At 50.7% G+C, this 280,639-nt stretch overlaps 7 protein-coding genes across 28 annotated transcripts; 3 read left to right on the top strand and 4 right to left on the bottom strand.

Moving 5' to 3' along the window:
* Positions 1–8,459: 8,459 nt before the first annotated feature.
* On the bottom strand, positions 8,460–28,834 carry WDR31 (WD repeat domain 31). Of its 2 annotated transcripts, none has more exons than XM_046021900.1 (10): positions 28,756–28,834; positions 22,010–22,153; positions 21,415–21,547; positions 19,935–20,009; positions 18,785–18,929; positions 18,158–18,258; positions 16,231–16,298; positions 15,108–15,249; positions 13,337–13,499; positions 8,460–11,829 (listed from the first exon to the last, which is right to left on the bottom strand). In XM_046021900.1, the coding sequence occupies exons 2-10, from the start codon at positions 22,123–22,125 to the stop codon at positions 11,669–11,671; spliced, it is 1,104 nt and encodes a 367-aa protein (XP_045877856.1). In that variant the 5' UTR covers positions 22,126–22,153; positions 28,756–28,834; the 3' UTR covers positions 8,460–11,668. The 2 variants fall into 2 exon arrangements, with proteins under 2 accessions (XP_045877856.1, XP_045877857.1); XM_046021901.1 differs by having other exon boundaries at positions 21,415–21,544.
* Positions 28,835–36,746: 7,912 nt separating this feature from the next.
* On the top strand, positions 36,747–56,932 carry BSPRY (B-box and SPRY domain containing). Its single transcript, XM_046023925.1, has 6 exons — positions 36,747–36,946; positions 40,476–40,574; positions 48,657–48,887; positions 49,925–49,950; positions 53,960–54,084; positions 55,299–56,932. Exons 1-6 carry the CDS (start codon positions 36,770–36,772, stop codon positions 55,823–55,825), a joined length of 1,185 nt encoding a protein of 394 aa, XP_045879881.1. The 5' UTR covers positions 36,747–36,769; the 3' UTR covers positions 55,826–56,932.
* Positions 56,933–58,012: 1,080 nt separating this feature from the next.
* Positions 58,013–60,687, bottom strand: HDHD3 (haloacid dehalogenase like hydrolase domain containing 3). The gene is made up of 2 exons (XM_046021726.1): positions 60,416–60,687; positions 58,013–59,068 (listed from the first exon to the last, which is right to left on the bottom strand). The coding sequence occupies exon 2, from the start codon at positions 58,905–58,907 to the stop codon at positions 58,152–58,154; it is 756 nt and encodes a 251-aa protein (XP_045877682.1). The 5' UTR covers positions 58,908–59,068; positions 60,416–60,687; the 3' UTR covers positions 58,013–58,151.
* Positions 60,688–65,461: 4,774 nt separating this feature from the next.
* Positions 65,462–80,733, bottom strand: ALAD (aminolevulinate dehydratase). 3 transcript variants are annotated; one of them, XM_046023095.1, is made up of 13 exons: positions 80,643–80,725; positions 79,990–80,051; positions 74,760–74,945; positions 73,798–73,848; positions 73,242–73,338; positions 72,770–72,905; positions 72,565–72,648; positions 72,387–72,475; positions 72,054–72,109; positions 71,866–71,953; positions 71,694–71,780; positions 71,033–71,162; positions 65,462–70,432 (listed from the first exon to the last, which is right to left on the bottom strand). In XM_046023095.1, exons 3-13 carry the CDS (start codon positions 74,870–74,872, stop codon positions 70,371–70,373), a joined length of 993 nt encoding a protein of 330 aa, XP_045879051.1. In that variant the 5' UTR covers positions 74,873–74,945; positions 79,990–80,051; positions 80,643–80,725; the 3' UTR covers positions 65,462–70,370. The 3 variants fall into 3 exon arrangements, with proteins under 3 accessions (XP_045879051.1, XP_045879053.1, XP_045879052.1); XM_046023097.1 differs by having other exon boundaries at positions 80,026–80,051; positions 80,643–80,718; XM_046023096.1 differs by lacking the exon at positions 79,990–80,051 and having other exon boundaries at positions 80,643–80,733.
* Positions 80,734–85,113: 4,380 nt separating this feature from the next.
* On the bottom strand, positions 85,114–87,620 carry POLE3 (DNA polymerase epsilon 3, accessory subunit). Of its 2 annotated transcripts, none has more exons than XM_046023735.1 (4): positions 87,416–87,620; positions 87,228–87,313; positions 86,907–87,025; positions 85,114–86,632 (listed from the first exon to the last, which is right to left on the bottom strand). In XM_046023735.1, exons 1-4 carry the CDS (start codon positions 87,479–87,481, stop codon positions 86,460–86,462), a joined length of 444 nt encoding a protein of 147 aa, XP_045879691.1. In that variant the 5' UTR covers positions 87,482–87,620; the 3' UTR covers positions 85,114–86,459. The 2 variants fall into 2 exon arrangements, with proteins under 2 accessions (XP_045879691.1, XP_045879692.1); XM_046023736.1 differs by having other exon boundaries at positions 87,243–87,313.
* C11H9orf43 (chromosome 11 C9orf43 homolog) lies at positions 87,270–106,508 on the top strand. Of its 6 annotated transcripts, none has more exons than XM_046023731.1 (14): positions 87,270–87,330; positions 90,927–91,079; positions 91,182–91,332; positions 94,908–94,986; positions 97,175–97,275; positions 98,940–99,006; positions 99,735–99,889; positions 101,036–101,186; positions 101,552–101,612; positions 101,899–101,969; positions 102,197–102,284; positions 104,403–104,482; positions 105,165–105,228; positions 105,441–106,508. In XM_046023731.1, the coding sequence occupies exons 1-14, from the start codon at positions 87,270–87,272 to the stop codon at positions 105,653–105,655; spliced, it is 1,497 nt and encodes a 498-aa protein (XP_045879687.1). In that variant the 3' UTR covers positions 105,656–106,508. The 6 variants fall into 6 exon arrangements, with proteins under 6 accessions (XP_045879687.1, XP_045879686.1, XP_045879685.1 ...); XM_046023730.1 differs by lacking the exon at positions 87,270–87,330 and adding an exon at positions 87,683–87,833 and having other exon boundaries at positions 105,165–105,219; XM_046023729.1 differs by lacking the exon at positions 87,270–87,330 and adding an exon at positions 87,683–87,833.
* Positions 106,509–109,636: 3,128 nt separating this feature from the next.
* RGS3 (regulator of G protein signaling 3) lies at positions 109,637–239,633 on the top strand. Of its 13 annotated transcripts, XM_046021748.1 has the most exons (24): positions 109,637–109,683; positions 121,512–121,691; positions 136,710–136,760; positions 138,615–138,673; positions 139,906–140,000; positions 140,963–141,031; positions 149,105–149,165; positions 150,302–150,392; positions 150,999–151,054; positions 158,088–158,169; positions 158,960–159,065; positions 159,856–160,207; positions 161,061–161,100; positions 165,811–166,007; positions 168,175–168,258; positions 173,825–173,936; positions 179,633–179,676; positions 186,290–186,412; positions 224,186–225,121; positions 232,781–232,845; positions 236,525–236,626; positions 237,018–237,079; positions 237,703–237,869; positions 238,680–239,633. In XM_046021748.1, the coding sequence occupies exons 2-24, from the start codon at positions 121,589–121,591 to the stop codon at positions 238,863–238,865; spliced, it is 3,243 nt and encodes a 1,080-aa protein (XP_045877704.1). In that variant the 5' UTR covers positions 109,637–109,683; positions 121,512–121,588; the 3' UTR covers positions 238,866–239,633. The 13 variants fall into 13 exon arrangements, with proteins under 13 accessions (XP_045877704.1, XP_045877705.1, XP_045877710.1 ...); XM_046021749.1 differs by lacking the exons at positions 109,637–109,683; positions 121,512–121,691 and adding an exon at positions 123,216–123,365; XM_046021750.1 differs by lacking the exons at positions 109,637–109,683; positions 121,512–121,691 and having other exon boundaries at positions 159,856–160,048.
* The last annotated feature ends 41,006 nt before the right edge of the window (positions 239,634–280,639 follow it).

Below are 280,639 nucleotides of genomic sequence, written 5' to 3'. Positions count from 1 at the left end.
TGGTAGAAAAAAAAATGCTTTTTAAGGTTTTTTAAAATTTATTTCACACACACACACACACACACACACACACACACACGGAAAAGCAAGACCAGGGAGAGGGGCAGAGAGAGAAGCCGACTCCCAGCTGCACAGAGAACCTGATGCAGGGCTGGATCTGAGGAGCCTGGGATCATGACCTGAGCCTAAAGCAGACGTTTAACCCACTGAGCCACCCAGGCACGCCAGCCATGTTGGTAAATTAATCAAACCCAAGGAGTGGGTCATGGGAACCTCTAATCTAGAGCTAGTTGATGAGAAGTACAGGTGAAAACTTGGGCTTGTGATTGGTGTCTGATGTGTGTGTGGTGGTAGTGGTGAGGATGTCTTGTGGGACTAAGCCCTTAACCTGTGGGATCTGGCGCTCTCTCCAGCTAGGGAGTGTCAGAAGTGAGTTGCTTGGTGGTGGTGAAAGATACACACGCACTGGGGCGCCTGGGTGGCTCAGTGGGTTAAGCCGCTGCCTTCGGCTCAGGTCATGATCTCAGGGTCCTGGGATCGAGTCCCACATCAGGCTCTCTGCTCTCTACTTGGCAGGAGCCTGCTTCCCTCTCTCTTTCTCTCTGCCTGCCTCTCTGCCTACTTGTGATCTCTCTCTCTCTCGCTGTCAAATAAATAAAATCTTTAAAAAAAAAAAAAAGATACACACGCACTGGAATTACACTCACAATCAGACTGTACTTGTATCGTTTGGTTAAGTGAGGGTGTTCATTTATGTTTTAAGCAAAAAAAGATTGAAAAAACTAAAAGCCCAGCTACAGCACATCAGTTAAGTGGAGAACTACCTCATCATTTAAAATGGTGTTGCGGAAGAGCTTTTATTGACTTGAGAAAATGATCACAACATACCATAAACAGGGGAGGGAAAGCAGTTTAAAAAATGGGGTGTGACGTGCAAGCCAAATTTTGTAAAAACAACACAAAGGACCATGAGGCAAAACGTTGCATCTCTGGATGATAAGCTTGCTGGTATTGCCATTTTCTTTTCATTTATATTATTCTAAATTTTTACCAATGAATATGTATTGTGAACTTTCATTAATAGGAAAATTCACTTGGAAAGTCAGTCAGTGTGAGTTTTCTGCGGCCAGGAAATCCAGAACTCAAAAAGGAAAGCAGCGAGGGCATGTAAGTGATCAGTCAGGATGTTGCAAGCATTGAAATAATAACGAAATAAACCATGGCCCTTTTCCAGGCCACTGATTGTCCAGTGAGCAAATGCATTATCACAGTGTCTCCGGGTGGTCAAGGCTAGGGAATACTTTACAAACAGTGGAAAATTTTTTCAGGAAGATGCCCAGGAGAGATAGTGAGGCATCTCAGGAATTTGAATTGAACTAATTTAGTTCCTGCTTGGGGGGATGAGGTCAGCCAACCGGAAAAGCACCTCATCTAAGCAGTACCTGGGAGTGGGGTGAGCGAGGAGTCATGAGACTTGGAGCCCCGCCAAGGTGTGGAGTGGAGGCATAGGGCGGCATGAACCCATTAGGGAGGAAGGGGCAGCAGAAGGCAGTAGAAGGGCAGTGGAGGATGGAGAAAAGGCAGGTTTTAGCCAAGTGATGACCAATGTTTAGCAAGGGCCAAGGGCACCTCTCCCTGTGGGGCAGCACATTGTCAGTACTCAGAGCCTTGCCTTAGGCCTGTCCAGAGTTAGGGACAGTCCCAGTGGCAAAGTCATCACCTGCAGATTGTTCAGAATGCTGACTCCACACCTACTGTAATTTGTAATTTGTAATTGTAATTTGGATCTTTATAAGATCCGTGGAGATTCAGGGACATGTGACGAATATGGCGAGTCCAAATTTCGGAGAAATATCCCCAGTATATGCCCCTTAGCTCATCGTAATTGCATGCATGATTCGTTACATTCAGCTTCATGAAGACTTTGCAAGGACGTGAGGCCAGGAGGAAAATGTCCTGGACAGACAGGGCTGGGTGAATCCCCACCTGGGAACCGGCCTTCCCTTGCCTCTGCCTTAGGCAGCATCTGAATCTGTTTTCTAAGGTCACAATCCCTTTTACAAAACCTTTGTGGCCAGATGTGTTTCTGAATTCAGGCTTTTCATATTGTAGGAAAATGATACGGTGCAATTACCAATATATTAAGTAACTCTCCCAGTGGGATCTGAGTTAGCAGGCTGGGACCAAATGTTTTAATATTCTGCAATTTATGATACTGAAATATTAAATATGATAAGGCCAGGTCAATTCTGGTGCCAAATTTAATGAAAAAATTTTGTCTTCAGAGGGCAGGGATTTTATTTTATTTTTATCTTTTATTTATTCATTTATTTTTTAAAGTAGGCTCCATGCCCAATGCTCAAACTCACAACCCTGAGATCCAGAGTCACGTGCTGTACCAATGGAGCCAGCCACCTGCCCCTAGAGTGCAGGGATTTTAGAATTGTGGATAAGCTTTATAAACTATTTTATTATCTTATGTTTAGAATGTATCAAACCATCAGAAACATTGAACGGTACCATCTCCCAGTTCTAGTCCTGCAGACTCAGCAGGAACTACAAGACTTGGCAATTCTTTCAACTATAAAGTAGTTCTCATATTTCCTCTCATCAAGCAGGTCACACCTGGCTTTGTTATTCCCAGAACCCAGGGGTCTCTGTGAAGAGCAGTTGGATTTTGGTAAAGGGAAGAGTTGGTCCCAGCTAACATTGAGGTGAAATGTCAGAGCACCGGCGGGAACCCAGGGCCACCAAGTCCCCGCCCTGTGCTTTCCTCCCTCTGTGGGCAGTGTGCACGGTACGCATGCGCTTCTGGGCAGCCCCCTCCCCCGCGTCCCCATGCAGAGGACAGGCTCCCGCAGGAGGCTGAAGATTAACACGCCTCCCACACGTTCCACCTGCTGTGTGTACAAACAGAACTGAGATTGGACCGTTCTTTCCCCATCTGGGCTGTGGATGACACCTCTCATCTTTCCATCCCCCAGACTTTCAGCCACGTCAGGCTGGTGGTGATAGGTCCTCAGAAAGTCCTCGGTGTGAGTCAAGTCATTACACTTACTCTGAAGACTTTCTCCAGAGAAGCCCTGCCAGGAAGACAGCGACAAAGAGTCTGCTGAAGGCTGTTGGGACAATGAAGGTCCAAGGAGTTTCTAGGAAAGTCTCAAAGGCCTTCTCCAAACTCCAGGGGAGAAGGCTCATGGGCCAGATTCCATCTCTGCTCCTGGGATGATGCCCTGCTGACTCTGACAGAGGGACTCTTGTGGGCTTTCGAGTGTCAAAATCCGGAAACCAGGGACGCCTGGCTGGCTCAGTCAGTGAAGCATAGGACTCCTGATCTTGGGTTTGTAAGTTCGAGCTCCACGTTGGGTATAGGGATTATTCAAAAATAAAATACTAAACAAAAATCAGGAGGGGTGCCTGGGTGGCTCAGTCGGTTAAGCATCTGCCTTTGGCTCAGGTCATGAACCCAGGGTCCTGGGATCAAGCCCTGCATCAGGCTCCCTGCTCAGTGGGGAGTCTGCTTCTCCCTCTGCCTCTCCCCCTGTTTGTGCTCTCTCTCTCTCTCTCTGTCAAATAAATAAATAAAATCTTAAAATAATAATAAAATAAATAAGCCTTAAAAAAAAAAATCTGGAAACCAGAGGCCTCCCTCGTCTCCAGAGTTGCAAGCATCATTTCTGCTCGTCCTTGGGCCCCATGGTCTCTCATTCTCATCTGTGCTGTGGTCTGTGTCTGTGCGGTTTCCCTTCTCTTGTGGGGGTTTATTCTTTAACTCCTTTTGTAATACGTGTCCAATGTAGGAAAATGAGGAAACTGAGATGAACATAATCATCCTGATATTTGGAAACAAAGTGAGGCGCTATTTTAGGAGTTCTGCCTGAATCCTGTACCATTCCTGGTGACAGCTCTGTGGGGCGGTGTTATTATTGTATGATTCCTGTTCTGCAGATGAAGGTGCGAGACACAGAGAACTTAAGGCACTTGCCCCAGGAGCTGAGCGAAGAAGTGGCTGCCTGGGATTTGAACCAGGCAGCGTGGTGTCAGAGTCCACACCCTTAACCACCACGCCTCTTTATAAGTATTTTTATTTTTATTTTTTATTTTTTAAAGATTTTATTTATTTATTCGATAGAGGGAGAGAGATCACAAGTAGGCAGAGAGGCAGCCAGAGAGAGAGGGGGAAGCAGGCTCCCTGCCAAGCAGAGAGCCCAATGCCGGGCTTGATCCCAGGACCCTGGGATCATGACCTGAGCCTAAGGCAGAGGCCTTAACCCACTGAGCCCCCCAGGCGCCCCTCTAAATATTTTTAATGTAAATTTTTTTCTTTAATTATTATAAGTACATGTGATACTCAAACTGTTTGGTGCCTTTCTCCCGTGTATCATCTTTCAACATCATAAAATAGTCTTCTACAACCTCTCCTTCAAGATGAAAGTGTTCTTGCTTTTTTATCGTAAAAGTGATAAAATAAATTTATGTATTTCCTCGTCTGTGCGTAACGTGTCTCCTCAGAGTTACACCAGATGCTGGGAACACTGGTTACCTCCAGAGGGAGCCAGATGGAAGGCAGACACCGAGAAGAGGGAGGTGTTGTGTCCTGTAAATTTCTGCACTCTTGACTGACTATGCGAATGTAGTGCCTATTTCCAAAAATAAGTAAGTTTTAAAAATAAGACTGATTCATCTTCATTGCAAAAAAAAAAAAAATACAGAAAGGCATAAAGTAGGAAATAAATTCATCTTTAAAACTCAAATACCCAGAGATAACACTGCTAACATTTTTGCTCTATTCTTTCCAGACCTCTGTCTCTATCCAGACACATCCAGATTTATTCTTACCAAAATGGGATGATGCTGTGTGGTGCTGTACTATTACCCGTGTTTTTCCCTTAGGGAAAAACCTGGACAACATTCCATGTAGTCTGATTTTATTTTATTTTATTTTAAGATTTTATTTATTTGACACAGACACAACAAGAGAGGGAACACAAGCAGGGGGAGTGGGAGAGGGAGAAGGAGTCTTCAAACTGAGCAGGGAGCCTGATGCTTGAGCCCAGAACCCTGGGATAATGATCTGAGCCAAAGGTAGACAGACACTTAACAACTGAGACACCCAGGTGCCCCGCAGCCTCATTTTAAATGTCTGCATGGTTGTTAAGCCATGTGAAGTTGGCCAGTTCCCAAAAGATATTTCTGGATGAACCGAAAAAGGCCAGCGCCTGGACATGCAGTGCTAGCTGACACCCAGTCCCATCACCCCGAGCCTAGGTTTTTGAATTTGCTGTGTTCCAGACCCTGGGGAGATCACATCTAGGAAAGGACCGGACATTCTTTCTGTTCGTGATGTTTAACCGATGTCACTCATTCCATAGGTACAAATACTTCCTACCTGCCCCTGTCCCTCAGTCTTCAGGAACCCCGCTGCCAAGACACCAGTGGAAGTAGAGGGCTCTGGCAGGAAGAACCAGTCAGCCTGTCCAAAGACCCGTGGTCCCACCTGGGCTGTGCCACATGCCATGGGCTCTTTGGCAAGTCCCTTTCCTTCTCTGCAGGACAAAGGTAATAACCTGCACACTGCCTGTCTCACAGTGTTATTTTGTTGGAAGACTCCAGTGAAATTATGATTGCAAAAGTAGTACATAAGATATACAACACTGTATACATTCAAGCTTTTACTGTTAAATTGTGGCCTCTGAACCACAGAGATGTCTCAGAACCACATTCTGAGATGTCGAGAAGAAATGTAGACATCATTCTACACACTCATCTTTCAAACCGAGGGTTGCAAAGCATAAGAACACAGTGTGGGCAAGTGTATGGAACAAGTGAGATCTGGCAGCTCCCCACCAGCGGCTGGGAATGGGAACTGAAACAACTTTTTTTTTTTTTTAAGATTTTATTTGACAGAGATCACAAGTAGGCAGAGAGGTAGGCAGAGAGAGATGAGGAAGCAGGCTCCCTGCTGAGCAGACAGTCTGACATGGGGCTCGATCCCACGACCCTGAGACCATGACCTGAGCCGAAGGCTGCCTCCATCCTACAGATGCGCTGAGCAAGAAAAGCCCGAACCAGAATAAGAGCACATGATTCATTTCACTTAAATCCATTGCTGCATAACAGGCTACCCCAAAACTTAAGTGTCCTCAACACCGATTTGCTATTTTTCATGATGGTGTGCAGTTTCTCTCCTGATTTCATCGGCGGTGGCATTCAGCTGCGCATTTGGCAGGCTCCGAAGGTGACCTTCATCCCACACCTGGTGGTGCTCAGTACTCCACGTGGCCTGGGTCACCTCCCTGACGTGCAACAGCTTTCCAAGACAGTCAAAGGGAAGCCACAGGCCTGCTAAAGGCCCCACCTACAATTTCACAGTGTTTGTTCCTCTGCATGTATTTATCTTTAAGATTTTTATTTGAGAGAGAGTGTGAGTGGGGCTGGGGGGAGGTTGTGCAGAGAGGGACAAAGAGAATCTCGGGCAGACTCCATGATGAACGTGGAGCCCGATGTGGGGCTCAATCTCACAACCGAGATCAAGAGCTGAGCCAAACTCGAGTCTGACTCTTGACTGACGGAGCCTCCCAGGCACCGCTGTTCAGAGCTCTGCATTTCTATTGGTCAAACTGAGCCAAAAGTACAGATTCAAAGGGTGGGCTAATAAGCCCAACCCAGTGATGAGAAATCACCTTGTGAAGAGCCACATATATAGGGAAGGAAGAAATCTGTGGCTCTATTTCCCATCTGTCACAATACAGTACGACTTCACGTATATAAAGAAGAAAAGCAGGCAAAACCGATTTATGCTGCTATAGATTCCTTGGCGGCTAGGCCTCGGGGGGAAGATGAGGGAGACCATCTGCGCTCTGGGATGTATTACACTTCCTCGTCTAGGTTCTGGTTACTAGAGTGTGTTCAGCTTGTGGAAAATCAGCAAGCTCTAAACTTAAGGCATCTGAAATTATGATTGTGATAGTTGAGTGAAAAGTTAAAATTATATACAGTGGCTTTAAAAAAATGAAGTTCAGGGGCGCCTGGGTGGCTCGGTTGGTTAAGTGTCTGCTTTCAGCTCAGGTCATGATCTCAGGGTTCTGGGAACGAACCCCATGTGGGGCTCCCTGCTCAGTGGGGAGTCTGCTTGTCCCTCTCCCTCTGCCCCTCCCCCTACTTGTGCTCACACGCTCTTCCTCTCAAATAAAATCTTTAATTAGAAAAAAAAAAAAAGAATGAAGTCCCATTTCTCTTTCAGGTCACAGTCTAGCTTCAGGGCTCCGCTCTTGTTTGTCCATCATCTTGTCCTTATCTGCAGAGCTGAAGCTCTTACTGGTGGCCTGCATTCCAGCTAGTGGGAAGGGACTCAGAGGGCTAATCCCAGACAAACATGTTCCTTTGGAGCTAATAAAGGAGAAGTTACACGCATCACTTCCACTCACAATCCACTGACAAGAAGTCATGCTCATGGCCATCCCTAGCTGGGAATGGAGGCGTAGTGGGGCAGCCTGGGCCAAAACGGGCCAACTTCAGGAAACGGGTAGCTGTCTGCTGCACTTTTCACGATGAAGCTTTTCTTCACTCATTCTGTTTTCACAAGGCTACCAGAAATAGCTAAGTTCTTTTTTCACAGTGTTGAAAGATTAAAAACACCAACTGACCTGAGTTCTATACTTGTAATTCCTGTGTCAAAATCAAGACTGTTACAGACTGGAAATTTCTGCTACGGTCAACTGGGAGATCAGGAAGTATTTCTTTAGTGACTGTGAACTCAAAACCCCTGGGGAAGTTTCTTTAGTAATCATTGCTCAGATATCAAGTGATGAATCACAGAATCCTGTTCCTGAAACCAGTATCGCAGTGTATGTTAACTAGAATTTAAGTAAAAAATCTTTAAAAATCATTGTTCAGAAAGATAATGATAATGGAGACTTGTCTGATACTTTTATGATACCAGTGATATCCACTGTATCACAATACTTTAATAGCTCGTAGCTATTTTATTTTTTGAAGTTTTTTTTTTTTTTTAGATTTTATTTATTTATTTGACAGAGAGAGAGACAGCGAGAGAGGGAACACAAGCTCAAACACAGAGTGAGAGAGGGAGAAGCGGGCTTCCTGCTGAGCAGGGAACCCGATGTGAGACTCAATCCTAGGACTACCATGACCTGAGCCGAAGGCAGATGCTTAATGACTGAGCCACCCAGGCACCACTAAAGCTTTTTTTTTTTTTTTTTTAATATTTTATTGATTTATTTGAGAGAGAATAAGAGAGGGAGCACAAGAAAGGGTAAGAGGGAGAAGGAAAAGCAGACTCCCTGCTGAGCAGGGAGCCGAACATGGGGCATCCCAGGACCCCGGGATCATGACCTGAGCTGAAGGCAGACATTAAACCAACTGAGCCACCCAGATGCCCCTGTTTTTTAAAGTTTTGTTTATTTGAGTAATCTCTGCACCCTGTGTGGGACTTGAACTCAGGACCCTGAAATCAACTCACATGCTCTTCTGACTGAGCCAGCCAGGTGCCCCACCTGATAGCTATTTTCAAGAAAAAAAAATTTTTTTTGAATACAAATTGGGACTTAAATTATAGACAGCCTGGATTATGTGTGAAAAAGTAGCATTCAAAATTGTATCTTTTCCAGATCATTTTTAACCTTTCGGTAAAAACAAAGATCCTCTTGTAAGATAGTTTCACCCACCCCCAAAAAAAGGTGTTAATAATCCTGAAACATTTTCCTGAAATATATATATATATATACACGTGTATATATTTTATATTTTTAAGTATCTCTATACCCAATGTAGGGCTTGAACTCACAACCCTGAGATCAAGTCATATGCTCCACCAACTGAGCCAGTCAGGTGCAAATATATTTAACTTATATAAGTAAATACATAAATTTCTTTAAGTTTTAAATATATAATTGGCCAGATTCCAAGGGATTATATACTTTCCTGGAAAAAAAGGTCAACTGCCTTTGGAAATTTCCTCTATATGATTTTACAGGGGCAGCCTTTAAAATGAAGTGTTCAGTGAATATCCAATGAGCAAATTAATGCCTTTTAGTAGCTGGTACCCTAGGTGCTGAGAGTACCTGATTAGGGCATGTAAGACTGAAAAAACCTATATAAACATTTGCATTTATTAATCTGTTTTCCACTTAAAATGCACAAAAAAGGAGGAGCACCTGGGTGGCTCCGTCGTTAAGGGTCTGCCTTCGGCTCAGGTCATGATCCCAGGGTCCTGGGATCAAGCCCGTCGTCGGGTTCCCCACTTCATGGGAAGCCTGCTTCTCCCTCTCCCACTCCTCCTGCTTGTGTTCCCTCTCTCGTTGTGTCTCTGTCAAGTAAATAAAAGCTAAAAAAAAAAAAAGAAAAGCCCAGAAAAGGAATTTTTACATCAAACAAATGCGTAGAGTTTAGGGAAATAATTTCATTGCTAATAGAACCCTGCTAATTTATTCGATTTTCTCACATGTACATTCCCTCTGTTCCCTTCCTCTGGGACGCCCTCCCAACCCACTCCCTTGGATTTTCTGATTACTGCCTGCCTCCAAGGGTCAGCTGCAGCACTAACAGTTCACGATATGCTAGGATTTTCCCGGAGATATCTGTGTACTGTTTCTGGGCCCCTGGCCAGAAGGATCTCCTTGGAACCAAAAAGTTAATAATGGTCTAGAAAATACACAAACAGTGTCATGGTCTATGAATTTCTAAAATGAACTTTGTGACATCATGCGAAGACAAAGGAGAGGGAAGGAAGGTATTCTGGCTTTGAGTTGGGCAGTCCCTGGTTCAAATCTCTCTTTTCCTCATTAGTACAGTGGCATCCCTGCCTGTCAAATCTCAGTTCTTCCCCCTTCCTACCTCCCCATGTAACCTTGGGCAAAGGACTGAATGTCCCTGGGCCTCAGCCTCCTCCTTGCCCTCCTGGGATAGCGAGGACTGGAGTGAGAATAAGCGTATTTAGCCGGCTGTAGGTTCTCTGGGAAGGAGCTCCTCTTCCACCACCCCCCTGTCCTTCCAGAGCTCAAAGATCCATAACCTAAGCAATTAAAGGGAAGCTGTACAAGGACTAAAGCTTTACAAGTAAGATCTAAGGAGAATACAAGAAGGAATGTGTTTAGTGAGAGAAGAGGAGTGTTTAGTCCCGACAGAGAGCAATAAACAACTATAACCAGCCTTTGTAAGCACCCACTTCCTTGCTTGGCATTTAATACACTTTTATCTGGGGAGTGCCTGGGTGGCTCAGTGGGTTAAGCCTCTGCCTTTGGCTCAGGTCATGACCCAGGGTCCTGCGATCGAGCCCCACGTTGTCGGGCTCTCTGCTAAGCAGGGAGCCTGCTTTCACCTCTCTCTCTGCCTGCCTCTCTGCTTACTTGTTATCTCTCTCTCTGTCAAATAAATACAATTTTTTTAAAATACACTTTTACCCGGTACTCGGGCAGCACTATGAGGAATGTATGATTTAATTAGTAAGGAAACAGATTTTGTAACAGCCAAGATCATTCAGCTGAAAGTGGAGATTCAAACTCGGATCCTCCCACAGGGAAGCCAGCCCTATGAGGAGCGGGAGGGACACACAAGGACAGTGGCTGTCAGCTGCTGGTATCAGGGACAGGCAGGGGCCAGAGAAGACAAAAGTGTGGAAGTCTTTGGCTAGGACTCGCTGCTTTATGTGTGGGATCTCCTGAAGACAGAGCGGACTCTAACTTCCTGAAAGGAAAATGGGCATGTGAGCACCATGCTGGGGATAGATGTCCTGGGGCCCGCACAGGCTGGCCTGAGCACCGAGTCCCTCCTCACCAAGGAGCTGGCCTACAGTTGAGTCTGTCCCTCTGTTCTACATTCTTTTTTTTTTTTTTAAAGATTTTATTTATTTATTTTAGAGAATCTCCAGCAGACTCCCTGCTGAGCATGGAGCCCAACATGGGGCTCGATCCCATCCCCAAGGTCATCGATCAAGCTGAAATTGAGAGCTGGATGCTCAACTGCCCGAGCCCCCAGGCGCCCCTCTGTATTCTACTGTTGTTGCAGACTCCCGTTGGCCTCACACTGGCCATCTCTACGAGTTTATATAAAATGACATAAAAAATACTAAAATGTACAAATGACTTTTTTTTAGCCTTAATCTCTGGAACCTCTCCACTTCCTTGTACACAAAACAGATGAGACAACTTGGCTTCGGGGCAAGGCCCTGCGGTGGTCAGCCTTTTCAAGCCCCCTGGGGTCTAATTTTCATGCCGCCTGGTCTGGGACGCGCCACCTACACTCGCTGCCCCTCCCAGTAGAAGCCTAGACTTCTTCACTTTACAGAGGAGCAGTGACTGGAGCGGAATGTCACATCCACAACCCATGTCCTCTACCGAGCAGCGCTCCCCTCTCCCGTCTGGGTAACTGCGAGGCCATCTGAACCGTCTCTCCCCCAGCAGCTTTCTCTTCTGTGGAGACATAGGTCAGTCTGATACACTCCACCCCATGTTCAGACTCACAGACAGAGACCGATCGTGTTTCTAAGCTGCACCTGGACTTACGTTGTCCTCGAACCCTGATAGACCTTCTGAGTGGACGGAAGCAGAGAATCCCACATCGCCCTCCCCGCAAGATCACAGGGAAACACAAAGCCACACGGAGAAAGGACGGGCCACGTTTGATATTGTCCAGTGCGTGCCTCCTGGCCTCAGAAAGCTGCCACTTCCTGCAGCTCCAGCCCTCGGCTGTGCTCCACTCTAAGCAGGTGAATTCCTTTGCTGAAACTTGCACACAGTAAGGAGATGGTGTCACCAACAGCCAGGGAAGTCAAGGGTCCTGATCCATCCAGGGACAAGGTGAACAGGCAGGCTGTGGGGGAAGAAGGAACCAGCAGCTCAGACCAAGGGCTCAGGGTCACGGGACATGAGGCCTCCAAGACACCCGTGTAAGCAAAGCATGTGCTCTGTGTCCAACCCAGGTAAGAGCCTCATCACCTGCTCCAGAGGACTGTGCACCTGTGGGGAGGTGAAAGTCCGGGTAGCCGCAAGGCTTCAACTCCAGAGAATGGCACATGGCCCAAACAAGGTGTGTATCCATTAAAAGCCTGTTCAGACAGCCAGGGCCTTGCCTGCAAGGACGTGGGAACACACGGCCCTTAGTTCCCACCTGCCCAGAGAACTGAGCAGGGGCCAGAGCAGAGGAAAACAGACAATGCTGATATTCAGCTGCTGGCTTCTGGGGTCTTGCTCCCTTCAAGACAAAGGAGATTTGGACCTGAAGGGGAGTCTGGGGGCTTCCAGCTGTCCCGGTCTCCCTCCATCCCTGTCTCCCCTGAGAACCCTACAGGTGTGCAGCTGGAGGGCAGGGCAACGCTTTCAGACCTTATTCTCCCTGGTGTCAGGCTTACAAACATTGAACCTGATGGAAGCTGCTCTCCCCACCTCCCCCAGCTGTTCCACGGGGCAGCTGGAAGGGGCACCTGCAGCTGGGGCACAGCAGGGCTGTCCTCCCTAGGGAGGTATGGCTCACGAACCATAGACATGATCTCACATCTTTTCTCTGAGGGGGCTACCCTATCCTCCCCTGCTGGGAGCTGAGTTTCTGGAACATAACTACACGAGGGTTTCGTTGTGAGATTCTTTAATTTCACACTATTCCTGTGTCCAACAGAACCCTGGGTCCAGCACAAAATAGCCTGGAGGCAGTGGGGTGCTGGTAAGGCAACTTTCTGGAAGAAAAAACCAGCCACCTTTACTCATAGCATTTGCCACCTTTTGTGGCAATAAATATTCCCACTGTGACCATATTAGATATTCCTGAATATTTAACAATCAGCCAGTAGCAGTGGGCTCTGGCATACTTCACTGAGGACTCTGGGGAGCTGTGTTCCCTAAAACACCTTTTTTTCTGGAGCTTTGGAGTTCATGACCTGACTGGGATCTCAAACCTGACCTGTAGCATCAAAACAGGGCAGTCTGGGTAGAAGATGCTTACTCTACCTCATCCCCACCACGAGCAGAGACTCTCATTTTTATTCCTTAAAAAATGAATTTGAAAATGACCGTCCTTGTTTTCTTTGCCAGGCATTTTGAGCATCACACGTTAAAATCTGATGAAGAACTTCAGGTAGTAAGAACAGTAAGAACCAGATATATCTGAGCTCTCAGGAGCGAGTCTGTACAACGTGGTAGCGGGGCTCACGCAGTAAGGTTCAACAGAATCCTGGTATCTTAGTGTCGTCTCTTAACCACTAGGGGCCTGGAGAGTGGCAGAACACGGCTGTCTTTGTATTTGCTGAGCAATGGAAAGAGAGAGTTTCAAGGACGCTTTTAGGACTCCATGTGTCTTTGAGAAGCACCACCAGCAGGCTTCTTACCTCCAGTGTCTTGGTTCCAAATCTTCACTTTGCAGTCATGGGATGAGGTAGCAATTATAGGCATCGGGGCCAGTGCTCTTGGTAGAAAGACACAGGATGCAACGGTCTGGAAATGCCCCTTATAATCACATAGTCTGTTTCGCGTCTGCCTTAGGTCCCACAGCTGTAGAGGAATGACGCAGGCTAGCTCATACGCACGTATTTCCCCAGCTTCACACACACTGCGCTTACTGATTTCCAGCCCCCAGCTTCTCATGATCCACCTGAGTCCCCCACTTACCTCCTCATGTAGCTACCCTCGTCTTCATCCATCCCATCCACACACCAAATCACCCACCCTTCTGGTAATTATTTTAAACATCAACGATCTCAAACAACCCTGGGTAAGGGTGTGCCGGGAAGGTTGCTGCCTTCCTCATTAATGTCAGGGCTGGAAAAGTGAAAGCTCCAAGTCCTGCAGCATGATGGGACAGTATGGCACTGCCTACTTTTTTTTTTTTTTTAGTTTTTTATTTATTTAAGTAATCTCTACACCCCATGTGGGGCTCAAACTCACGATCCCAAGATCAAGAGTCTCATGCTTTTCTGACTGAGCCGGCCAGCCACCCCAGGGGTGCCTACTTTCTAGAACAGCTCAGCCTCTTGGCCTGGGGGTTCTGTGCAGACCCCATAGTTAGGAGCACCTTTTCATAAGCACACAGAGGCGCAGACCTTCTGACTGATTGCCTCCACGCCGAACCTTGGTATATGAAGACGAGACCCTCCAACAAAGGAGGTGACGGTCCTGCCAGTTACACTCTTGTTGACACAATCAGACCACAGCTAGAGAACAAGGTTCAGGGAGGAGAGCACACCGAATTGTGTCCAAAATATAACGAAGCCACTGGGCACCATGTTAATTCAGGAGAACAACATCCCGAGAGGAGAGTGATCTGAAGTGTATCCGAAAAATAATGAAACCACAGGATACCGTGTCAGTGATAGGGGCTGGAAATGCTTAGCTTGGGGAAGAGGTGCTACATCGACAGCCTGGGATTCAGGGGCTCAGTGCACCCCTTACTAGAGGTGTGGTCTTGTGCAAGGGACTTCAGCTTGCCACGCCTCTATTTGCTCATCTGTAAAATGGGAATTATAATAGAACCTAATTCACGAGGTTGTTGTAAGGATTAGATGAGATAGTGCACGTAATGTGCTCAGGCCAATGCCTAGCATGGACTGTTTGGTACAATGGGAGCTCTAATTGCTATATTTGGAACAGATGCCCCTCTTAGCCTATATTCTACAGTGAGGAATCCGAGGTACTTTGGAGATACAATGCAATGTAATCCAAAATTACGTGCAAGGAAAGGTATATAGGTAAGGGTTGGGATGGGCCGTCGACCAACACTGGTGCCTAAGACTTCCTGAAGAGCTTGAGCCTCCTGTACCATGACCACAAGGACAACGGGAAGACACTTGGCTCTTCAAATAGTCCCTCCCCTCTCTAAGCTCTGCTGGAAGCAGAGACATTAGCAAGCTGGTTCTGTGTTTAGCACCTTCCTGTCTTGACTCTCATCCCATCCCTCTGTCTACTACCAATTCAGAGAGCCCAGAGCTGATGGAGGTTTCTTGAGAGCTGCATCTGGAGTGCAAAGGCTCACTTACAGTATGCACTCGGAATAGGCCTGAGCCATTAGCAGAGCTGGCCTGGTGGAGCCCAGGATAGACGGGAGGTCAGAGGAAGCACTTTGCTCATCAGCAACCAGACCCCCAGACCCTGACAATCACTCACCGTGGCTTCGCAGCCTTCCCCTCCAAAGCCGTTGCTGCAGGAGACACACTTGTGTCCGTCCTCACTGACCTCGCAGTAGGTCTGAATATGCTGCTTTGCGGGAAATACGTGAGCTACCTGCAGCCCCCGGCTGTCCCATAACCTGCAAGAAACGAGGCAATGAGCCTGTGGTAAACGTATCTGACAGACCCACTAACGTAAGCCGCGGCCCTCCGCTGCTCCGGCCAGTCAGACGGAATGTCATGGTTCACCTAAAAACAGGAGTATGAACCAGATCGACCTCGGAGACACCAAAGCTGCCAGGAAATAACCAAACTGAATGACATCTGAGTTCTTTCTATTTTGAGACCCACTTAATAGGAATTTAGAGCAAGCATCTTTAACTATACAAGTTAATTTGTTAATTTGGTCCTTTGGGATACTGCTTTCAAGGGACAAGAGGATATTTCTGTGCCTGTGACTTAATTTCTTTAAAAGATGGTTATTAGGATCCAGAGGAGCCATCACCATTCCAGAATCAGATACAAAAGACTTGCAGGCCTTGGCCTACTGGGCCGCGGGGTCCACAGGGAGGGTTTTATTCAGCTTCTCGTCTCATTTTCACCTCTTTACCTCATTCTTCCTGTTTTCTGAGTAGAATGAATCTCCTCTGAGATCCAGAGTTTCTCGTTGTGCTTTCCACTCAACAGTTCACTTCATTTGACTCTCCTGATGGGGATCCGACCCCACTGGCCCAGACCAGGCTGGGTGCTTGAGAACATCCGGCCAGAGCAGGGGAGGAAAATGGAGCCAGGCAGGCAGCTCAAAGTGGGCACAAGCCAGTGACCGAGCCTGAGCTCAGTCTGAGTGTGTCACACCAGGGGGCAAGGGTGGGGTCAGAGTCAGCTGCTTCCGAACCATCCAGGACAGGGGCTCTTTCCTGGCCTGACTTCCTGCCATTCAGCCTCCACCCAGACGGTCCAGGGCGCCATGTCAGAGACCCGAGCCCCCGCAAGGGGCAAAGGGGCAGAAGGCCCTGGGAAGGCACAGCAGTGTGGAAAAGCAGAGAGGAGAGGGAATTATATAAGCTTGGGAACCACAAACCTTCACCAGAAACACCTTCATGGCTGCTCAGTAAGCCCACCTGATGGTTTTATCTTCAGAAGTCTGTAGTACATATGGTTCTTGGGGGACCCAGCACAGGTGAGTGACCTGGAAAAAGCAAAATTTTCAAAACTTCTCCATACCAAGTCACTCTTCTACGGCAACTCCCGTAAACCGTGCTAAATAGGTCTCTCCACTTCTCAAGGACGCTGACTCGTATACTTGACTTGGAGGAAGGCTGTGTTTTGCAGATGTCCCCCACTCATGCTCTACTGGACGCCCCTGGATCAGCAGCAGCAATGGTAGCGGCCGGGCCAGTGGTGAGTACCAGAATGCATGCAGGCGCCCACGCTCATGGTGGAGAACGGCTGGTGCCTGGCAGCCATGGAAAGCAGCCCCCCGTTCTGCGGTGGGACCACTGAAACCCTAGTCTAAGGCCTCACAGGGATCAGGACGCATTCTTTCTTTTCATCCCTATGACCTCCTGCTGGACAGACATGAAACAGTTTTCAAAATAACCCAAGGTGACACGATTTTCTTCTAGCAACCTCCACAAATATGGAGGTTATAGAATGAGCATACCATACCCTGCCATGGACAGTTGTGCTCAATACTGGAAAAGATGACCACGAGTGCTAGTTAATGACCACTAAAGGAACACCTATCATGTCAAATCATGGGATTCTCTCCATTTTATAAATGAAGACACTGACTCTCTAAGTGACTTTCTCAGAGTAACTCAGATAAAATGTGATGGCTCTTGGGGTGCCTGGCTGGTTCAGTTAGTTAGAGCATGTGACTCTTGATCTCAGGGTTGTGAGTTCAAGCTCCATGTTGGGTGTAGAGATTACTTAAAAAAAAAAAAAAGTGATGGGGGTGCCTGGGTGGCTCAGTTGTTAAGGGTCTGCCTTCAACTCAGGTCATGATCTCACGGTCCTGGGATTGAGCCCCGCCTTGGGCTCCCTGCTCTGCAGGAAGCCTGCTTCTCCCTCTCCCACTCCCCCTGCTTGTGTTCCCTCTCTCGCTGTGTCTCTCTCTGTCAAATAAATAAATAATTTTTTTAAAAAGTGATGGATCCATAATTTGAACCCAGGTGACCTCAAAGGCTGTGGAGTTTGGGGCACCTGGGTGGTTCAGTGGGTTAAAGCCTCTGCCTTCGGCTCAGGTCATGATCCCAGGGTCCTGGGATCGAGCCCCACATTGGGCTCTCTGCTCCGAGGAGAGCCTGCTTCCTCCTCTCTCTGCCTGCCTCTCTGCCTACTTGTGATCTCTGTCTGTCAAATAAATAAATAAAATCTTTAAAAAAAAAAAAAGGCTGTGGAGTTTATCTACCAGTCTACTACCAGAAAACATTGGTCTTCACAAACACAGCAAATTATACATAAAGCAAAGGGCCCTGCTTGTTTCTCTGCACATCAGCTATGAGATCCTGGAGGATGGGGATGGTGTCCTGGGCCACTAACCCTGTCCTACCACAGCAGATATGGAAAAACACATTTTGAGGGAATAAATGAGCACACCACATAAAATTCCAGTATGAACGAATAGAGATATTTTCTGGAGCGGAAGACTTTATTGTTTGTTTGTTTTTTTTAAGATTTTATTTATTTATTTATCAGAGAGAGAGACTGAGGACAAGCAAGGGGAGCAGCAGGCAGAGGGAGAAGCAGGCTCCCCACTGAGCAAGGAGTTGGATGTGGGACTCAATCCCAGGACTCTGGGATCATGACCTGAGCAGAAGGCAGAGGCTTAACCAACTGAGCCACCCAGGCGTCCCTGAAGCAGAAGACTTTAAAGAGATCATCCAGCCTGATAACTCTGAGAGGCCAGAGTCTGACAGTTCAGGGTGAGTAGGAATGAGGCTCCAAGCCTCTACTGCCTGGTGTATCTCCTGATCTCTCCCAGGCTCTTTGCCTCACCACATGCTCCCTCTGCTGTCCCATTCTCTCCCAACTTTGAGTTCCTACCAGGTTCCTGGAGATGGAAGCTCTCTCCATACACTGTCCAGTCCCAATGTCCCACAGGAGCAGGGTGTTGTCCCGGGAGCCAGTGCACAGCTGTGACGAGTCTGGGGGAACAAGAGAAAGATGGTCCATGAGATGGGCCTGGCATGGGGCTTTTCAGAAAGTACAAGGGGGCGCCTAGGTGGCTCAGTCAGTTGAGTGTCTGACCCTTGGTTTCGACTCAGGTCATGAGCTCAGTGTGGAGCATGGTGTCGGGCTCCATGCTCAGTGGGGAGTCTGCTTCTCTTCTCCCTCTCCCATTGCTCTCCCCCCTACATCCACTCACGCACACACTCTCTCTAAAAATAATCAATCTTAAAAAAAAAAAAAAAAAAGAGGGGTGCCTGGTGGATCAGTTAGGCATCTGTCTTCGGCTCAGGTCATGATCCCAGGATCCTGGATCCAGGACCCTGGGATCATGTCCCGCATCGGGCTCTTTGCTCAGCAGGGACCCTGCTTCTCTCTCCGCCTGCCACTCTCCCTGCTTGTATTCTCTCTCTCTGATAAATAAATAAATCTTTAAAAAAAAACAAAAAACAAAAGAAAGAAAGAAAATACAACGGTGTTGGGTAGAGTTTTCTTTGACTTTACCTGGACTCACAGCCAATCCAGTGACCACCATAGTGTGGCCAGAGAACTGTTGCCTTGGCTGGGCGGGGCCATGCAGGTCCCACAGCGTGGCGGTCCTGTCGCGAGAGGCGCTGAAGAACAGGCTGGATCCATGAATACAGGCTATCTGCTCAAGAGAGAAAAAAGCCCGGTCGTGCTTTTTTTTTTTTTTTTTTAAAGATTTTATTTATTTATTTGACAGAGAGAGATCATAAGTAGGCAGAGAGGCAGACAGAGAGAGTGAGAGGGAAGCAGGCTCCCTGCTGAGCAGAGAGCCCGATGTGGGACTCATCCCAGGACCCTGAGATCATGACCTGAGCCGAAGGCAGCAGCTTAAACCACTGAGCCACCCAGGCGCCCCCCGGTCGTGCTTTTTTGATCGGACTTGGACATGGGCAACAGGCCCAGGGCTGCGGGTGTCAGAGCCTGAGGCTCTCCCCCTGGCCCTGTTGGGGTGGGAATGCACTGTGTGTGGGCGTCAGTACCCTGCCCTGCGCTGGGAGCTGAGCAGGTGACCGAGTCAGTTCTTGAGGTGGATTTTAGGGAGAGGAGTTGTAGAGACCGGCATTCACTTTCATCTTGGCTAGAAGCTTACTCTGCCCCGTAATGCTTTTTTAACAAATTAATTTTTATTTAACTGTTGTTGGCTTTTTAAAAAATTCCCCAACTAGAATAGAAGGTTCCTGAATATAGGGATTTTATCTATTTATTTATAAATGAATTATTATATATTATTATATACATCATATATCATTATTATATATAATAAATTATAAGTAAATTATAAATGAATAAATTTTATCATAAATGAATATTTACTATATAAATGAATAAATTTTATCATTTCTTATTTTCTAGCTACAGTAGACACACAGACTACCTTCAGCACCTGTCCCCATTGAGTCAGGATAGGGATAGATAGGATAGGATAGAGAATTCTTTATTTACCACCTGAGCTACTAAGGGCACAGTGACAAAATAAAAATCATGTCTAATATGCCTCTAACAATAGCTAAGGGAATGGTTCACTCTGCTTTTCTTTTAGCACATCAAATGAAGCCCTTGCATTTTCTTAAGACTGAATAGCCAATCACTCTAACTTCCCTCCACATAATGATCATTTGAGAATTACCTTCGTGATCTCTCGTTCATGTCCTCTGAACCTTTTCACCACATCCCCGCTCTTCCAGTTATAGGCCACCACTGTCTGTGGAGAGTCATTAGTCATTAGAATCTCTGTAATATTTTAAGTGAACTTTTATTTAACTACAGCCTTTATTTCATTATCTACCTAATTTCTCTCTCTCTCTATCAAGGGTCTTGCATTAGGGCTTTATTGTTGTAACCCTTATTCTGACTTCCTTTTCTTTCCTCCTGACCAGTGCTCTGTCTCTCTCCTAGGCAATGGGCCACTGCTCTGGGCTTCACTGATGGGTTCAGGAGGACACTCCCCAAGGGGAACAGACTCAGCCTGAGGTTCTGGTTGTCTACATGGGATTAGCATTTTCCCTCCTAATTATATTGTACTTCTATTTTTCTGTATCTAAAAAATTTGTCATCTTAAAAAAAAAAAAAATTGCCAGGTGCCTGCATGGCACAGTCAGTTGAGTGTCCCACTCTTGGTTTTGGCCCAGGTCATGATCTCATGGCTCATGGGATTGGGCCCCACAGTGGGACCCGAGCTCAGCAGGGAGTCTGATCTTCCTCTGCCTCTCCTCCTCTCCCCCACCCCTGCTCTCTCTCTAAAATAAGTAAAATAAATCTTTTTTAAAAATCCACAAAATACAGTATGAAAATGAGAGGAATTAAAAGAATTAACATTTCTGCTACTAATGTCCTGTGATCGATACAAATATGGGGGGAGAAGCAACCAGATGCAGTTCATACTGGGAGGAAGGACAGGGAGATTATAATGCTCACCGCTGTTGAAATTTTGATAAAAGAGCAGCATAAAAAAGACTAGAAGTTGCCTTTTTAAAAATTTTATTTATTTATTTATTTATTTGAGAGAGAGCACACAAGCAGGGGTGGGGGCAAAAGGAGATGGGGAGAGAATCTCAAGCAGGCTCCAGCTCTCCACTGAGCGTGAATCCTGATGCGGGGCTCGATCTCACCACCCTAAGATCACAAACTGAGCTGAAATCAAGGGTTGGTTAGGGTTAAGCAACCCTAGGGTTAAGGAAGTTTTTAACCGACTGTGCCACCCAGGCACCCCAAGGAAGTCTCCTTTTGTTGACAACTAGCTCCTGTGTCTGTGTGTGGATATGAAAATGGCTTGGTCAGAATAATACTTGCCAATTATAAGACGCATGTGGGTTTTCTGGCACATCAGTGAAGATCTTACCACCGAACCCTCACAGCTTCCCTGGGAGGCTGGCATTCTCATCCCCATTCCATGGATGTAGAGACTGAGGCTCACGAGCAGTAAATGACTTGCCCAGAGGAACAGGAAGGGGCAGAGCAGGGACTTAGAGCCAGCCTTCCTTAGTCTAAAGCCTATGGTTTTACACTACTCGACCGTGCTGCCAGAAACGCAGAACCAGCATTTCCTTCCCCAGCACCCTCCCTTCTCCACAGTCAGCTGGTTCCCTGGGAAGCACTGCAAACCCCACCTTATCTTTTCCTCCAGAGACACACAGGTCTGAGTTCAGAGCAGCAACGACAGAGACACTATCCGCGTGGGCTGGGCTATACTCCAGACAAGCTTTAGTTTGAATTCTCTCCTCTATAATCCCGTCAGGCCTGCTAAAGAGAGGATAGCAAATGAGAGGCCCTGGGGTACGGAGTGCAGTGGGGTAAGGGGAAGATGGGGCAGGCTATGGGAGAGGCCAGGTGGAGGAGAAATCTGGGAAAGGAGTACAGAAGGGAGACCCACGGCCATTGCCAGAAATGGGTTATCAATGCAGCACGCTCAGAATAGCTGAAGGACTAGAATCCGATAAAGGGGAATCCTGAAGCCAAGAAGCCAGGAGCCTTTGCTCACCTGGAGCTTATCCCCAAAGATACCAGGCCGGGCCTCCCAAAGATGCCAGGCCCCTCTCTGTGGGGCTGAAGACACTAGCTAATCAGCTGCTTCTCATCCAAAAGAAAACAGACCGAACTGTTCAAGGAAGGTCATCCGTAATCGCTCTGGGCCTTCTCTTTCTTTAGTAGAGAATTTTAATGCGACATGACAAAACTTGGGATCCCAGTGTCGGGTGGCCGTACCTGTATTTGTAAGTGCTGTGTTTGAGTTTGCTTTGCAGTTTCCCCATCGCTGCACAGAACCTACACAAAACCTTGTGAGAAGGAGCTCGTTTCAGATGGCAGCCAAGCAGTGGCATCCCCTGTGGCTGCCGGCAGTTGCCGTCCCTGCGTGGCGAAAAGAATACATACTGTTAATGTCGCTGCGCATGGAATGGTAGTCTGGTGACCTAAAAATAAAGCCTATTTTATTTATTTTATTTGGCAGAGAGCACAAGCGGGGGGGGGGGGGGGTGGCAGAGGGAGAGGGAGAAGCAGGCTCCCTGCTCATGCAGGGCTCGATCCCAGGACCCTGGGATCATGACCTGAGCCGAAGGCAGATGCTCAACTGACTGAGCCACCCAGGCGCTCCAAGCCTTCTTTTTTAAAAAGACTAATCCATTGTACTCATTTGCTTTTCCTCTTTTCTTTGACTCTTCTCATGGCCCTGGAATGTACCCTCCCATACAGCATTAGCAGATCAGCAAAAGCAAAAACAAAACTAATTTTAAAACTACAGAGAGGTTTCTTGGGGTGCCTGTGTGGAGTGGCTACTTTAATAAGTAGAGAGTCTCCTTTTTGGACAACAACAAAAATGTTCTGGAACTAGACAGTGGACAATGTCTATGTACTAAATAAGTTTTATGTTATATGTATTCTACCACAACAAATACTAGGAATATGTATTTGAAACTCAGAAATAATTTTTACCAGTGTAGCTTCTTGGAAAGAAAGAGCCTTAGTTATTCCTAGCTTGCTGGTTTTTTAAAAAATAATTTCATGTGACACTTCTCTAAATCAGTGTGCTAGGTCATGGGGTTATTCTGTAGTAACAATGAGCTAAAGGGGCACCTGGTTGGCTCAGCCCATAGATTATGCAATTCTTGATCTCAGGGTCATGAGTTCAAGCCCCATGTTGGGTACGGAGTCTACTCAAAAAAAAAAAAAAAAGAGAGAGAGAGAGAGAGATGTGAATGCTGATACAGGTAATGATCTAGACCAGTACTTCTTAGTGTGATCTGAGGACCAGTGGGGATTCCTGAGACCCTTTCAAGAAGTCTGCCTCTCCCTCTGCCTCTCCTCCCTACGCCTCCAACTGGTGCTCTCTCTCTCTCTCTCTCTCTCTCGTGTGTGTGTGTGTGTGTGTGTGTTTGTGTATTCTCAGATAGATAAATAAATCTTCAAAAAATAAAATAATTGTTATTTTGGGAGGTAGAAGGGGTAGAGGGAAAGAGAGAATCTTTTTCAAAAAATATTTTATTTATTTGAGAGAGAGAATGCGAGAGAGAGCATGGCAGGGGTGGGAGGATGGTGGGGAGGAGGAAGAAGGAGAAACTGACTCCCTGCTGATGGGAGGTGGAGGCGGGGCTTGATGCCAGGACCCTGAGATCATGACCTAAGCTGAAGGCAGACACTTAACCAACTGAACCACCCAAACTCCCTGAGAGAGAGAGAGTCCTAAGCAGGCTCCAAATTCAGCACAGAGCCAGACATAGGGCTCAATCTCACAACCCTGATATGACTGAGCTGAAATCAAGAGTCGGATGCTTGGAGCACCTGGGTGGCTTAGTGGGTTAAGCCTCTGCCTTTGGCTCAGGTTGTGATCTCAGGGTCCTGGGATCGAGCCCCACATCAGCTCTCTGCTCAGCAGGGACCCTGCTTTCCTTCCCCCGTCTGCCTGCCTCTCTGCCTACTTGTGATCTGTCAAATAAAAACAAAAGCAAACAAACAAACAAAAGGGTCGGATGCTTAACTGACTGAGCCACCCAGGCTCCCCTAGGAAATGAGTGTCTTATAGGCCTGACCAGCCCGGCTCTACAGGAATGACCAGAATGTCTACAGAAAGAACAGCAGGGAAAACTCACCAAATATTCTCAGTGATACCATGCAAAGACAGTTTTCCAGAAGAATTTCAGCATACATTTTGAAAAGCTGCCAGAACCGACCTCCGGACAAGACAGGTAGCCGTACAGAAGCACAGTGCAGTGACAAGAACGGTGTGTGGAGGGCACAAAGAGCCCTGGGCTCCAGCCCTAACTCTCCCTCATCCCACCGTGTATCCTTGGGTTCCTCCATTCCCTGCTCTGCCCCTCTGCTTCCCCATGTGTAAATGATGACACCAGACTAAATACTTTTTAGCAGACTGTGTATTCCATGAGAGGAAGGAGTCTATTATATCATACTCATCTTTGTACCTCCAGTGGCTAGCACAGTATGGCAAAAACATTTCTTGTTAAGTAGTGTGAATCTAAGGTCCCTTCCAGTTCAGACATTCCAGAATTCTCTATAATAAGTATACGATATGCTGCCAGAAAAAATTCCAGGATAGTTTTCAAAAATCTTGGGATGTTGTATTGCTTAGAGACAGGTGGAGGTTGCTGGGCTGCCTATCTGTAAGCACAGCCCATTTTTCAACACTATCATCAAACTAAGGACAGGTGCCATCCATAGATCTAGGTCACCAAAAAACAGCAGATGCTATAAATGGACTGGCTTTACTTAACACGGATTGGATTCTTAGCTGATATCTTCAGACAGCCGTATTTCCCATCTGAAGAGCACTCACAGGACGCTCTAAGCAAAAGATAACTTTTAGAATTATTTACCCCCAAACTAATAGGATTTTCTGGGTGAGCTGCCATATTTAACGCTTTGTAATGTTTATCCTTTGGAAAATAGTTTAGGCAGCAACTTCCTAATCTCTGTCATTACTGAAAAGACGCTTAAATTAATCTCTTCTCTGAGCATATGTTTGCACTGAAAGGAGATTCACAAGGTAAATAAGGACCTTGTTAAATGAAAGAGATTGTTAAGTGTAACTTTCCCTCACAAAGAATGAAATGTCTTACAACATTCCAAGGTCCTTTAACTGACACATTTCCAACAATTAGGGAAAGTATACCATAATGTTAATTATACATCTATTTTTATTTTCATTTATTTAAGTATAAATAAAGTTCTACACCCAATATGGGGCTTGAACTTAGGACCCCAAGATCAAGACACTCTACCTACTGAGCCAGTGAGGTGCCCAGATATATCTATTTTTTTTCCAGATATATCTATTTTTTTTATGATACACAAAGTAAGGGGGCACCTGGCTGGCTTGGTCATTAGAGCATGCGACTCTTAATATTGGAGTTATGAGTTTGAGCCGCACATTTGGTGTAGAGATTATTAAAAAGAAAAAAATTTAAAATATTTTATTTATTTATTTGACAGAGAGAGATACAGCGAGAGAGGGGACACAAGCAGGGGGAATGGGAGAGGAAGAAACAGGCTTCCTGCCGAGCAGGAAGCCCAACACAGGGCTCGATCCCAGGACCCTGGGATTGTGACCTGAGCCAAAGGAAGATGCTTAATGACTAAGCCACCCAGGTTCCCCTTAAAAAGAAAATCTTAAAATATATGTGTGTGTGTGTGTGTGTGTGTGTGTGTATTCGTGTATATAGGTATAGGTATAGGTATATATATGTGCTACTTTATTTTTTTAGATTTTTTTTTTTTTTAATTTGAGTGAGAGGGCCTGTGCGCATGAACTGGGGGGGAGGAGCAGAGGGAAAGGGAGAAACAGACTCCCTGTCAAACCGGGAGCCCCAGTGGCAAAGCAGGGCTCGATCCCAGGACGTTGGGATCATGACCCCAGCTGAAGGCAAATGCTTAACCCACTAAGCCACCCAGGCGCCCTATTATTATTTTTAAAGATTTTATTTTAGGTAACCTCGATACCCGGTGTGAGACTCAAACTTACAAATCCAAGATCAAGAGTCACACACTCCACCACCTGAGCCAGCCAGGCGCCTCCGAAGTAGGATATATTTAAATACTTAAATATATCATTAAACATTTTTATTTACTTATAGTGCTTCTGTTCAAAAATTGTCAGAGCTGACTGCTACTGTTTCTGTGAAAAAGTTAATTTCTCCTGCTTAAAAGAGTACTTCAATAAGTATGAATCACAGAATTCGAGATGGAAGAGCTTTTCAAAATCATCACTATAAACCCTTAATTCAAAGATCTGAAGAACCAGGGCAGAAACATCATCTGCTCAAAATTCGAACTAGGTACATCTCTTGACTTCTAGTCTAGAGTTTCCCTAATAAACATCTCCGAAGAAGAAACATAGTTTTACTGCATTTTAACAAATCTATTTTATGGGGCGCCTGGGTGGCTCAGTGGGTTAAAGCCTCTGCCTTCGGCTCAGGTCATGATCCCAGGGTCCTGGATCAAGGCCCGCATCGAGCCCCGCTTCGGGCTCTCTGCCCCGTAGGGAGCCTGCTTCCTCCTTTCTCTCTCTGCCTACTTGTGATCTCTGTCTGTCAAATAAATAAATAAAATCTTAAAAAAAAAAAAAGGGTCAGGATAACATTTGGTTCAGCACTTCAGCATGGAAACAGTTCACTGCCGTCGGGCAAATTGCTGACCCTCTTGGAGTCGGCTTCGTCTATGTAAAATGGAGTAATATCTCTCACTGGATTCTGGAAGGATTAAAGATAGCATGTACCAAGGGTTATTCTAAATGCTTTATATTTATTAACTCTTTTGATTTATTCCACAAGCCTCTGAGCTAGATGCTGTTATTATCTTCATTTTGCAGATGAGAAAAGTGAGGTGCGGAGAGGTTACATAACTTGCCCGAATTTACAAATAAATTGCAAATAAGTGGCAAGAAGAGATTGCTCTCGATCAGCATAGTATACTGCATCTCTGCAAAAGCTTGTGCATAGACATAGACATAGCTGCACCTGGCCATTGGCATGAGTGACAGCAACTGAAAGGAGCAATTTCTGCCAACTTCACCCTTAATACTATGGTTAACACACACATATTAAACATACATAACAAATATACACAGAGAATATTTACAAACGGGTTTATGAGTCTGAAGGACATTAAGTTGAAGCCAATTATGTCTCCTGGCCAGAGTGACTGATCACACTAAAACTAAGAATTCATTAAGTTATACGTTATATACGAAGGCAATTTAAAATCTCAACAACAAAGTATACATACTTGGATAATGTTCATATAGTTGTGATTTTTTTTTAAGATTTTATTTATTATTTGACAGAGAGAGAGAGAGACAGCGAGAAAGGGAACACAAGCAGGGGGAGAGGGAGAGGGAGGAGCAGGCCTCCCGCCGAGGAGGGAGCCTGATGCGGGGCTCAATCCCAGGGCCCTGAGATCACGACCTGAGCCAAAGCCACCCAGGGCCCCTATAGTTGTGATTTCTTATGAGTAATCTAAGCAGGGAAATTCTACTATTATATTCCACTGTTTATACTGTGAACATGTAATGTACTTTCGAGGAGGGACAGGGTCTTGTTCATTTTTTTATCTGAGCTTAAAGCATAGCCTGGGACAATGGATGCAAGGCAAGTATCTGTGGAACGAATGAATGGACGGTTTATTAAGGTAAAGAGTCCGTTCGGCAAGAAGCCTGGTTTTTTTTAAACATAGGCTCCAGGGGTGCCTGAGTAGCTTAGTAGGATTTAGCATAGGACTATTGGTTTTGGCTTAAGTCCTGATCTCAGGGTCATGAGACTGGGCCCCAGTGGGGCCCCAGGGGTCTGGCTCGGTACCCAGCATGGAGTCTGCTTGTCCCTCTCCCTCTGCTCCTTGCACCCCTCCCCTCCCCACTCATGTTCTCTCTCTACAACAAATAAATAAGTCTTTAAAAAATAAAAATAAGGTAGGCTCCATGCCTAATGTGGGGCTTGACCTCAAGCTACCCTGAGCTCAGGAGTCACATGCTCCATTGACTGAGCCAGCCAGGCGCCCTGTAAGCTTTTGAAGGACCCAACAACATAAGGTCCTTCAAAATTGCCCAACAACAGATCATTCAGGGAACAGTTACCTGGGCTCTGTCCCAAATTTCAGGTCAGGAAAGGCTGGAGAGGACTTAGGAAAGCTGTAAACTCAGTTATGGCTCTGGAATATCCCTGTTGGTCGCAGATGAAACCTGGCCTAAATCTGAATCCCAGGACCCATTTCTGCCTGAATTTGCTTTCCATACACTTTAAGATACCCCGCGGTCACTTTAAACATAACTCAGAGGATCCTCTTTTAACTCTCCAGTGCAGTATTCCTGGAAATACTCCAGCATAAACCCAACTGTTACTTTCCACGAAGAAAGTGGGACTCAGAGGGTTGTGACTTGCTAAAGATCACACGAGGCAGAGCTAGAGACCCAGACCTCATTTCCCTAGACTCCGGGTCCAATCATATCGCCCTCCCTACCCCCAAATCTCCTTCTGCGCACAAGGCACCAAACCCAAAGTTCAGATACCAACAAAGCCGCACTGGAAGCGCTGGAAGATGGTCGGATTCGACACTCTCATGGTGCAGATGGGGAAACTGAGGCTCAGAGTCTCCCAGGGAATCAGCACGAGGTTAGAACTTCCAAGGTTGCCCCAGGCTGGGGGACAGCCTGTGTAGTTTTTCCTTCCAGGCTCTTAGCTCACAGACGTCCCCCGTCCTATCCGTGTGGACTACCAAAGCTTATTTTCTATGGGGGGGGGGGCGGGGTGCGGCGCAGTTCACCCAAGACGGAGCCGGGACGAGGGTTGGGGGTGGGGGAGTAGGTGTAGCACCACCCAACCCAAGGCCAGCCCTCGAACTCCCCGCTTGGACCAGGTGCGCGGCTGCAGGTGCGCGAGGGCTCCCACCTCCCCGCCCGCCCCCCACCCCCAGATGTACCCCTTACCCCCAACCCTGTGCTCCATACCCACCGGCGGGCTGGCCGGGCCGGGAGCTGAGGCCGGCGGGGGCGCAGAGTGGCGGGCGTCCGCAGCCACCACGCATCACAGCCTGCCGCGCCTCCGCCCCTAGCAACGAGGCGCGCGTCGCTAGGGCAGGAGTCCCCGCGAAAAGCCTCCGGACGCTCTCCCCGCCCCCGAACCCCAGTTCCGTTCGCGGGACGTCTCCCAGAGGCCGGGCCCAGAGCGCCCAGCTCTGTTTTCTGACGGGAACGATGCGGTGGTGAGGTTCCAGAGAAGGGGACCGTTGTGCCCCTAGGCCATGCCCCCGGGGAATCTATGTAATGCAAGAAAAGCGGTACCACCGTAATAGTCGCCGAGGAAGTACTGAATAAATGTCATATTTTAAATAATTATTCGCTCAGATGGAGTAATGTTATATTTCTTTGGAGTTTTCTGTGATTCTACCCCCGATGCCTCTTTCGGACACTTCCCCAAGTCCACCGCCCTCCCTGCCCCCCGCCACCCCCCAGTCTCTCCCTCCCTCCCTCCCTTCCTTCCTTTTTCTTTTTTCGTTTCTCTCCTCTTCTTCTCTCCTTCTCTCCTTCTTTCTTTCATCAAACTGTTACAGCCCAGGACCACAGCAGAGACCCCTCAATACCTTCGTGACATCCAATGGGAAGACGGTTCCAGAAACCAACAGCAGCTGCCGGTACATTGCTTCTAGCCTAAAATCTACTCATTTCTGTATTCCTAGTGAACAGGGTTTGGTGTAGAGTAACGGTTTGTTGAATGTTGAGTGAGGAAATGAATGAATGAATGAATGAATGAATGGGATCTGAGCCAACATTTCTCTTGCACCTAGAAGGGACCTGCTGCAGGGCTGATCTCCCACCAAAACTGCCATCAGTGAAGACTTGTGGAGTTTCTGAAATTTGGGTACCTGTGGGAACAGGAGTAGGGGTGGTAAGAGAAAATTACCTTCACAGAATATTAGGGCTGGCTACTGGGTCTATCTTCCCATGCAAAGAGGCAATATCTTCCACAGCATTCCTGATAGGGGTTCCTTTAGCTCCTGTTGATCTCCCTCGTTGATGACTCACTCATTACTTTCTGAGTCAGTGTCCTGTTGTTTCTGACAGGAGCTGGGATCTACTCCCACACAACACTGATCTTAGTTCAGAGCTGAGGGCTCACCTTACTAGCTTAATCTCTTTTGTCTACAGTAACCTGGTGACATTCAACCAGGAGAGAGTGATTGTTTTGCCCTGTGACACTGGGATAGGCTCAGGGCAGCTACAGATTTGACTTGTCTGATCCCTGCCCTCAAGATTTTCCAGCTCTGAGGATGCAGCTCTTACAGAAGATGCTTTAGGCTTAAGGCACCTGAGACTCCCAAACTGGTATCACTAGCCAGACTTCTCCTCACACCTGTATATCCACCTGCTTTCTGTCCATCTCCACCTGGCTGTGACTCATACTGAAAATATCATCTTTGCCCCAAACCTGTTCTTCCTCTTTTTCCTCTGAATGCTGGGCACTCACCAGTCACCCACGCCAAGGATCTTGAAGTCATCTGTAACTTTATTCTCTTCCTTGTTCCAGAACAAACCCCAAGACTTCTTAATTCTGCCCCTGAAATATCCTTTAAAAGAAAAAAACAAAACTGTCCACTTCTCTCTACCCACCATGTTAGTTCAGGCCAACATCATGCCAGAGTGTGATGGCCACAAGCTCTCTGTAGTTTCTCTTGTCGCGACTGGTCTCGTACCTTATTTTGACCAACAGAATGTGGTGGAAGTGACATTGGCTACTTCCGAGTTTAAGCCATAAAGAGGTTTGTAGTCTCTTCTCTCATCTTCTTGGAACACTGCCACCATGGGAAGAAGCATGTCTCATCTGTTTAAGACACAGGGCCCACCCAGTAGCTAACACCACATGGCAGACATGTGAGTGAGAATATCTTAGACCATCCAGTCCTAAATGAGCCGTCAGATGACTGCAAACCCATGAGTAACCATCAGAAGAATAGCCCACCCGAACCCAGCCCAATTTGCCAACCCACAGAACTGTGAGCCAAGAAACAGCTTCATTTTAATCCACTAAGCTTTGGGGTGGTTTGTTATGGACCATAGATAACTGATACTTAAGATAAAATCCAAATTCCTTCCCTAGGTCAGTAAGGCTTGGCCTATATCTCTTTAGCCCATCTTCCCCCTTTGGTCCCCACACTCTAGGTTTCAATTGTCTAAACTACTTGCAGCTTCTTGACTCCCCTTGCTGCTGCCTTTGAATCCTTGTACACGGTGTTTCCTCTGCCCAGGGCATCTCCCCTACATCCCCGCATCTGCATGTTTAACTATTTATCCTCAGCTTGGAGGCCATCTCCCCCTCTACCCTCAGGTCTTCCCTAACCATTCCCCTCTTCCTCCACATTGAGTTAGCTACCCTTCTTTTGCACTTCCAAGGTCCCCACTCTTTCCCGAACTCGGTGTGATTTTCCATTTACTGGTTTCACTCACTTGATTCTGAGCCCCGTAAGGGCAGTGACCAAGTCTTACTTACACCTGTGTCTATTGCTGGTGTCTAATACAGGGTCTAGCACAGCACTGCAATAGAAATTTCTGGTATGATGGAATGTTCTATGTCTGCACTGTCTATAGATGAGCTGACCCCAAGTCACATGTGGCTATTGAGCCCTTAAAGTGTGGCTAGTGCAGTTGAGGAACTGAATTTTCAATTGTAAATTTTTTAAAAGACTTATATATTTATTTGAGAGCAACAGTGAGATAGAGAGCAAGCACCAAGTAGGGGGGACGGGCAGAGGGAGAGGGAGAAGCAGACTCCCTGCTGAGCAGAGAGCCCCATGGGGGGCTTGATCCCAGGACCCTGAGATCATGACCTGAGCTGAAGGCAGACACTCAACGAACTGAGCCACACAGGCGTCCCTAAATTGTATATAATTTGAATGTAATTTTAGTAGCCACCTGTGGTTAGTGACTATGGTATTGGACCAGGCAGGTTTAGCACACAGTAGATGCTCACTGATTATTTTTTTAATATTTTTTAAGATTTTATTTATTTATTTGACAGACAGAGATGACAAGCAGGCAGAGAGGCAGGCAGAGAGAGAGAGCGGGGAAGCAGGCTCCCTGCTGAGCAGAGAGCCCGATGCGGGACTCGATCCCAGGACCCTGTGATCATGACCCAAGCCGAAGGCAGAGGCTTCAACCCACTGAGCCACCCAGGCACCCCTATTTTTTTAATATTTTATTTTCTTAATGTAATCTCTACACCCAATATGGGGCTCCAAATCATAACCCCAAGATCAAGAGTCATATGCTCTACGGACTGAGCCAGCCAAGTGCCCCACATTGAACATTTCTGAATAAACAGCAAAAAGGACGACAATCATAGACAGCCAATTAAGACACAAGGGAGACTGGTATGGATGGAAGCAACAACCTTGCCTTGTATAATCTTAATTCTTGGCTCTTTACTGACTGAGCTGGTTATTCTCTCCCAAACCTGCCCAGTTTGATATTGTCCCTCCTGTGACATGGGATGGTCCTAAGAGCCCCCTGGAGACTGATCTCATTCTGTCCAGACTGGTCAGACCCAAGAAGAGAGGACTCTCTCCCTGGGGGCCTGGACTTAATCACATGAGAACCATGTGGTCTAAGTTTCTCCACACTGGCAGGCTGCCAAGCCCTCTTAACGGTGACAGTTGAGGCTGTTTCTGCCATAGAAAGTCACACAGAAAAGAAGCCACAGCGTTGATAGTCCTCTTGCTACTCCTTAGAAGAACCGGTACAAGCCCTGGTCAAATGACTTCCAGCCCTGTCACCAGAGACTTTGGTGGCCTCAGGGTCTGAGGAGGAAGGAGGCATGGGGACAGGGCGAGGTGGGATCAGCAATAGGCACGGGCCTCCGGCCAGGCGGGCAGAGGCGGGCTGTGTCTGCGGTTGAAGAGCAGGCCTGATGGAGAGTAAAGCCCAGGGAGATACAGTCCTTTCCAGCAGACTTTCCCAAATATTCACTACCAAAAAAGTAAAAAAAAAAAAAAAAAGACAACCCAAATTAAATAGCATAAATAGACAAGTGAGAAGTCGGGTTACAGGGCAGAATGTACAGATAGTCCCGATTTTGTCAGAATAAACACATTCTGTGGGGTGACCGATTGGGTAGAGGCAGGTGGTGAGAGGGTTCACCCAGGGCAGACAAAGGAGATAGAAGTTTTTTGAATACATTGCAGGGGAGCAGCAGGCAGGCGGTGGGGGGTGGGCTATAGTTAATGGGGCGCAAGGAGGTATGGGAATGTGGGCCCAGTTGTGAGTAGCCCATTGGTCAGCTAGGACCTAGGGGTCTCCTGAGGTGGGTCGCTTACGGAGCCTGTTTGCATTCAGCTGGTGGTCACTGTGGGCCTTTCTGCCTTGCTCAGGTTCCCACTGCTCAAGCCTGCAGCCTAACAGCCTCCTGGACATGGTCCCAGACACGTTCCACCTACATCATACAGTAGGGGCTAAAGGCTCCTCTACCATGTTTGTGAGGATCTGTATACTTGTAGCACCTTTTCAGAACACGAATTCTGTATGGTTCCTTGGTGAGGGCGCGAGCAGGGTTAAGGGCATAAAAAAATTTTGCACTTGCTAGTTCCTCTGCTAGGAAAGCTCCTTCCCCAGACCTTCTCACGGTTTGCAGGCTGTCTCTCTCCCATGGTAGTGCTACTCCTCCCAGAGATGACCTCCATCACCCTTTCTAGGTCTGCGCCTCCCTCAAGCCCTCTGTCCATATGCCCGAGTATGTTTCATACAGTTCTTCTCACTTACCAGCATTATATGACCGGTCTGTTTGCTCAAGAGAGTAGACTTTGTTCTTCTTTACGGTTGTATCCTCAGCGTCTTAAATATGGCCCAGCGCATAGGTAGACAGTCAATAAATCTGTTGAATGACTAAAATGTAACAAAAGAGGGGCACCTGCATGGCTTAGTGGGTTTAAGCCTCTGCCTTTGGCTCAGGTCATGATCCCAGGGTCCTGGCATAGAACCCCACATCGGGCTCTCTGCTCAGCAGGGAGCCTGCTTCCCCCCGCCCCCACTCTTTCTGCCTGCCTCTCTGCCTACATGTAATCTCTGTCAAATAAACAAATAAAATCTTTTTTAAAAAAAAGTAACAAAAGTGTCCATTCTCTGTCTCCAGCTCGGAGTGTTCCACCTAAGTCCTTAAGTTCAAGTACAGCCCTCCCAACTCCCACCAAGGATCCAGAGGTCACTTTAAAGCATCAGCTTTTAAACTTTTTGACCCTCTCAATAGGAAGTACATTCCCCAGTGCTCACTCATGTACGTGTTTATGAAAATGAAACAGACAAAAAAAAACAAAACAAAACCCTGTACTAGGAGCAATTTTTTCTTTTCTTTTCTTTTTTCTCTTTCTTTCTTTCTTTCTTTCTTCTTTCTCTTTCCTTTTGTTTAATGCTGGTCTTCACTCCTGGAATAGATTTCACCACCTACTAAAGGGCCCCCTTGCCTTACAGCATTTCCAGGAGGGGTCAGAGACTTCATTCGTGGTCTAGCCTCAGGGCAACTGCTACACTTGCAGATTCCTCCTTCCACCCCAGATTTAGTGGATGAGAATCTTATCAGAAAGTGTGAATGCTTAACCACCCCTCTCCCCCAACAGTCCCCAGACTCTGGGTGATTCCAAAGCCTGATAAAGCCTGAGAGCCATCTTTTGGGAGTTTCTGAGTATGCAGAGGCTTCTGGTGGGGACTTGTGTCAGGCACATGCACATTTAAGGGAAGGCGCTGATGCTTCAGTCCTGAGTGGCAGTACGGATGATCTCCACTTTATTTATTTATTTTTAAAGAATTTATTTATTTATTTTTGAGAGAGCGAGTGAGCCGGAGAGCGGGAGGTGGGGGGGGGGTGGGCAGAGGGAGAAGCAGACTCCCCACTGAGCAGGGAGCCTGATGCAAGGGCTCTATCCCAGGATCCTGGGATCATGACCTGAGCTGAAGGCAGACACTTAACCAACCCAGCCACCGATGATCCCCACTTTATAAAAGTAAATCCTTTTCCACCTAAACCCCTGGCAATTCCTAGTCCTCTGCCGGGAAGTTCTTCTGGTGACTTTCCTGCTTGCCTGACTCCAGCCCTCGAGGGCCACTGCCTGCTCCAGGGACACACCCAGTGAAGGGGCCCTGCTTTCCCTGAGGACCTTAACCCCTACTCCTCCCTATGTTCTCCACAGTCTCTTTTCCTTCACACAAAATCACTTCTGTTTTCTCTGTTCTTACCAGAAGGTTTAAGAGCCCTCCCCATGCCCAGCCCTTAGAAGAAAAAAAATTCTAACCATAATGGCTGGTTAAGGTGGCCCATTTCCAGCCCCGCCCCCAGAAGAGAGGATGAAGCCTTCACCCTCCCACTAGAAACGACTTTTGATGCCAGGAATGCTGCACTCCCCTTGCCAAAGAACTTTACACTGTTTACATTCTGAAACCCTGCTACAAAGCCTCACACATACAATAAAACATTTTTTAGCCCCTACTGTATACTATACATCCAAACTCAGCACTTTCAGACAACACTTAATTTAATTTCTTGAAGCAGCCGTCAGAGGTAGATACTATTCTCACTCCCATTTTAGAGATGGGGTAACTGAGGCCCAGAGGAACTAAATGATCAGACCCAGGTCCTGTAGTTTAAGGGGAGGAGCTCTGGGGCTGTCAGAGGCCCTCGCCCTCAGGGGCTGAAGCTGCAGGGGCTGACAGAAAAGAATATTTCTCTACCCTTTGTGCAGTTGTCACTTAGAGGGACCTTGGGGTAGAGGTGCCTCAGCCTCCAAGTGCTGCGGGATGCATTGCTGCTTCTCTTTAGGGTTGGGCTTCCACAAGTGTCCACTCCTGGTGAATTTAGAATAACTTCTGACCCCCAAGGCCTGGCCCCTTCTCCCTTTGGCTGAGTTCTCTCCTCAGGCTTCTGCCAAGACCTCCTAAAATGGAATTTGGAGGGTGGGAAATAGCACTCTCCCTGTATGCCCAGGCTGGCTGGACTGGAACCCCAGTAGAGGGTTTAATCTGGGCTTACATTTATTTATGAGATGCCAAGAAAAAAAGTCCCAAGGCAGCTCCAGCACCTATCCGCAGTGGCTTTTTCTGGGGATGGGTGTTACATCAACGTGTTTATTTGCACAGTCTCTTTTCTTCAATAAACATGCATTAGTTTATTTCAATACTCGTTATTAAAAAAGTTTCAAATGAGGAAAATTTGGTTGTAAATACTTTGGGGAAATCAGTCTAATACAGATGTTTCTCACTGGATCTTAATATGCAATTAAAAAATATTAACCATATTAGCTACAAATCAAGCTGCCTGAATTCCAATCTCACTGCTGCCAATTAGCAACTGTGACTCCTTGCAAGTTACTTAACCTCCATAAAAACGGGGATCATGCTAGTACTTTCCTTGTGTTATTAACAGACGCTCAGCAATTGCAGCTGCTGTGTGTGCTCCGGGTCCTGTTTAATCATTTAAGCCACAGCACAAGTCTGTGGGGGCAGGTACCGACGCTATCCCCATTTTACAGCTGAGGCCACTGAGGGTGCTCTGCCTGTGAACAGGGATCTGAGCCCAGGCAGCCTAACACCAGAACCTGTCTTCAAGCTACTCAGCCAGAGCTGCCTGTCAAAAAAGGGCTGTTGTAGCCCATCATAAAACGCTTTAAGGCGCTTACCAAAAGTCTGGCGCTTAATAAGTGCTCAATTAAGTTTGCTACGGGCACATTAATACTCGGTGTTTTACGTTTGTCCCAAAACTAACACGCATACAAGGCGACTTAATTCAGCAGAAAAATCACAGAGCTGGCAGAGGCCGGCGGACCCCGCGCGGGAGTCCCGGCGAGCGCCCACCCTGCGGCGAGGGCAGGCGGGCTGGAAGCCGGGGTGGCCCGCGCGCCCGGCCGCCTGTCTGAGCCCGGGGGCGGGGTCGCGGAGGCCCCGCCCCGCAGTCACCTGCGGCAGGTGGAGCGCGCGGCGCGGGGCGCTCGGCCATGTCTGCGGAGAGCGCGGGGCCGCCCTCCGGGCCGCTGTGCCCCGAGCACGGCCAGGCTCTGAGCTGGTTCTGCTGCTCGGAGCGACGGCCTGTGTGCGCCGCCTGCGCGGGGCCGGGCGGCCGCTGCCGGGGGCACCGCATCCGCCGGGCCGAGGAGCGCGCGGAAGAGCTGCGGGTGAGCGGGCGGGGGCTCCGGAAAGGGGGGGGGGTGGGAGGAGAGGGGAGGCTCTGGAGGGAGGGGACGCCGTGGCGGAGCGCCGAGGGGGACCCGGCGGGGACCCGGCGGCAGGTCCGGGGCCCCGGCCCCGCGGTGGCGCTGGCTGTGGAACTAGGCAGTTAAGGGTGTGGCCTCTGGAGTCGTGGGGACATGAGTTCGAATCCAGCCTCCTCCCCACCTCGCTTGGAGTCTCGTAAGTGTCTGAGCCTCAGCGCCCTCATCTGTAGGGCAATAATAGCGCGCGTTTATTGGGGTGGTTGTGCGAGAGACACAGATAATGGGGGAAATGCTCTGTAGTCTACCACATAGTGACGGATCCAGCTGCCCACTCTTCCTCCGCTGCATCTGTTGAGGGGTGAGAGCCAGGCCTGGCCTTGGGTCCTAGGCCGCTGCAAGTTCTGGGACGACGTGTGCCCCACCTCCCGCCCCGGTGGAAGCTGACTGAGATAAAGCCTGCCCTCCTCCCTCCTCAGCCCCTGGGCTCAAAGCCCCTCCCCCGTCCACCCTTCAGGTTTCCCGGTGAGGTGATTTCTTTTCCCTTTGGGGTTGGCCTTGACTGTACTCCAAACTGGTTCCAACCGGTAAAAGGAGGGGGTGGGGAGGATCTCAAGAGGTTCTTGCTGGATCTCTTCCCCTAGAGTTCCTCCTCACCTCCACTCCAGTTACCTCCAAGCTTTCACCTTCATCACCACCTGCCCCTGGTCTGAGACTGGGGAGTCCAAGTTTCCCTGCGTCTTCCTCCCTCCTTCCGTCCTAGTTGCGGTCCCTGGGGATTTCCTTGCAATTGGATTAAGCCGCTTGGTTTCCCCAACCTCACCCGAGTGCTCTACCCACCTGTGAGGCCTGAGGGCTCTCCCTGGGGACTCAGACTGCAGGGTAATTAATAAACACATCTAGCTGACTGGCCAGGAGGGATTCGCTTACTCAGTGACACACCCGAAAGCTCCTGGTTGGTCCTACCTGTCACGGCTACCCATCATCCATAGTAGTGTTGAAAATAGGCTCAGATAATGTGGTGTGATAAACTTGCATAATGGTGGAAAATTTACAAGCGCCAAAGCACTTCAATGTCCATCATCTCACTCCATCCGGACCAAACTTTGGAAGTGATATCCTACCTCCATTTTACAGATGAGGAAACTGAGGCCCAGAGCAGGGCGGTAAACTCCTCCAAGGTTTCTGATATTTAGGAGCTGGACCAAGGGAATCATTGACTTGGTCAGACAAAACCACCTCTTGGTTCAGCGCAGGGAGGAAGTGGTGTGAATGGGTGTGAGAATGCAATAAAAACAACAACAACAAAAAAAAACAAAAACACCAAAGTTGCCACCAGAGCCAAATCCGAGTGATGGAAGGGCGGGAAGGCTGGGGCAGGGTGTCGGGGCAGGTGCTTGATTCGGAATGCCTCTGCCCGGGATGTCTTCCCTGAACCCTACTGAGGCCCTCTTTGCGAGGAGGGAGCGATTTCTTTCCTTCTCTTCTTTCTCTCTTGCCTTTCTCCAATTTTGAGTATCTTATGACATTTACATACTCCTTTTGTGATCCCTCTGGAGGCAAAGAAATTTTGCCCCAGGGCAAGATGGTTACCATTCACAACTTCTCTCTCACCTTCGTGGTTCTTGTCCTGTCGGTGGTTCTTGTCCTGTCGCTTTTCGTAAGTTTTACCCGGTTTCCTTCGTCCTCCGGTGCGTGCTGATCACAGCTTCCTCGCAGCAGCTCCGTTCTTTCACTCAGTATTTGGACCAGAGAAGCGTCAGATGGAATTCCTGACTGTGGGGGTGAGGATTTGCAAGGGTCTCCTAGAAGATGAGCTGAGCTGCCTTTTGGCAGACGGAGCCAGGGCAGAGCTCTGAGGGGAAGCCATGGAGGAGCTGTTGGCTAGGAAGGAGTCAAGTTCAAGTACCTGGAGAAATGGAGTGGAAAAGCAGGGGCCTGGCAAGTCACCTCTCTGGGGGCTTTAGCGTCTTCATTTCTAAAAGGCTCCCCTGCTCCCCCGGGGACACTCCCTGCTCTGGCTGATGTGAACCGTGGCACTTCTTGTGGTCCCAGAAGTGGATGTCCATTCATTCAGCAAATTATCCAGGGCCTCTTGTGTAGGAGGAACTTTCTTCTAGGTAGTGGCCCATAGCGAACAAGTCAAAGTCATGGTGCTCGTGTTCCAGCCGTGGGGGGAAAGATACAAAACAAGGAAACACACCCAGAATATACAGGCAGAGGAGTGATAAATGCAAGAAAGAAAAATAAGCAAAATAAGGGAATGGGCTGTGGGGGAGGTCAGGGAGGGCTTCTAAGGGGGTAACCCTTAATAGAGTGGGGGAAGGGACTTGTATATAAGCAGCTACATCCCTTTATGTATCCAGAAGACTGCTAGACGCAGAGGAAGCAGCAGGTGCAGAGACGCTGTTGTCAGGAAAATTTGGTGTGTTTATGGGACAGAAAGAAGGCCAGTGTGGAGAGGGCTAGGAGATGACATTCGCGCAATAGGCAGAGTCCCATCAGACAGGGCCTTGTTGGCTAAAGTGGGACGCTCGATCTCACTGTGAGTGTGCTGGAGAGCCATTGGAGGGTTCGGAGCAGGGACGTGACCGGACCTAATTTCTCTCCTGTGAGAGATAATGACTGTCTGGGCAGAATAATAGGAGTGGAGGTGACCAGAAGTGGCCAGAGGAGGGAGAGAGAGAGAGAGAGAGAGAGGGAGAGAGAGGAACTGCAGAGTCAGGGCTGATAGGACTCACGGAGGGATTAGATACATACCGGCTTGGAGAGTAACCCCAGGGTGTGGGGTTGGGGTAAGGAGGTTGATGATTGCTAAAGAATGGGGACATCTTAGGGAAGGGCAGTTTGGGAAGCCATGTTCTTCTGCTGAGGTGTGGAAAGCCAGGGAGCAGAGTCAGAAGGAACGATGAGAGCATGTGCAGGAAAGTGATTATGGTGATGGACATGGATTTCAGGAGAAGGAGGGAACTGAAGCCACAGAGTGGGTGATGGACATTGAAAAGTGGTAAGACTAGGGGCGCCTGGGTGGCTCAGTGGGTTAAGACTCTGCCTTCGGCTTGGGTCATGGTCTCAGGGTCATGGGATCGAGCCCCGCATCGGGCTTTCTGCTCAGCAGGGAGCCTGCTTCCCCCTCTCTCTCTGCCTGCCTCTCTGCCTATTTGTGATCTCTGTCTGTCAAATAAATAAATAAAAGTCTTAAAAAACAAAACAAAGAAAAGTGGTAAGACTAACGTTTGGGTGGCCTCAGCTGAGCTGAAGAATGGTTGGACTGGGGAATCTAGAGTTAGTCATCTGGAAGGATAGAAGTGGCGGACGGGGTGTGGGCCCCTTAAATGAAGATTTTGGAGGTGTTACAGTCCTCAGTAATAACAAGGCCTGGATGTGATGCTGGGGGCAAGTGGCTGAGGTGGGATAAGAGGGGGGAGATCACTGGGATGGAGTGGATGGATCAACATGGAACCAGACACCATGGGTGTCTTTCGTATTGCAGAACAGAATCGTGGACCAGTGTGAGAGGCTGCAGATTCTGAGTGCCAGCATCACCAAGTATGTCGCCGAGGTCCTGCCAGGGAAGAACCAGAGAGCAGTGGTAGGTAGTTCTCCTTCTCCTATACTCCGGACCCCTCCTAGGATAAGACTCCAGCCTCCAGAGTGCGGGACCAGTCTGGGATCCCTTCCCAACCTCACAGACTCACTCTGCTACTAGCAAAGCTGGATGCCCGGGAAAGTCGTTTTCCCATCCTTCTGAGCTGTGCTCTTACCATCCGGGCAGAGAAGACTATTCCTGGTACCACACTGGGGCAAATACTGCTGGAAAAGGACTTTTTTGGGGGTAAAGGATCAGGAAGGGTAGCATTCTTCCACCATCTGAGCATGTAGTGGTCAGCCCCTGAATTAGAAAATAACTTGGACGTGGAGTGTCCTTTACGACAATCTTTATGCAGTAGGTGGCAGTTACAGCCCTGTTGACAGATGGGGAAATGGGTCACCTAGAGGTTAACTGACTTGCCCCAGGTCCACAACCTCCTGCCAGAGTCAGATCCAGGGACTGGATCTTCTGACTCCCAGGCCAGTGCTCCTTCTGCGACCCCGCTCTGCCGGTCCTTTATCCAGGTGACCCCACTGCCACTTCCTCACTCTCAGCTATGCCCCTCCAGGGTCGGGACTGTGGATTTCTTTCTGGACATCCCATCCTTCCTTCCCCAGCATGGACAATGGCGCAGGCTTGGCACGGTCTTAGTCAAGGTTCTTTTGATTGCGTAGAACGAAATCCAGTTGAACTAGCTTGAGCAAAAACAGGGAATTTCCTGGCAGGATACAGAAGCCTCTAAGAACCTGAAGGAACGAAGAAGCTGCCAGGAGGCCAGGCAGCTCTTCTGTGCTCAGTTCTGATCATTCCTCTCTCTCTCTCTTTCTCTCTCACTGTTTTTATTTTCTCGCTTTGACGGCACTGGCTAGGGCCTCAGTACAATATCAAAAGAAGCAAGTGTAGCAGATGCTGACTTCAAACAGTGTTTCACCGTTTAACAAATCTGTGAGCACCCACCACATGCCAAGCACCGTTGTTCTCTGTGCTCGAGATCCCACAGTGAACAAAACATATGGAAATTCCTGTTTTGTTGAAACATATCGTTGGCCGGGGCAGGTGGGTGGGTAGGGGAAGGCCAATAATTAAACACATGCTATGTCAGAAGGTCGAAGATTTTATGAAGTTCAACACAGGAAGGGGGATGTCCTTGTTGGGAACGGGGTTTGTGATTGCATACGCTGTGATCGGGAATGACCTAAGTAAGGGTTGATATTTGCACAAAATTTACAGAAGGTGAGGGAATGGACCAGATATCCGAGGGAGAGTTCTAGAAAGAGGGAATGGCAAGTGCAAATGCCCGAAGGTGGGAGCGCACCTGGCACATTGGAGGAGCAGCAAGGAGGCCTATGAGTTGGTGGCAGAGTGAAAGAAGGCAACAGGAGGTGAAGTTCGAGAGGTAGGGAATGGGGGAGCTGCATAGTATCCTCACTGGCCACAGAGGGGCTTTGCCTTTAGTTTGGGTAAGGTCGGAAGTCTTTTGAAATTTCTGTGTGTAGTAAGATGATACGACTTCAGATTAAAAAGGAACACAGTGGGGCACCTGGTTGGCTCAGTCAATTAAGCGTGTGCCTTCGATTCAGGTCATGATCCCAGGGTCTTGGGATTGAACCTTGCATCAGGCTTCTTGCTCAGTGGGGGACCTGCTTCTCCCTCTCTCTTTACGTGCTTGCGTTCTCATTATCTCTCCCTCTCTCTCTGCCGTATAAATAAAAGAAAATCTTTAAAAATAAATAAAAATTTAAAAATTAAAAAAGTTAAAAATTAAAAGGAAGGCTAGCTACTGTGTTGAGAAGTGACCATAGGTAAAAGCAAGGAGAATGATTAGTAAGCTGGTGTCATAACCCAGGTGAAAGACAAGAGTGGTTTGGACATGAGTGATGGTGAGAAGTGTCTGGATTCTGTGTTTATTCTGAAGGGAGAAACAGCAGAATTTTCTGATGGATTGGATGTAGGCAAGAGAGAAAGGTAGAGGAGGGGGCAGGATAACTGTTAACTTTTTTTTTCCCCTTTAAATGCCTTGATTTGAGAACTGGAAGGATGAGGTAACCATTTACCAAGGTGGGGTAAGACCACATGTAGAGTGATGGTTGACAGGGGAGGAGATGAGGAGTTCAGTTGTGAACATGTTAAATTTGAGATGCCTGTTAGACATCCAAGGGAAGATGTTGAAGAGGTAGCCAGGTATGTGTAAGTTGGGAGAGGGCTAGGCTGAAGACAGATTCCATGAGTGTATAAATGAGTGGTATAAACTGAAAGCCCCAGGAAGGGATGAGATCACTAAGTGATTAAGTATAGATAAGAAAAAAGCAGCGGTCCAAGGATGGAGCTCCTTGGACCTCCTTAACCATTAAGAAGATAGAAGGATAGGAGCGCCTGGGTGGCTCAGTGGGTTAAAGCCTCTGCTTTCGGCTCAGGTCATGTTCCCAGGGTCCTGGGATCGAGCCCCACATCGGGCTCTCTGCTCAGCAGGGAGCCTGCTTCCTCCTCTCTCTCTGCCTGCTTCTCTGCCTACTTGTGTTCGCTGTCTGTCAAATAAATAAATAAATTTAAAAAAAATCTTAAAAAAAAAAAAGAAGATAGAAGGATAGAAGGAGGGCACCTGGCTGGCTCAGTCGGAGGAGCATGGGACTCTTGATCTGAAGGTCATGAGCTGGAGCCCCACATTGAAATTAAAAAGAAGAGGAAGATGAAGATAGGAGGAATCAGCAAAGTCGACCAAGAAGGCGTAACGAATGAGATAGGAGTCAAGCGAAGAATGTCGTGTCCACATAAGAGGTTTCAGGGAGGTGGATGTCAAATGTTGCAGAGGTTAAGTAAGGTGAGAAATGAGAGTGGGCCATTGGATTGAATAACATGTTCATCAGTGGAGATTATGATGGAGGGAGTGTCTTGTAGAGCGGTGGAGTGGAAGCCTGGTCGGAGTGGGTTTCAGAGAGAACAGAAGAGTCATTTGGGAGAGTTGGCACAGCCAATACTTGAGGAGCTCTGCTGTAAGAAGGGAGCTGAGAAATGGGATGATAGTGGGGGGGTGGGATCAAGAAGGTATTTTTAAGATGGGAGAAATTACCCTGTGTATGCTGGTAGGCATCGTCTGGTAGAGAGGAGACAATTAATAGTGAAGGAGAAGGGGGGATACTCTGGTAAAACAAGGGGGGTGGGATCAAGTAGACAAATGGAGAGGTAGCTGGAGGTAAGAGCCTGGGCATTCACGCACTGAAACAGGGAAGGCAGAGCATAGGGGCGCATGTGCAGGTACTTGGGTAGGTGATGGGCAGAGCTTGTGTAAGTTCTCTTCCGATGGCTTCTATTTTCCATTATTTATCACGTTTGCTGCAGGTTCTTAATGATGCCATTTGTCAGTTTATAGATATGCTTTATTCCCCATCAATCAATTGCCAAACATGCAATACATTAATAAGACTTTCTCATGCTAAACCATCTTGAATTCCTTCTAGTAAGCTTGATCATATGTATTTTTTTTTTACTTTAAATTTTGAGGTAATTGTAGATTCACATATAGTTGTATGAAAAGATCATAGAGCCATATCCCCTGTGCCCTTTGTCCAGGTTCCTCCAATGATAACATGTTACCTAACTGTATAGTACAGTATCATAGCTGGGACATCGACATCCGTACAACCCACTTTATGCACGTTTCTGTGTGTGTGTGTGTATTTAGTTCTGTGCAGATTTATCTCGTGTAGATTCGTGTGATGCCTCCCACAGCCAAGATACAGAACAGCTCCATTGTAAGGACCCCTCGTGCTACCCTCTTATCACCGAGCCCCCTCCTCTCCTTCCCTTTGTGTCACCCTTATACAAAATTTCTAAGGTTGGATTGCTAATCTTAGTTTGGGGTTTTGGGTGTGTGTTTCAGGATTTTTGTGTCTAAACTCAAGAGTGAGATTAGTCTATGAATTTCATTTTTTGCGTAGTCCTTATCAGATTTTGGTGGAGGTTCTTTAAATCTCAGTGAGTTGGGAGCTCTCTGTTTCCACTGGAGGTGTTTGTGCTAAGACTGGAATTATCTGTGTCTTGAATATTTGGTGACATCGATGGTGTTATTTTTGCAGGTGAATTTTTTTTTAAGATTTTATTTATTTATTTGACAGAGAGATCACAAGTAGGCAGAGAGGCAGGCAGAGAGAGAGGAGGAAGCAGGCTCCCCGCTGAGCAGAGAGCCTGATGCGGGGCTCGATCCCAGGGCGCTGGGATCATGACCCGAGCTGAAGGCAGAGGCTTTAACCCACTGAGCCACCCAGGCGCCCCTTTGCAGGTGAATTTTAACTACTGATTCATTTCCCACCATGACTAAATGGTTCTTCCTTTTTCTTGGTTTTAGTAATTTTTTTCTAGATAAATTATGTATTTTGTCTCTTTTTAAATTTAATGGCATAACGTTGTTCTTAATCTTTTTTTTTTTTAGATATTTATTTTAGAGAGAGAGAAAGTACAAGTGGGGAGTGGGGGAGAGGGAGAGGGAGAAACAGGCTTCCCGCTGAGCAGGGAGCCTGACGTGGGGCTCAATCCCAGGACCCTGAGATCATGACCTGAACCAAAGGCAGAAGCTTAACCGACTGAGCCACCCAGGGGCCCCCTCCAAGTTTTTCTTAATCTTGATTAAAGTTGCCATTGGCTTCTCTATTTTGTTAGTCTTTTCAAAGAGCCAGCTTTTAGTATGTTGATCCTCTCTTTTGTATCTGTTTTTTAAGTGTATTTTTTTCTAGTGACCTCTATACCAAGGGGCTCAAACTCACAACACCAAGATCAAGTTCCATGCTCTTCCAACTCAGACAGTCAGGCGCCCCTCTTTTGTGTCTTAAAAAAAAAAAATCTCATTATTATTTCCTCTTATCTTTTTTTTTTTAAGATTTTATTTATTTATTTGTCAGAGAGAGACAGAGACAGAGAGAGCACGAGCAAGGGGAGTGGCAGGCAGAGGGAGAAGAAGCAGGCTCGCCTTTGAGCAAGGAGCTGATGCGGGACCCAAGTCAAAGGCAGACACTTAACTGACTGAGCCACCGAGGCGTCCTTTCCTCCTTTTTTTTTTTTTAATTTTATTTAAAAATTTAAATTTTAAATTTAAAATTTACTTAAAAAGTAGATTTTAAATCTACTTGACAGAGAGAAAGCACAAGCAGGGGGAGTGGCAGTCAGAGGGAGAGGGAGAAGCAGGCTCCCTGCTGAGTAGGGAACCCAATGAGGGACTCCGAATCCTAGGACCACCTGAGCCGAAGGCAGATGCTTAACCGACTGAGCCACCAAGGCGCCCCTAGGCATCTGTTCCTCTTACTTTATAATTTTTTTTCCTTCTAATTTTTTTTTGGGGGGGGATGTATGCCATTGTTATTTAACTCCCTCAGCTGAACACAGTCTATTAATTTTAGTCAGTCTTCTTTCTCAAGGTCAGCATTTAAGCCGTGTATTTCCATCAAGGTGTTGGCTAGCAGACCTCTCACAAATGTGATGCAATATTTTCATTCAGTTATAAGTATTTTTAAATGTCCATTATGATTTGTTATTTTACTATGTGTTATTGGAAATAGGTTTTTAAATCTCCAAATGTATGGTTTTACTTTTTAAATTATCATTGTTATTTTTTTTCCAGTAATTTCTAACTTAACTTCATTGTAGTCTGCATATCAGTTGTTTGAAATTTGTTGAGACTTGCTGTATACCCTAAAGCACGGTCACTTTACCTAAATGTTTCACATTCAGATCTTTTCCGTACTTACTAATTTTTTATCTGCCATATTTATTGATTGTTGGCAGGGGGCATTTATAATTTCATAACATGCTGTGGATTTGTCTATTTTTCCATAGAATTCTGTCTTTACTGGGCTCTTAAGTTTAGAGGAGTGTAAAATTCTAAAATAAATGACAAGCTGCATTCAGGGCAATAGAGCCTGAGCCCTGGATTACACCGGTTTTCAGTTTCCTTTCCACATTTGGACTCCAGGGGATTTCCTTTACTTAGCTGCCAGAGCAGCTTGACTTTTAAAAGGATGCTTTGGGCTATTTTTCCAGCATTTCTGTGCTTTGTTTTAGGACACTGTTTAGTTTATTCTGGCATATATTTGGAAAGGGAAATTTTTTTTTCTCTGCCGCGCTTTACCGGGAATGAGTCGAGAAATGTGTTGAAATTGATTACTGTCTTCTAGTGAGAGAGTCTCTGCTGCGTCTTGGGCCAGAGTCTGTTCTTGGTCCTGCTCGCAGATGTAGTACAGACGTGGCTACGGACACCCACCCCTGTGGGCAAGGCAGCAAGGTGGGATAGAGAGAACAATAGCTAATGTTGTTGAACACCTCTGTGCTGGGCTTTGTTCTGTTTACTTTGTATATATTAACTCATTTAATCTTCCACAATAACCTCATAAGGTAGGTACTGTTATTACCCTCATTTAGCAGATTAGAAAACAGAGGCATAGGGAAGATCAGTAATGTGTTCAGCATCCTATGGAGAGTAAGTGAATCAGTTAAGGTTTAAATCTAGGCACTGTCTGTCTCTAAAGCCTAACTTCCTGGGGCGCCTGAGTGGCTCAGTGGGTTAAGCCTCTGCCTTCGGCTGAGATCATGATCTTAGGTCCTGGGATGGAGTCCCATGTCTGGTTCCCTGCTAAGTGGGGAGCCTGCTTGTTCCTCTCCCTCTGCCCCTCCCCCTCATGCTCTGTCTCTCTCTCTCTCAAATAAATAAATAAAATCTTTAAAAAAATAAAATAAAGCCTAACTTCCTAACTAGTGTTTTATGTTGGCTCAGGGAACACTGAAGTTGGAGTCAGAACTAACTTGTGGGTTCATTTAGGCCATTCACTCTCTTCCTGTCCCCTGGGCAAATCGTGGGTCTCAGTTTCTTCTGTAAAGCAGGGGTCATTACCCCCTTCACTGTACAGAGCGGGTCTGCATGGGCAGGGCACAGAGAAAGCTGTTGGCTCTCCAACAGCTTGGAGTGTTGTGAACACTCCAGGGGGAGCCCACATTCGGCACGAAAGAGACTGCTCTACTCTCCCCTGTCTGGCAAGACTGCGGGTGTCTCATGCAACATTTGGGGAGGATCAATTGTCAGATGGCACTGGGGGAAAGAGAATCGTGTTGGACTGAGAGTCCACAGAGCTGGGTTCTAGTCCCAGCTCTGTCCCTGATTTGGCCAGTGAGCGCTACCAAGAGATTTTTGACTTGGTCAGAAGAAACTTTGCCCTCGTTCAGTGACTGTTTGAGGACCTCCTGGGTGCTAGACCCTGTGCTGACTACTAGGAGGGCCATGTTAGCTAACCTGGAGGGGATGGTATGCTCCTGGCATGAATAAGGAGTCTACCATGGAAGCCATTGGAATGGACAGATTTAGGAAAGAAGGAGATTTATTTCACTCAGACATAGTCAGAATATCAACTGGATTGTGGTTGGCATGGATCCTATCAATGGGGAAGACTTTGTAGGGTCTTTCACGCTGTAATTCTATAATTCTCTGACCTTGATCCCTTGGCCTTGGTATTCTCAACTATGAAATAATTAGTTCTAGTTGGTCTCTAGACCGTGCCCAGCTCTTCCAATCTGTGATCCTAAATCTAAGATACGATCTGGAAGTCTGAATCTCACATTTCTTCACCCTAAACCATATTTGGGAACTCTTTTTTTTTTTTTTGAGAAGGTATAACTTCTTCTTCTTCTTTTTTTTTTTTTAACTAACAGATAATGTATTATTTGCCACAGGGATACAGGTCTGTGATTCATCAGTCTTACACAATTCACAGCACTCACCATAGCACACACCCTCCCCAACGTCCATTACCCAGCCACCCCATCCCTCCCACCACCCTCCACTCCAACAACCCTCAGTTTGTCTCCTGAGATTAAGAGTCTCTTATGGTTTATCTTCCTCTCTGGTTTCCTCCCATTTCATTTTTTCCTCTCTTCCATATTTGGGAACTCTTAAGGCTGGGATGGCATAAGCACCGTCCCTTCCATTACTGTGCCTGTGCTAGACATGGCTAATCAATCCCAGCACTCCTTCCTACTGAGCCCAGATCCTCTTGGTCTTGACTGGAACTTTGCTAGGACCTGATTCCCTGTGTTATCCCTCACCAGAGCAGGGCCAGCGCGGCGCGGGAACTGGTCATCCAGAGGCTAGGTGTGGTGAGGAGTTTGTGTGAGAGCGAGGAGCAGCGTTTGCTGGAACAGGTGCATGGTGAAGAGGAGCGGGCCCACCAGAGCATCCTGACACAGCGAGTCCACTGGACTGAGGCGCTGCAGAAGCTGGACAGCATCCGGACCGGCCTGGTGGCCATGCTCACCCATCTGGATGACCTCCAGCTGATTGTAAGTCAGGCAGGGGTGAGGACACAGCCAGTGGACCAGACACCCCAAGTCTAAAACATCCAGAATGTGTATTGGTAAGAGTTGGGTGGATACGGATAATTCAGAACAGGGATGAGGCGAAGGAATTAAAAAGGGAATAAAATTAAATGGATTTTTTTTTTTGCACCTGTTAATCATTCTTTCAATAGTGAGCAAATATTTGCTGAGTGTCTACTATGAGCTGTTGTGCCCGGGTGGCAGGATACACCTCACGGCTTACGAAGCAGAGAATACCAAACTAATAGCGGAGGGTTATGTGTTCTGGTAGCATCACTGGGAGCCAGAGACCCCACAGTCCAGGCTTGCGGGTGGCAGGGATCGGGAGCATCTTCCTGAATGAAGTAACTTCGAAGCTGGTTCAGGGCTCAGAAGCGGAGGGAGGGAGCAGCCCGGGGGTCCCTAATCGGACCGCCCAGAAACGACCGTGAGTTATACTTTGGTACATATCTCTGCAGAGTACTTTATGTAGAGATGCAGATGCTTGCGGTTTTAACGGGACAGTCTGACGTGTGAGGAAATATGCCAGCAGAGAAATCAGAATGTGGAACAACAGAGCTGTTCTGCCGTTCAAGTAGGGCAGTTTCCATCGCTGCCCCAGATTGTGCCTTCACTGGGTCCCACAGCTTCCACGTCAGAACACATTCTGTCCCAAACTGGGACGGTCACAGGAGAAGAATCAGTAAGCGTCCCAGCCATCCCGGAGCTGGCAGTCTGCGGGGGGGAGGTGTTGAGTAGTTGGTAAATACGGCCCCGCGAGGGAACCGCAGGATGCCCCGGGACACGGGAGCCAGTGATCCACGTGATCCATTCCCAGTGTGCGATGAGAGCTGTGTGAAGAAGAGCCCAGAGAACTTTGCTTGGGGTCTTAAAGCAGGAACAGAATGCTTTGTTCCAGAGTTTGCCCACGTGGCACCCTCCATGCCAGTCGAACATACTCAAGTCTTGGCTTCCTGCTGAGTTCCTGGTCCCCAGCCTGACTCTGTTTTCTTTTCTTACAGCAGAAGGAGCAGGAGATTTTTGAGAGGTGAGTATGGCCCCGTCATTTGCCTGGGCAGACGTGCAGACCATTGCCCGCAGACCCGTAACTAGTCCATGGCATTCAGGCCCTGCTGGTCTGGGGAGAAAGCCCACCGTGTGCCATCTGGCTGCATGCCTGTCCCAGAGCCATGCTCCCTGGATGGGGGTCTTACTGTGCCTAACTTGGAGACCTGCTTTAGATCCCTGGGCCGGGGTCATGAAAGAAACACTTAGCAATGGGAGGCTTGCCAAGGGCTTTCTGAAATGTTATCCTGCTACAAAATCTCCAGTCCCCCTGTTGGAGTGTTTTACACACCCCATCTACAGATGAAAATACTGAGGCTCAAAGAAGGGCAGGGACTTGCCTACGCCCCAGAGCTGGGGCGCATACCCACACCCCACACCTGTCCCATCACCCTCTTCTCTGTCTCAGTCCCCCTTTCTCTGAGAAAAAAATCTTTGAAACCTAGGTCTGCATTACCACCACTCACAGTTTGCATTTTAATGAAGCAGTAATAAAAGCACTTCACCAGGCTCTCCCCAGTCCTGAGAGGCTGGGAGCCAAGAGCCTGAAGAAGTGGCCAAGAAGATGTAATTTGCCAGGCAAAGAAATTAAATTCTTGAAGCTTCTGTGAGAGATTTCAGAGCTGTATCTGGTGAGCACAGCCCGTTCTTCTTAGCTGTTTTTATATTTAAATTTCAACAGTAATACATGTGCATGGGAGAAAGAGAAAAGAATACCATCAGTATAAAACCACTGAAAATTTAAAACGTCTCGGGGCGCCTGGCTAGCTCAGTGGGTAGAGCATGTGACTCTTGGTCTCAGGATTGTGAGTTCAAGCCCCACATTGGGTGTAGAGATAACTTAAAAAAAAAACAAAAACAAAAAAACCTTTTCCCCATTCCCTTCCCAATCCCATTCCCTGGAGGTGATCAGCTTTAACAGTGAGTGATGTATCTTGTGGGACGTCCCTATGTAAACAGGGTCCCAGGAGAGTATGATTGGGCTTGTTGACCTCTAAAAATATATATATATATATTTTTTTAACACACTTGGGATTGTTTTACTGCTTGCTGTTCTATAACTTATCCGGCTCTCCTGGAATCTCTCCTTGTCAGTATGTATAGATTTACCTCACTTTTTGGCAAGTCTGTGTAGGCTCCCCCAGTGTGGATGCCCCCAACTTTATTTTACGGTTTCCTTTAAAGGCTTGGCTTGGGGGTACCTGGGTGGCTCAGTGGGTTAAGCCGCTGCCTTCGGCTCAGGTCATGATCTCAGGGTCCTGGGATCGAGTCCCGCATCGGGCTCTCTGCTCAGCAGGGAGTCTGCTTTCTCCTCTATCTCTCTCTCTGCCTGCCTCTCTGCCTACTTGTGGTCTCTCTCTGTCAAATAAATAAATAAAATCTTTAAAAAAAATAAAAATAAATAAAGGCTTGGCTTGTTCCTACTTTTTCCCTCTTTTAATCTTTCCACATCTTTTTTTTTTTTCTAAATATTTTATTTATTTGACAGAGAGAAATCACAACTAGGCAGAGAGGCAGGCAGAGAGAGAGGAGGAAGCAGGCTCCCTGCCGAGCAGAGATCCCGATGCGGGGCTCGATCCCAGAACTCTGGGATCATGACCCGAGCCGAAGGCAGAGGCTTTAACCCACTGAGCCACCCAGGCGCCCCTAATCTTTCCACATTTCTGCTAGTCTTCTCTTTCTCCTTTATTTTCTTCATCTTCCTCTAAAACCATCCTGTTTTTAATTTCAAGCTGCTCTGGTTTTGGGGGAAAAAATTTTACTCCTTAAATTTTTTTTTATTTTGGTATTTTGGTGTGTTTCAAATGTAGAGAAAAATTGGAAAATAGTATAAGGAGTTTCACCTAGAAATCCTAACTGTTAGTATTTTGCCACATCTGCTTTCTTTTTTGGTCTGTCTCTTCCTTCCTATCTATTTGACAAATGAATATGTGGCACCTGTTTTTTCTACCCTATTTGAGAGTAAGTTGCAGAAAGTGAGACTTTTTAGGTCTAAACACTTGAGCATCTTTCTTTCAAGAACAAAGACCATCTCTTTACATAACTACAGGGTCATTATGAAGCTCAGGAAATTTACTGCTGGTGTGATACTATTATCTAATATACAGTCCATAGTCAAATGTTGCCAGTTGTGCCTGCAAAGTTCTTAACGGTGTCTGGTGTGTTTTTTGTTTTATGTTTTTTGTTTCCTGATCCATCTGGAATTCCTGATTTAATCTGGAATTTATTCCTTAGCCTTTAAAAATAACAATAACGACAAAATACTTAAAAAAAAAAAAGATTTTATTTGTCAGAGAGAGCAAGAGTGAGAGCACAAGCAGGGGGAGCGGCAGGCAGAGGGAGAAGCAGGCTCCCCGCCAAGCAGGGAGCCGGATGCAGGATTCGATCCCAGGACTCTGGGATCATGACCTGAGCAGAAGGCAGGTGCTTACCTGACTGAGCCACCCAGGCATCCCCATGAGTTTTCCCTTTCTGAACCACGCATGAGGTGCTGGACCAGCTGGTTGTCTAGACTCTAGCGTCTACAACTGGCCTCAGATTTGCCTTGGGTTGACTCAGCATTGCCGACATGCATTCCTCTTTCCTCCCCGCCTGATGGCTGGGGCTCCTCCAACCCCAGATGCAGTGCTTCGAGAAAGTGGCAACAGACCCTCTTTTGTCCTGAGCACAAAGAGCCTTTGTTGCCAGAGCCTGCTCTCAGCTTTTCTAGGGCTCTGTTCACCTTGCACTTCCCAATCCAGGCCAGCCACTGGCGGTCTTGCAAAGGGCTTGCATCCCTGAGATGTGCCCCACTCCCTCTCTCTGCTCCTGCATTATGGGCAGAGTCAGAGATTAGGGGAAGAGAGTGTGCTCTCAGAACCCAGTTCAGAGGTCTGCAAAGCTCCTTGGCAAACCCTTATTTTGCCCTATACCCCTTTGATCATTTTCATTTTAGATCAAGGGGAAAATTATGTTGAACAGTGCCTGGACGCCAGGCTGGGTTTGTTCTATTTTAGCCTGGAGTCAGGACTTGAACGCAGCTCCCCTTTTTAGCTGAGTGCTTTCTCTGAATCTCTTTTCTTTTCTGTCAGATGGGAGAACAACCCTCTCCCAGGTTATAGCAAAGATTACACGAGATTCTGCAGAGGGAACTGGATACTTAATAAATGGTCATTCTCCCCTCCTAGGCATCTTCTGTTCCCATATTTCCTCCTGCCCAACCTAGTCCCCCTGTGAGCTGAGGAGAGGTGGCTATTGGGAGCAAAGCACTGGAACTAATTTATGGTTTGGGTGATAACTGATAGTCCTTCTTGTGGGATCCCTCAAGGGTATTTGCATTTTAAGAGCAGAGGAGTTGGGGCGCCTGGGTGGCTCAGTGGGTTAAAGCCTCTGCCTTTGGCTCAGGTCATGATCCCAGGGTCCTGGGATCGAGCCCCACATCAGGCTCTCTGCTCCGTGGGGAGCCTGCTTCCTCCTCTCTCTCTGCCTGCCTCTCTGCCTAGTTGTGATTTCTCTCTGTCAAATAAATAAAATAATAAAATAAAAGCAGAGGAGTGGCTGTACCTTCTTACTGAACCAGTAGGTTTTGGATGGAGGCGAGATTTTCTCCACATAGGACGGGGAGGAAAGGCTGGTGCACAAGTGGCTCAGGTCCCATCCCTGCTCTGCTGCTAACTTAGAGACCGGGCAGGTTGTTTCTCCCACAGAGCGGACCAACTCCAAGTTCTAATACTGGCATCAAGTATTTACCTCCCTGGAAATTGTCTGCCTCACTGGAATTAAGGCCCCTGGTGGGGGTGGGGGGCACAAGGGGAAAGCCCAGCTTCCTGTTTGGCTCAGGCATCCTTTTAGGGGGCTCTTGTGTGGGGCCTGGCTGCCAATCTTGGTATCACCCTCATGGGAAGATGATTTTACTTCTGTCCCTTTCCCATCATCCTATATTGATCCAGATCCATTTCTGGAACCTTCCTGAACCTGTCTGTTTTTTGTCTTGTTTTTCTCCCCTCCACAAGGACCGAGGAAGCAGAGGGCATTTTGGATCCCCAGGAGTCGGACAAGTTAAACTTCAATGAGAAGTGCATTCGGAGCCCACTCCTTACCCAGCTCTGGGTAACAGCGGTTCTTGGGTCCCTCTCAGGTTAGGAACTGTTAGGGCCCAGTGCCAATGGGAACAACTGGGTGGCTGGCTGACTGGCTGGGGTGTGCTGCTGGGTCACACCGGGGAGCAGAACATCTGGCACAGCAGCTAAAGCAAACAGTGACGCTGGATGAGGCTGGTCATTCGTGAAGCCAAGGTGCTGGACAGGCCTGGGGCAGCTGGGTCTTTCCTGTTTCCAGACCAAACTGCTCTGTGGGCTCTAAGAAAGATCTGGTTCCTGTAAGTCACAGCTCTGTCCTGCCCAAGTGGGACAGCTTGGTATTATTTCTTGGAAACCAAGTTTCTCTTTAAGAAGGTACAAGTGCTGGAGGGCATGTGGAGGGAGAATGGAGCTGCCCGGGTTTGCCTCACTTACGCCCTCCCCAGACCCTGACTCGGGCCAGCTGTGGTCTGGCCCCGTGCTGCGTGCTAAGGCCATGGGGCTTAATGCAGCCCGTCCCTCTCCCTGCAGGAGTTCCCACTCAGTGTGGAAGTTCTCCAAGCAGAAACCCCTAAGCTAGGTGGCAGCTTCTGGGCCCCTGGTTGGAGTGTTTGCACAATTCACAGAGAGGTTAGGGTAATGGGTTGACTTGTTCCTCAATTTTTAGCCCTCCTCCCTTGTGTGTCAGCCTTCCATGTTGAGTTCAAGCTCTAGCTCGTCTGCTCTGGATTCTGTTATCAGAGAGCGCCTGGTTTGCCAGCAGTCCCATTTAGTGAGTTGTTGGAGAGTACGGATCTGATGCTTCCTAGCTCCCAGGGGCCGTGCCCCAGGGACAGGTCCGATCTGGGGGCCACAGAGAGGTTCAACGGGAATGCGCTCTGATCAGTGCTGGATGCTGGATATGGGAGCAAAATGCTGGGTCTCCATTCTGCCCTGCCACCAGCTAGGTGTGTGACTTTGGGCAACTTGCTTCCCTCTGGGCCCTCTTTCGAGTTTACACATGAGGGTCTCAGACTAATAAGAGCTATTGTTGTCATGGCCACAACCCGGTGAGCACTTACTAATGCTCGGCACTTCAGATCCTCACACCCACCTTGTGGTAAGTCTGACTGATCCCCATTTTACAGATGAGGCTCTGGGGCTCAGAGAGAGGAAGTGGCTTGTGTGGGGTAGCTCACTGCCAGGGAGTGGGGAGGAAGCCATTTGCGGCCTGACAGGGCCGAGTTAGGGCTGAGGGTGGGCCTTGGGTGACTCCGAGACTTCTTCCTGGCAGGCACGGAGGATGTGCGTATCGACGAGAGGACGGTCAGCCCCTTCCTGCAACTGTCAGATGATCGAAGGACCCTGACCTTCAACGCCAAAAAGTCCAAGGCCTGTGCAGATGCCCCCGAGCGCTTTGACCACTGGCCCAATGCCCTCGCGGCCACGTCCTTCCAGGCTGGGCTGCACACCTGGATGGTGAACGTCCAGAACAGCTGCGCCTATAAGGTGGGTGTGGCCCTGGGCCAGCTGCCGCGCAAGGGCTCGGGCAATGACTCTCGTCTGGGCCACAACACCTTCTCCTGGGTCTTCTCCCGCTACGACCAGGAGTTCCGTTTCTCACACGACGGGCAGCACGAGCCCCTGGGGCTGCTGCGCTGTCCCAGCCAGCTGGGCGTGCTTCTAGACTTGCAGGCGCAGGAACTGCTCTTCTACGAGCCAGCCTCGGGCACGGTGCTCCACGCCCACCGCGCGCCCTTCTCGGGGCCCCTCTTCCCAGTCTTCGCGGTGGCCGACCAGACCATTTCCATCGTCCGCTGACCCATGGCCGCCCGGAGCCCCGGTCTAGCCCCCGCCATGCCTCCAGGCCATGTTGCTACCCCGTGGTCTCTTCCCCATGTGTTGCCTCTGCCCAGGGGGCCGCTTGCGGAGGGGGAGGGGTCTGTCCTGTTTCAGGTCTGGCTTCAGCGGGGACCTGCTGGCTATCTGTGGGGAACCTGCTACCCCCTGGGCCTTGGGCTCCCAAATCCACCAGGAATTTGCCCCTCTGAGGGCATCTTGTTCACCGCGTCGCGTCTGGCATCCAGCACGGGGTCCGGTGCTTACCGGTTGTGCAATATATATTTGGCGAGTCAACAGCTGGACGGAAAGGCGCCTGGGTGTGTGGTAGAGTCTTTCGAGACGCACCGCAGGGCAACCTGGGGTGAGGCCTTCAGGCCCCACACAGCTGACGGAGTAGGTGGGCCCGACATAGGGAACATGTATGTTAGTAAAGATTTTAAAAGGTTGAAGTGTCTTCCATGTCCTCTGTGGGTGATCGCACAAATCCCCCAAGTGTTAGCTCACATCTTAAGAGATGCAACAACTAGGAAAGAGAGTCCTTCCTCACCCTCTTCCGCCTGCCTAGCGCAGCACACCCAGCCGGACAAGGCTTAAGACCATTCTGGGCCCTGCATTGCTGGAACCAGGGCAAGCCCCTTCCTCCTCTCTGAGGTCACATTACAACAGTGGTCCTCACCATTCCTGTTTTATCTAGGAACAAAGGCAATCTTACCTACAACTTCAGGCCCCTGGGCTGAAAGATGAGTGCCAGAGCCCTCCCCACTCTTCAGTTTGCTCAATAATTTACTCCAAACGCTGGGTAGATCAAATCCAGTCCACAGACCGAATGGCAGCTTTTTGGGTTGAGATGACTTTCGAGGCCCTTGCAGCTGTGACAGCACAGCTCACAACCCACGTCCTCACTGCCCGGTACTTGGGAATTAATGTCACCTGGGCTTTGCACCAAGCCCAAGGAAGAGACCCAGAAGTATGGCCAAGTCTGAGAAGAGCCTCCCTCCCCTCACATGGGCAGTCTCTGCCCAGAAACCTGGGTCAAAGCCCATCATTTTACTCAGCACCTGAAGGCCCCCCTCATGCCTTGCTCCCCAAACTGCCCATCTAACTCAGGCACCCCCAGTCTGTAGTTCATGGCCCTCCTGCCAGGAATGTGTCTTATTCCTCTGCCCACTGAACGTCACCGCAGTTCGGGGCCACTCCGGAGCCCTCCCCAGCTGTTGGCCCCAGAACACAACACCATGTATGTGCCTGGCAGTAGGCAAGGAATAGAAGAGTCTGGTAAATACCAAGCAGGTGTGAGAGGACAGGAGTGTGAAGAGGTGAGAGGTAGGAAGTGACTTGGAATTTTTAAAACCCAGCCTGCTTCTTGGGTCTTCAGGCATTCCCCCCATGTGTCCTACACTCCTGCCACCTCAAGCTCTGGTCCCTGTTCCCTGTGCTCTCCTACCTCCGTGCTAACACCTATGACAGGGGTGCCCTTCAAAACTGGCCTCCTGTAGAACAGCTTCCTTGGTCTCCCAGGATCTCCACTGCACTGTCTCAAGGACACAGCTCTCCTTGCAAGTCAGTGCTCAAGCCAAGGGCTTTGGAGTCTGGCACTCCTAAATTGGAACCCAGGCTCTCCCACACGAGCTGTGGCCTCAGGCAGGCTCCTTCACTTCCGAATCTGTTTCTCACTTATGAAGTGCGGGTCCCGCTACCTCTGCCCATTAGGTAGCACTGAGGGTTACACGTGCATGTAAAGGACTAAAACATGGCCAGCATGGATGATGTTTCCTCTCATGATGTAACTGGGACACTCCTTGTCTGAAACCTTGGTCCTTACACTCTATGGTCCTAGAGGACATATCCCTACAGCATAGCTTAGCTCTCCAAACTAAGTTTTCCAAACTAAGTTCCTCTGATCCCCTGCTTTGCAGGGGGGCTTGAAGAGCCTTCAGGGCCCGACTGTGGGGCTCTAGAACCTGTTTCAACCCTGAAAGTTTCTTGCTTTTGCTGTTTTGTATATTAGGGTTCCAGTAAGATCTCCCATAACAAAAGGGCCCTGCTGCTAAAACAAAGTTTGAATGTGCCTGGTTCTGAAGGTCATTGGGCCCTCAGTGAATCTTGTAGGCGAGGAGGGTGGGAAAGACACAGGTGTGATAAATAAACCATGGCAGAGGCAAGAAGCAGGGCTCAAAGGCCCGTATTCATGGCTTTATAGTCAGAGCGCATTTGGACGCCGGAAGGAGAGGGGCAAAGGCCAAATCTCAGGAAGGAAGGCGCTCTCAATCTCCAGAGTTTGCTGGAGCCACTTCCCTCATCAGACTCAAAGTTCCAGAGGTGAACCCTGCAGGCGGTCAAGGGCAGGCAGGAGATGGGACAATGAGGGGAGGAGGCATTCTTGGGGTATAGAACCCTTGACTGCAGGGTCCAAAGGCTCTGGGCCAACCACCAGGAAGCTGTGCATACCTACAGCCTGTGACCCCTTATAATCACAGTGATAACTGTCCCCAATATGGGCTGCTACTGCCGGGTCCACTCGAGCAAGCCGCAAGGCCTCGTGGAATATCCGGGGGTCAGGCTTGGGCCAGCCGGCAGCCTCAGAGGTCAGCACAAAGTCAAAGTGTTCCCGCAGGCCCAACCCCCTCAGGATGCCCTCCAGTCGCTGGTCAAAGTTGGAGACCACCGCCAGCCTCAGACCTCGTTTTCGGCACCCTCTCAGGGTGGCCTCGGCCCCCTCCAACACGTGCCAGGTGCCGGGCTTACAGAAGTCCTCGTACAGCTGCTCAGCGATGGGGGCCACAGCGTGGGCATCTGGAACGCCCGCGAGGTGGAAGGTCTGTGAGACCACATCCAGCCACCACCGGCGGGAGGTGAGGCCTTGGCTCAGGCCGTAGTTGGGGAAGCTGTGGCTCTGAGTCCTGTAGGCCTGCCTGAAGGCACGTCCCAGAGTGGCGGCCTCCACCTCCAGCCCGTGGGCCCGGGCCTTGGTGGCATATTCTTCTCCCACGGGCTGTCGCAGCCGGAGCAGCGTGTCCTTCACGTCCCACGTCAGCAGTCGTATCTGTAGCCGATGCGCCATGGGCCTGTCAGAGGGGGGCAAGTCCACCCCACGTCTGCCAGCGGCTAGAAAGAAACTGAGCCGGACAAGACCATGCCCCCACCCTGCACACACAACCTAAAGGTCCTCTCTTTCCAGGCCTCGTGGGTCAGAGCTGTGGCACTTCCTCACAGCAGAAGATCCTGCAAGGAGACGGCAGTGAGGTGGAAGTTCAGGCCTTGGAGTCAGAGACAGACTGGGTTCAAATTCTGGCACTGCCCACTCACTGTGTGACCCTAGGAGTGTCACTCTCTAAGTCTCTGTCTCCTGAGTGAAGAGGAACACAATGTGCCAACCTCACATGATTGTTGCATTAAATGAGATCATCCATCCATTCCCCAAATTTCTGGGCACCTACTATGTGCCAGATACTAGGGAACGGGATAGATTTCCAGCCCTCCTGTCATTTACACGCATTAAAGAATAAGAGACACAGATATTAGACAAGAACTATACAAACACTGAAGTATAACAAAGTCAATGTGCCATAAGGATATAAACCCAGGGATCCCAGCTAATTTGTGTTGAACTTCCCAAGTCAAATTTCAGTGGATATCTGAAGAACGACTATGCAGGAAATGGAGGTGGTAAGTGTTACTGGCACTAGAAACAGCAAGTGCAAAGGCCCTGAGGTAGGTCAATGGCAAGTCTGCTGCTTTGGGTAGACAGGGCCTGCTGTGGCAGGGCCTTGTTGGTCAAGGTAAGGAAACAATTATGATTGTTATTACTATTGTTAACAATACCAAAGACACAGGGTCCTTACAGACCATGTGACAGACCCCTTGTTTATCAGGGAAGACTGAGCCAGAGAGGGGCAGATACTAGCCTAAGGTGCACAGCCAGCACCAGATCTCAAACTTCCAGACTCTGGCCAGTGCTCCCTTCTACTGCATCATGCTTAGACAAATTTGGTTTTTAAAACAATCTGATTTGCGTAGATCGGCACAGACCAGGGCCAAAGCCAGACAGAGCAGCCAGGTCCTGTCTCTAAGCCTCGGGTTTGTCTTTACGGGAGGTAGCAAGGTCTGCCTAAGTGGAGAGCCAGTAAAAGGAGTCAGTAAAAGGATTACTGACTCAAAGCCCAAGAAACAAGTCCTCAGCCGGTTGTTCAGGGACTAGATGCAGCTTCTTGGCCCACACAGTTGATTCCAGACAATCTCAGGCTAGCTAGCTGAAACTTGAGGGTCCAGAATACAGCCAAGTTGCTGCTAAGGAAGGGAAGTGGCTGGTGAATCTAGGGGCAAGCTGTGGGGGAAGTCTGACAAGGAAAGGAATTTAAGTCAATCTGGATATTAGGGAGAGCCATTCAAAAACCCTATCACTTTCCTGGTGGATAGATGGAGGCCCAGCGAAAGCCACGCAGGGAGTCACTGGCACAGCTAAGACTAGAGCAAAGAGCTTTGGCTCCCGACCCACAGCGCTTTCCATTTCTGGAAGCCGGGGCTGAGCCTCTGGGCTGCAAGCCTGAATTTCTCGGCCTTCCTCCTCACCTCCAGGGCTCGATGGCGACAAAGTCCAGGTAGCCCGCTGTTAGAGCGACATCTCTACAGCTGCCGTTTGCAGCGTGACCTTGGGCGTGACGTGGCTCCGGCCTGCCTCCTGGGGCCCCTTCCCAGTTCCGGCGCGCTCCGACAGCTCCGCACGGACCCCTGGCCCCCAGCCTCCCGGGATCAGGGCCCAGCTGGACCGCAACGAAGCAGGTCCGGAGGAAGCCGCAGCCGCAAGCCGACTCGGAAGAGCTGCGCAGGCGCTCTGCCGCCCCGACGGAGCAGGAGGTCCGCCCCCTCATGGCCCCGCCCCTGCCCCGCCCTCCCCTCTCCTCCTCCCCCTGTTCCCTTGCCTCTTCCCTGATACAACCCTCACCTGTCTCACCGCCCCTGGCGCCCTAGGTCACCCGCCTTCCCTGTCCTTTCCGTCTCCCTCTCTGCCAGAGCGTGAGACCCACACCCTCTTGTTGCGCGTCTCGCCTCCTCCTCTCTGCACCCCGTATCTCTGGGTTACCTTGCACCCTCTCCTCCCTTTTTGCCTGCTTCGCTCTCGCAGTCTCTTCCTTTCCCTCCTTTCTGCGCTTTCTCCTTCCTCCTCCGAGACCCCTCCGCCCTCCTCGGATCCACACACCCCGGGAAGTCCTAGGCTGACTTGGGAACGAGGGAATCGGGGTCCCGGCTTGGCTTGCTGAGTGCTGTGTGGACTTAGGCAAGGCGCTGCCCCTCTCTGTTTTGAGTCTCCAGTTAGTATTGGAAATAATTGCTTTCATTTGGCAACTTAGTAACCCAAGACATTCTGCTGAGGGTAGAGTCCTCTGCAGTAACCTAGCTGTTTTTTTTTCTTTTGATATGAAAATAATCATCTTCAAAAATGTTTTAAAATACAAAGTAAAATACAAAGTAAAAAGCGAAAGCCCAATCTCACTCACTTCTCATTGAGCATCTGTCTGCTCTGTGCCTGAGGGTGGGAAAAAAGACGGGATTCCTGCTTTCATGGAACCCAAGAGGGGTAGACACAGACCAAGTAAATATACAAGATTTCAGATAGCGATGAATACTATAAAGGCAATAAATCAGAATGGCGCCGAGAGCAGTATGGCGCCTCTGGTTCAGAAGGTTAGGGGAGGGGCAAAGATCTGAACGGCAGCCAGGTGAAGATTAAGGACGGGTATTGCAGGTTAGTAAATGAGAAGAGCAAAGGTGCTGGGGCCCCAGTCTGCTTACTGAGCAAGGGCGGTGGACACAGGAGGTGGGGGGACCAGGGCGGACCTCTGACCCCCAACTCACTCCGCAGGGGTTGTTGTAGGGGGGCACTTTGGGTCATTATGCCATTTTCTTTGGAACACATAAACATGCATATATTTCTTTCTTCCTTCTTCCCCCCCCCCCCACCCACCCATTCCTTTTAAGCAAAACCTCCTCCTATATTCTAAGACTGGCCTGTTCATTTCATTCAGAACTGCCTCATCCGCAGTGGGCCCAGGCCTGGGAGAAAATACAAAGTGTGGAGTCATAGACCTTAGGCCAGCAAAGGAGAGCTTGACTCCAAAACTCATTCCAAGCAGGATTCCTACAAGTGGGAGTGGAAAGGGTGAATGGGAGGTCAGAGGTCTAGCTGCGTTTCACAGAACAGAAGGTTTGAGATGGTTCAGGTTCCAGGGTCATTTAAAACCAACTCCTCAGATTCTGGTCCCAGTTCTGCCACCTGTCTGTGCACCCTTCACTGAATTCTTTTCCTCTCTAGGGCTCAGTCTCCAATCTGCAAAATGGGAGGATTGAACAAAATAACTTCCAGCTGAAGTCCAGGGCAGCATCTAAGTTAATTTCCAATGTAGTTAACTTTGTCCGTGGAAACTAATTTCCTCCATATATAAATAGAGCATCCTTATGTCAAGGTTAAGTGAGAGCATGTGAAAAAGCTCTTTGAAAAGTAGATGATTCTTACTTATTTTTTAAAAGATTTTATGTACTTGAGAGAGAGAAAACACAGAGGGAGAGGGAAAAGCAGACCCCTGTGGAGCAGGGAGCCTGATAGGGCTGGATCCCAGGACCCTGGGATGAGGACCAGAGCCGAAGGCAGACGCTTAACCAACTGAGACACCCAGGTACCCCACATGATTCTTTAAGAAAAATTTTTAGGGACACCTGGCTGGCTCAGTTGGTAGAGCATGGGATTCTTGATCTCGGGGTCACGAATTTGAGCTCCACACTGGAGATTACTTTACATAGAGATTACTTTAAAAATAGTAATAATAAAACAAATTTTTATGTGAGTATAGTTGCCACATAGTGTTTCATTAGTTTCAGGTGTACAACATAGTGATTCAACCTCTTTTATACATTCTGCCCTCAAGTATAGCTACCATCTGTCACCATACAATACTATTACGATAGCACTGACTGTATTCCCCATGCTGTAAATTTCATCCCTGTGACGTACTCCGTACCCGGAAGCCTGTATCTCCCACGTCCCTTCACCTGTGTTGTCCATCTGCCCAGTACTGGAAGATGATTCTTTTCAGATAGTCAAGTCTCCTGAGAGGTTAAGGGTTTGGTTTGGTCACATAACTATCTCAACCCCAGGCTCCTGTTGCATACGGTTGGCAAGTCCATTATAATCCATGTGAGTGTGCCCTCTGGAGTTGTGACCCTGATTTGACTGTCACAGGAAAGCCAATGACAGGTCCCCACTATTCTGAAAACAAGCTTCTTTCTGATTTGCCAGTTCAAATATGGGTACACTTGGGGAACCTGGCTGGCTAAAGTTGGTTGAGTGTGTGACTCTCGACCTCAGAGTCATGAGTTCAAGGTGCACACTGGGTATAGAGTTTACTTTAAAAAAAATGGGCACACTTAATGGGTATAGTTTCTCCCCTAAGTCAGATGACAGGAATTCTCCTTGGAGATTTTCATCCCTTGATCTATTCTGCATGGCCTCTGACCTCATGACTGCTCCTGGAGACACCCGCCATGTCATTTTACTGAACACTGCTTTTGGTCCACTTTTCTTTGAGGAAGCCAAGTTTCTTATATGAGGCTTTTGCACTTGAGAATCTCATACTCATATTAAGTAAACATGGGCTGGGACCAGCAGACACATCTCCCTTTACTTTAAAATTTTCATATACTTAACATATTAAAATATATCATAGAGAAAAGTGCAAACAAGTTTACATATCCTTGAATTTTTACTTGTGGAGTGAACATATTCCCACAACCAGTAGTCCAACCAAGAAAAAGTATTTTTAGAACTCTAGGAACCTGGTCCACTTCTACTTGCTTTACCCCCACAAAGGGTAACCACCATCCTGACTTCTAATTACATAGTTTAACTTGTTTTTGAATGGATTATAAATGGAATAATACAGCATACACTCCTTTGCCTTGCTTTAAAAAAAAAAGATTTTAATTATTTTGCAATTTGAGAGAGAGAGGTGTCCCTGTCTTGTTTTCTACTCAAATTTTATTTGTAAGATGTATTCATGGGGGCACCTGGGTGGCTCAATCAGTTAAGTGTCTGCCTTTGGCTCAGGTTATGATCTCGGAGTCCTGGGATTGAGCCCTGCATTGGGCTCCCTGCTCCGAGAAGAGCCTGCTTCTCCCTCTCCTCCCCACTCATGCTTTCTTGCAAATAAACAGATAAATAAAATCTTTTAAAAAAAGATTTATCCATGTTGCTATGTGTACCTATAGGTCATTCTACCTGTAACATTCCATTATATGAATATACCACATTTTATTGTGTATGGTTTTTAGAATTTGCTTTATTAAAAAATTTATTTCAGAGAGAGAGAGAGGGAGGGAGAGAATGAGGGGAGGGGCAGAGGGAGAGAAAGAATCCTTAAGCAGACTCCCTGCTGAGCAGGGAGCCCCACACAGACTCAATCCCAAAGATCATGACCCAAGCAGAAACCAAGATCCAGACACTTAACCGACTAAGCCACCTAGGTGCCCCATATTGTGTGTATGTGTTTTTTAAAGATTTATTTACTTGCGAGAGAGAAACACAAGTAGGAGAAGCAGAGGGAGAGAGAATCCCAAGCAGACTCCACATTGAGCCCGGAGCCTATGCTGGGCTTGACCCCATGACCCTGAGATCACGACCTGAACTGAAACCAAGAGTTGGATGCTCAACCAATTGCACTACCCAGGTGCCCCGTGTGTGTGTTTCCAGTAAGCTCTACACCCAACATGGAACTTGAACTCATAACCCGAAAATCAAGAGTTGTGTGCTCTGCCAACTTAGCCAGCCAGACTGCCCACCACCTTTTACTGTTGACGGGCATTTGGGTTATCCAGTTTTTGGTTATCGCAAGTATCAGAAAACGTCGATAGGAATGTTCTCGGGTATGTGTGTCTTTGGATGAACACAGGTACACATTTCTGTTGGGTGAATTCCTGCATGTGGAACCCCTGGGTCATGAACTACACATATGTTCAGCTTCAGTGGACAGGGCCAATTTTCTGAGGTGGTTGTGCCTGTAATGCCTGAGTTCCCGTTGCTACACATTCTCAACTGTTGGCATTGTCTCTTTTTAGAACTTTTGGCACTCTGATGGATGTATGGTGGTATCTCATTGTACCTTTTTTTTTTTTTAAGATTTTACTTATTTATTTGACAGACAGAGATCACAAGCGGGCAGAGAGGCAGGCAGAGAGAGAGGTGGGGAAGCAGGCTCCTTGCTGAGCAGAGAGTCCGATGTGGGGCTCGATCCCAGGAACCTGAGATCATGATCTGAGCCGAAGGCAGAGGCTTAACCCTGAGTCACCCAGGTGCCCTGCCTTTTTTTTTTTTTTTTTTTTTAAGATTTATTTATTTAGAGGGGGAGAGAGTGAGCAGGAGGGGTAGAGGGAGAGGGAGAATCTCAAGCAGACACCCTTCTGAGCATGGAGCCCAAGCCAGGGCTCAGCCTCATGACCAAGATCACAACCTGAGCTGAAACCAAGTCGGAGGCTGAACCCACTGTGCCACCCAGGGGCCCCTCATTGCAGTGTTAATTTGAATTTCTGTTGACTAATGGAGAGAATGCTTTTTCATATAAGCATTGGTCATGTTTTCATTTATTTTTATTTACACGAATAGCATGAATATATCCTTGTTAGATATATGACTATAAAAATGCATCTGAAGCTAAGATAACACATAAAAAGCTGAATTCCCCTTAAAACTGATCCCTTCCCTGGGTTTGAACACTGGGCATGGAGTTTGGAGACCTGAATTCCAGACTTGGTTTGTCATTGGCTTGTGTGAATTTGAACAAGTTCCCTTTCTGGGTCTCTCTCCCATCTTTACAATGAGTGTTGAGTGTTGAACTAGACATCTCTAAAGACCTCTTTGATGTTCTGACCATTGTTTCTGTAGAGGTTATGAAACTTCACGTGGTGGGGGAAGAAGCCATTTGGCCCTATCTCCGTCCTACCCTTTTCCCTTCGTAACTGAACCCCTGAGGTTTAGCTGAGTGCATGGCTGCCCCACTAGACTCTAGCTCCCAACACCCTTTATACAACTAGGTGTGGCCATGTGACTAAGGTCAGACAAGAGCATATGGACAGAAGTGTTATGTGCAACTTTCGGGTTGTGACCTTATAAAGAAGCATCATGCCCTCCACTTGCCACTCTCCTCTTTCTGCTGACTGAAGAGAGGAGCTAATGGTGGGAACTGGACTCGCCATCTTTGACCACAAGATGGAAGCCAAGATGTGCTGAGGACAGAACAAGGCAGGAACCAGGACCCAGCATGCCATGTAGCTGACACGATCTGGACTGCTTGGAGAGAAACATTTCCATCTTAACTATCATTATTTTCACTTGTTATGACTACTGAATTTGAATTCTGACTAATACAGAGTAACTGGGGAATGACTTTAAATTGACTGGGTAGGGTTTTTGAGGAAGCAATGAGGAAGCCACAATCTTAGCTACAAAAAGGAGACTGCCACACAGATTTGGGGGAAAGGCATTCCGGGAAAAGGGGACCTGCAAAGCTTGGAGACTCCACCAGACTTCTGTGTAATGAGGTAATGAGGCAGACCTGGTCAATTACGGTGCCACATCTCCCATGCCATGGATTACAGTGACTGAAGAGGCTGGTCATGTGACCTGAGCAAGTCCAATCAGAGACCTCCAGACATTTGTCATGAAGACAGGAAAAGATCTTTCTTTGGGACTCTAAGTCATAAAGATCATGTGGCTGTCAAGTGGCAAAAGCCCATCTTAGAATAAAGCCAAGCTGAGACACACATAAGAACTAGGAAGGGACACAGCCTCCACCACAGCCTTTAACCCTAGACCCCACCACACCTGACCTGAAGTCCAGTTATAAAGCCAATCATTTCCTTTTTTTGCTACTGAACTGGATTTCTGCAACTTGCAAAATATGTGGAACGACAGAATGTAGAGTGCAGCAACTCACGGGCCCTAATTCATGGAACTGTCAGAGTCCAGGTGGGGTATGGAGCAGGTCAGGATTCCTCCTTTCCTAGTTGGGAAACTGGTAGTAAAGTGATGGTTAAAATGCCTGTTTGTTGAGACCCTCAGCCATATGCCCACCGAGACTATAGTTTTAGGGGTCATAGTAAAAAATGTGAGGTCGGTGGAACGTAATGGCTATTTGTTGTGGCCTCCAGGAAGGTCCTGCAAGAAACAGACAAGCTACTGCCTAAGCAGGCACATCACAGGGAACTAGTCAAGGCTCACTGAGAGGCCCTGAATGCTCCCCAGTTGTCTGTGATGCTTGGAATTCTGAGAACATGCCTTGCCAATTGCGGAAGCTCTGTTCTCTCTCTGCACAAGCATAAACTTAACACTAGTGAAAGGAGGAGGGCACACAGCAGGAGACAGGGACTGAGGAGGAACTAGATCCCCCCAGGACCGCCCACACCCTTCCAGCTTGCCTGCCTGGCCATTGTCTCTGTACACAAAACAGCTGGGCTGGAACACTGATTGGCTTCGCCAGTGACAAATCCGGACTCCAGAGGGCGCCACGTCACACAGACCATGAAGCCTGAGGCAATTCAGCCCTTGGTATACCCCATTATAACAGCATCATGGGAGGTCCCTAATTTGGCAACTGTTTCTTGGGAGATGGTATGGCACAGTGGTTAAGTGTAGAGGCCTTGGAGTTGAACTATGTGGGTTCAAATCCTAGCTCTGATGGCTCAGTGACTGGGTTCTGCACCCAATTCTGCCATAAACTAGTTGAGAGGCCTTAGGTGAGTCATAAAGCTCTCTAGATACAGCTCCCTCATTGCAGACCCAGGCTAAATTTAGGACTCCCACTCTACCCTCTCTTCCAAGCTTTCCCGTCTTAGTATATGTCCTACCAGCCACCAGGACTCAAGCCAAGTTCATCCTTGCCAACTAATCTACCTCCTCCCACCCTACTGTCACCACTCGAGTCCAGGTTACACATGTTCCCATCTGCACTTTGCCAGTGCTGTCCAATGTTTTCATAAAACGCAAAACCAGAGTGAGTTGTTCCACTGCTTAAAATCCTCCAAATGGCTTTCTTTTCTCTTGGAATAAAATCTGGAAAGGCTCCCCATCTTCCATAAACATGACTTTTGAGCCCTGCCTGGTTTGGGCCTGGTCTCTCTCCCTTTCCAGTTCAGGTCATCTCTTTCTTCATCCTTCACTCTGCTGCAGCCACATCTGCTTTGCGTTCTTCTAGCTCATTCTAGAGAGTTCCTTTGCCGGGAATGCTCTTAGCCTGGCTGCTCATCCCTCAGGTCAAGGCTTAAATGACAGCCTCTCAGGGAAGCATTTTCTGATCCTTCAAACCCAGTCAGGTCCTGGTGACCTCCTTCACAGCACCTGTCATCCTGTCACTGGTGACACAATCTGCCTCCTGGTTCTCCTCAGGGAGACTCCTCCTCAGTCCACTTAATGTTTACTTCTGGGGGTCTGGTCACATGCAGCTGTCTGCCTCCCGTGGGGTTTATACCTAAAGAGCAAGGTCTGTCTCCTGTCTCTTTACGCCCACAAGAACCAGGCTGCACATTAGCTTGGCAATGATGAGTCTGGGATGGCCCTGAAGAATCTTCCCTTCCACACTAACCAAAAATGAGCTCAGGGGCCGGGGGGCCGAAGGGCCGGGAGACAAGAAGCTAAGAAGCTAACATGACCGAACATTCTGGTCTGGTCAGAGCCCTGAGGCCCATTAGTGGCTCATCTCCAATTAGTGTTGGGCTTCCAGGTGGGAGTTCCAAGCTCAGGCTCCTTGGAAGGTAAAGCTTTATGCCTCTTCAAGCCCTGATTTTGACTGGCTACCTCCCCAAATGCTGAGGACAGGGTGAGATCAGGTCCTCAGCCAGCTGCAGCTCTGTGAAAGACAACAGGGAGTCAGAGGGGACTGGTCTGACTAGAGGAGCTCTCCTGGGAGTTAAGAATTCTACATTTTAAAATGGATTGTACTGCTTAAGGTTGGACTTGAGCTTGCTTTGGCCCTAGACTTGGGATTTGTCACTCTGCAGGTGGGCCCTTTAGATAGGGCCTTAACTTTTACTACAGGAGACATGATGTGAGTCTTGGAAGAAAGCACTGATCCAGAGGCTCAAGCCAGAAACCCATGAGGGCATCCTTGTTTCTTCCTGTTCCCCGGACTTAACAATTCAGGCAAAACTTGCTCATTCTGTCTCCAGAACATATCCTGAATACATCTACTTCCTCCTCTCCCCACTGCCACCCCAGTCCAGGCCACTGTCGATGCTCTGTGGGGTCTCCAAGAGCCTCCCAACCAGTCTCTTTCTTGCTTACCCTTCCCTTTTTGCACAGCAGCAGAGTGTGAAAAAGTAGAACACACATAACTTCTAGTTAAGAATCCTGCAGATCGCTTTCTACCCAATTGCAAGTAAGACCGAGCTTCCTACAGGTAGGCCTGCAGAGCCTACCTTTCCAACCTCCAGTCCTATCACCCCTGCTCTGCTTCCTCACCCCGCTCCCAGAAGCCCTGCCAAGCTCCTCCCACCACAGGACCTTTGCACAGTTTGTGTCATTCTTGTGGTTTCTTCTGCCTTCCCCTCTGCTCTCTGGAAGGATCTTTTCTTGTCCCTCAACCTCAGGGAGGGCTGCTGGACCATCCTCTCAAGAGACATCCTTGGTTGGTTATTCTGTCAAGCCCCTTTCTTTCCCTCAAAGCACGAATTACAATTTGTAATTGTTTTGTTTTCTTATTGTCGTCTGTCTTCCTGTTCTCCCTGCAGTGATTCCGCACAGACAGACAGGCTGAGATCCATCCTGCTATATCCCAGTACCCAGCACCGTGTCTAGGCACCGAGCAGATGTTCTCAAAAATTCTCTTCAACAGAAAAGCCTTTCTGGCTTCTGGTTCTCCAACAGTCAGGAATTCTCTACTTGCTTTTCAATTTTGATCCTCAGGCAACGTTTCTGCTCATTAACAAGTAACTCTTCTTTGGGTCTATGGCTGAGAACAGAACAGGAGAGCTCAGGCAGCCTGCCAACATGGGCCTGTGTGGGAATCACCTTCCAGTGGAATCGAGGCACATCTCAACTCTAAACCTGGAGACGTCATTCTAGGCCTCTGTCCCGGTGCCCCGCTCTGCTGCCAGAGGCCTCGGGGTTTCCAGAGCTTTTTATGATACAAATATACCTCTACCCCTAATGCTCCAAGCCCCTCTGTGAGGCCCCACCAAGCCTGAGCCCTTACCTCCTGGCGGCTTTCAAGCTGCCACACCAAAAGGAGGAGCTGGGGTGGTGGAGGTGAGCCTCAGGGCTGAGCCAGGGGAGGGATGGGGAAGGCTGGGGGAGCCCGGGAGGCTCGCGTGGTGAGAGGGCACAGGCTGGCAGAAAGCCCCCAGGGCTACTGGGCGCTGGCCAGCACGTGAGTAGGAAGAGGGTGTGAGGGCACAGTTCTAAAGCAGCATTTACTTTGGTTTCCACTTCTCCAATGCCCCGGGACCTTTGAAAAGTTCTAGCTATTGGGCTCGTGCACGGCCGCCATCACTCCTCCTTCAGCCACTGCAACAGCTGAGGCGTGTAGTAGGTGATGATGATGTCGGCACCTGTGGGGGGACAGAAGCAGGAAGCGGGGAGGGGCCGGGCATCAGCTCTGGGCACACCTTCAGGGAGGCCAGGGCCAAGGAGCGGGCAAGCGGCTACCATGAAGAGGCACAGCTCGCGGGCGTCACAACGTTAAGGCTGAGCCCGCGTGCTGTGTGACCCTGGGCAGGTCATTCTCTCTTGCTGGCCCTCCGTTTGCCAGTGTATAAAACACAGAGTGGGAGGAATGAGTACGTCGTAAGGGCCCCTCCCGCGCTGCGTACACACCAACACCACCGGCTCCTGGCTGTGGAGTGACGAGCATGTGCCCGCAACACGTGTCATCGCCTGCAGTTCTCCAGACAACACACCTCGGCTATTCGGTCCCCGGTCTGCAGACAAGGACACTGAGTGCACGCAGCTGGCTTGGCTGCGGTCTCAACACCAAAAAAGTCACCGAGGGCTCTGCTTTCTTCACCGTTGCACGTTTGTTCCTGGAGCTCCACGGCCCCTCCTGGTATTTCCAGGCATAAGACTCCAGGCTGTCTCGTGACTTCATTTCCCCACAAAGTGCCCACCAGCCCCATGGCGCAGGTCAGAAAACCCCGGCCCAGCCTGTTTACCTGCGCGGCGGAAGGCGGTCATGGCCTCCAGAACAGCAGCCTTGAGATCAAACGCCCCGGCCCGGGCTCCGTGCCACAGCATGGCGAACTCTCCAGAAACGTGGTACACGGCAAGAGGTAGCTCAGGGTGCTGCCAAAAAGCAGGGGTGAGCGGACAGGTGGAACCTCCGGGAGTGTCCCTTCCACCTTGCCCAACCTGTGAGCATCTGGAGCCCCGTGTTCGGTGTCACTACTGTTGGCAGCCAGGCCCAGTCTTCTTCTTCTTTTTATTTTTTTTTAAAGATTTATTTATTTTAGAGAGGGGTGGGGGCAGAGGGAGAGAGAATCCCAAGCAGACTCCCTGCTGAGTGCGGAGCCCCATGCTCAATCCACTATCTTGAGACCATGACCCGAGCCAAAACCAAGAGTCAGATGCTCAACCGACTGAGTCCCCCAGGTGCTCTAGGCCACCCCACTCTTGAACTGGGAAAGCCCAGCGGCTCAAAGGCTCTAGCCAGCCCTGGGGCAGATGCCCTTGGTGGTTCCAGGGCAGGGATGTGGTGGTAGGATTCCTGCTCAGGAACCCAGAGAGTCTGTGGTCTCTGAGTCTGAGATCCCAGAGCCTGTGGACAAACTCACTCCTCTCCTTGGGCCCCGGCTTCTCTCTGCTCTTCCTGCTCACCTTGTCTTTCACCTCCCGCACGATGTCCAGGTAGGGCATTCCCGGCTTCACCATGAGCATGTCGGCTCCTTCCCGTACGTCCCGGGCCTAAGGATTGAAATACTGTGTGGGGAGCGCCCAGGAAGCAAGATGGGAATGGCCCAGTCAGTGGGCTTGAGCTCTGGTCACTCACCACTGCTCGGAGGGCCAGGCCCCGTGCTCCCGGTGGCAGCTGGTAGCAGCGGCGGTCTCCAAAAGCTGGGCTGGACTGAGCCGCGTCCCTGGGAAGAGGAGGCATCAGCGAGGGGGCGGGAGGGGGGGTCCAGCTTTGGGCGAAGGGGTGAGGGGTTTGAAAGCAGACCCCCGCCAATCCCCACTCACCGGAAAGGTCCGTAGAAACAGGATGCAAATTTGGCACTATAGCTCATCACTGATACCTATGGGGAGACAACGGGGGTCAAGGTTCAGGCATCCCAGGGCGGAGAGACAGGGAGAGGAAGGTTGTAGGCTGGGAAGCAGAAAGCCTATGATCTAGTCCCATTAAAGCTCTGGGCCTTGATTTCCCCATATGAGGTGCAGAGGTTGAGAGGGATCTCAAAGGCCCCGTCCAGGGCTGTTTCCACTTCCATGACTCTAGGCAGGAGTAGGGGCAGGGCTGGTCCAGACTCTCTCTGTGCCTTCCCCCCCACCCCTCGCCATACTCCCTGCCCCTACCCTGTTGCCAAGTCCATGGGCCATCAGGGCCTCCTTGATGGCTTCCACGCGTCCGTCCATCATGTCCGACGGGGCGACCACCTGACATCCTGAGGGGCAGAGGGTGGCCTTCAGAACCCCAGGAGCCTGCTATCCACTCTGACCCGGAGTTCCTCCTCTCTGCCCGTGGCTCACTTACCTGCCTTGGCGTAGGCCAGCGCCACTTCTGCCAGCCGCTGGCGGCTCTCCTCTGCCTGGAATGCCCCATTCTTGCTCAGCAACCCTGCAGGACAGACAGCTGGCTTTGGGGGAGCATCTCAGTCCCTGTCCCAACCCCCCTGGAGGAGGACTAGGTGGGCTGGGGGTGCAGGCGGCAGCAGGGCTGGTGCAGGGAGGGAGCTCACCACAGTGGCCATGAGAGGTATAGGGGCACAAGCAGACATCACAGGCCACCAGGAGGCTGGGAAAGGTCTTGCGCAACAGGCGGATGGCTTCGATAGCTGGGGAATCCTCAGAGTCGGCTGCAGAACCCCGCTCATCCTAGTGGCAGGGGAAGGACAAAGAGGTACGTCTGCTATGTGAGGCCCTAGAAAAGCAGGAACCAGACCTCACAGAGACCAGCTCCCTGCATGAGGATGCAGTAAGGACTGTCCCCATTTTGCACAGGGCACTTGACCTATCCAGTCAAGGTGTCACACCCCTACTTAGCTTTCTGTCCCTATGCGGGTGCTGTCATCAGGCAGGGGCCATGTCCCCTCACCCACGCCCCAGTGCCAGCACAAGGCTGTAATGAGGGCACGGTCCGTGTGTGAGCTCAGCTCACCCTCACCCGACCCTCCCTTGTCCTCCCCTCGAACTCTGCTTCTGATTCTCCACCTTGGGGACCCTGCTGGGGACTCCAAAGACCAGGACGCAGCGCAGGCCCTCTTCCACCAGGGGCTTCAGCATCTCTTCCAGCCGGTTCACCCCATACCTGTGTGAAGGGGGAGCAGAGGGGCTGAAATGAGGCAAGTGACAGGCAAGGCTCCCCGCACCTCACCACCCCCCACTCTGTTAAGAGCCAAGTTGCACACGGCACCAGGAGGTGTACAGTACAGAGAGGAGTGGAATGCACCCACCAAACAGATGGGAAAACTGAGGCCCCCAGAAGCAGAGCTATAGAACTTAGCTGTGGAAGGTTCTTACTGAACTCCCATTTGCAGCTCGGCTCTCCTTTGCAAGAGACTCTGCTATGACATCTCTGGCGATGAGTGGGTAGCTCATTCCTTTATGGGGCTGCCTCTTCTAACTCTGGCCCTGAGAAAACTCTTTTCTCTACAGAGCTCAAGTGAGCTTTTCCAGATCTTCTACCTCTTGGGTCTGCTTCTTGGCACCTCCAGCTGGGAACTCTTTCCCTCCATCCTCCCCTGACCCTCCCCACCACGTCTCCTACCTGGCCACTCCTGGGAGGCTGTCGATGGGCTGTACGTCATCAGGAACGTCCCTGCAAGAGCGGAGAGTGGGGATGGGCTATGGATTGGGAGCTGTGGGAAAGGCCAGTGGTGAGGGAGTGACTGGGAGGGATGGCTGGGAAGATGGGAAGGTGGATGGAGGAAAGAGGTTGGGGTCCAGTGTCTGGTTCCCTGCCTGGCCAAGCCCAGGGCCTGAAATAATAGGAACAACAAGAGTGACAGTGACAACAGAGGCAATGGGACTAAAAGACTAATCATATGAAGGAGTCAAGTGGCTTGGGGTTCTGAAGTCAGAAGGCTCTCTTTGCCTGTGATCCCACCACTTGCTGGCTGGGTGACCTTGGCCAAGTTGTACCATCTCTTTGAGCCTCAGGCCCTTCATCTGTATTTGGATGGGTTCATTCATTCATTCAACGAATGCTGAGTGCTTATGATGCACAGGTACTATTTACTCTCTGGAGACACAAAGTGAACAAAATAGACACAAATCCCTGCCCTCATGGAGAGGACAGTCTAGAAGACACTATCCATACTTTCTTCCCATGACAACTGTCAGGACTGAAAGAGATAATCCATGTACGCTGCTTAGCACAGTACTCGGTATACAGCAAGTGCTCAATGTCAGCCATTGCTATCATGAATAATCATGACGGCCACCACTGACACGTACATAGCTCTTTGCAATCTACAGAACACCTTCTCAGCTTCTGTCTTCTCGCAAAAGCTCAGGATGGCAGGCCGGGGTTATAATCCTTATTTTCCAAACGGGAAGACTTGAGCTCTTTTCAAGGTTTGTTTGGTTCTGAAGGCTGTTGTCTTGAACTGTCTCTCTCTCTCTCTCTCTCACACACACACACATACACACATACACACAACACATACACACATACACACACACATACCCCTGGCAGATCAGAGACCTGGACCATTCCTGGGGACTCACGTGACAAAGATGGGGTAGATGAGGTTGGAGGCACTGAGGGATGTGGCGGCTGCCTGCCAGGTTCGAAGCAGCGGGTGGAAGTAGCCGCTGTGCAGAACTGATTGGGGCTGCATGGCGGGCAGGGGCAACACAGAGGCAGGCTGGTGGGCACTGTGGGCTCCTGGGGCGTCGGCTGCACGCTCAGCTCTGGGGTGGGGAGGCAGAGAGCAACAGGAGGCATGTGAGACACGGCCCCTGTCCCCAGGAGATGGTCCCATACCCCGCCTGTGCTCCCCCCAACTCCTGTCTCCCCAGCTCTCTGGCCAGAGCTAGCCAATCCCTGCTGGTCTGTGACAAGGTTAAGTACAGGAAGGGACATAGGCCCCTCTGGAAACGTTCTTAGCTATCAGAATCAAATAATCTAAGATTTTAGCTTGTACTTTTTATGGTCTCTTTTTCTAAAATGACATTTCTCTAGCAATTCAATACATTTTTATTTATTTTTATTTATTAAAAAGATTTCATTTATTTATTTGACAGAGAGAGAGATCACAAGTAGACAGAGAGGCAGGCAGAGAGAGAAGGGGAAGCAGGATCCCCACTGAGCAGAGAGTCCAATGTGGGGCTCGATCCCAGGACCCTGAGATCATGACCTGGGCTGAAGGCAGAGGTTTAACCCACTGAGCCACCCAGGCGCCCCAGTACATTTTTTTTTTTTTTAAGATTTTATTTATTTGACAGAGAGAGAGCCAGTGAGAGCAGGAACACAGCAGGAGGAGTGGGAGAGGGAGAAGCAGGCTTCCTGCTGAGCAGGGAGCCCAATGTGGGGCTTGATCCCAGGACCCTGGGATCAGGACCTGAGCCAAATGCAGATGCTTAACTGACTGCATCACGCAGGCGCCCCAATACAATTAAAAAAAAATTCTATAAAAAAAAATCAATCTGTGATGGGTTAGAAATTAGTATGAGAAGCTGACACTTAAACTTTGTTCATTCCATGAAAAATGTGTGTGTGCTTGGCAGGAATTTTAGATAAGGAGGAAGAGAAAAATCGCCAGTAATTCTACCTCTATAGAAAAGCACTGTTAACACCTGGTACAGAGACTTCTTGTACGGCACAACACACACTAAGAGGATTAAATAGCATGGGCCTGACAGACAGACAGACAGATCCCCTAGAGGGGGACCACAGGCAGCCGTTTTTCAGAGCCTGAGTGCGCCCTGCCACTCCCCAAGCACCAGCCACACTTGGCCACTCTCTGGTTCGCCCCCTACCCCACGCCCTTTATCCAAAAGGTTCATGTTCTCCACACCACTTCCTCAACCCTAACTCCTATCTGGTGCCCCGCTTCCCTCTCCTGCTGAAGCTTCTCTTGCCCAGATCATAATCTCTCTTACATAACAGCTCTCTGTGGATACATTTCAGCTCATTCCAGGAGACGGAGCTTCTGCAGGGCATGGTCCGCAGTGAGCTCATTCCTGGACTCCCCTGCCCCCCAACCCCGCCCGCGGGGTAAATATTTAACTACATGAAGTACAAGACAATGCGCCCTAAGTGCCAAACAAGCGAATGTAAGACAGAAGGAAGCTGGGGCGTGCACGTGTTTCTTGAGCACCTACTGCGTGCCAAGCCATGCCAGACACCTGTGCACGCGAGTTCCCGAGGCCCTACCCGCCCAGGCAGGTAGGGCTGCTGGAGGCTGTCTCAGACAGGAGCCCCAAGTGAACCATGAGTCCCAAGGCGAGTTTGGGGGTTGGAAGAAGCTTGTTGGATGAAGGCCGGGTATGGGAGGGGTGGCTTCAACTTTGTTTCTCAGATGAGTGGGTTCGGCTTGGCAGAGGGAAAGGGAAGAGTGTTCCCTCAGGAAGGGAAGAAAGGGGCCAAGGTGGGGAAGGAGGAACAGGCCGTGGGCTGCTGTGAGGACTGAGGAGGCAAAGGTGATGTGTGTACCAGGGAGGGAGGGGACAAGAGGAGGCCAGACTTGAGGACAGGGAAGATGAGGGGGGTGAGGGAGTGGCCTGCTCAGGGCCTGGCTTTAGGAAGATAATTTTTGCAGGCAGAGCAGAGCTGAGCCAAGGAGCACAGACACTCGAGCAGGAGTGGGGAGGGGGGGGGGGAGGAGAGGGGAGGAAAGGGAAGGGCCATCGTAAGGCAGCCAAGAGGCAGTCTCCTGGGGCAGAGGCTCTGAGCTTGTGTGACCCAGAGGGCAATGGAGACAGAGACAAGGCAGGAAGACGGTGGTTGGGAGCTGAGCTTCTGGAGGTGCCTGGGGAGATACCCAGTAGCCAAGTAGGGGGGGAAAGGAGCCACTGGTGTCTCCTTGTATGAATGGGACCTCAAGCAAGGACTTATTCGAGGTTACACTTAGTGAGTTAAGAGGCTAAAACAGCAGGCCTGTGAGTCTGATGTGTCATCTTCCAGGCAGGGAGTGGGGTATGGGGGACCCCTAGCACACTGATAAGGCCTTTCTCTCCAGTTTCTCAGGCCCCTTTAGCGCCCTCCCAAGCAGCTCAGGGGCCCATTTTTATCCAATCCTCCTCCTTAGCAAGGTTGGGGTTATCAGGAGCCACACGGGGACCCACCCTCCTACCACACCCCCCTCGCCGGTCCAGCCACATCATCTGACACAGAGGCAAGTCAGGCCTCCCCAAAGGTGTCCCAACCCCCAGGTGAGCAATCAAGTCATCTGGGAGACAAAGTCCTGAGTGCCCATTTTGTGCAAGGTTGGTGGTTGGGTCTGCTAGGGGTTAGCTCAGCTCAGAGAGGTTAAGTCCTTTGCCCAAGACCACATAGTTGGTGAGCAAACGAGCCTGAAATTGAATCTGTACTAGACAATGAGTACAGGGTCTTATCTACCATACCCCATAATCCTGATGAACACTTGGTTCCACAAGCATGTCTCTGCCTCTATTATCCGCCTTGTGGGTGGGAGAGATGGAGAATTAATTAATTAATTTATGTGACAGAGGTCACAAGTAGGCAGAGAGGCAGGCAGAGAGAGAGGAGGAAGCAGGCTCCCTGCTGAGCAGAGAGCCCAATGTGGGGCTTGATCCCAGGACCCTGCGATCATGACCTGAGCTGAAGGCAGAGGCTTTAACCCACTGAGCCACCCAGGCATCCCGGACTAGGTACTTTTATATATATTATCTCATTTCACTGCGGAGACCGTTCCAACTTTCAGTGATAAGGAAATGGAGGCTCTGAGAGGTTAAGTGACTTGCTCCATGTCATTCTGGAGAGTCAAGTTGGATTTTGAACATGCCTCTGATTCACTTCCCGGAGAACAACCTTTATAGCAGGACCCTGGCTTCTGGAATCCAAAGCAGCATTCTAGTGGCCTCAGTTCCCCATCTATTTTAGAAGGCTGGGCGAGCACAGGCCTCCTGCTTATCAGAAGCAGCAGAGAAGGGCTGTCTAGGAGCTTCGCAGCCCCAATTTTACCATGGGGGTGGGGGTGGGCAAGGGAGGGGCAAGGGAGAAGGGTGAGAGTGAGAAGGAGGCTTGACTAGGGCAATTCTACTTGCATCTGTTTAATTTTAGCGTTTAGGGAAAGATCTGCTTTGAGAAACAGGTGTCAGTGCTGAGAAAAATTTTAAAACGTTGAAAATCACCAATCCTGTTCATCTCTTAGATTCTCAAGTGGAAAATGAGGTGCAGAGAGGCAACAGGACTTGTTTGACATTGAGCGTTCAGTCGGGTACAGAGCTGGCCTTGACCATGAATCTCTTGCCTTCTAGTCCAGTGCCCTGTCACCTCAACCACACATAGTCATTCTGTTACAACAGGCACTTAATAAATAAAATAAATAAAACGGCCCCCCGAGCCAGGGCTACCTGTTTGCAGAGCCAAATCCATACTAAGGCTCTGCTCTGCAAACAGTCCCTCAAGACTGGGAGATTTCCACACACTTGAATTCGGGGGGCATTTCTTCCAAGTTAAGGGAGCCTCCAAGCCACAATCCTGCGACACCTCACTGAAGACAGCAGCAAGTCACCAGGGGACCTAGCACCTATGCTCACCCACATGAGAACAGCTTAGCTTAGCTGGAAGGCAGGACAGGGCGGTGCAGAAAGAACCTTACTTTGGGGTCACACAATCCCACGTCTTTTCTGTGCTGTGTGACTTTGGGCAAGGCTGCTGGCCTTTCAGAATCTTTATTTCATAATCTATAAAATGGGAATGATACTATCAACTTGCAAAGCTGTGGAAATCAGATTGGAGATAGGAGGTACGTGTCTGGCATCAGGTAGCATCCCAGTGAACATGTAGCTACTTTTATCACAAGGAGCAGAGGGGAGCTGGAAATATCACCCCCTACCCCAAGTCCATACAGCTGTGCCTTCTGCTCCACTCCCAGGAAGGAGAACTTTCACTCAACCTGCATCGCTGCAGGGTCTTCTCAGATATCTCAGGTGGGGTCCCTGCCTTCCAGCAGCTTCTGTGGTGAGAACTACTCTGAAGAGATGCAGAAGCAGAGGGGTGGACTAGAGGCTATCTATGGGAGGGGCCTGTGTCTCCAGGGGTCAAGCATGGCTTCGTGAGAGAGGCAGGTTTGCAGACTGATTATGAAGGTATCTCCTTCCTTAGAAGGCAACTTCCCCAATCTGGGAGTAACTATGTTGGGCCCCAAGAGCTGCCACTGTGGGAGGGAGGGTTAGAAGGAGCTGCAAGGCCTGAACAACACCCCCACCACCACTATCATGCTGTGCTCTGCTGAGGATTTCAGAGGCTGTGCTCTTGGCGCAGACGGGTGGGAGCTGCTGCCAGCTCTGGCAGGCCCGGCTGCTAGCTGGGGAGAAGGCAGTCAGGAGAGCCACCTAAGGTAGAAGGTGACCAGGGCTGAGAAATCCAAAGCCCCAGAAGGGCCCAGGATAGCAGTTGTCAGGCAGCTGGACCAACTAACTCCCTGTTTATTCAACCCACATTTCCTGAATCTCTACTCTGGGTCTGCCCCAAGGCTAGATACAGGGGTTAAAGAGAAGCATGAGACCCAGGCCTTGACCTAGGGCTTCGAAGAGCCCAGCCTTTTCTGGGTTTAGCCATCTGGAGCTATAGGGAGAATCTGCCAGTTCCAGACTCCTAGAACATCTTGGCTAAGAGGATCCTTAAAGCTTGTTGATTACATCATTGAAATTGATGGTGAAACTGGTCTCAGAGAAAGACAGACACTAGCTCAAGATCATGCAAGAGGTCAGCGGCAGATCTGGGGCTAGAATCAGGGTCTTCAGAAGCCCAGTTCTCAGTACCCACCTTGATACTTCAAGTAGATTTCAAAGCTGCGCTTACCAGCAGAGGTGGGCTTGAGGAGAACTCTGGCAGAAAAGGGAGTGGGGGAGGAAGGAAATAGAATGTTGACTCTGGACTTGGCTGCAATTGGCAGCCTGATGGCTAAGCTTATAGGTTTTGGACTCTGCAGACGTGCGTTCAAATCCTGATTCTGTCACTTTCTAGCTGAGCGATCTCAGTTTCTGCACCTGGTAAATGGCGACATGAACGGACCTCAAGGTCTGCTGTAGACTTAATGGGCCAGGGGATGTGACCTATGTTTAAGTCTAGCACAAAGCGGCTGTTGCTGCCTCCACTTCCCTCCCCCGTCCTTTGAGGCACTTTGGGCTCTGTACTGATGGAGAATGCCCTAGGTGCCTCCAAGGCAGAGGACCCCAGAGAGGGGAGGCAGAGCCCAGAGCCGAGCCCCCAAGCGTACAGCTACGCGAGGACCCCAATCCCGGCTGCAGCAGGGCAATCTAAAACTCCAAACGGGGGCTCCACAAGGACTCTATTCCCGGCTGCACCGCTAGCGCTACAGGCGCGCATAGCACGTTGGGACCTGGGGACAAGGGACTCTTGGTGTCACAGTCCCCTCCTCCAAGTCCGCCATCTCCCGGAGTCCGCTCCCCACTCACCTGGTTCCTCAAGGACTCCCAGCTGCGGCTCCCGCCACCACCGTAGCGCGTTCTAGTCTCCCGGGGCCCACGTGGGGGCGGGGCGGCTCACCCGGAAACAGCTCCCCCCCCTTGCAGCCCGCCCCGACCAGCGTGCAAGCCACGCCCCCTGCGGGCACTTTGCCGGCGGGCTGGTCAACTCGGGCCGCGGCTCCGCCCACGCCCCCTCGAGGCCTGGCCAATCGGGTGTGCGGAAGGGCGGGCGGGTCCGCGCTCCGCCCCTCTAGGGGCCAGAGCTTGAGCGGCGGAAGGCCCACCCAAGCCCACGTTGGGGCGCAGGGGCGGTGCGGGAGGGGTCCCCGTGAGTCCGGCTCAGAGGCGATTACACTCTTTGGCGTCCTCCTCTTCCCAGCCTAGCGCATACTTGGCGGTGGTTAATTGTTGAAAGAATAATCGGGTGTCAAGGACATTAAAACAACACCTTAATGCCTAACACAATAGCTAAGTTCATTTTTGCAGACTGAGTATTTTAAAGCTGTTGAGTTCAGCACCAGGCTGCCTTCCAGATTTTCAGAGAAAATTAATTCCAGAGTAATTACTCAGGGCCTGCTCTGTGCCATGGATTTAGAGATGCGATGTGAAAGACTCCGCAAAAGCTCTTGAGTCTGATAGGGGCATCAAACCGACCTAGGATGGGTACAGCGCAAAATTTGACTAAAGGTCTGTGCAGGGGCCGGAGGGAACTGGTGAGGCATTTGGGGTTTGGGTGACCTAGTAGTATTGGGGGGGGTGAAGTAGGGGTGTAGATCAGTACTCTAGCCGAGGAATGTCTTTATAATGATGCGTCGGGGATTGGAGAAAAACTGACTCTGACTTGCTGAAGAGGCCAGTGGGCTGGTTGTATTACACTTCCCTAAGATTTTATTTCTCAAAATTGGTACTCCAAACCTGTTTTATACCTCTTTCAAGTTAAAGCGGCACAAAGGCTTAATGTGTGCTAGGGAAATATGACCTGTGTAATTTCCAGCTACTAGAGTTCTGATCTGTGGTCAAATAAGGGAAATGGTGGAAATGAAGTCATATTTTTTTGTGCATTTGAGTCAGGGACAGTACCATGCGTTTTACATTCACTTATTTAATTTTGATGACAGCTATGTTACTATCCTCATTTTACAGACTGGGAAGACAGTCTCCAGGGAGATTAAAGAATTTGCCCCCCCCCCCAAAATAATTTGTCCCATGTCACACTGGACTTTCTCTGCAATGCCTGCTAGTCAGGTTCCTTCAACTTATAGGGGTAGTTTGGATTCCCTGCTCATTTCTTTCATGACACCTGTTCCATCTGAGTTTATTGATAACTAAGCGTAATTAGGACCATCTACCTCAGAGAACCCAAAAAGAGTGAAAAATTTAAGAATGCTGCTGTTTGGTGTAATCTGTTTTTCACATGTTTCTCTTATTCTTGGCGGCAAGACCTGTTTCCATTCTCTACCCAAACCCAAGTTGTTGAAAACAATTTTACCTTCGTCTCTCAGTCTTTACCACAAAAAGTATTGTGAATGCAACAATATGAATAAATCTTAAACATTATGTTAGGCAAAAGGAGTCAGACACAATACATACTGTATGATTTCGTTTATATGAAATACAAACCAGGCAAAATTCACTTGTGCTGTTGGAAGTCAGGATAGCAATTACCATTGGGGAAGACGGGAAGTGCCCAGATGGGAGGCCGCAGGGGTTTATTAGGGTGCTGGTCATGCTGTCTCTTGATCCAAGTGTGAGTTACATGGATGCCTGTGCAAATTCATCAAGCTGTACATTTATCTGCACCATTTGGTATTTATACTTTAATAAAAAGTGAAAAACAGGGGCGCCTAGGTCGCTCAGTGGATTAAGCCGCTGCCTTCGGCTCGGGTCATGATCTCAGGGTCCTGGGATCGAGCCCCACATCGGGCTCTCTGCTCTGCAGGGAGCCTGCTTCCTCCTCTCTCTGCCTGCCTCTCTGCCTACTTGTGATCTCTCTCTCTCTCTGTCAAATAAATAAATAAAATCTTTAAAAAAAAAATTAAAAAAAAAAGTGAAAAACAAAATAACCCACAAAATTCAAAAAACCTACTGAACTATTGTGAATGCTTCCCAGATAGGTATAGGGCATTGTGCTAAATGCTCTGAAGTGTATAAAAATAGAGATGAGGGGTTGCCAGGGGCTAGAGGGAGGGAAGCATGGAGAATAAGTGATTGACAGGTACAGGGTTTTATTTTGGAGTGATGAAAATGTTTTGGAACTAGATAGAAGTAGTGGTTGTACAACATTGTGAATGTGCTAAATGCCCTGAACTGGTCATTTAAAAATGGTTAATTTTATGTTCTGTGAATATCATCTCAATTAAAAGATCAAATTGGGGGGGGGTGCTTGGGTGGCTCATTCAGTTGGGCAGCTGACTCTTGGTTTCTGCTCAGGTCATGATCTTAGGGCTGGCGTCGGGCTCCACACTCAACAGGGAGTCTGTTGGTGATTCTCTCTCTTCCTCTCCTTCTGCCCCTCCTCCTGCCCTTTTGCTTGAACTTGCAAAAAAAAAAAAAAAAAAAAAAAGATTTTTATTTTTTTGAAATAGATTGAGACAGATTTTGACACAGGTTACACCAAACAGCAGCATTCTTAAATTTTTCACTCTTTTGGGACTTTTTAAAAAAAAAGTTTTATTTATTAGAGAGAATGAGAGAGAGCGCACAGGAGAAGGGGAGGGTGGAAGGAGACACAGGACTAGAACTCCAGGATTATGACCTGAGCCAAAGGCAGTTGCCCAACAAACTGAGACACCCAGGGGCCCTCAGATAAATTAAAATCTTAAAACAACAACCCTGATTTAAAAGAAAAGATAAAATCGGCTCACTGAATGCAATGTAGTATTCTGGAATGGCTCCTGGAACAAAAAAGGGTGTTAGCAGAAAACCTGGTGAAATACAGTTTGGTATTTGGTAGTTTTTTTCCTCAGTTTTGACGAATGTTCTGTGGTTACGTAAAACATCAACATGAGGGAAAGCTAGGTGAATTACACGGGAACTCTCTGCACTCTACAAACTTTTCTGTTTCTGAAAACTAAAATTTTTCCAAAGTAAAAAGTTCATTAAAGAAAAAAATGAGAAGCAAGGCCTAGGGCCACTAGAATAGGATCCTAGCTTTCATAAGTTAGTGGTAAGATCTTGAGCAAGTCACTTCTCTCTGATGAGCCTCAGTCTCTCATCAGCAAAAATAGGATTAGGCTCCAAAATTAATTTCTTTTTAAGATTTTATTTATTCATTTGAGCGTGTGAGAAAGAGTACGTGTGCACAAGTTGGGGGAGGGGCAGCCTTTTGCATGGGTAAAAATGGTAACTACTCTCCAAATCCAGATCAGAATCTCTAGGCATGAAGGGCTGTGGCTTATAAAAGATGGTATTTTTGCCTTAACCTAGTAGGCAACCTTCAAACTTCAGATACCACTATAGGAAAGATAAAGGTGTGCTTGGAAAAGACTGGTTGATAACCTCAGATTCTTCCCAGTTTTTGTTTGTTTGTTTGTTTTTAAGAAGTCGCTACACCCACCTGGGGCTCAAACTTAACACCTCAAGGTCAAGACTCACAGGTTACACCAATGGAACCAGCCAGGCACCTCTTAAATTTTGTAGTTTTAAGTCGTACTTCCCACTCTCAGGAAACATGGTTTTCTTAGGTAGACAAAGTTTGGGAAGACGTAAAGCCATATGGAGGGAGAGTTCTTTTGGGATTCATTGACAGGAAACAAGAAACAGACTGGAGTAGATGAGAAGGCAAGCCTCCTCAGACAGGTTTTGCATACCCGGTCTAAGTATGGATTTAATGGGAAGCAGTGAGGGACTAGAACATAGCAAAGTTCCAGAGAGATCTGTGTGGCAAACGGTACACAGGGGAAGCTGGGGCAAACAGAGATGTGGAAGGAAACACCTCAAAGGAAGCCACAGGAGTCGAGATGGGACTTGAGAGCTTAGCTGAGTGATGCTCATGGGAATTAAGAATGGATGTTTCTGTTGTGGAGAAGGGAAAAGCCACCAGATCTAATGACTACTGGGGTTGCAACTGTATAAAATGTTATTTATAAATTCATGATTTTAAAAAGTTTTGTAGATTAGAGGTAATACAGCATTGTAGTTGACATCATGAAGGTAAAGGTAGTTCTCCTTGATAGGATTTCAGAGTTCATACTTGAAAGCATTTAGAACAGACCAGACACATAGTAGGTACTCAACTGAGTCATAGGGCAACTAGTAACACACAGAGTAGCCAGCAGAGCCATGGAAAGCTCTTGCTGTGTGTGAAGAGCGGCATCTGCTGGTCATCCAAGGCAACGCAGGATCCCATATTTCCAAAGATCTGGCCCAGTCCACATTCCGAAAACTATATACAGGGATGATCAGTGCATCCTCCCCAAACGCCTACCATAAACAAGCAGGATGAAACAGGAGTCATTACTTTTAACAAGAATGTTCTTTATTTGTACAAAGCATAATTTTCCTCAACATTCTTCACTCATTTGTCAACAAAGTTTTGACTGTACTCATTTAACAAATTAACAGTGTCAAACTACACACATTTGACTACCTGTCACCCTCCAAGCTCTCAACTTAGAGACAAACAAAAAAGTGCTCGGAGCACCAAATATCAAGAGAAAGAAAAAAAACAACTAGAAGAAAGGTCAACAGAGTCAGTTCAGAAGCAATTAAACGGGATGGTTTTTTTGCGGTGGGGATTAGATTCCTGAGCACCATCAGATTTCTGCACTTTGGGACGTTAAGCAGTTTATCAAAGTTCCTGGGTTGGCAGACGTGAGAAACGGAAGGAGAGAGAGAGTGGGAACTGGGAACAGAGGAGAAGCAGAATAGAGACAGGAAAGGAGAAGCACAGAGGGAGAAAGTTGTGCCTAGAAGAAATAAAGTTTGAAACTTGTCATGAATTGGAAGAATGAAAAACGAGAGCCACAAGCCTGGGAAATGGACTACAAGAGAAAGTCTGGAATTTTATACCTTCCAGGAGGTGACCATAAATCCTAAAGTCATACAGTGGTAGGCAGTGAGGTGCACCTAAGATTAAACCATCTTTGTTTTGTTTTGTTTTGTTGTAAAAGTAAGATATTGGCACACTCGCTTGACTAATTCCATTCTACACGGCTGATTTAAAAGCGTATGTGCCCAGAGCGCAGCCCCCCAGCAGGTCAAATGCCTATCAGGCAAGATAGAGGAGCTCCGAGCCAAGTGGGTCTGGAGAAATAAAAATTCAATTAATGTTGCTGTCAAGTGAAGAGACAACAGATTTCTTTCTTCCCCCGTAACCTTTTAGTAGTTTCCTAAAGCTAAACACATTCCGACCACTTTAATAAGCCAGTATTGCCAAATCTGGTACAATCAAATCAGGCCGAGCATGCTCAAAGCCCCAACTTTTTCTGAGCTTTGACTACCTCTGTGATCTGGGACACAGCAGGCGGCATGGAAGTCGTTACTCCTTTTTGGGGGGATGTTAGGAAGGGAACTGGGATCAAAAACCGCCTAACCATATAAGTAAACAAAAGAGATCAAATTGACTAATCAAATTAGCCACTCAGAATCCCTCTTGCCAAAAGTCATTACCTTCAGATGGATTCGGCAAAATGGGATCCCGCTACTCTGATGGAAGCGCTGGTTTTGATAATTTTAGTCAGTTTTTATTTTGATCTTCTCAGGCTCTTCTGGCTGAGATTACTCTTCCCAGCGGGGAAAAGCTTCTCACAAACGTACCACATTTCAGGATGGTACCTTCCAAGGTGCCACAGTCTTCCCGTCCCATTAGTTGTCCACTTCCTCCTCTTCATTCTGTTCCTCTTCTTCCAGCCTTTCCTCGTCTTCCTCGTTGTCCTCATCCCTGCTCTTGTCTTGCTCTTCTGCATCTGTTTTCTTGTCTTTGTCCTTCTTCTTTTGCTCTGAAGCTTCCTTTTTGCCTTTCTGCTCTCTCCTATATGCTGTGAGGAGGAAGGTGGGGGTGAGGAGGCAGGGCTGAACGCAACAGACCACAGCAGCTAACGCCACCGAAAGGCTGGGGCAGAGAAGGACACGCAACCTGCTCAGCATCACAGATCAGATCTGAGGCGGCACCACCTGAACTGATTCTGAGTCACATCCAGTACTTGCTTCCTGTTCTTACAGGGACGCAAGCTGAGAAGACTCAGGGCCAGGTGAGCAGGTCACAAAGGATGAACATCTTTTACCTGGCTCTACAAAGGAAAGGATCATTACCTTCCAGGGCTTCTTTCAACGGGGTAACGAACCGCTGGAACTCCATCTCTTCCATGGCCGAGAGCACGTCACTGGCATTCAGTGTCTTGCGTTTCCCTTTCATCGCGAAGTTGTTGGCACTGAAAAAAAAGATTAAAGGCCGTCGGGGGTCTGTCAGAACCACTCCTGTCCCGTAAGGGGTAAGAAGGAGGCACCAGAGAACCCTCCGCACTGAGGTAGAGCACAACTGTCAGGCTTTGAGGGATTCCAGGCCAGGGGGGTCTCTGCGGCTCCCTTATGCCCCAGGCCCAGCTAAGCTCTGGCTCGCTCAGCCCGCCTCACCAGGAAGTGGCGTACAGCACGAAGACGCTGGCGGCGCGGGAGATGGCGCTGCGGGCCTCCTTGGAGATGTTGACACCGTCCGGGAGCTGTGAAAAGAGCGTGGGTGAGTAAAGCTACCAGCCCAAGACCTGCTTCCCCAGCGGCCCGCCCGTCCGCCCCTGGCCCATCCGCCAGCCAGAGCTGCCCACCGCTTCCTTGATGATCCTGGTGATGACGGCATTGGGCAGGTTTAGGTCCTCGGGCCGCTCCGCCATTGCCGACGGCGCCGCCGAGGCCCGCGCCTCCGTCTCAAGCCTCTTCCTCAGGCCGCCACGGCGTCCGGACTTCCCGCGTCGCCACAGTCTGACCCAAAGCGGCTTCCGTCCCGCCCCACGTCGCCCCCACTGTGTCCCATAGTGCCCCGCGCGCCATAGCCGCCTTCTTCACCCCAGCCCCGCCTCCGCCTCGAGTAGCCCATGCATCCAAGCTTGCGGCGTTCCACGTCGCAACGGTTTTGGCCCTCCTGGCCTTCCATCCGATCCCACCGGGACCTAGCGAGCGTCCCTTCCCAAGCTCGTTTCCTCGCTTCTTGCCTCCACCACGTCTGGAGACGTCTCATCAGCTCAAGTATGGCTCACTGGAGCTTCCGTCCCTTCCCCACAGTGCTCTGCGCCGCTGCCTGGCAACGGCCCTTGCCTGGCGGCTAGCTTGGGAGCCGGAGGCGTGGACTGAGCGGACGGGGCGGGGCTCCTTCCGACGTAGGGCGGGGGTGGATCCCACCACCTCTCCCAGGTGGCCGGAGGAGGTCTCTTTTACCCAGTGGGTTTGGGCTTTCCCGCAGTTTGGCGTGGCCCTTGCTGGCGCGGCCCACCGAGGCCGAACTCTTCCACTTCACTCTTCTGGAACGAAGCGGGTATCATTTTTCAGTTCTGCGGGAACTGATGTCCATCTTTAATCTTTTCACACCTCCCAATATTACTTCGCAATAGTCGCATTAAGGATAATTGTCGCCTGGAATGGTTAACGCAAACTCCTTTGCCAGTACAGTGCTAATGCTGATGACAGGAATGGGCATGGCTAGACCTCGGGCCTCAGTTCGGGCTGGTCAGGTAGCGAAAGGGCAGCAAGCAGCCGGTTGTAAGGATAACGCGACATTGCATTCCATTAAAAGGCAAACCCTGTTAAAATTGTTTTTTAGTTCGTTGACTTAATGCATCATACATCTCAGTCAAAAGCATTAGCATGGTTTTGCAGTGGCCTTGAAGTTGTATCGTTTTCATGTATGTGGGTAGAAATTGTCCTCAATCCCACTGAGCATGAATGCTTTTTTTTCTTGAAACATGCTGTCTCGTGTCACCCTTAACTTTCCTGGTTTTTATTTTTATTACGTTTTAAAGATTTTTATTTATTTATTTGACACACACACACACACACACACATGGAACACAAGCAGGCAGAGTGGGAGAGGGAGAAGCAACCTTCCTGTGGAGCAGGGAGCCCCACATGATGCTGGATCCCAGGACCGTGGGCTCATGACCTGAGCCACTCAGGCGCCCGTTTCCTGTCTTTTTTTTTTTTTTCTTTTTTTAAGTATTTACTTATTTTGAGTAGTTCTACAGGCAAGGTAGGGCTGGAGCTCATGACCAGAGATCAAGGGTCACAAGCTTTACCTTTTGAGCCAATCAGGCATCCCAATTTTCCAGCTTTTGGCAGGAGACATGAGTACAAATTCTTCCCTATTAGAAGAAAAACAACACAAACACAGTGATAAATGGGCAACTGACACTGCATTAGTTAGAGATTATAGGGTTTGCTGGGGGAACTCTCCATTTGGAGAGAACAGGTCTGGTTTAAAGATACCAGGAGACACTCCCCTCTATCCAGTTGCCGTCTAGTTGGAATTGGGACCCCTGTGTTGTCAAATATTTTGATCTTTAAGAGGAACCAGAAATCTGAACATGGTGGACTATTTCCACTTAAAAAAAAATATAGCTAAAAATGCAGGCCAAACAAAACAAGTCATAGGGTAGGTGTGATGCCATACCAGTAGTTCGTTATCTTTGGTCTAATTTATAAGCTGTTTAGAACAGGGACTTACTTTGTTCATTACTGTTCTCTATGCCTGCAACAGGTCCCATCTCATATTTGGTAGTCAGTAAATGTGTTGAATAAAAGGAAGAAGAAATGGATACTGTCCTTAAAAAAGGGACCCAATGTCCATCTTTAATCTTTTCACCCCTCCCAACTTTGTAATAATCACATTAAGGACCAGGTGGTAGTGATTGCCTAAACTATTTCTAGAGAGAGAAAGATGATACTATTTCTCTTAATGTTTCTACAATTCTACTTAGGGATTTCCTATCCCCTCTTTATTATATGTGGAAACAAGCTGAGAGAGGGGAAATCACTTGCCTGCGGCCATACAGCCAATAAATGAAAAGCCAGAGGCCTCTGATGTGAGTGTAAGTCTACTGATCTACTGTTGGAGCAAACCCATTCATTTCTGGTGGGTATTTTAGCTGCCTGTGTGAGAATTAGAACGCATTGAAGAATGAAGTATGTTTTCCAAAAGCGTGAGCTATCTAAAGCCATGTTAAATTCTGTGATTATATTAGTTCTGATTTGGAGATGGTAGTATGTTCTCCCTAATGATTAACAAAGGGGAAAAGGAAAAGGGTGATAATACTTATTTTGAACTATATGCCAGACCTTTTAATATCCATTAACTAATCTTTGTAATGATCCTGTGAAGTAGGCTTATCCTCATTTTGCAGGCGAGGAACCTATAACTCAGATTGCTTAAGACCCTGGTCACTCAGCTACTAAATGGCCAAGCAGGAGACTTTATGAAGTTAGTCTGCTCCAAAAAAAAAAGAAGTTAGTCTGCTCCAAAAACTTGCCACTCTACTTCATGCTGAGATGTTTTCATACTTGCTTGTTACCCAGTTTTTAAAAGATTTTAATTATAATATGGTCAACATATAGTATTGTAGTGTCAGGTGCACAATTTAGTGATTCAACAATTCTATATATTTCTTGGTGATCACCACAATAAAAACACTCTTCATCCCCATCACCTGTTTCACCCTTCCCCCCGCCCACCTACTCTGTGGTGACTGTCAGTTTGTTCTCTGTAGTTGAGAGTCTGGCCTCTATCTTTTTTTTTCTTTGGTATTTTGTTGTTGTTTGTTTGTTTGTTTCTTAAATGCAACATGAGTGAAATCCTATATTTGTCTTTCCTCTGACTGACTTATTTCACTGAGCATTGTACCCCCTGGCTCCATCTATGTTGTTGCAAACAGCAAGATTTCATTCTTTTTAAAGATTTTATTTATTTGACAGAGAGAGATCACAAGTAGGCAGAGAGGCAGGCAGAGAGAGAGGGGGAAGCAGGCTCCCTGCTGAGCAGAAAGCCCGATGCGGGGCTTGATCCCAGGACCCTGAGATCATGACCTGAGCCGAAGGCAGAGGCTTAACCCACTGAGCCACCCAGGCACCCCAAGATTTCATTCTTTTTAATGGCTGAGTAGCTTGTTACCCAATTCTTAATTATCCTGTGACCATCATTTATTTATATGGGTTCACTAGAAATATTTTATGCTTTAAACCCAAATCAAGATCTGGACTGCATGACTGATGTATAATACACTCTAATTGTATGGTTGTTACTTTAGAGGGTTAGAAAGCTACAAGATGGCTTTTGTACTAAACAATTTATAGCTATGGACTTGCCAGAAGAGAGCCAGTGGGATGAAACAACCTGCCAGCTGGCTGTTTGCCAGCATCCACAATGCTGGGCCACAATCCGCCGGATTGAGAGGGGCCACCCTCGAATCCTGGGCCCCCCGTGCAAAACAGCTCTGAACGATGAAGGTGAATTAGTCAGCCCTACTTCTCCCTTACAAGATTCTTGAATTCTTTGTGTTTGGCTCTCTTTTGACAGATTATGTGTTTTCTTCTGGTCTGTTTTCTCAGACAAACTTCCAGTGCTCACCACTGTAAACATGGCAGATTCCTGCCTCTGGGCCAAGAGACATGCTCATCATCATTTATCAGGATTTACCTTCACCAGACCGCCTGCTCTACTATGTCCAGGTGCTAAGTTTGACTCCAAACTCCAAGGCAGGTAAATTAATCATGGAATCTTGTTTTATGAGCCCCCATCTCAAAATTCTGGGTTGACTTCCTTTACCTATGTAGTAGACTTTGAGAGAGCTGGGTTAAAAATAAAACACTGGTTCAGTTAGAGCAAAAGGAAAGCATTAGTTGTGTTGTAGGAGTTGTTAGAATAAGGGTGTATTAGTTTGCTAGGGTCACTGTAACAAAGTACCCTCAACAGTATGGCTTAAACAACACAACTTTATTTTTTCAGTCCAGGGGCTGAAAGTTCAAGATTAGAGTGCTGATAGAGTTGTTTTCTTCTGAATCCTTTCTCCTTGGCTTGTAGATGCCATTTTCTCCCTGTGTCTTAACATGGTCTATCTTCTGTGTGTCTTTGTCCTAATTTCCTCTTTTACCCTTTTTTTTTTTTAAGATTTTATTCACTTATTTGAGACAGGGAGAGAGAGAAGCACGAGTTGGGGGAAGGGCAGAGGGAGAGGCAGACTCCATTCTGAGCAGGGAGCCCAGTGGATGTGGGGCTCCATCCCAGGACCCTGGGATCATGACCTGAGCCAAAGGCGGATACTTAACCAACTGAGCCACCCAGATGCCCTTCCTCTCTTTTTTAAAGATTTTATTCATTTATGTCAGAGAGAGAGAGAGAGCGCACAAGCAGGGGGAATGGCAGACAGAGGGAGAAGCAGGCTCCCCATTGATCAGGGAGCCCAATGTGGGACTCTGTCCCAGGACTCTGGGATCATGATATGAGTGGAAGACAGATGCTTAACTGACTGAGCCACCTAACATCACATCCCCTTCTTTTTTTTTTTTTTTTAAGTTTTTAATTTTAAACCCTCCTACACTGTTGGTGGAAATGCAAGTTGGTGCAGCCACTCTGAAAAACAGCATGAAGGTTCCTCAAAAAGTTGAAAATAGAGCTACAGCAATCATACTACTGGGTATTTACCCTAAAGATACAAACGTAGTGATCTGAAGGGGCATGTGCCCCTGAATGTTTATAGCAGCAATGTCCACAGTAGCCAAACTATGGAAAGAACCTAGATGTCCATCAACAGATAAATGGATAAAGAAGAGGTGGCATATATATATTCAATGGAATACTATGCAGCCATCAAAAGAAATGAAATCTTGCCATTTGTGACAACGTGGATGGAACTAGAGGGTATTATGCTTAGCGAAATAAGTCAATTGGAGAAAGACAACTATCATATGATCTCCCTGATATGAGGAAGTTGAGAGGCAACATGGGGGGTTTAGGGGGTAGAAAAGGAATAAATGAAACAAGATGGGATTGGGAGGGAGACAAACCATTAGAGACTCTTAATCTCACAAAACAAACTGAGGGTTGCTGGGGGGAGGGGGATAGGGATAGGGGGGTGGGATATGGACATTGGGGAGGGTATGTGATATGGTGAGTGCTGTGAAGTGTGTAAACCTGGCAATTCACAGACCTGTACCCCTGGTGCTAATAATACATTATTTGTTAATAAAAAAATAAAATAAAAAAAAATAAAGTTTTAAATTTTAATTCCAGTATAGTTAACACACGGTGTAATATTGGTTTCAGGTATATGATAGAGTGATTCAACCATTCTCTATATTACTCAGTGCTCATCATGATAAGTGTATTCTTAATCCCTTAATTTCCTCTTTTTAACAAGAACACCAGTCATATTGGATTAGGGCCTGTCTCTATGACTTCATTTTACCCTAATTACCTCCTTAAAGACCCTATCTCCAAATACAATGGGACTCAAATTCTGAGGTATTGAGGGTTAGGATTCAATGTAAGAATGTGGGGGGCACAATTCAGCCCACCACGGAGGGTATCTCATCAGCCTCTGCAGGTCATCTGAGCACGGTGTCCACACATACTATTTTCTTATCCTTTATTTTTAGGTATAAAACTATTTGTAAACTCTTGAAGGCAGAAGCAGTGGTTTCCTTTTGAATCTCCCACAAAGCCTAGGCATCCACTTAGAGCGCGTTGATATGAGAAGCTAAGGGACAGGGATCTGCAGAAAACTTAGACTTGAAGCATTTGGAACCCGCGTGGTTTGGAAGCAAGGCACACCTAGAGGCCCTTGTACTGGACCCTTTTCTCCCATTTGATGTAAACAGCCTTTGGTGATTTCTGCTAGGCTAAAGACAGTATGGGAAAGGGTAGGACTACTTTCTGGTTCTCTAGGACTTGAACCTTGGCAAGAAGGTGGCTTCTCCCAGTCAGGGCCTCTGAAGGCAAAGACCATTACCTCACTCGTGTCATCACTCATTGAATTCACAAATGTGTCTTGGTAGGGACCACTTTGCTGGGCTCTGTGGTAAACAGATTATAGTCTTTACCCCCAAAGGCTTTCAGCCTTGCTGGGGAGGCCGAGAACTGTCCCATGTGATGAGCGCGGAGAGAGAGGGGCCCCCCGGGTGTGTGGAAGCACACGGGATGGAGTCCTCACCCAGGCCACCGTCCTGTGTGCAGGTGGCACATGAATCTGTGGACTGAAGTGGGAGCAGTCTGGTGAAGGGGGGCTTGCAGGTGGGAGGGGCCTGTGAGGAGAGTTCTAGACTACCGGAAGAGCATATGCCGAGGCCTGGAGGAAAGAGGAAGTTCTTTAGGTGCCAGGAGAAGGGTTCCTTGTGCGTGGATCATAGAGCAGGTACAGGAGAGTGGTCAGAGCTGCGGCTGGGGAGCTGGAGTAAAAAGCAGTGGCCTGTAGCACATAAATCAGGCTAAGGAGTTGGATCTTTATCTTATACTTCTTTGCTATATTTATTTATTCCTACACTTAATACAGTTTTTAAAAAATAAATATAATAGCAAGTGATATGAAATGTAAGGAGACAGTTTTTTTTCATAATGTAAAATTTACCATTGCCATTGTTTTTAAGGGTACTGTCCTGGGGCATTAAACACATGACAGTGTTGTGCAGCCATCACCACCATCCATTTCCAGAACTTCATCATTTCAAACAGGAACTCCATATCCATTGAGCAGTGACTCCCCATTCCCTCCTCCCTCCAGCTCCTGTTAATGTCTCTTCTACTTTCTGTCTGTATGAATTTGTCCATTCTAGGTGACTCCTGTAAGTGGAATCATATAATAGTTGTCCTTTTGTGTCTAGCTAGCTTATTTCACTTAGCATAATGGCTTCAGGTTTCATCTGTGTTGGAGCATATATCAGAATTAAATTCCTTATTAAGGCTGAAAAATACTCCATTGTACGTAAATACTACGTTTGGTTTATTTAACATGCTCTGCACGTCTACAGCGAAGGTACTCCATCAGCTTGTCTTGGTGGTGATATATCTGTCTGTAGTTGGAGAGAGAGAGGCACAGGCCCTGCATTCAGGCTGTTGCAACAAATAGTTGTCAAATGTTTGCAGTGTGCAATGTCTGTTTGGGAGCTATTCCAGAACAAAAAGACAGAACTTAAGCAAATGGGGAGATCCTACATTCATTCAGAAAGTATTAAGCCCCAGGTTTTCTGTGGATAAGCAGAAGGCTTGTCCTCGTAGCACTGACTGCCATCCCCATAGCTCTTTTGTGTCTCAGTGTCATGTTCGGAAACTCATTTTTTTAGGACTCGGAAGGACCTACCTGACAAAGATTTAATCAACCGTCCCGATAGATCTCCTAAAGTAAATCACAGATTAAAAAAGGTACTTCTTCAGCATTTCCTCTTTACTGATGGGAATAAAACATTTGCCTCTGTTTAACATTCAGGATGACTATAATCTGAATAAGGATAATGGTAACTCTCTAACATTGGGCCCTTAAGTGTATGCTAGGCTCTGTCCTAATGTCTTTACGTGCTATACTGTTTCCAGAAGTCCCAGATACCAGTGGGATTGATGTGTGCCTGTTTGGCATAAGTCAAGACTTTTCTGTCTGTATTCCACATACAGCATGTTCAGCTGCGAAGTAAACCCTGTCATCATATGGGGAAATTAGAATGCTGGAATGTAACACCGAAAGTGGGCCTTCAGGTCATCTACTCTGATGACTGTCAACCTTTTTAGTTATGACCTACAGTAAGAAATACATTTTACAACAAAATAGCATAGAACAATCTTTATCCTAATTATGAGTAATGCACTCTGATATTTTCTGTCCTATTCTAGTTTGCCTTTTTTTTTAATTTTTTTTTAAAGATTTTATTTATTTATTTGACAGAGATCACAAGTAGAGAGGCAGGCAGAGAGAGAGAGAGAGAGAGAGGAGGAAGCAGGCTCCCTGCTGAGCAGAGAGCCTGATACGGGACTCGATCCCAGGACCCCGAGATCATGACCTGAGCCGAAGGCAGCGGCTTAACCCACTGAGCCACCCAGGCGCCCCCCCCCTTTTTTTTTAAGGACAGAGAGAGTGTGTGCATATGAGCAGGGGAGGGACAGAGGGAGAGGGAGAAAGAATCCTAAGAAGGCTCCACACTCAGCATGGAGCCCAGTGCGGGGCTTGATCTCATGACCCTGAGATTAGGACCTGAGCCAAAATCAAGAGTCAGACACTTAACCGCCTGAGCCACCCAGGCACCCCTCTATTCTACGTCTAAGCAACGTAGGCTACAATTCACAAAATTTGATTCCGTGACCTATGAATTAGTTGGAGTTGCAACTGAAGAACATTACTGTGGTCTGTCTCATAGGTCTTGCAGTTGACAAAACTGAGGTCCGGATAGGGAATTGAATAGCTAAAGCACATAGCTAGTTAGAAGCCGAGCTAAGTCAGAGCTTAGGACGAAAAACCCTTCCACTTATCTACAATAAAGGGAGATGTACTGTTCTTTGCAGTCTTATGGATGCCTTTTATTTGTTTCAAGAGATACTCCACCTTTCACTGTCATCTGGCGGAGAGTGTAAGGGACAGAGAGAGAGAGGGTAGATGTGTCTGAATGGACGAATGAACAAATCACTCTCCTCTTTGGCCTCTTTAGAATAAAGGGTTAGATTAAATTCATTTTAAGATCATTATTTGAATGCACATGGCTCAAAATTCAAAAAGCATAAAAGGGTTTACAGTTCAAAGAAGTCTCCCCTATTTCCTCCAAGCCAATCAGTTCCTTTTCATAGGGACAATCCTATTTTTTAAAAAATGTATTTATCTATTGGGGGAGGGGAGTGAGCATGCAAGCACGGGGGAAGGGCAGAAGGAGAGGGAGAGAGAGAAAGAATCTCAAACAGACTTCCCACTGAGCTCAGGAACTCGGAGCCTGAAGCGTGGCTTAATCCCAGAACCCTGAGATCATAACTTGAGCCAAAATCAAGATTCGACCACTTAACTGACTGAGCCACCCAAGCGCCCCACAACCCTATTTTTTTTTTCTTCCCCTTCCCTATATCCTGCCATGGGTAGGGACTAGATAATTTATAAGGTTTCCTTGAGCACTGTTCTGATATCTTAAATGACTAAACATGAAAAGTGTTGTGACCATACCTTTCATGTAGATGCCCATAATTGTAGACAGTCTGTAAAAGCAGAAAACTTGCTTCTGTCCCTGCCAATTCCCTCCCTGTTCCCAAATTGTATTGTGTTATCTGCATGGGAGCTAAGTGTTTGGAGTGGAGGAGGCAGAATGAGTAGTGTTCCCTTAGGTAAAGCCCAAGCTCCCCTCTAGGGGATGGGGTGGAAAGTCGCTCAGTGCCGGGGACACTATTCTCTTTAAATGCTCACTCTTGCAGAGTACCTCTTGGTGTCTGGTTTCTTGGGAAGTTGTTATGAAGACAATCTGGGGATAAGAAATGTCCTTTTGTCTTTTTCATTAGCGTGATAATTCAGTTCTTAGGCCCGTTCTGAATACCATCAGGAGCCGGTACCTTCAAGCCATACGAAGGCTTTCCATCTTTCTCTTAGCTTTCAGTGCTGAATTTGAATGAGACACAACTTCCCAGCCCTCAAGATGTTAGAAATATGGTTGTAATCTGGATCCCAGAACAACCAGAGAGGCACGTGACGTGAGTATTGTGTCCAGAACTTGGGGACCTTCCACCCTTGCCTTCTGCAAGTCCCTCCTGCCCCGTGTGGGCGTCCCATTTGTGATCTCCTTTTTAGCCGCCTCATTGTAAGGTAATAGGAGGCCAACTAGAGAAGAAGGTCATAGTGTCTTATATCTGCCTCTTGCTCCACTGGGGTTCGAGTTAATGCACTTTGTGCTTCCTGTGGCGGGGCTTCTCCATGTCAAATCCTCCATGGCGGGAAATAGCATGCGAGGTAGTGCCTGTGTATTTGTGAGCTCTAAGAAACAGATGCTTCCTACCAATCTCTCTGTCTGTCTGTCTTTCAGATTTTATTTTTTTGAGAGAGAGATTGAGATAGCGAGAGAGAGGGCACAAGCAGTGAGGAGGGACAGAGGCAGAGGGAGAAGCAGACTCTCTCCTGAGCAGGGAGCCCTGTGTGGGACTCGATCCCAGGACCCTGAGATCATGACCTGAGCTGAAAGCAGACACTTAACATACTGAGCTACCCAGGCGCCCCTTTCAGTTTCTTTTATTAGCCATCCCCAGCTCGTGAAAACATTTTCAGTGAAGCGCTTGAATCTTCGGTCTCAGCCCCAAGGCCTAGAACAGTGGCACAAGATGAACGGCATGTAGAACTTGTGCACAAAGCAGGAGGAGCATTTGGTGAGGGCCCAGAGGCTTGCTTCTACTGAGAACCATTGGAAGAAAGCGTTTGGTTTTTCTTCAGTGAATGCTGAGGCTTTTGGACTCTTGTTAAGTGATTATGTAGATATGATGTGATTTAAGAATTTCTTCTTACTTTATTTATTTATAATATTTTATTCATTCATGAGAGACAGAGAGAGAGGCAGAAGCAGAGGGAGAAGGAGGCTCCCCAAGGGGCAGGGAACCAGATGCAGGACTTGATTCCAGGATCCTGGGATCATGACTCAAGCCAAAGGCGGACACTTAACTATCTGAGCCACCCAGGAGCCCCCTTATTTTATTTTTTAATGATCCTGTCAGTGCTTCTGCATATATGCATGTGTGTGTGTATGTGTGATATAAACACAAAAACTCCTAAAGGTTTACTTCCTTTCATGTAAATAAAAAAAACCCAGACGTGGGTGGGTCACAGCTAGCACCTCAGCTCCACAAGGCTATCAGAAACCAGAACTCTTTCTGGCTCTCTGGTCATCCTCCTTAGCCCGTGGCTTTCATTTTCTATGGTGTCTCATGGGGGCTTTGAAGGTCTAAGTGGACAGCTAGAGCTCCAGCCCTCTTACCCAGGAAGATGACAGAGCAAAAAATACTTGAGCACCTCCTCTGGGCTAAACTGTGAGAATCTATTGAAGAACCAGACTTGCTCCCTGTCCTAGAGTGTGTGGGGGGATCCAGGCCTTACAAACATCACCACACGGAGGTATATAATTACTAATTTGGATTAATGCTGTGAAAACAAGTTACTGGACTGTAGGAGAGAATGGCAGGGAACCTCATGTAGATGTGAGGTTAGGTCTTGTTTCTCACAGCTTCCAGGCAGGTGGTTCCTCCAGGCTTCCAAACAGCCATCTTTGACCACTGAAGAGAGGAAAGACATCTCCGTGGTCATCATTCACAAATATCCTCGGTGCTTCTATGTTAGATGTCTGGGAATAAGTTGTGGTTGTTCTTGTTTCAAGTCCAGCTGAGAAGAAGCATGTTCTTCCCAGCCAGGACTGGATGAAGAGGAGAATGATATCTACGATGGTAAGTTCCGTGTTTTGGTCAAACCTTTATGAGATTACTCTGTAGAATTTTGTTTTGCTTTTCCTTTCAGGTATCTTGTGCCATTCTTTTTAAATGAATACAATTTGCAAGAGAAACCCCTTTTAAGGAATTACCCAAACATTTTCTATCCAGGGTCTCTCTTCCCTACTTCCTCCCTGTAGAAAAGTTAGGAGGAAGCCCTTGGATATTCAGGAGGAATTTTTGACAAATAAAGACAAATTCCCCGTGTGATAGAAAGAGAGCTTCAGTGGACTAGGGTTTATAGTGGACTTGGGTTTCTCATTCTTCTGCCACCATTTATGGGTAAATGTAACCTTGGGTAAGTCACAGAGCTGGGAGGTTGCTACATCCATGAGAGGAGTGTCTTGGTCCACTTGTTCATTGCTGAATCCCCAGTGCTAGCCCTATGCCTGGCACATAGTGGGCCAACAAATATTTGTTCAGTTTGCTCAGTGAATGAATTAATAACCTTTTTGGAAAAAAAAAAAACCCAAAGAATGAATGCCTGTATGATCTGAATTCAACCATGGAGTGGGGAGCCAGAGAGGGAAAATATGGCAGCCTTCTCAGTGCAAAGGAGGGGTTGTTGCTGGAGCGGGTCTGGAAACAGGGAGTTTGGCCTGCCAAGGTTATGTCTGGGAAGCTGGGATGTTGATGGGAAGGAGTGGAACTAAAGAGAGTGCTTCGTTTCCATTGTTCCTTTCTAGAAAGATAGTTGGCTCTCCAGAAAGCAGAAAACAGAGACACCCTTGGGGCCTCCAGGGATGATTGTGCCTCCCCCCTCGCCCATACAATTTCTTGAGCAACAGTCTGTACCTTTCTGGAACCAATTTGACATGTTACCTCAGGATCTACTGAAGGAGTACGTATCACGTAAGCCAGTGGGAGAGTCAGGGTACCTGCTCTTCTCTGAAGCAGAGAAGCCACTAAGTAGCATGCTCTTTCTGAGGAAGGAGGGAAGAAAAACTCCTCTCCCTGCCACTTGTTCAGTGAAGTCTTAGACTTACCAATGTACAGTGGTGACAGGAATCACTGCCATTTACCAAGTGCTTATCACGTGCCAGGCCCTGCACTATAGAAACACATTACATCTGTTCTCTTACTTGATCTAGTAACCACTATTCCTCTCTTCTTCTCCTTCTTCTTTTTATTTTTTTTTAAAGACTTTATTTATTTATTTGACAGAGAAGGAGTTTACAAGCAGGCAAAGAAGCAGGCAGAGAGAGAGGGGGAAGCAGGCTCCCTTCTGGGCAGAGAGCCTGATGTGGGGCTCGATCTCAGACCCTGGGATCACGACCTGAGCCGAAGACAGAGGCTTAACCCACTGAGCCACCCAAGTGCCCCTCCTCCTTCTTTTTAAAGTGAGCTCTATGCTCAACGTGGGGCTCGAACTCACGACTCTGATATCTAGAGTTGCATACTCTGCTGATTGAGCCAGCTAGGCACCCCCACACTCTTCTTTTTTAAGTGAGTTTTGGATAAGTGGGAGGCAGGGGGAAATGTGGCTTGGGGAGTGCCCGGGTGGTGCAGTCAGTTAAGCATCTACCTTGGACTCAGGTCTTGATCCCAGAGTCCTGGGATCGAGCCCCTAATCGGGCTACCTGCTCAGCAGGGAGCCTACTTCTCCCTCTCCCTTCTGCCCCCATCCCTGCTTGTACTCTCTTTCTCCCCCTCTGTAAAATAAATAAACAAAATCTGTTAAAAAAAAAAAAAAGAGGAAATGTGTCTTGGAGTGAGATAGTCTTTGGACTAAGCATTGAAACTTCCTGGTTTTGTGCATTTTGGTAATCTAGCATCTTTAATGCTTTAATGCACTGTTTGCAAAATGGGGATAAGAACACCTGTCCTCAGCGAATTGAAAGCTGTTACCCAATGAGCACCTGTTGGCATAGGCCTTTTCAGGTCCAGAGTGGAAATTTATTCAAATTTGGAGCCCTTTTCATCCTTTTTCTTCAGCCACACTCTCCAGGAGGAACTGTTGCTGACTGGCTGTCTCTGTCCCCTCCAGCCTCTTGCCTAATGAGGGGAAGACCATGCCTTCTCTGGAGATGAGGACACAGTTGGCCATGATGAAGAAGAAAGCTCCCCTGGAAAAGAGCCGACCCGACAATGCCATTTCTGCTAAGATGTTCTTAACCGTACACCGCCTCACGCTGCAGGTGAGAGCTAGGGAGCCTCAGAGAAAAGTCTAGATGTTACTCTAAACTCAATTTTCTTCGAGGCTGGAGGGGGTTAACACTTTCTTTCTCTCTACCCTTCCATGCCGGACCCACACCCCACGGAAGGGCTGGGCTATATGTAGGTGAAAGCAAACATGCGGGGAGAGGTTTGAGGAACATTCTCTTTCTCCTGCACTTTGTTCCCCACTCCGTTTCCTCTCTCCAGAGCCCCTGCTATAAGGCTGCGTGCATCTGGTTCTCAGACAGTGCTGGTTGGCTACATGGGTACCTGCATTTGAGGGATTTGTTTTAGGAAAAGGAAACACTTTTAGTAGAGCTTTTCTTCTTTTTTTTCCCCCTTCCAGAGACCAGCATTGAGATATCCTAAACATTCAAAGAAATTCTATCACAACCTGAACACAGAAGGTATGTCATCTGGTGCTGCCGGGTCCTCAGCTACTGTCCCGTCAGCCCACAGTTCTCATGCTTGGTGTGGGTCTCAGTTTGTTCTATCTGTGGCCAGAGTCATACAGGCTCCCGTGCAGGACTCGGAAAACCGCGGGTTCAGGAGGCAGTCCCCCTCCCCCACCACAGATGGCTTGGTTCTGTCAGAGAGGGTGTCACCACTGTGGAGCAGGGCCCAGCAAGCAGCCCCTGGGGAAGGTGGGCGCTGTCAGGGAGAAGAGGACCGAGCCGGTGCTCTGGTCACCAGGTCACAAGAAGCAGCAGCAGTGGCAGCAGAAGCAGCCGCAGAGGAAGGTGAAAACCCCGCCGAAGAGACAGGTAGAGAGGCCATGAGGGAGGCTGGAGGACCGGCTGGGAAGGGGCCAGGGGGCGCGGCCTGAATGGGAAGGGGTGGATGAGGCGCCAGTCTCCTGGTTCTCCTCCTGGTTCTAGATCCAGAGTTCCTGTCTGCTTGCAGACACTAACTTCCTTCTTTTAGACTCTTTTTGAAATGTTTTCTTCACTTCTGATTATCCTAATTCAGTTCCTTCTCATGTGGGTTTCAGGAGGCTAAAAAGAAACCCAAGAGTGATCTGGGGAGTCAGGACATTTTGCATAAACGTTCTGGTGCCGTGGTGTATGGCCCACACTATGGTAAGGAGAATGCGGGCTTGGGAGGGACGGGATCTCAGGATGTAGCTGAGGGCAGGAAAAGCTGGACACGTCCGTCATTTTGGGGCCTGCCTTCATCAAGCATTCAGAATTCTTCTTGGAATGTTCTGGCTTGCCTGGGCTACCATGCATCATCCTTCCATCAAACATTTACTAAGGAAGCAAGCTGGGCCAAATGTCTGCTTCATGTGGGCATTCGAGAGATGACCGTGAGCGTGAGTCAGAGTCATTTTCCCTCGGGTCTTACTTTAGGAAAGGCAGAGTGGTTTGAGAATGAAGAGCGAGCAATGAGGCGGAAAAGAGTCCAGCTCCCCCACCCCCACCCCAGCCACGAGTTAGTCCCTGGGGGCTCGGGTTGAGATCAGCACAGCATCTAGATCCCTTCTGGAGGCAGGAGGCTAATTCTTGACAGGCAGTCCTTTTCCTCGGGTGTTCATGCTGAAGACCAGAATAGGTAGCTCCCCTTTTTGGAATCTTTATCATGTGTCTGAGCTGAAGGATATACTTATTCTTTTTTAAAAATTTTTACATTTTTTATTAACATATAATGTATTATTAGCGCCAGCAGTACAGGTCTGCGAATCACCAGGTTTATACACTTCACAACACTCACCATAGCACATACCGTCTATAGTGTCCATAACCCACCACCTTCTCCATACCCCCTTCCCCCCGGCAACGCTCAGTTTGTTTTGTGAGATTAAGAGTCTCTTATGGTTTGTCTCCCTCCCCATCCCATCTTGTTTCATTTATCCTTCTCCTACCCCCCAACCCCCCCACGTTGCCTCTCAACTTCCTCATATCAAGGAGATCATATGATAATTGTCTTTCTCTGATTGACTTATTTCGCTCAGCATGATACCCTCTAGTTCCATCCATGTCAGATATACTTATTCTGATCCATCTGATGTTGCTCAGGTTTTGTTTTGTTTTGTTTTGTGTGTGTTTGTGTGTGTGTGTGTTTAAGATTTTATTTATTTGTCAGAGAGAGAGAGAGCTCGGGCAAGCAGGGGGAGCAGCAGGCAGAGGGAGAAGCAGGCTTCTCGATGAGCAAGAAACCCAATGTGGGACTCAATCCCAGGACTCTAGAATCATGACCTGAGCCAAAGGCAGACATTAATTGACTGAGCCCCCCAGGTGTCTGCGATGTTGCTCAATTTGAGTGCAGAAAAAAAAGAAAGGGGGGAGAAAGAATCCCCTAAACCTTAGGAGCTTCTTTGGCTCCACTCAGAGTGGACCTTGCTTACTGCTTCCTCATCATACTTTATTGATTTATTTGAGAGCAGAGCACAAGAGATCCCAGGACCCCGGATCATGACCTTAGTCAAAGACAGACTCTTTTTTTTTTTTTTTAAAGATTTTATTTATTTATTTGACAGAGAGATCACAAGCAGACAGAGAGGCAGGCAGAGAGAGAGAGAGGGAAGCAGGCTCGCTGCCAAGCAGAGAGCCCGATGCGGGACTCGATTCCAGGACCCTGAGATCATGACCTGAGCTGAAGGCAGAGGCTTTAACCCACTGAGCCACCCAAGCGCCCCCAAAGACAGACTCTTAACTGCCTGAGCCACCAGGCGCTCCGGGAAGATGTTCGTTTAGAGAAAGCGAATTGAGAAAGGAGAGGATGAATGCATTTAGGGGCTAGTTGGGGAAACAGCTGATGCAGAAGTATCAGAGAAACAGAGCTTTTGGAAGGAAGGGGTTTCATTTTCAGAGGTCAGTATGGGGACATTTGGGTTGGTTCCAGAAGGTAAGAGAAGTCTTCATTAACTGAAAACATAGGGTCAGGGTTTCTTTTGCTTCTCTGATGTGCAGATATCAGCCCCTTCAGTTTCTTGGAGGAATCCTAAGTCTTTTTTTTTTTTTTTTCCCTGAGTGTTTTAACATACACTTGACCTTAATCTCTAATTCTGTGATACATGTGTTCACAGTCCCAGTGAACAGAGTCACAAAGAGAACTCAGAGGCCCATCTGCCTTTCACCTCCTCTAACCTGTCTCATCCTGGATGTGGAGTCACCTGCAGGCTAGGGCTCAACTAGCAGCCCAATGGTGGGATATGAAGTACCAGTAAGAAGAGAATTGATTGACTTTGTGCTCACTAGGTCACAGAACTCTACCAAGCCAAGAAAGTGACAAAAAGCAGCCCCAGCAGACGAAGTCAGAGGGACCCACCTTGAGAAAGGTAAGAGCACCAGAGCCATTCCAAATGGTTTCAGTTCCCTGTTACTGTATAGCACACCACCTCAAAGCTGAGACAGCTGTGGCAGTCGTTCTTCGGATTCTGAAGGGTGAGTGGCCAGATTTTCTGGTGTTGCTTAATGTCACTCATGCAGCTGCCTTCAGCTGGCTTCTGGGGGTGAGGGGCTGTTAGCCAAATTGTCTGAGTTCTCTTTCATGAGGTCTCTTCATTGTGCCTCACTTGGGGTTCTTGACAGTGTGGTAATCTCGTGGAAGCACTTCCTTGAGAGAGAGGACTGGAACTGAAACAATGTCATTTCTGCCACATTATATTGGTTTAAAAATCCCAAGTCCAGCCCAGACTCAAGAGGAGAGAAAACAGACTCCATCTCTTGGTGGGAGGAGCAGCACGTGCAGTCAGGACTGAGAAGAATTGGTGGCAGCCACATCTGGAGGCCATCTACCTTCAGCTGACAGCTGTGAATGGGGGAAAGTGGGTTCTGGCTTCATCTGGTCAGCCTGGAGGACAAAGAATCTGTGATACAGCCTTCTCTCTTTCGTCTCAGGAGGTGGCATTTTGTCCTGTCGTAGATGTTAATTTTTCTAAGAGAAGCATCTCTTAGAAAATCTTTTCTTTCTTAAAGTCTTGATTCAAGTTTCCTTACACTTACTCCATTGGATTTCAGGATTCAGAGAGGCCACAGATGGAATACTTGGAGAATCATCTGGATTCCTTTGCCGGTAAGGACGGTAAGTTACTAGGGTGGAGGAACCCCAGTAAGTCACTCAGGCCAGGGAGCGCTGAACCTGTGTTGACAAGGATGGTCCACCACCCTGGACGCCATAGTTCTCTTCCCTCAGAAGGGTCCTAAAGACATGCAGCCCTTCCTTCTCTGTCCTCCATTTGTCGCGATTGGGAGAGGGCTGCAGGTACATGCAGTTAATGGCTGGTCTTCTTTTAGATCCCGAGTTATCCAAGACAGAACCCTCTAACAAGGACATCAGCGCTCAGGACTGGGTTGTGCTGGAATCCCAAGACAGGAGCTCAGAGGACCTCTCAGATGATACATCTAGAAGGTGGAACCCTGAGCTCAAGCTCCTGAGGATTCTTCAGGCCACTGATAATGAGGATGAGGAGGACCAGCTCTCCGAGTCACAGAGTGAAGGGTCTTTCTAGACCTCAAAGGACAACCTTATTCCAGAGAAAGATACTTGAAATCCTGGGGACAGAGACCTTGGACATACAGACAGAAAGGAGAGGGGACTTATGCTCCTGGGAGCCTTCATGAGGGCCTCACTGTAGGGACTCTGCTTTCTTCATTCACTTCTCCTTACTTCTAAAATCAGTGAGGGAGAAAAAGCCTCCCCCTTTTTAAACTGAGGTCGTTTCTCTTTCATTAGGGGCAGAAAAATTTTAGTGATTAAACACCACTGCTTAAGGAAAAGACTCATTCTGTTCCTAGGAGGATGGGAGAGAAATTTCTGTAGATGTGTTTTCTGGGTCACTTTTATCTCCCCTCTGAAGCTCTGAAAGGTTTCCAGTCATAGGAAGATGAGTTTTGGGACACCTGGCCAGCTCCTTCCACAGAGCATGCAGCTCTTGATCTCGAGGTTGTGAATTCAAGCCTCACATTCTGCATAGAGATTACTGGAAAATTTAAAAAAAAAAAAAAAAAGGAAAGATGAGTTTGTCCTGTGGGAACCCATACTGTGTTCCTAGCTCTTCCTCTCGTTCTCTGGAAATGGCTTCTCTCGGGGTTGGCACCCAATAATCATTATCAAATAGTATTTGTATTAGCCTGAATAAGAGTCTGAAGCTCCAGCATCTACATTACAAAATAGTATTTGTATTAGCCTGTATAAGAGTCTGAAGCTCCAGCATCTACATTACTGAGTCTGTGGGAATGTTTCAGTGATGCTCGTAAAGACTCAACATTTCAGAGTCTCAGGGGAACTTGGCTTTTGTTTTTGTTATTGTTTTTGGGTTTTTTTAGATTTATTTATTTATTTGACATAGCGAGAGATCACAAGTAGGCAGAGAGGCAGGCAGAGAGAGGGGGAAGCAGGCTCCCTGCTGAGCAGAGACCCTGATGCAGGGCTTGATCCCAGGACCTTGAGACAACGACTTGAGCTGAAGGCAGAGGCTCAACACACTGAGCCACCCAGGCGCCCCTGGATTTGGTTTTTGGAAAGATTTTTTTTTTTCATGTTTCTGTCCTTAAAGTTTTTAATATAGAAAATTTTTTCCAAAATTACCTAAAAGTCAAGAGAATAATATAATGAAACTCTCATGTACCCAGTAGGTTAGATTCGGGCAATGAAGGCCCTTGACCCGGGCCTGTGGCCCATGAGCTGTGATCAAGGCAGCTGGAGCCCATTATTCTCACCAGCTCTGGATGCAGGGTCGAGTCTCCTTCCCATAAGTGGGAGCCGGGTGGAAGAAGAGAGCCCTGACCACTGGTGGTACTCACTAGCCCTTAGCCTCAGCCACCAGTAGCTGCCGGCAGGATGAGAAATGATGACATCTGTCCCTCCTGGGGAGACCACCCCCTGCCTTGCAGCAGGGGAGGGAGCCCTATGTTCTTGGGCAGCAGCGGTCTGGAGTAGTTTCTGTCTCGCTGAAATTGGGGTGGGGACGGGGAGAGCATGGCTCTAGGGTCACATAGCATAGACTCAGTTCCTAACGAGCTTTTGTAGATTTTTTTTTTTAAAGATTTTATTCATTTATTTGACAGACAGAGATCACAAGTAGGCAGAGAGGCAGACAGAGAGAGGGAGGAAGCAGACTCCCCGCTGAGCAGAGAGCCCGATGCGGGGCTCGATCCCAGGACCCTGGGATCATGACCTGAGCCGAAGGCAGAGGCTTTAACCCACTGAGCCACCCAGGCGCCCCTTGTAGATTTTCTTAAACAATTTGCTCTTGGCTCTTAGGGCTATTTTCAGAGGCATAAATATATATTTTTAAATTTTTTTTAAGATTTTATTTATTTATTTGACAGATCACAGTAGGCAGAGAGGCAGGCAGAGAGAGAGGAGGAAGCAGGCTCCCCACTGAGCAGAGAGCCCGATGTGGGGCTCGATCCCAGGACCCTGAGACCATGACCTGAGCCACTGAGCCAAAGGCAGAGGCTTTAACCCACTGAGCCACCCAGGTGCCCCGCATAAACATATTTTTTAAAATAATTTTCACCAGTTTCACTGAATAGCAGTCTGTGAACTTCTCACACTCTTATGATGGAAGTGGAACTCAGGACTGGGCCTGACATCTTTTTTGTTTTTGGTTAAGATTTATCTGTTCATTTTATAAGGAGAGCACACAAGCAGGGGGAGGGACAGAAGGAGAGGGAGAGAATCCCAAGCTGACTCCTGGCTGAGCTTAGAGCACGGGGCTCCATTTCACCACCCTGAGATCATGACCTGAGCCAAAATCAAGGTCGGCTGGTCAACCAACTGAGCCACCCAGGTGCCCCCCAACATGATAGTTTTTAATAAGACAAACTTATGGGGCACCTGGGTGGCTCAGTGGATTAAGCCGCTGCCTTCGGCTCAGGTCATGATCTCAGGGTCCTGGGGTCGAGCCCCGCATCGGGCTCTCCGCAGGGAGTCTGCTTCCTCCTCTCTCTCTGCCTGTCTCTCTGCCTACTTGTGATCTCTCTCTCTCTGTCAAATAAATAAATAAAATCTTTAAAAAAAAATAAGACAAACTTATCCCTCATCAATTATTTGGTTCTGCTAAGTACAGTTTGTACAAAAGAGGCAGATTAAATGTTAACTCTTTTTTTTTTCAAATGTTAACTCTTTTTTAATGTTGTCTCAAAACACACCAAATTAGAAAGCTGAAACTGCTGTCTACTCGTTCCTCTCTCCCAAGCCAAATCAAAATTCTATGACATCATTTGTGTTACTAGACTGAACTATACTTAGCTGAATCTTGAGAGTGAGAGGCATCTGAGAGGGGTCACATGGGTTGTTTTTCTGAAAGAATTATTTCTCGAATGTGCATTACATTGTAGAATGACTTGTGTGGGTTAACCTAAAAATTACACCTTTTTTCAACTCCTTGGTCTTCTTTCAGACCTGTCCACTCAGGCAACCCCGATTTCCAGTGGTCAGTAGTGAGGCTGAGGAGGGGCCTGGGCTGAGCTTTCATTTGTTTATTTTTTCTGAAAACTCAGAAGAGAAATTCTATTACTAATTCAACTACACACTTAATTAAGCAACTCTCAGAAATTGGCACATTCTTTTCAGTTTTGTTGGTGAGTACAAAGTTACCTTTTGAATCATTTTTTAAAATTAGTGCTCTTTTTTTATTTTTAAAGATTTTATTTATTTATTTGACAAAGGTCACACGTAGGCAGAGAGGCAGGCAGAGAGAGAAGGGGAAGCAGGCTCCCCGCTAAGCAGAAAGCCCGATGGATGCGGGGCTAGATCCCAGGACTCTGAGATCGTGACCTGAGTCGAAGGCAGAGGCTTTAATCCACTGGGCCACCCAGGCGCTCCTTGAATCATTTTGAATGAGAGGATGTTTGCTATTTGAACACTGGCCTTTGCTTCTGTGTTCAAAGGGAGGAAAACCATTTGTGGGCTGAAACCTGTTTCACCTTTCTTACACCAATCCCTCCAATCGCAAACAGAATTTAGGGCAGTATAATCTGCATGCCACAATACAGTCTTTAAGGCAGTGTATACCCAGTATTTCAGTTGGTTCTCTGGCCAACTCTATAGATAAATGTGGATTGCCTCCATTTTATAGATTAGAAAACTGAGGCTCAGAATCCAGGGTTTGAGGACAACTCATTTGGGACATTGGCGAATTAGGAAAAAAAAAAAAAGGCATCCTTAAAGACACTTTACTACCATCTGTTGAAAATTCTCTCAATGAATATAAAAATCTACAATGATTACATTATGAGCGGCAACCCTAGAGTTGGTCCACAACCTTCACCACAGGACCTGGTTAAGTCATTTGCCAGAAATCAAAGGCCAGCAAGGAAAGGGGCTGGGCTTAGAACCTGGGCCCTTGCTCCTCTCATCCACCGAAATCTGATACCTCTTTGATTCCCTCTCTTTAACACACAGTGGAGCCTGGGACAGTGTTCATTAGAAAGGAAAGATGAGACCATGTAAAGAAGAATGGACTGAGGGGAAGGAGCACTCATGAACACTTTGAATTAGCCTCCCAACATTCTGAGCGAAGAGGAACAGGTAACTGTTGCTAACTGCCATTTCCTCACCACCTGCACCATGGGCATCAGGAGAAGGAAGGCCCAGCAGCCAGGAGGATCTAGCTAGAATTGCTTGGAAATCCACTTTATGCATTTAAGCAGACAAGAGGTCTTAAGACTTAGCTGGTTTGAAGATTGTCCTAGGATCCTTATAAAAAGCTCTGGCTTCTTTTCTTTTCTCTCGTTCTTTGTGATTCTTACTTAAGGTAGGCCACTTTGTTTGGATCACCATGTTTTCTGAGCACACTTCCCAATGACACCTGGCTTGGTTTGACCTGTGCGTGAAAGCAGAGTCAAGGAAAGAGTCCTCAGACAGTCTGTGTCCACAGTCTCCTCCCTGTAGGGTCAGTGATTCCTTTGTTTTGGTCTCAGTCCTGACATCTGGGGTAACAGACTCTGTTCTTCCTTGTTTCTGGGTTACAGTAAGCTCCCTTTGACAGGATGGAGTCCGGATTTCAGCCAGGGTACCAGTGACTCTTAAAAAAATCCATTATTCAAATGTGCCTAAAGGAATTGTTTGTGAAATTAAAGACAGAAATACCTCTGGCTGTTAGGTAAGAATGATTAGAGGCCCTTGGGAATCCAAGGGAGTCTGGGAAAGACTTTCTAAATTGTCTCTTTCAGTTGCCAGAAGGTACCAGGGTATGAGATTATTTTGTCCTTCTGTTTATGCATTTATTTAACAAACCCTGAATACATACTACATGACAGCCAACCCCTAGTTATCTTGATAGAGAAACTAAAAGTTCTGGGGAGATGAAGAGTCATTCCTGGGAAGATAGCTAGAAATTCTTCTGGAGCACGTGGAGAAGTTGTTTGGGACCACTAGGTGGTGATATTACATTGCGAAAATGATACTCTTCCAAGACTGGAGGCCTCTGGTACTTTTCTGGGGCCATGGTCTACACAATCAAAGAGATTTATTTGTTGAGCACATGGAGAAAACCCCCACACTTCACCAATGAGATATATGATCCAATTGAAATGCTCTGATGAATGAATCAGTCTTTGAACACTTTAGATTGTCACTGGAAGAACTATTTCAGGGGTGTGACAAATTCCAGAACATTCCCAGAGGCCTAGGATTTGGGAAAACCGGAACTATTGATGATCCTGACAGTCATCCATTGGGCAGAGACTGAGGGAGGCAGCATTTGACAGGTAGAAAAATAAAAAATTATCTGAAGGTCTTTATGCTGTTTTTCGTCTCCTAAGTTTATCTTGATCAGATTTTGCCTGTTTAAAAATTCAGGGAGGATGAAACCAACAAATGCAGATTTTTTTTTTTTTTTTTTTAATCTATACTATTTCTAAGGATGGCCTTATTTTGGAAGGGATCTCCAGGGATAATTAAAACTCTCTCTAGGCCTCTGCATCAAACCCAACCCCTTTTGCCTGTCTCACAAGCCTTACAAGGTAGGTTTGAGGCCTGGGTGGGTCCTGTTTGTCTCCCCAGTTCCAGTTCTCCCCAGTTCTCCCTGGTGCTGTGTGCTCTAGCCATGATTTTTTTCTTTAGGTTCTAATGAGGCATGTCCTCTCTTATCTTCAGGCTTAAAAAAACAATTTTTTTTCTATACTTTAGTTTCAACCTGTACAGTTCTTTTCTTCCCCTTCTGCCTGACTACTTTCTGCCCATTCTGTAGATCTCAGCTCACATGTTACTTCTTTGGGGAAGATTTTTCTGACCACCAGCAGGGTGAGGTTCTCCTCTCTACCTTTCCTCTCCTGGCCTCTGTGGAGTTTGCGGCTTATCCATTGCCACCTTCCACAGCCAGACCGTGAGTTCCGTGAGTGGCATCTGTCTTCACTGCGTATTTTCAGTACCTAGTTGAGTGCCTGGCACATTGTAAATGCTCGATAGTACACGCTGAATGAGCGAATGAATAAAAACGGTAGATTACACATCTCTTTTCTTCAGGGTACAAACAATGTAGTTGTGGGAGCTGAGTGGTACAGAGAAGGAGCTATAGTAATGAGAAGAGAAAGGGGCACTTTGGAGGCTACCATCTGAAGCTTTTAGGTTTTGGCAAGTGGAGATATTTGCGGGGGTGGCCTTTAGGTAGGTGGAGGGAAGTGATGCAGGTGAGAGAAGGCGGGGGGGACAAGCAAGGACTGTCGTGTTCCAGTCTGGAAAGAGGGGAATGTAGGGCTGGAGACAGCTTGTGTCCCTGTTGTTCAAGGCCTTGGACGCTGGGCTGGAGAGAGTGGGCTCTGTGTGATAGCCATCCGTGGCTTTTGACTCAGGGAGTGATAGGACTAAAGTAGTGCTTCGCAAGTGTCAGTCTGGACCACCTGCGTGGCACCATCGACTGGATATCCGACTCTTGGTTTTGGCTTTGGTTGCTATCTTGGGGTCCTAAGATTGAGCCCCATGTCAGGCTCTGTGCTCAGCACAGAGTCTGCTGCAGATTCTCTCTCCCTCTCCCTCTGCACCCCCGACTTTGTGCTCTCTCTCTCTCTCTAAAATAAACAAATAAATCTTAACAAAAAAAGGGGGGGGGGAGAAATTGTTAATCTGATGACAGTAAAACATGAATTGGAGAGAGACCAGTAAGCCTGCAAGATCAGTCAGGAGGCTATCTGTAGAATTCGAGATGGGGGGGTGAACAGGTCCTGGAGTGTGTGGGCGGCAATGGAACGGAAACAAAAGGGCCTGGCCCGATGGAAAAATTAACAAGAACCTGGAAACTAGAAAGCAGGAGTGAGGGAGAGGGAGGAGCCAAGAAGTTTTCAGTCTGAGTTAGTGAGGGGCTGTCATTATCAGAAACCTGGAGGCCAAGAGGAAAAACCAGTTTAAGGAGAGATAAAAGAATTCCTTCATCAGACCTTTACAATGGCGTTATGGCTTTGTATGCTTCTCATTTATAGAAGTTAAATCCATGTACAGGGCCAAAAAATGAAGCGCAAGTGGGAAGGAGTGACAGGGGAGTATAATGCAATGGGCGGGGGCTGTTCCAGCTCTGCCACTCAGGGGAAAAACAGCCCAGAGGGAGTGCGAGATGGGGAAGGCAAATATGCCATTCCCTCTCTGATTTACAATACCATGTGTATTTTATGGGTGACGGAGGGCTTATTTGAAGGTAATTTGGTTATTCACAATTTATGCCTTGCATGTTGATTTTCGATCCAAATTTCCTGGCAAGCTCACTTTTTAAACTCTGTGCCAGATGGTAGGGTGGGTAGGAGGCAGCTACTAAGAAGACATACCTCAGTCACTGCGTTAACATTGCACACGACCTAGCTGGGTGGAAAGATGTGGAAGCAGACAATGAGGGCTAAATTAGATGAGCAGTCAGGGAGGAAGTGGGCGCCGAGAGGAAGAAGAGCGTTGCTTAGTGTGGCAAAGCGGAGGTGGCCCTGGGCCCAGGGTTGGAGAGAGTTCTGAGTCCTCATCAGAACAGCCCAGAGTAGCAGCAGGAGAGGAAATCTTGGAGGGAGGGAATCCAGAGGTGGGAAGGGGATTAAAGGGCATGGCTGGGGAACACGCCTCCCTAGATCAGAGGAAGAGCTATAGAATAGAGGAGTTATCAGAGAAGTGGGAGGAAAACTATGGCGAGGCGGATGAGGACTGAGAACAGGCACATGCTTTTCATAATTAGGAAGTCAGTGGTGACCTCTGAGTGAACAGTTTCAGTAGAGTGGTAGGAGGCAGAAAAAGGGGTCCAGGAGTGATCAGGACAGGAAGACATGCTCCTTCTCCCAGTTACAGCTCCAGTCAAACCCACCTAGATCTATTCCCAAGTTCCCCATGAAATTTCTCTGGAGAACCTTTGACCTCTGTCCCTAGAGCTCTTCCCAGTATGCTCTGCTGCTGTCCATGGGAAGGGTACTCCCCATCACGGGACACTGATCCAGACGTAGGCTTTGCTCTACACAAGCCTCCCGGTCCAGCTTGAGTGTAGTCCAGCTGAGACACAGCCCTCAGCTGTGTTTGCTGCATTTGGTATCTAAACAACTCTCTGCCCTAAGTAAGATCCATACTCCCATGTGACTGCAAATGATAGCTTGCAAATTGCTCCCCTGGAGTTGGTTTCTTGCAGTTCCTTTGTCAGAATTTAGACAAGGCAGCATAAAACCATTTGTTCCAGGATGCAAGGAGCTCTGGATGTTTTGTAGTCAATGGTTCCTTATCCAAGTTATATTGTTCTTTCCAAGAGATTAAAATAGGAGGAAATGTATGGACCCATGTAGTTTACCATTTCTAGTTCTCTACATTCCTTTGTGCAGATCAAGACTTCCAGATGGTATCATTTTCCTGCTGCCTGGAAGACTAACATTTCTTGCGGTGCAGGTTTTCTCAATGATGAATTCATTCAGCTTTGGGAAGTCTGAGAAGATCTTCCTTTTCACCGTTGTTTTTTTTTAAGATTTTATTTATTTATTTGACAGATAGAGATCACAAGTAGGCAGAAAGGCAGGCAGAGAGAGAGGAAAGGAAGCAGGGTTCCTGCTGAGCAGAGAGCCCGATGTGCGGCTCGATCCCAGGACCCTGGGATCATGACCTGAGCCGAAGGCAGAGGCTTTAACCCACTGAGCCACCCAGGCGCCCCTCACCTTTGTTTTTTTAAAAGGTATTTTTGCTGGGTAAAATAGGTTGGCGTTGTTTTTTTTTTTTCTTTCAGTAAAGGTGCTGCTTCACTGTCTTCTGGTGTGTGTTTCTGATGAGAAGGCTAATACCATCTTTGTTCTTCTGTAGGTAATTTGTTTTGTTTTGTTTTCTGGCTGCTTTCCAGACTCACTTTATTACTGGTTTTAGGCAATTTGATCATGATGTGCTTTGGTGTATGTTTCTTCATATTTCTTTTTCTTTCTTTTTTTTTTTTAAGATTTTATTGATTTATTTGTCAGAGAGAGAGAGAGAGAGTACAGGCAGGCAGAGTGGCAGGCAGAGGGAGAAGCAGGCTCCCCGCTCAGCAAGGAGCCCAATATGGGACTCGATCCCAGGACGCTGGGATCATGACCTGAGCCGAAGGCAGTCGCTTAACTGACTGAGCCACCCAGGCATCCTGATTTCTTCATATTTCTTTCACTTGGGATTCATTGGGCTTTGTGGATTTGTGGTTTTGAAATATTCATCAGATTTGGGAAATTTTTACCCATGATTTTCTCAAATATATTTCTGGGCCCTATCTTCTTCAGGGATTCCAATTATATATGTATCAGGGTGCTGGAAGTTGTCCTGTGGCTCAGTAATGTTCTTTGTGTTTATTTTGTGTGTGGGGGGTTCCTTTTTCTCCAGATGTTTTATTTTGGATGGTTTCTATTGCTCTGTTTTCAAGTTCACTAATCTCTTTTCCCTAAAGTGTCTAATCTGCTATTACCCTATCCTGTGTATTTTTGCCTCTCAGACATCATATTTTTCAACTCTAGATGTTTGATTTAGGCTTCTTTTTATTTTCTATGTTTCAGCATGCTTTAAAGGTGCTCCTTAGACATAAAAACAGAGTTGTAATAACCATTATAATGTACTGGTCTACTGATTCTATCATCTGTGTCATTCCTGGTTTGGTTTCTATTGCTTGATTTTTCTCCTTAGTATGAGCCACATTTTCCTGCTTTTTTGCATGCCTTGTGAGTTTTTATTGGATACCAGATATTGTGAATTTTATCTCATTGGTTTTTGGGTATTTTTGTATTCCTCTAAGTATTCCTCAGCTTGTTATGTTACTTAGAAACATTTTGATCCTTTGGGGGTCTTTCTTTTAAGCTTTTTCAGATAGGACCAGAGTGTTATTCAGTCCAGGGCTAAGTACTCCCCACAACTGAAGCAAAACCCTTCTGAGTCCCTACCTAGTACCCCAAGAATTAGGAGGTCATCCCAGTGTGGCTGATAAGTATAAGAACTCATCCTGTCCTGGTGAGTCTCAAAGATGATTCCCTCTAATCCTTATGAGTGGTTCTTTCCCCAGCCTTGGGGTACTCTTCTCACACCCATAAGCTTATAAGCACTTATCTGAGGACTTGAAGGGAGACCCTCTATAGATCTCTGGGGCTCTCTTTGTGCAGCTCTCCCTCTCCGACATGCTGGCCTGTGAACTCTAGCTGCCTTGGCTTCCTGAACTCCTCAACTCAGGGATTTGGAGTTGGCCTAGCTTCCCTCTCCCTTTTCGCAAGTCTCTCCGGGCAGTAAACTGGAGCAATCATCGGGCTCACCTCGTTGGTTTTCTGTTTCTCAGAGACCTTGTTGTCTGCGGTCTAATAATATCTTGAAAATCATTATTTCATAGTCTTGTCCAGTCTTTCAGTTGTTTCAGGTGAGAGGGAAAATCCAATCCCTGGATTGGCTCCAGTCCCAAGATGTTACTCCATCTTGGCTGGAGGCAGAGATTTTTGTAAAGTTCAGAAGACTTTTGGAGGCCCTTATGGACCTCTTGACTGTGCCAGGCCAACCTGCTTATTGGCAGGCCAGGAAGAGGTTGCCTCTTGGAAAGGGCTTTCAATATCACTACAAGGACACCGAGCCATTCTAGGAGAGGCTGGGGACCCTGCTTTACTTCTCTGGATTTTAAATCTCTAGTGTTTGTCCTTGGATTCAACCTACTATTTTACAATTCTCTGGTGGTGAGGGCTTTGGTCTCTTGTACTTTGAGAGCTTGTTTGAAGGTTCTAGCAATGGAGCACAACTACACATATACCCCTGACTGAATCCCGGCCCTCCTCTATCAAGGAAGGCGATCCACTCTGCCCAAGTGTGCAACTTTGGGGGAATGCACACGGCACAGTGAGGGAGGAGGGGGACACCCACATGGCCAACCAGGCCAAGTGAATCAACCCTGGAGACGAGTGGTGTGACAGATGCCACAGCCAGATGGCCTTCACATCCTGGTTTCTTCACTTTGCAACAGCACCTCTCGGCTCACTTGGAATCTCAAGTTTTTTACATGGTTCCCACATAGACCCTGTTTGTGTTTTTAGATCACCAAAGTCTTCTCCATCTGAGGCAAATTACAGTTTCTCAGTGGTCCTTACAGCGACCAGAGGCTGCTCTTGTAGAGAACCACCAATCCAAAGCTACTGTGTTCTACCTTGAAGATGAATTGCAGACATACATTTAAAAAGCAAATCCTGCATTTCAAGGGTGAATAAAATAGCACTTTACAAAGCATTCCAGCTGGTTAAATTTAGGACAAGAAGAAAACATGACCCAAGAATATTCTCTGGCTTTGAGCCCAGGGTATTTTTCCCTTTAGAGTGAATTTGGTACATTTTCATTCATGTGGAGCTGTTGCCTCCTAGCATTTTATTCTGGGATAGAAGGTCAACAATGACTGCCTTGTTGCTAAAGCCAGTGGACACTTCTCAGTTATTAACCTACTTGACCTCTCAACAGTATCTGACGCGGTTGACAAGTATTTCCTTCTTAATACGCTCTCTGGCTTTCCTTACCCCTCTCGTGCCTTTCTTCCCCTGCTTGTCTTCTCAGTCCTTGGTTCTTTCCTAAGCCTTCTTCTCATATTAAGTGTGCTCCTTGGACTCTCTTATCCATGCCCACAGCTTTCCTGGGAATTTCCACATCCATATGTTAGGCCTAAATGTTTTTCCTGAGCTTCTTGTCTAGGATCTTCAGCTGCTCACTCGATATCTCCACTTTGGCGGTGCGTGGGTCACTCAGTTTCATGCCAGCTCCTCCTTCCACGTTCTCCATCTCTGTAAAGGGCAACTTTTTTTTTTTAAATTTATTTTTTTAGTACTCTCTACACCCAGCGTGGGGCTTGAACTCACAACCTTAAGATCAAGAGCTGCATGCTCTCCCAATTGAACCAGCCAGGCACTCCCATAAAGTGTACTTCTAAACATTGAATTTCTCAAGCCAGGATTCCATTTTTGCATTTTATCTTCCAACCAATCACCAAGTCCTATAGATTCTACCTCTTTCCATGCCTTCCAGCCACTATCATCTTCTGCCTGGGCTCCTGGAGAAGACTTCACCTAACAGGACTTTGTTTCCTTTTTTTTTTTAAAGTACTTTCTGTTTCCATATTTCCAACCCTCAGGCCACCCCTTTCCCCCATCATCCTTTTTTTTTTTTTTTTTTTTCACTCTGGCCAGAGTGATCTTTCTAAACCATGAATTAAAGCCCCATTCTGGAATCTTGCTTAAAATCTTTCGATGACTGCTATCCTGTGCTCTCAGGACAAAGCCCCAGCTCCTTTTTTTTTTTTTTTTTTTTTTTTGATAAAATATACAACAATTCTTTGTCATAAATTCCATATAATGAATTGATTGTCACAGGATGCCTCCACTGATTTTTTCCTAACTCTTGCATCCGTAGCCAACCTATAGTTTTAATTAAATGGTATTTTGGCAAATAGAGTTGCTTCCTAATCTAGACAGTCAATCAACAAACCAAATAAAGCCCCGATTTGTAGTACTTGCCGATTTCTTTAGTGCACATACTCCCGCCATGGCTGGTTTCCAGCTACCGGTGTGACATCACTGCACATGGAGTTGGGGAGAGTTGCACAGTAGTGTATGGATAATAAAAAAAAAAATGAAATAGTTAAGAAATGATGAGTTTGAGAGTTTATTTTGAGTTTGTTAGTTTGCGTAATATAATTTTAATAATGGCTGTGTTTAACAGCCAGCTTGCAAAATCCTAAAAATTTCACTATCTGCCCTCATAGGCCTGTATGAATTGTCTCCAGCTTATCATTGGATTCCCATTATAAATATGGATTTACTATATGGGTTGAAGTTAAAAAGATGAAAACTGCTCTAGAGATCTATAATTTTTTAGGCTCGGGTTTAACCCAGTCTTTAAATCTCCAGGGATAAAATTGTATAATTGCACATGGGCCAAACCCATTTCCTTTCTACAGAAATTCAAATTCTGAAACTTTCAAGAGGTACGTATTTGATAGTTCCTCTGGGTGATATCAGAGTTTCTGCTCACCTGACATCCTTTCTGCTTTTCTTGGGGTGGGGGATCAGCCTCTGATTTTCATCTGGGGAACCACCTTCCAAGCTCCTTTTAATACTATGTGAAGCTTGTATCTGTTTATCTTTTTGCATATTACTTCCACCCCCACACTTGAAGTTCCCTGCCACCCTGTTTCCCATCTCGAGTTCCTCAAATGAACAATGCTTTGCTCTCCTTTGCTGGCCTTTGGGTGTGTTGTGTGCGTGTGTGTGTGTGTGTGTGTGTGTGTGTGTGTGTGTTTCTGGCCTGTAACCCTTCCTTCACTTCCTTTGCTTGGCTAAATCATCTTTCAGGTTGCTTTCTTTGCAAAGTCCTCTCTGACTTCCTTTACCAGCTCAGCCTGCCCAGTTCCCCAGGCTAACTAACGTTCCCACACGTTAATCTGTGTTGCCACAGGTCAACAAGATGGTTCCTCTATTGTAACGCCCACCCAGTTCTCTTACTAGATCATATGCTCCATCTTGTTCACTTCTAGAATCCTGGTGACAAGTGTGAGGCTCAGCACAAAATAGTGTTTAGCTCCATAAACATTGGTTGGATTTTACTTTATTATTATTTTTAATTTTTTAAAAGATTTTATTTGTTTATTTGAGAGAGCACTAGCAGGGGAGGGGGCAGAGTGAGAGGGACAGGCAGACTTCCTGTCAAGCAGGGAGCCTGAAGCCAGGACCCCGAGATCATGACTTGAGCCAAAGTCAGATGCTTAACCTGAACCACCGAGGGGTCCCTTGAATTTAATTTAATTTAATTTAATTTTTTAAGATTTTTATTTGTTCATTTGACAGAGAGAGAGCACAAGCAAGGGGAGTGTCAGGCAGAGGGAGAGGGAAAAGCAGGCTTTCCACTGAGCAGGGAGCCCGATGCTGGAACTCAATCCCAGGACTCTGGGATCATGACTTGAGCTGAAGGCAAATGCTTAACCAACTGAGCCACCCAGGAGCCCCCCTTGAATTGAATTTTAATGCATCAAGAGCCACAGAGGTCTCAGTCCTCTTGTTTGTAACCTAGCCATCCTGGTAGGAAAGACGACATTCTATAGTGATTCTTTGGCTGGATTCTGATTTCTCCACTGTTTACTTACTGCTTTGGCAACCTGATTCAGTTAGCAACTCTGACCCTTAGTTGCCTCATTAATAGAAGAAATACTTGAACTTCCTGGAGGCAGATGATTTTTTTTTTCTTTTTCATTTCTCTGGTTTACCAGTATTTTATGCATTATTAGTCAATTACACTGCCTCTCTTGTGTGATGATTATCCATGTCTTTTGGTACATTTATGTTTTTCTTACTGATTTGTAAGACTTCTTGATTCATATATGCATATTTGCCATATATTTTGTAAATATTTTAAATTCATTTTTTAATTTAAAATTTAGAAATTTTTTATGACCATAGAAAAGCTTTAAATTTTTTTCAACCATTTTAAAAAGTAAAATCCATTCTTAGTCCACTGGTACAAAAATAGGGGGTGGGCCAGATTTGGCTTGTAGGCATAGTTTGTCAACCTCTACACTAATATGCTCATTAAATTTGAATGATCTTTGCATTCCTAGAATAAAGAGCACTAGATCATGAATATACTGCCAGCTTTTTTTTTTTTTTAAAGATTTTATTTATTTGACAGAGAGAGAAGGAGAGCACAAGCATGGGGAGCAGCAGAGGGAGAGGGAGAAGCAGACTTCCCACTGAGCAGGGAGCCTACCATTGGGCTCTATCCCAGGACCCCAGGATCATGAACTGAGTGGAAGGCAGGTGCTTAACTGACTGAGCCACCCCGGTGCCCCGTCTATGGTGTATCTGTGCACGGATGTACATGGGCAGTGTTATGGTATGTATGTGTATGTGTGTAGAGTGCGTGCAACACGTGTTTGTGTTGTGTCTGTAGTATACTACATACGTGTGGAGTGTGAGTAAGGTGTGAGGGAGACATGGAGGCCCACTGCCTAGGTGTGCTAGGGTGCTCAGGGCCTGCCAGAAAGACAGACTTGGTCAACAAACTTGCCTGTCTTCTTGGGGAAAGCAGTGCCTCAACTACGACCCTTTCTGGATGTCCCCTTTGGACAGTAGTGTGGGTGAACAGGCCCGGTTTCTCCTGCAGCAGCACTGCCCAGGCTCCCACTTACTTTTGTCTTCTTCTCTCCTGAGAAAACAGTGACCGCCCCTCTTTTTTAAAAAAATATTTTATTTATTTATTTGATGGAGAGATAGCACAAGTAGGCAGAGCAGCCTGCAGAGGGAGAGGGAGAAGCAGGCTTCCCACTGAACAGGGAGCCTGATGTGGGGCTCAATCCCAGGACCCTGGGATCATGACCTGAGCTGAAGGCAGCTGCTTGACCGACTGAGCCACCCACGTGCCCCAAGAGTGACCTCCCTCTTTAAGAGAAGGACATGTCTAGTGTTCTACTAAGTAAAAGGGCCTTTCCTGTTGATGGTGAAGGTGGTGGAGATGGTGCCCCTAGAGGGGTCAGCTCAGGATCGGAATGGCATTAGGTTCTTCCAACTGAATAGGTTAGCTGCTGAGTGGGCCTTTATCCTGAGTGGGGTGAGATGCTAATGTGGGCTTCAGTCTTGCCCCCCCCCAGGCCACATTCAGATAGTACAGCTCCATCCTGCCCTTCGGGGTCCCACCCGCCTGAAGGTGCGTCTGTACTTTGCTCACGGCTTTCTGAGCCCAGATTGTTCTCCCCAGGACAGGATCCACAGTGGTCCCTGGCATAGCTGGGAAGGGACCACTGCCATCTTGGACATATTGCTCTCCCTTTCCCTGTGGACCTTACTTTGCCTTGGCTCCAGAATGCCACGCTTTCTAACTCCTATTGGGAATAATCACCCCTCTCAGGGGGCATCCTTGGGTCATGCCTAACTCATGTTTCTATCTTGTTCCCACAGCTCTAGAACAACTCCAGCCTCAGTGTCCTTTCTACATCCTGTGGTTTGAGCCTGAGGTTGCCTTTATCCTTGTCTGGATGGAGCGGCAGGGCCAGCATACCTCCCTGCCCAGAAAGGATGCCTGGATGCAGATTCCCCCAGCCAGGAGGAGAATCAGGCATGTTCAAGTCCAGCATGCAGGTATGTCCACTGTCATTGGTTAGGGCCAGGGGAGTAGGCTTGTCCCTGCTATGGGCAGTGCTCATGGAATGGGGGTTGGGAAAAGGGCAGAACAGGGCTTCACAACGTGCCAGCTTTCAAACAGTCCACTGGCCTTTATGTGGCTCATTTGCACTTGACCACCAGTTTGCTGATCTGGGGACTCCTTCTCTAGCTTCTGCTCCCTGCTGGTAGCCAGCTGGCCCTGTGGCTTCAAGTTTCCTTACCTGCCTCAAGGAGGCAAGTCTGCAGCCCGTACTTGCTATTGGCCATAAGGCAGGATGGAGGACAAAGAAGAAAGGATGGGGGTTGGCCTTTGGGGCAGGCATGCCTGGGTTCAAATTTAAGCTCTGCCAACCGTGGACAAGTCACCTACCCTCTCTGCCGGAGGTTCAGATTTATCTCTGGTATACTGGGGTTGATACTTCCTAGGATCACTGTGAAGATGAAATGAGATGATATGTGTAAAGTGCCCAGCTCAGCCCCTAGCACCTGGTACACAATACATATAACTTTTCTCCCCACTTTCTCTCTTGCATCCTCCAACCTTGTCTGGAGTGGATCCCTGGGCCAGATATCCATCTGGCAACTTCCAACACCTCCCATTTTTAGATTTACATAAGACCAGCAGCTTTCCCTCCCACAGCAGCAACAGTCAGAGATTTGCAGAGCAGATGTCTTGGTGTGAAACTGTTCCCAGGAGGTGTCCCACGAATGTTTGCTGACAGAGACATGTAGGGACTGACCTTCCTTCCAGCTCTGCCTCCTGGCACCTGCTCTGGAGACTGAAAGCACCTACCCTCCCTGCATCCCATCCTTTCTGTCCCCTCGAATGCTGTGGGCCTGCGCTCCCGTTCCACAGGGCCAGGCTGCAGATGGGGGCCTGTGAGGTTGGCTGGAGCAAGCTGCTTTGGCCTGGACCTGTGCCAGGCTGCTCCCATCCAAGAGGAGGCAGAGTTTGGGAAGGGGCTGCAGCCTGGTGGGGGCAGCCAGTCCAAGTACGGAGAACACTTTTCCAAAACCTACTGTGCCGGGCTGGGAAGATGCTCCTTTGCGCTTGCTTGAGTCTGGTGATTACAGGTCTGAGCTTCAAAGCGTGTTACCTGGCTAATTGCTGGCCTGGGGGAGCTGGGCGAGCAGGCCAGCCCACCTGCGTGGACACGCCAGGGGCCACGGGCCTCACCTGGGGCTGGGACTTCCGGCCTGGAGCCGGGAGCCCTGGTGTGGCCGCCCGGTTCCTTCAGACTCCTGGAGACGTACGGTAGGGAGCTCGGAGGAGGGGCCGCCCGGGCTGCAGCTGCGGCCCATGCCCTAGCGGTTGGGGCGCTGCCGCCTCCTCCCCCGGGGCCGGCGTCGGATCCGTCAGGTGGAAACCTCCGCATTCAAACCGGCGCGGGCCAATCAGGGCCCGGCGCGCCGGCTCATTCATTCAAACGCTCGCCGCAGCCGGCCTCCGGCTCCCGCCTCCGGGACACGGGCGCGGGGCGGGGGCGGGTGAACCTGCTGCCTCGGTTACAGGGGAGCAACACAGACGCCTCGGGTTGCAGGCGGTCCTGGCCTGCTGCGGCGGGGAGGCCATGGAGCGCTCCCTGCACCGTGTCTCCCTCGGGAGCCGGCGTGCCCACCCAGACTTGTCCTTCTACCTCACCACCTTTGGTAAGTGCCCGCGACAGCTGGCTGCCAGCGCTGCTTCGCCCTACTCCCAGCGCCCGGAAAGACCCCCCACCTCACCTTCGTGATACGTGGGACTAGCAGCAGTGGCTGCCTCCTCTGGTCCCTTCCTCTAGGGGTGCCCCGGGGGGTGGGGCAGGCTGAGCAAGCCCCGGGCCACCACCTGCTGCCTGGCCAGTGGTGCCAAGTGCAGCCGCTCCTGCCTCACTGGGCCGGAATCATCACAGCTCCATCCGTCTTTCAGAGACCCGGTTTGCACCCTTGGAGTTTCCCATTAGCCAGCAGCTCATGGTTGAATCACCGTCTTGTTACTACATCTGGAGATTTCCTCCATCGTCTTTCCCTTAGGACAGGTGTGGGGCGCACCTTGGCGACTGCACCGTGGATCGCTGACCCACAGCAGATATGGGAGAATTCTCTAATGCGGGAGTGACCAGCCTCTCAGGAGGGTCACAGGCCTGACCTGGAGGGCTTGAGGTAGAAAGAAATGGTCAGTAGGCCCCTGCTCCCAAACCCCTTGCTAGCTCACCTCAGTGCCCCCAAAGAGCAGCCGGGCAGCAGCTGCCCTAACGGTCTGGGCAAGTCCAGCCTCCCAAGAAGCCATGATAAGGCTGAAAGCCCTGTCAGAGATGGCCGCCGCCTTCACGGCTGTGTGTGTCCTCCCTGGTTCTGCCACTCCCTGTGGAGAGCGGGTAATAGTTCCTCCGTGGAGACTGGAGATCCAGATCCCGGGGAGCCAGGGCCAGAGTTGCTACCTAAGCTCAAGCCTTCTGAGAGGATTTGTCCAGTACTGCTTTTTTTTCCCCCCCTTAAATTTGTATGCCATTTTCTTTGTAGAGGTTGGGGTCCTTACTGCAACACGCAGGACTTTGCCCAGATTTCACTGACAGAACAGCCCAGGAGTTAGGCCCTCCCTGGGGTTCTGGCTCTTCTGCTCTCAAGCTTACCTCTATCAGCACACTTGGTTCTGCACAAACTCCCTTTTTCTCTAGGAGCACAGGGAGTGGTAGAAAAGCAGTGGCTTCGCCCCCAGCAGTGGCCTATGGTGTGGCATCCTGGAAGTCACTGGTCTAGTGGGTGGAGCGCCACAGTGGGAGGAATGAAGCCGCGGCCGTTTGTTGAGCATTTACCATGTGCCATGCCTTATGTCAAGTGTTTTATGTCCTTTAATCTCCCCGGCCCTTGCGTGCAGTTCCCGTTAACCCCACTGGGATGTGGGAGCCAACCAGACCAAGGAGGTTTCTGGGGTGACCTAAATTGGTGGGGCTGGGGTGGTCGGGAAAGAGTGTCAAGAGCTTTGAGGTTCTATTACCTTAGCTATGTCCTGATTTTAAAGTAAAAATATCGGGGCACCTGGGTCGCTTAGTTGGTGAAGCGTCTGCCTTCAGCTCAGGTCATGGTCCTGGGGTCCTGGGATCCAGCCCCACTTCCGCTCCCTGCTCAGCGGGGGGGTCTGCTTCTCCCTTTCCCTCTTCTGCTTATTCTCTCTTGCATGCTCACTTGCTCACTCTCTCAAATGAATAAATAAAATCTTTTTTGAAAAAAAGTAAAAATATAGTTCATTGTTTTTTCCTCCTTATTATCACTGAAAGATGGCTTCATTGTTGAAAACTTAGTGAAAAGAAGAAAGTGAAAAATCACCTGTTCTCTGACTCCTAGAAAAGATAGTCATCAGTTAACAGTTTATATCCTTCCAGACTTACTTCTCTCTCTCTCTCTCTCTCTCTCTCTCTCTCTCTGTGTGTGTGTGTGTGTGTGTGTGTGTGTGTGTGTGTGTAGGGGTGCGTTAACAATTTGAAAAGAATCAAGACCATATTATTTGTACAGTTTTAGAACTCATTACTTTTCCTTACTGGTATACTGTGACTGCTTCCTAACATCACTCCATATTCTCTATTGAATTAATCATCCTGCAAGATCTGGGAAGTTGGGAGTGTCCAGACCAGCAGGGACTGGATCCTTGGCCCCACCGTGGCCTCAGGGGTGGGTCGGATGGTTATCTGGGAAGGTCGTTTCTTGAACCAGTGACTGTGACCTGAGTGTGCAGCAGACAGGCAGGAACCTGGTGGGGTGGGGAGCCTCCTGCTCTTAGAGTCTCCTTTCAGAACTCTCTGAGCGAGGACGCAGATGACACTGGAAAGTTCTGCCCTGTTTCCTGCTTAAATCCTATTTCCTTGACAAATGCTGCCTCTCTTTGAGCTGCTGATTTTTTTCATACATGGAGTGGTCTTTGCTTGTCTGCTCATGAATGAAGATTCGTATCAGTGGTTACCAGACTTGGTCACTTGGCAGAAGCACCTGGCAAGTCCATTGAAAACACAGATTCCTGGGGTGCCTGGAGTCTGTTAGGCATCCGACTCTTGGTTTCAGCTCAGGTCGTCATCTCAGAGTTGGGAGATCGAGCCCTGTGTGGGGCTCTTTGCTCAGCATGGAGTCTGCTTAAGACTCCTTCTCCCGGGGTGCCTGGGTGACTCAGTTGGTTAAGCAACTGCCTTCTGCTCAGGTCATGATCCTTAAGTCCAGGGATCGGGTCCCGCATCAGGCTCCCTGCTTGGCAAGGAGTCTGCTGCTCCCGCTGACCTCTCTCCTCTCATGCTCTCTCTCTCTATCAAATAAATGAATAAAATCTTAAAAAAACAAAACAAAACAAAAAAAAAAAAACTCTCTCTCCCTCTACCCCTTCCTCCCAGCTCTCTTTTTCTCTCTTTCCCTCAAAGTAAATAAATAAATCAATCTTTAAAAAAAAAACAAAACCATAGATTCCTAGGATCTTGATAAGTCTAGCCTGGAGTCTGAGAATCTATAATTATAAGAAGCCACAGAAGTATTTTGGTGATTAGCCTGGTTTGGAAGCTATGAATTTAGGCAGCTTCAGCAGCCAGTGTGAACTCCCTTAACATGAAGGTCTTTGCTGAGTTTACTCTGGTTCTCTGGCCTTTCCCCAGGATGGCAGGTAGCCCCTGGCCTTCAGGAGTGGGCATTGCCCTGGTAGAACCAGATGAAAGTCCTGCCTAGCTGGTGGTTTACCCCAAGCTCAAACATTTAAAGGGAACTAAATTTCCGGGATCTCTGGAATTCTAAAGAGACAAAATTGTTTTCCTTCCAGGGAGAGTACTGTTGAGGTTTATGTATTGTGTGTGTGTGTGTGTGAGTGTGCATGCGTGTGTGTATCTGCGCGCATGCCCGCAAGCATATGGGTACATCGCCTTGTCCCCCAGCAAGAGACACGTTCAAGTAACATTATTAGTTGGCGACACGCTGCCTTCTAAGGAGGTGTTCTGGCTCCAGGAGAGGGGAGAATGTAAACTGGGCCTAGAACCCAGCTCCTCCAGAGATGACAAGTGTATTTTCTGTAGAACAGATGCCAGCCTGCTGCTTGGCAAGTCGGAGAGCAGTGAGCGAGGCCCTGAACCGGAGACTGTGACCAGCCCCGCCAGCTGCCCCTGGCTGGCTGTGCTGCTCAGAGCCTGGGCCAGGCCCTGGGCTTGGCCAGGAAGCCCCTCCAACAACTTCTCTGGGGCTCATGCTTTGCTGGTCGGGGTCCTCAGCATTCATTGGCTTTCCTGCCATCTGGGGGTCTGTTTGCTTGGGAGCATTCAGAAATTCTCAGTTTCTGGCCTATCGAGAGTCCTTTTGTTGTCTTTTCCAATTCTGCTCTATTTTTTAAAAAACCTTTTTTTTTTGAAATGTAACATACCAACAGAAAAGTGTCCCCCCAGATGACGTGCAGCTGAGTGACTCATCACAAAGCAAATATCTGTGTGACTTTCACAGGGTAGGGGACGGGCAGTCAAGATGGCCAATATCCAGAGACCTCATGTTCAACATGCAGATTTTTTCTTTATCATTCAGTTTGAAATAGTTTCTAATTTTCATAATCCTACTTTCTCAAGTCTTTAGATGATTTGGAAGCATGTTTCCCAATTCCCCAACAGTGGGGATTTTCTGGTAATGTGTTTATTCTTTGTTTTGTATTTTGGTCAGTGGATATACTCTGCATCCTTTCCCTCCTTTGATGGCCCAGGATACAGTCAGTTTTTATAAATGTTATGTGTGTCCTTGAAAAGGTCTGCAGTGGTTGGGTGTAGTGTTCTTGGTATGTGTCAGATTTTGGTCAAGTTTGCTAATTATGTTGTCCAAATGCTCTACATCCTTGCTGATTCCGCCTTCCCCCATCTGTACTATCAGTTACCAAGACAGTTGTGTTAAATTTCCTCCTGTGGTTGTGCATTTGTCTTTTTGTCATTAGAGTTGTCTTTCTTTTATATATTTTTATGTGCTAGAGCATACAAATTTACAACTGTTATCTTAGTAGTGAATTGAAACTTTTACTATTATTAAGCCTTCTCTTTATTTCTAGTGGAGAGAAAGTCTACTTTTCCTGACGTTAACATAGCCACCCAGCCTTCTTTTGATTAACAATGAATTGCCTGGTGTATCTTTTTCCATCTTATTTCTGTCAATCTTTCTGTTTCTTTATGTTTTGGGTGTACTATGTCCCTTACAAATGCCATGAACAGAGTTGTTGTTCTGTTTGTTGGTGCAGACCTAGGATGATGTCTTCCTTTAGAAAGATATTTGCTGGGGCACCTGGGTGGCTCAGTGGGTTAAAGCCTCTGCCTTCAGCTCAGGTCATGATCCCAGGGTCCTGGGATCGAACCCCGCATCCGGCTCTCTGCTCAGCAGGGAGCCTGCTTCTCCCTCTCTCTCTGCCTGCCCCTCTGCCTACTTGTGATCTCTGTCTGTCAAATAAATAAATAAAATCTTAAAAAAAAAAAAAAAGATATTTGCTTCAGGAGCCTGGGTGGCTCAGCTGGTTGAGTGTCTGTCTGTCTTTGGCTCATGCCTGCTTATGCTCTCTCTCTTTCTTTCTGTCAGATAGATGAGTAAAATCTTCAAAATTTATTTAAAAAAAAGATATTTGCTTCTGTTAGGTGCTTGAAGTCACTAGTGTTCTGGAATAATCTTAATGTTAGGGATTTGGATTATTTGAGGTTAAGCTGCAGGCCCTTGAGGAACTGCATTTCATTGTGGCTCACATATTCCTGAGGAACAACCCTTTGGGGTTCCGATCCAAAAGGTCAGGGCTCAGAAGGACCCCACTCTTGACAGGCCCTGGTCTCCAACTCCTGTTCCTCTTGCTCTGTGAGGCAGACAGAAACTCTGCTCAGCCTCTCAGCTTCTCCGTCATCTCTCTGGAATTTGAAAACACCCCAAGGAGAGAATTAGCTCAGGAAAACATTAAACTTCATTCCATGAACCTCTGTGCCCCGAGAGCCTGCTCTGTAGTTCCTCTCTGTCTTGTTGTATCTCCACGAAGCTGCTTTTAAACATTATTTTTTAAACTTTTAAATTTTATTTATTTATTTGTCAGAGAGAGAGCATAAGCAGAGGGAGCGGCAGGCAGAGGGGGAAGCAGGCTCCCCGCTGAGCAAGGAGCCCAATTCAGGACTCGATCCAAGGACCCTGGAATCATGACCTGAGCTAAAGGCAGACGCTTAACCGACTAGACCACCCAGGCTCCCCACGAAGCTGCTTTTAAATATTTTTCCCAACTCTTCTAGATTTCCTCAGTGGGTCTGTCATCTCAGAAATAGAAGTCCCCTATGCATGTTTTCTAATTTTTCTGAGTCATTTTTTTACTCTCTTCATCTCCTCTCCTTTCCTTCAACCCTTCCATCCTTCTTTCCCTTTTACTTCCTTCCATCCTTCTTTTTGTCCTGTCAGTGGGAGTGCCTACTATTTGCCAGGCTCTCCATGTACGTTAGAGCTCAGTTTTACAAGAGCCGCCCCCCCCCACCCCGAACGGTATGATTCTTCTTCTTTCCATTGCATAGACGAAGAGACAGAGGTGCAGTGATTCAGCACCATTGGTGGTGGACCCAGGATCCAAGCCAGGTCTTACTGACTCCAAAACCCGTGCTTTGCTAATGGTTCCTTCTGGCTTCCGCCCTTGTGTTTTCCGTATTAGACTTGTTCTGCTGGAAAACTTTGATAGTGAAAAAAATAACACCCTATAAGACATGATGAAAATAAATCACTGACTTCGTGGTGTGGCTTCAAGCCATCGGTAAGGATATCATAGGTGCTCATCATTATAACATACGTAACTATGGAGAAAAAGTCTGTAATATGACATAAGTAAATATAAAATATAAATATAACATATAAAATATAAAATGTGGTGAAACTGACAATTTTGGAATTACAATCATTATAATAAAATCTAAAGGGAGATTGTGAAAGGAAAGAAGAATGTGAATTTTCTATATATTGTGGTATCGGACACACGAATGTGTGTAAAAGAAAACCATTTGCTCTGCGGGTGAAGCATGTTCATGAACGTGCTGGGCCGTCGGTGGGTTAATGTGGGGCAATTCCAGATTTTATAGTTGAATTGGTAATAAGTCTGGTTTGAATCTATCAAAATTCTTTAGGGAGAACAATCAGGGACCTCACAAATGGAGGGCCTTTTGTTCCCTTAGTCATATTTATCTTAGAACCGTATTTTCTTAACAATTTTAAAAATTGAAAAATTGTCCCAGAATTGAGATCAGGTTTATGTCCCCCGGCTGTGGAGGCAATATGGGGGTGTATTAATTATCTATTGCTTTATAACAAAGTACCCCAATACCTATTGGCTTAAAAAACCCAAACATTTAGTATCTCCCCTGTGAGTCAGGAATTGGGGAATGGTTTTGCTGGCTGGTTTTAGCTCAGGGTCTCTGCTGCCAAGAGTTTAGCCGACGTATGCTGGCGAGAGCAACGTATTCCTGAAGGAAAATCAGCTTGGGAGGCCCCGTTAATATCAGGTTACAAAGGAAGTGGAGAGTCAGAAGAGAAGAGTCACACTGACCTGCCATCGTCTCCATCTCACCACTCAGCCCCCTCCACCACCCGGGGCTCTGTAGGCCTCCTCCCGCCAGCAGGCATCAGCCTAAGCCAGGCTGTTTCTCCAAAGGGAGCTCGAGATTCTCCCTCTTCAAAAGAACAAACACTTGGAAGACCCCTGCAGCCTGCCATTTGTCCTTTAGAGGGGAGAAAGCGAAATTGGTAAACAGGTATACCCCTCTTGGAGCCTCAGTCAGGCTGCCCTGTGGGTCAGGTGGCCCAGGATCCCAGAGAGAGGGGTGCTTAGCAGCTGGTTGTCTCCCTCCCGCTCTCCTGCACACACAGCTTTGAGGTACAGACTCGTCCCCACAAATGCAGGGCAAATCTGCGAGTGCTGGTGGCCAGCCAGGCTCTGCAGAGATCCAACCTCCTTTGTACATTTGTCCTGGCATCCTCCCCCTTCCTGTGGCTTTCAACACATGACAGCTCCTAAATGGGGAATTGCCTTTGAGGTGAACTGTGTTTTGGGATGACTGCTCCTTCCTGCCAGCCAGGCAAGTCCCTCAGAGATGTATTCCCTGCACACCCCAGGGTGCCGTGAGCTCCCTCTAGGACACGCTTCTGCTGACCCCTGAGGTCAGCTCTGGTGGGCAGCCCTCATCTTCTTGCTTCGTGTTCTGAGTGTGTCTCTCCCTGGCTGTGTCCTGAGAATCTGAGTTCATCTTCCCGTGGCCCTCCACGGAGTACCGTCTGCCAGATTGAATTTCTTTAGCCGGCTTCCATGCCCTTTTTTTCTGCAGGTCCCAGGGAGTCTGAATCCCCCTAGGTCCTGTGCCAGCAGTGTCTTGGGGACATTTCTTCGAACCTGCCCTCTTTTTGGTTTCCTCCTGGCTTCCAAAGCAAAGCTGTGGCCATGGTCCTGTGCCTGATGATGGCTCTCTGGGCTCCTGAAGCCCAGGGTGGCATTGGCAAATGCAGTGGTGCATATTAATGGCTCTGGAAGACCAGCTCAGAGCATAGGCCAGAGTTCTGGAGTTGAGGCCAGCATTCTGGTCTCTCATTCTGGTTTGTCTTACCCATGTCACTCTGGGCCCAGGACAAGTCTCCTTCCATATCTGGGCATGACTGTTCTGCCTTCCAATTGAGGAGGTGAGATAAGGTGACTTCAGGGCCCTGGAGAAGCATTCATTGGATGGGATGGGCTAAGGGGGAGGCAGTGGTCAAAGGTGGTGGGGGGTGGGGACACATTCTTCTTTTTGCCCTTCTCTGTGGGCCCATGGACCGGCTGGGGGAGGGTGTATCCCTTGCCGGTGGGGCCTGAATCTGGTCTGCGGGGCTTGGTTTCTCTGGCTCTCCCCCAGAAGTCCTGCAAGGGGAGCTAGGCAGACTCCTCTGATTTCGGAGTCATTCTTTGCTCCAGGCCCATCCTGGGCTTCAGCTCCACTTTTGAGCCTTGCTTATGCTCCTGCCCTGGTCACTGGGCTGCCAGTTCCCTGCCATTGGGCACCCGGGCATTCAGATCTGTCCTTCTGACTTGGCCCCCTGCAGGTGCCTGGCTAATGTTTGTCAAGTGGAACTAGTGACCATTTGTGCTGGGAGATGTCTCCATCCTGATTTCTTTCTTTCTTTTTTTTTTTAAATTAACATATAATGTATTATTGGTTTCAGAGGTATAGGTCTGTGATTCATCGGTTTTATATAACCCAGTGCTCATTACATCATGTGCCCTCCTTAATGTCCATCACCCAGGCACCCCATCCCTCCACCTCCCTCCCTTCCAGCAACCCTCAGTTTGTTTCCTATGACCAAGAGTCTCTTATGGTTTGTCTCCCTCTCTAGTTTTGTCTTATTTTTTCCCTATGATCCTCTGTTTTGTTTCTTAAATTCCGCATATCAGTGAGATCATATGATAATTGTCTTTCTCTGATTGACTTATTTTGTTTAGCCCAATACCCTCAAGTTCCATCCACATCGTTACAAATAGCAAGATTTCATCTCTTTTTTGATGACTGAGTAATATTCCGTACTATGTATGTATGTATGTATATTTACATATGTCTATATACACACCACATCTTCTTTATCCAGTCGTCTATCGATAGACACCTGGGCTCTTTCCATAGTTTGGCTATTGTGGACATTGCTGCTATAAACTTTGGGGTTCCGGTGTCCCTTTGGATCACTATATTTGTATCTTTGGAGTAAATACCCAGTAGTGCAATCGCTGGGTCATAGGGTAGCTCTATTTTCAACTTTTTGAGGAACCTCCATGCTATTTTCCAGAGTGGCTGCACCAGCTTGCATTCCCACCAACAGTGTAGGAGGGTTCCCCTTTCTCTGCATCCTCACCAGCATCTTTCGTTTCCTGACTTGTTGATTTGAGCCATTCTGACTGGTGTGAGGTGGTATCTCACTGTGGTTTTGATTTGTATTGCCCTGTCCATCCTGATTTCTGTGAACAGTCCATTGGGTAGGTGATGGTACCATGCAACTCACTGGCTCCCACAGCTTCGGAAAGCCAGATATGTTTGGGCCAAACCTGCCTTTGCACTGGTAATAGTTTCAGAAAAGATGTTTGGGATTAAACACAGTTGCCTTTGGGTTCATGAGATGAGATCTGTGAATGCTGGTCATTTTTGTCTGTTTCAAAGCCTTCTCCTACCCCACACTGGGTCCAGCACATTTTTTGTAGATTTTTCAGGTCTAGAGGGCCCCAAAGTGGTAATTGTTCAGATCTTGAGCTTATAATGCTACGGATTCTCTTGGTGCCTTTCATGCAAGGACCTTCTCACCCTCCAGCATTATCTGATCTAAACACAACTTGGTGAGTGCAGTAGCCCCTGTTATTAGCTCCACCTGGCAGCTGGGGAACAAGGTGCCTCTGACAGCGAAGACAGTAGTCAGGGCTGGAACTGGAACAGGCCTCCGGGGTTCTGAGATCTGTGTTCTGGGCAGCAGAACAGCAGGAATTTCTGATGGATGAAGAGCTGGACAAGAGTTTGCTGGAGTCTGGATTGACTAGGTTTGCAGTTTAAATACCCCCAAAGTGTGACGAGCAAGTGGTTTCCAAGTCCCAGGGGTTGGTGAGCTGCTCAGAATTTCCTTCCTTTCTGTTCTCTGACCCCTGTCTGGCCTTCCTCCAGCCAGCAGCAATGCACAAGCCCCAGCCACAGTCCCAGTTTCATGGGGGCATGTCCAGAGATAAATAGTTGGGATGATGAGGGGATGTCTCACTGTGCCATGAGGAGTGGTGGAAGAAGAGAGCCCGGAGACTGAGAGCAGAACCATGTCTGGGCAATAAAAGCTATTGAGAGGCCACTTCTGGTTCAATATAAGATGGAGTATTGAACAATCAGGGTTATTGCAAAAGAAAAAGGGCTCCCATTACAGAAAGTGAGCTCGCCGTCACTAGAGGTAATCAAGCAGAGGCAGATGACTATAAGACAGGGTTGTCATGGATGCAAGGGCTTTCTGGTTGCTGTGTGGGGTTGCTGCAGGCTGGGAGGCCCTGCCCTATCCTCCTTGTCTCCCCAGTATTTGTCCACCAGGTGGATTGAGTCCAGTGGTTTCTTAAGGTTCCAGAAAGAGTCCACTGGAGTGAGGAAAAATTTTGAGCATGTCATTGAGGAAGAGGAGTATGATCCTTCTCTCTTCTGTCCTTGCTGAAGGGCCACTGGGCATCTGTGAGGATGGCTTGATGTTTTGTTTTGTTTTTATGTTGTCTTTGAAAAAATTAGAAAAGCCGGGGAAAAACCAACTCTTTGTTCTTCACCTGCTTTCCAGCCCTGGTCCTTCTGTTATGAAGGACCCCTCCCTCCCTTCCTCCTCTCTTCTCCCCTCTTCCCTTCTTTTTTCATTTCCTTTTCATATTTTTAATTTAATTTGTATTTTTAAAATATTTTATTTATCAATAAATAAAGTGAGAGCAGAGGGGAGGGGCAGAGGGAGAGAGAGAGAGAGAATTTCAAGTAGACTCCCCACTGAGCACGGAGCCAGACTCAGGGTTCCATCTCATGACAGGATCGTGACCTGAGCCAAAATCTAGAGTTGGATGCTTAGCTGACGGAGACACCCAGGCATGCCTCCTCCTATTATTATTTTTTAAAATATTTTATTTATTTGACAGAGAGAAATCACAACTAGGCATAGAGGCAGGCAGAGAGAGAGGAGGAAGCAGGCTCCCTGCGGAGCAGAGAGCCTGATGCGGGACTTGATCCCAGGACCCTGAGATCATGACCTGAGCCGAAGGCAGAGGCTTTAACCCACTGAGCCACCCAGGCGCCCCCCTCTTATTTTTAATTATAGAAATGCTATAGTTCATATAATTTGTATTGTTGAAACAACAAGTGATAGAATAAAATTCCTCTTGACTTCCCTTCCTCCAGTTCTGGACACGATCCCTGTTTTTCATTTGGTACCCTTTTAGAACATGCACACACACACACACACACACACACACACACATAGAAATATATGTCATCTGTATTGTTCTGCAATTTTCTTGTTTCTCTTAAAAACTTATCACAGCGTTCCCCCTGCCAGGACATACAGAATTCCCCCATTTTAAAAAAATTATTATTATTATTATTTTTTTTACTTTTTTTTTCCAAAAAAAATTATTATTTTTAAAAAAGATTTTATTTATTTATTTGAGAGAGAGAGAGAAAGAGCATTAGAAGGGGGAGAGTCAGAGGGAGAAGCAGACTCCCTGCCAAGCAGGGAGCCCAATTCAGGACTCGATCCCGGGACTCCAGGATCATGACCTGAGCCAAAGGCAGTCGCTTAACCAACTGAGCCACCCAGGCATCCCCATTATTATTATTATTATTATTATTTTTTTTTTTTTTTGTAATAGCCCCTACCATTCCAAGCACAGCTAGTGATGGCTTATTTACCATTTTCATATTAACAGACTTTTCAGGTGTTTCCAATTTGTCCTTGTTTTAAACAGTGCTGGAGCTCCAGCCTTGAGCTCAGGTGTGTGGATTTTTGTCTGTGATAGTTACGTCGAAGTAGAATTGCTGGGTTGAAGGACATGCACAATTGAATTCTGATAGATACTGCTATCATAAATTTCCCTTTGTTGCACTTCCTCCCACAGGGTATGAGAGTACCTGTTTTCTTACATTTTTAACCAACATTTGACATTATCCGTCTCTTTTTTAAAAAGATTTTATTTTATTATTATTGTTTTTTAAGTGGTGTGGAACCCAACACAGAGCCTGAACTCAATGGCCCTAGAGATCAAGATCTGAGCTGTGATCGAGAGTCAGACCCCCCACTGACTGAGCCCCCCAGGCACCCCTAAAGATTTTATTTTTAAGTAATTGCTAAACCCAAGGTGGGGCTCAAACTTCCAAACCTAAGATCGAGAGTCACTGAGCGAGCCAGGGGCCCCAACATGATCTTTAAACAATCTGCCAAGCATATTGATAGAAAATGGTATTTTATGGCTAATTTGCATGTTCCAGGTCTCTGTGAGGTCGAGCATCGCCTCGTACATTTATTGGCTGTTTTGTCTTCTCTGAATTTGCAGTTTATGACCTTTGTCTATTTTTGTATTGTGTTATCTCATAACCTTGTTTATGATATCTTTAATTGTAGTAGACATTTAAAAATTGTAAGGAGTTAGAGTTGTCTATCTTTTCCCTTGGTGCCCCTGCATTTTGTGTCTTGCTCAGAAGGCCTTTTCCAAGCTTATAAACACACTCAAAGGCCCTCCAGCATGCTCTAGTCTGGGGCTCCTCAACTTTTACTTCCTCCCTGGGGAGCTAGTTAAATTGCAGATTCTGATTCAGCATGCCTGGGATGGGGGCCTGCGATTCTGCATTTCTAGCTCTCATCCAGATGCTTCTGATGCTGGAGGTTCTCGGACCATCAGGTAGCATGGTTCTATGCTAGCTTTTCTTTAGGGAGATTAGGATCCTGTGCAATGGTGGAGGCTGGTAGCATTGACTTTGAAGGATCTCTCTGCCCTGATCTCTCTCTCTCTCTTTTTTTTTTTTGCTTTTCCTCCGATCATTTGTTCCTTGTCCTTGTGTTGTTATTGCCTTTCCAGAATACAGCTAGCTGTCTGTCACAATGGTGGGCTTTCCCTGTCCTCCCCCTTGACCCCTTGACTCCCATGGACTTCTGAATAAGGCCCAGGATCCTTAACCCTCCAGCCTGGGCTCGTCTTGATGTAGATACAACAACTTTTGCAGCTGTCCAACAGAGAGAGCTCTGCGGCATTAACCTGTGCTGCCCTGTAAAGTAGTGACCTCCCCATCACCAGAGGGGTGCAAGCCCAGAATAGAGAACCACTGTGGGAGGTACTGCAGAAAGGACTCCTGATGTTGTGAAGAGGCTGCACTAGGTGGCTTCTGAGCTCTCTTCCAACCCAGAGTGTGTCTGGATCTCTGAATCACTTCACATGAACAAAAGAGCAGCCCTGTCACTGCTACCCTGTCTTTCCCCCAACGAGGAGATGGAGTGAAGTTGCTTCTGTTGTCTCCTTAGGTCAGCTGAAGCTGTCGATTGACGCCCAGGACCGGGTTCTGCTGCTCCACAGTGAGTATCTGGGTGATGAAGGTCCTATGTGCCACCCAGAGGATCTTACACTTTACCTGTCCATTAATCATTTGTTTGTCCTTCCACCCAGCACACACGTAGTTCCTGAACTTCTGCCATGGCCTTTGCTGCCTGGACTCTTCTGTTTATCCCAGCAGGCCCTGCCTATCTCTCTAGCCTGTGTGGCTCTTGCTGTTAATGTCTCCCTGCACCCCCTTTTCTGGCCAGTTACCTGTACCCCCTTGAGGGCATCATGCTTGCCATGCCTCTGAGCCTCTGCTCCCAAGGTCTCTTGTGCCTGGGATCGCCTGCCTTCTTTTTGAATTCCTTTTGAAAAATAACTCTCCTTCCCTCTGATTTTGTAAGAAACATGCCTGCCTTAATCATCATTAAGATTCAGGAAGGAAGGCTCATTTTGCTTCACCTTTTCCCCTCCAGGAGTCACCCCCGTGACCTACCTGAGTATGTTGTTTCCTCCTCTGTGTCCTTCTCACGGCCCTGACTACATGGCGTCTCTCTGGGCTGTCCCGGGAGTGCAATGGGACAGCAGCCATGTCTGCTGCACCTGCACGGGGTCAGGAGGGGGCGGGGCAGGGAGACCCAGGGTTTCCTCAGGTCTGGAGCCTGCCCCCCTCCCTGTGACCACGCCCTTGGGAGGAAGGATGCACACAGGAACGGTAGCTAGGACACCAGGCAGCGTAGACCAGCAGGCGCCTAGGGTCCTCCGGTCCTGGCCTTGGGGGGGCCCCGGGTGACGTTCCCAAGGACCAGCAGAGGGGGGTTCTTTGTGGGCCAGAGCCGGACTCCAGCTGTGCAAACAGATTTTGTAAAACGCATCTTGGCCTCCACCACTTCATTTGTCCTGCACAGTTTGCTTTGGCTTCACCCCAGTCTTGGGGCTCTTCATCCCTTCCAGCCTGTTCTCTCTCTCCTTTGGCTTCTCAGGCTTCATGCCTCAGACTACGGGAGCCCCGTCCAAGCCTAACCCTAGGGCTCCATCCACACTGAACAGTAAAAAAAAAGAGCCAAGGGGCTGCCCGGTTTCTGCAGACCTCAGGCAAACGGGTGGGGCTTACGTTCAGGATCAGGCCTGTGCCTTACCGCCACCTGTCCCTTGCCTTTATTTATTATTATTTTTTTCCCTAGCAAACGTCCTTTGAGCAGTTACTTGCTTGCCAGGCCCTCTGCTAAGCACTTTAGACACATTATTGCCTTTACGCAGCAGACCTACCATGTGGAGTGGATGTCGTGACCCCGAACCCATTATGATCACTCCTCCACTGAAAACCAGCGAATTCAGCGGCAGAGAGACAAAGCCGCTTGCTCCAGCTCTCCCATCTAGTCAGCAGTGGAGCTGGCGCTGGTGCTGGTCTGCAGGCCCGGGGCCTGGGGCCCGTCTCTGGACCTGGACTTTTGCCTGCCGCGCTATACTGTCCAGCAGCCCCAGCGCGGCGGACGGTGCAGGATGAGTTCTCCAGTCTTGTGTGGAGGAAGGAGCACTGGACTGGGAGTCAGGAGATAGGGATCCAAACCCAGCTCTGGCATTCCTATTGCTCTGATTGCTCTATGACTTTGGGTGGGTTTCTCACTATTTCTGGGTCCCCTGATAGTCTCATCTTTCCTTTTAAACGAGGGGTTCAACTTGATAAATTTGATGTTCTCTTTCAGCTGTAAGATTCAAGGAATCGAAGGGATCCTGCATTGTCTCAGCGAGAGTGCTGCCTGCATGTGGAAAATGGTGGGGATGGACTGGACCAGAGGGGGTTAATAACCAATGGCTGTCACACACATTAGGGGCTAGTGATAATCCTTCCCACCTAGCCACCTACCCCAACATTTTCATTCTCTCTTTAGTTATAGAAGGAAAAGGCCTGATGAGCAGAGACCCTGGCATCTGTGATCCCTACGTAAAGGTATTTGATGAGCTGGGGGAGGTGTGTGTTTGGGTGGGTTGGGGGGGTAGTGGGGAGCCATGTCACTAGACTGTGTCCCAAGGTCTCAGCACATCAGTGGGCCTGGGGCCATTTGAGGTGGCAGGGACCGCCTCTTTATTTGGTCCTTAGGCATTAACTAGGTCCAGTGATGAGGCACTGAGCTAGAATAGGCCCTTAGCCCAGCTTGGTCCCTATGGCTTCCTACAAGAGCTGGACTCTTTTTTTTTTTTTTTAAGATTTTATTTTATTTCTTTGACAGCTAGGGATCACAAGTAGGCAGAGGGGCAGGCAGGGGTGGGGAGAAGCAGGCTCCCTGCTGAGCAGAGAGCCCGATGCGGGGCTTGATCCCAGGACCTGAGCTGAAGGCAGAGGCCTCAACCCACTGAGCCACCCAGGTGCCCCAAGAGCTGGACTCTTATGGGTGAGCTCGGTCATCCCCATGAGTGAGCATCGTGAATGTGTGTGTGACAGAAATCCACAGATAATCCCAAGCCCTCTCATGAAAAGCACTATTCTCACTCCTCTCCCTGGCAAAACCAGAAGCAAGATGGCCTGGTCTGGGTGGTGGAGGGGAAGAGGTGTCTCTGAGGCCTAGAAGATCCAAATGAGTGGGGCCCTTGCTGTGAAGACAGAGGCCCCACAGGGCGGAGGGCCTACTTCCAGCCAGAGCCGAAGGCCAGGCACCTCCCAGAGTGTGGCAGCTGGGATGTATCCCTCTCTTCTCTCCCAAAGCCCCCAGGCTGGTCAGAGGTCCCTGTCGGTGAGGACTTGGTCAGGAGCAGGGCAGGAGCAGCTGGAGGGCGAGAACATGGATTTGGGGCCTTAGGGGAGGCTGACCTAGAGTCTCTGGGGAAGGGAGCACTGAGTAGCTGCGGGGAACTCAGGAGAGAGGCCAGTGCTGAGAGGAAGACCGGAGATGGCTGAAGTATACCCCATCTATGGCCAAGCCTGTGGTTACCTTGGTGGTGTCACCCGCTGCGGGGACCTTTCTTGGCTCCCTGTCCCCTCCTCTGACTCTAGTGCCTCGGCAGCAGCTTCTGTTTGTCTCCTGGCCTCTGACTGAGGATGGTACCCTGTCCTCCTCCGCAGAGGCCAGTTTGAAGGACACCCGGGAAGCCTTTCCCCTGGGAGGTGGGCAGAGTCAGCTGCTGGGCTCCGGTGTGTCGGAGGCCATGAGCCCTCTTCTCATGCTTACTTTTCTCCAATTCAAGATTTCTTTGATCCCTGAAGATAACCGACTGCGTTGCCAGAAGACACAGACCATCCCAGACTGCAGAGAGCCGGTCTTCCGCGAGCACTTCTTCTTGTAAGAGTCTGGGGCCCTCGAGGGGAGAGGGAAGGAGGGTTTATCTGGAAACAGCTCTGTCTGTCAAATCTAGAAGTGGATCTGAGCAGAAAAACAGTGACTTCTGAAGGATGTCTGTGTTTTCCCGTCCCTTGTGTCCTTGCATTGCTGGCTCCGGGCCCGGCTGCGAGGTCCATGGTGATAAGGTGTCACTTGGCTGGTTCTCACAACCAAAGTGCCCAGCCTGAGGCTGGCAGCCCCTGACAAGTAGGCATTTTCCCACCGTGCCTCAGGCCAAGGCTTTTCTTTGGGTAGAAGAAATTTTCCAAGTGGAGGAATCCCTCCACTTCGTAAAACTTGCTACCCTCCCCGGGGCCTCAACTTTCATAGTTGTAAAACGGGCTGGTGAGAGTACCGACCTTGGAGAGCTAACCTGTGAATGAGACTGTGTAATGCATGGTTAGCTGTTTATTATTATTAGTAGTAGTAGAAGTAATAGTAGTATTGTTATTATTTGTTCCCCCCTCCCTGAACTCTGGGACCGATGGGAAGGAATGGCCGTTCGGTATTCTGTTACTGAAAATTAAGTATGCTTTTTTTTTTTCAAACAATTTTGTTTATTGTAGAAAAGTAGATCAGCAAAGAGAAGAAAAGAGAAAACCCCTTGAGCCCTACCTGCCTCGGCTTATTTCTTTTTGGGTCTTTGATTTGTGTGGGTGTGTATGTCTGTGCGTGCATGCAGGTGTTTACAAAAATGGGATTGTTCTATAATAGTGTGCTGTAAGCTCCCTTTTGTCCTGAACAAGGTGAGGTAAGCTCTTCTGTGTGTGTGAATGCTCACCTCCCACCCTGCTGGGAGTTTCTTTAACCAGCTCCTTATGGTTGTTTAAGTTATTTCTAAACTTTGCGACTGTGATGGACTCTGGGGGTCCAGCATGGAGCTTGGCCCTACTAACACCCTGACCATCTGGTTTGCTTTGCAGTCCTGTCCAAGAGGAAGATGAACAGAAGCGCCTTCTGGTCACTATGTGGAATAGGGCTGGTGACTCCAGGTGAGGGAAAGTGCTGAGCTGGAGGGGAGAGCCTGCTCTCGGCCTGCAGGTGGCAGACAGGCGGCCAGCAGGCAACAGTTAAATCTTGTGAGATGACTGAGTAGTAGTGGCCACACTCAACCTGAGAGACTAGCCCTCCCTTGAGTCCCCATAACACCAGACAATGCCGAGGACCGTGTTATCAAGTAGTATTTGCTGTACCCTTGGTATCAATAAGGCACTGCGTTGGCCTTGGGGGACACCAGCCAGCCTGCCTGTGGATTCTGTTCTCAAGGTGCCCACTTGCAGGAAGGGACACTAGGTGCTGTGTAGACACTGATTATAGTCACATATAACAGGCTCAGTTCCATATGAGTAGAAGCTCCTAGAAAAATAGGCCCATTTCTTTCCTAGTCATCACTATACTGAATACCTAGCACATAGATGTTCTGTAAATATTGTTTGAATGGATCCAAGGCTGAATGAGTAATAAGGACAGTAAGTGTAGGAAGAGGGAAGTTCCTCGTGGGCCAAGGTGATCCAGGAAGGCTTCACGGAAGAAATGGGATTGTGTACTTGGGGCAGAGATCAAGAATAAGACAAGGAGAGAAGGTTTTGCATGAGCAAAGGCAGGAGTCAGGGTGACGCATACTGGGCTCAGGCTGCCATGAGGAGGCTGCATGGCAGGTGACGAGGTTTTATGTGGGAGGAGCCAAACAGGAGGGTCTGGGTCCTTCCCAGGACATGGGAAGCCAGATGTGATCCTTAGTGTGGAGTTCAGTCCAGCACAGGCGAGGAGTGCTCGGGTGAAGGGGAGAATTAGCTGCCCAGCAGAGGGGTAAGAGCAGCTGGGCCGAGTGCCTTGCCTACCGTGAGCAGCAGGGGCTCTTTCCCCTGGTGCAGCCAAAGGGATCTGGGGGACCCTGTGATCATACATTTGTCAAGCCATCATAGAACCAAGTGGTAACTGGAAAAGTGCCTCAGTGAATGAAAATCAGCTCTATTCACCAGCTTAGACTGGGAAGATATTTTGGGGTTGCTTTTTAGTATCTTAAATGTTATAGCTGGTATGCTTTTAAAAATTGAGCCTTATTCTGCCTTCATAGGGAAGGATACTTCTTTTAATGGAGCATATACTTTTTCTCATGGAAATGATGGTGCTGTAGGCCTCATTCATTCAGCTGCCATTTTCTGGGTACCCACGCGACTACGTTGTTCTAGATGCTGAGGACACATGGGGTCAATCAGAGACAATCCTGCTCTCCAGAGGATCACTGATAGGGACTTAGAGGTGTGGGTGAGGAAGAGGACATTACATTGATAATAAGAACAACAGTTTATTGGGTGTTGACCACAAGCCCGGGGTTTACAGTGCGTTATCTCATTTAATTCTTAACTCTTAAGAGGAGTAGGGTTTTGCCTGAGTTTTCAGAAGAGGAAATGGAAGGTAAGGAAGAGAGTCAGTTGCCAGAGGTCACATGGCCAATAGGCAGTAGAGCTGGGCTGGGGATCCAGGCACTGAGGCCCCAGAGTCTCACTCTCACTATACTGCCTCCTGGGGTGCACGCAGAAGGACAGAAGAAAGAACCAGCATAGTATAGAGGGCAGGACAGGGAAGGAGTGGGGAAGGGTCTCCAAACTACCCGGTGTGGCAGGAGGGTCAGGTATAAAGTACGGAGCAGTTAGAGATAAGATGAAGAGGTTGGTATAAGCCAAATCAGTTGATTCTGTAGGTGTTTCTTGGCATGTGGGCTGCCTCCTAAGGTCGGTGGTTCTCAGTCCCGGATTTGCATCAGATTCCCTGGGATGCTTGCAGAGAACACAGGTTCCCAGGGGCCACGTCAGATGGATTCAGTCTGATCTTCATGGGTAGGGCCAAGGAATCGACATTTATACAAGTTCTCGGGGAACCCTCATGCCACCAGCTTGGTGTTTGGGAAGTCGGCGGTGGAGAGATACTGAGGAGTGTTGAGCAGGGGAGAGGCAGATCTGGCTCTAGATCACCTGGTAGGGCTTTGGAAGGCTGGGGAGGAGCTAGGAGGTCTTGGAGTGATCTGTGAGAGAGATGCTTTAGGGATGGAAAGGAGGGAAACAGACCTAGGACAGATTTAGGAGATGAGATTAGTGGTACTTAGTGGTGGTTTGGCTGTGAGAGCAGCAGGTGAAGTCAGGGGTCATTCCCAGTATTAGGTGGTGTCCCCAAGCAAACCAGCATGCTGTGGAGGGGAAGGGGACCAGCTTTGGGCCCCCTGGGAAGAAGGGGCTGGAGAGCCGCCAGATGGGAGCTGTGGTGGTGGGGGCAGCCTCGCTGACACAGAGCCCAGAGGGAGAGAGGTCCGTGCCAAGGATATGGGAGCCACGACCACCAAGGTGGTAGGTGAAGTAGGGGGGACTGCCCAGGATGTGAGTGACCAGGCTCAAGGGTGAGAATCCCATCTTGACAGGAAAACCTGAAGAAGACAGAGGAGGGCATCAGGGGAGCCCACAGGATGGAGGCAAGGAGGAGAGCAGGTGCTGGAGGCGGGCGCCATGCAGGGATCTGCCACGGAGGTCTGCCCTCCTGTGAGACCAGGGCGAGCCCAGCAGAGGGCAGTTCATGATTTTTGGAAAAGAAAGTGAGGTTGGGGGGAAAGTGAGTCAGCGCCCAGCGGGGCAGCGTGACAGAGGCCGTGTCTCCACTTGTTGCCTATTTTGGGAAAGTGAGATTCCTTATTAAACCAAACAGAGTGGAACTCGTGGTCACAGTCCCAACCCAAAGCTCAAGAGGGACACAGCAGGCACAGGCAGGCCCACTGGGGGACAGATGGCCCCTCCGAATCTGCCAGCGCCACAGAGGCCCCCTGGGCCATGGGGAGGCGTGGTGTTGATCCATCTCCGAGCCAGAAGGCCTCTGAGCTGGGGGAGGCAGACCGAGCAATTGCAGGAAACTTCTGCCCTGTGGAACACTCTCAGGCCACATTGTGCTTCTCCGAAGGACGAAGGACAGACATGCGACTTAGCAACATCAAAGACCATCACAGAAGGAAGGAAACAAACACTGACTGAACTCTTCTCTGTGCCAGGCACTCGACATACGTTATCTCATTTAATCCTCATCACAACCCCAGGAGGCAGGAATTCTTACCGTCCCTCCCTTCAGAGAAGAAGAAACCGAGGCTTATAAAGGCGAAGGAGCTTGTGTGAGGTTTTTAGACACCAAATGTCCACTGTGTGTGGACACTGCACAGCCTGTTCCATGCATTGTCTAATTTAATCCTCAAAACGCTGTCTAAATAGGTAATGGTATTGTTGCTCTCTGACAGGTGAGGACACAGAGGCACAGAGAGATCAAGTAACTTGCCCAAGCTAGCACAGCCGGGAGGTGGTGGAAACAGGATTCAAATTCAGGCAGCTTGGTGCCAAACCTGTGTAATTATAACCATGTCACAGCCCCACTGACTGTCTCATGCAGGTGGTAAACAGCTCGAAAGTTGTACTCTTTCTGTGACACACTGTATCGGTACTCTTGTTCCTTGGGGCCTGGGCTGTTTCCCATGGCATTTGTCGTGTGGTTTTACATAAATCATCCAGGTGAATATGTGGCAGCTGCACTTTGCAACTGCTAAGAGATAAAAGGGAAGCCTCTGTTTCATGACTTCTCACGATCCTGCCAGTGACGGCTGTGGACTCGTCTGAGGGGGGACAAGATGGTCTACAAAGACATTCTGGGGGAAATGCTGGGTGATGCCACCTCATCGTGGTGACAGAATGGGTGCTGAGGGGAACCAGGCCTGAGGCCAGGAGTCTGGTTTAATGCCCACATCACTGGGAGACCTTGGGTAAGTCTCTTCCCCGACTCCGGGCCCCAGTTTCAACTGTGAAATTCAGTGGAAGATGCTAAGATTTTTTTCAGCTTTCAGGTTCTGTGAATTTTCAAGAAATTATAGATGTTTTCAAACATACGCAAAGGTAGGAAATATCATATAATAAGCTCTCATGGAGTCATAGTCCAGCTTCATCAATCAGCACTATATGGCCAGTCTAATTCCCTCCCTGCCCCAACACATTCTCCCTCCTCCAGTGGATTTTTTTTAAAGCCAATCCCAGACATCATCTCATGTCCTCTCTCTCTATCTCTCTAAAAGATGGCTTAAGAAAACAACCACAGTACCATTATCATGCTTGACAATTAACAGTAACTCCTTGATATCACTGACTATGGAACTCAGCTATTTAAAAGTTTTATTTGATGATACGGTGAAGGCCACGCTGAAGCTTCTAGTATCAGTCATAGCGCTTTCAGAACCAGTGGCCAGAGAACAGTCTTGGGATTGTAAGGTCACGCACAGCGCTAAAAAAAGAACAAAACACACATAGGCTCTAAACACATAATCCTTTATGCGAAGAGTAGGAACATTTATGGAGAGTCTCTTTGCTGTGTGTCATACCCTGTCCTGTTGTCCCGCCTTTAATCTACTTCCCAAACAGGATCTCAGGGCCAAGCACAGTGCCATCATGTTAGAAAGCTTGTGACCAGACACGGGGAATGAAGAAAAAAAATGAATGGAAAAATATGTGTTCAATTTAAGCCACCAAAGTAAAAATAAATTGAGATTAAATGCTCTAACCTGGCAACAGAAATAGTTTAAGGCCCCTGCAGAGAGAATGGAAAAGCATTCCCTGAAAATAATGCGTTTTCATTTTGCAGGGGTCTCGTGCCCTCTGCTCAAAAGGTAACTGAGCCAAATACTCTTCCCCATGAGTGTTCCATGAAGTCTTACCTCTGAGTCTTCGTACTGGCTGTTCCCTCTGCCCAAAGTGCTCTTCCTCTCCCTGGCTCAGCTCTTCAGGCTTTCTTCCAGCATCTCAGCCCTCCCGGAGCTTTCAGCATTTGTTGCCTGCACTGTTCATCTGTCTGCCAATCTCGCCCTGTCAGTGATAGGCCTTGTATTGCTGTCTTGAAATGCTATTTCAATCCCTGCATGTTTGTCTTCTTTCCTTAATGCTGCGGCTCCTTGCCCAGTGCCTGCCAACCAACCACAGGCATGATGGATTCATCCATTTGTCAAGCCTTCACTGAGTGCCCAGAGCCCTGAGCTCAGGGTTCAGCATTCAGAAGTCACCAAGGCTTGGCCCCTGAGACTTGGTGGTCGTGACGTTTTCAGGCAGTCTCCAGGGTAATCACCTGTTCCCAAGTTTATAAGCTGACCGACTAGTACTTTGCAGGTCAGATTACATGTAAAAGAAGTCTTTCTTCCTCCAAAGATTTTTCAAAAGCAGGCTTAAGGAGCAGCTAATTGAAGAACACTTAGAGTGAGTTTCCTGCTTATGGACATTAATTGTGACAATTTACTTGGCCTGAATTAGCATGAAATCATTGGAGGCCCCTTAACAGGAAGCAAAGCTCATGGGAAGCTATTAACCATTTAGCATTCTCTAAGCCTCAGGGAATGAAATTCCACTTATTGAAGAGCAGAGGGGAGAGGCAGCCTTTATTACAGCTAAAGCATCGTGCTTGGACATGTAGAAAGTTAGAGCCATACCCAGTGTGATAGGAAAGTGTGCACCAAGAAGGTGTGAGCACCTAGATACAAGCCGGGCTGCCCTTGAATGTGTTGATAAATAAAATTAAATTCGTGGTGAGGACTTTGGCGAAGCCTTGACGAGGCTTTCCTGGAATGGCAACTCAGACTGGTGTCTGCTGTTGGTGATGGTCCCTGTGGCTGGTACCACTTCCCAGGAGGGAGGAGTGCTTGCTTCTGGGGGTGGGCTGGGGAGAGGGATGCGGAAGGGTCCCTTTACTGGGGCTGAGTGCACTGTCCTCTTTGGGTAGATTATTAATCTGGTCTTGTCTGACGGGAGGGGGCAAGGAAGAGGGGGAACCGTGGCGCCCAGGCCACAGGAAATGAGGGCAGGGAGAGGGAGCAGGGGGAGTAGCCAAGTGACAAGAGGTGGGGAGGCACGGTCAGGGGCAGAGTGTGCCTCTGTGGGGCAGGGGCACCGGTTTCGAGGATCAGTCCTTGCCTTTTGGCACCCCCGCCCCCACTTGACCTGGTTGCCTGTGAGAAGCCGTTAGTTTTATTCTGCCTGGGACAGTCTGGTGCTGAGTTGCTACCCTTTCCAGAGAATGCAAACAGTATGTGTTCATTGAGACCTGGCCCACTGGTCCTAGACTGGAGAAGGCATGGGCAGGTGCCCTGCAGGAGTCCGAGATAGCTTCCTCTAGACTTGCATGTCCGGATCCCACCTTGGACTTGCTGTGTCTGGTCCTCGGGAACAGGCTGTAGTGCACAGGACTTGCGTGGGCTCTTCAGAGAGTTCTGGGCTGTACTCTCGGCTAGAGCCCCTGGCCTCACTTAGGCCGCCCTAGAGCAGGTTCTGGGAGGCATGTCTCCAGGGAGTTCACTACCCGTCTGGGCAGCTCCTTCCATCTTTGGCTTTGCTCTTGTGTCTTCCACAGTATCTGCTCAATCCCTCCTCTATGTGGGTCCCTCAGATGTTGAAGGATTATGCTTCCATCTAAATACTCATGTCATTTCTTGATTAACAGCTATCAAACCAGTCTCTGGGGCAGTCTGAGTTGGGGATGCACTAAGAAAGAGGAGAACAGAAAAATGAAAAAGTGACTTTCGTGCTAGGCTAGAGAATGATATGGGAGAGTAGAAGTATTTTCAAATGCTTTTATACTTTTTTCTTTTCTGATTACAAAAGTAGTGCTTGTTCCCTATGAAAATTTGAAAACACTGAAAACCCAAAGAAGACAAAAACCTTTGAATCCCATCTACTGGAGACAACCATTGTTAATATTTTTGTGGGTGTCCCTCTCATTAAACTACAGATTTGTCAATTATTTCATTTTCTCTCCCAGTGACAAGATTATTATTTTTTTAAGATTTTATTTATTTGGGAGAGAGACAGTGAGAGAGAGCATGAGAGGGGAGAAGGTCAGAGGGAGAAGCAGACTCCCTGTGGAGCTGGGAGCCTGATGTGGGACTCGATCCCGGGACTCCAGGATCATGATATGAGCAGAAGACAGTTGCTTAACCAACTGAGCCACCCAGGCACCCAGCAAGATTATTTTTTGAATTTCATTAGCATTAGGCTATGCCATTATTACTGGAAGCTGCCTTCTATCAGTCAGTCCCTGATTGGACGTTGGGACTCAATGGTGATCAGTCTTCCAGAACTCTGAATTACTCTTAGCCATGGAGGACCTGACTGAACTCAGCCTCTTGCCACAGTGTGACCCCGCCCACATGGCCTGACCCTGGCTCACACCTACTTGTCCAGGTCAGGTTAGTCTCAACAATTTTTGTGTTGACTGGGACCATGACCTGAACCTATCCTGGAACTGCTAAGGTCCTACCTGTACCTGAGAAAAGCTTCTTGAACTTGAGGTCCCACAGCTTTTCAGTTGAGCGCCAGTCTACTGAGATGGGTGCTGAAATTCCCAGTGAGGCGTGGCTCTTCAGATCTCCTCAGTACCAGAATTGTTCATGCTGAGTGAAATAAGTCAGGCAGAGAAAGACAAATACTGTACGATTTCACCCCATGTGTAATTAAGAGACAATACAAATGAGCAAATGAAAAAAAAAGACAAAAAACCTGGACTCTTAAGTACAGAGCACAAACTGGTTACCAGAGGAGAAGTGGAGGAGGGGGAGAGGAGACAGTGCCCTATCTTCATGAGCTCTGGGAGATGTGGAGTTGTTGCATATACTGTACACTTGAAACTAATATAGCACAGTATATTGATTCTACTAAAATTAAAGGAAAAAAAAAGTCTCCAAAGCCTGGTAGGCTTGAGCTTCTGCGGTTGGTAGAGGGAGTATGGCTTTCCAAGCTAGGGTGCATGGCTTTCCCACAGGACCTGACTACTCACTTGTTTTGTGAACCTGGGAAGGGGACCAACTCTGAGCCTCTCGGCCTTTTCCTCCGTGAAATGCGGAGACTCAGCCCTCTCCAGCCTAACTCACACATTTGGAAGGATCAGATGAGACGATGTGGGTCAAATTGCTCACAGGGAATCAGGCAGATGTATGTTGCATGCAATAATTGGTCTCCCGATAGAACCCTTCAAGAAGGTGCTGACTCAAGTCTCCGTTATTCTCCTAGACAGAGCGGACTCATTGGCTGCATGAGCTTTGGGGTGAAGTCGCTCCTGACTCCGGACAAGGTGAGCCCCAGGGAAGCTTCTGGAAGGATCATCCCATCAAGGTCAGGGCTAGCACGCCCAGCCCTTTGTGGAGCTCTTTGTCTGGAAGCCCTTGGGTGGAGCTTCTGACTTGCCTGCTTCACCGCCTGAATAATAACACTGTTGATTGTTCCTCCGACCAGGCTTTGGGTCCTCTTCTTTGGTTGGTGCTTGTCAGAGATCAGTTGTCAGGCAGCTTCAAAGCATTCCAGGGGGCTCTGGGCCTGGAGTCTGCTACACCAGGATGCTGGCAGATCCCTTGGAGTTCTGAGCCCTCCTGGGCTTGCCCTGGAGGAGGAGGGCTAAGGGGTTCTCATCCTCTTAACGTCATCTATTGGCTCTCGTGTTTTCGGGTTGAGCAAGTGTGTCAGGGAGGGAGTGAGCAGCACCATCGTCTGTGGAGCTTTCCTTTTGGCTGAGTGAGGACTGTGGAATCTTGAGACCCTTCCTCTGGGTACCCAGTTCCTTATCCAACCCTGCACTCCCCACCCCCAACCCCAAACTGAAGGCTTTTGAGCAGGGGAGGCAGAGAGATGTGGTGGCCCTACTACTTTGTGTCCTGGAGTGGAGTCTGGGGTAGGTGGCTGAGGACTCTTTACCCTGCACGTAGGTCCCCAATATCTTCTCTTGACGGCAGCGCTGGCTTCATTCCCTCTGGGGAATGAAGTCCCCCCATGGGGACTGCTCAGGAGCCTCAAGATGCCTACTTTCTGGCCTCTCCATCCTTCTTGCACTGCCACCCTTCTGTTCTGTCAACATTCACTGGGCTCCTACTGTATACAAGGCACAGTGCTAGGTCCATCAGAGAGCCTCTGCACAGCCCAGTGGGGAGGCAGGCAGGCAAGTCGACCGTTGTCCTCCAGGGACAAGAGGCTGTGGGGATTCAGCAGGGAGGAAGACCAGCTCTGCCTGGAGCATCAGGGAGAGCTTCTTGGAGGTGTTGGGATGGCAGCTCCCTCTGGGCCAGCGCGGCTGGAGTGTCTGTCTCTGCTGAGATGATGCTTCTGACAGAGGCTCTCCAGGTGCTGCTTTTTGGGGGGGGAGGGGGGACTGGTGGCATTCTGGCCTGGGGCCTCTGCCTCCTCTGTCTGAGCATGTCATGCCTTCCCTTGTGACAGGAAGTCAGCGGCTGGTACTACCTTCTGGGGGAAGACCTGGGCCGGACCAAGCACCTGAAGGTGGCCCGGCGGCGGCTGCGGCCCCGGAGAGGTGCGTGGACATCACTTCAGCTTCTGCCTGGACACGCTGTTCCACCCTTGCGTTCTCCCTTCCTGAGTAGTGGCACCGCCCCTGTGTTTTGTGGCATCTGTCACCACTGGCTGCAGTCAAGTCAGGGGTCCAGGGGCTTCTCACGAGCCCCTGCTGGAATGCAGGCTGCAGGCAGCATTTGCCCACCATACCTTGTTTTTGTGGTTGGATTTTCCCAGGAGAGAACTAGAGGCCTGACCTTATGTGGTTCAGCTCCCTCCACTCTAGCTTATGGAGAACTGGGTTTCAGGAGATTTCTGCATGGCTCCTCTGTGACCAGGATCCTCCCCAGGTTGCCTTGCTGGCCTTGGGGTGTCCGCCTTGATAGGTAGGGCAAGGGGGCCCTGCCTGGATTCTGGGTTCCCTTCTGTTCTGTCCTTCTCACACACAGACCGGGCTCCGGATTCCCGGCTGAGCCTGAGCTCGAGCACGCCCACATCTTGGAGGCCGGCAGTGATCTGGACAGACACATGGGCCTGGCACCCTGGCCTTGTCCTCTGGGCGGTCTCTGGAATGGACTCTTATGTGCCAACAGAAATTTTCTGACTCTGATCTGTCATCTTCCAGACCCGCTGCTGAGAACGCCAGGAGGTGGGGACGCTGAGAACGGGGAGAAACTCAAGGTAGGTGGGGACAGGCTCGGGCAGGACTGACAGGCCCTGGGCCATGCCCTGGACTCTAACTTGCTCCTGGTCCATCCTTTGGCCCAGGAGATCCCTAAACAGGACTATATTTGGTGCCCGAGACCCAGGTTCACTTGGAGCTCAGAAACTCAGCAAGTCATGAATTTTTAAGGCATTATTTTTTATGCTTTTCTCAGGTTACTCATAGTTAGGGCAGCGGTGGGGAGAGAGCCGGGCCCCAGCCCCTGGAGATGGAAGAGTCTGAATCTTTCTGACTTTCAGTCTCTTGAATCCAAGCCTCCCCTTCCCTCCAGGCCCCCTTGGACCGCTTGCTTCCCCTTGCACTGTGGCCGAATCGCCCTCAGCTTAGGCCTGCTTGATGTCAGGGAGCAGCTGTGAGTCGGAACCTGAGACCCATGGTTCTTACTCCGCTAGGGCTTTGAATCGAGAGAAGAACCTTCATGGAGGGATTTGGGGGCACTCCCCCAAGTTCATTTTGTCTCTTTGCGGGACCTGCTTTTCTCTAACAACAAAGAGAGGGAGAAGCGAACTCCCTGTGACTGAGACACCTCTGTGCCAAGTCCTGCTGGTCCCCTCTTTAACCCTCACTGCCGCCCCGTGGCAGTCGTTACTTCCCTGTCTCACAGAGGTCAGGTTCAGAGAGGTTAGCTCACTCTCCTGAGTGCCCTGAGCCACACCGCCTCCTGCATGAGGTCTGCTTGGGAAGATGCGACGGTGCTATTTCCCCTATGATATCTTCCGTGAGGTGTCGCATATCCTACAAAGTGTCCTCCCTCTCATCTACTCCGTTCATTCATTCGCTCACCCACTCAGTGTTTACTGACCGTTCTCCTGGACCAGACCCTGTGCTGGGCGAGGGGGTATAGCTGTGAGCAAGTCAGCGGGGCCCGCCCTGGGCAGTGTGACTGCCACTAGCCACCGTGGCCACTGAGCCCTTCAGATGTGGCTGGTGTGACTGAGGGCCTGACTTTTTCATTTTATTCCACTTGAATGAATTCAATTTACCTTGCATGTGTGTCTAGTCACTACCTTGTTGGACAGCATGGTTATTAAGTTATTAAAATAACTTGCTCGTTACTGTATTCTGTGACTTCATTAGAAGCTTAAAACCTTCTCGCTTCAAGGGCGCCTGGGTGGCTCAGTGGGTTAAGCGTCGAACTCTTGATTTCGGCTCAGGTCATGATCTTGGGGTCATGGAATCAAGTCCCACATCGGGCTCCACCTGCAGCGTGGAACCAGGTTGAGATTCTCTCTCTCTGTTGCCCTCTGTCTGCTTGCAAACACATGCGCCCCCCTCTCTCTCTCTCAAATGAAGAAATACATCTTTTATTTTTATTTTTTTAAAGATTTTTATTTATTTGACAGACAGAGATCAGCAGTAGGCAGAGAGGCAGGCAGAGAGAGAGGAAGGGAAGCAGACTCCCTGCTGAGCAGAGAGCCCGATGTGGGACTCGATCCCAGGACTCTGGGATCATGACCTGAGCTGAAGGCAGAAGCTTAACCCACTGAGCCACCCAGTGCCCCTATTTTAATTTTTTTAATAAAGATTTTATTTATTTAGTCAACAGACAGAGATCACAAGTAGGCAGAGAGACAGGCAGAGAGAGAGAGGAGGAAGCAGGCTCCCTGCCAAGCAGAGAGCCTGATGCAGGACTCGATCCCAGGACCCTGAGATCACAACCCGAGCCGAAGGCAGAGGCTCAACCCACTGAGCCACCCACATGCCCAAGAAATACATCTTTTAAAGAACCTTCTAGCTTCACTGGAGGACCTACAAAGACCTTGCTCTCTCTCTCTCCCTACTTACCGAGCACAGGGAGGACAGCGACCAGAGAGCATTACTGGTGATTTTTGGGTATGATGTGACATGACATGGACATCAACACCACTAGTTTCCAGGTGGCTTCATTCTGGATCTGCACACAGACCCGGACTTATGGGCATGTTGTTCTGAGGCCCGTTTGATCTTCCTGGGCTTGCACACTTGGAGATGTCCATAGGACCCAGCACAGTGGGAGTGCTTGTCAGAGGCTTGGTCGGGCTGGGGGAGAACCTCCCGAGGTTCCTTGCTCAACTTCCCCATTGTGCACATGGGCAGAGGGAGGCCCAGAAACCTGCATGACCTGCCCACTGTCACAGCAACCAAAGCTGGGCTGTATTGAGGGACACTCTGTGGCCCCAAGGACACGAGTGGCTGGGTGGGTTTCCCCAGGGACGGTGAGGTGGGTACAGGGGTGCTGGGCTCACCAGGAACTGCTCTACGAGGCAGGGAACAAGACTGGGGCTCTGGTCCCAGCTCCACTGTACCCTGCTGTGTGACCTTAACCACCGTGGTCCCCAGCTTCTGATGGGTAGATGGTGATTGGAATTCCCTCTTTGATGGGCCTTTAAGGTCTACATGTCATCAAATGCCTAATCAGATGGCTGCTGCATGGCCAAGGAAACTGACTTTTAAGTACCTTGTGAATGGCAGGCTGTTCCTCAGACCCCACGAGTTTTATGATCTCCGTTTTGAGATGGGATGTCTGTGAGTGCGACCCCCTAAGGCATCCGTGGATTCTTCAGACGGTTTTTGTCCCCTGGATTTGCTCCCGGCGGATGCTGGGATTTGCAGGGGGAGGTGGTGCTGTTCTAGAGGGGGCCGTGTTTTCTGCCTGGGTTCTCTTCCAGCCAGGGGTGTTTGTGAGAACACTGGAATCACAAAGTGGCCCACGGCGGAGAATGCAGCCAGAACAAAGGCGCCCTCTCCCCGCCAGGGGCCGGGGGAATACTAACTAGTTGACAGGAATTTTAATATAAAACTCTGCCTCTTCCTTGTCATTCTGAGGTTTCAGGAAGCCTTCGTGCTTATCGTGCAGAGGCACACAGCACAGACAGGGCCTGGGGAGGTGAGAGGTGATTTCCTGCCATTCTTCTGCGGGGCGGGCTTCCCAGGGCGGTCATGCCAGGCTGACGGGGCGCAGTGTGGGCTCCCACTGCCGGGGGAGAGCTGGGGTTTCATGGGGCGGCAGCCGAGGCGGGACCTGCAGCCATGAGCCGCCTCAGTGGGCTCTGCAAGGTGTGCTCGGAGCGCCGCTACCGACAGGTGGGTGCTCGGCCCTCTGGGGGCACCCGGGGGTGCCCGGGGGGGTCAGGGTGGGGGCTCGCCTGAGCAGGCCTTCTCTCCCCATGAGGCCTTCCTTGCTTCTTTCCTGCTCCTTGTAGGTTAACTGCAAGCTGGGGGGGGAGGCTAGAGGTGGGAGTGGGTCCTGAGGTCCACCCTTTACCCACGGCCTCTCTCTAGGGGGGCCCAGGCCCCGCCCGGCCTCATCCTAACCGTGGACATGGTGGTGTCCTTGGGGAGATTATCTAGTTGATTTTCTGTTATTTTTTATCTGGGGGCAGTGTGGGTTTTAAAACAAGCATCTCAAGCCTGAGATTGGAAATGGCTGAGCAGCTGGGTTTTGTGTTTTTCCTAACTTTATACTTCCATGAACTTTCTCTCCGCTGGATGGGACAGGAATGCCTTGTCCTGCACCGTTTGTGTGGGATTATGTGTTCCCACGTTTGCTGCTGTGCACGTACATGTGAGATGTGGTGTTTCTGCGTGTGTGTGTGTACACATGACTTCCTCCTCAGTAGCTGTGATGCCTGGAGCCCTCGGCTCCAGAGCCCGTCCTCACAGAGGGGGCTCTCAGCCTCCCGTGCTGGGATGTGGGGTGGGTTGGGAGTGACCATCCCTTGGCTTCAAGGCTTTTCTGGAACTGTGCTGGGCACTTTTTCTTATAAATAAAGAAGGGGGTCAGGGAGGCTATAGGCAAGGGATGCCCAGACTTGGGGACTGTCCAAGCTGATGGGAGCTCAGGAATGGTTCTGATTTTAAAAGTATGAAGAAACCCCTCTGTGTATTGTAATAGCCAGACTGGAAGGTGGGTCGTGACTCCTGCAAGCAGGCAGCCCTAGGTCCTAGGGAGTTGCCCAGAGTGGCCGCCTGCACTGCGGCTTGCTGCCATTGGACCCTGGGGCCCTGGGACCCCACCTGTTCTCCCTGGCATCCTCCCTAGCCCTCAGGGCCCTGCCTGTGCTCCCCGCCCCCGTGGAGCCTGGCAGAACAGCTCCCAGGACATCAGCAGCTGGGTGTAGGGGGATGGGGTGGAGGGCACTGTTTGGGAGGTGGGGAAATGTTTGGTCACCTTGGGCCTGTGGGCCGCCAGGCATGGGTACGGGCGGGGCCTGGGGCTGAAGTTCAAGACAGATCCTAGTCTAGGAACCTGCCCTGGGTTTTGAGCGGCTTTTGGGCCTTCTTGAGCTGTGCCCTTAAGCTCGTCACTAGATCTCTTTGAGCCTCAGTATCCTCGTCAGAAGAGAAGGGATGGTGGTGCCCAGCCAGGGTGCTGTGAGGGACATGGAACACTGTGCAAAAAGTGCCTGGTGCAGGGTCTGGGAAATACATATAGGACAGGCTCTGGTAGGGAGGGGGATGGAAGCCTGGGTGTGAGAGAGGAGCAGAAAGCAGGCATGAGAGCAGAGGTGAGGTACCGGCCTGGGTGAGATCTGGGAGCAGTGACCGTCCCTGCCCTGGACAGGAAAGAGCAGGGACCACCCCCAGGAAGGACGGCCTCTGCCAGGAGCTGCTGAGGTCCCAGAGTCTGGGCCGGGCTGCTTCCCTCACCTCCTGATGCTGACGCCCCGGGTCACTGAGAGCTGGGGGCTGCCACTTCCTCTGCTCAGGCCTCGGCTTTCTTCTCTGTGAAATGGGCATATTAAAACCTGTCCTGCATTCCACTCAGGGCGGCAGCGATGGTCCAGTTCTTTGGGCACTCTCCTCTCAGCGCAGTGAGTGCTGTGAGGGACAGAGTGTCATCTCCTTCCTTTATGTGGTCCCACCCCTCACATGGAGCCAGAAGGGGAGCTTGCTTCTTGGCACCCTTTCCTCTTCCCTTCCTTCCCAGCCACCAGCTGACCTGGACCATTGTCTGGGCTAGTTCTTACTGAGGCTGGTGCCTCGGAAGGCAGAGGGGGCTCGAGCCCACAGTCCTGCCTGGACAAGGGGACCAGGGTGTAGGAGGGGGAGGCTGTTTTGTGGGAGCACATCTCTTCTCTCCAGATTCAACTCTGTGGGCCAGTATCCAAACTGCTAGCACTGAGCCCATGGGCTCTAGGGCCTGTTTGCAGAGCCGGCACCCCAGGCAGGCGGGCTGTGGCCCCTGCTGGGGTAGGACAGGGAAAGGTCTAGTATGTCTCTGGAGTCCCAGCTTCTGCCTGGACTAAGGGTGGGTTGAGAGGTCCCATGAAGTCCTCCCTGGTCACATGGAGTGGACCGGGCTCCTGACAGCTTCCCTCAGCCTCAGCCTGGGCTTTCCACAGTCACTCCACAGTTTGTTTTTCTTTCTTTCTTTCCATTTTTTTCTCTTCCTGTCTTAGCCGCATGTTTTCCCAGAATTCTTATGGGAACAGGGTATTTTCCTGCCCCCTCCCCCTTCCCCTTGTCTGTCAGATTTCCTGTTTTACAAACTTGCTTTGAATCCAGGCCCAGGGCTGGTGGGAAGCAGGGCCTCAGGGGCCTCCCCGACAGCCTCTGAGGGCCTTGGTCACCCTGCATCCCCCGGCCCTCCCCTTCCTCATGCCTGGCCTCTGGGACAACTGGTAGGTGAATGCCAGGCACCCAGCCTTGAAGACAACCTCTAAAGGAAGGAGACAGGAGTCTCCTGACAAGGCCAATGGCCCTTGACCTTTTCCAGCTTGCTGAGCTGGCTTCTTCTTCCACCTGCCTGGGACACCCTCCCTCATGCCTCACCAGGGTCCCCTCTGTGTCCACTTCTCCTATGGAGTCTCTTGGGACCCCAGTGAACCCTTCTTCTGACTTTCCCTCCCCTAGGTCTGTCGTTCTCATACACCTGCTCTGAGTAGCCTAGAATCCTTCATCGGGCAAGTGGGGTCTAGGCCTTCTGTACCCCACCCACAGCCTGAAAGGCAGTGTACAGAGGGCCAGGGTAGCAAGGCTGAACTGAACTGAGCCAGCAGACGGCACTGTGCCCTGCCGTTTCCTGCTGCTGGTGGGACAGTGTAGGACTGTCCTCGCGAAGCACTTGCTCGTTTCCAAGCCTGCCATCCAAAGTCAGACACGAACAACTGTTCCCAGCTCAGTTCTCCTACTTTGCTCCAGTGCATGTCGCATCCTTTGCCTCGGAGAGAGCTGCAGATTCTTGTGGCCCTCTAGGAGCCAGAGATCAAGACCTTGTGCCTCCATACCTCAGCAGAACCTGGCATGCATGCGTAGGAGCTCGATAATTGCGTGTTACTTGGAAAGGAGATCCAGGTGGTAGGGCCCTTTCAGGGAATTTCTGGAAGTAGGGTTGCGGATCTGCCGTGCATCAGACACCGCAAGGTCGGTGGCTAGTTCAGATTCCACCGGGGGCCTGTCTGTGCCCTTACCTGCCCCCTCCCCTGAGAGTCCTCCCTCACTGGATGCCTTGAGGCCCCAGCAATGGACTGCCGCAAGAACCTAGCACTTGTTCCCTGACCCTTGTCCTGAGGTTGTATGTGCATCCCCGTCTTCCCTCCCCTGTGCTCCGGGAGGGCAGCACCCAGATGGGTTTTGTCCCTGGGACCTCAGCGCAGGGCCAGCCCTGGGCTGATACTCTGTGATCCCTTGGGGGAAAGAAGGAAGGGACCAAGGAGGCAGTGGGTCATGGGAAAGGTGGAGGTGGGTAGGTCCAGGGGGCTCTTTGGACTGGGCCATATGTCTACAGGGTCTGAGGAAGTTGAGGTTTGCCCCGCCAAGGCTCTGTCTATCCTGGACCCTTCTGCCTCAGCCTGGATTTACCTCCTGAGCTCCCAGTCTTCCTGCTTGGCCCACAACCCAGTGCTTAGGATGCCTGGGCCAGGATGGGGACAAGGGCTGACCAGCCTCCTTGGCTCCAGCTCCCTTGGAAAGGAGGGTGGGTCCGGGCAGGGCCTGTGGGCTTCCCGACCTTGGAGCAGAGGCAGCAGCCTTGTGGCTTCTGGGAGTAACAGCAGGGCTGTGTCCTAGATCACCATCCCGAGGGGGAAGGACGGCTTCGGCTTCACCATCTGCTGTGATTCTCCGGTTCGAGTCCAGGCTGTGGATTCCGGTAAGTGAGTGTCTCAGCAGATGCCAGCCCCGCTTGCCCGCCACGTGCCTGACTTCGTGTGAGATATGAAAGGGGAGCCCCAAACTGGAGGGGTGTCCTGGTTTTCCAAAACAAAAGAATAATATTTTTAAATGATCACAGATGAAACTGAGGTTTATGAAAATATATCCACATTTTTTTTCTTTTTATCAAAATGAAAATAGAGTTTTATGTTTTGTTTCCCAATCACATTAAATGGGAACTAAACCTACATTTTTAGTAAGGGCTGCATGGGAAAATGAGAGTCATTTATGGACTTAATTGGGAATTGGTATTTTATTCTATTCCCAGCCTGATTAGCACTTAAAAATCGGCATTCCGTCTGCTATTTTTCACAAAGACTTCTCCTTATTATGGAGGAAAAGTCAGAGCTTGGTGATCGGGGTGTCCCCCGCCCCCCCCCCCCCCCGCCCCCGTGCCTGCATGCGGACGGGCTCAGGACTGGTGCTCAGTGAACAGTGTTGAAGGAATGAATGAAGTGTGGGGCAACAAGAAAGGGTTCTCCAGGGGAACGGGAGGCCCTGGGGAGACCGAGGCAGGACCAGGCTGGAAGGGTGGACAGCTGAAGAACAGGCAAAGCAGATGAGAGGGCAAAGGGGTGCCTTCCTCCAAGGCCCCTGAGAGCCACCAAGGTTGGCATTTCACAGCTGAGGAAATGGAGAGGTCCAATCTGCCCCGTGGTGAGGTCACTATGGAAGCCTTGACTCTAGGCCCATTGGAACCCTTGGGTGGCCTTTCTCTGTCCCCGCAGGAGGTCCAGCGGAGCGGGCAGGCCTGCAGCAGCTGGACACGGTGCTGCAGCTCAACGAGAGGCCTGTGGAGCACTGGAAATGCGTGGAGCTGGCCCATGAGATCCGGTGACAGGGGCGGGGGGGGGGGGGGGGGGGTGCTTCGGGCCTCAGGCTAATGGCATGCCTACCCCCAGCCCCGGGCACAAAGCCTCACCCTCCCCTCCTTCACACAGCTGTGAGCAATTCACTCTGCTCTGCAGGGAACCCGTGTCTCAGCCTGCAAATGGGAGGGGCAGGCTGCGAGCACTTCTGCATCCCAGAGCAGATAGTGGGCAAGACATTCTCACGTGGGTCCTGTGGATCCTGCGGTTCCCGTCGCGGCTCCCGGGGCCACACTTTCTACTCTACCTCATTATTTCTGTGACTTCAGAGCTCATCCCGTTGTTTTTAAAGGGCGGGTAGATGTTGCAAATGTTTCAAGTGCATACTTGAAAAATTATTCTTTAGAATGTTTGGGTCCCCTAAGTTTCGACCCGCTGGGGTGAAACTCTCATGACCATTTTAGGTATACTTCTAGAATGACTGGGCCGTGGGGTTGCACGGAGGTAGCTGGCTTACTCCTCCTTGCTTAGACTCTGCCCGTGGCCCACATCACTAGTTGAGTTTGGTACTCTTGTTTAACCTGGCCTTGGCCTTGAGGTCCTTCTCAGCCACTGCCAGTCAGCTAGTCTTGACTGGTTAAGTGAGGGACACGTCTGCTGTCTCAGCTTGAGACGGCCCCTTACCTCCCTTCCTGCCCACCCACTGGGGGTTCTCTCCCCTTCCCCACCCCTCTGCTCTGCCCTGTAGGCCCCTGCCCTGGCTGACTTGGCCCAAACTCAACATCCTGGTGTCCCCCCCCCCCCCCCAACTGCAGGAGCTGTCCCAGTGAGATCATTCTGCTCGTGTGGCGCATGGTCCCCCAGGTCAAGCCCGGGCCAGACGGCGGGGTCCTGCGGCGGGCCTCCTGCAAGTCGACGCATGACCTCCAGTCACCCCCCAACAAGCGGGAGAAGAACTGCACCCATGGGGCCCAGGCACGGCCCGAGCAGCGCCACAGCTGCCACCTGGTGTGTGACAGCTCCGACGGGCTGCTCCTCGGGGGCTGGGAACGCTACACAGAGGTGGCCAAGCGCGGGGGCCAGCACACCCTGCCCGCGCTGTCCCGTGCCACCGCCTCCACTGACCCCAACTACATCATCCTGGCCCCGCTGAACCCGGGGAGCCAGGTATGGACAGCGGGCTGGAGGAAGGTGAAGGGTGTGGGTCCCCGGCCTCGCACAAAGCTGCGTAGGGAGGAGCCTGCACGGGGCTGGAAGGGTTCAGGGAGGAGGCCAGGTATGTGTTAGCTTTGACTGCTTTGGGGAGAGAGAGCAGATGGGTCTCTGCGGCCCAGGGCACAGCTCCAGGCCCACGGGATGTCACAGGGAGGAAGACTTCACCTCAAAAGGAGGAAGAGCTTCCTCCCGGTCTGTGCTTTGTCTACAGAGGGGAGTGGGCTGTGGTGAGAGGGATGCGACCCCTGTCACGGGTGGGAACACTGACGGACATGACGGACCGTGGGTCAAGGAATACATGCACCAAAACGTTACTCCCATGGGATACTCTGGGGAAGAAGTGTCCCGAGGTCAAATAAGTTTGAGGAATGCCCCAAACTCTCCTCCTCTTCTGGGAGATTCCCAGTGCATAGTAGCCTTCTCGAGGCTCTGAGGGTGTCTTATGGCAGAGGGTGGTTTAAGCCAGCATTTCCCCAACTCCCTCGACAGTGCCCCCTTCATGGCCGGGCTGGTAGGGTCCCACAGTGCCACGGATCCCCGGAATGCACTTTGGATCCCCAGAATGCACTTTGGAACAAGCCGCCATCAAGAAAGTTGGGACAGCACCTAGGGGTTACACTAGATGAATGTTAAGGCACTGTTCAACTCTAACATTCTAGAAGATTCTGGATTGTGTAATCCCTCCGAGCACTGCCTTCTGCTCCTTAGCCTGGGTGGCTGGGTTTGGTGTCCTGAGGTGCTCCCTTCCTGCCTGGTTATCCCTCCCCATTCCTGGAGCTGAGGTGAATCTTGTCTTCTTTTGCAGCTGCTGAGGCCTGTGTACCAGGAGGACGCCATCCCCGAAGGTGGGTCTGTCCTCTGCTGCCGTCCCCGCCAAGCCCCAGAGAGATGTGAGCTCAGCTGTCAGGATCCCCAGCGCATTGACACAGACTCTCTTTCCTCTCCATGCCTGTTCTCCCTCCCTGAACCAGTGTCTCTCCTCCTTGGAGCCTGAACTGAGAAGGAAGAAGGAACCTTCCCACAGCAGTCTAGGAATGGTGTTCAGGATTCCGGCATTCGATTGGGACTCATTCCATTTTACTGGGAAACAAAAACGTGTTAGGTGCCATAGGCCACCCGGTCAGGCCCACCCAGAAGAGGGATGTGGAGGGCTCAAATCGGAGCTGCGTGATGGTGAACAATCCTTGTCCCCTCACTGAGCCTCAGTTTGTCTATAAAATGGGGCTGAGAGTTCCCACCTCAGAGAGTTGTCAGGAGGGGTAAAGGAGAGGCAGGCTGTGAGCAAGAGCGTGTCCACCGAGGGAGGCTACACAGAACATAGTTATCTTCAATCTGCAAGGGTGTCTCTGGACTGGGTCTTCTCCTTTGGCCTTTGAATCCTAGCCCTATGTTTTAAGAGCCAGGGAGAAAAGCTGAGCCTAAAACCAGGGCCTCCTCCCAGGATGCCCGAGATTCCAGTCTTGGTTGCTGGAACTTGTGGGGCATTCCAGAAGGCCCTCCACGTGCCTGGCGGGGTCCAGCCGACTCAAGTCCAGCTGGTATCTGGAAGGCAGCCACCAGCCTTGCCTGGTGGTCCCATGCTCGAGCCCCATCTCCAGTGCCTACAGAATGCCTGGGGACTTCCTTCCTTGAGAGGGGCCTTTTCCCAGCCGCTAGCAGGCTCGCTTCCTTGCCATCCTCCCCATCCGTAGTGTGAAGTCGATGCTGGCTTCGAGCGGATACTTGGAAGAGCGCCTATGCCTTTGGGGGGAAAAGGGCTCCCATCAGGCTCAGAGCTGCTGATGGAAGGCATCTTCATTCTCTCCAGGGTAGGCCATTTGGATGGATGAGCCTGGTCTTTTGGCAATGTATCTGTGTTCCTTCTGGGAGAGGAGTCTGATAGTTATTCAACACTGAGTTCTTAAAAAGCTTTTAGTCAGCGCATTAGGGTAGAGCAGGGTGTCTCTGCTAAATGGTGACTTCATTAAGGCAGGGCCTAGGCTGGCTCCTCTCTGCGGATCCGGTGCTGGGCCTGGGGTGTGGCAGGCAGCGGGTACTCAGAACTTCAGCCAAGTGACCAAGTGAAGGAAAATGACCCTGGCTGGTTGCTGCTGGGGTTTGCAGGCCTGTCGTGGAGCCCCGGAGCTGGAGAGGGCGCCATGTTTGGTGGGCTAGTGGAGTGGGTTTGAGCCCTTCTTGGCCTGACAGATGCCTCCGGAAACCCGCCCATCCTGGATCCACGTTTTGATTCCCCTCTGAGTATATAGTATTAAGTGGACCAAGGACACAGTCATCTAAGCTGTGGAGAGAGGGACAAGTAAGGAGATGTGACTGGGTTAATAACAGTGGTAGCTTTTTGAAGGCATTGTACAAAGAACTTGACTTTCCTTCGTTTATTCTTCATTGGTAATGGCTCTCCTTGGTATGCAAGTGTAGCTTGGCTCTTTATCAGCGATCAAGTCTTCATAGCTCCCAGTCCTGGAGTTCAGAGGAAGGGGTGGAACGGAACCTTCCCTTAAACACACTTGGGGTTCCAGAGTCTGGGGCTGTCACCGCAGTGCTGACTTCTGCTTCCTCCTCTGGCTGGGCCGCCTGGCCTCTGGCAGGGAGGGGTAAGTTGAGCCATCCAGAGTTGACTGGGGTCTGGTGCCCTTCTGAGGCCTCGGGCATCTGCTGCTTATAGTTGGCATGTTCCCTGGGGCTGCTGGTACCCTCAGCATTGTCCCCTGCCCTGCGAAGGAGCCCAGTCTCAGATTTTCTAGTGCCAGACTGGGATGGCTGCCAGGGCTCACCTTGGGAGCCAGAGCAAAGCCGAGCAATTACTGTGTTTGGTCAGTGGAGCAGGTGTTGTAGCAAAAAGGGGGTGACATGGGGGTTTGGACCAGAAGATGTTAAGAGGTAGCAGGTGGGAAGCCAGAGCTCAGTATCCGGGTTGCAACCTGGGCTAGTTTTAAAAAGAGGGACTTGCAGAAAATTCGTTTTGGAGAGCCACGCCACTTGCCCACAAGTTATCCAGGGCTGTGTAGAGATGGGGCTCTCAAGCGTGACCACTGCATGGGTTGGATCGATTTTGTTTTATACCCTACACTGGTTGAGTGTCCTTGGGCAGGTCACCCAGCCAGTCTAGGCCTCAGTTGTCTGGTCTATAAAATGGGGTTAAGCACACTTTTCCCACCTGAAGGCACAGGTATGTCATACAACTTATTTATGGCTCTGTCGGCCCAAGGCGTAGATGCTGCGACAGCCCCGTGCCGCTGGGCTAGGGGAAGGGAAGATGGGGATTCTTGTCCAAGTCTGACACTGAATGCACAGGCCCTAGATTTTGGCTTCGGCAAATGGTGCCCTTTAATTTTGGTCTGTTTTGCCTCAGCCCCTCACTTGTCAGTCCTGTGTGGTTTTGCCTTCTCTGGCCTAGGCTTGGTCATGTTCAGTTAGACTATTTAGTTTCAGCTGGACCCTGTGACCTCGCTCACGGTATGGTTTGAGCCCCAGCAGCCCTGTCCTCACACCGGCCCTGCTGGGTGGATGGTCTGTTAGCTGGGGTTTGTGGTAATTCCTTATTCACTCCACTCCTGTAAGCCCCTTCCCTTCAGGCCTGCGGTGAGAGCCCCGGGGCAGACAAGGTGGCACTGTGTGTTGTCTCCACGGAGCAGTGGGGAAAACTCTGGCTCAGAGCGGGAAGGCACCTGTTCAGGGTTACATAGCCGGAGTCTGGGGGTGCCAGTGCTCATGTTCATGTGTCTTGTCCAGCTGAAATCCAGGGCAGGTCTGGAGACCCAGGATGGGTTCTTTCAGCAAAGGGGAGAGGGCCTGGCAGCAGACACCCCTCTTCCGGGGCTGGGGTCAGGGGCCAGATCAGAGGAGGGGCTGTGGAACTGCTTCCATCCATCTGTCCCTCTGTCCCTCTGTCCCTGCTCCCTCCCCCAGCCCCGGGGCTCACATTCTTTCTACTCTTCTCTAAGCCACTCCTTGAAGAGGCAGGAAGTGGTTTGAGTCTTGCCCCAAGATATGGCTGTGATCAGTGGTCACTTGTGATGGGGATCTGACTTGTTTTTCTCACCCAGCTTGGTGAGAAGGGGCATGTGGTGGGCGGAGGAAGTAAGGGTGAGATCTTCTGAGCTGAGTTTTTCCTCTGAGGCCAGGACCTCGCGTTGGTGGGGAGCTTCCCAGAGATGTAGCTGGGCTTGGACCAGCTGTTCACCCCCTGGCTGCCGGGACTCGGGGTTGGGGTGGAAGGAGGCCTAGGTCCTGGGATGTGGGCCAATTGCCCACCTGGCAGCAGCCCTCCCCTCCCAAGGCCATCCAGGTATTTGCAGAGCACGAATGCGATGCACCTGCTTGCACCCAAGAATCCCTGACTTTTTAGCTACCCCAGTGTTTTGCTCCTCTGCCCAGTGGACAGGACCCGACGAAGACCTGCACGCTATCTCTTGTTCAGTGTCGGGGGTGTGTCCAACAGTGTCCACCTTCAAGAGGAGCCCCTACCGTGCAGCCTTCTGTTCTCTTCCCCGAAGCGTTTCTCTCTCTCTCTCTCCTTTTCCTGATTAGTATAATACGTGAGTTGGTGGCTGACCAGAGTGCCTCTGGCTGGCAGTGGAGACTGGGATTTTCAGACTCTGTGGGGCGCCCGATTCACTTGCTCTTCCGAGTAGAGGAGCCACCACAACAAGTGCCACAATAAGTTAGCAGCTGACCTTTGTTGTGCTCGTAGCAGGTCTCAAGGAGATGTTCTAGGGCTTTGCTTGGCGCATCTCACTGAATTCTCATGGCAACCCACTGAACTCGGTTCTGCTACTGCAGTTGAGGAAACCAAGACTCTAAGGGGGCGAAGGGAGTAGCTGAAGGTCACCAAGCTAGTAAGCAGAGGAGCAGGATCTGGGCACAGCCACGTGGCCTCGGAGCTAGGGTTCCTTCCCGGGAACTGGCCCAGTAGGCACCGCTCCTTATTTTAGACTGACACAGGTGAGCCAGGCTGCCCCACCTCCCACTGCTAATAGAGGGCAGACTCCAAAACAGCCTAGGAAAGCCCCCTGTCTCCGCTACCACCGGACCTCCAGTCCCTCTGTTCATGGGACCTGGAAGGCGAGGGAACCAGTGAACTGCACGGGGCACGCAGAGGGAGCCGTGGGGCTGGTGGCGTCGTGTCTGACACCCAGGGCCGCCCGCTGACTGATTGTTCTGTGTGGGACTGTGAGTCCGATGAGGTCAGATCTTCTGATTTTTCAAACGTGAGAGATTTCCTGATTTTGAAAAGCATGAGGCCAAACTGATAGGTCTGACTTGGGCTCTGGACAGGAGGCGGGGACTGCTGCCTCCACCAGCTGGTGGTTCCCGGCTCCTTCTGAGTCCCCGAGTTGCTTCTTTATGGGTCAGTACCTCCCACCAGAGCGTGAGGGATTTCCCTGCAGCCCGAGACCCTCCTGAGGCCCCCTTCCGAGTTCAGCACCTGGCGGGGGGCCTGGCCCGTGGCACACGTTTAGTAAGTGGTGAGGGGCTGGCCGCGTCTGTGTGCTGTTTCTGCAGAGGGGCTGCCTTCGCACGGAAATGCATCACGGTCCCCCATTTCTGTGCTGCAGAATCTGGCAGTCCCAGTAAAGGGAAGTCCTACACAGGCCTGGGGAAGAAGTCCCGGCTGATGAAGACAGTGCAGACCGTGAAGGGCCATGCCAACTACCAGAACTGCCCGGTCATGAGGCCGCACACCCCACATTCAAGCTATGGAACCTACGTCACTCTGGCCCCCAAGGTCCTGGTGTTCCCGGTCTTTGTTCAGGTGAGCTAGTGGCTGGTCCCAAGGGCTCCCTTGGGAGGCGAGACAGAGGAAAGTCCTTCGCCCCAGGATCATTCCAGAAGATTTCCCTTTGGGGAAAGAAATGACTTCGGGTGCACAGCTTCTGGGGGTTATCCTGAGGGAGCAGAGGTTTCCAGGGTGAGGACCAGAAGAGTGAGGGCACAGAAGCTGAGCAACCAGGGGCTCTTCTCCTCGACGCCTTTCTCAATTTTCCCTTTCTCTGGGGAAAGGGCGGGCACACTACAGCTACTTGTTGGCACTGCCACGGGGCCTGCTTGCTGAGGCTCCTGCTTCGTGGCTCGCGTCCGGTGGTTTGCTGTTTGGAAATGACCAAGGGGGAGCCTTGAAGCCTGGCGTCTTGTGTGTTCTCCTTGGTCTTAGCCAACAAGTCTGGCCAGTGTGAGCTGGTGCCTGAGCTTCATTTCAGTGCCCCTCTCCTACTCCTTCCTCTGCTTCTCCCTTCCCTCCCTCCCCACTTCCAAACCTCTGTGTCTTCCACCCCTGGATGCCATCAGTGTGAACATACAGGTGTCTTGTCTGTGTGCATGTACACACTTCAGAAGGAAAACCAAACAGCCTCCTGTTGTGCATTTTCTATCCTTTTTCCTTTTTCAAATGGGAGTTGCAACAGGAAGGTTCCCTGCGTCACTAAATACTCTTCCAGCCTTTGATCTGTAGCGGCCACACACGGCTCTAGCTCACGGACATGTATTTATTTAACTAGCTCTCTGTTCAGATAGACTTCTGGCTCCTTCCTTTGCTACTGCAAACAGCTCTGTGATGAAAATCCTTGTGCATGAATTGCCCCTTTGATTATTTTCCTTGGAAGAGAGCCCTGGAACTGACATGACAGGGTCATGGGTCATAAACATGTCAAAGGCTCTTTATATATATTGACAAATGGCTTTCCAGAAAGACCATGTTGGTTGGTCCTCTCATCAGCTACGTGGTCCCAGGGGCTTCATTTCTGACCACGCCTTCCTTCTCCATGAAACTCTGGTGGGTGACACCCTTCACCCTGGACGGCTCCTGCCTTTCTTTTGGTCTCTTCTCTTTCTCAGGATGGGACCGCGAAACTCTTGGCATTCACAGGGGCTATTTTTCGTTTTCCTTTTAAAATCTTTACACAAAGTGAAAATTTGTTTTCAGAAAGTTATAACAACATTTAAATGGCAACGTACGTAAACCCAAAATGGCCTGATCCATGTGCAGGTGAACCAGTCATTGTATCCGCTGAGATAAAGCCATAGACCCTGCTGCCCCTCCCGAGGCCACGTTTCCTCCTCATCCCAGTGCCCTTCTCCCCTCCAGCCCTGCCCACGAGCCTGACTCCTGGATGGTTATCTCCTTGCTTCTCTTTACTTTGACCGCCTCCGTGTGCTTTCCTGGGGAACTTATTTTGCTTGGCCTCTTCTGGGGCCTTGCTTCTTTAGGGGTTTGTGCGTAGTGGACATTGTTTCATTATCTTTCTTCCAGAACCTGCTTGGTGTTGGGTACCTAGAAGCCATGTTATAAATATGCATGCCCCCAGGATAAACCCTGCTGGGTCATCCAGATCCTAGGGAGCTTTCTCTGGGCTGGGCAGGGGGCAGGGGCTCCAGAGCCCACACAGGGTAGGGTGATGGGGTGGGTGAGAAGTTGGGGTGAAAATCGGTCCCTGGGGACTGCTTGCCAGGAAGGAGTCCCTTAATGCAATCGTGTTCTGCATGGAGAGCAGGGACCGGCCTGGCTCTGAAGGGACGGGAGAGACCAAATCTGTCACGAGGCTCTTAGGATCCCTGGCAGTAGGGACTTTCCCCGTGAGGCCAGAATAGGACAGATGGAGGAGAGTGGGGCCTGGAGGGCCCCAGGGCCTAGTGGAGTCGGACTGCAAGCACCTAAACGTGTGGTTGGACTTCCTGCCAGAACATGGCTCTTACAGAGGGGCTTGGTGGGGAAGGTGGCAGCCACAGTTCCGCCCAGCACAAGAACATCTGTCTTTCTGTTTCCACCTGTGTGTGAGGGGGCGTGTGGGCTCTCGGGCTGGGGGGAGGCTGGAGGCTTCTCTCAGTCGGTCGAGAAGGTTCTCTGTGGCTGGCCCTGGCAAGCTTGCCTCTGCCCCACACCTCATCTCCCCCTGGCCTCTCTGAACTGCCCACATTGTTTTCAGCCTTTAGATCTCTGTAACCCTGCCCGGACTCTCCTGTTGTCCGAGGAGCTGCTGCTGTACGAGGGGAGGAACAAGGCCATCGAGGTAAGGCTTACTTACACATTTGGCTTCACCAGCATCCTCCAGGCCCCTGCCTTCTCTCTTCCTTGTGGTCTTAGAATTGTACAGTCTTGGGGTAGAAAAATCCTGAAGTCTTCCCCCTCCCTCCCCTGACATCTGCCTCCTTACTGATTGGCTACCCAGCTTATTCTTGTACATTTCCAGTGATGGGGAACTCACCACCTCTCAAAGCTGTTTAGTCCACCTCTGATGGTTAGGACATTTGCTCAGCCCTGCAAGACATCCCATTGTTTGTCCCAACTTCCCCTAAGGAGCGGGGGGAGGCGGCAGTTCACTCTGGCTGTGAGGAATGACTTTGTAAGTAAGAAGATTGGAACTTTAGCCAAAGAGAATTTTCTGAAGGAGCATCAGTTACTCGGGTTTTTTCGGGTCTGTATTAACCCAAATCCCAAATCCTCTTCTGAGGAATAAGCCTGTGATTTCTTCTGGGCTCTCACTCTGCCAACAGAGGCCTGGGTGTGGAGATCACGCCGTTCTGCCTGGGAGCTGGCCTCTGCTTATCTCTAACTAGGGGAATTTCCCTCACCCACACAAGCCCCAGAGCTGGCTCAGGCCTGTGAAATCTTCTTGGCGCAGAAGCTGGAAGCCCGGGGATCTGAGTGGCCTATCTGGGGGCTTGCTGCTGATCAGGTCAGCTGTGGGGCTTGGCAGAGCTGAGTGGCAGCTTGGGGGTAGAGGAATGATCGGGAAACCTGGAGGCAGGAAGCATACAGCCAGTTTCTGCTCTGCTGCTGGCTCACTGTGACTTCCCTGTCCTTCCTCGGTGCTCTCATCTGAGCCAGCGGGGGTGTGTGTCTTTGAGGTAGCTGAGGTTAGTGGATCACTAAGGGCCTGTTCAGCCTCAGCCTTCTGGGGCCTTATGTGTAGCGGTGGCTAAGTGGGAGGCTGCTTGTGTTTTTTCTCAAAAAGGGGACCAGAAATCTTTCTTTCTCCCTGGGGAGACTGCATGCTTATTCCCACCACTCTGGCATTGCTCACCACATTTCTGGATGTCCTCTTGAGGAGCTTTCTTGGGAACTTTGGCATACGTTACTGAGAGAGAAAGACTTCATCTTGGTTAGGGGCATTTGAGTTTTAGGAACAAAAAGTTTCTTGGAGCGGTGCTTGATGAGTAAGTGTGTGATGGAGCTAAGTCAGGTGGCCAAGGGTCAGAGAGTGAGGTGTGGCTGCAAATTTCCAAGATGGAGAAGAAGGCAGAAACGGCAGCTCTCTGGAAATATACACGTCTGTCTAAATTTGCTCTTTCATTTGTCCTCTCACCATGAGGCGCTCAGACACCCAGCATACACTGTGTGTTCTCACGGTGTATGCACTTTACATAGCAGATCTTCACTTAGCTCCCATGGCATCCTCAGGAGAGGCCCAGTTGTCCCCATTCTACAGATGAGGAAGCTGAGGCTCTGTTGAGATTGGCTGGAACCCCAGGGCCTCCCGGTTTGTTAGGGGCGGAGTCAGCCTTAGCAGTTGGCTCTCTGGCTCGGAGCTGCTCTCCCATGCTGCCTCTGGCATGTTTGTTGAAAAACGGCCTGGCAAGCCCAGACTGGAGCCATAGCCTGATTATATTTACAATCCGTCCCCAAAATCTTTGTTTAGGGGCTCTTTGGAGTCTTAGAACTAAGATATCCTTTTTGAGAACTGAAAGAAGTGATTTGAAAACCAAGTAAATATATTTCTTTTTCATGAGATATGCTAGGAAGCCAATGCATGGATCTTGGGACCTTCGGGTCAAAAACATGAACCAGTTCAGGAGGCGCTTGGAGAAGTTGTAGAACCACAGCATTAGTTGGGGCCTCTGAAGTCCTGTGTTCCTGTAACTTTCCAGCTGATGGTTTTCTAGCCAGGTTTTGATCTGGAAGAGGCAGCCCTTCCAGGCACGGGTTTTGTTACTAGAGAGTGCTAAATTGTCAGTTTTCCCTTACCTGTAACAGAAACCTTTATTCCTGGAATGTTCCCCCCTTGTTCTTCCCCTCTCTTCTCCAAGCGCGCTCCAGCTGACTCATGTCTGCCAGCAGATGCTGTCTCACACTGGGCTGCCCCACGTCACCCCCCTCCCAGAAGTCCCACACTTGAGTAACGTGCCCTGAAATCACAGTATTATGGCCTAGCCTCACTTACATGTTGGAACAATAGCTGTTGAGTAGCTACAGGGTAGCCAGGCCCTGAACTCAAGGTCACAGGGGAATTAGGGGGCATAAGATGGACACACCCTTACTTTATGCACTGACTCACTGAGTTTACCATTAACTAAGGCACCAAGGTCTTTTCTGCAAACTCTGTCTTTAGGCAAGATCTCCAGAGGAAGCTTGGTTAGGGCTACTTGGGAGAGGTGAACCACCAAGTTGCAAAGATTTCCTAAATAAGCAAAACCCTTGACCCTCTTCGAAAGCAGATGTATCCTAGGAGCGGATGTGGGGAAGACACCCGGTGGCTCCCATGGCCTGTTGGGGAAGGCAGCAGGTAACTGGGTGGTGGAGACCAGCATCAGGCCGCCTAGGGCTGCTACAGCTCCTTGTGGAGGAAGGCCAGCAGGATGCTGGTGACACAGGAGAGGGGCCCCCCTGGCACGCTTGCCCCTCTGCCCTGCCTCCATCTGTGTGCCAGCTCTGTCCTTTCCCTGACCCGACCCTTGGGGAAATTCTCCATTCAGGCCTTAATCACTTCCTGTCTAGACCACATTCTCAGCTCTGGGAATTGGGGCCAGAGTGGTGGCCTGGAGCTTTTCTCACCTTGCCCATGGCTCTTCCCCCATGGCTGTCCACCTAGCTCTCTTTGAGCCTGGGACATTTTTTGAATTTTAGGTTCCTGGCAGACTGTCCCCCCTGCCAGCTTCCCTATGAGTCAAGAGGTGACTGCCAGATTTCTTTTGAGTGAGAAAGCCTACAGGTTTGCGTAGAGAATCAACCCTTGAGATCCTTCTCAACTCTTAGATCGTTTTCTACCCTTAGCTTCTTCCCTTAGTTTCATTTTGGGTTTCCTTTGCTTTTCTCTTTTGGTCCCTGCTTGGATTGTTTCATGTTCAGGGGTAGGTAGGATGGCTGTAGGCATCTTGCTACCCCTTCATATTGGGAGAGCTTTAGGGTCAGCTAGACCTGGGCAATGGTCCCTGGCTGTGTGCCCTTGGACAGGTCACTTAACCTCTCTGAGCTGCAGGGCCCCCATCTATAAATGAAGGCAGCGATGTTATTTATAAGTAAGAACCCACTGAGCAGAAAGAAAGAACTTAACAGATGGGGGCTTCTTTTAGTCCGTGTTGGGTCAGGACTGTGGTTTGGAAGAGGTCCAGAGACAGTCACTGCCAAGATCCCTCCCAGCCCACAGTTTCAGAGCTCTTGTGTTTGGTCCCCATTGGAGAAGCTGGAGTCGCTGAGAGCCTTCTGCTCAATGACACCCCTGTTGTCTCACGGCCCAGCTTCCTTCAAACCTCTCTGTTTGCACCGTGCTCAAGAAGCCAAGAGGTCCTTTGAAAAAATTTTATATATGTATATATATTTTTAAAGATTTTATTTTATTTATTTGACAGAGAGAGAGATCACAAGTAGGCAGAGAGGTAGGCAGAGAGAGAGGAGGAAGCAGGCTCCCTGCGGAGCAGAGAGCCCGACGCGGGGCTCGATCCCAAGACCCTGAGATCATGACCTGAACCGAAGGCAGTGGCTTAATCCACTGAGCCACCCAGGCGCCCCCCCTTTTTTTTTTAAATATTTTATTTATTTATTTGACACAGAGAGAGAGCACAAGCAGGGAGTAGTGGCAGGGAGAGGGAGAAGCAGCCTCCTACAGAGCAGGAAGCACTACCTGGGGCTCGATCCCACGACTCTGGGATCATGACCTAAGCGGGAGGCAGATACTTAAGCAACTGAGCCACTCAAGTGCCCCTAAAATTTTATATATTTTTAAATCACAAAAGTAATAGACTCTCTTGTCATACGATGCAAATGAAACAGAAATGTATGAAGTGAAATTCTACTCCTGAAGAGTGGTATTATAGACATGTGAAAAATGTATACATTTACAGTTTTATTAGACAAAATTGGATTGAGCTGTAGGCATTTTGGCACATGGCGCTCTTTGGCTGTAGATGCTGTTGAGATGCTGTTGAGAACACCCTTATAGTTTTTTTTTTGGTTTTTTTTTTTGTTTTTTTAAAGATTTTATTTATTTATTTGACAGAGAGAGATCACAAGTAGACAGAGAGGCAGGCAGAGAGAGAGAGAGGGAAGCAGGCTCCCTTCTGAGCAGAGAGCCCGATGCGGGACTCGATCCCAGGACCCCGAGATCATGACCTGAGCCGAAGGCAGTGGCTTAACCCACTGAGCCACCCAAGAGCCCCAAGAACACCCTTATAGTTTCATATTAATTTCATGTGTAATTCATATTACATATCCTTGTAAGTAGAGCATTAGAGGTGGATTTCTTAGGTCACCTGTAACAGTCAGAGAGCTAAATGTCACCATGTTAACTTTCGAAACTGCAGCAACCATCCCGCACACGCTCGCTGTGGCCTTTGGGGGTGCACGCCGAGCCCTCTGGCTCTGACTCTTACCTCAGAAGAGATGAAGTGTCAGGTTTTGACACCTCAAAGGGAAGTTCACAGAATTAATAACATTTTGTTTTCTTTGGAGACTCTAAAATTGGATTTTATTGCTTTTAAGTAAAGGCCACTGCAAGATTTACAAAACAAAGAACAGTGTGATCTTCAGTGGCATTACAGGATCAAGCAGATTTTTTTTTTTTAGCCTGAAACTATGCTAAGCATGCCTGTTGGTTTACCTATAATGTCTAAAAATAGCATTTGCCTTTTATTTTTGGAGCAGCTAGTGAATAAAAGAGATAAAAGTCACATACATGTCCGTTTTGGAGTGTAAGTAACTGGCTCTTTCTCAGGCCGATCATGCATTAATGCAGTTAAAATTATCCTTGAGGAATGTGATAAGAAGACCTTACCCTGCTTAATGCTTCTATTCAGTCTGCCCAGGGCTCGTGACAGAAGCCTGTGAGGGACCAGGAGAGCGACACTCCCCTATCTGTATAGACGAGAAAATCAAAGCTGAGGGTTCGGGGTCCCTAACCAAGGGTTCATGACTCTGGAGTAGGGAGCCTCAAGACTTCTGACTCCAAGGGCAGTGCTCTTTCAGCCAGACATATAACGGAGAATACAAGCAAATGTGCCAACATCCCGCAGCTCGAGGGTGGCGCCCAGCCAGCGGCTCTGGGAAGTCAGAAAGATGGCCTGGCGGGAGGTGGGCGGTGGAGAGGGCTGCAGGGGCCGTGTGCCACGGGAGGTGAGGGTCGGATTTTATCCATCTCCGAGCCCCTCCTCCCGCCCACTGTGAAAGTGTAGAAAACACTCGAGCAAAAGGTAAGTCCGGATTGCACATCATGTCTCTGTCCTTGGCGGAGGCCACACTGAGAGTCTGATCCTTGTTCTGCCTGAGATGACGAGGTCCCCTTACCCGGACCTCCTGGGGAGGTTGTGGCCACCGGGCTCTGGGCCAGCAGAGCAGCCAGTTCAGTGTGCTCCGTGGTGATGCAGGTGACGCTCTTTGCCTACTCCGACCTGCTGCTCTTCACCAAGGAGGACGAGCCAGGCCGCTGCGACGTCCTGAGGAACCCCCTCTACCTCCAGAGCGTGAAGCTGCAGGAAGGTAAGTGTGTGCCCCAGGGACGCCCTGCACTCCTGCCTACTAGCCCTGAGTCCCACTCCTCCCAGTGGCATGGATGCCGCAGGGCTTCCAGCCATCAGTGGGGCATCTGAGCATATGCGGTGGGATCATGTCCAGCCCCTGGGGCTGCGGGACTCTCGGAGGCATTCCATGCTAGGCTGTGCGGCCTGAGCTTCGCTAGAGGCTTCTGGTCCAGACAGTGTTTCAGGGAGGCGGTGGGGTAGAGGGGTAGAGCCGGCTGAGCTACAGATTTGAGTCGTACAGATTTGGGAAGGTCGTGTGCAGAGAGCCTGGCCACGCCAGGTCCCCAGCCCCACTCACCACACACAGCCAGGACCCGAGAGCGCTGCTCGTGTTCCTCCCAGCCGTGTCGCCCAGGCCAGAGCCCCGGGGAGCAGGAGCAGGGGGAGCCTGAAGCCGATGTCCCCCACGGACTTTCCACGGTGCCTCCTCTGCCGGGGACTGGGAAGCCTGCTGGGAATATCTGCTGAGCGGTTTGGTTTGGCGCCTGAAGTCTCTGCCGAAAGGGGCTTGATTTCCTCTCCCAGATTATGAAAACAACAACAGACCTGTTTGAGCACGGGCGACAGGGGCAGAGAGGAAAATATTAACCAGTGAAAGAATTCTGTTTTGACGGGTTTTGCTCCAGGAAAACTTCCTGCCTGTTTGCGGACCCGTCCCGGGTTCCTGAGTGTTGGGCGCCCCCGCTGTTCTTCCTCCTCAGAAGCCCAGGCAGTGTGAGAACCTCCACTCTGGCTGCCCCACAGGAAGTCACTTACAACTTCTCCTTCTCTGCCTCAAACTTTCTCCTGCCCACTGGCCAGGGCGGCCCCTGAGGGGAAAAAGCCAGTCATCTCTCCTGGAGGCGGCCCCTCCCGCAGGGCTGGGCGGCAGGGAGCAGCCCTTTGAGCAGATGCGGCTCTGACCCTGGCTCCCCGGTGCCCACCCGAGGGGGGGCAGGTGAGAGCTAGAGCGACTCTGCCCTGCGGTTTCCCTCAGACCCAACTTCCCCTGCAGCCCCCGTTCTCCTGTCCCTGCTGCACCCCTGCACGTGTCCTCACACGCACACTCATGTGGTGTAGCCCCTTCCTCTGCGGCCTGCTCACCCCAGCTCAGACAGTCAGGACCCAGGCTGGGATGGGCTGATTGGTAATGAGTCCTGACTGATTATGAGAACCGAACCCTTACCCAGTTGTGCTCATCACCCATTCTGGGGCCACAAGCCCAGGACCCTCATCTGCTCAGCCTCCTGCTAGAAGGAGGGAGAGGAAAGAAGAGGGGCTCCACCTGGCTATGCTTTGTTGGGGGGGCTTGGGGTGGGGAAAAAGAGGGCGGTGGAAGAGCTGAGGGTAAGAGCTGGGACTCTGGCTCCGGGCTCAGCTCTGTAGCTAATGCGCTGGGTGACTTCAGCTGGTTCTCTCCCTTTCCTGGGCTCTGGTGTCTTGGACCGTGGAAGAGGGTTTGGACGAGCCCTTGATGTTCTTTCCCAGCTCTGACACCTCCACATGGACCCCGAGGTTGCTGTGAGATGCTGGACGGTGCCCAAATGTCCCACCTCCACCCCTTGGAGTGCGGTTGGGGGTGCTCAGCTGGGAATTAGCTGGATCTTCCCCTCCTGGAGCCCTCAGACCCAAGCCTTGAAGTTAGAGTCAGCGTGAGCTAGGTCTTCCACTGAGTGGTGGCTGGTCCAAGTGGGTGGTGCGGGGCCTGAGGTGTTGCACAGAAACCTTCCAGATGCTGAGCTCATGTGAGCAATAGCCTTGGGCAGGCATGGCTTCCTGGAGGTGGAGGCCACATCCTCTCTGGGCCAATGGTGGGGTGAGGGGGTCCCAGGCCCTCTCTCCTCAGGAGGGATGACCACGGCCACCTGAGCCTCCTGGACTGACATGGGTGTTGGGGCGTGTGTGCGAGTAGGCGCGTGTCCTGGACTTGGGACTTGGGACGGTTGGGTGCGGATGCGTTTGTTGCCCTTCTCCGTCAGTGTCAGCCAGCCAACAGCGAACGTGGCGCCTCGGGGACATGGCTCAGTGACACTGAGCGGTCAGGTGCACGTCCCATGCCCGAGATTCTTTTCCAGGCATTGGAGGAGCCCCTGCTTCCTCCCCTGAGACAGGCTTTTGGGTCCAGTGTCCCCCTCTCCTGCAGTCAGAATTGGAGTGGTGGAACCCAGTGTCCTGAGTCCTGGTGCCCGTCTTCTGGCCCGTGTCCCTGGCCCCCACAGACACCTGCTGCCGCAGCCAGGGCCCGAGTGGGGGTTTTAAGAGGTCCACGTGGGGCCTCCACTGGAGCTTCTCGTGGCAGAATGGTACCTGATGAATGTGGCTCATGCCTCCCAGCTGTGTCCCTTTCAAGTCAGCATGTGGGAAAAGTTCAGTCTGGGGCAAAGAGGATGGGAATGAGGAGCACACATGGCCTTTCCTGTGGCCTAGGGCTGGTGAGGGCTTTTCCCTGGAAGGCGAGAATCTACCCCACCCAAGGACCGATGACTCCCATGTGTGACTTGCCTGAATGGAGCTTAGCTCTGCAGGCAAGCGTCCTCCTAGGGTCTAGCACGAGGCTCAGAACATTGCTGGTGCCCGGTGAATGTTGCTTGGCTGAGTGAATGTGTAACTGACTAGGAGACTGGAAGCGCTGCCCAGCTTCGGGGCTGGAAAGCACCCTTCTCCATGGCTCCTAGCTGCTGGTGGCCACTTAAACCTTAAGCTGGCCCTCCTCCTGCCCAGCATCCCCCCAGCTTCAGCAGGTCTGAATGGCAATGTAATGGGAACAGGCAGAGGGCTCGCACTAACAATTGGGACATCTCCAGTTGTCCGGGGCCCATTGTGACCTCTTCCTGTCTCTGTTGCCCACTGGCTTTGCTGGTCTTTGTGTTTCTCCCTCCCTGGGTGGCCAGCATCCCGCCCACAGGGTGTCTTCCTGGCCTGCTCTGGTCTCTCAGGATGGCCTGGAGATGTCCAGCTGATTCTTGGGCTCTCCATCCACCCTGGGGAGCCAGGTGCGCAGGCTTGGAAACCCAGCGGCTTGGGTCCCAGCTGCTGGAATGCTTGGAGTTAAATTTAGTCAGTTGACATGTGCTGAGTGCATCCTCAGAGCCCACCTGAGTGCTGGCTGCCAGGTGATAGCAGGGGGAGAGACACGGTCCCACCTCTGGGGGTGTGCAGACGTGTAAACCGGTGCGAGGGAGGGGGAGCAGAAATGGGACACAGGGGTCAGAACATGCGCTTTAGAGGCAGCCCTCCTGGGTTCAAATCTCAGCTCTGCCCCTCACTCATTGCATGCCTGTACAGCTTGTTTTCTCTCCCGGGGTCTCAGTTTCTGCAACTGGAAAATGGGAACAACATGCCTCCTGGCTTGTCACACAGCATAGGGAAGGCTTGGCCGATGGTTGAGTTTGGGACCTCAGACTAGGCTGGAGAGGGCTCTGGGAACATGACAGAGGGGTCAGACTTAGGTGGGGAAAACATCTCTGGGCCTCTGGGCCTCTCTCTGCACAGCCCACAGTCCTTGGTAGGAAGCAGGGTTCACCCAGGAGCCGGTGACTTCTGTGGAATTTCAAAATGGTGACGGCAGTTGGACTGTTGGATGGAAAAACCCAAATGTGAGCTACCTCCATGTCCCTTTTTACTCACCCCACATTTCCACACTCTGGAAAGCCCAGCGCCCAGTCTTGTGTCCCAGAAGGGCTCCTCAAAGGGTGAGGTTGCTCGCCTGGCTCAGCCACCTCGTGGCCTGCTGCTCTGCAGCTGTGGCTCCTTCCTGGCACCCTGCGCTCCCGAGGCTTGCTGTCCCTTTATGAGGCTCCGAGCCATGCTGAGCACGGCCCCCATTCTGTCCTTCTCTCAAGTGCAGCCAGCACAGGGCTGTGACACGGAGCAGATTTCAGGGGCGGTTCGGCGTAATGCGGGAGGGTGGTGGCAGGGGGTGTCACAGCTCAGGAAAGTTGTCAAGCAGTCGTCAACCACCCCTCGCCATAGGGAATATGTCTGAGTTTTCCCCCAACCTCGGCCTCCTGTCTCCCTGAGGCTCCCCTCTCCTTGGCTTTCCCCTCCCTTCTAGAGCCTTCTATTCTTTCACTGCCAGCTTCTAAAACCCACATTTCTGTTATTTTCTCACATAGATCTTTTTGTTTCTCCCTTGGCACTAAGATCTGGTTGTGGAAAGTCAAGGAGACATCCAGTATGTTTTCTTAAGCAAAAGAAACCACCTCCCCTTGTCTCCACCCTCAGCAAGGCAAGAAGTTGGCAGAAGCCTCCAAGTGAGAGTTTCTCAAACATGATGGACTTCATAGGTGGGGACTTCTCCCTCCCAACCCTCCTGTAGGTGGGGAGAAGTAGAAGGATTTCTTCTAAGTCCAGAGTGTACCCCCCCCCCCCCACTTACTATTGGCCTGTTTCTCTCTGGATCTTGCCGGCACTCCTGGCCCTCGTTTTGCCCAGGGAACTGCCCACGTGCTTGCTCCAGGTGGGGGGCCTGGCTGTCACCCACACGAGGGTCCTCACTCACGACTTTTCTTAGGAATCGGCTTGACCCACTGTCTCTGTTACTTTGTAATCTTCACTATGCAACACATTTTGGTTTATTGGACCATTTCTTTGATTCCAATGTGTGTTGAGCCCATTTCCTCACATGAATCATGGACGATAACAGCCCCTGTGTCCTAGCGGTTGTGGCAAGCGCTGGGCTTGTACACGGACAGCACGAGGCACAGTAAGCGTGTGGGGTTTTCTACAGGTGGAGTGGTTTTGAAAAGGACTACCTGCTCAGTGACGTCAACAGCTTAAAACTCAGGAAGTTCCTAACCGTCCCTGGTCTTGTGCACAGAAGAATGAGGCCCGGTGGGGAGGGATGCCAGGTTCCGAGGAGCAGCCCGCAGTAGTCAGAGAAGGCGCAGGGCTTCTTCCGCACGCTTGCTAGCCGTCGAGCCACACCTTTGCTTCCGTACCTCGCTGCCTGTGCCCACGCTGTGCCCAGGCCCTCCTCCTTTCTTCCCATCCTGCATTCAAGTTCAAAAGGCTCCTCCTGCAAGAAGCCTTGTCCGGCAGCCAGGGTCATCTCTTGGTCTGTGTGTTTCCGAAGCAGTCTGAGCAAATACAGCTTTTGTAGCTCTTCCGCCTTCACTCGTCTGCGGGAAGAGCGGGGGCCTGACGCTCCCACCCAGCGGCCTCCCAGGTGGGAGGTGAAGAATGGGTGAATTTGGAATTCGAGACCAGGGCTCTAGGAAGATACACCAAGGAGCTGGGCCTGGGCGGGAAGCTGTCTGTGGGCGACATCCAGCCCATGACTGGAGGGGGATCTTGAATCTGTATCCCTCTGGGTCCCTTAATACAGGGAGCATGGAAAGATGGAGGCCTCCTGAGATGGACGACAGCTTTCCTGCCCCTGGCGGTTTGAGGCCCAGAGGTGCTCCTGGATACCTGTCCTGGGGGGTGGGAACACAGCATTCCTTGGGTGACACAGACCTGTGGGCTGAGGCCCTATTGCCATGTCTCCATCTGCTTAGTTACTTAGTGGGCTTTCCTCCAGTGATTTCCCCGTCCCCTGTGCCTGCCTCTTCCTTCTCCTCCTGCCAGGAGGTACCACATATGGGCTTCTGGACAAGGCAGCTGGCGGTGCTGGGGCAAGCTGCTTGGTCTCTGGGTCTGATGCTAACTCGACTCTCACTTTCTGTTTCCCCCAAGGTTCTTCAGAAGACCTGAAGTTCTGTTTGCTGTATCTAGCAGAGGTGAGTCCTTGCCTCTAGATCCACAGAGAGCTCTCTGGCCTGGCACTGGTGGGAAGACATTGGTCTGGGTGTAGTCTGGGGCTCTGGGGCCAGGCTCTGTAGCATCTCATACCGTGGTCCTGGGCAGGGTTGCTGCCCCGTGAAATGGGGACAGCAGTCCCTGCCTCAGTGCCTCTCACCTCTTTGTGGAAGATCAGTGGGCACAGAAGTGTCTAGAAGGGGGGATGCCTGGGTGACTCAGTCAGTGAAGCGTCTGCCTTTGGCTCAGGTCATGATCCTGGGATCCTGGGATCAAGCCCGTGTCAGACTCCCTGCTCAGCAGGGAGCCTGCGTCTCCCCATCCCTCTGCCTGCTGCTCCCCCTGCTTGTGCGCATGCGCTCTCTCTTTCTTTCTGTCAAATAAATTAATAAAATCTTTAAAAAGTGCCTAGAGAGGACAGAAGGACACTGTGATCCCCTACTCGGGCCACCCTGGTCTCCAGCACCTGGCGGGGTCATTGTGAGGGTGTGGCCTGACACCCATGCCTCACCTGATTTACTTGGTTGGTAGTCTTTCTTCTGGAGATTGCCCTGATTCTTGTGCCAGCCTTTCTTCCTCTTTTTCCAGGCAGTCCCACCCATGACCCCTCCTACAGCATATTGTCAGTATTTTATTTTATTTTTTTTAAAAAAGATTTTGTTTATTTATTTGACAGACAGATCACAAGTAGGCAGAGAGGCAGGCAGAGAGAGAGGGAAAAGGAGGCTCCCTGCCAAGCAGAGAGCCTGATGAGGGGCTTGATCCCAGGATCCCAGGATCATAACCCAAACAGAAGGCAGAGGCTGAATCCACTCAGCCACCCAGGTGCCCCTTGTCAGTATTTTAAAGGGCTGAAATGTAATTGCACCTTTACCCGCTAACACAGGATAAAGAAAATATTAAGCATCTGTGTTTTGGGCTGGAAGGACGCCCACTCAGTGTGACTGGTATTCCTGCTTGTCTCGGTCTGATCAGAAGCACATATGGGCAGTGCTATGCCTTTGTTGAACAAAATCAGGCAAACCACTTACTGCCTGATATAGTTTGGGAGATCCGTATCGTCAGACCAGGGGTTTGATCACAGCAGTCTGTGGTGATGAAAAGGCTGAGAGCCACCGAGCCATCCAGACTCTTACATTTTCAGCAGATTTTCTGTTCCCAATCTCATGTCTGCTCCTAGGAGCAGGGGCAGTATCTGTTCCAAGCAAGGATTCATTAACCCTGTTTCTGTCCTCTGCTTCTGCTTACATCCGTCCCTCCTAACAGTCCTGGGATCTGACCAGTCTTGTGAGACAAGACACTCTGAGTAGGGCATGGTCTACACTAGCTGGCCAAGAGGAAAACACCCTTTCGAGAAGGAGTGTGTATGTCGCTTGTGACTGAAATCATTCCTCTGGTTCCTCGCTACGAAAAGAGGTGCAGGCCTCCGAGAGAGTCCCCTGTGGGGACCAGACGCCTGGGAGAGAAGATAGAGTTGACCAGTTAGCTTCATGGGAGGGCAGAGAGTTCCAAAGGGCAGCAGACATTGTTGGAGCTGAGCTGGGGACCTTGGCTGCCCCCTGACCTGAGGGTCAGGAAGGCATTGGATGTCTCCCCCTGCCCCATGTTGGCACTCCTCTACCAGGCCCAGGAAGCAGCCGGCAGAGGCCCTGCAGAGCCGGTGGGGATTCAAGTCCGTGGAGCTCCGCAAACAGCCTAGCATCTATGAACAAGCCTGGGGAAAGCCAGAGCTTTGGCCCCTTGGCCTTGCCCCTCTGGCTTCCAGTTCTCCCTGGCAGGGCCTGAGATGAAGCTTCAGGTTCTTTAATGCCAGGAGAGCTTCCTGCCAGCTGGTTTGTGCGGCCCAGAGAAAAGCACTTCTGCTCATTGGCTTCCAGGGACCTGGGACCTCCTGGCTCTCCAAAGACTGCCGAAGGGTATTGATCCCCGGCCTTTTAGTTCAGTTAAAGTGCCAGGAGTTCTGAGCCGGGGGGGCTGGAAGATGCGGGCTCACAGGCAGCCAGAGGCCTCTCTTTTCTCCGTAGAGGCTGTGGGGAGAGGCACGTCTGAAACAGGAAGCCAGGGTGCCTGCTTGTCCTGCTTGTCCTGCTGATTTTGGATCCCATGGGGAGCCCCAAATTCATGTCTTCATGGGACCTTCTGACAAATGGTGTATCTTCATTGTCTAACATGCAGGTGGCTCCTGGAAAAGAAAGTGAGGCAAGAGAGTCAGGCGTTTGAAGGGTTTTCCATGGCATCCAGAAAGCCTCAGTTGCCTGGCTGGCCCCAGCTTTGGGTGTTTCCCCGCAGTAGGTCCTGGGTGGGATTGTCCTAGGCAGTGCTCGGCCCTGGGGCCTCTGTTCTCCTGGACAGGTGTCCCTCAGCCCCTGCAAACACAGGGGACTGATGCAGCCCCCTGCTAGCTTGAAGACACTGGGTTCCCTGGGACAAAGGTCATGTTGGTCAAGGACTGTTCGCTTAGAATCTGATCCCATGCTCCATTCATTGAAGAGTCTGTGCTCTGGGGTTAGGAAGACCTAGACTTGAATCTGGCTCTGCCGTTTCCTAACTGAGTGATCTGGGCAAGTCACATACGCCTCTCTGAAACAAGGCTGAAACAGGGCCTACCTGGCAGGGTTGTCGTAATGATTAAATGAGATTCAATAAGATACCCTGGCCAAAGCACTTAGCACAGAGTCTGGCACACGGTGAGTGCTCCGTAAATGGGAGTTATTATTATTGTCAGCTTCATAACGGGGGGAGAGCTTTTCGTATTCATTTATTCTCCATTAGAGACATCACTAATGATTTATTGACTTTTTAAAAAGAAAGCTAAGAGGAATATCTCATGTTCCTTGTAATGTACACACAGAGTTATACAAATGTGGTCAGATTACAGGCTCTGGAGGAGGCAGAAGGCAGACTTTGACTCTCCTTTCCTGAGGTCTCCTGGGGCTGCTGACTTAGCCTCTCCAAGCCCCAGTGTTCTCGTCTGGAAAATGGTTAACAGCTGTGCCTTTCCTTCCTACCTGGGTCATCAGGTCTTTAGAACTAAAAGAGAGGTTCATCAAGGCGAGTGAACAAACAGTAGCAGAAGGGGTTTTGGTTCCTACAAAAATAATACCCGTTCAAGAACGAGGAGGTAAGGCAAGACAGGGTTTTTAAGGAGGCCAGGAGGACCTGGGTTTCTGGTTGGATTTGAGGATGTTTGAATGCAGAGGCCCAGGCCCAGTACTGCCCCATCAGGAGCCCTGTCTCTGGGTGAGTGACGTGAGGATGCCTTCAAGGATGCTTAGGGCCGCAGCCCTGGATTCTGGTGTGTGAGGGCTCAGTGTGCAGTGGCATCAGAAGCAGTGAGTTAAATCACGTGGGGATTAAGAGAGAACATTCCTATCGCGCCCCCAGGCAGGCAGGGGGGTCCCTGATTTGGACAGATGTATGCACATGGGAGTTCAGCTTCCCTGGAGGGAGTTGGTTCTGTGCTTTCTCTCTTTACCAGACCAGCCTCCAAAGCACCTAGAGAGGAGCCTGGCGAGCAAGGAGCCCCCGAGATGTTTGCCCATTTAGGACAGCCAACCCCAGGCCCCTGGCCAGGCCTGGGTTTAGGTCTTTGGTAGCTCAGAAGGCTTCTGGATTCCCTAGCCTTAGGAAGCTTTCCGCTTCAAGCTCTCAGGTCCAGAGATTCAGCCCCAAACTCTCCTGTTGAATCAGGTCATATGGTCACCGTCCCAGGCAGAGGGAAGTATGATTTTCTAGAAAGAGATTATCCACAGGGCAGGGAAGAGGAAGTGGTTCTTGTGGGTGTCAGCAAAATGGAGAGAACCACAGCCTCTACCTGGCAATGTTGTTGGAAGAAGGGCTGAGACCCCACCGGTGAAGCACTTAGTGCTATGAGGGGTATGGCATGTCTGTGGGTGTCCCAAGATGAGGACCCTGGCAGCCCTGTCACTGTGAGGGGAGGCTCTCCTGCTGTCCTGTAGGAAGGGGCCACCGTCCTCGAACCCAGAGCAGTGTAGAATAGAACAAAACGGTTCCAGCGAGCTCTGTAGCTGCTCTGAGAGCCGCTGGCTGGCATTGCTCTTTGAAGGCCTTCGTGCTCGGGTTGTTTAGGGCCCAGTCTGTAAGGGGGAGCATTCCTGCCAGCCCTTGGCAGCCCAGCAGCCTCTGAGGGGGCCTCCTGGGTTTGGGGGAATCAAATCTCAACGCGTGTTTCTGCAAGGCTCTGAGACTTCCTTCTGCTGCTCACTGGCATTAAGAGCTGGAGGAGGCCCTCAGCCACTCCGAGCCTTGGTTTTCCTCTTCCTTGGATTGGGAGTAACCATCTAAGCCCTCCCTAGCTCTTCGTGGGATTGTCAAGGTCAAAATGAGAGCATGGATGGGTGGGAAAATACTCTTTAAAATGAGTTAGATAAAATGAATTGTTATTAAGGCAGAATTCCTGCTTTGGCACAGAAAGGGAAGAGGAGGTCTGGCTCCGGGAGATTAAGGGATTTGCTGAAGCCCAAAGAGCTAGGTAGAGGCAGGGCCAGCTTCGTGGAGAAGTGCCTTTCTAAGCTGGAAGGGACCATGGTCCTTGCCTCTCCCCTCACCTGGCAGGGGAACATGATGAGATGGAGCACAGGGCCCTCGGGTCAGCTCCTGCCCTAGCTGGCTTCCCTACGTGGAACCTTGGGGTCTTTTTTGCTGGGCTTGTCCTTCCCCTGCAGTGGGCTGGGGGTTCTGAGAAGTGGAGGGAATCTTGTTAAATGGGAGGATTTCCTCCCCATATCCGCCCAGTTCCCTGAAGCTAAGGGGAGGCGATTTCTTCCCTCTCCGATGCATTTAGGAAGATCAGCTTCTGAGCACTTTGAGGCAGGAGAGGAGTGGCTGGTGCTCTGGGAACACTTAGCATGGGAGCCGGCCCCACCCCAAGGGTGGCATCCCTAAGGGTTGGAGGGGTAGTGGCAGAATTGAGACTGTTGCACGTGGTAGTCGATGATGCTGGTAACCATCTCGGCTCAGAGCCCTCACATGTGCTGTTCCTTCTGCCTGGAACAGTTTCTCCCAAGCCCTTGCCTTGCTGGCCTTTAGTATTCCAGCCTTCATCCAAAAGCTGCCCCTGTAGAGAGGCATTCTCTGACCACCAGGCTCAAGCAACACCTCTCCCTTTTGGCCTTTTCCCAATTAGCAACGATATTACTTCATTGTGTATTGGATTATTGTCTCTGCCCCAACCTGAGTGCCAGAGCTCAGTCTCAGTAGCGTCCCTGACATGTAGCAGGTACTCAATAAATATTTATTAAATGAGCAAAGTGTGGAGTGATAGCAACGGTAGCTGCTGTCTGTTGAGGCCTCCAATTGTTCTCGTGACTTACCCGCTCACGAGCTCTGAGAGGGGGTGATGTCGTTACTGTTCCCATTTGACAGCCTTTCCTGAGGTCCACAGGTAGGAAGTGGCAAAGCTGGAATTCAAGCCAGGCCTGTCCAACTGCAAAACGGGGAAGGACTGCATATAAACCCTGTCTTTTTCTCAGTTCCACGCCATCCAGCTCCTGCTCTCAGCTCCCTGGCTGAGCTCATGTAATCACAGCCCTGTGAGGTTATAATCAAATTCCAGCGGAGTCGGAAAGAGCCTGCAGTCCCCTGACCAGAGTGTTCTACAGTGCATGATAGCCCTGGGCCTGCTCAACTGCCTCCAAGCCCACCCCTGCCCTTCCCCCCAACATGTTCCAGCTCCCCAGGGCCACCTCCCTGGGTCTCGGCAGCGCCCTGATGCTTGTGCCAAAGCTGGCCTGGCTTTGACCTCATCCCGGAAGTCTCTCCAGGAGCCAGAGCTTACCGAGGCCATTACTTGCCAAGGACTATGCCGGGTCGAGATGGAAAAGGCCTTCCTGGAAGGATTTTCTAGTCTAGTTGGGGGGACGAGACGGCACTTAACGAGGTTAGATGGCAAAGCGGGATGGGAATGACAGCAGTGGCCGTGCTGGTGTCTGTCCTTGCACTTGGCTGGGCTGAAAGACCCCGGGTCGGGTCGGACCCAGCTCCTGTGCCAGGCACTGGTGTGGCTGTAGGGGGCCACGTGACTATGCTTGCCAAAGACTTCCTGAAGGGACCTGAGTTTCTGGTTGAGTTCTGTTGGTATGTCTGTCCAACTGCCCATCTAACCTGGGCCTTGTGATCAGATCCTGTGCCGAGGTCGGGGGGAGAGGGGCTTTGTGAGTGGGAGGTGGGGTCCTGGCTCCACAGGGCATCAGAGGGCTGGAGACCTTGGCCCTCTGGGTTCCCCATGTGTTCCCTCAGCTGCTGCCTTGTGCTGCCTGTCCCCGGGGGTGACCTCAGCGTTTCTGTCCTGTGGCTCTCCACAGGCCTCCACTGTGTTGGGAACTAACGCCTCCCCCCGCCCCCAACCCGCGGGCACACACCGCGCGCTCGCCAGCTGGCCCCCAATCCAGCTTCCTTGCTCCTCGGGCTGCCTCGATGTCACTGGGGATTAGTGTGCATTTGTGGCTTTTAGCCGTCCCTCCCCTCCCTGCTGCAGCCTCACCCTCTGGAATCCAGGGACGGGCTTGGGCCTGGGAGCCCCCTGAACCAGGGAGCAGCCCTGACCATCCTCTCCTCTGTTTGCCCTGACGTCAGAAGGCAGAGTGCTTATTCACTTTGGAAGCGCACTCACAGGAGCAGAAGAAGAGAGTGTGCTGGTGCCTGTCGGAGAACATCGCTAAGCAGCAACAGCTCACGGCTTCGCCCCCGGAGCGCAAGGTAAGGGCCTTGCTGGCGGCCACGGCCCTGGCTGCCCGGCTTCCCCTCCCAGCCCGGACCCTCAAGCCTCCGCATTGAGCCTGGGACCAGCTCCAGCTTAGTACTTGGACCTGAGCAACAAGCTCTTGGCAGAGAGGCCCGTGCTTGAATGTCTCTCCCTCTCGGCATGTTACAGGGTCCACTGAGTGGGTTTCGCATCGCTCAGGTAGAACAACGGTGCCTAAGGGACCGTGGCCATCGCTTCTTGGCTCCATTAGATGGTTTGCCTCTGGCCAGTTCGAATTGGGGTTGGCCTTTTGCTGCCGCCTGGCAGGGAGGGCCCTCTGCCACGGGGTAGGTCGTGCCTAGGGGTAGTGCACTGGGTGTTTAACGCTGGCCGAGGGCTGGTACCATTGGGAGGCGATGTCCGCAGCGGAAGCTGTTTTGGTTTGATGCAGGCCATGGCCAAGTGGAGCCAAGTAGAGTTGGCTGGGGATGGGGGGAGGGCGCCAGCCAACTGGAGCATCAGGAAAGATTAGAGCCTTCCTGCTGAGGCTGACTGGAGATGGGTGCCCCGAAGCCGGTCCAGTGCCTGTGGAGGGGATGGGAGCCAGGTCATGGCCTTCCCCTTTGGAGGCCAGCCACTGGGCACAGCTGTATTTCCTGTTTGTGAATCATGCCGGTGACTTCTCTCTACTGAAAGTGTTGGCCATTTGGGGGTTTGATGTGGTTGGCTGCAGAAAGATCTGAGTGGGTTGTCCGCTGGCTCAGGGCGAGAGGATGAGCCAGTAAAGCGGGCGGTCGGGTCTTCTTCCCCGTGCGTTTGGCGGGCATACGGTGGGGCCTGCTGGGGACGGGCCTGCTGCGGACAGGGGGCTTCTGGGCAGCCGCGCCTGGAGTGGCAGCGGATAGCAGCTCCGTGGCTATTCCCTCATGAAGGGAGTAACCATCTGAGAATTTGGTCATCTCAGTCTTGGAAGTTACTTTGTTTTATACCAGCCGGAGACAAGAGTAACTTGATGAAGGGGGACAGCGGGAACATGGACTTCGACTCACACTCTACCACTGGCTGACAAGTCACTTGACCTTGGGCAAGTCACGCTACTGCTCAACGCTTTGGTGTCCCCATCTGGGAACAATAGTTCCTCCTTCAAAGGGTTGCTGGGAGAGGGAAATGAGATGGTACAGACGCAGTTCCTGGCACAGTGCCCGGCACGCAGTGGACGCTCAACCACAGCGGTGGGGACTGCACTACCGCCCCCCCCCCCCCCACCAGCTCCTTGCTGCTACTCTCCCATTGTCAGGCTCTCCTGCTGATCCGAAACCTGTCGCTGATGCTGTAGGCTGCCTGGTACCCTTGATCCTGGCTTGGTCATGGTTAGAAACCAGGTCATTCTCTGCACTTGGGGCGGTCCCTGGGATGATTCATGGTTGAACTCATGCCCCCCTCCCCCAGCTTTCTTATATTTTGGGTTTACCTCCTTCTGATGGGTGAGGGGGAAGAATTCTTTCTGCTTCAACTTCAGTGTTTGCAGGCTCTGGAGTGTGTTGACAACTGTGTTCTCGGTGCCTGGGGTGGTCTCTCCATCTCTGGTTGGGAGGGCATTGTGAGTGGCTGAAGGTAGTCCGAGTTTCCGAGATAGGCTCTGGGCCCTGCCGGCTGTGGATTTGGCTGGCGGACACTGGAAGGACCCCAGAGTTTGGGGCCCAGCTTTGGGGCCATGCCAAGACCTATGGGTGCCCTGGGCTGGCAACAGTTAGATAACTCTTCAAATCAAAACTCCTTAAATGTGTGTTTACTGGAGCAGCTGTGTGTTGGGGGGAGAAGGGTAAAGAAAGAGCACTGGGACAGCCTCAGAATTGCCCCCTTGCCTGAGAACTAAACCCTGCAGTGGCCTTGCACAACCCCATGCCCACCATCCTAAGAAGGGACTTATGGAAGCACCTTCTGTTAGGCAGGCAATCCCCCTTGGGGTCTCAGGCCCAATCTCCCCCACCACACACACTTCTTAGCAACTTACTCCTTTTGGTCCATTATAAAAAGCTCCCTGAGAAAAATTCTGGTAAATATGATTTTCTCCAGGCCCATGGAGTTCCGGGAGCATTCTAGCAACCTTAGCAACTTGGCCTAGTGGCCATCCAGCCGGCCCACTGGTCAGCCACCTGCACTCAGGTCCACCAGGTCCTGGCAGCCTCAGAGGTGACCAGGAACGTCTTTGCCAAGGGCTGGACCACAGCCTTTCTGCTAAGGTTGCTGACCTCCAGAGAGAGAGAAGAGGGAAGGCCAGGCAGAGCTCAGGCCCCAGCTTCTTGCTTTTCAGGCAGAAAGAGTCCTGCTTGATTAATTTGTCCTGAGTAGCACGCCTTTATTTATTTACTTATTTTAAATGCCTTTTCTTTGTTCTTTCTGAGAATGCTCCGCCTTCCGCCGCACAAGGGAAGCCTTTGCCCAGGCTGCTCCCTGCCCCAACCCAGATGCCTCTCTGGGGAGAGAAGGTTTGCAGGGGGATCTCCTGGAGTCCCATGCTGCCCCTTCTCCACCCTGTTCAATAGTGTTTGCTGATCCCTTGGAAGGGGGGACCCTTCATACACCTCAAGGAACACAAAGTTATTCCCAAGCTTGTAAACCATAAATGGGACGCCCTGAGCATGAAATGCTTGCTGGGAAAGGCAGAGGGCGGTGGAAGAAGATGGATTCCAAGAACAACAGAGAGACAGATGGGCCGCCACCTGTGTGTGACCTCTGCAGCAGTTCCTCAGTGGTCCTACTCCTGCATTGGTCAGATGGCTCCTTCTAGCTCTTTGAACTTTCTGATGGCCTTGAAAGCTTCCCAGGGAAGATTATCATGGAGGGCCTGGGATTTATGCAGTCTCCATGAGGGAACCCTGCCCTATAGATTTCCATAGGCCTGGATTGCCCGTGAACTCTAATGCCTGTAGGGGCCAGGTCTGTTAGGGCAGTCACAGGCTTTCTGTGCTGTCCCTGGAGCACCTGTGGGTTGCAGCTGGGGTTGGGGCCCTCCAGCTGGGATAGTGTGGACACAATGAGGCAGGCAGTGTCCAGCCTATACCCCGTCTCTGGGGCCTCCTTTGCCTTTCTCCAGCTCCCTTGGAGCTGCCTGCAGTTAGGGAAGAGGCTGCCCTTGGTCACCCATGTGAGCTCTCCTCTCTGTACAATTAAGACCCAGCTTCCTTCCACTCCCCACACCCTTCTTTCTCATCAGAACCCTGCCTCCTTGCTTCAGTATGGATTCCTAGAGGGAACCTGCCTTTCTTCTGCCTCAGATAACTTTCACTAGACTGCCCCCCATGGGGAGGGAAGCTGGGATGCTTCTGATCTAGAATAACTCACAGGTAGTCCTGCCTGGGGCCAACGGGGGCAAACAGGTGCATCTTTCTTTGGTTATTTAATCAGACACACAAAACAGATGACTCCTCTGTGCCAGACACTGGGTTAGGTCCTTTGGGGTCCCAGAGATGGATGGGACCTGTCCTATGGAACTTTCCTTTCACTGGGCAGAGGAGACTAGGAATGGCAAGCCACAGTTTAAAGGTGAGCCTGTTGGGGTCCTGAGACCGCCTGGCAGGGTCCAGGCCGCACATTCGCCGTCCACTCTGGGAACCTCCTCTGAGCCCCTGCCACACGCATGGCACGGGCCTGGGCTGGAGGAAGCCTCTGAGGAGAGCAGGCTGCCGATGGCCGTCAGGTAGGAGAGGGGTGCAGGGCAGCAGGAACAGCTCCGTTCTAGGGGTGCACCCCGGACTCCCTGGTGGGAATACACAGATGGATCCACCACGCTCTTGCCTTGCAAGATCGCAGTCCAGGGGCGGAGACAGATATGCCAACAGACTGCTCAGAAATAATCCAGCAAGTGATACGGGAGGCATAAACTCTGACCACCCTATGAGCTCAGGAGAGGCACCGAGCCTCGCCGAGACCCAGTGTTTTCGTCAGGAAAGTGGACGGATTGACAGGGTTCTCAGGACGATTAAGCTCGTGTCATGTGCACACAAGAAGAGCTCTGTGAACTAGCCGCTCTTGTTATCACTTGAAAGCTATGTTTATATAGGAAGATTCGTCTAGTGGCCTTGCTTATTGAAGCTGAACGCTGCTGCTCTGAGCACATGGGATGCGTGCTCCAGGTCACTGCCTGCTAACCAGCCGCTGTATTCTGGGGCCCAGGCAGGGAAACTGAGGCCTCCCGAGTCTCCTCTGGCTCTGAGCCTTCTCCCAGATGGGACGCCTTGTCATCTCCACTGGTCAGCTAGAGGCAGGACCCGGGAGATGCCACGGTCTGTCCAAGCACCTTAGGAAGGAACAGGGGCAGGTCGTGGAGACAGGCAGCCCTGGCCTGAGTAGGCAGCGAGCTAATTCCAGTTCTGTCTGGTTCCACAGAAACTCCACCCCTATGGCTCCCTCCAGCAGGAGATGGGGGCGGCCAACTCAACCAATGCTACCCAGGATAGAAGCTTTACCTCATCAGGACAGACTCTGATTGGCTGAGCAAACCCAAGGGCAGGACTCTGCTTCTGGCAACTTAACCCTTTCTTGGGCATCCCCTACCACACAGTAACCTCAAGTCAACTGGACCCAAAACGGAGGACCAAGATGGTGGGCCTAGGGTCATCTGAAGGGAGTGGCCTCACGGGTGTGTGTGTGGACTGGCTTCAGAAGGACCACAGTGGTGTGAGAGTATCTGTGGGCACGTGCCGACTGGCATCAGAAAGTCCCAGATGGAGAAGACTCCAACTTTTTCTCCATGAGGAGGAAGGAGAAGAAAGAGCATCTGGGCTTCCCGTGGTGCCGGCGCCTGCTTTGGGGGCATAGGAGAGGTTGGCGGAGGTCAGCCCTGCTGGAGAGCAATGTCATCAGACTCCACTGCCAGAAGACATCTCTATGCAATCACTTCTTCATCCGTTCTCATTCATTCATTCCTTCATCTGGCAGATATTTTGGGGCCATCTACTTTATGCCAGGCTCTGGGCTAGGAGTTGGGGATTCTGTGGAGAAGGAGGTGGATATGGTCTCTGCTCTTACAAGACACCAGCCCTAGTAGGGGGGTGAGCATTAAATAGATCCACACACACACGCACACGCACACGATGACAAACTGATCATCCATGAAGAAAAAGGATTCCTTTAAGAGAGAATATTGTTTAGATTGCAGTGGGGGGGTGGGGGGCAGTGGGCAGGGAATATCATACCTTTTAAATTGAGACCTGCAGGCCAGAAAGGAGTTAGCCAGTCAAGGATTTTGGAAGGAGTGTTCCAGGCAAATGGAACAGCCTGGGGACAGTACCTGGGATGGGAAAGAGCTTGGCCTGCTGGGGCCGACAAAGACTAGTGTGGCTGGAGCTGCGTGAGGAGGCAGACCAGGAGGGTGGGTGGGGCCAGATCACACAGGGCCATGGTGGTTAATGTTTTGCTGATGTCACTCTAGATACAGTGGGAAGCCACTGAAGGCTTTCGAGAGAGGGACAGCCTCAGGTTGATTTCTAGAAGAGCAGAGAGCCCAAGGAGGCACCCAAGTGGGTGTAAAGGCATCAGTTAAGGGGTCCGTTCAGTCTTCTGGGTGAAGAGCTGTGGTGGCCTGTCCTGGATAGTCTGGGGAGTTATGTATGTGACTTTCCAGACCTTGGGATACAGTGGAGGCTCTGGGCTGAGAGGAGAGAATTCCCTGGCCCCCATCCGCCTTTGTTCTCCTCCACTTTGTCTTGTTCTCTCAGTGATGCAAGTGAGCTCTGGAGCCTTCTTCACAGAGCCTCCTCCTGGCTGGGCCTGTTGGGCAACAGTGCTGAGTCCTAGCAGTGGGAACTCACTGAAAGGTGGGAACAGCTGGGGCTTTGCCTGGCCCAGGTGGGAAAGTTCACAGCCCCCAGGCCTCAGTAGAGATTGCCCATCCTGTGCTGAGTGGCCCAACAGGAAGCCGGGACACAGCCCTCTAGAAACAGATTTGGTTTGCTTTCTGCAGAGCTCCCAAGGTTCAGGGACTGGGGCTAGGTGAGGCTCAGCTAAAGGAAGACCTATTGGGGGACAATGATTAGAGCCCAGCCTGCTCACGGCCTGGAGCTCAGGCTTGGACAGCTCTCCTACCCTTCTCTAACTGCCAAGACCTAGAGGGAGGGAAGCCAGAGGTCACAGGTCTGAGTAATACAGGTCGGACACAAAGGGTGTATGTAGGACCACAGTCACTTGCATAGAAAAAGGGGGATCAAAGAGGCTGGAGAGATGGCTCAAGCCAGAGAAGCCCCTGGACTTTGGATGGTCTCTGTGTTGTGTCCTGTAAGAGCTCAGTGTCTTTAGAGAGGGCTCTTATGCCTGGTGAGGTTGTTCAGCTGCTGTGGCCACTTGAACTCCATGAAGGATGGTCCAGAAGGGAATGCTATGTCCCTCACCTCCCATGTAGGCAAGATCAGACACCTCTTAAAGAGGGGACAGCATGTATCTGCCAGTCCAGCCCAGCAGGGGAACAGGCTGGGCCTCACGGCCTGGCGATACCCGTGTCTGGGGGCCTGGGCTCCGCCTGCAGGGTTCATTTTGAGAGGCTGAGCAGCTGCCTCCACAGAGACAGCAAGCTGCACTTGAATTTCATTTGATTCCCTTATAAAATGACATTAAGGGGAATGCGAGGCCCGGGAGGATCGCCTGTCTGGAAAGGCAGCAAGCTCGACTCTCCAGGACCTGGTGACCAACCTTAGCCCCCCAGACTGTTGCCGAGGACAGGAGCTCTGGCCACCGGGAAGTGGAGAATCAGAACACAACACGGAGCCCTGGGGACAGGGCTTTCCTCCCAGCTTGTCCCCGACAACCTGCCGACTTGACCGGTGCTCTCGTTGGGGTCCTAGGCCCAGCCGGCCACTGGGGGAGCAAACATCAGCTCCTGGAGGGCCCAGGCTCGTCCATCTGGGGACCGCGGGGAGCCACAGCACCACTGAGGCTCTGCCTCTCAGATCGATGAAACAATGCCCTGGGCTCCTCGGGCTCGAGAAGATGAAGCACGACCGAGCGGCTGCTGCTCTTCAGCGTCCCTGGCCGTCCCAGCCCGGGATGATGGACATGCTATGGAAATGGCATCTGAGAGTCATAATCACGGGAAACACGGCTGGGCCCCGCCCTCCACATAAATCATTCTAAGAAGCCTACACAATGGTCTCTTTCCTGACGGTCCAATTGTCTTGGTTTGGTGTCTGGGGCCTGGGAGCCGGGAGGATGGGAGCAAACCATTTATTGTTAAAAAGGCCATCTGTGCGATTTGAATACAAAGTGATCCTTTAAGTTCTCCTCACACCCCCGCCCCCCATCCCGTGTTTTCTGAGTTCTCAGGCGCTGGGTCTTTTGAAACTCTGTCTCTCCTGGAAGGAGCCATGCCGGGTCTCTGCTGGCCTGGTCTTTTGACCCTTTGGGAGCTGGGACCTGTTGGAAATAAGGACATCTCTTTATGTATGTCTTGTCTGTTTATTTTTTTTTTAATCTTTTATTTAAACATTTTTCATCCACCAAAGCCCGCCTTTCTCACACACAGCCCAGGTGGGGTCTGCAGAGTGAGGGTGGAGGCCGTCTCTGGGAGGGTTCCTCACAGGGACAGCGGGGTTTCCAGGGTGGCAGCCAGGGTCCCCAGGCATTATCTCCCCAGGCCACCAGCAGCCTTGCTATATGGATAAAAGGGCCAGGGACTCAGAGAAGTTAAATGATTGATCCCAGGTCACACGGCTGGCAAGAGGCTGAGCTGGTCTTCTAGCCAGGGCCTTTCCACCTGACCCACTGCTCTTCCCAGATGCAGAGGCTTGCTCTTTGCAGGCGGAAGCAGAGAAATCAATCATCTCCTTCCGGAAGAGTCAGGAGGATGATATCGTGCGTGTGGAAGCTGTGGCCCTTTCAGCTCTAGAGGAGATGCCTTAGGATAAATGAATGCCTTATTCTCCGTACAGTGGAGACTAAGCTCCCAGAGTTCATATGTCTGAGGGGTAGCCGAGAAAAGCGCAAGAGCTTCACACCAGATTTGATATGAAGGACAAGGGAGAGTTCCTGAAGGCAGGCTGCCAGGGGGCGCTGGAACGGTCGCTGAATGGCCCTTTCCCTTTAGACTCTGGCATTCTAGAGGATCAGCAGACACAGTACTGGGTACCCAGCAGCAATGGAACTGGGGCCAAAGGCAGAAGGGGATAGCTGCAGGTTTAGAACCTGAGTCCTGGAAATAGGCCTTTGGCCCGAGCCCCGTCAACGGCAGGGAGAGAGTCGGCTCTGCACTCTGGGCCCAGATTTTGCTAATTGACTCGTTCTAAATCTCAACCCCAAGTGACTGGGAATCAGCTGGACTGGATTTCAGACACTCCCCCGAGGAAGCAGGCTCTTTTCCCTAAACAGCTCAAGTGTTTTCCAGTCTCTGCAGCCTTCTCCTCTCCCCTGCTTGCTGCCCATCTCGCTCTGGACAGACTGCCGGCTTCGCCATCTTGCCCTTCTCCTCTGCCATGGTGGTCTTCTTGTTTTAGCTCTTAAGGAAGACATACTGTCCTGACCTTATTTTCCTTCAAGCCTTTCTCCGAACAGGGAGAAATCCATCCTGCCCTTGTTCCCAGATCCTTGGCTTAAGGGCAGAATGATAACACGGGGTGGTTGGGTGAGCATGTACACTGTGACCTGTGTTGTCTCTTTAATCCTCACTCTGGCCCTCATGAGGTTCATTATCCCCATTACACATCTACTCCCCTTACACCCAGCTTGTAGAGAAAGACGCTGAGTCTCAGAGAACTTAAGAAACTTGCCCAAAGTCACACAGCTGGGGTGGCGAGGATTGGACCGTGGTGGCCCAGTGCCAGAGCCCCTTGGATCACTCTGCATTACTGCTTTCTGGCCTTCACAGACCAACCAAGCAGCTTCAGACCACGAGGGAGGCTGTTGTCAGAATAAAGGCCAGGTCTCCGCTCGGCTCTCAAGGCTCTCACTGGGTACGCTCTACTCTCATTGTGTGGCTCCAGTCCGGCTGCCCTGGACTTCTCCAAAGTCCGTGCATCCTTCTCCGAACTCCGTGCATTCATATTTCAGCCATTCCACCTATGGTTGCCTGCTCCCCTTTGTGGCCCCTGCAGTCCACAAACTTTAGGGCTCAGTTCCTCTCCTGAGACACCGTTCTTGGACGTGCATCAGAAGTCGTCGTTTCCTTCTCTGTGCCCCCATGGCATTCATCCTTAACAGTGTGTCAGGCAGATATGTCTCTTCTGCAAGACTGTGAGCTCCTTGGCAGCCAGTAGCCGTCCTATTTTGTCTATTTCTTTTTCTGTTACTGCCCTATTCTTGGTACGCACTCAGGAGATGTTGTAGAATTGAATTGGGTCCTATGGTTTGAGACTCTCATGTTCTAGAGTTTAAATAAGGAAACTGAGTCTCAAACCAGGGAAGTGACCTGGCCATAGTTATGGGCAAGTTAGTGGCCAAGCCAAATCTCCTGACTGTCTTGGTTGAGAGCTTTCTCTTTTGCGCCTCCATTTGGTGAGACCAGAGCCTGGATCCCCACGTGTTTTACTAAACAATCTGGGCAGGTTCATTTCAGGGTCATGGATACTACCATAGCCTATGCTGACTCCTGGAATCCTCAGAGACAAAGGAGAACTGACCAGAACTGCTCCCAAGGTTCTCTTCCCCAGATTTGTGGGGCTCCCCTCTCACTGAAACTCTTGTCCTCAGAGAAAACCAGAATAGGATTCTGAAGATCTTGGTTCAAATCCTGATGTTGCCGGTAACTCACTGTGGGCTTTGGGCAAATTGCTCTCTCTCTCTGATCATCTGCTTCTTTACCAAGAAAAATGAGGCCGTTGAGTCTAGATGAGCTCCAGGAGTCATCTTCAAAGCCTCAGAACTCTTAGTAGCAGGTTAAAGGGAGAAAGAAAACAGACATTTTGGTCTTCACATTGGAACAAGAGTGTATGCATGGTGGGTATATGCAAATGTGTGGTTAATATTCACCATGTGGTTAATATTCACATTAGTATGTGGTTAATATTCATCATGTACTCACGATATACTTACGGATCTCATACTGGAGGGGATCCCTATCATAGGTACACAAATTATAAACACACTCCTGCCTCCTCCCACCCAAAGGTGCCTCCTTCGAGGCTGGTCCCTGGGAAGCCAGTACAAAGAATTTTCCAACCCCAAATCCTCGCCTCCTCCTTCTTCCTTTCTACCCACCAGACTCTTGTTTGAACTTCACATATATGTGTTCTTTAACCTTTCCCACGACTGGGTCTATGGCCTACGCTGACTTTCAAGTGGAATTTGTGGTAATCAATATTCAGTACCTTTTGTTTCTCATATGGTCAGAAATCTCCTTCAGACTCTTCCCCAGAAGTCACCCCTGATGTTTTTCATTGCCTTTAATGTAAATCTTCTTTCGCTCAAACACTATTCCAGGTAGATTTCCTTAAACAGTGTCTTTCAAATGGGAATGACTTTCTCTGATAGCTTTCGTCTGTTGCTCCTTGTGGAAGAATGTTAAGGGTTAAGTAGGCTAGCCCAAGAAGCTGACCACCATTTATAACAGAGTTTTCAGTGGGAGAGCGCATTCTGAGACCCGTAATCAACTCTCAGATAGACCTTGGGAACACAACTCAACACATACCCAAGAGCCGATGAATACAGTGTTTATTTTATGAATGACTAGAGTTTTGATGGAACCACTGAACCTTTGAATGGGGAACTGAAAATCCTCCCTCCTCTCACACCAAGATGGGTTGATGAACAAGCTGATTTATAAAAACAAAGACCAAGAGAGGGGCAAGAACCTGGCCAAGGGCCAAGCAGTTGGTGTTCAAACTGAAACTAGGCCGCCTAGCTTTAGCTTCTAGTCCAGTGTTCCTCTTCTGTGGCTTTTGAAGAGTCGGCCAGGTTGGGGGTAGAGGAGGGCACAGATGTCCTAGATGCCCTCCTTGTCTCACTCAGCTGTGTTGTCATTAGAAAAAGTAAGTCACCACTTTGGGCTGTAATGGAAATACTGAGAAACGGCCTGGCTAATGGCGTGGGGAGAGGTTGTCTAGTCGGCTGGCTGGTCTATAAATTCCTGGTGTGTTCCTGCTGGAGCGGAATGAATGGGGCTGCTGTTCCACCTGGGGCTCTGAGCGTGGCAGGACTGGTGGAGATGCTCCCTGTGCTCTGTTCTAAAAATAGTGGTGGGAATGGAGCTGAGGGGAAGAGGAAGGGGGGGATCCTTTGGGAGCTGGGTGGGGCGCCTCACCCCCTTCCTCTTCCTGCCAGGCTCTATGTGAGGAAGGGCCATAGGTTCAGAGGATTTAGGTCTGGGAGGGTCCTCGAGCCATCATCCTTCACACCCTGTCCGCACACAGAAGAAGAGCCCCCGCGAACCCCAAGAGGAGAATGGACTGGCCAGCAGTGGCTGGACCTAGGGAGAAGGTCTCTGCTGGCAGGCTCTTTTCCCCCTGCTGTTTCAGCAGGGAAGCTGCAGGCTTTGGGAGGCTTTTTCTCACTGCCTCTGGGCGTGCACAGAGCCTGGGAACTCCTGAGGCCGGATGTGGTTGGGCTTCCTGAGAGTCGCCCAGCAGGCGAGGAGTACCGGCCAGTCTGCCCAGAGCCCTGACCTCTGCCAGTGGGCCTTCTAGCGCCACGCCTTCCCTTTGCTGGTGTCCCCACCCTTGCTAACTTGTTCTTCGGTCGCCTCCTGGACGGTCTGCGGGGACGGCAGACAAGGGCCTACAGGACAGAGGGCCTATTAGCTCAGGACCTTTCTCTGCCCTTCCTCAGGAACAAGGACACCTAGCTAGGGTAGAGGCAGGGGCCTGGGCCCAAACCCAGTTTTGCTTCTCTGTAGCTGTGCAATTAGTGGTAGGTGTCATCTGTGCGTCTACATAGTGGTAGGTAGCATCTGTCAAATGAGATGAGGACCCCTATCTCGCTGGATTCTTGGGAGCACTTGAGGGGATGGGCTGTGTGAAGTCCCGGCATGCAGAAGGTACTCAGTCATGGTAGCTGTCATGCACACAGACTTGACTTTCTGAACCCCTCTCCTTGGGGCTTCTACCAATGGAGGCTTGACAGGTATTGTTTTGTTTATTAAAGGCAGTTGACGTCTGTCGTGTTGTTACAAAAGCGAATCATGTTTATTATGAAGAAAACATTTAATACAGTTGAAGCAGAAGAAGGAAATGAAGTTCACTTTTAATCCCAACACCCAGAGACAATCGCTGTTAACATTTTGGGGTGTATCCTGTCAGGCATTTTTTTATACACATGAGTATCTACTTTGCAGATTGGGGTTACTGGTGCACACAACATTCTAACTTGTTTTTTTTCCGTTCAGCGATGTGTGGTATATCCATATTTCATGTCAATAAATATCTTCTACAGCATCATTTTTAGCACTTGGGGAGTATTTCATTGTGTTTATCTAAATGATCTCCAGTAGTTCAACATGTAGGTAACATGTAGGTTGTTTCTAGTTTTTCTTTTCTTTTTTTTTTTTTAAAGATTTATTTATTTGAGAAAGAGTGAGCATGAATGGGAGGAGGGGCAGAGGGAGAGGGAGAGGAAATCTCAAGCAGACTCCCCGATGAGCAGGGAGCCCAACGGAGGCTTGACCTCATGACCCATGAGATCATGACCTGAGCTAAAACCAAGAGCCTGGCACCCAACTGACTGAGCCACCCAAGTGCCCCTCCAACTTTTCATTGTTACAAAACCCTGAGATAAAAATACTTACAGGCATATCTTGGCATCCCCCAGCATCATCCAGTATACATGTTTGACCCTCCACAAATATTTGTTGAATGAATTTTATCAGAATAAATTCCAGGTAGTAGAATTCCGAGCCAGAAGGTATATATTTGTAAAAAAGCTTCTTGATACCTATTTCTAAATGACTCCCTGGAATGGTTGTACGAACTTATGATCTATACTTTAAAGATTTTATTTACTTACTTTATTTGGTGGGGGGGGAGAGTGAGAGAGAGTGCAAGAGCAGAGGGAAGGGGCAAAGGGAACGGGAGAGAATCTCAAGCAGACTCTGGGCTGAGTGTGGAGCCCAATGAGAGGCTCGATCTCAAGACCCTGAGATCATGACCTGAGCCAAAACCAAGAGTTGGACACTTAAGTGACTGAGCCATTCAGGTGCCCCAGGACTTTCCCTTTTTAGCACAGAAAGTCCTGCTTGTTGAGAAACCCTTTTTGTCCCAAGCAAACTGAGAGTCTGCGTGAGAGAATGCCCATTTCCCTGCACCCTCACCAACACTGCATTGTTACTCTTCAATGGGGCTTAACGCCTTTGATTTCTAGAGATGTTGAATATTTGTTTATATGCCTTTAGTCACTTGCGTTGCCTCTTTTGTGAGTCCTTTTGCACATTTAAAATATTGGGCTGCTTACAGTTTATTAGCTGACAAGAGCTCTCTATGTAATAAAGATATTTGTGTTTATTTTTTATTATTCTTTAAAACTGTAGTTGTTAAAAAAAAACTGTAGTTGTTTCCAATTGATAGGTAGTCAGTCATGTCTATAAATTGTTTTGGTAGCATCTTTTTTTTTTAAAAAAAGATTTTATTTATTTATTTCAAAGAGCAAGAGACAGGGAGAGAGGGAACATATATATGCAGGGGGAGTGGGGGAGGGAGAAGCAGGTTTCCCGCCGAGCAGGGACCCTGACTCAGGGCTTGATCCTAGGGCCCTGGCTGGGATCATGACCCAAGCTGAAGGCAGATGCTCAATGACTGAGCCACCCAGGGGCCCCTCAGTAGCCACTTTTTGAGATATTATTTATATGTCATAGAATTCATTCATTCATTGTGGGTTTTTTGGTGTATTCCCCAGACTTCTGCAACAATCACCACAATCAATATTAGAATCTCCAGAAGAGGGGCGCCTGGGTGGCTCAGTGGTTTAAGCCTCTGCCTTCGGCTCAGTTCATGATCCCAAGGTCCTGGGATCGAGCCCCGCATCGGGCTCTCTGCTCAGCGGGGAGCTTGCTTCCCTTCCTCTCTCTCTGCCTGCCTCTCTGCCTACTTGTGATCTCTGTCTGCCAAGTAAATAAATACAAAATCTTAAAAAAAAAAGAAAGAAAGAAAGAAAGAAAGTATCTGCAGAAGAAAGCAGACCCTGCAGCTGTCAGCCGCCACCTCCTCCAACCCAAGGCCACCCCTGAGACACTTTCTTGACTGTATAGACTTGCCTCTTCTGGACAGTTCATGTAAGTGGAATCCTGTAATATTTGGGGTTTGGTGGCCGGCTTCTTTCACTTCGTGTCATATTTACAGGGTTCACACGTAGGGTAGCACGTGACCTTGCTTCGTTTCTCTGTATGGCTGTCTAATATTTCACGGACGGGTAGATCCAGGGCTACGCCACATTTCATTTACCCGGTCATCCATGGATGAACGTTTGAGCTGTTTCTGCCTTGCAGCTACTGTGGATAGGGTTGCTGTAAATGCTTGTGTGCAGGTTTTTGTGTGGACATATGTATCTGCTTCTCGGCAATATGTGCCTCCCCCGGGTCAAATGGCAACTTTATGTGTAACTTTTGGAGGACCCGCTAGACTGTTTTCCAGAGGGGCTGCATGATTTCTCCTTGCCACCATCAGTGTATGAGGGTTCCACTTTCCCTACATTCTCTCGGATATCACTTGTTATTTTCCCATTTTTAAAAACGATGTTATTTCCCATTTTTAAAAACGATAGCCATCCTTGTGGGTCTGAAGTCGTATCTTGCTGTGGTTTTGAATTGCATTTTTCTGATGACTAATACAGCTATAAATTTTTAATTTTTTTTGCCTTTGGGGTTGTGGTATTCACCACAGGATTATATAATATTCACCCCCCACCTTGAACTGTATGGTTTATTTTTCAAGTTTTACCCCCCTCCTCATTAACTGTCTATTCCTACAGCGGGTTGAGACTTAATAATTTTAGCTTTATGTAAGTGGCCGTAGTCATCCCAAAGCTGCCCTCTCAGTATTCTGCAAAATTTCCTCTGGAATGCTGTACCCTCGTTAGTCAGCCGGGGTTTTACCCTTACCTTTTCCATAGACATATTTCCATTTGGGCATGTCACCAGATCTAGAATAGTTTGTCCTCACCTCCTACTACCCACAATGAATATGTCAGCTGACCCATACTTCTCTTTGCTTTCTTCCACGCCTCCCAGGGATGGTTGAAATCATCTGGAATTTTAGTTTCTGATTATTATCATTTTTAGACTATCCATCCTGTTTTAAGTGTCATTTATTTAAGTTGCATTCAGCTCCTCAATTATGTTATCAGTAGTTCAGTGTATGTATGTTTCTGGATTCATTGCTCGCCAGTCTCTTGGATACCACACCATCTCGTTCTTGACTCCTTGGCTCGGACTCATTCTTTTTTTTCTGGAGAGCTCTCTTGAGTAATTTTTCCATAAAGCGTCTATGGGTGGCATAATTTCTTAGTCTTTCAAAGTCTGAAAATATTTGCCATCATGTTTGAGTCATCGTTTTCCGACGTCGAGAATTCTAGGCTAGCAGTCCTTGTTCTCCAGATATTTGAGGGCGATGCTCTGTCATCCCAGCATTTATGCTGTAGGAAGCACAGTCCTCAGTTGATTCTCTAAAGTTTCTTTATGGAAACAAGCAGCATTTCTCTTTCTAGTCTTTGGAATTTGGAAATGTCACCAGATCATTACTGAGCTCTTTGTTCTCCATGGGTAGTTTTTCCTGGTACCAAACGGGCAAGCCCTTTCAGCTTATGTTGGCTCCGGCAAGCAGGTGAATGGTGGTGCCCATTCTCGAAGGCAGAAACAGTAAAGAGGGACCAGTTTGGGCAACAAGATCATGAATCCCACTGCAGTACAGGTATTGTGATGGGAGGACTAGTTAGTGGTTTCTCATGGAAACAAGAACATTTAGACCAGGGCATCTTAAACCACCTGTGGTGAAGGGCCTTATGCTTTTATAAAGCTCACACTGCATGTGATTTCCCCTGCTGGTTTGCTAACGCTCAAACTGGCCTTGTACCCAATCCACATTCAGTTAAGACCAGTACACCGGTCTCGGGCTTGCGTACCACATCAATGTCAAGTAGCTACAAAAGTTTCTAAACACTTGATTTTGCTGCTCATCCAACAAGAAGTTCGTGTATCAGTACGATTCTGCAGACCATGCCGAGTAACACTGACCTCGTCAAACCCCGGTGCCCATTTTAGAAACACGGAAGCTGAGACCCAGAGAGGAGACTGGCCTTGCCCTAGATCTTACAGACGACCGCAGCAAAATCAGCATCTCAGTCCGGTCTTTCCTCTGCTGACCCTCTCTTGTGGTGGCCTGGGCCCAAGTCCAGCAGGCCAAGCAGCAAGTAGACTCAGGAGGCCCTGTATCTAGCAGCCAAGGTCACAGGGCTGGCCTCCATGTATCTGAGTTGGTGGGTCTGTGCTGAAAGCTGGCCAAGAACTCAGGAAGTCAGGACCCAGCCTGACCCTGAAGCTGGCACAAGCACAGTGGGTTGGGGATTGCTCCTGAAGCCTGAAATCCTAGGCCAGCATGTGGCCAGTTGGACTGCAGCCGGGAAGGGAGACCATCTCAGCTCTTGGCCCCCCTGTACCTCTGCAGCCGCCGGAGGTCAGATCGATGTCACTTGAGGCGGCAGCGGTGTGTTCCCATGTTGTGGGCAGAAGCCAGCCAGGGGCAGTTCGCAGGGACAGCTCTGCAGGTGAACATTTGATCTTCTGGATTTCACTGCCCGTGGGTTTTTCCTCATTGTGGTTGGGAGATCTAGTTCCCGGGAGCAGACTGGGACTCGGCCTTGCTGCCTGAAATTGCTGAGGAGGGAATCGCTTCTCGGCTTTTTGGCTAAGATTAAGTGGAGTATCTGAAGTTGCTGAAGAAGGTGAAGAAGGGGAAGAAGCAAGAGGACAAGTGCTTAGGGAGCAGAAGCAGGGGGCAGAGCATCCAGGGGAAGAGCATAGGCCGTGGGGCCATTTTACAGATGAGGCAACTGAGACTCAGAGACATTAAAATGACTTGCCCAAGGTAACTCACACTCTGAGTTTTTTTGTTTGTTTGTTTGTTTTTTTAATTTCAAAGCCTGTGCTCTTTCTAAATTCCACTGACTGAATTCCACAGAATTCCTCTAGTGAGAGAGGCTGGCGGGGCCTGGTACTGGCCAATGAAAGCAGGGAGCAGGGCTGGGTGCACTGGACACCCCTCTCTGGCCTCGTTTTAGGGATGAAAGAGAGACCAGTGAGGGGGAAGGGACTTATCTGGGTTCTGCAGTCTATGGCCAGATCCTCCCATGGACTGGACCTTGACCTGTTGTGTCCCGTCCCACCTCACCACCTGTAGACTGTGCCCCAAAACAAGGCTAGTGCCACCAGGAAGAGCCAGGTACATGGCCTTAGCAAGCAGTGGGGGAGCAGGTCCCCTACTCTGGCATTAGGGTCATGGAAACCAGAACACGGCAGGACAGCCCCTGCCTGCGGTGTCCATGCCAAGGTCAGATCTCGGGAGTGGGCTACTTCCACGTCTGCCTGTGTCCATAGCTGTGTCCACAGCTCTGAGCACAGGCTCCAGCACATGTAGGGATTCAGTGTTTATTGAAGTAGCAAATAAATCTGTCTTGACTGACTCCTCTGTGGGGAGTCCCTTCCTGAATGGAGTCTGCAGATCTCGAAACCAGGGATGCGAGACACAGTGAGTAAAGACCCAGAAATTCCTAAGTGTCTTAGCAGATTTAAGACAGATCATTCTAGTCTCCTAAGCCCAGGCTCATAATACTCTTCTATAGAAGGTTGGGGCAGTGGCTGGTCTTTGGAGAAGGTGGGGAGAAGCATCCCTGAGCTTAGGCTTTCACTTCCCTGCCACCTAAGCACAGACGTGGCTCTTTCATACTCCAGGGAGAATGCACGGGCTGCCCTGCGCAGTGGTGCAGGGCACAGTGGAGAGTGGACTGGCCTTGACCCATAGCTCTGCCCTTACTAGTACATGACCCTGACGATGTTTCATCGACATCTTTCTGCCTCTGTTTACTCATTTGTAAAGTGGGGACATTAGACATCATATCTGGTGGGGCTGTGAAGGTTTCATGAGTCAATAATTGGGAAGTGCTTTGACCAGTGCTGGGGCATAGGAAGTGTCAAACAAACGTGTGTCGAGTGAATTAGGTGGATTGGTAAATGCAGCCCGGGCCTTGAGTGCCCAGTGCCGATCCCTGTGGCCAGTGGACCATCTAGATCTCACCGTCCTCTGATCCCAGCTCCCCCTGTGCTGAGCAGCGTTATCATTTATGCAGGTCTGAGGAACACTGGGGTGTAGTGGAAGGAGCGCTAGACTGAGAGTGAGCAAATCCTGGGTCCCAGCCCTGCCACTCAGTTTCTCTGTGTCCTTGGGAAAGTCACTTTCTCTTTCTGGGCCTCGGATTCACTGTCTATAAATGGGAGACAGCAGTGAGAGATCTCCAAGGGCCCTTTTGGCTTAGATAGGCTGAGTGTCCGCGACTCCCCCTCCTGCCCCAGTACACTGGGAGACCCACCTGCTTTGCTGATTTGCGTCTGGAGCTATGGAGAGGCAGAAGGCAGTGGCTGTGTGGGCTCCCCCAGGCACAAAGTATTCTCCTGACCTGGCCTGGCAGGCTCCTGGGCTTCAGGGCGCTGAACTGCTGGGCCCTTTTGCTCATTATCCTTGTGCTCCAGAGCAATGATGAATGCATTCTGGATCTGTTCTGGACCCCGCCCCACGGACTGGCAGAGCTGCTCTGCCCATCGTGGCACAGTGTCTAATTACAGACGCACTATTCTGGCTGTGTGGCTGATGTCTGTCTCCCTGAGGAACTTTGTGAGTACAGGGCCCAGGTCTGTCCATTCTCGACCGCATCCCTAGGGCCCAGCACAGAGCCTGGCATGTAGTTGGCACTCTAGAACCATTTGTTGATGGAGAGGTGAAGACCCAGCTGAAATGTAGGGCTTCCTCTCATGTCAAGAAACCCTCCATTCAGGCTCTCCACCCTAAGCAATCTTATTCCAAGCAGCAGAAATTCCACCCCGGGAACCAATCAGCCCTACTAGAAATTGGTCAGCCCCGTTAGAACTGGACTGTCTTGAGGCTCATCTTCTTAGTTTCTTTTTTTTTTTTTAAGATTTTATTTATTTATTTGTCAGAGAGATAGAGAGAGTACAGGCAGGCAGAGTGGCAGGCAGAGGCAGAGGGAGAAGCAGGCTCCCTGCGGAGCAAGGAGCCCAATGTGGGACTCAATCCCAGGACGCTGGGATCATGACCTGAGCCAAAGGCAGCTGCTTAACCGACTGAGCTACCCAGACGCCCCAGCGTCTTCTTAGTTTCCCAGGATAATATGGACCCTGCTTCCCAGGAGCCTGCAGGATGACAGTCAGGGACAGGGAGATGGGCAGTGAGAGACATTCAGAGACAATGAGACTGACACAGGGAGACTAAGAGGTGGAGGAGAACACTTCAGCCCAGGGTGGGGTGAGGTGGGAAAGGGGCACAGGGGCTCCTTCTGCCCATCACTTCCCCCGTGTGACATCCCGGGTGCCCGCTGCTCTGGTAGTAAGCAGTTTTGGGCTGGAGCTGCTGTCGGATGGGCACCCCAGCTTGGGCCCCAGGCACAACCGAGGCTGCCTTTGTTGATCAGACAACCAACTGCAGCAGCCATAGCCACAACGTCAGACAGCTGGGCGCTTGGCAAAGCAGCCTCTGGGGCCGGGGGGAGGCTATGCTGGAGTGAGGAGTGGCCACCCTGCTGTTGGCCCAACTGGTCTTCAGTCCTGGCTTCACAGCCTGCTAGCTGTGTGACACGACCATTCTGTACCTGAGATTCAACATCTGTGAATAGGGCAGTCAGAGCCTCACAAGGTGCTGGTGGGGATACAGTGAATTTACGAAGGCCAAATTCTGGGAATAATGCCTGGCATGGGATCCCTGAACAAGAGTTATCAGCCCCATTTTACAGATGAGGAAACCTGGGCTCAGAGGTAGGCAGGGACTTGATCAGGATTGCCCAGCCACCGAGTGCTGGAGCTGGAACTGGAACTGGGGGCTCTTGCCTCCCAGTCCGGGGCTCTTTCTTCTGCACGCCCCCCCCCCCCCACTGTCCCTTGGTTAGGGATGTCTCTTTCACTTGTGGCCCTAACCCTTGAGCTGTTGTAATGTGCTCCTCCCAGCCATCATATTGTGGGGGAGGAAGCCCCACACTCTCTGCCTATCTGATTCCCCGGAGTTTGACACACACAAGTGCTAAGCTCCGGCAACACTGGATGGTGCTGCTGTGCCACTCCCCCATCCCCGAGGCGGTGACATTCTCAGAATCAGCGGCTCCTGGGCTGCAGGACCCTGGGTTAAATCGCAGCCGCCCACAGGGATGTGAGCAGCGTGGGGGTGGGGGTGTGACGGGAAGCCCGGGCGGGTGATTGGCTCCATCCTGCCCGGAGCAGGAGCCAGTGGCTTTGCACTGCCCCAGCCTGGGTGGGGAGCCCTCAGCATGCCTGTGGGGTGCACGGCTCAGGGATCCCAGCGCCAGGGGCTGCCACCGTCAGCGATGGCTGCCTCTCCCTCCAGAGCGGCTCTTGAGGGGCCAGCCCAGGCCCCGGGGACCAGGCATGGGGGAGCCAGGACCTGTGCGTGCATGCGTGTGAGTGTGAGCATGTAACGGAGCAGCCCAGCCGGCAGAAGGACTGAGGACTGGCTGCTGGAGGACAGGGACACTTCCCGAGACATCGCGCTCTCCTCCTCCTCCTCCGATGAAAGTGACTTGGGGAATCAGAGTTTTCTTTGATGGAAGAAAGAAATCCAGAGCAGCAGCGCGGTGGCCGGCTGGACAGGGTGTGTATTTGGAAAGGAGGAAGAGGAGGAGGAGGAGGAAGAGGAGGAGGGCAAAAAGGAGGAGGAGGAGGAAGAGGAGGAGGGGCGAGTGATGCAAGGGTTTTGAAAACGCTACCTAGATGTGGGAGGTGGAACCTGGTCATTTGGTTCTGCTTTTCCCAGCAGGTATCGCTCCCCTGGGGAACTTGGGTAAGTCCATAAATAGCTCTGCTGACACAAAGAAGCTCTGTCTGGGGACGGCCGCCGCTTGACACGGGCGGCCAGGAGCTGCCACAGCCACGGCCGCCGGGCCCGCCTGCGGGAGGAGCCTGGTGGAGACCGGGCTGGCGGGCTGGCTGGCGGGAGCGGCAGCCAGGAGTCTCCTGGGTCCCTGCTGGAGTGTGCTGGGTAGGTGCCTTGGTGACAGGGTGGGTGTGTGGTAGGCGGGGGTAGGGGGGCTCTTGTCCAGGCCACCCCATGCCCCTGTTCCTATTGTTTCTTCCCCAGGGCAGCCATTGATAGGCACGCTGCAACTAAATCGTGTGTGTTACGCTGAGATAGCTGTGTGTGTGTGTGTGTGTATCTGTCTGTCGGTCGGTCTTTCTCAGGGTAGGGACCCACAGGGCCAGAGGCACGCTACCACTGTGTGCTGCTCTCCACTTCTAGGCTGGTCAACTGGTTTTTCTTTCTGGGAGAAAGGAATGTTTGGTGACCACAAGTTGGGACATTGCATGGGGAGGGCGCACTCAGCCAGCCGTGCTTGTGATCATGTCAGGGATGCTGACTCTACTCCAGACACCAGGGGCGGCTGCTCTCTCGCCTAGTTCCGGGTTGGCAAGGAGGTGGTCTGGGGTGGGGGTGGGGTGGGTGGTGGGTGGTGGGGAGGCGGGTCTCAGCCAGTAGGCGTGGGGGAGGGCAGGGGGAGGGTTTGCTTCTGATTCCAGAGACTTCTGCTGAAATGTCCACAGGAAGCACAGGCAGGAGTGCTCTGCCCCCTGAGTCCTTTGAGAAGCGTCCTGCACCTGCTCCCTTGGCTCCAGATGAGAACTGTGGGGCAGGGGGTGAATGTTAGGGACTTACTCACCCCACAGAGCTAACCACGGTGAGGGCATAGAGGCCAATTCTTTTTTCGACTTGGAAGTCCCACATTTCTACTCTTGTCCTAAGGTGTCTGGGAAGACCCTCTGTGCCCTGGGACATCTGCGTCGTGGAAGAGGCATGGTCCAGGTTGGGAAGGGGCTGTGTCCACACAGCAGGTGTTTGGCCAGGACCAGGATGGAGGACTTCTGCTTCCTGGAACAGTGAGGACAGGGTACATGGGTGCCATTACCTTACCTGAGTCGCATAGTTCAACTCTGAATCTAGTACTCCTGGCTTGAGATGCCTAGTGGAGCCCAGAGCCACCAGGCCCCTCACTGAAAACTTTGCACACCCTGCTGCCCTCAGGCCCGTGGCTGGGGCTACTGTGGGGCTCCCTTGTCCAGGTGACTGAAGTGGGTGTATCTCTCAGAAGGAAGGAGCTGCAGTGCCTGCGGATCCCAGCCAGGGCCCTGAGGCCATAGTCAGAGTTTCCACCGGGGCCCCTTGAGTCCTCCGTGGCCAGCCAAGGGCACCTCCCTTCTTCCCCAGCCCTAGCATGTGGCATGGCTTAGCCCAGGGCGGGCCCTTCAGGGAGCCACGTTCCACCGCAGGGCTTGCAAAGGCCCAGCCTGGCATCTAAAACAGCCGGGGGGGGGTGGTGACGATGGAGGCGGCTGAGGTGAGGGACCCTCCCCACCCCCACCCCACCATTGGGAAGTCTCCAGGGCCTTGAACCAGACATCCTTGATGGGACTGCTGATTCTAGTACTTGGTATCAGGGCAACCCCCACCCCCACCCCACCCCTAGCTTGCTTGCCTTTGCACATGTTCCCATTGCCCAGAAAACCCATTTCTTCTCTTCAGGTGTTAATGCTGGAGAGCCCAAACTTCTACAGCTAGAGCAAATACAGCCATGGGGACCTATCTGTCCTCTGGTGGTGGCACCCAGGGTGGTTCCTTGATGTCTTATTTACATGGGATCTGGGCCTATTCACCTCTGGGTCTCCAGGGCCTAGCCTGGGACCCAGACCATGGTGGGAAAGGGCCAGGATGGGCTTTCCTTAAGGATAAGCCCTGATGTCCCAGTCAGCTCTTTCTGTCTGTCTCCTAGCTCTGTGTGGCAAACAGTGGTCTCTACCAACTCACGGGCCTAGGGAGGAGTCCCTTTGGAGGAGCCCTAGTTTCTGTGTGGGGCCTAGAGGCTATTTTGCTCCCATAGGGCCAAGTGGTTGGGGGGGAGCGGGATTTGACAGGAGGTAAAACAAGAATGTTAGCTTCAGCCTGTCTGAGGTCACAGGGGAGCCTACTCAGGGGTCGTGCTGGGCTGGGTGGTGTTCATACCAACAACGAGATGGAAGCGGCAGCTCTGGTTGCTTTGAATGCAATGTTCATGGTCCTTTGCATGGACTACAGCGGCTTGGAACCCATCTTGGGCTCCCTTGGGATGCTGCCAACCATGGAGGAGGATTCGGGGTTTTGTGTGGGGCTGATTCTCAGCCACTGGACTGCCTGGCTTTCCCAGAAGGGGCACAGTTGAGGAGGGAGTACCTTTGCCCAGCTGGGCTCCTGGAGGCCCTTAGAGCTTCTTCCCATTTACTAACCCAAGGGCCTGGAGAGGGCTGAGTCCATTTGCCTTCTGGACAGATAGGGGACCAAGGCCGGAGAGGAAGGACTTGCCTGAGGGAACAGTCAACTCTGCAGCCAAGTGGGGACGAGAACCCAGGTCTCCAATTTTCCATCCCAAAGTCCTCTCTATCACACCAACTAGATGACTCTAAGCACCTAGCTTTCATCTTGATGTTCCCTCTTTTTTGTGCTCCCCAGTGACACATTACTTTCTAGAACCCCCCTGGCTTGCCAGCTAGAGCCTGGCTCTCCTCTGAAAATCTGTAGAGAAAGCCCTTGCTTGGCCAATGGGCCAGAGACTGAGGCCCATTCTAGCTCCCACTCACCGGCTGATCTCAGGCAAACATGGCCCCCACTCCCACACCGTGGCTCAGTTTCCCATTTGGAGCAAGCGGAACTGGACCAGGTCCCTTGTAGGGATCCAGTTCTTTGGTTCTCTGTGGACTCTCTTTTCTTCCTGGGTTCTGTGAGTCACCGGTCAGGGCGAGGGTCTGGCGGAACAGGGAGGCAGCCCCTAACCTGTTCCTCGGGCATTTTTGGTCAGAGGCTTTCTCCTGTAAGCTGGAGCCCAGGCCAGGGCTGGGAGCTGTGTTGTTTGCAGAGCCAGGCCGTTTCCAAGATGTCATTGCCCAGGGAAAACCGTCATTCCTCCCAGGGATAAACAAGGCTGCTTATGGCTCAGCCCGCTAAGCCCAGAGAGGCTGGAGCCACTCACAGCAGGCCAGTCAGGCTCAGCCCCAGGGAGCTGCCACCTTCCCCTGCACAGCCAGCTGCGCCCAGGCATCTGGGGTGGGGGTGGAGGTGGGGCGGGATTGGGGACAGGGGAACTGCGCATGACCCGCTGGGGAGATCAGAGTCTCCAGGCACAGAGGAGAGGGTGGGGTGGTGGGGGGTGGGGGTTGGCCCAGGATTCCTTCTTGCTCTGGCAGGGGGCCTCTGTCATCACTCCAGATGTATGGATAGCTGCCAGGGGTGCTCTCTGTTCCAGGTGGCCTGGGGCTTGTCACCTCTCCCTGCCTGCCATGGGCCAGCCTGCTCGCACCTGGCACCGTGCGATCAGGCTGCTGCCGGAGAACTGTCAGTGGCTCCCAACTTAGAAAGGCAGGGGGTATAGTAAGTTCCTTGGAACGGGTCATGCTTTTCCCCATGTAGCCAGGGCTTTCTATGGTGTCCTCGGTTACCTCGTGGTAGGGTTAGCCTCAGGCTACTAGCAGGACCCAGGCATTCGGGGTAAGGTGGCAGAGGGTGGGGGGAGAGAAGAAGCTGGGCAGGGTTTCTGGGAGCCAAGTGACTGGCCATAACCTTGGACAAAGTCTAGGGGCAACCAGGGGGAGGGCCATGGAATGGAAGGGGGTGTGGCCCTGCAGCTCCTTAGGTCAGGGGTCGCAAGCGATGCCCATCCTGGACACGGAAAGCTTCACTGCTCAGACCTTGATAGACGGAGTTCCCAGCTGATCTCAATAGCGACTCTGAATTTGCCCTCTCTGCTTCCCTCCCTTCCTTCCAAAGGCGTTAAATACCAGCTCTGTACCATGCACTGGCCGAGCACTGGAGGTGTAGGCATAAAGGGCCTGGGGCTAAAGATGGGCACGTGATGAATGGTAACAGCACAGCTCTGATGGGGAGACTCAGGGAGGGGGAACCCTGGGGAAGCTTCTAACCCAGCCTGGGAGCCTCAGCAGAGCTTCTTGCAGGAGGTGGAGGCGGAGTCTGGATGCATGGGTGCTTAGCCGTGGAAGGAGCAGGTCTCTATCCCCCCGTCTGCCCACCCTTCCGTAGTGTAGACGTGATTCCTGCCCCACCGGAGAAATCACCTGTGTGTGTCCAGGCGCTGTTCTAATCCCAGGGGAGGCTTCCTAGTGTGTGTTGTGTAGGGGTGTGGGCTCTGGACTGGAGCTTGACAGCTGGGTACCCTTGGGCAAGACACTGACGCTCCCCTTGCCTCCATCTCTTCAGGCAGCGGGCCAGCCTCATTGGGTTAAAGGAGAGGATGTGTGTGCATGAGGGCTTCCTGAGCACTGAGGCTGACTCAAGGCAGCCGCTGAGGGCCGCTAGCACCTTACATCACGGCGGCTATTATTGAACGAGGTGATCTGGGCGAAGCAAGGCACTTGGCACAGGGTCTGACGTAGAGCCGGCTTTCTAGGAGGTGGTGCGGCCGATTCTTGTTGGGGGGAGGGGGAGTTGGCACATGCTTCAGAGATGTGCACTGGGATGGCGGGGGATGGGGGCTCATGGCGGAAGGAGGGAAGGAGGGAAGGGGGGTGGACCCCAGGATGAGGCTTTTGTTTGTCTTTTAAATAAACTTCAGTTGAAATGCAACATCCTTAGAGAAAGATTAGAACTATCCAGCTGATGAGTTTTCACAAAGTAAACAAACTCTACAGGTCAAGAAATAGAACATTCTTGGGGTACCTGGGTAGCTCAGTCGGTTAAGCGGCTACCTTTGGCTCAGGTCATGATCCCAGGGTCTTGGGATCGAGGCCCGCATCAGGCTCCTTGCTCAGCGGGGAACCTACTTCTCCCTCTGCCTGCTCCTCCCCACCGTGTGCTCTCTCTCCCTCAAATAAATAAATAAAATCTTAAAAAAAAAAAAAAAAAAGAAATAGAGCATTCGAGTACCCCAGAAATACCCCACACTCCCTTTTAGTCACCACCGCCCTAAAAGTGACCCCTATCTTGACTTCTCTCATTGATCAGCCTTGCCTGACTTTGAACTTGGTGTCCCCGGAATCACTGAGTATGTACTCCTTCACACTGACTTCTCTAGGTCCACAGATGGATGAGGCGAATGGTCAGCATTCCTGTACGAAGCTTTATTTTGTTCGTTCTCACTGTTGTATTTCGCTGTGTGAATATCCTGCAACTTATACATTCTACCGTGGAACCTTTGGGTTGTTGCCAGTGGGAGGTTATCATGAAGAGCACTGCTGTGAATGGTCCCATAGATGTCTTTCGATGCCCCGTACATACCTTTCTGTTGGGTAAATACGGAAGGTTTACAATTGCTGAGTCATAAAGCGTATATAATTAGCTTTAGCAGATAGTGTCATAGAATCTTCCAAAGTGCGACACCAGTGTGCCGTCTGTGAGCTTTGTACGAGAGCCTCTGTTACTCCACATCCTCACCCACGTTATTGGTATTAGATATTACGATAACTAAATGTGGGTTTAATTTGCATTTCCTGGGTGACTAATGAGTTTCAGGACTTTTCCCTGTGTTGATTGGCCACCTCTTGGTGAAATGCCTCTTCAAGCTTCTCCCCTGTCAGCTTTCTCCTGGGTTGTCTGTCTTTTTCTTACTGATTTGTGGGGGCTTTAAAAATATTCCGCTTGTGTTTTCACTGTGGGATGTACGCATTGCAAATATCTCCTCCCGCTCTGTGTCTTGCCTTTTCATTCCTCTGAAGAAGGCAAGTTCTTAATGCAGCCCAACCTGTCAGTCCTTTTCTCTACGGAGAGTGCCCACTGAATCCTGGTTTTTGCCTATTACAAAGTTGTGGCTATATTCTTTGTTATCTTGCAGAAGTTCCATTGTTTTAATCTTTTTTTTTTCAAGATTTTATTTATTTATTTGACAGACAGAGATCACAAGTAGGCAGAGAGGCAGGCAGAGAGAGAGGGGAAAGCAGGCTCCCCGCTGAGCAGAGAGCCCGACATGGGGCTTGATCTCAGGACCCTGGGATCATGACCTGAGCCGAAGGCAGAAGCTTAACCCACTGAGCCACCCAGGCACCCCCAGAAGTTCCATTGTTTTATGTTTCATATTCCAGTCTCAAATCCACTTGAAATAGATTCTTATGTCTGGTGGATGTAGAGGTCAAGACTCATTTTCTCGGGGTCGTTATCCAATTAATTAAAAAAAATCCTTTCTCTCTGTAAGGGGTCATGGGCCATCGTCTTTGTCAGAAATCAACAGGCAACACACGTGCGGTTGATTTGAATTGGGAAGGATGAGTATGAGTTTGTCCAATGGACAAGAGAGGGGAGGGTGTTCTAAGTAGGAACAGTGAGCAGAGGTTTCAAGGCGCCTGGTAGAGTGTGTTCGGGAAGCTTCAAACAATTTAGACCAGCGGAGGGAAGGGAAGAGAAATGGTGTGGTGGGGAGGTCAGCTGGCTGGGGCAGAGCACACGGCATGAGGAGTGGGGACTATCCCAGAGGGAACGAATGGTTTTCAGGGAGAGAGGAATATAATCCGGTTCTTATGAGGGAGATGAGAGAAAGTCCCATGACAGGAGGAGGCAGGAGGATGGTTTAGGAGCAGACTACAAACCCAGACGACCCCAGCCTCAACATCACCCCCTCGCAGAGAGCGTGTCTGCTTTAGGGAGGCGGTGGTGGACGGACCAGCATACCTGGGGCACTGGAGGTGACCTTTGGCCGCAGGGTGCTGGCTGAGTCCAGTGGGCAGATACCATTCTAGTGTCCTGGGTTGGAAGAGCCCACACTCTGGACTCCCAGCACTATGGGCCCCAACAGAAGAATATTTTAGGAACTGGGGCACACAGACAAAGGTTGGGGCCCCTGGGAGAGGGGGTGCTTTCTGCTTCTCCTGCCCTGGATGTACCCAGAGAGAGACCTGGCCATACCTTGGGCTGGCTGAGACTCAGCTGGGCAGACTCCTCTAGAAGATGTGACCTAGAGAGGGGAGTAATTTGGCCCAGGCCAAGGGAGCCAGACTGACCCAGCCTAGAGGAAACCGCGCGCAGGCTCTGCTGCCTCTCCAGCCTCCGGGGGCCTTTGGTATGGGCGTAAGTTTCTTCCCCTTGAAATATACAGATAACAGTGCCTCTGTCTTAGGGCTGTGGTCAGAACGTGCCAAGTGTCATCTCCCAGGGAGGGATGCAGGGAGGGACTGATAATGATGACACTGATAATAGTAATAAGTACGATTACAGGAACCAGAAATGTTTCTTGAGCACCTGCTATGTGCCAGGCTGCTTTGTGTGGATTCTCCTCCAACAAGGCTGTGGTGTGTAGGGTACTAGCTACTTACATCACTATTTACAGATGAGAACATTGAACCTAGAACAGGGAAGCAGCCTGCCCAGAGGTAAAGGGCACCAAGGGAGGAAGTGGCAGAGGCAGGATTTGAACCTAACTCTGTCTCCAGATCTCCGTTCTTCGCCAGCGTTCGGCTTCCCTCCACCATCTCTGGCTCTGAAGGCGCTTTCTGTTCCCCGAGCTGTTGCGTGGAGTGAAGCTTTCGGTTTGGGGCTGGTCCCTGGTACCTGCCGTGAGAGGAGGACAGGTGGTGGAGAGGAGAGACACCCCAGCGGGCTGAGCACTGCTGTGCACCAGGCCCCGCCTCCTGCCCCACTGGGTGGGGGGGTGTCACACTAAGTCAGCCACAGGGTTAGGGAGTGAGATTCAACCCCAGGCCCGCCTGATTCCAAATCCCGGTCTCATGACCACTGTGCTATTTGTGCCCTTCCCTGGGGTCCTCCTCGCTTGGCAGAGCTTTTCTGTTTGATCAGTCTAGCATAGGACATCATAGAGAAGCCACACGCTTCTGGCTCTCCTGCACATGAAGTGGCCCCTGGAGGGAGACAGTCTGGAAAGATCACCAGCTGTAGGGAATCACCACCCCTGCCCCCCACCAGGTGAGTCCGACACCTGCCCCTCAGTGTCCATCAGTTTGGGCTATGAGCAGGGACCCTGTGTCTGGTATGGCTCACCGTGCCTCTGGGCACCTGCCCCAGGGTGGGTGCTGGGTGGGGTCTTTTGAAGGAGGGGAGGGACAGGGGTGAGGAAAGGCAGTGAGGGGGCCGGAAAGGAGGCCATGGGGTAGTAGAAAGAGCAGGGCTTTGAAGCTCTGCTGACTGTGGTTTCCATGTGACTCCTCTACTTTCTTGCTTGGTGATCCCGCATGTTGCTGACCCTCTCTGAGTCCCAGTCCCGCTTTCCTTATTTGCCAAATGGGGCCGGTGGTACCGACCATACAGGGCTGCTGGGATTGAGAGAGTGTATGGAGAGCAACTGTCATGGTGCCTGGTATCTGGGAGACCCTCAGTTCATGATTTCTCTCTTCCTCCCCGCCTCCACCCCCCTGCTCCTCGTCATTATCACTGTTTTCTGTTTCCATCGTCTCTGGCTCCACCTTCCCTATCTCGATAGCATCACGCAGACACAGCTCTCGGTGTGAAGTCCAAATTCCTGAACGTACCCATGTTTCTGCTTGTGGAACCACCCACACTTCCTTGAATGTTCCATGCTGTCTCTGGCTTTGGCCTGGGTATCCTCTCCCATCCCTGTCCCCATTACCTCCTCCAAGAGCCACCCCCATCTTTCCTGTACTTCCATAGTCCCCTGGAATGGCGGGGGAGTATAGTGGGAGAGTGACATGGGCCCCTCGCCTGCTTCTCTGCCCCATAGACCAGCACCTTCAGGGAAGGGAGGGTGTCTTGCCACTGTTTTTCTTGCATGGGTCCTGGCACATGACTGGGGCTCTGTCGGTATTTGCTGAGTAACACTGGGGGTTGGTGGGGAGAATAAGTGAGCCAGGGGCACAATCCTGATGAACCAAACAGGGCCTGCCCAGGACCATGAGAGCAGAGCGGGCTGGACATTGGCAGGATAGCAGAGAGCCCTCTAGCCAGGGCATCCCAGGGAGCATTTAGCTGGGCTCTGGGGGGCGGGGTGGAGGTGGACTTGAGAGGTGCAGACAATAGGGAAGTGAGACAGTGAGTAGATCAGGCAGAAAAGGGGGTGCCAGGTGGGAAGGGGAATGGTGGCAGAGCCCGCAGGGGGCTGGTTCTGAGCAGAGAGCCCACAGCTGGGGCAGGAGAGGGACCTGGCGTTCTCCTTCTGATGGAGGCTTCAGTCCCTCTGGGGACAGGAAGCAGCTGGGACAGTACTGCTCTCCACTTTCACGCCTTTCAGAAGAGATGAGAGCTGAGGTATGGAAGGGGTCTTTGGGTTGTGGGGGCTCCCAAACCAGGCTCCCACACACACACACTGAAGCAGTGGTGTCTGGGTCCCGAGAGGAGTGGCTTAGCAAGATGGTGATGGGGATACTTGGTCCTGGAAACTCATACACTTTGGGAGCTACTTTTCCTGTCTGGAGAGAAGCTGGGCATCCAGGGTGGTGTTGGGGCACCCCAGTAAGCTCCAAAGGCCAGGCCTGAGGACACAGCCTTCTGACTTACCCAGGTGGCAGTGCCAAGAGTAGGGAAACCTCTAAAAGGGGTCTCCTCACTTCCCGCTCCTTAAGGATCCTTCTTCCCTGTGTGTTGGCTTAGTCCTGGCAGTTTCTGAACTGGAAAAACTGCTTCTCTATGCCTCAGTATTGCTTTCAGTCCATGGGTATGGACGGTATGTTCCTTGTTGTGGGGCATTGCCCTCCGGAGTCCCCGACAGACCCAGGAGGAGTCGTGGGATCTTTTAGGAATAGAGAATTTTTGGTCTACATTCAAATTCCTCCTTCCTTTCTTTCCTGCAGTTGGGCCTCTGTGAATGGGGCACAGGAGTGGGTGGCTGCCTCCAGTGAGTTTGCTAGCTCTGCATCTCGGGACAAGGGGCGGCCGAGGTCCAGCCCCTTCTGCATGGGCTGCCCATGAGACAGGGAGTGCTGTGTGCTGGAACTGGTCCCACACCAGGTTCTGGTCTGCGTGCATGGCCGGATTCTTTTGTATGACCTTGGGTACATCACCTTTCTTCTCTGGGCCTCATTCACCCTCTCTGTTAACTGGGGCTGCTCCCCAGAATTATCTGGGGAATCAGAAAAAAGTCAAGACGCCAGCCCTACTCTTAGGGAATCTTATCCAGTAAGGCCTGGAATTGGGCCCAGATACAGGGTATTTTTAAGATGCTCCACCGGTGATTCTAAAGTGTACCTCTCTTTTGAGAACCAATAGTCTGGATGAGTGCTATTTTTAATGTGCAAATTAGTCTCTCGGAATCTTGGTAAAATGCAGATTCTGACCCAGCAGCTGTGGGTTGAGGGCTAAGATCCTGTATTTCACGTGGGCTTCCAGGTGATGCTACTGCTGCTGTCTCAGGGGCCCCACTTTAGGTACAAGATGGCCCTGTGACGTTCCCTGGATTGTCCATTCATTCATTCATTCATTCATCCCTCGTCAAACACTTGAGATGGGGAATGGTGTAAGGCAAAGCCAAAGGGAGACAGAGCCCAGACTCGCTCTGGGCTACGGGGTTGGAACTTCAACTGGAGGGCACTGGGGAGCCTTGTCAGGGCTTTAGGCCAAGGAGTGACAGGGTCAGATGTGCATAAAAGGCTCCTCTGACACAGCAACCAAGGGATTGGGGGCTGTCGGCTGAGAGGTCCCCAGTAGTTCTGGTGGGAGATGACCGTGTCGGGAGAGAGGTGCTGGTAGTGGAGATGGAGGGAGTGGAGAGATTTTTTTTTGCCCCTAAGTTAATCCACTTTGTTTTTAGAGCTGTTTTAGGGATTGAGAGGGAAGTATATGGAGTTCCCATATATTCCCTGTCCCCTTTCTTGCATCTTCTACCCCAATGGAATGATTCTGAAGATGTTCCAAGAGACAAGCAGGAGGTTTTGGCGACTGGCCAGAGTTGGGGGGGAGGGTGGTAGTGAAGGGACAGTGAGAGAGGATGATACCTGGGTCCCTGGCTTCGGCAGCTGGCGATGGCGTCCTCGGGGGAGCAGACTCATGTTTGGTTTGGGCGCGTTGAGCTGGTGGCACTGGCGGGATGTGTAGAGGGCGATCTCTGTCTCGTGGTCTAGGCTGTAGCCACACAGGTGTCCTCTGATCCACCAGGGTGCTGGCCTCCCTGCCCACCCAGCAGACCCAGAGCTCGTGTCATCGCAGAGTGGCCTTTCCTACCTGCCACTGCATTCCTTCCCGACGCATCTTGCGGTTTTCCTGTCCTTCACCACCACATTTTGTATCCATTACGTGTTTCTGTGGGCGGCGTCGTGGCTCGTGTCAGTCCTTCCTCTCTGACCTCGAAACTCCGCCACCACAGGGCTCGTATCTTTTTCATCTCCTGTTGTACTCAGCAGAGCCTAGGACAGTGTTTGGGGGCAACGCTGTCACACGAGTGCTTGGTGAACACCTGCCCCTGGGATCTAGACTCAGGAGACAGATCGGGGCTGGCAGTGTGGGCCGGGTGGTGGCCAGGTGGTGCGGATGGTGACGGTCACCTGGGGAGGGGAGGGAGACACAAGGGAGCGTGCAGGACTGAGATGGGCGAGGGCCTGGGATGGGTTCCCATGAGTGGGCCAGGAGGCCCTGGACCTGGCGAAACAGGGGTCATCAGACGGGTGGGGGGAGATCCAGGGAGGGAGATGTCGAGGTTGGGTTGTCCCATGGTGGCTGTGGCCGCCATTCAGGGGCTTCGTGTGCCCACACGGTTCTTGGCTCCGGGGGCACGTCAGCTCCGCCCTCCTCCCACTGCACTGAGGAGCTGTTAGGAATCCTGTGTTGTGGCTGATGGAACTGCGGGCCATCGAGGCTCTGCCTGAGATCACCCAGCCGGCGCGCAAGGCGGGGGTCAGTTTCTTTCTGCTGGAAATTGCTGGCCCCATGCCCCGTGTTCTGTGTCAGACCTGTCATGCTGGGGACAGGGTGGGAGTGGGGGGGAGGGAGAGCCGCCTGGAGGCTCTGAGCTGGCGGCAGAGGCAGGTGATAGCTCCAGCCTCTGGGTGTCAAGGAATGAGGCTGAGGAGCGGGACCAAGGCTGGGCTGGGGGAACGAAGCGCAGGCCCGGCCACTGAGGTTCCTGGAAGCCAGCCTCACACCAGGGACTCAGGAGCCAAGGAGCCGCTCAGGAACCCAGAGCCTGCCAAACTCAAAGGAGCCACCCCACCTCGAAAGTCAAGCCCGGATGTCAGGGATTCTCAGAGTCTCTCCCTCTGTCCAACAGCATTCCAGCTCACAGAGCACTTTCCTGTCCTTTCTCCGACTTGGTCCCCTCAACCCTCTGGAGGGGGGTGGTAGTGGCAGCAGGAAGTATCCTCACTTCACGGTCCCATTTCCACGGTGGAGGAGACCAGAAGTGACAGCCTGTCACACAGCCAGCAGAGGATGGAGTGAGGATTCCAACAGAGGTTCTGGCGTGTCTGTCCTGTGTTCTGGCTGTGAGATCCAAGCTGTGTGAGGGCCACCCCGAGAGACAACGGTGAACCTCAGTTCGTACTCCCCGCCCCACCCTGCAGTGCAGGAAGTGGTTTTTGAGGGCCGATGCAGAGCCCAGCATCTGTGGTGGGTGTGATGAGTCATCTCGGGGTGAGAGCTGCAGGATGACCCGGGGTCAGCAGACCTGGCTCCACATTTAGTAGCTGTGTGACATTGGGCAAGTCACTTCCAGCACCTCATTGCCCATCCCCCCTCCCCCAGCGCCAGCAACAGGGCTCAGGGGCCGCTCTGTGAGTCCCACCTGCTCCCCTCCCTGGCCTCTTCTGAGCCCAGGATTGCACTGGGGGCAGAATTTGATTAGATCCTGCACAGCAGCTCCATAGAGGCCTGGCTCATTTCCGGTGTGCTCCTAGCCAGCAAGACATGGACAGAATTAACACTGGCCAGCCAAGCCAGAGAAGCAATGAACGGACAGGAGAAATGCAGACTCCCCCCTGCAAGGGGACAGCTGCACAGAGGCCCTGGGCCAGCAGGCAGATCTCTCTGGGCCTCTGTGGCTGGATTCTCATCACCCCCACCTGTGGCACAGCTGTCAGGCTGGGTGTTGCCCATCAGCTGCCCCGATCCGCTTCATGGGTCCTGGCCTGAAGTCCATTTGTCCAGCTTCTGGTTTTTTCTGCTCAATAGAGGACAGAGATCATGTCTGACTTGTCTCCTTCTGTCCCTGCAGGGTTTCCCTCAGTGCCTGGAGCTGGAGTGAATGCATGTAGGTTAGGACATATGTGTGTCCCTGTAGTCCTTCCCCCGCCCCCACATCCTGCTCACAGAGCGGTGTCGTGTCGACACAGCGGGGCTATGCGCCTGTCATTCTGTTCTTCATAGGACAATCCCGCGCTCTGGCATCCCTTGTGACATAGTCTCATCTTTATCTCTTTTCCTGTCCTAATTCCTTCCCTGGCCACCCCTCCCCCCAGATTTCTGAGGTTTCCTGTATTTGCTCCAGAAGCCCCCTCCCCCCAGGGCACTCCCAACCCCAGCTTGCCCAGGAACACTGGCCCGACCAAACCCACAGGGGCACTCGCACGAGCCGGATCCCGGAGCACAGGGAAGAGCCAAAGAGCTCTGGCAGGTCCTTCTTTGCCCGTATCTGCCCTAGGTCCGTGAGGGGACCTTAGGTAGTGCTCAGCCTCCCCCTAACCGCCCCCCCCCCCTTCCTCTAGACTCCTGGGTCCACCATATTGTGTGGAAAGGCCCAACGAAGCTAGGAGATACCCCTGGCCGACAGACGTTGAGTGCTGATACTAGGTCAGCCTGCAATTTCTTAGGTAACTCTCTGAGCTTCCAGGACCTCAGTTTCCCCATCTGTAAAATAAGACCGGACTAATGATAGCCACCATGTTACCAAATGTTTCACCTGGACCAGGCCCTGTGGGGAGCACTGAGAATGATCCCTGTGAGTCTGGTGTGATAGGATGGCCCTGTTCCTGGTGAGGGGACTGGACTGAGAGTTTGGGAGGCTGGCCAGAGTCACACAGCTGGAAAGTGACACCACTGAAATCTGAACACTGATCCCCCCGGCACTCTCAGGGCCCGTGGGTCCTGGGTGGTTTCTCGGCTGCCGCAGGGCGGGGGCCCTCTGGGGACAGCAGCACTTCCCCTCCTGGCTTTGTTTGGTTTGGCCTCAGTTTGGGGCAGGATTGGCATAGGCAGGCTGACTTGCATTTCTGGTTTTGGGTCTGTGGCTGCACTTTCCTGAGGGTGGGGGAGGCAGGCTCAGGCTCAGTCCATGCTGGGACAGGCCCTGCCCCACCCCCACCCCCCAGGAAAGGGGAAATGCGGCCTGCTCCCCTCTGAGCTGCTCACTGCCAGGCCCCCAGGGCACAAGTTGCAATGCTTCCTTCTGTCTGTTCTTCCAGGTCAGGGGTCTGGCTAAGGGGGGAGGGTGATTGAATGTGGGGCACAGGGAGCTGGCTGTTTGTTTTCCTAGAGGAGAATGCTCTCTGGCGGGTGGGGTGAGGGGCGGAGAACTGGGCTGCTCTGGAATGAGATCAGAAGCAGGCCTTGGAAGGAGCCAGAGGCCCTGCTCCAGCCCCAGCTGAGCCCCCATTTGGTGCTGATGCTCTGGGGCAGGTCTCTAGGTCCCTCTCCAGGCTGGGCCTCAGCCTTGCTGTCTGTCCATCCGCAAGGGAGCTGTCTCTCTCCCTGGGAACAGTCTGGCGGGGTTAAAGTGCAGACCTTGGCTTCTAGATGAGATTTCTGCATTGAGAGGCCCGCCATTACAGTCACGAACTTTGATTCTCGGCCTGTGGCCGACCTTGCTTCCAAGGGTCCATGGGAAGGATGGGCTGCTGTTGGAGGTTTGGGGCTTAAGCTCTTCCCTCTAGACCCATTGTTCCAGTCATTGTTCCAGTCACCACAACTGCCACCACCATCAGTGTCCTGATGACATTAGACTTTCAGGGCACCTGGCTGGCTCAGTCGGGAGAACGTGCGCCTCTTGATCTTGGGATCATGAGTTCAAGCCCCACATTGGGTGTAGAGCCTACTTAAGAAAAAAAAAAAGAGCTTTATACCTTCTGTGTTTATTCTCCTGGTTTGTCACTTGTGCATGTCAGTTGTCCCATTTAATAGGTGGGGACCTTGAGACCCGGAGGGTTTAGCGACTGGCTTTCCCTGCCTCCCCCACTGTGTGATTTGCCCTTGGCTCCTGGCCCTCTCTGGGCCTCAGCCTTCTCCTCTGTGCACGAGGGATTTGGGATCATGGATGTTTCAGGGGCTGAGGCTGTGAGGTGTGCGGGGTCCCTGGGTGGAGTCATCTCCCACCTGCGGGTACGATTTATAGGGCAGGAGGTCCTTGCTGGTGGATACCTGTCTTCGTCTGTGCCTGAGAACAGAATCCTGGCCAGATCATCCTAGAGTCCTCCAAGGCCCACTCTGCTGCCTCACTCAGCCATCTTCTCTGCTGGGATGGGGGGGCTCCCCTTTCCCTTTCATGTTCCCAGCCCATGGCCTTTACCCACACCATGCTTTGATATCCACTCTGGTGATCCCAGATGCCAGCGGGACCCTTGCCCCATGTGGGCAGCGGTCTGCTGCTGCCGTGAGCCATGGCTGGGCCGCGGACTCTCAAATAGGAGCCCGGCTGGGGCTCCCCAGGCCTGAAAGGAAGTCTCAGCTGTGGGCCCAGGCTTTCAGTCCCAGGCACGCATTCCCATACATCTCTGTGATCCCCAGGGACGTGTGGCCACTTTCCTTGGTGAGTTCTAGGTGGCCACGGCCTCTTGATGGGCATAGCCCAGACTCCAGATAGTTCTTACCCCAGCATTCTGAGTCCTTGGGTACAATGAGGGGCCCAGTCCAAGCTTGAGACCTGCTTCCCCCTATGTGGTTGCGGCCCTGTAGATACTCCTGCCTCCTTCTCTGAGCCCCGGTCTTCCCGCAAGCAAGCTGCCTCTCAGACTTCATCAAGGGCATATTTTTCCCTTTGCAAATGAAACCTGTAGGAATCCAGCAAGAACGCCGAGGTTCAGAGGGTTGCGTGTCAGGCAGGAAAGGCTTTCTTCTGTCTGGAGCCCCTGAGGTTCGTCCAAACCCAGCTTAAAAACCCCTGGGTAGATGATCCCTCAGTGAGGTCCCCGTGTGCCGGGACATCGGTGTCATCCAAGGGTGGGCAGTATTTTGAAGTTTTGGTTTCATTCTAGTTTGCTGGTTTCAAAGAGATGCTTAAGTATTCAGAGCAAGTTCTTGTTTGAGGATTTTTTAGAACTTTAGTTCAGGTAGAAGATACCCTTTGGCCAGGTCCAAGGTTCTGTCAGTTTGTGATTGCTCAGGCTTGGGACTGGCTTTGGTTCTGGTCCACGAAGGCAGAGACTGCCTGGCCCCTGCTTCACTCGTGGAGACACCAGAGGGTCTCATATAAAGACTGTTTAATTTGGTGCCGTCCTGGCAGGCGATAGGATCCAGATAATAGTGGTTACGTCTCCTTCTTCCCCTAAATGACCAACCATGCTCTTGATGGAGCAGAAAGAAGATTCAAGCCAGAAGACAAGGGCGGGAACCCATGTGCAGCGAAGCCCAGGGGGCCTTCTGTTTCCATCTCTCGCTTTAGCTTTCCGACTGTGGGGTGTCGGTTGTGGGGTTCAGGCCATTGCCTGATTTATTTCAGCCTCCAGGATGTTGGCTCACACACAGTGCCAGAATGTCTCATAGCCCTCTGTTGTGAACCTTTCTTGTTTGCTTCTTGTTTCCCAGATGTCTGAGCCAGAGGCAGATGAGAAGCGAGAGATGCCCTTGGAGGAAGGGAAGGGGCTGGGTGCCGAGGACCCACCCCCGAGCAAGGACCCCTCTCCCGGCCAGGAGCCTCCTTCAGGACAAGACTTGCCACCCAACAAGGACCCCTCTGCTGGCCAGGAACCTTCTCCTGGCCAAGAGTTACCATCCAGCAAAGACTCACCTTCCTGCAAGGAACCTCCTCCAGGCCAGGAGCCCCAGCCAAGCAAGGACTCCCCACCATGCCAGGAACCCCCTGCAGCCCTGGCCCTCCCTCCCTGCCAGGACCTTCCTGCTGGGCCAGAGTCCCCTCCCAGCCAAGACCTCCCTGTCATCCAGGACGCCCCTGCTCAGGAGCTTGCTTCCTGTCAAGACCTGCCCCCTGGCCAGGTCCCCCAGCCAGCTGAGGAGACAGAAAGCTCTGGGGAGCCCCTAGCAGCCACCAGGGACCCGCCTGCGGCCTCCAGGCCAACCTTTGTGATCCCAGAGGTCCGGCTGGACAGTGCCTACAGCCAGAAGGCAGGGGCAAAGGGGGGCAGCCTGGCCGATGAGGAGGACGGGGAGGAGGCTGAGGAGGCGGACGAGGGTGAGGAAGAGGAGGAGGAGGACACGAGCGATGACAACTACGGGGAGCGCCATGAGGCCAAGCGCAGCAGCATGATCGAGGCGGGCCAGGCTGAGGGCAGCCTCTCCCTGCGGGTGCAGAACTCCCTGAGGCGGCGGACGCACAGCGAGGGCAGCCTGCTGCAGGACACCCGCGGGCCCTGCTTCGCCTCCGACACCACCCTGCACTGCTCGGACGGGGAGGGCACCGCGTCCTCCTGGGCCATACCTTCGCCCCGCACGCTCAAGAAGGAACTGGGCCGCAACGGGGGCTCCATGCACCACCTTTCCCTCTTCTTCACAGGACACAGGAAGGTAAGAAGGCTGAGGGCAGCTGGGAGCAGGTATTAAATGGGGAGGTAGAGAGGAGGGGGGTGGGTCCGGGAGCTGCAGGGGACAATGCTGTCCCATTCCCAGCGCCTCTTGAAGCCTTCCAGGGAGACTTCTACCCATTTGACAGAGGATCCAGCCGAGGCACGGAGAGACCGAGAAGGCCATGCCTGTGTTAAGCCTGTGACTTTGACTCTGGCAGCTGTGTTCTTGCAGCTCCCTCGGACTGGGGGTCCCCACCGAAGTAGAGCAGGTGTGGCCTTGCCCAAGACATGGTGTTTGGATCCAAAAGGTCTGAGTCCTTGGCTGGAGGACTGTCTTCTGTAGTAGAACAATTTAGACTCCGTCCAGGCCTAGCCAGACTAGAAATCCACAAGCTGACAGTGACGGCGCACGTCTTCCCTAGGCTGGCAGTATGCTACGCAATTTATTTTTTGTTGGTTTTTGTTTTTTGACACAAAGAGAGAGTGAGCACATGACTGGGGGGGAGGGCGGGGGCAGAGGGAGAGGGGAGAGAATCCCAAGCAGGCACCACGCCCAGCACGGAGCACCCCCCCACACACACAACCCTGACACGGGGCTCCATCTCACGACCCTGAGATCATGATGGGAGCTGAAATCAAGAGTTTGATGCTTAACTGACTGAGCCCGCAGGCGCCCCAATTCTAAGCAGTTGAGCTGACCTCACTGACATTCACCAAAGTCCTATGAAGAAGAGACTGTTGTGGTTCCCCACGAATGAGGAGACCGAGGCACTCTGGGGTTATCTCACTCACCCCAGGCCACGCGGTTTATAAATGTCTGCCCCAGCACTGGATTCTGGCTCCAGGGCTGGAGCGCATCCCCTCCATGCTATTTGCCACTCACAAATATTTATAAATAGATGAATAAGTGTTTATTGATTCCCTGCCATGTGCCAGGCCCTGTGCTCTGTGCCACTGCGAGGCCGCAGGAATGTGTGCGGCGGCGCTCAGCCTTCGAGCTGTGAGCCATCTGTGGGGGGAGAAGCTGGCCCAGCAGTGAAAAGATTGCATCATGGCCCCAAAGCCTGCTGGCCAGCTTGAGCCTAGGCTCCATCTCTCACTTACTGTGTGACCTTAGGTGAGTCACACGGCTCCTCTGAGCCTTAGTGTTCTGTAAAAAAAAAAAAGAGATGAATTACACTCATGTCCCAGGGGGGTCGAGGATGAACTGGAAGAGCCTGTTGCCTGGTGATCTTAGTTCCGGCCCAAGGCCAGGTGCATGGCGGGGGGGGGGGGGGGGGGGGGGGGGGGGGGGAGGGGAAGGGACCTGGGATTTCATGGAGGAGAGACCTCAGGGCCTCAGGCCATCAGGGAGAGTTTCTGGAGCAAGAGGCTGCTTGGTTGGGGCTTGACAGTTGAGCAGGTTTGGAATAAAGAGCGGATGAGACAGGCATTCTGTGAAAGTGGACGTGACCTGGGCACACCGTCTGTAGAAGCGTTTGGCTAGAGCAGAGGATTCCTAAAATGCAGGGATGGCAGAGACATGGCACACATACGGCCCTTCCTGCCTCCACACCCAGGGCAGACATGACTAATGGATTCCAGTGCATTTTCCCACTGAGCTGGGCAGTGGCTTCGGAGGCCTTCTTCACCTCAGGCACTAGTGAGAAGGCTGACTTCACCCTTGGGAGGACAGTGCTGCAGGGTGTTTGGACTGGAAGGACAGGCTGGGAGCACCCCCCCACCCCCACCTGCCGAAAAAGGCCTTAAACTTTGGGCCTGGAAATTGGAACTAAATCCTAAAGACCTGGCAGTGGGTCTCAGTTTCCTCATCTGCAAACTCGTGTGGTTCTAAATTTGATGTGCCCCGTAATGACCAGGAGGAGCTTATTAATACATAGATTTCTGAGTCTCCAGCCCCAGGCTCCTAGAATCAGGATTTCCAGCAAGTGGTGCCCAGACCCTTGCATTTTAGACCAACCTCCCAGGGATTGTGCTGTTCCCCACAGCAGGAATATCACCATCTTTGGCCATTGCTTGATGCAACTAGAGAGAGTCTAGAACTCTGCCCTACCCGGATGAGGCCTCAGGCTCACTCAGACCAGGCCCAGCCATTCCTGTCCGGCGGGCACTGAGATCCCAGGGCTCACTACCCACCAGGCCTCCTGATCCTGACTCCACACCCGCTCCCCAAGACCCCTCCATGTTCTGTTCTGTCCGTAAATACAAACACCCATGTGCAGACACGCCCACACCTTCACGCACACCCTTCTAGTTCCCCCACCCGGCTGATCCCAGGGCCTGTTTAGGGGCAGATATGCCTGGACCAGCTCTGTTGGGTTTCAACTTCCTCCTCTGGGAGCCCTGGGTTTTCACTGGCCTCCCCCACTCTCTCTGGGCCTCTCATTTCCTTTCTTGGGCTTGAGCCACAGCATTGGCAGGGACTTCAGGCTGCGCCCCCATGGTTCCCAGTGGCCCGGCTGCCAGTCCATCCTCGTGGACATCCCGCTCACTACGGCTGTCTGGCTTCGCCAAGAGCCCCGCCCTGCCCTGGAGGTCGAGGCTGGACCAGTGCCTGACCCTGTACCACCCCTCATGGCCCCTGGGCCTGGGGCAAGTCCCTGCCCTTTCTCTGAGCCTCAGTTTCTTCATCAGCGAAATGGGTATGGTAATGATACCTCCTTTGTGGGACTGCAGGGAAGGTTAAGTAGCCCCACGTGAGTGGCGCGTTTCGGGCAGTGCCGGTTCTCGGCACTCGGTGGGTGCTCCGTAAATGGGAATCGTGTTGATGCCGAGGAGGAGGAGAGCGGTGGCGAGTGTGACAGCAGGTATGCCAACGTTCACAGAGTGCCTCCGGCTCCCTTTCCTGGCGTGCACAGCACCACTGCCGGGTGGGCGCCCTTGTCCTCGTCCTCCAGTGGGGAGACTGAGGCTGGGGGAGAAGTGTCTTGTCCCAGGCCACAAGACAAGTGCCGCTGGAGCTGGGCCATGGCCTCCCGCTATCCAGTCCTCCCTGGCTCAACCCCAGACCCTGCATATCTTGGGCTGGTGAGGGACGGATATGGGGGGCTGTGGCAGGGGGAAGGCAGCAGGCTCTCTCCTGACTTCCATCTCCCTGGGTTGCGTCTGGTATGGGCCTGGCTTTCTTGGGAAGGTAGCTGCTAGTTACAGGCCACTGTTTCTAGGCTGTGCCAGGCAGGACGCAAAGAGGAGAGGGGCAAAGTCTTTAGGGGGAGTCAGACAGACCTGAGTTCAAATCTCAGTTCTGCCTCCTCCTTCCTGGTCCCAAGTAAGACCTTGGCCAAGTTATGTCTTTCTTTGAGCTTTTCATTTTCTCTTATAAAGTGAGAGTGTTAAGTCTTCCTTGGATTTGTCCCAGGGATTCGAGAAGATTGCAGTATGTGGACATCTCTGTGCCCGTGGCAGGGATCCTGTCACGATGTGAAACCTAGGAGGGCCCGACAGAGCTGGTGTGGCCCTGGGCTGGTGGTTGTGCTGCTGTGTGGCTAAGCTGAGCTGCCCGGAGGGCCCGCTGCCGCTGCCGGTCACAGGGGTGACAGTCCCTGCATTACCGCTCCCCCTACCTGTCACCTTGCCCTGCTGGGCGTGGAGCGATTTCTTTCTACTGGGAGCAGGAACATCTAAACCAGACAGATCTGAAAGACGGCCCACTTGCTCTGGTCATTTTACAAATGGGCTGCCTGAGGTCCAGAGAGGAGAAGACCTCCCCACCAAGGTTAACTCCTGGGCCATCCCCTGGGCCTGGCTCCTGATACTGAGTTGAGTTGTCTCACAGCGCCCTCTGCTGCCAGACCCCTGCCTTGCTGGCTGCCCCTTGGCATCCCCTCAGGCAGAGCCTCGGGCCTTCATCTGCCCTTTTCCTGGGAGCCAGAGAAGCCCTGAGCACAGCTGTGTCTGGGCCCAGGTTGCTGCCCTTCAGTTCCTCCTCAGCCTGGCCTGGCGTAGCCCAGGGTGGCGGGTTGTCCTTTGACAGTGAGGAGACAGAGGCTGCAGCCCCTCCCTGGCCACGCTTCCTTCTCCCCTCCTCCTGCAGGGACTGGCTTGGGCAGAGGCTAACTGCCACAACAAGCTCCCCACATGGGTGGGAGGTCAGACCAGAGCACCCCTAAGATGCCTTCCAGCTGCAAGCTAGCCCCCTATTTACAAAATGCTTAGAGAAGTATTATTGCCGATGTCTAGACAAATACGTGTTGCATTTAGACCCAGTGTTTCCACAAGGTTCTACAGGGCCCACCAGGCTGGGCCAGGTCAGAGAAGGACAGGGTGTGGGGGACTGGTGCCAGGCATGGCTGGGGAGCCCCAGAAGTTGGGTCGAGACCAGTGAGAGGAACCAGGTGAGGCCCCAGCTGACGGGAGCCCTCGGTCATGGGTGGGCTTTGGAGCTAAGCCTGAAATACCTGGCCACTTGCCAGCTCGTGGCGCCCAGGCCCTCACTTTCCTCCGCTGCGAACTGGGGCAGATGACAACAGATAGTTCTCAGAACGGTGGTGAAGATGAAATGAGATCAAAACGTTAAAGCCCTTCTTTGCAGCCCCCAGCACGTAGTGGGGCCTCAGTAACCAGGTACCATATCCACCACGGCTAGAGGTCAGTGAGTGCCGGTGCATACCAGGCACTGGGCTAGGCTCTTCCTGTGTGTTCACTTAGTTAATTTGCACCACACCCCGATGCGCTGGGTCTGGTTATTATCCCCATTTTACAGATACAGAGACTGAGGCACAGAGGGAGGTTGTAACTCAGCTAAAGTCAATGAGCTCAGAAATCACTGAGGTAGGATTACAATCCAGGCAGTTTAGAATCAACACTCTTAACCACAACTATTATTATAGTTATAATTACTGTAAGAATTATAGTTATTATTCCAAAGAGCAGGGAGCTCCCAGTGCCTGGAGTGGCCGGGTGGGGGCTGGGCGGGCCCCAGGGATTCCTGCCTAGACTGAAGGGATGGCCAGTAGCTCTGGGCTCCCCTTCATTTCCCTTTCAGCAGGGAGGGCCCCGTAGAGTGGCAAGGCAGTGGGGAGCAGATGCGAAGGAGAGGTCTTTAGTGTGCTGGGTGCTGGGCAGGCCTTGCTGTTGCTCCTGGAGAGGGGAGACTTGGGGGCCACTGTAGGGCTGGGAATCGGAACCCTGACTTTCTGGCTCAGTTTTTCTCTGTCTAGACTGCAGCCCCCTCCCTCCCCCCCCCCCCCCCCGCCAGTGCCTGGGTTTCCCCAGATGCTCTGGGGGTCAGTGCCCAGGGCCTGGGCTATCCGGCTGATTGGTGTGGGTTGGTCCCTGCCGAAGACGACCCCCTCCCAGCAGTGGAAGGAAGAGCCCATTTCCCAACAGTGCAGAGGCTGGGGGTGTGGGCAGGGCGGGAGTGGCCCCCAGGCCCATTGTGTGGGCTCGATAAAGTACGGAAGCTGAGGTTAGAATGGGAGGAAGCCCAGCGCCTGCGGCCCTTTCCCACGGGTGGGGGCTCCGGGCACTGCCTAGCCCGCCGGAGTAAACGAAGCCAGTATACGCACCGGGGCCGCAGTGGGAAGACTCACTGAGCAATGACCTGGGCAGCCCTCCTTATGCTGCTGAGGGCCCCAGCATCGCGCCCCAGGGGCCGAGACCTGATAGTGGTGACTCTCCCGACAGCCGGGGGGCTATCACCCCACCTATGTGGTTGCTAGTGAAGCTGAAGCTGGGAGGCTAAGAAACTCCTCCAGAGTCAGCGGAAATAGGACCAGTACCTGCTTCCTGCAAACCCGAGCTCTGGAGTCCCCACCACAGATGGGTGTGTGCCTGTGTGTGCACGTACACACCCGTGTTTACAACCCTGGCAGGGCAGTCTTCTCAGGAAGAAGGTGGCACTTCCCCGAGTCTTTTACTGAAAACATTCAAAATGTGCCCGATCCTTACACTGGGGTAGCAGCATCCTCTGGTGGAGAGACGCGGGCTTTAAAGGCACACACCCCTAGAGTCCCGCTGTCACTTCAACTCCGGGTATCTTTGGGCCAGTGCCTTTACTTCTCTGAACCTCCGTTTGCTATATGGACTTACGCTGAAAATTAATGAGATAGTATCTGGATAATGCCCATCCCGGGGTCTGGTCTACAGTATGAATTCATCCTTCCTTCCTTCCATCCATCCATCCATCCTTGCATGGGTGTGTATTCCACAGATGCCAGTAGCTCCCCCTGCTGGCTATATCTGGAATAAAGCGACTTTGCTTTCCAGAATTAAGGCCATTTTAAGAATTAGCCCATCTTTATTTTACAAATGAGGAAACCCGAGGCCCATGGTGGGGCTCATGAAGAGTCAGAGCTGAGATCCACACCGGGTGGTATTTTGTCTTGTCTTGGGGCGTAGTGTCCATACCTCTCCCATCTTGGAGCATTTCCTGGGCTCCTATTCTAGGGTGGCACTGTTGGGACCTTGGGTTTCCAGTGGAGGAAGATGGACAAGCACCAGCAGGGCAAGGGAAACAGAGGACAGCCCTGGTAGAGACGGTGGGAATCTGGAGTGGTCTGGAGAAGGGGACGCACGGGGGCAGTGGGGGGATCCAGCTGCAAGCTGAGATTCAGGCAGCCAGGGCCTCCAGACTCATTGTTCCCAGTCTGCTTTCCCTCTCTTGATGCTTCCATTCATTTGACAAATATTTGCTGAGCTCCTAGTCATGAGAGTGAGATGCTCACCCTGTGAGGGTGACCGAGGCAGACAGAGGCCTTGCTCCTGAGAACTCACAGTCAAGCAGAGGGGACAGATTTAGAAAAAGCTCTTTCAAATGTGGTGGGGACCTCAAAATGGGTATAGGGGGCACAGCCTTTGTCTAAGGGTCTGGGAGTGCTCCCTTGGTGAGGAGGAAGTAAAGTGCCTTACTCGAGACTGGGTTGTGAAGGGAGATGGGAGGGTCACAAAAGCATCCCCCGTGGAAGGTATAGCACAGGTAAAGGCCTGAGGTGACAGGGCAGGCTAGGCAAAGACCTTCCATTTGGCTGGAGGGCAGGGTCAAGGAGGGCGCTGGAGCAGGGGTCAAGCCGAGAGATACATGAAGGAGTTGTAACTGATGTTCGAACGCAACTTTCTGCCCAGATCCTAAGACAGCCGACCGTGTGTATCATGTCACGGAGTTTGGGTGTTACCCTGGGGCACTGGGGAGCCATGGAGGACTTTAGGCAGGAGAGGTTCTCTCTGGCCTATAGGACAATTCACTGTCCACCCTGCTGACCAATCCCAGGTCTCTGTCAAACCCCAGAAGCCTGAGTTAGTCATTAGGATCTTGATTTTGAAATTAAGAAATCGAGGCTCACCGAGGGATGGTGGTGACTGGCTGAGTCACATGGCAGAAGTCCTCCTAGAGCCCTGCGCTCCAGTCTGGCACTCCTGCCTGCAACGATCTGTCTCCAGATCAGCCACCTGTACTCTGTCTTTGGCTTCTCCCTCTCAAACCAGTCTCCTCGTTGCACCAGGAGGAGACAGACCCCTTTGGCTGAAGGTTCTGCCAAGCCAACCGCACTTCATGGGCAGACTGTTCCCAGTAACGGGCCTCCCTGTCCCTCGCCTGAGGGGTAGGAGCTTTGCAGGAGAGGGGTGGGGCTGTTTGGAGGCACTGTTGGATCCCTAAGCCCCTCTTTGCTCAGGCAGCAGCCTTCGATGCCCAGACTGTAACGTGTCTGTCTGTCTTCCACAGATGAGTGGGGCTGACGCGGTTGGAGATGACGATGAAGCCTCTCGGAAGAGAAAGAGCAAAAACCTGTACGTTGGAAAGTTCTCTGTCCCCAACCTTGCAGTCAGGGAGGCACCCCATGCACCCACCCTTCCTCCTCGGTCCTCGGGCTTGTCTCTCCTCCCGGGGTACGGGTGGGGAGAAGGGGCTGTGTCTGTCCTGCCCTAGACAGACACCAGTGAAGAGCAAGATCTTTTAAGACTTGCCCGTAGCCCCAGGGTGGGGTCACTAGGGTCCTGGGCATCCGGCCCTGCCTCAGCATTCACGCAGAGCGAGGCAACGTGCTGATTCAGTACCTGGAAGCCCCAGGGAACCAAGCAGAGGCAACCAGCCAGGTTGTCCTGGCCCTGGCCCAGCCTCTTGAGCCAAGCAGTGGCTAAATGACCTTGACAAGTGCTTTGCACCCTCTGGGGAAGGACACGGGATTCCCCCTTTCTCCTCTTAAGCTCTCGAAGGCTCGCAGTCTCAGGCATTGCCAGGAGGTGGCACTGTTGGTCCGGGTGGTGCTCCAACCCTCCCCGGCCTTTCTGGCCCTGTGTCTGGGGCCTTATGCCCCTGGTTTGGAGGTTCGTTAGAGGTGCCAATTAAATGAACAGGGCGTGTGTGGGTTCTCCTTGGGTGTCCTTGTACACCTGGGCCCAAGGCCCTGGAGACTAGAGACCGAATGGAGAGGAGCCAAGGGGAGCCCCCCCCATTCCCCTGCAGGTTGTGTAGTGCCCACCATTACTTGCCAGTTGGGCCTGGGGGAGGAGGACAGGAGTCTTCCCAGACTCCTCCTACAGCCATTTCCCTGGCCCCTGCTTTGGCTAGTGTCCACTACTCTAGAAACTCTCCCCCAGCTCCCTCTTCAGGTTCCTGCGGCAACTATAGGCTGCTCTCACTCTGCAGCCGGGAGCTGTCCGCCTTCTAGGGAAGGTGACATGCTTCAAAAATAGCCCTTTGCACTATCTCTGGGTCCAGGTATCACCAAAGCGATCACTCCCAGGGGTGCAGCAGTGGGGAGCTGTGGAGGGTGGGCACCTGGGGAGCTGAAGCTGTCCTGGGCCGGTCCCAACTCTAGCCTCCCTTCAGGATGGGTTCGGCCTTTTAAATGCCTGAAGCTCACATTCTTTTTTTTTTTTTTTTAATATTTTTTTATTTATTTGACAGAGAGAAATCACAACTAGGCAGAGAGGCAGACAGAGAGAGAGGAGGAAGCAGGCTCCCTGTGGAGCAGAGAGCCCGCTGTGGGGCTCGATCCCAGGACCCTGGGATCATGACCTGAGCCGAAGGCAGAGGCTTTAACCCACTGAGCCACCCAGGCACCCCTGAAGCTCACATTCTTAAAAGCTTCGTCAAGGACCCATAGAATCTGGGATGATAATAAAAATAACTAATATTTGTTGGGGCATCTGGGTGGCTCAGTGGTTTAAGCTGCTACCTTCGGCTCAGGTCATGATCTCAGGGTCCTGGCATCGAGTCCCGCATTGGGCTCTCTGCTCGCCGGGGAGCCTGCTTCCCTCTCACTCTTTCTGCCTGCCTCTCTGCCTACTTGTGATCTCTCTCTGTCAAATAAATAAATAAAAAATCTTAAAAAAAAATAACTAATATTTGTTGCACCAGGCACTGTTCTATGTGCATTCCATATATTGTATAATTTAATCTTTACCATTATTTTATTTTACATTTCCTTTTTTCTCTCACGTACCCTATTTGCCCAATGAGTAAACCGAAGCAGAAAGAAGTTACTTGTCTCGGGTCGCGCAGCAAGTACGCGGCGGGGTGGAGATCGGATACCTGGAGTGCTGGCTCCAAGAATATAAATACAAATACATGTATTTTTTCTCTCAGAGCCTGTTCTGTTGAAGCTCAGTGTAGGGTATTCTGAAGGAGGTGTACAGAAGCCCTGCTAGGTAGGCTTTGAGCCCCTAGTGATGAGAGTCCTTTCCCCAGAAGCCACTCATTCCATCTCTTCATGGCTCTGATTGGAGGAAAGTGCTCCTTTAGCTTCCTCTTGTGGGTCGCTGTTCTGCCTTCTGGACCCACAGGGGAACACCCGGGGCCTGCCACCCTGTCAGACCGCTAAGCCCCGGGAAGTCCGATGCTGGTAGCCCAGTCACCCCTGGGCATTCCGAGGGCCCCAGTCCTCACCCAGAGGACTGCCCATCCCTGTACTCGTCGGCCTTAGCTCATTGGCTTGGACCTTCTAGAGCAGGGTCCCCATCTCTGGGCAGCTGCCCCAGACATGCAGGACAGGATATCTGGGCACTTTTGCCCCAGGCAACGTGCTAACACTTTATGAGCATGTTCTCCTTGCTTCTCAGAACAGCCCCAGGAGGGGTTGGATGGATGGGGAAATTTGACGTTCTGAGAGGTGAGGTGGCTAGACCAGGAGCACACAGTTGGCTACTGCTGGAGCTGGGATTTGAACTTCAGGCCGGTGGCTCCAGAGCCTCACACTTAAACTCCACGGGGTACCACCTCCTTCACTGACTCACCCAGGGTGTCCCAGAGGTCTTAATGCCACTTTAAGCCCGAATAACTTCAGAAGCATAAATACTACAAATTCAACAAACACCCATGTGAAAGTTGAATTATTCAGATTTCTTTTACACTTGCTTAGCTTTGTGATTTTGCCAACACATTTTGGATTTTTAACTTTTGGTTACAGTCAGCGGTTTTTATCTTTAATCGGAAGAACAGAGGCCAAAACTTAAGAATAAAAAAATGTGTCATTCAAAAACCACAAAACTCAGTGTGCATTAAAAAAAATTACATAATTAAAATTCCAAATGACGTTTTGGAAAGGTTATAGGACTTGTATTCCTGCAGTTATCTGAGCTCAAACCGTACTCAGACTTGTGGGACGCCATACATATTCATGGATGCGTGTATCCGAAGCCAATGACAAGCCCAGGCTTACTGCCAGGAGCTATCCTGGAGCTGCCCAGGGTAGGGGGTCTAGAGACAAGGGGGGCAAACGTGGCCATGGGGCATTTAACCCCTTTCTCACCGCCAGCTTTGCCCAGTCCCGAAAAGGGCTGCCTCCTGGGGGAGTGGCAAGGCTAAAAATGCTTCCTAGCTAAAAATAGCCACTCCTGCCACCCTGGTGGGCAGAACCCTCCCCCCTTCCCTCCCAGCAATTTGCTGACTTGTTCTCCGCCCCCCCCCCCCCCCCCCCCCCCCGCTCGGTGCTGCCATGGCAACAGGGAGGCCGGTTCCAAATAACTGGGCCTGGCTTTTTGCCCGGCAGGCCCCAGAGGCCGCCCCTTGCGGACACTTGCCCCTTTCACGGGCTCCCTCTCTGGGTTGGCCAGGAGGGATATTTTCCTCCTCCCTCCCCCTTCAACCCCCCCGCCATCCTGGTTCCTCCCATTTCCTGGCTCCTCCTGTCTGAGTCCCAGCCCGGCTTGTGCCTGGGAGCCCCAGTCATCCGGTGGGGATCCCGGCGATCGCTCGGCTGCAGCAAGCACCCGCTGCTGCCTGCCACCCCGGGACGTAGGGTGAGGAGCTGGGGGTGCTCCCTGCAGACCGTCCCGGGCCCCAAGGGGGGGGACCTACAGAGATGCTCCGAGGCATGTACCTCACGCGCAACGGGAACCTACAGAGGCGGCACACGATGAAGGAGTAGGTGTCTCCCCTCCACTGCGCGCACCCTTCCCACCCTGAGGTGGCAGGGGCCGAGCATGCCAGACTGACCGACCCCCCCTTCTCTGCTTCTGCCCCCAGAGCCAAGGACATGAAGAACAAGCTGGGCATCTTCAGGCGAAGGAACGAGTCCCCTGGGGCCCAACCAGCGGGCAAGGCAGACAAAATGGTGAAGTCATTCAAGTAGGTCCTCTCTGCCTCCTTGGGACCCCTCAGGCACCCACTGGTCCCCAGGGAAGAAGGGCTGGTGGTGGGGTTAAATGGAAAGGCGGGGGGTCTTTTTGGCTTGTTCCGGCTGTGGGTTAGATGAAGGCTCTCTTTGAGGGCGGCGGGTACCTGGCAAGCAGCAGCCCCCATGGGGAACGGCTGCCGAGCAGGGGCAGAGGTGGGACCCAGAGGGGATGCTGGCCCAGAGAGAGGGGCTGGGCCCCCTTCTGGGCAACACCCCCACAAGTGGGCTCAGCCACTGCCCAGGCCAAGGGCAGCTAACAGAGACCCCCACCCCTCTAGCCCCAGCCACTGCACTTCCCCGAACCTCACGGTGCCTCACTGTGCCCCTTCCCTCGCCCCTCAGGCCCACCTCAGAGGAAGCCCTCAAGTGGGGTGAGTCCTTGGAGAAGCTGCTGCTTCACAAATGTAAGTGGGGGCCGGCTCCCCTCCCTGTGTGCTCTCCCCCCCTCCGCCTTCCCTTTCCTTCTCTCCCAGACCCAGAAAGCGTGGCTGGTCCCAGAGAGGTCGCCTTTCCCTCTTTCCTGGGTCCCATTAGGTGTCCCTCTGTTGGGAGAGGCTGGGGCCCTTGGGCTGGCCTTGGAGCCGGCTTCTGCCAGCCCCTCCCTGTCCCTGGGAGCTGGTACTGCCTGCAAGAGGCCGCTGGGACCTGTGTGCTCAGACCCAGAGATTCCCAGAATAACAATAAACATTTCCACGGACTGAGGGCTTCCACTGGGTCAAATGTGCCCGCGTCTCATGGGCAGGATCCCTCTGGTCCTCACAGGGCTTCAGGAGATAGTCTCATGACCCCCATTTTACAGATAGGGGAACTGAGGCACAGACATGGGCGGACATGGCCAAGGCCCACAGAGAGGCCGTGGAGGGGGGGGTCCACATCCTGGGGCTCCTGGCTCTCCAAAGTGGTTATTTGACTAAGCTCCCCACATCTGCACACTAAAAGGCCCCTAAAGGGGAGGCTGGGGGGGTGGTCCAGAGGGCAGAAGGGGCTGGTTCTGCCTCTCATCCCAGGGCCTGGCCTTCTGTCACAGATGGCTTAGCAGTGTTCCAGGCCTTCCTTCGCACCGAGTTTAGTGAGGAGAACCTCGAATTCTGGCTGGCTTGTGAGGACTTCAAGAAGGTCAAGTCACAGTCCAAGATGACAGCCAAGGCCAAGAAGATCTTTGCTGAGTACATCGCCATCCAGGCCTGCAAGGAGGTAAGGCCGCGGGCTGGGCCCTCAGGTGCCCCAGCCGCACCCCCAGCTCCAGTGGCCTCTCGTGCCACAGGTACGTGGCAGCCTCAAAGAGGAGCCCAGTAAGGGGAGAAGCCAGAGTGACTCTTGGGGACCGTGTGTCTAGGGTGCAGAGGAAGCAAGCTGGGGCCCTGGGAAGAACAGAAATCCATCAGTAACAGAAATGGCCACCATCGAGGCACGGGATGCTGGGTGCCCGCCAAGCCCTTTTTGGATGCACTCTTTTATTGGATCCTCATGACAACCTGTAAAATGGGCTTATTATTATCTGCATTTTAAAAAACGAGGAGACAGACTCTGAGAGCCCGGGTTGGAGTCGCTACCATCTAGTGAGTGCTTACTGAGGGCCAGGCCCTGGGGACCGAGTCCCAGGGGGTGACCTGTGGACTGACTCCCTATCTGCTTACCATGGATGACCTTGTGTAGTCTGTGGCACTCTTAGAAGGGTATACCATCCTTCCTAGCCTACAGATATGACAGTGGGCCTCAGAGCACTTAGGCAGTCTGCTTGGGACTACATGCTTCTGTCCAGCCCTGCTGGGATTCCAACCAGGCAGAGGTGGTCTTTCCAGGCCCTGTAAACTATCCGCCCTCCAGTGAGGGACTGAGCCAGGACTCGAACCGCTGCCCCGAGGGTCTCCACTCTACGACTTAAGATGGGGAGCAGAAGGGCTCAGAAGTGAAGGGCTGTGGAGGTCCCATTCCTGCCCCCCCACCCCTAGGGTCAGCCCCCTGCAGGTGAACCTGACCCGTACTGCCCTCTGCCCCCCACAGGTCAACCTGGATTCCTACACGCGGGAGCACACCAAGGTCAACCTGCAGAGTGTCACCCGCGGCTGCTTCGATCTGGCGCAGAAGCGCATCTTCGGGCTCATGGAAAAGGACTCCTATCCGCGCTTCCTCCGCTCTGACCTCTACCTGGACCTCATTAATCAGAAGAAGATGAGTCCCCCACTCTAGGGGCCGCCGGGGTAGAGCTCCGTGTTCACACCAAGTGGGCTGGGCCCCCTTCCCACCTGCCTCTCTCCCTCTGCGACGGAGGGGGCAAGCGAGCCCCTGGAGGCTGCGTCTCCGGACGGACAGACAGACGGACATTCAGATGAGCAGCCTGGAGGAGAAGGACTGGCCCTGTAGGGTCCCCACTGCCCTGGTACGAGGGGACCCGAGGGCCCTGGCAGGTCAGGGGCCCCGGCTGAGCCGGATCTGGAGCTGCTGCTCCGTGCTGCGTAGACTCAGCAATGACCAAGTTCCTTAAAGAACTGGCTGATGGGGCAGGAGGCCTAGCTGTGGGCTCCAGGGCTCTCCGCGGTGGGGAGTGCGCTGGGGCTCGCAGCTCAGACCCACCCCCACCTTGAGTTTTATTTATTTAAACAGTAGTCAGATGCTTGGCACGTCGTCCTGTAATAGGAAATTTTTGCCTCATCGGTTTTCCTAATTTACAAGTGCAATATTTTAACCAACGCCTTGTGAAAAGCCACCTCGCCGAGAAGGTGGACACCACTTTCCAGTTTCAGGGGATTTGCTGGTTCCGGGCACCAGGGGCGGGTGGCTGGGCCTCCCAGACTGATAAGGCCTGGAGGGGCGGGTACTGCATGTGACTGCGCACAGAAATCCCACCGCCCCCCCCACCGAGGGAGCTGTTCCTTGGGGGCCCTGGGAAAGTGTGACCCCCTCAGACCACACAGTAGCCGAGCTCTGGAGCAAATAAAAGGCCTGTGTCATTTCTCATTGTCGACCCTTTCTGTGTGTTCCTGGGTTTGAGCTTTCCCAAGGTGGACTGGGACGGGGGGGTGGGGGTCAGTTGGCGGCTTCTTCGCTCTTGCCGTCACCCGCCTCCCAACCCAGAGCTACACACACGATACCCCAGGGCTCGGGCTCCTCTCTGTAGCCTCTCACCTTCTCCACCAGCCTGGGAGGCAGGGGTTATGCCCATTTCACAGATTGGGAGAGCGAAGCACAGACAGGGTGGGTGACTCGGCCAGGGTCATATGACTGGCAAGTGGCAGAGACAGGGTTCTGCCTAAGCCCCGCTAGCTTCCAAGCCTGTACTATGGATTGCTGTCCCCTGCTTGCTACAGGACGGAGTCCTAGCTTGGCTTCCAGCTGGCTACATCCCTTTCATTCTTCTGCCCATGGCACCCTGAGCTTCTAGCAGAACTTTCAGGTCACACGGGACTGGTTGGTGGAGGTGGACAAGGCCCGCCTCTCAGGCTGCAGATGGGCGGGCCCATGGATGCCGGTCAGAAGGAAGGAAGAGCGGGGCAGGCGACAAGGAGTAGGCCTTTCTCTCCCTCGAGAAGGCTCCCCACTCTGTCCCTAACTGGAGATGCAAATTTCGGCAAGGCCTGGTCCAAAGCTGTGTTTCCCAAGAGGCCCCAGACCACTGGCCTGGAGACCGTAGAAGAGAGCCTGGAGCCCAGGCCAAGCTGATGCCAGAGCTGGACCCCACTGCTCCCACGTGCAGCCTGCCAGGGTCTGGGGGTCAGCGGCCTGGGCACCGCCTGGAGCGGGGCCTGACCCAGCTGGGCTGACTTCCTTGACGCCGGATGGGGTTGGTGCAGGAGGGGCTGGGCTCCGTCTCCCTGGATCTTGTTCCTTACCTGGGGTCCTGGGTTCGGGTCCTCCGCCATGACTTGGAAATGCAAAGGACATGGGGCTTTGTAGATGCTCTCCTCTATGCCTCCCCTCACTGTTTGCCCTGGAGGCCCAACCTAGGGCCAGGCATAAAGTAGGTGCTCAGTATGTGTTACAGCCTTTTTTGTTAGCACTGGAGTGTGAGCTCTTCCAGTGGGGCTGGGGCTGGCGCTGGACCTAGCCTGAGCCCTGCTGGGCCTCGTAATCAGTGAAGGACTTTCCCACCACGGAGCCACCAGAGCCTCGATGAGGCTGGAGGGACAGCGAGGGGCAGAGAAGTGCCTCTAATTCAGAAACAAGGGCACCTCTCAGGGGTCATCCAGGCCTGAGAAGTGGGGACCTGACAGCTGGGAAAACAGGCCTAGAGGGGACCACAATACCATTCCTGTTCCTTCCAAAATGGCTAGTGGCAGAGAGGGCAGTGGAGCTCAGGACTTGAGTCCCAGCCTGGCCCGGCCTCTCTGTGGTGTCTTCCCCTCTGAGGAGACACTGTGGGCCTGAAGAGGCTCACCTTGCCCTTTCCTCAGGTGCCAGGGATTTAGCCTTGGGCCAAGCCCTCCACCTTCCCCCCCCCAGTTGCCATGGAAACCAAAGTCTTGCAGAGCCCAGTCAGGCAGATGGAATTCCCATTTCGGAAGGCCCCCACTGCCTGGTTTCCATTACTCACACTGGGTCCCCTGGCCCAGAGTGGCTTTGGCTGTGCTGTGCAGCTGGAGAGCAGACTGGAGAGGTGCCGGGATCCTCCTGCCTTGGGCCCTGCCCGGCTCCCTGGGGACCTTGGCTAGAGCCCTTCTCCCCGCTGAGGCCTCAGTCCTATCACATATACAGTGGCTGGACTGCTCCCCATTTTCTTTTTTCTTTTTTTTTTTTTTTAACAAGGAAAGAGCAGCCCCCTTGCTCTCTGTCTGGCAATCCCAGGCTGGTCTGTAGGATCTGATGGCTGTGAGGTCCTCCTGTCCAGGTCCCTTCCCATTCTACAGATGGGAAGACTGAGGCAGAGGGAGGGAAGCAGCATGGTATAGAGGTGAAAGGCCTGGACCCTGGCTCCACTGTCTCTGACAAAAATCACATCACCTCTCTTCGCCTCAGTTTTGTCATCTGTAAATTGTACATACTGGCACCTTTCCCAGAGCTTTGGTGACTAAGTGAGGTTGTGTGGGCAGTGAGTTTAGCCCTGCGCCAGCTGCCATTAGTGACCTCATCACTCAGGGTCACAGGGAGGTGAAAAGCTTGTGCTCAAGTGGTCCAGGCCTGGGCTCTACCCTGATCGCTGTGGACAGGGAGCCTCTAGACTCAGTGCCCAGCTCCCTGTCCTTCCAGGAACATTTCACTAGAGGACAAAGCCAGTCTGTTCCAGAGAGTGTCAGAAACAGGCTGTCCTTGCACCACTGCCCAGTCAGCCTGGCTGGGAGCAGTTGGGGTCAGCTTGCAAATAGGGTGGAAAGGGGAGAGGGCACGGCTGTGGCGCTCGGTTGGATGCCAGTGGGAGGGCATACAGCGCTGGCCTGCCTGTGCCAAACTTTGTCTGACTCCTTGTTAGCTGGGCTGGTCAGGTCCCTCACGCTCTTGGCCTCTTGGCCTGGCTTAGGGAAGATATGGGCTCCCAGACTCTCTAGCCTGGAAGAGACGACCTGATCTAAACTTCTGTCTTGTGCTTGGGTCCCTTCTTAGGTTCCTGCTTGCATCTCTCCTGTGACAGGAAGCCCAAGGTATCTCAGGAGGGCCTGGGAGCCTCTGGGGGTTCTAAAATTCTTTCCCTGTGAAAGCAGGGTCCTGGGGTGGGGTTGGGTGAGGGGGACAGGTTAACAGTAGCCCCTATGGGTCTCCCACCTAGGTAGCCCCCTACAGGCTGTCTGATTCTCTGGTTTTACTCCTCTCTTCTCCCCCTACCCACCCCAGACTCCTCTGCGCTCCTCACCCCATGTCCCTGCCTGGCTCCTCTGCTCCCTTTGCCTACTGTCCCCTCCCTAGGTCCCTCTCACTGACATCCTACTCTAGAAAGTCTCCCCGATTCACCTCTCTGCCCCAGCCTCTCCCTCAGGGCTCTCTGGTCCTCAGAAAACAAATCCCAGGGCCACAGACAAGGGCTCTTGTTTTGCTTACCATCGGCAACATCTGTGAGACATCTGGCTCTGCCTAGCTTCTTCCTGGCAGGGCTAGGCAGGAGGAAAGGGGGTACCTTGGGCCCCCTGCTGCCAGGGTACTCCTTCCTTGGGTCGGAGGAAACAGTGAGGGTGAGGAAGAGCTTCAGGGCTGGTTCAGGCCTGCTCAGCAGAGATGGGAGTGTGGCTTCGGGGAGGGCAGGGCCAGCTGCAGATAAAAGATCATTGCTACGGGGACATCAGGGTGGCTCAGTCTTTAGGCACCTGCCTTCAGTTCAGGTCATGATCCCAGCGTCCTGGGATCGAGCCCCACGTCGGGCTCCCTGCTCAGCGGGGAGCTTGCTTCTCCCTCTCCAGCTCCCCTGTGCTTGTGTTCCCTCTCTTGGTATCTCTCTCTGTTATAAATAAATAAAATCTTTTTAAAAAGGTTGTTGCTACAGCCACACAAAGGCACACACCAAGGGCATTCCATGCCTTATCTCCATCAGTCCTCGCAGCAGGCCTGGAGAGGTGCTGAGTATTGTTCTCGCTTTACCAGTGAGAAAGTTCACGTTCAGGGAAAGCGGAAAAGTATGCTGTGGCTGAGCAGCAACTGGGACCTCAATCCCTAACGTCCAGGCAGCCTCACCTCCAGACGCTCAGAGGGAATTAGTGGAGAGCACAGGTTCTCCTGGGTCTCCAGGATGAGCTTTTCTAAGGGAGGTCATGAACTTCAGCGTGCGAGGATGTCTGCTCCTGGGCCGAATCTCAGTTCTCAGTAGCTTTTGATAAATTGCCTTACTTACCTGAACCTCAGTCATGTCACCTGTAGAATGGGAATAATCCCACCTGATAGGTCTCAGGTAGACTCAGTGAGATAAGAAATAGGTGTAAACTTCAGCACAGGGCCAGCCCCAGAGGGGGTGCCCCATGGAGGGGCAAACAGGGAGGTCTGGGGCTACCACGGAGCATCCAAGAGGTGAGTTCAGGCCAAGCAAGCAGCTGGCCAGAGGAAGCTGCCCCCACATCGGCTCCACGGCCAGTTTCTAAGACAAGGCCACCAGGGGCTCAAGGACAAGGGTGGGGCCCCAGGACAGTGGGATTGAGCTCCAGGCCTCAGGGGGTTCAGCAGAGTCCTGCTTGCTGTTTCAGGGACGCCGGAACGTGGCACCCATGACAGCTGCCTAGCTCTCAGATTCGTCCCAAACCTGCGTGTGATCTTGGATGAGGCCCCTCCCTTCTCTTGTTGGTTTCTTCTGGAAAAAAGGAGAACCAAGCTTGCTTTCTGTATGACGACCTTCCGAAGGGGCAGATGGTGCTTTGTGTGATGTGAGGGCCTGGGATCCAGGCCAGGAGTGTCTGCATATGCCGGGGGGGGGGGGGGGGGGGGGGGGGGGGTTGGGGGGAGGGGTGCCTGCGCGCGCGCGCCTGCATGCGTGCGTGTGTGCGTGTGTGTGTGCGTGTGTGTGTGTGTGTGTGTGTGTGTTGTGTGTTGTTAGGACTAAAAACAAAGTTTCAGCTACTTCCCTAGATGACTGGAGGGACCTCGGGACACAGCCTACCCTGTCCCTTCGCCAGGCTGAACCGAGGCAGGATGTGTTGTTTATTCACATACTCGTTCCCCTGAGGTAAAGCCCGCATATCCCCGACCTCTGCTACAAACCACCCCCACGACCAAGCCCAGGCTGAGCAGCCCCTTCCAGGCGCTGCGCTCAGTTTGCAAAGGCAAAGCTGACCGTCCCTGGACTTGCGGGAAGGAAACCCACACCCACCGTCTGCTTCTGCGGCCAATTTGTGTTAAGTCCCTTCCCTCACTGGGCCTCACTTGGCCCATCTGAGAAATGGGTGATGGGGGGTGCTTTCCAAGTTCTCTCAAGGAGCCTTTTGGCTCTGACAGCTTAGGTCGCATTCACTTCTCCCTCTCGAGCGCTCTTGCTGCAAGGACTGGCTCGCTCCCTGGAATCTGTCCCTTGCAACGCAGTGGGGGATGGTGATGAGGAGCGTGGGCTTCAGAGGCTGACGGACCGGAGCTCAAGTTCAGGCTCAGATACTTACTCACTGTGTGGCCGTGGACAAGTCACTTCATCTCTCTGAGCCACTGTGTCCTTATCGAGAAAGAGGGGATACTAACGGTTCCCACCAGTAGGGCTGTTGTAGAGAATGAAAACAGGCTGTGAGCCCCCTGCCTGGTCTGTGTTCAGGTCCTTCAATGCACCACACTCCCTCCCTGGACTCAGATCTGCTCTGGGCAGAAGGGTCAGCGTCTCCCCAGGGAAAGGTCTCACTGAAATGGAAGCGGTTTGGGTTTTCTGTTTCATTTTTAATTTCGAAATAATTACATGTTCACAGGAAACTGCAAAGAAATGTCCCATGTCCCCTTCACCTAGTTTCCCCCAGTAGCTATGTCTCCCATAGTTATAGTACAATCTCAAAACCAAATCGGACATTGGAACAGTGTGTGTTTCTATGTGATTTTGTTACATGTGTCGATTATGGAACCGCTATGGAAATGGAAACACAGAACCGTGTCACCACAAAGATCTCCCTGGATACTCGTTTAGTCACACCCATCCCCCACCCCCCATCCCTGTGCCTTTGCAACCACTCATCTCCTCTCCAGCTCTATAATTTTGTCATTTTAAGAATGTTATATAAATGGAAGCATGCACTATGTGACCTTTCGATATTGTCTTTCTGCACGCATCATAATACCCTCGAGATCAGTCCAAGTTGTAGTGTGGGCCAATGGTTCGATCCTGTTTATTGCTGAGTTGTGTTCTGTGGTATGGAGATACCGCAGCTCGTTTCACCATTCACTTATTTTTTTCAAGTTTTTTTTTTTTTAGATTTTATTTATTTATTTATCAAAGAGAGAGGGAGAGAGCATGAGCAGGGGGGAAGGCAGGCAGAGGGAAAAGCAGGCTCCCCGCTGAGCAAGGAGGCCGATGCGAGACTCGATCCTAGGACTCTGGGATTATGACCTGAGCCGAAGGCAGGTGCCTAACTGACTGAGCCACCTAGATGCCCCAACCAATCACTTATAGAAGGACATTTTGGTTGTTCCCAGTTTCCATATGAAGCTGCCATGGGAAGCGGTGTAGAGAGTTTTGTGCAGACACAAGTTTTCATTTCTCTGGAATAAATGTCCAGGAGTGCAATTGCTGGGTCATACAGGAAGTGTAGGTTGAATTAGAAGTAAGTGCCTCACTGTCTTCCCCAGGAGCAGCACAGTGAGAGATCCAGTTTCTCAGCCTCCTTGCCAGCATTTAATGTTGCTTCTATGTTTTTTACTGTAGCTGTTCCAATAGGTGTGGGGTGCGATCTCACCAGGTTTTCATTTGTGTTTCCCTGATGACTAGTGACATTGGGCATCTCCCCGTGTACTCTCCATCTGCATATCCTCTTTGGTGAAATGTCTCTTCACATCTCCGGCTCATTTTCTAGAGTGTTTGCTATTTTTACCATTTTGAGTTTGAGAGCACTTTATATATTCGGTGAATGTATCCTTTGTCATGTATGTGATTTGGAAATCATTTCTCTGGGTCTGCAGCTTGTCTTTCCACACTCCTAATGCATCTTTTGCAAAGCAAAATTTTTTAATGTTGACCAAGTTCATTTTATCACTTTTTTTTGTTTTGTTTTGTTTTTAAGTTTTTAATTTTAGGTAATCTCTACACCCATCATGGGACTTGAACTCACAACCCTGAAATCAAGAATCACATGCTCCTCCGACTGAGCCAGCCAGGTACCCCCTTTTTTTCTTTGTTTTCTTTTCATTTCTTTTTTTTTCTTTTCTCTTCTCTTTCTTTATTTTGTTGTTGAGATTATAGTTTTCTCACTTTTTTTTCTTTTAGATCGTGTTTTGGGTGTTGTGTCTCAGAACTTTTCACCAATCCCTAGGTCTAAAGATTTTCTCCTACACATTTTATGGTTTTACCTTTTAATCTATAGTCCCCCTTAATTCTTGTAGAAGATGTGAAGTTGAAACTGAGATTCTTGGTTTGTTTCTTGTTTTGGGGTTTTTTTGAGGGGGGGCACAAGGATGTCCATTTGCTTTAGCGCACCATTTGTTGAAAAGTCTATCCTTCATCGACTGAGTTGTTTTTTTAAAAACCCCAGCTGTATTGAGATGTAACCACACATCATGTAATCTACCTATTTAAAGTGTGCAACTCAATGGTTTTTAGTATTTTCACAGAGCTGTTCAACCGTCACCACAATCAATTTTAGAACATTTTTATCACCCCCTAAAAAATCTCCATACCTATTAGTGGTCACTCCCTTCTCTCTATCCCTACCTTCCCAGCTTTGGGCAACCACTAATCTACTTTCTGTCTCTACAATTTGCCTATTCTGGACATTTCATGTAAATGAAATCATACAATATGTGGTCTTTTCCGTCTGGCTTCTTTGACTTGGCGTAACATTTTCAAGGTTTGTCATGTGATAGTGTGGATCAGTCCTTTTCTCCGTACTGCTTGGTAATACTCTATTGTATTGATGTAACAGACCACATGTAATAATAGACCACACTGTATTTATCCATTCATCAGTTAATGGGCCTTTGAGTCATTTCTGCTCTTCGGTTATTCTGAATAGTGCTACTATGAACGTCCATGTGCAAGGTTTTGGGTGGACCTTGTATGTTTTTCATTCTCTTGGGTGTATATGTAGGTGTAGAGTCCTAAACACATTGTCGAAGTATAAACAAACCCTATATGCTTAACCTTTAGAGGAACTGCGTTCCAGCCTTCACCATGTACTCCCACCAGCAGTATGTGAGGCCTCCGATCTTTCCACATTTTTAGTAAATGCTTGTCATAATGTCTTTTTCATTTCAGCCACCTTGTGTGTGTAAAGGGTTATCATTGAATTGCTTTTGCAAAAAATCGGTTGGCTATACTTCTAGGGGTCTATTTCTTGCTTCTCTCTTCTGCTCCGTTGATCAGTGTTTCTGCCCTTCCCCCAGTGCTGTCTGGTCTTGATTACTGTAGCTATAGAGTAAGTCTTGAAATCAGTAGACTGATTTTCCCATTTTCTTCTTCTTTTTTTTTTAAATTGTCTTTACCTCTTCTAGTTCCTTTGCCTTTCTATACGGATTTTAGAGTAATCTTGCCTCGTCTACAAAAAGTCGTCCTGAGATCTTTCTTTTTTTGGGAAGATTTTATTTATTTATTTATTTATTTTTTCTGCATGGAATAAAGTACTTTATTATTTATTTATTTGACAGACAGAGATCACAATAGGCAGAGGGGCAGGCAGAGAGAGAGAAGGAAGCAGGCTCCCCATTGAGCAGAGAGCCGGACCTGGGACTCAATCCCAGGACCCTGGGATCATGAATGAGCCAAAGGCAGGGGATTTAACCCACTGAGCCACCCAGGCGCCCCAGTCTTCCTGAGAGCTTGAGAGTAATTGTGTTAAACCTGTATTTCAATTTGTACAATATTCCAATTCACGAGCCTGCCATGTCTCTCCATTTATTTTGATCTGCTTTGTGTATACAGGGAGGGTGGTATACTGTCTTTCACAGCATACAAGTCCCATTTTTTTAGATCTAAACCTAAGTGTCTCATTCTTTTTTTAATGATTGTAAAGAATATAAGTTTCAGTTTCCATGTTCATTGCCTGCACATTGGAATGCAGTGGATTTTTGTACGTTGACCTTGTAGCTTGTGACCTTGCTGAATTCAGTAGTTCTGGGAAGTTTTTTTGTAGATGTCTTGGAGTTTTCTGCACAATCAATCATGTCATCTGCAAATAGATACAGTTTTATTTTTTCTTTTCTGACCATTTATCTTTTACTTACTTTTCTCATCTTGTTGGGTTTCAGTCTTTCATCAGTAAGAATGATATGAGCAGTCGGTGTTTATTAAATGTTATTTACTAAGCTAGTTTATTTATGTAGCATGTTTATATGTATTTATATTTACGTATATTTATAGAGGACATTTTTTATATATGAATTGCTCTCTATTCCTAATCTTCTGAAAAATTTTTCCCTGAGTAGGAGTTGAATTTTGTTAAAACCTTTTTTTGCATCAATTGGTATGATCACACAACTTTTCTTGGTTAGCCTGTGGATATGGTGGATTACATTGACTCATTTTCAAGTATCAAACCGGTCTTGCATCCCTGAAATAAACTTCATTTGGTAATGATATTTGATTTTTTAATATGTTGCTGAATTGTCTTTGCTAATATTTTGTTAAGTATTTGTACTTCACCTACAGGAGAACTATTGGTCTGTGGTTTTTCTTTTTTGTACTGTCTTTGGTTTTGGTATCAAGGTAATACTGGCTTCCTAAAATGAATTGGGAAGTGTCCCTCCTCTTCTGTTTTCTGGAACAGATTGTATAAATGGTGTTTTCCTTTCAGATGCAAGCGTATGTTAGGCCTCTGTTTGAAACTTGTCTGCTATTATCCCATGGGCCAAGACAAGTCATAGGGCTGCACCCCATGTGGAGGGTGGCAAGGATGTTCTGCCTCCAGCAGGCAGAGCTGGAATTCTGTCAGCAAATGAAGTGAGTGCTGGGAGGGATGAAGAACGGGGACCAACAGGACAATCACAGAGGAGCTCACCTCCTTGTGGGGTATTTTCACCCCATAAAGCTCTTCACTCCAGGCTGTAAGCACCCGCAGGCCTGGCATGTGGAGCCTTCCCGGAATCTTCCACATCTGACTGACTGCACCTCCCAGAAGGGGCTTGTGGATGCTATCTGTGTGATATAGGGACTCCCAATTTAAGCACAACTTATAAATCAAACCCCCAGTGTGGAAATGACAGAAGACCTTCCTTACAGAATAATCAGTGATCCAAGTCCCAGACTCTGTAAGTGAGCTCCAAAAACAGGATTTAATCTACTCAATTTGGTTTATTCCCATTTCTTTTCTTTTCTTTTTTTTTTTAAAGAATTTATTTATTTAAGAGACAGAGAGAGAGAGCACAAGGATGCAGAGAAGCAGAGGAAGCAAGAGAAGCAGACTCCCCACTGAGCAGGGAGCCTGATGTGGGGCTCTATTCCAGGGCCCCGAGATTATGACCCAAGCTGAAGGCAGACGTCCAACTGACTGAGCCACCCAAATGTCCCATTCTCATTTTTCCAACTATTTACTGTTTCATTTGCCAGCCTTTCTGTTGGTAAGTACTGTGTTTGCGTCCACGGGGAATTCAGAGAAGGATGAAATCTGGTCCCCGCAGACCTCTGCAATCTCGTTACCCGCACACCCATCTCCGCTCTGTATAACCCCCCACCCCAGGACCTTTGCACATGTTGTTCTCATGGCTTTCCTGCCACCTCTTTACCTGGCCATCTCCTTCTTAACCTTGAAAACTCAGCTTGGAGGGTATGTCCTCCAGGGATTCTTTGCCAATGTCCCAAGTCAGGAAAACCCTTCTCTGAGCTGTCCCAGCACAATGCTCAGGTGACTCAGTCCTAGAGTTGCCACTTACTGCTTCTTTTCTGAACTGTGACACCCTCAAAGGCTAGAATGGAGTGGCTGTCTGGATCCTTGGCCCAGCAGGAGCTCAAAGGCTGATAGTTGAAGGCCTGAATGTGTGGAGGCTGAGTGTGGCGATCACAGCCCCACAGACAGAGCCTCTGGGGTTTGCTTCATGTGTCTCCGGTGTGCAGCCCTCTTCTCAGGGCTGGAGGGGGCTATTAGGAGCACCTTTCTGTCCTCCTCAGCCCTGGGCTCCTCCTTCAGGACTTCTACTACCTCTTAGGGGAGCTCAAAGGAAGCCCCAGAAGTGAAGGTGACCACAGACCCAAACCAGCCAAGGCATGGCCTGGAAGGTCAGGAAAGCCTTGCCTGGCATTTCAGACCCTGATCCACAGAGCCTGAGCTGCCCTTCAAGTCTCCCTTGGCACAGCCTCTCACTGTTCTGAACGGCCTCGTCTCTCCTCCCTTTGCTTCTGCTGTTCCTACCACCTGGAGGTCTTCCCTCTTTGTCTTTGCTTTGCCAGTCACAGCCTGTCCTTCCAGGGTTTTCCTCCGAACCAGCCACAGGCTGAGTCTGAAAGTCCATACCAAGGGTCTGCCCTCAGGGAATTATAACTGGCCTCGAATTTTCCACTAAATATTTCGTGGGTGTGAGTCTGGATTCTCCCCTGAGGGTGACCTGGGAGCTGGCCAAGCTAGACTTGGCCCAGAGTAGTGGCCAGGAAGAGCGGGGCCGCTCCTGAGCCCTGCGGTGAGATAAGCAGCTGGACCCCAGCACTCCGGTGGGACTATATTCAGCGGCTGGTTCCCGGCAGGCAGGGCTTGCTCTGGGCCTAGAGGGAGAACAATGGGCCATTGAGCCTTATCCAGTCCCGTGCCCTGTGAGGCCTGCGGGAGGGCAAGTGACCGAGTGTGTGCTGGAGATGGTGGTGGGGGGAGGGCAGGGCTCAGAGGCCGGGGAGGACAGAGGTTGCCTGCCCCCCCACGCCAACCAGCCCACAGGCAGGAAGAGATTCTGTTGAGCGCTCTTTGTCAGACTTCCTGTGGGGCCAGGTGCTGGCCCAGCTGAGTGCTCCAGAAGACCATTCTCAGAAGCCACAGCGTGAACACTTCTTAAGCCCTTTGTGTGGGCCAGACCCCGTGCTGAGCATCACACAGGCTGTCTCATCTTTATCAGCCTCATTGTACAGGTGTGGAAACCGAGACCCTGGCTCACACAGCAAGCAAGAGGTGTAGACAGGGCTTAGACCCAGGTCCTCTCTGTCTCCTTCCAGTGGGCGGGACACTGCAAGGCTTTCCTGCACCTGCCTCCCACTCGCAGGTCCTCCTTAGAACTTGTGGGTTTTCCTTGCTCCTGGCTCTGACTCCATGAACCACCTTGGGCACACCTGCCTTCTCTGGGCCTCAGTTTACTCATCTGTACACTGGGGGAAGCCTCTCTCTCGGGGTTGCTGAGGGGAGAACCAGAGGCCACGTGGGACAGTGCTCCACAGATGGGGAGCGGTGGTGACTGGTGGGGTCTCCCTCCTTTCCAGCATTCGATGATTTAAAGAGCCACGAAGTTAGGTTCTGTTCTTCCCAGAAGCTGTTCACCCAGGAAATGCTCTCTGCATTGTGTGGCCGGGTGTGGCGGCTTTGCGGCTCTGAAGGCTGGGAAGGGCAGCTCTGTCCAGTGCCTTCATGGAATTTGGTCTGGAAGGGGCAGCAGGCCCATAAATCGGTGACGGCAGCGCCGTGAGACACCCGCAGGAAAACAGCGGCACTTATGCGAGCCTCCGTGGGCCACCATACCTGAGTGCCACAGACCCACTGGCCCCAACAACAGAAGCGATTTCCTCACTGTTCCGGAGGTTGGAAGTCGGAGGTCAAGGTGTTAACCGAGTTGTTTCTCCGGATGCCTCTCTCCTTGACTTGTAGGTGGTCACCTTCTCCCTGGGTGTCCACACCATCGTCCCTCTGTGCATGTCTCTGTCAAAATCTCCTCTTCGTGTAAGGACACCAGTCCCATGGGATTAGGGCCACCCTAATGACTTCATTTGGACTTAATCACCTCTTCAAAGGCCCTATCTTGCCTACAGTCACATTCTGGGGGCCGGGGGTTAGGACTTCAAGATAAGAATTGGGGAGTGGGGGACACAATTCAGCCCAGAACAATGGCTCTTCAAAATAACTGACAGCAGCTGCTTTGCGTACTGGCACAGAATGAATCTGTCTCTGGTGAGGTCCCTCCTGGGGTCTCTGAGGAGCCAGCCCGAGGAAGGTCTCCAACAGAACAGGAGAAGGGGGAGGGATTCCGAGAGGGAGGAGTTTCCAGAACAGTCTCAGGGGGCAGGTCCCTCCCCCACCCCTGCTGGTTAGAGATTCTCTGGCGTCAGGGAGTGTTGACCAATGCCCAGGAGTTGAGGTGCCTCCGAAGGGCAGTTTGTTTGGTGCACTGGAATCGCTCTCTGCCATCTCCACGAGGCCAGTAAACCCTGCTGTCCAAATTCAGTCTGCATTGCAAGGCCTTCGGGATAAGATGGGGGGGTGGGGTGGGGTCTTTCCAGACTGGAGCCCAGTGGGCCACTGGGGCAGAGGGCAGCTGTGAGGGTGGAGTACAAAGAGGACCAATGAGGACATAAGCCTGCCGAAATCCACATGAACTCTGGGGAGAATATGCCAGGCCAGAGGGTGGGCACTGGAGTTATCTTATCATGTAGGACAGCAATTAACAGGAGGATATGGGGACCCCAGACAGTTCTCCTTGGGAAGAAGGCATCTACTTTGGTCTGGAGCGGTAGGCATCAGGGAAGGCTTCCTGAAGGAGGAAGACTAGAGTGGGTTTGTTCTTTAATTTGCGAGAGCGCGAGTGCGCATGCGCACGCACGAGGGCGCATGCGTAAGTAGGAGAGCGTAAGTGCTGTGGGAGGGGCCGAAAAAAAAGAATCTCAAGCCGGCTCTGCCGCAAGTGTGGAGCTGCACACGAGGCTTGATCCCACGATGCTGCGATGACGACCCCGGCCAAAACCAAGAGCGGGACGCTTCACCAACTGCGCCACCCAGGCGCCCCAAAACTAAGGTGAGCCTTTGTGCGTCAGAGATTGCCAGAGGAGGGCGAAGGCCTTCCAGGCAGAGGGTCCTGTGAGGCCGTCCGCCCGTGGTCTGCGGACGCTGAACCCCCCTTGCTGAGCTGTCTCCCACGTGCCCGGCCACCAACTAAGTTCTTCCCATAGGTAATGAAGCAGGTGGCCACGGGGGACTGGCCGGTGTGACAGGCTCAGATGAGAAGGCGCTGAGAAGAGCAGAGGGGGTGCCGGCTCGCCCGAGGGGGTCTGGAGTGTCGGGACGGGGGCGGGGGGGGGGGGTGGGGGGGGGGAGGAGAGGCTTTGAGCCGGGCTGGTCCGGTGACGTGACCCCAGGGAGGGGAAGGCCCGATGTCCTCTGCCGAATTCCGCGTGCTTGGTGTCGGGGTAGCCGTGGGGTGGTGAATGGGACCCCGGAGCTCGGTGTGAGGGGACCAAGAGGTCGCGGAGGACCATTCCGGGCTCTGCAGTTGGTGTGGTGGCTGGATGGCATCTTGATGAATGTCCAGCCTCTACCAAGGAGGGCTTGGTGGTGGCTTTCCAAGAACTGCTGTTTCTTTCTCCCCTGCAGCTCCTGCTCTCGGGCCAGGAGGGGACGGGCCTTTTGAGCCAGGCAAGCCCGGCTTGTAACCCACGCTGGCCAGTGTGGCCAGGCCGGAACAGGGCGCGTGTCAGGCGCCTCCCCCATGCTTGGCCTGGGCGCAGTGCCTCACACAGCTGCGTGTGCTCCCCCAGCAATCCCAGGAGGCAGCTCCCGCGCTATCCCCACCTTACCCTGGAGGAAATCAGGGCTGAGGGAGGAGGAGGACTTGCCCAGTGCACCTGGGCCCTATCAAAAGGCTGTGAATCTCGGTCTTTCTGTCCAAAAAGCCCATCTCCCAAGAAGATCCCCTTGGCCCCACCCTAGCCAGGTTGCCTCAGTTTTAAGAAGTAGGGAGGAGCTTCTACCAACCCTTGCTGCCTGAGGATCAAGGGTATACATGGGTGGGAGGGTGCTTGGCCTGGCTGAGCCTCTGGGATGGGGACGGAGCCTCTGGGATTGGGACAGATGGAGAGGTGGGCAGGAGAAAGGCCCATACCCCTGCTGCGTCTAGCTCCAGCCACTGCCTGCCCCTCTTGTCTCCCGTTTGGACAGGGTCTGTGTCTCTGCAGACAGGGAAGAGAAGCCAGCATCCCTCATGGAGCTAAACCCTATAATCCTGTGACTGCCACTGACTCCCCTGCCTGATCCCCAAAGCCAAGAGGCTGTCCTCCTGACTCCAGAGACTTCTCTCCTTGTGGCTGCCAGGGGCCTGCCTTCACTTCTGTCTCCCCTCTGAGCTTGTTTTCTCCTCTGATAAAATGGGGCAGTGATTCTCCCCTGGCTGGGTGGTGTGAGAGAGAAGCAAGGCCATGTTTGTGGAGACCTCAGGCCTCTGAACGCCCAGCCCAGTCTGAGCACCATCCTGGGGATTGCTGTGTCTTTGCTCGCTGGCTCTTCAGCACTGAAGGCTAGTCCATTTTTAGGAGGGGCAAGGGGACTAGGCTCTGGCTACTGTTCTGTGGGTAACATGCTTCTCTGAACTTCAGCCATGTTCCCTGTGACACTTTGGGCTGGGGATTTTAAGACTGGTGTCCCCAGAGGCAAAGTCCAGTTCTGACATGAAGGGCAGTGTCCCGTGGGGTTCAGCTCTGTCCAGTGGTCTTTCTCCCTTCATACCTGTTGTGATTTCCCCCAACAAATTGCCCTGGAAATGTCTTGAAAGGGTGTCACTCTGGATAGTGTGCCAGGGGAGAACAGGGACCCTCTCCCTAACATAGTCCCCCTTCCAGATACACTGCTGGCCTGATGACGGCGTCCACACACAGCATACATCAAATTACCCACTGTACACACGAAGGGTGTCAAACACACATAACACACACACACACACCACGCCCTCTTCAGAGCACACAACCAACATACCGCACGTACATAACCCATACTGCAAATACAACACACATAAACACACAAACACGCACATACACAGTATATATACACGGACTCCCCATGCGTGTCCCATACACGGGCCATAGTCATCTGTCAGACACAGATTTGCACACACGCACAGATGCCTGCAGAACTCTAGTATGTTTAGCATCTTTTTAAAAAATATATTTTATTTATTTGAGAGAGAGCACACGTGCATGAGCGGGGAAGGAGGGGAGAGAGGGGCAGAGACAGAGGGGGAGGCAGGCTCCCTGCTCAGCAGGGAGCCTGATGTGGGGCTCGATCCTAGGACCCTGAGATCATGACCTGATCCAAAGGCAGACACTTAACCGACTGAGCCACCCAGGTGGCCCCATTTAGTATCTTTTGTTGAAAAAAATAACAAAAGCTTCAGGGGCCCCATGTTGCTCAAAAATTGTTTGGCATTTCATTCATCCCCAGAGTGTCTTTGGACAAGTGGAAACGAGCCATTCAGAGCTACACCAAACACCTTTTTTCTGGTCCCAGACAGTGCTCTGGTCATATGGATCTAGACAGCCCAGTGGGGAGGCCACACATGCCAGGGCTCTGGGGTGCCCCAGTTCGAGTCCCCCTCTTGGGGAGACTTTGGACTCCAAGTCTCTTGCTCTTCCACTCTCCTCATCCCATGCCTGGCTTCTCTCTCTGCACATCACAGGCCCGAGGCTGTGTGCGTGAGTGTGTGTATTTGTGTCTGTGTGTGTCAGGGGAGGGAGGTGGGCATCGTGCCGGGCAGACTTCGCCCTCCCATATCTATGAGCTCATGAACCGTCGTCCCCAGGATCCTCCTGCAGAGAAACTTCCCCGTCAGCTCCACCCAGAAGGGAGAGCAGATGGAAAATTGGAACAAGCCCTCCTCTTGGGTCAGGGAAGAAAATATTCTTTTTCCCCCTTCTCTCTAAAAATATGCTCAGACCTTTTTTGAGCCTTGATGCAATAAAAACCAGCTGTGGCTTAGAACGGCCCCCACAGCTTTTGCCCAGGGAGAAGGAAAACAAAAACAGCCGTTGGAGGCGGGGTCCGTGCCTGTGTCCGGGCGCCCGGCCCAGCCTCTAGCCACCTCCGCCCTGGAGTTGTGTCCCAAGTGGGTACCGAATATTCCCCACTCATTGTCCCGGTGTGGGCTCAGGGCACCGGGAGTCACTTAGCCCTTCTTTCAACTCTAGGTGCGAGGATGACAAGATGACAAGAGGCGGGTGTCATCTGTGACTTGGATTCTGCCCCCAGGTACTCAACTCCTGGGACACAGATGGGCTCTTGTACCCAGAGCCAACTAAAGGAGTCCTCTGGTGGCCTAGGGGGAGCGAGAGGCCATGTCCTATATAGAGAACAGGAAGGGTTCCTACAAAATTGGACCATGAGATTTGTCCCTTTCTCTGGAACATCTGTTCTGGGCCAGCTCATGGCAGATGACAGATGCGAAAGGAACAGTCCTCCATCACCCAGCAGACCAATAGCCAGTAGGGTGGGCATCCAACCTCTGGAGGAGGGTTTCCATGTGTGGATTTGTGGTTTGGAGAGTCCACTGGGGCTGGCCATCCCCCAAAAGCAGCTTCTCCATCAGCCTTGCTGCAGGTGAAAAGCAGCGGAGGCCTGTTCCTCCCTCCTGGGAACAGGACTTCAAGTGAGGCCTAACGGGGACAGTCATGTCATCCTGTCTCATTCTGCCACAGAACCTGTGAAGGTGGGCTTGTCACCCTTTCACAGGAGACAAAACTGAGGCCAGAGAGGCAAATTGACTTTCCCCAAGACCTACAGAAGTTACAGAGGAGAGCTGGGACCTAAACTTTTTCTGTCATGGCATCCTCTCCTTCCTGTCACCCCCTGCTCCCTCTAACCATCAAGGGATCCCAGACCCTGCAAGGCCACACAGTGAAGGGTCCAGGAAATGATTGTGGGATGACTGGATGGCCTGGGGGGAAAATCCAGGCGGGGCGCCAGAGCCTCCTCAACCAAAGTCCTTCCCCAGTCTGGGGAGATGCTTCCTCTTCAGGCAGCCCCAGTGCAATGGCCCTTCTGTCCTCTCCAGTTTCCACGAGCCACCGAAGGAGGCCTGGCTGCCTGAGGGCTCCTCCCCCATCCCCCACCAGGCCCAGCCCAGCAAGGTGCATGGACACCAGGGCAGAAACTGGGAGGTAAATGGAGGTGATTGTCAGTAGTTACCTTAAGGCTGCTGGGGCTGCCAGGAGTGGTTGGTGACCCCTGAAAAATTAGAAGGGGCCCCATAGGGGCAGATGAGCTAAATGTCGTTATGGGGTGTGTATGTGTTTGTGTGTGTGTGTGCATGCACAAATGTGTGCCCACTACAGGCCGTGGTACTTCCTAGGCTAACTCTCCCATTGGCCCTAGATGCCCCTCAGTTTCAGGAGCTTCTGAGTGGTGCCAGGTGCCAGCAGCAGCAGCCCCTAGAGGCAGGTGCTTCCTGGCATCATGGCAAATCTACCCTCTTCCTGACTCGGGGATCCTCACCATCTTGCCCCCAAACCTCCCAGCCACCTTGGAAGCCCCACTTTTCTCTGCCGCAGCCTGGACCCCTCCTACCTGCCGAGAGCTTGCCTGTCTTACTTTAGCTTTTGTCCCAGCACCCCCTCTCTCTTCCTCGGGAGCTTCCCGGAGACCCACAGTAATCAGAGAAGTAATGACAATGACTTTAGAATAATGTGATCATCATAAAGCCAAAGATGTTCTTGGTGCATTTGATCGAGCAGTAAGTACCGGTGGCTGTGCTAAATGCTTTTTGCCTTCTTTCTTGCTTTCAGTCCTCACAGTGCACCTGAGAAGTAATTCATGGTGCCGACTCCTGACAAGAAACACAGGGCCTAATCAAAGGATGGGTTCAGTGGGTGTCAGACTTGAGTCACTGGAGGCCTCGGGATCCTGTCGCTTGTGTCCTGCTCCCAGCGGTTGTGATGTCATTGGTCTGGGGTGTTAGCCTGGGGTTTCGAAACTTTTTAAAAGATCCCAGAAGGTTCTAGTGTACTGACAAGTTTGGGCACCACGGGCTTTCGTGAAAAGTGTAAAAAAGGGATTTTTAAAAAGAGCTTTATGGAGGTATTGTGAACATACTGGGTTTATATGATTTGATGAGGGGTTTTTTTTCACCATCTTAATCATTTTTAAGTGTATGGTTCAGCAGTGTTAAGTGTATTCACATTGCTGTGCAATGGATCTCCAGAACTTTTTAATTTTACAGTATTGAAATTGTGTGCTCATTAAGCAGGGACTCTCCTTCTTCCCATCCTCCCTCCCCAGCAACCACCCTTCTACTTTCTGTCTCTGTGACTTGCCTACTCCAGGTGCCTCATGCTGCTGGAATTCAGACAGTATTTGTCATCTTGTGATTGGCTTATTTCGCTGAGCAGAGTGTCCTTGGGGTTCGTCCGTGTTGCAGCAGGTGCCGAAGAGCCTTCCTTTTTAAGACCGGATAGTGTTCCATTGTAGGTGTGAACGGCATATTGCTCATTTGTCCGTCCGTTTATGGATGCTTGGGTTGCTTCCATGTCTTCCTGGCTTCTGTATGTACATTATGAGTACATAATGCTGCGATGAACGCGGGCGTACGAATATCTCTTTGATACCTGGCTTTTGAGGCCCAGTGTGGGATAGCTGGATCATAGGCTATTTGTACTTTTAATTTTTTGAGGAACTGCCATACTGTTTTCCACAGAGGCTGCACCCTCTTCTATTCCCACCTCCAGGGGCAAGGCTTCCAGCTTCTCTACATCCTCACGCGCACTTGGTATTTCCTGTTTTTTTTTGTTTTGTCTTGTTTTTTGTTTTTTCGATAATGGCCTTCCTGTAGAAGGTGCTACCCGACTGGGGTTTTGATCTGCATGTAAGGAGTAGTGACATGAAACATCTTTATCTTTCTGTAGGCTTGTTGGGCATTTCTCTATTGTCTTGGGAGATGAGTGAAAGGATTTTTCACTGAAGTGTGGTGAGCGGTTAAGGACCCAGTTGGGGATGAGGATGACCCAGAGACTAGTGCCAATAGGGAGCTGTAAGCACATGTCGGCGTGAAGGAGCAAGAGGTAGGCACAGCTTGGCCAGAAACCCCCAGAGTAGGAGGTGTGGGATAGGGGCTGCTGAGGAGTGTTGACCCCCAGAACTATGGCCCGGCTGAGGGCGTGTGAAAACTCCCTGACCTCTCTCTCCTCCTGGCATCCTCGGACCTGCAGCCTAGGTGAGGTCAGGCTCTGGAGAAGCAGGGCAGGGAGAAGTGAATCTGGGGGCAAGGGGCAGGGCCAAAAGAATGACCCCTGAAAGAGGTGTTTGTCACTAACTCCATTTTAAGAGTCGAAGAAACTGAGTCAGATTCCACACAGCTTGGAGGTCATCAGACCAAGATTTGAACACTGGTCTGGGTGATGCCATCCTGAATATTCTAGCCACTGGCCCTGCTATCTCCTGGCAGTGCGCAGTGCTCGCGCAGCGTGGGAGGGGCTCCTTCAGCTTCAGTGCCAGCCCCACCCTCGAACTTGGCCAGGCTGACCTGCCTTCTTCTCCTTCTTTCCTCTCACACTGAGAAAGCAACCAGGTTGGATGGCAGATTTTGTTCTTGATGGGGCTGGGGGCAGGGGAGGGACCTGTCACTCACTGAAGACATCCAACTCTGCTGAGTTCTGCCCCTATGGGAGGCTCCGACCTTGGCTTCTTCTGTTCTGTTCCTGGGGCCACCAAATCCTAGAACCGAGAGAGACTCTGCAGGTTCTCAGGACCGAGCTTCTCCTTGTTCAGAGGAGAAATGGAGGCCCGTCTCCCTGCTAGGACTAGCCCCTCAGCCTCCTGCGTGTCATCCCAGGGTCCCTCAGTGTAGCTGAGCCTGCTGTGCTCACCAGAGACAGCCTGTTGCCGGGCGCTCACCTTCTCGGAGCCGAAAGGCCCAAAGATGTGGATCGTGGATTGTTCTCATACAGCCATTGAAGAGGCCCCCGGCACTCTACTGTTTGAGGGTGTTCTTCCAAACTCCAGACCAAGAAAAAAACTGGGCTGTTGGCTGAGACACGCAACCAGCCCTCTGGGAGGGGAGTCTGTTTTCAAGCTCTTTGGTGGCACCGGTGGCCTCTCTGCGGCTCAGTTGGGCAAGGTAGCTGCTTTGCCCTCCTTTCAGCCCCCAACTCTGCGCGCCCTGTGCCTGGAGGGCCTCTCTGTGTGCACCTGCAGCCCAGAGGCCCTCTGAGATTTACCCTAGGAGTCACAGGGTCCTGGGCTCTCCCCAGTGGAAGATGGCAAACCCCTGTCTAGCACCTCCGTGCGGAGATGGGAGGACTACAGTGCAGAGAAGTTGAGGGACTGGTCCTGAGCTGTCCTGAGATGCACACAGGTGCTGGAGGCTGGCGCTGTCTGGGGTTGGTACGCTCTGAGCCCTTCCCGCCCCTTCCCTGGAGTTCTGCTCAGCAACCACCCGCCTGCATTTTTACAAAGTGATGTCATCTGCAGATAATGGTTTTTCCGTTCCTGGTGGAGCAGGAGTTCCAGATACTGCGCTGTGGGGGAGGGGTTCCCGAGGGCTGATTATCCACCCCCCTTAGTCATGGGGAGGCTGGGTGACACCCACCACAAACACCGTGAAAGACACATCTGAGATGCAGAAGGCCGAGCTTCCAGAGCCATGAATGGCCCAAACCTCAAGGGCCACTAGAGAGAAGCCTGTCCTCCCCTTCTTTATGTAGATAGGAGTGTGAGACCCAGAGAGGGCAGGGCAGGGCCCAAGCTCACACAGGATTTAGAGGAAAAATCATGGACTCACACCCCAACTCCTAACACCCTGGGCCAATAGCCCATAGTTCCAGGTCTCCCTAACTCAGCACTGTCAGCATTTTGGGTAAAGGGGGCTGTGCCGTGGGGACTGTCCCATGGGCCATGGAATGTTTCGTCTCATCCCCGGCCTCTACCCACTAGATGACAGTAGCACCTCCCCTGTGTTGTGACAACCAACAAACACATCCAGCTATTGCCAAATGTCCCCTCCCACCCCGGGAGAGAGCAAAATCGCCCGCCCTAGCGCACCAGTGCCGTGGCTGGGGAACCTGGCAGCAATCGCCTATTCTACCACCCTCCATTTGTAGACTTTGTTGCAATAGGAGAGGCTGGGAAGAATTCCTTTTGTCCCCAGGAAGAAAGTATCCCTTCATCTCCCAAGCCCTTTCGCCACTGCTGTGGGCAGGAGAGGGTTCTGGAATCTGAAGCCTGAAGGTACTTTGTCTGAGGACCAGACTCCATGATGGACACCCTCGGGATGTGAAGGCGGCCCTGGAGGGGGCCATGAGGGGGCTGGCCAGGGTCCAGGACCTCCTCCTGGCTAGAACACTGCTTCCTCTGACCACTTTTCTTGGAGCAAAACTGCCGTTTTACTTTCTTGGGGAAATAAAAATAAATGCTGGTTCTTGTAATCCCATCCCCAATCCCATCTGGAAAAACCAGGCTCACGGAGCTTGGCTGCCCGAGCTCTGAGGGGCTGTGTCTGGCGGAACCCGGAGTCACGATGGGAGCTTGAACATCGGAACAGGCACGGCTGACATTTCCTTTCCTGTTACAAGGTTGCTTGGAATGTTAGCAGCCCCGGGAGGCAGTCCGTGGGCAGGCGGAATTTGGTGGAGAGGAGCCCTGGGACAGGCCAGAGGCCAGCTCATCTTCTGACTTACTTTGTGACTTCGAGCCATTGCTCTCATCCTTTCTGGGCCTCAATTTCCCCATCTGTGAAGTGGGAGGAGCAGGGTTTCTCAACATGTGGTCTACAGATTTCAGGATCAGAATCCTCTAAGGAATGTAGTTAAAATGCATATTCCTTAAAATGCATATTCCTCCCTTAGATATCCTACAGCTTTGAATGAGCTTCCAAGTGATTTCAGTATGCTTAACTTTGGGGACCTACTGCCTGAAGAACCCCACATTTCCCCCTCCAGGTCTCAAGTTTGAACACCCTGGAGTTCTGCAGGGTCTCCTGTCTCCTGTCTGATCACCAAGTGTGAGGGTCTCAGCTGAGGGGAGGAGTACAATTATGTGGTGGGTCGGGACTGGGCATTGCTCCTGAAAATTATCTGCTTTCAAGCTCTTGGCAGGGTCGCCAAAGTCCTCAATCCAACTGAAGTCACTGGTAAAGCACTTTATTCCTCCAATGATGAAACTCGAGCTGCTAGTTACAGAGTTTGGTTTCAAAATTGTGCCATTTATTATTTTTGTTGGATTGGCTTGTAAACCCTTCCATAGTCATACATCATTTATAACTGCATTATTCCGCAAGAACGCATTTTCCAGATGAGGTCTGTTCCTTCTGTGAAAAACTTTTAAAAAAATTCTTTTTCTATTAAATGGAAGTCTTTCAGTATGTGTTACCTATTTATATCATCTGAAATGGAGGTCAGAGAACATAATTTTACTCCTTTTGGATGCCCAAAGAGTTGTCATTGTGAGCTTCAACTCTTGTATGCACAATGCTTTTAGCGACTCCTCAACTGTGTGGTCACTGTGCCTGGCACTGAATACCCCCCCCCCCCAAGATGCTAACTCCTGTGCTTGCTTTTAAAAGTTTTGTTTTGCTATTATTATTTTATATTGAAGTATTTCTGCCTCCCAGCACCTGGGCAATTACTTCTTACCACGCTCATGACGACGCCCTCTAGTGGCAAGACGGTAACCCACGCTGGTTAGAACTCTTTGTATGGTAAGAGTTCAGAAACAGAAGATTCTCTGATGAGTTGAGGGCATCGACTTTTTACTTTGATTTTGGCAGCTAGGAATAGAGGGTCACTTTTTGTCTTTCTAATTTTAAGCCCAGTCCCAAAGGCCTCCGATCATTTTCTGGATAAATGAGAAATTAGTGCTGATAGGATTTTCCATGTAAGGGATTTACATTCCAGGTGGAGTTGTGTTGCTTCTGAATTAGAGATGCTTTCATTTCCTCCTCATCTACACCCTGTTCTTAGAGAAACTTCTCCACCTCTAGTACGTGACACAAGACCCAGCTCATTGGCCTCCTGATCTCGTGCGGGTCAATCAGGTTCTCTGGACATTTGCTACTGGGACTCAGAACTGGAAAAAGTCACCCATGGGGAGCTGAACTTGCAGGCTGTGTGACTCAGGGGTTGAGACCGCTGTGGGGAGCTGCCCTCATGGCTCATGGGCAAACCCAGAGTGAGCCCGGAAGCTAGTCTTTGGAGCCCCTTGAGCAGAGATGCAGGGTGTGTGGTGGTGATGGGGCAGGGAGTGGGGAGGGGGTGAGGAGCGAGACACAAGTGAAGGAGGGGCTTGCCCTGATCAAGTCACAGAAAACTGGGGCCATGAAAGCCCTGAAAGAGCCCTAGCCTCTCTGTATTTAGGAGACTGAGACCTTGGGAGGGGCAGAGACAGACCCAAGGTCACCCAGAGGGGATGTGGCTAAGCTGGACTTGAACTTGCTGCCGTGCTTGCTCTGCTTTTTATTTGGGCAACTGGCTGAGAGGTTGGCAGGCCATTTCCTCTCTCTTCTGCCATAGTCTCATCAGCTGGGAACCTGAGGACTAGGCAGGTGCCTGCATGGCATTTGCTCTCAATGCCTCCCCCAAAGCTGGTCAGAGTGTATAATTCTTTCATTTCCAGAAGTAGCCCTGGGCAGGTAAATACTATGTGTCTTGTTCACAGGAAAGATTAATGGTTTGAAAAGCCCAAGATAAGGAAATCCACCTATGTTGACTCCCCAGGCAATTTATACCTGCCACACAGTGTCAGGAAGATATCCCAATCCCCCCATTTTGCAGGAGGAAACTGAAGCTCAGAGAGGTGACTTGCCCAAGGTCACACAGCAAGTCAGGAGCAGGGCTCAGATCTACTTCCAGATCCAGGCTCCTTGCTCTCGAGAGCCCAAGGGCTGAGTTCTGGAGCCACAGAGAGGCTGAGGAGGTGGGCAGTTACAAGATGAACAGGTCCCACGGAATCATTGAGAGAGAAGGGTCCTGGCCTGAGCGTCATAGCCAATTGGCCCTATAGCCTTTCTGGGCCTCCATGTCCTCACTTCCAAAGGAAGGTTGGACTGGATGTTCGCTGCAGTCCCAGAGAACTCTGTGAGCTAAGCATGGGGCCGGGCTCTAGAGTCTGGAGCAGGAGAACCTAGTGGCCGTAGCTGACTGTCCACCCGTGGTCCAGAGTCTAAGTGACCAGAGAGTAAGAGCACAGACTCCGGAGCTGACGGCCTGCCCCACCTTGTGGGCTCAGGCATTTTACATGAATGACTCCAGCCTTGATTTCCTCATCTATAAAATGGGACTGAGCACGATACTGTTTATCTCATAGCAAGGATTAAATGAGCCCTGTGGTACCCCATGCGGGGGAGGAGGTCTCAGCTTCCAGTTCTGCTGACCCTCTACCTCTTCCCAGATGCGGCAGCAGCCCTGAGATCCAGCAGCTGGTCCCCGTGGGCCTGTTTCCTGGGCAGAGTGAGTCCATGATCACTCAGACATGACAAATGGCCTGGCCGCCCCCATTGGGACAGCAGGCGGCCAGTCCTGAGCTAAAAATACCACTTTCATGAATGGAGCCAGGGAGGGCCATTCAGGGACCCACAATTAGTGTTTGTGTTAAAACCGAGCCTCTTGGCTCTCCACCCCTGGGCCTCAGCACCGCCCCTTCAGTGCACCGCTGCTTGAGGGGAGACTCAGAGTTGGGGTGGATTGTGTGCCGTGAAGGGGGCCCCAAGGGGAGGGGTGGAGTGCACTGATGGGTCCTTTAACAAGCAAGGAGCCCAATTCCCCTACAACTTTGTGAGGTAAGATTGAAAATCCCCTTTTGGGTGGAGGAGATGGAAGTTTCCAGAGTTCACAGCCAGAGGGTGTAGAATCAAATTTGGGCTCTGGATCTGTGTCTTCTCCCCAGATCTCTTCCCTTCACTGCTGCTGCCGTGCGACAGCCCCTTGGGGAGGTCCGGACAGCGGTGAGGGGCTGGCCTGAACAGCTTTTCTTTCCCTGAGACCGAGAGGTGTGGTCATGTCCTGAGGATCAGGGACAGAAGTGAGGGTCCAGTTCAGGGAGCAGCAGAACCAGAGTTGAGGTTGAGTTGGAGATGCCCCGATAGGGCGTGAGGTGGATAACTGGGCTTGGGGTGGGTAGAAAGAGCAACAGGTCCAAGCAAGCAGGAAGCCAAGGTGGGCAACAGTGTTGGGGTGCCCACCAGGCTACTGCTAACTAGACCCTCCAAGAATCTTCCTCCTGTGGCAGGAACCAGGGATTGATATCCTTGAGATGGGACCTGGGTACAGCTGGCAAGATGGGAGACAATAAGTGGTAGGCCAGGAACTCAGACCCCTCCAAAAGGAGTCAAGCCAGACCATGCCACTGCACTGCTAAAATCCTCCTGCGGTCCTTATTGCGTGAGCATCGGAGGGCAGAGCACTTTGGAATAAATGAGGAGGTGGGACTTGGAGGCCTAGGCCAGTCAACACTATCCTTTCCTAGAGAAGGATTAGGGACCCCAAGGGCAGGAAGAACAGCAAGGGCTCCAAGGGACGTGGAGAAGGACCAAGGTCCTTCCAGCTCATGTTGCTCAGGAGTCATGGAGACCCCTCTGAACTCAGAAAACACCACCGCCCTCCCCTGATCCTCAGGGATGGCCATGAACCAAAGGAGAGGGCCATCCCCATTGGCTGGAGAAAGAGCAGATCAAGATAGCGGCCCTACTCCTTTCAAGTTCCTCAGGCCAGATCCCACGTGGGCCCAAAGTGGGTTTTTTGGGGGGAGCTTTTAGAAGTCAGGAAGTTGAGGCCTTTGGGACTTTGAGAATCTTGGAGATATGACAGCTTTCAGGATCTTCAGAAGTCTTGAAGTCTTAGAAGTTTTCTAACCTTTGGAATGTTAAAATCTGGAGCACTTTTGGAATCTTGGACTTTTCTGAACATTCTGGGATGTTGAGGGATTTCAACCGAGGGCTTTTTCCATCTTAGAGTGGAAGATGCCCTTTCCGTGTAGGGATGGACAGTCACCAGGAGACATGGCCTGTCTTCTCCCACCAGCACTTGGAGCAGGTATTTCAAATACCCTGATCTTATGCAAGTTTTTGTTTCAGATTTTAAAAAGAAAATCCTAGGGATCATCTTAAATTTTGCAATGCTGTGTTTCTTAAACAACTGATGACAATATTTGTTGTCTTACTGGATTTTTAAGATTCCAGTTTTTTGTTTTTTTTTAAGATAATTTCTGCCTCTCATGTCCTGGGCTCGCCAAATATTCTCTGTGGGAGAAGATGTAGAAGTCAGCTACTTTCACAGATAGGGAAAAGAGGGAGAGGGCACAGGATCCCTTGAGGGTCCTACCATGATTCAGAGTCAGATCTGGGCTTTCTGGCCCCCGTATCCGAGCAGCACCCACTGCCTTCCCCGTGTACCGTCCCGCTAGCACCCCTGTTCTCAGTAGCTGCTCCGTCACTCTGGTTGAAGATTTTCAGTACCTTTCCACAGAGCTTTCTCCCACTTCCAAACTCCCACTCTGCAAAATGGAGCCACAACTCTTGAGCCAGGCCCAGGCCTGTGTGCCTGGAAGGTGAGACGCATGTAAGGAGCAGGGGTACATCCCCCCCCCACCCGCCCCATCATTTCCAGCAAGCGGGATGCTCATGTATATCAGGGAAACAAGCCCTGCTGCAGCTGGGCCGGGGCCGCGAGGCTGGCAAGCTCTTTGGAGAACTAGAGAGCCATTCAGATCTGGGTACTTTGTCTTCTCCTGCATCCTTCTCTAGCGTCAGCCGGTGAAGGCTGCTCAGTTCCTCTCTGTGGCATCCTTCACCTGCCACTGTCGCCTCCTGCCTCCTGGCCTCTCCATGCTGTCTCGGGGTTTCTGTTCCTTCGTGGACTCTGCCTCCCCCTGGTTTCTGCTGCACCTGTGAGCTCAAGCCCTCTGCAGCCCAAGCCCTCTGCAGCCGCATGGCTTCCCTTTGCCTCCCTCCCGGTATCGCTCAGCTCTAGCTCTCACTCCCAACTTACACTCAGTGTCCCCAAAGAGAGGGCATGCTTGGCTTGGAAGTCCCTGACCTGGACAAGCTGTGGATTAAATGCACTCCTACACACGGGCTCTGAATCTGTCACACCAACAAGATGTCCAACAATTCAATTGTGAGGCTAACCCCTGTCGTTAGAGCAGACCCCAGGGTTTAGGGCTCGGTCCCACAAGACTGTCCCCGCTCAGATGCCAGTCCCAAGCCCCAGGGCCCACCTGTACTCCTGACCAACTGGCTATGAATTCAGAGGTTCCCACAACCCTGTCTTGAGATTCCATAATTTGCTGGAACAACTCACAAAACTCAAGAATATGCTTTACTTAGTATTCACGGTTTATTAGAGAGGGTGCAACTTATAAGCAGGCGATGGGATGAAATATGGAGGTGGTTGGGTGGGATGGCACAGTGTCCTGTCCTCTCCAGGCATGCCACTCTCCCAGCAAGTTCATATTCACCAACCAAGAAGCTCTCCAAACCCTGTTTCAGGGTTGTTAGAGAAGTTCCCGTATGTAAGTATGACAGATTTCATCCCTGGCCTTTGGTGATTGAATTCCATCCCAAGACTCTCTCCCCTCCCAGGAGGTTGGTGTGGTGGTGGGAACCACCCCACAACCTAAACCTATCCAGGGGCCCCCTGCAAGTCATCTCATTAGCATACAAAAGACAATTCCAAGGATTTAGGACCTCTGTGCCAGGAACTGGGAACAAAGACCGAATGTTTTTTTTTTCTTTAAAAAAATTTTTATTTATTTATTTGACAGAGATCACAAGTATGCAGAGAGGCAGACAGAGAGAGAGTGGAGGAAGCAGGCTCCCTGTTGAGCAGAGAGCCCCACCTGGGACTCATCCCAGGACCCTGGGATCATGACCTGAGCCAGAGGCTTTAACCCACTGAGCCACCCAGGTGCCCCTGAATGTTTATTTTCTTATTAAACTGTAGATGCCACTTCTCCGGCCATCAACCAACTTCAGGATTGGCTGCTCTTAGATCCCACACCCACTTTGGTCCAGGCAGCTCTGGCCCTGTGGGAGGGTCTTGCCATGTGGAGTTGGTGGCCTCGGGGAAGCTGCTCATATGGGGGATGGACAGGGCAGGTGATGAAAGTGACTGCATGCCTGGGAGTTGCTGGGACATCTAGGGCAAGAATCCCTGTCTTAAAATGTGCTGTCTTCAGAAATCCTTTCCCCCACTCCCACTCCTTCCTTCCTTCTGGTCACCTCTCCATTTTTTTTTTCTTTTTTTAAAGATTTTATTTATTTATTTGACAGACAGAGATCACAAACAGGCAGAGAGGCAGGCAGAGAGAGAGGGGGAAGCAGGCTCCCTGCTGAGCAGAGAACCTGATGAGGGGCTTGATCCCAGGACCCTGGGATCATGACCTGAGCTGAAGGCAGAAGTTTTAACCTACTGAGCCACCCGCCCCCCCCCTTTTTTTTTGAGAGAGAGAGAGAGCAGGTGCATGAACCGGGGCAGGGAGGGGCAGAGGGAGAGGGAGAGAGAATTTTTTTATTTTATTTATTTGAGAGGGAGACAGAGAGAGTGAGAGAGAGAAAGAACATGAGCAGGGGAGTGGGAGAGGGAGAAACAGACTCTACTGAGCAGGGAGCCCGATGCAGGGCTTGATCCCCGAACTCCGGGATCATGACCTGAGCCGTAGGCAGACGCCCAACAAGCTGAACCACCCAGGTGCCCCGAGAGAGAGAATTTTAAGCAGGCTCCATGCCCAGAGCAGAGCCCGACATGGGGCTCAATCTCATGATCCTGAGATCACGACCTGAGCCAAAATCAAGAGTCAGATGCTTAACTGACTGAGCATCCAGAGACCCCCCAATATTTTTTTTTTAAGATTTTAGTTTTAAGTAATCTCTATACTCAATTCAGGGCTCGAACTCACAACCCTGAGATCAAGAGTCGCATGCACTGACCAAGCCAGCTTGGTCACCCCTCTCCTTGCTGTTTTATTTTTTAAAGATTTTTAAAATTTATTTATTTGACAGAAATAATTTATTTGACAGAGGCACCCCTCTCCTTTGCTGTTTTATTTTTTAAAGATTTTTAAAATTTATTTATTTGACAGAAACACAGCAAGAGAGGGAACACAAGCGGGGGGAGTGGGAGAAGCAGGCTCCCTGCTGAGCAGAGAGCCCGATGCGGGGCTCGATCCCAGGACCCTGGGATCATGACCTGAGCCACCCAGGCACCCCTTCTTTGCTATTTTAAATGACACATTGAAAAGAAAACAATCGTCTACAGATTTAGTCATCCTGCAGCTGCCTGTGGATCAAAGGCCCGTTCTCCCTCCACGTTCACGCTCCACCGCACCCCCAGCCCCTTCTCTCCTCACACCCACCCACTTACTCAGGTCTTTTATTAGTTCCTGAAATAAGCAAAGCCTTTAAAATTTTTTTTAATTAAAAAAATTTTTTTTAAGTTTTTATTTATTAATTTGACAGACAGAGATCACAAGTAGTCAGAGAGACAGGCAGAGAGAGAGATGGGGAAGCAGGCTCCCCGGCGAGCAGAGAGCCCGGTGTGGGACTCGATCCCAGGACCCTGGGATCGTGACCTGAGCCGAAGGCAGAGGCTTTAACCCACTGAGCCACCCAGGCGCCCCAATTTTAAAAATTTAAATTCAGGTAGTCAGCATATCATTAGTTTCAGATAATTCAGATGTTCAATGATTTATCAATTGTATATAACATCCAGTGTTCATTCCATCACATGTCCTTAATGCCCGTCACCCAGTAACCCCATTCCCCCCCACCTCGCCTCCCACAATCCTCAGTTTGTGTCCGAGAGTCAAATCCCTGTCAAAATACCATTGACATTATTCACAGAGCTGGAACAAACAATCCTAAAATTTGTATGGACCCAGAAAAGACCCCAAATAGCCAGGAGAATGTTGAGAAAAAAAAAAAAACAAAGCAGGGGCATCACAATGCCTGACTTCAAGCTCTGTTACAAAGCTGTGATCCTCAAGACAGTATGGTCCTGGCACAAGAACAGACATGGAAGAATAGATCAGTGGAACAGAATTGAGAGCCCAGAAATGGACTCTCAGCTCTACGGTTACCTAATCTTCAACAAAGCAGGAAAGAATATCCGATGGAGAGAAGACAGTCTCTTCAAGAAACGGTACTGGGAAAATTGGACAGCCACATGCAGAAGAATGCAGCTGGACCATTCTCTTACACCAAATACAAAGATAAACTCAAAATGGATGTAAGACCTAAATGTGAGACAGGAATCCAGCAAAACCTTTTCTATCTAGAATATTCTTCTTGGGTACCTGGCTGGCTCAGCTGGTAGAGGATCCGATTCCTGATCTCAGGGTTGTAGTTTGAGCCCCATGTTAAGTATGGAGATTCCTTAAAAAAAAAAAAGTGTGTGTGTGTGTGTGTGTGTGTGTGCGGGACTTGCTTATGGTGACTCAGTCAGTTGGGCATCTGCCTTCAGCTCAGGTCATGATCCCAGTGTCCCAGGATCAAGCCCCATATGGGGCTCCCTGCTCAACAGGAGTCTGCTTCTCCCTCTCTCTCTGCCCCTCCCCCTGCTTATGTGTGTGCATGCCTGTGTGCGCGCTCTCTCTCTCTCTCATATATATATGTATATAAAAATCTTTAAAAAAAAATAGCTCTTCTCTGCCTGCACCCCACTGCTGGCTAAGTCCTCCTCTCAGGCCCTACCTGGCCTCTCACTCTGAGTGACATACTTCTCCCTTGTGCATTTTCTTAATCATACTCATTAGGCTTTCTAATGATAGACTTCTCTGCAGGATTGTTCACTAAATCACTAGACCTCAGCTCCAGGAAGGCAGGGATCGGTCCAGTTGTGTTCAGCGCCGTGCAGAAGCACCCAGAGTAGGCCTGGCTTAGTAATAGCTGCTGAGTTAATGAATGAATGAATGAATGAGGTTCAATCAGAGATAACTACAATATACAAAGGCTTACAAGTGAATTAGGAAAATGAAACAACTTGAATATTCAAGAATAGCCAATGAAAAATACATTTAGTAATCTACCATGGAATTTACATGGTCACTAAAATCACTTGAAAAGCATAGTCATAGCCAACATCATTAGTCATTAGGGAAATCCAAATCAAAACCATAATGAGATACTACTTCACACTCAACTAGAATGGCTATAATTTTTTAAAAAAAGGGTGAGGGGAAATAAGCAGTGTTGGTGAGGATGTGGAGAAACTGGAATTCTCAAACATTGCTGATGGGAATGTGAAATGGTGGGGCCGCTGTGGAAAACAGTCTGGCAGTTTCTCAAAGAGCTAAACATAGAATTACCATATGACCCAGCAATTCAACCCCTAGGTATATAGCCAAGAGAAATGAAAACATTTGTCCACACCAGAACCCATACAGAAATATTCATAGCAGCATCCTGCAAAATATCTGAAGAGGGGAACCTCCACATGTCCATCAGCTAAGGAGGGGATAGATAAAACATGGTAAATCCACACAGTGGAAAAATATTTAGCCAGTGTACCTGCTGCAACACAGATGAGTCTTGAAAACATGCTAAGAAAAAGAAGCCAGACCTGTTTCCATGGATATGACGTATCCAGAATGGCAGATTCACAGACAGAAAGTAGATTGGTGGTTATCAGGAGGGAGAGGGACTGACTGCTAATAGGTACCAGTTGCTTTGGGGGAAGATAGAAATGTTTTGGAATTAGTAGTGGTAGCTGTACAACCTAGCGAATATACCCAAAGCCACTGAATTGTACACTTGATTATTTTTAAAAAAAATTTTTCTAAGTAAACTCTAGCTCCAACATGAGACTTGAACTCACAACCCAGAGATCAAGAGTCGCATGCTCTACCCACTGAGACAGCCAAGCACCCCTCGAGTTGTACATTTTAAATGGTGAATTTTATGTTATGTGAATTACATCTCAGGAAATTAATTAAAAGCATCTTCCATGAGAGAACAGAGTGCTCATGATTAATTAAAGGGATAACACCAGGTACACAGTCTAACTGCAGTGTGTGCTATTAATTCATACAGACCATAATTCCTAAAAATTATTAGAGAGTAGGAGGTACGGCTGTGCAACCAGAAACCCAAACATGTAAGAAATGCCATTTCTCCCTCAATTTTTAAAATGACCTTAGATCTGCTTCGGACCCTGGCCCCCTGGACCTGTGGGAAATTCAGTCTCGGTCACTTTGGGGTTCGTTCCTCTCCTCTCGGTCCTCACCAGCAGGGGAGGTGGGCGTTTCAAGGTTCTCTTCAGTCCAGCCTATCTGATGCTTCCTTGGGGTGTGGAGGGGGTTGGGGGAACTGGGGTGTGTCTAGGGTTCAGACTCCCTGGACCTCCTCAAAGGTACCCACTCCAGGCTCACCTCCATTCCCCTCCTTACCCCTCCCTCTCTGGTCCTCAAGCCCCAGCCCTCAACCCCTCTTCCTCTAGGACACTTAGCACAAGGCTTGACATTTTAATAGCGTTTGTCTCTGTGGGTGGTTTTCATTCTTTTTCTTTAAACTTGTTTAAATTTTCTGCAATGAACATATACTCCTTTATTGATTTAAAATAGGATTTAAGGGCACCTGAGTGGCGCAGATGGTTGAGTATCTGACTTCAGCTTGGGTCAGGATCTCAGGGTCCTGGGATTGAGCCCAGCTTAGCAGGGAGTCTGCTTCTCCCTCTCCCTCTGCCTCTCCCCCTGCTTCTGCTCTCTCTTGTCTCTCTCACTCTCAAATGAATAAATAAAATCTTAAAAAAAAAATAAAAATAAAAGAGGATTTAAAAACCTTAACCATCTGTTATCTTTAAAAAAAAAAAAAAAAAAGATCATACTTTCCTTCCCACAATGGTGGGCTCTCTTCAGTTCTGCGCCTTCCCTGGCCAGGTCCACTCACAGTGAAAGGAAGTGATGCTCAAATGCCATTCCTTATGCTTCTTTCAACAATAGCTATCAGAGGGACACCTAGGTAGCTCCCAGTTGGTTAAGTGTCTGCCTTCGGCTCAGGTCATGATCCCAGGGTCCTCGGATTGAGTCCCACATCAGGGTCCTTGCTCACTGGGGAGCCTGCTTCTCCCTCTGCCTGTCGCTCCCTCGGCTTGTGCTCTCTCTGTCTTTTTCTCTGACAGAGAAATAAATAAAATTAAAAACAATGACAACAAAAAACAATAGCTTTCAGAGCCCAGGAGGGCTGGGCTAGGTCATTCAATATGGAATTTGCAAGAAACTGGGCAGAGAATCCCCTGATCCTTGACTATAAACCATTGAGAAGAGGGAAAGGGAGAGATTTGTGAGAAAGTCCTTTGGAGAAAGGTTTTGTGGTGGGGCTGGGGCATAAGGGGGGCAGGGGTGCGAGGGGGCATCTCCCTCCTGTGCCTTAATGGACCAGCTGAAGAGAGCTTGATGTGCGTTCCCTGAAGTTGGGGGTCACTGGGGACTGGAGAAAGTGCAAGTAGCCTGTGTCAGGGAAGGGGGGCACTGTGTCAGGGATGAGTGACCCTCCTCCCAGAGGGTGTTCCCTGAAGCCGCTGTGGGCCAGGAGAGCTGACCTGCAGCCCTTCCAATACCTGCCCAAGAGAATCTTCTAGAAAGGGGAGGGGTCTTCATGGGGGAGTGTTTATGGGGAGGAGCCTTCATGTGGGCGACTCTGTGTGGGGAGAGGAAGAATGCTGGCGCAAGTGGGGGCCACAGAAACCCACATAGATCGCCCAGAAGAAAGGCAGCTGTGGGCTCAGAGAGCCTCACACAGAAGCAGCCAGTACGAAGTTCCCGGTTTCCTCCTTTTGCTGTCTTCCCTCACTGCTGCAGAGACCCTGACTGGGTTCAAGCTGCAGCCGGACTAGGGGCTGTGGCAGTGAGGGGAGAAGACGCTAACTGCTGCCCCTGTTTCTGGACCAGATAATTCTGCTTGGGTCTAGGCATTCTCATTCTGGTGATTGTCTCAGAAGGACTGTGTTACCAGGGCCAAGTGGAAAAGTTGCTCTAACCCAGAGCTGCCCCCACTGAATGCATTTCAAAGAGATGGGGAGACACAAAACTCCAGTTGTGTTTTTGATTCCGTCACCTGCCCAGTCTCTTCAGCCTGCTGGCTCCAGTCGCTTCATTGTCAGCAGCCACTGTGAGCCAGGCCTTTGCCTACTGCAAGGGACGAACGTGTGCCTTATTTAGCCTCACGATGCTCCTAGAGGCAGGCATCCCCCCTGGTGATCCAGAAGGAGAAACTAAAGCCCAGAGCCGTTAGAGCACGTCCTCAGTCACACAGCTATTAAGTGGCAGATGTGTGGGCCTCTGTGAGGGACGGTCCTGCTTTGAGTCTCTGTCTCCCCGTCTGGGGAATGGGGGTGTGGTGGGTTACCCTGCAGGGTCTTCAAAATGATTCATTCAGAGCCTTTAGAGCATTGAGGAGAAGTGCCCTGTGTGCAGTCAAGATCAGGCCCTTTCCTTTGGGCCTGCCCTCTGCACCCCCACCCATCCACCCTGCTCCCGGCCCCAGGCACTGTCTCTGGCAGGGACTCAGCTGTGTTTGGCCTGTGGTCCTCATGTCTGGAAAGCATGGCTTGTTGGCATGTTTGGCTTTTAGATTCTGGAAATCCCCCCTTCTGTCCGCCACCCTCCATCTCCGAGCAGCTGACAGCAGGAGCCCCGCTGCCAGGCTGGAGGGGGGCAGGCTCTGGGAAGGCTTGCTGCCTCTCCGGAGAGCTGCCAGGCGGAGGTCTAGCTGGCTCAGCCTTTCTCAGGCAGAGCTCCATGCTAACCTCACTTGACGTCGATGTTTCTGGTTTACTGGGAACCAGGCAGAATCCGTGGAGTCCTCAAAATATGAGATGCTGAGGTTTCTTCTGCGGGTGTCTGCCTGGCACTCTCCCGGCCCTTCCAGGGAGAGCCAAGGAATTGGGTTTGCAGAGACCCGGAGCACGAGGAAATTAGGGATAAGTGAGGGGGCGGTTCTCCTGGGGCCCCCCTCCTCCCACCCCCAGAGGCAGGGGTCCTGCGCCCTTGCCTCACTTGCCCTGTGATCTCAGGCACAGCCGGCTGCCTCTCAGGGTCTCCTGAGCCCGTGTGGATATAGGGAGGACCCATAATTTTCCCACTACCCTCTGAGCTCTTAGCTGAGATGAAAGACAGATTAACAAGAGAAAACCAAGCAGCAGTTTATCACCACATTATACCTCTTGGATATGGGGGAGAGTTCCAGGAAGAGTAACCAATTCGGGCTTAAGCACCATCTTAGTAGGGAAGGGGGGAAGGGGATGGAGGCCTCTAGGGGAGAGGAAGCAGTTTTTAGGAAAGATGAAGGGGCTCTTAGAAGACTAGCTGGGAGGTGTGACAGTTTGTGACACTGTGTGTCTGGGTGTGGCACTGACTTTCTAGGATCCTCTCCTGGGCCTAGAGTCCACTCCCCTCCCCACGCACAGATACCAGGGGACCTGGCACGGTTGAATTCCCTTAGGAGGACCTGTCTTTAGGCAAATAGGGAAGTTCAGAGAAAGCCTTTCCTGCAGCTGCTGCTTTTCAGGTGTTGACAGCTCAAAATAATTGACGGACCAAAGCGGCATATTCTGAGGTGACCTTTCTGCTGCCTGTCATGTGAAGTGGGAGGAGTGGTTCTCCACCCTGCGTGCATGTGTGGGTGTGTACACATGCTTGTATGTACAGGTGTATGTGAGGGAGAGATGGGGCTTGGGAAATGGGGCGGCATTTGTGGTTGTTACAGAGACAGAGGTGGGGTGCTGTTGGCACAGAGCGAGAGAAAGCCAGGGATTCTGAACGTCCTGCAATGCACGGGACAGTCCCACATTGTGAGGGCTGGGCACATCTCATTGAGGAATTCTGGCTAAGGTAATTGTTAAGGCTTGAGACTTTCGGATTTTAGGATCATTAATGGGGGAAGAAAGCATGTGGCTGCTTAATCTGAGGAAGAATTTTTCTTGTGCTATCGTAGTTATCACTGAGCCCACCGAACATCAGACCCGGTGCCAAGGCATGAAGACCGTCAGAGGCCGCAGTGCCCTGTGGGAGGGTGACTCTAGTTAATTGGAAGGCCCCTCGGTGGGTGTCACTTTGGGAAGTTTTGGGATTAAGGGCTGCTGGACTTGGGGCTCGGGAGGAGAGGTAGGATGGGGAAGAGGGGGTAGAGACTCGGGGGGCAGGACGCTGGGTCCTTGGGAGGCGGGGGGCCCCACGAGGCAAACTGAGCAGAGCAAAATTCTTGGGCGTGTGTAACTGGAGAGAAAGGGATGCTTTAAAACAGGGATGTCACATGTTCGATATAAAGTTGTGTTCTGCAGTGTGAACGTTTTTCCACATTCCTTCTTTAGCTAAACCTAAAGCACACCTACAGATGCCCTGCGGAAGGGGTTTTTCCTGGTAGCAGAGGAAGGGGCTGGGTGTCATGCCCAACAGATACACCAGGGACCTGAGACAGTGCCTCTGGAACTTCTGAATCATCCCCACTGAGTTAACTCTGAGCGGGTTACAGAGGACAAGCAGAGAAACCGCGAGAAAGAATCCCTCTCACATCAGAATCCTGAGGAGGGCTTCGGACTGGGATCGAGGGGCTCATGGCAATCCAGTAACTCAAACTCAAGGATGACTGGAATTTATTGACCGCTCACCCACACACAGCAGGTGTGGAGAGTTGCACGTAACAGGCTAAACAGGCAGGTTATTGGTTCCCGTTAGCTGTGTGGCCTTGGCAAGTGGCACACTCTTCTCTAAGTGTTGGTTTGCTCATCTGTAAACTGGGGGCATTGTCTGTGCTCCCCCCCGGAGCTTGTGGTGAAGAGTAGGTAATATAATCCACATAAGCATGGCGTTTAGGCCATGACCTACATTTCTCGGTAGATACCAGTGGTTATCGTGACAATAGTCACTCTGCTCAGTATCTTCAGGGACAGGGAGACCACAGCTGACATTTGGGTTCCCATATGGCAATCCAGTAACTCAAACTCAAGGATGACTCTCTGTTTGTCCTCACCCCAGTTCCATTAGGCAAATATTCAGCTCCCTGCTGTGCAGATGAGAAGTGGAGGCACAGAGAGGGAAAGCAACTTCCCTGGAGGCCACACAGCCAGCCAGCCCTGGAGTCAGGGTTTGAACTCAGGTCTCTCAGACCCCAGAGCCCTGCTCCCACTGTTCCTCCGGGCAGCCTCCAGGGGCTGAGGCTGACAGTGGGGTGAGGTGCCTTGACAGGTCATGAGTTCCCTGTCCCTGGGCAAAGTGGTAGGGGGTTGCCCTGGGCAGGAGCACAGAGGGGTCCTCACTCTAGGAGTCAATTCTGTGACTAGTTTCAGGCCTGGGGAAGGGTTGTGGGAGCTTACTGGTGAGTTTCCAGGACTGGATCATGAGGCTCGAGGGTGGGGGGAAAAGGCCAAAAAGGTGGCCCAAAAGGCCACCGTGGTCCCTACCACACACACAGGTGGTGTGTGCGCGTGCGTGCGTGTGTGCTGAATCAATATTGCTTTCCCTCACTAAAAGCCCCAGCCTTCCTGGGGATGTCACCTCCAAGTCTGCATTCAAGGTCACAGGTGCTGACACAGGATATGGGCACAAAATTCCAGGAGGAAGTAGACAGGGGAGGACTGAAGGCTTGGTGACCACTGTGTCCCTGACATTCTTTATGTAGCCCACCTGACTTCTGTCCCCTGGGACTTGCCAGAGGGTTCCCAGCCTCAGGAGGCAGGGGGAGTGAGAGCCCTGCAGGTGGGTCCAGTGGCCTGGGAGTAGGAGACAATGAGTCACAAAGCCACTGTGCCACCAACTCATTGGTGACTTTCTTTTCCGTCATCTTTCCTTTCTATCTGGAAGTGGCCTGGGCTAGGCTCCTGCGGGGTGGGCAGGGTCCTGGAGGCCTGACTGGAATTCCTTGGAATTCCCCAAGCCAGGAAAGCGCGGCAGTATTCCCCTAAAAGGCCTGGTGGGTGAATGAGGGGCCCAGAGAAACATTATTGCATCAAAGAAAAGGAAAGCAATTCGGTGCAGAAATTTCCGGTAGGAAAGGTACCAGGGACATTCTTGGGATTGGGTGGGGGTGGGGAGTGCTTTCTTCCTGCTTAGGGCGGTGACCTCACAGAGGAAAAAGAACAGCTGTTTCCATCACCTCAGGGCTGAGTGTGAGAAAATGAACTGGAATTATAGCAAGAGGGATTCAGGTTAGACACGCAGTTCCATGGGATAAAGCAATCTCTAGTCTACTCCATATGAGATCCAGTTGGAAGTTGTAAACAGGTTCAACACAGCTTACAGAAATGCACAGGAACTGAGCAAAAACAGGGAAGAATGGGGAAGATAAGCTTTCAAATCAACAGTGGAGTTCTTAGTATTGGCTGTGTTCCTGGTACTGTGTTGGGTGTCCCGGCAATGGGTACATGGTCTGTTTCTCAGAAACCTACAGCGCATCGCTGGAATGGGTCTGAAAACCAGTCAAAAGTAAAAACAATAAAAGTTCAAATCCAGTACATAATATTTATTGAGTGCTTGCTGGGCACTAAGCATTTTGTCTGCAAGAGATCAGGGAATACTGGAGAAAATAGTATTAAGTTCCCTATTTCGTGGAGAGGGGGTGCATTCAGAGAGACTGCATCCCGTGTTCAAGGCCACACAGCTGTCAGGGGTAGACCTGGCTTTCCCCAGTGTGCCGCGGATATCCACGCTGGATGCCCGAACTGGGGCCTTATCTCATTCCTTCTCTGCCAGGCACTGTGCCACATGGTGGGGGTTCTAGGGACAACAGGCAGACCCCATCCTCCTGGTTTTACCCTTAATGACTGGTTCAGAGGAGGAATTCCTACTGCTGGAAACCCAAAGTCTGTAGACTCATTCCAGAGGCATTCAAGGCAGCAAGAAGCCTTGTTAGGGATGCAGGTGCTTGAGAAAGGTGGGATCAGAGAGGGCATTCAGAGGTGGGAAGGCGGTCAGGCCAGGTGAGGACAGATGTCCCTAGCTCCAGGTTCAGTCACAGAGGGAGGTTCGCAGGGGATGGGGATCCTCTCGGAGCCCCTCTCTGGAGTGCCTGGGCTTTTGCATCACAGTTGTATAGTGAATGTCCCTGGAAGCAGGAGGGTAGGACATAGGAGCACCGGCTTTGGAATTGGACGCATCAGGACACCACCCCAGCTCCAGGGTCTGTGTGACCCTAGACAAGTTCCTTGTCCTCTCTGAGGCTCCGTTTCCCCAGCTATTAAAGAAGAACACTTTGCAGGGATGTTAGATGTAGAGCATTTAGCCCAGTGCTTGGCATGTCACAAGCACCCCACGGAACAGGGGCTGCTTTCACTCAGTTTGTGATTGGGCAAGTCTCATCTCTGCTTTGCTCTCTGGTCTCCCTTTCTCCAGATCACAGGACGTCTTCTTCCTTGGAGCAGCTCTGAGAGGCCAGGGCTCTGGCGGAGACTCTGGGCAGGGGCTGACCAGGCACAGTCCTCATGGAGATCAAATTTCCAGCCCCTCAGTGAAGCCAAGTAAACACAGGGGAGACAGCGTGACTCCCTTAGCTGCCCGCTAACAACCAGATTCCCGAGGCCACCGCAGACGCGGCTGCTCAGTCTGAGTGTGTCTGGCTCCAGTGTCCCAGGGCCCCGGTGCTGTCACTCTCATGAGACCCTGGGGTTTGGGGTGGGGTGGGGCATCAGCTGCTTCCAGGAGCAGATGGCTTTTCTCTTGGAGTTTTCCTTTCCAGCTCCCTCCTCCCTCTGTCAGCGACTTCACGGGCCCACTAATGCTGCTGCTGGAGGAGATAGAAGCCAGGATACTAAGGAAACTCCGTCCCCCAGCCCCAAATACATTGCACCCCCATTTCTCTGTGCCCTTAGCTTGGTAACCTCTGCATTCTTCTTCTGTTCTCTGGCTTTTCACTTTCAGAGAGAAATCACGTATTTACTGAGTGCAGCTTTGTACTGGGCATAGGTAAGCGAGACGTAGGATCCCAGCCTCTGAGGATTTTACAGTTTCTGCCTGATGAACTCCTATTCAGCCTTCAAAGCCCAGTTCAAATATCCTCTCCAGGCTACTCGTCTCATGCCACTTCCTTACTGGTTCTCTGCATGTGGCCACAAAAGCTTTTCAGGAGCTCTTTGACCTTGAGAAAATTTGGCCTTGCCTCTTGAGAAACTTCACTAGCCCTGCTTCCCTTAAAATCCTCTCACCCACCTTTCCTGAGCAACCCATACTCACCCTTCAGATCTCAGCTCAGATGGCACCTCACATAGAGTAAGGGCTTCACCCTCAAGGTCATTACCATGGTCTGTAAATTAAGCATTTATAGTGTGTTCGTTTGATTTCTCTCTGCCTCCCTCCCTGGAATGTAAATCTTACATTCTGTGTGTTTGATCACTTTTGTCATCTCAGGTTAGAGAATCTGTGTGTTTGATCACTTTTGTCATCTCAGGTTCTAGTACAGGGAGAACTCTCAGTATGCATCTGCTGAGCGAACCCCCTCTTCCATGAAGTCTTCCCTGATTTCCTCAGGCACAGCTTCTTTCTCGTCTGCACATATCTTCTTGCTTTCTTTCTTGTCTGATTTTGCTTATGAATTTTTGCTCTGAAATATTGTGTGCACGTAGAAAAGTGCATAAAGTATGTGTAAAGTTT

The sequence above is a fragment of the Meles meles genome, chromosome 11, assembly GCF_922984935.1.
Source record: "Meles meles chromosome 11, mMelMel3.1 paternal haplotype, whole genome shotgun sequence".
Taxonomy (NCBI): domain Eukaryota; kingdom Metazoa; phylum Chordata; class Mammalia; order Carnivora; family Mustelidae; genus Meles; species Meles meles.
The sequence above is the reverse complement of the archived record's forward strand: the minus strand, read 5'-3'. Positions and strand labels throughout refer to the sequence as shown.

Coding starts and splice junctions, on each gene's coding strand:
- WDR31 (XM_046021900.1), bottom strand. CDS start 22,125: ATGCCACTGCTTGGCTGCCATCTGAAACGAGCTCCTTCTCACAAGGTT. Junction 16,299..18,157: donor CTTCCATCTCCAGGAACCTG/GTAGGAACTCAA, acceptor TGCTTTTTCCAG/GTCACTCACCTGTGCTGGGT. Junction 13,500..15,107: donor GGGAAGGCTGCGAAGCCACG/GTGAGTGATTGT, acceptor ATTCCTCTACAG/CTGTGGGACCTAAGGCAGAC.
- BSPRY (XM_046023925.1), top strand. CDS start 36,770: ATGTCTGCGGAGAGCGCGGGGCCGCCCTCCGGGCCGCTGTGCCCCGAG. Junction 36,947..40,475: donor AGCGCGCGGAAGAGCTGCGG/GTGAGCGGGCGG, acceptor TTCGTATTGCAG/AACAGAATCGTGGACCAGTG. Junction 40,575..48,656: donor GGAAGAACCAGAGAGCAGTG/GTAGGTAGTTCT, acceptor ATCCCTCACCAG/AGCAGGGCCAGCGCGGCGCG.
- HDHD3 (XM_046021726.1), bottom strand. CDS start 58,907: ATGGCGCATCGGCTACAGATACGACTGCTGACGTGGGACGTGAAGGAC.
- ALAD (XM_046023096.1), bottom strand. CDS start 74,872: ATGCAGCCCCAATCAGTTCTGCACAGCGGCTACTTCCACCCGCTGCTT. Junction 72,649..72,769: donor TACCTCTCATGGCCACTGTG/GTGAGCTCCCTC, acceptor TCTGTCCTGCAG/GGTTGCTGAGCAAGAATGGG. Junction 71,954..72,053: donor TGTTTCTACGGACCTTTCCG/GTGAGTGGGGAT, acceptor TCCTCTTCCCAG/GGACGCGGCTCAGTCCAGCC.
- POLE3 (XM_046023735.1), bottom strand. CDS start 87,481: ATGGCGGAGCGGCCCGAGGACCTAAACCTGCCCAATGCCGTCATCACC. Junction 87,026..87,227: donor GTGCTGTACGCCACTTCCTG/GTGAGGCGGGCT, acceptor CTTTTTTTTCAG/TGCCAACAACTTCGCGATGA. Junction 86,633..86,906: donor GTTGAAAGAAGCCCTGGAAG/GTAATGATCCTT, acceptor TCCTCCTCACAG/CATATAGGAGAGAGCAGAAA.
- C11H9orf43 (XM_046023729.1), top strand. CDS start 87,683: ATGCATCCAAGCTTGCGGCGTTCCACGTCGCAACGGTTTTGGCCCTCC. Junction 94,987..97,174: donor TAAATCACAGATTAAAAAAG/GTACTTCTTCAG, acceptor TCTTTCTCTTAG/CTTTCAGTGCTGAATTTGAA. Junction 101,187..101,551: donor TACACCGCCTCACGCTGCAG/GTGAGAGCTAGG, acceptor TCCCCCTTCCAG/AGACCAGCATTGAGATATCC.
- RGS3 (XM_046021748.1), top strand. CDS start 121,589: ATGGAGCGGCAGGGCCAGCATACCTCCCTGCCCAGAAAGGATGCCTGG. Junction 166,008..168,174: donor TGTTCCCGGTCTTTGTTCAG/GTGAGCTAGTGG, acceptor CATTGTTTTCAG/CCTTTAGATCTCTGTAACCC. Junction 186,413..224,185: donor CTTCGCCCCCGGAGCGCAAG/GTAAGGGCCTTG, acceptor CTTGTTTCCCAG/ATGTCTGAGCCAGAGGCAGA.